At 39.2% G+C, this 288,358-nt stretch overlaps 9 protein-coding genes and 2 long non-coding RNA genes across 22 annotated transcripts in view; 6 read left to right on the forward strand and 5 right to left on the reverse strand.

Annotated features, from left to right (window-relative positions):
* Positions 1–1,453: 1,453 nt before the first annotated feature.
* Positions 1,454–7,446, reverse strand: LOC121907495 (GDP-Man:Man(3)GlcNAc(2)-PP-Dol alpha-1,2-mannosyltransferase-like). The gene is made up of 6 exons (XM_042427099.1): positions 7,353–7,446; positions 6,922–7,143; positions 5,785–5,987; positions 4,830–4,998; positions 3,716–4,350; positions 1,454–1,929 (listed from the first exon to the last, which is right to left on the reverse strand). The coding sequence occupies exons 1-6, from the start codon at positions 7,406–7,408 to the stop codon at positions 1,646–1,648; spliced, it is 1,569 nt and encodes a 522-aa protein (XP_042283033.1). The 5' UTR covers positions 7,409–7,446; the 3' UTR covers positions 1,454–1,645.
* A 14,024-nt stretch (positions 7,447–21,470) lies between these two features.
* On the forward strand, positions 21,471–46,511 carry lcp1 (lymphocyte cytosolic protein 1 (L-plastin)). Its single transcript, XM_042426137.1, has 17 exons — positions 21,471–21,657; positions 23,461–23,621; positions 29,702–29,801; positions 32,732–32,880; positions 33,092–33,215; positions 34,297–34,429; positions 34,757–34,838; positions 34,943–35,108; positions 35,684–35,826; positions 36,600–36,695; positions 37,854–38,049; positions 39,335–39,413; positions 40,393–40,507; positions 41,036–41,169; positions 42,131–42,251; positions 43,484–43,608; positions 44,835–46,511. The coding sequence occupies exons 3-17, from the start codon at positions 29,735–29,737 to the stop codon at positions 44,965–44,967; spliced, it is 1,863 nt and encodes a 620-aa protein (XP_042282071.1). The 5' UTR covers positions 21,471–21,657; positions 23,461–23,621; positions 29,702–29,734; the 3' UTR covers positions 44,968–46,511.
* A 462-nt stretch (positions 46,512–46,973) lies between these two features.
* cnot11 (CCR4-NOT transcription complex, subunit 11) lies at positions 46,974–54,979 on the reverse strand. The gene is made up of 7 exons (XM_042426139.1): positions 53,808–54,979; positions 52,791–52,955; positions 52,214–52,366; positions 50,685–50,887; positions 48,992–49,194; positions 47,814–47,910; positions 46,974–47,583 (listed from the first exon to the last, which is right to left on the reverse strand). The coding sequence occupies exons 1-7, from the start codon at positions 54,124–54,126 to the stop codon at positions 47,386–47,388; spliced, it is 1,338 nt and encodes a 445-aa protein (XP_042282073.1). The 5' UTR covers positions 54,127–54,979; the 3' UTR covers positions 46,974–47,385.
* A 4,438-nt stretch (positions 54,980–59,417) lies between these two features.
* On the reverse strand, positions 59,418–124,890 carry LOC121906769 (abl interactor 2-like). 9 transcript variants are annotated; one of them, XM_042425857.1, is made up of 13 exons: positions 124,503–124,890; positions 104,571–104,738; positions 92,908–93,084; positions 91,201–91,218; positions 90,797–90,900; positions 85,019–85,171; positions 82,355–82,479; positions 81,570–81,893; positions 76,672–76,836; positions 76,226–76,306; positions 73,710–73,892; positions 68,950–69,140; positions 59,502–59,588 (listed from the first exon to the last, which is right to left on the reverse strand). In XM_042425857.1, exons 1-12 carry the CDS (start codon positions 124,617–124,619, stop codon positions 68,965–68,967), a joined length of 1,791 nt encoding a protein of 596 aa, XP_042281791.1. In that variant the 5' UTR covers positions 124,620–124,890; the 3' UTR covers positions 59,502–59,588; positions 68,950–68,964. The 9 variants fall into 9 exon arrangements, with proteins under 9 accessions (XP_042281783.1, XP_042281788.1, XP_042281790.1 ...); XM_042425849.1 differs by lacking the exon at positions 81,570–81,893 and having other exon boundaries at positions 59,418–59,588; positions 124,503–124,881; XM_042425854.1 differs by lacking the exons at positions 81,570–81,893; positions 124,503–124,890 and adding an exon at positions 110,888–111,386 and having other exon boundaries at positions 59,418–59,588.
* A 9,181-nt stretch (positions 124,891–134,071) lies between these two features.
* On the reverse strand, positions 134,072–144,660 carry LOC121907302 (transmembrane protein 237A-like). Its single transcript, XM_042426780.1, has 11 exons — positions 144,608–144,660; positions 143,039–143,118; positions 142,042–142,170; positions 140,854–140,959; positions 138,180–138,334; positions 137,176–137,296; positions 136,659–136,850; positions 136,474–136,547; positions 136,304–136,391; positions 135,250–135,371; positions 134,072–134,280 (listed from the first exon to the last, which is right to left on the reverse strand). Exons 1-11 carry the CDS (start codon positions 144,622–144,624, stop codon positions 134,213–134,215), a joined length of 1,152 nt encoding a protein of 383 aa, XP_042282714.1. The 5' UTR covers positions 144,625–144,660; the 3' UTR covers positions 134,072–134,212.
* Positions 144,661–149,404: 4,744 nt separating this feature from the next.
* Positions 149,405–177,381, reverse strand: LOC121907070 (MAGUK p55 subfamily member 4-like). The gene is made up of 18 exons (XM_042426409.1): positions 177,335–177,381; positions 175,917–176,000; positions 175,635–175,766; positions 168,398–168,479; positions 168,121–168,206; positions 167,786–167,857; positions 167,239–167,435; positions 165,731–165,786; positions 165,177–165,194; positions 162,954–162,995; positions 162,826–162,846; positions 161,966–162,004; positions 160,505–160,672; positions 159,459–159,539; positions 158,158–158,251; positions 157,908–158,016; positions 152,336–152,470; positions 149,405–151,074 (listed from the first exon to the last, which is right to left on the reverse strand). Exons 2-18 carry the CDS (start codon positions 175,995–175,997, stop codon positions 150,889–150,891), a joined length of 1,599 nt encoding a protein of 532 aa, XP_042282343.1. The 5' UTR covers positions 175,998–176,000; positions 177,335–177,381; the 3' UTR covers positions 149,405–150,888.
* A 17,687-nt stretch (positions 177,382–195,068) lies between these two features.
* On the forward strand, positions 195,069–195,995 carry LOC121906767 (olfactory receptor 11A1-like). The gene has a single exon (XM_042425846.1). It carries the CDS (start codon positions 195,069–195,071, stop codon positions 195,993–195,995), a length of 927 nt encoding a protein of 308 aa, XP_042281780.1.
* Positions 195,996–204,888: 8,893 nt separating this feature from the next.
* On the forward strand, positions 204,889–205,827 carry LOC121906768 (olfactory receptor 6N2-like). The gene has a single exon (XM_042425847.1). It carries the CDS (start codon positions 204,889–204,891, stop codon positions 205,825–205,827), a length of 939 nt encoding a protein of 312 aa, XP_042281781.1.
* Positions 205,828–228,059: 22,232 nt separating this feature from the next.
* Positions 228,060–229,787, forward strand: LOC121907600. Its single transcript, XR_006098925.1, has 3 exons — positions 228,060–228,107; positions 228,986–229,120; positions 229,687–229,787. It is a non-coding gene; the product is annotated as an uncharacterized LOC121907600 (long non-coding RNA).
* Positions 229,788–232,248: 2,461 nt separating this feature from the next.
* On the forward strand, positions 232,249–243,382 carry LOC121907282. The gene is made up of 6 exons (XR_006098829.1): positions 232,249–232,552; positions 232,648–232,939; positions 233,236–233,378; positions 236,187–236,307; positions 242,974–243,126; positions 243,236–243,382. It is a non-coding gene; the product is annotated as an uncharacterized LOC121907282 (long non-coding RNA).
* Positions 243,383–249,247: 5,865 nt separating this feature from the next.
* lypd6 (LY6/PLAUR domain containing 6) overlaps positions 249,248–288,358 on the forward strand; it is a 66,589-nt gene continuing 27,478 nt past the window's right edge. Inside the window, exons 1-4 of one of the 4 annotated variants that reach the window (XR_006098875.1) lie at positions 249,248–249,532; positions 273,934–274,011; positions 274,104–274,215; positions 275,005–275,244. The gene's annotated coding sequence lies outside the window, so the exon portion shown is untranslated. Of the gene's footprint in view, positions 249,533–273,933; positions 274,012–274,103; positions 274,216–275,004; positions 275,245–287,392; positions 287,415–288,358 lie in introns of those variants that run through there. The other 3 variants (XR_006098874.1, XM_042427025.1, XM_042427030.1) reach the window with 3 other exon arrangements.

The following is a 288,358-nucleotide window of genomic DNA, read 5'->3' on the forward strand; positions in this document are numbered from 1 at the left end:
ACACATTTACACACAGATTGTCGATCTGTTCACACAAATCATTATGAAACAAATCTCACTCCGTAGTAGTGCCTCTTTCAAAATGAAGACTCTTTAATATTTTACACATTATCATATTTCCATGCCTGGACCTCATCACAAACAGGAATACAGGAAGTGAAACATTTAAATAAGATATTTGGCCATCACCATCACCATCACCCATACACACTGCGGTTTTAATTGCTTCTTCAATCTACACATTCTTGATTTAACAAAACAGAAAAATATCATTGCAAACCCCTTCACATCTATTTAGGAGTCAGTCAGTAATTGACAAACAGATTATGCCATCATTATAACAAAGTTATAATCAAAATCACCTAATATTATATAAATTACTTCCACATAACAAATGGTACGCATCTGTCAGTGTAGTCAGATGTTTGGAATGTAACTCTTAAAGAAAATTCTCCTCTCTATATAATTAAAAGCCTTTAAAGAAAACATTTTTGGAAATGTATTTTTGCTGTCTTCCTCTGAGGATATCAGTTTCATCTCTGCATCCGGCACAGACAGACATCAATCAAGGACGTGTTTAGTTGAGCTTGTCATTGTGATTACCACCATTATTAGATTGTTTCCTCTGGGGAACTTCAATATCTGTAAAAATTTCATTGTTGAGCTATCCAATGAATCATTGTCAAGATATTTCACTCTGAACCAGAAATATCAACCTCATGCTGGCACTAGAGAACAAGTCAGGGGATTCATCCTCTGGGGAGCAGGACTTTCTGTGCAAAATGTCATTAAAAAAAAAACCATCCTGTAGTTGTTGATATATTTCTGTGGTGGACTGACCGCCAGACAGACAGACATCACCATCCATAGAGCCATGCCGCCAGTGGGGCTAAAATACTCTGAACAACTCCAAAGCTGTCTGATTTACATGTTGACTCTTGTATTTGAAGACATGTAGAAACAGAAAATGACACAGGGAAGTTTAATGCGCAGTTAGCGTAAAATACTGGAGCTATTTCTTGACCAGTTTCCTCTGCTTTCAGCTTGGCTGAACAGTTCCTGGAACAAATATCACAGAGGTATGAAATTAATAATAATGATAATATTCTCATCTAACACCTGGTAAGAAAACAAACAAGTGTTTCCCAAAATCTCAAAGTATTACAACCTGTAAATCCTGACTTCCCACTAAGAAAATGGACAGTTGACTGTCCATATCAACAGATAACATTCACTATTTCATGGCAAACCCAATATGACTTTAATGTTTAGCTAACTGAGTTGCACTACATCTGCTTTTCAAAGCTGGGTCACTGGAACTTCTCAGAGTGTTAAATTCCATGGGGCATTTAACAATCTGTTGACAATCAGCCCTGTTGATGGTGTCTCATTAGACGAGCTTTCAGTCAGAGGCCAAACAGCAAGGTTTGACAACTGTGGAAGAAAATCTGCTGATTTCCTACTAGATGGTACAAAACTTCATCTTTGTTGCTCCTCCATGTCTCTGTCTGGTGACTTTTAATTGCGAATGAGGCACTGTGTCACACTTATAATAATAGTGTGTAATAAAAGCATAGATATGACCCTCACTGCTCCACTCCATATGTGGGTTTAACAAAAAAAAGACCAATAAAGCTCTGCGTCCTCATCGCTCCAATTTACTCATCAGAGACTCCATCGCGGCGAGGAAACAGACCTCAAACTCCTGGTCAGAGAATCGCTCCACGGAGCGCCGGGCGTTACGTCGGATCTCCAGTCTAGCTGCTGGTGACAACGTCAGGATGGTTTCCATGGCAGCAGCATAACTGTCCTCACTGTCAGCCAGGAAGCCCGTCTGTCCATCCTCATACGGCACCACGATGTCCAGCTTTGGACCACCGGACTTGTGGGCGAGAACAATGGTGCCTGCAGCCATACACTCCACCACACCTACAGAGAGGAGAAATGGACACATCAGCTTATCTCATGCACAACCATTTACTACTGAAATCACTCATCTGTGAGCATTTCCTGGAAGGATCCTCAGCTGCACGGAGGGGATGTATTTCACGTTATCAGAGGTAGTGTATTTTGAAAACAGTGCAACATAATAGAATCTAGTACATAATTCAGTGAAAGGCAAACAAGCTAAAAAGGTAAGCAACATAATGTTAGTATTAAATCTTATCTAACTTCAGCATTCTAACATTAACATTTCACTTTCAGTTTAAAGTGCAGATCATTTTAGTGTTCAAATGTGCCATAGCAAGCATTTTACATTTAACATGCAATGTTAAGAATTTTAGCATGTTAAAGGACAGGTTCACAATTTTTCAAGTCTGTCTTAAAACATCGTTTTGCAATGTACAATGGAAGTGATGGGGGACAAAATCCACAGTCCTCCTTCTGTGCATAAATGTATTTAAAAGTTTATCTGAAGCTAATATGAAGCTTCAGCGTCCAAATGAGTCAAATCAAGTAGATATCTTTCAACGTTACAGTCTTTTTAGTGCCAAAGTCCCTCTTTTTGTTACTATACTTCCACCACAGCTCAACAGGGAAACACTGTCTGAGGAAACACAAAGAGGGAATTTGATGCTAAAAAGACTGTAAATGTGTCAGATATCCACTTGATATGACTAACTCAGACTGCTGAAGCCTCATAGAAGCTTCACATCAACTTTGAAATAACTGTGTGGACACACTGTGGATTTTGGCCTCCATCACTTTCATTGAAAGCACATTTGAAGGATCTTTTAACAGCCAGTATGAACAGGAGGAATGATTACAGCGAGGAAAACCTCTTTCACTGTTCATACGGACACCTGACTGTTGTTATAAGACAAACTGTCAACCTGTCCTTTAACTGACCTCAGCATGTGCTCAGTTAGAATGTTAACATGCTATAATTTAGCATGTCATGTTTAGCACATTAGCATGCTGACATGCAAAACAGACTGTCAACATGGATATGTTAAAACATGTAGTTGTAAAGCCTGAATAAGACACTATGAAATACATTAGCTTATGACTAAATACAGACAAATATATCATAACCATAAAATAAATCATAGGAAATAATCCAATACTTAAAATGTTATGTTATCCTGCTTTTTGAAAAATAAGTGTAATGCAGGAAATTATTATTTCATTTCAGCTGTTTCCATTTCAAAATGTCCATATTCCAGAATATTTTTTATTTCAGTGCAGCATTTTGACCGATGAATATTTTATTTCATATATTTTCAGTCTGTCAATCAAGACAAACAGGGCAGAGAAGTTATGTTTTTGGCTGCTGCTTTGGTCTGAATGACACTTTACTTTGATTACTTCAAACATTCATAATTATATCACATATATTAAATAATGATTATTTACTTCTATAATGTCTTTTTGTTATTTCATGTTGGAGACATCAAGCATGAAATGTTAACATGTGGCATGCTAACATAAACAAATTAGCATGCTATGTTAGCATTAATCTCAGTGGAATTTGGTGATTAGTTTTAGAGGTATCCTGTCATCACCATCACCTGTAGTTCATATCATCTTTATTCAGCGTTGTTATGTTACATAGTGATATTATTTCTGCTTGAGTCTGTTTGTTCAGGCACCTTGAAATAACTGATGAATAAAATACCAGAGTAGGTTTTATGAATACAATATGTGGTTGTATTATGTGTGTGTGTGTGTGTGTGTGTGTGTGTGTGTGTGTGTGTGTGTGTGTGTGTGTCACCTATGCCAAAGTGTTCGTTCCACATGGTGTGTAGACCGATAGTGGCATCCACCAGCTCTCTCTTCAGCTCCTCAAAGGGCACGTTGAGTTTGAAGTCAACACGGTCTTCCACAGCCAGCTCCTGGCAGAGTCCCCGCAGCATCAGCACCCTCTCCTCGTCCTCCTGGTTCCTGCACCCACCAATCAGCACCAGCCTCAGGGACTCCCGCCCTCCGGGCCCCTCTCCTCTCCTATCCAGCAGTTTGCGAAATGCCCTGATCTGCAGCCGGTGGTCCTTCTCAGGCCGGAACTGACCCACTGACACGATGGAGTGACACTTCCTGTCTCCTCCTGCTTCCTCTTCACTCCCCAGCTCTCGTCCAAGCTCCTCCCAGCCCTCTTCCATTTCCTCTTCATCTTCTTCATCTAGTGGGACATCCAGGAAGGCTCTTACATCGCAGGGCGGGTAGACGATGCTGGTGCGGCTGGGGGAGCGCCACAAAGCCAGTATGTGTCCCAGCGTCCAGGTGGAATTCACCATGATGACATCACTGCAGGAGCCGGCCAGGCCATACAGCAGGGCGAAGCAGCAGTAGTACACCACCTTGACTGCACTCAGCACAGGGTTTCTAGAGATGAAGTCAGCGTTGTTAAACCTGGAAGACAGAAGGAGACAGAAGCTCTGTGTGGTTTTAAAAGATCAAAAATGCCGGGATTTATCAGCATCACTTCTCCCTCTGTGGCTTTGTCAGTAGAGTGATGTGTTTCCATCATGCTGAGATCAGACTAAACTGTAAGACAATACATGGAGCAGAAATAATGACAATTTTAACTGTGGCAGAACGCTGCTGTCTGCCTGTGTCTTTTTTGATACAACCACCAGACCTGGACTGTCTGGAAGCTGTTGCACAGGAGGAGATAAGTTCTTGTTATATAAGTTAGATAAGTTTCCTGATTTGTTGGAAATAAACAGAAGTTGGCATGAGCAGTAATAGCCAGCATAGTTGAACAGACAATCTCACCAACAGAAAGCCCTTTGATGGAAAATTCCAAGTAAGAAAATGTTAAAGTGTCTCCCACAATATTTTGATTTACAGGTGTGTGTGTGTGTGTGTGTGTGTTCGTGCAATGTTACCTGGGGTTCCTCTCTCTGACCACAGACAGCATGTCGGTGCTGACTGTGGGATAGTGAACATAGCTTGCCACCTTACAGCCTCCCAGGTAGCGGAAGATTGGCAGTGTGAAGGCATAGCCCATTGAGTCCACGTACAGGTCAGGAACAAAAGCCATCAGCGCCTCCCAGCCTGCACAACACACACGCAGGTCATCTCTGACATTCAGCTCACAAATGATCTCAAATGACTCCCCCTGACTTTTGGAAAGTGATGGAGAACAGTGTGCACACAGCCTGTGTGGTGAAAGCAGCATGTTTAGTAGAGCAGCAACAGTCCTCTGTGTGTGTGTTAAGTGCAGCACTCAGAGCCCAACACACAGTGTAGTTATGCGTGTAAAAATACACTTCAGACACTCCTACATTTGTTATGTTTTTGTCTTTTGATTTCTGAAAGCAGGACTTGAAGCTGTGCGGTGTTTTTACTCTTTGAGAAGTTTTTTTGTGAATGAAACTTGCCCACAAACAGAGTGTAACATAGAGCCTTGTATGGTCATTTTAGGGGAGCTGATTATGCTAATGATCACATCTCATGAACGCGCCCCCCCCCCCCCAATGAACAGGTGACATTCATCAGGCTGAAATAAGTGATTTACGACAAGTTCCAGCAATTAAGAGAGTTTGTTGAATCCGACTTGGAACACTGGTACAAGCAAACCTTACAGAGGGTTAGGGATAACCCTAACCACATTCCATCTATAGGAAAAAAGGATCTCCAAATGATGGCTCTTCACTTGCTAAAGATCAAATAAACTTTATAATGTTTGGCTGGTGAGAATTCCAGGCACTGACTGGATTTTGTGAAATCATTTAAGCTATTTGGAATGTAATACCTGCATTTATGAACTCTCACATGGATGTTTCACATGACATGACATGACAACCTTGTTCTGGCGGAAAAGCAAAGGCCCACCCTTACCAAGGAACATGGAGCCGGCACTCTGGCCCAGCAGGGTGAAGTGAGGGTAAGAAGTGGCCTCCACTAGCGTGCGGTGATGCAGGAAGATGAAGGTGACTGGCCGAGGCAGGGTGATGTTGAATCGCTGGCTGGCTCCCTCAAGAATCTGCTCACCAGTCACTCCCTGATCACCTGTGTAAACCACAAACGAGACGCCAGGGTACCTGAGGGGGAAACCAAACATCTGTTTCAGAGATGCATACTACTTCAGGTCTTCATTTACAGTACACTTACTGAGCCCGAGAATACAGTACACTTACTGGAGGAGAATTCAGGCTGTTCAAGAATCTGCTCATGAGGCCACAGGTGAACTTTATGGTGGCAAATGAGAGCTTCTGTTGTCTTATGGCTTTAGCCTTTTTAAGCATTTGGTTTCTGTGTGGTTTCCACTATTTCTATTGCTTCTTATTCTATTCTAGCTGTGTGACTATCTTTAATCTTTGATTAAATACTGTTGATGCGTTTTTGTTGCATGTGATTGGCTTCTAATTATGAACTTCACCTCATTATTGTGATGGCTCACAGCTGGATACCACCCTGATGTGTATAGGTACGTTGCAGTTGCAAGTTGAATGCAGTCATGTTTGCAATTCATCAGGAGTCATATGTACACAGATACATAGAACGACACAGATTACATGGCCAATAGTAATGTGGACACCTGACAACTATGTCATATGTGATTGATGAAAATCATAATTAATCTGCTGCTATAAAAGCTCCACTCTTCTGGTTTCAGGCTTTCCACCAGATGTTGGAACCTGGCTGCAGGGACTGATGTTGGGTGATAAGTTCTAGCTCACAGTCAGTGCTCCAGTTCATCCTAAAGGTGTTGGATGGGGTCTAGGTCAGGACTCAATAGGCCAGTGGATTTTGTAAGGTCATTATGAAGGGATCTTCTAATGGTCAGTATGAACAGGAGGAATGATTACAGCAAGAAAAACGTGTCAATGCTCATTCGGACTGACTGTTTTTTTTAAGACAGACATGAAAAACTGTGAAGCTGTGTAGGCTTAACTACGACCCAGAACAAAAGTACACCAAAGTATGCGCATAGAGGTGTCCGCATACTTTGTATCTGGACAGACAGCTGCATACCGGTGCATGAGGGCCCTCAGGGAGCACCACAGGACCCGCTCCCCGCCTCCTCCAGCGTTGCAGTACGGGTGGAAGAAAGCCACCGCCGGGCCGCCATCCTGAGCCCGGCGGGCTTTCTGGCGGCCCTGCAGCCACATGCGGAGTCCCAGCAGGAGCAGCAACAGCAGAAGGGTCAGGAGCAGGCTGAGGTAGGCGCAGGGCACAACCAAGGACCACAGCAACCTGAAAAGGGGACACAGAACGGTAGCTGAAGGCGGAGTACGGGTCGGCTAAGAGGAGGTTCTTTAGTGCCAGCTAGTTCGGCTACAGTTAGCTGTCCTGTCACCACACAAAGCCCCGAGACTTGACTTTATTTCTGTCCAAAATCTTCTGCTTTCAGAAGATTTCATCAGCTTAGTGCAAGAAGCGAGAGACTGTGAGAAGACATTTACCTCATTAAATCGCAGAAACACAGAGATAAATTGTGGTGATGGTCGTGTCCTGCCATTTTGACAACACTCTTGACGTTACATTACCGGAAGCTGATGTCAGCTGACTGAGGTGCACCTCTGGGATTGGCTCAGGTTTTGTTTACCTACACGTCATCGACACATGACTTTTATTTACTCGTTTATCTATTACAACACATGGTAAATGCACTGGTGGAAGCAGTACTCCGATCTTTTACTAAAGGGACAGTACCAAACAGCAATGTGCAAATACTCCATTACACGTGAAAAATCCTACTACAGTAAAAGTACATAAGTATTATGAGCTTGGTGTAGTTAAAGTATTGCAGTAAAAGTAGTGGTTTGGTCCCTCTGACTGATATATTATTATATATGACATCATTAGATTATTAATAGTGAAGCTTCAGTGTTAGAGCAGCATGTTACTGTTGTAGCTGCTGGAGGTGGAGCTAGTTTACACTACTTTATATACAGTTAGCTAGTTTAGTCCAGTGGTTCCCAACCTAGGGGTCGGGTTCCTCCAAAGGGTCAGCAGATAAATCTGAGGGGTGGTGAGATGATTAATGGGAGAGGAAAGAAGAAAAAACAAAGTTCTGATACACAAATCTGTTTTCAGTTTTTGGACTTTTTCTCTAATCTTTGATTTTTGCTGAAATATTGTATCATTTGAACATTTATTGAAATGAAAGCATGTGAGAATTTAGAGGGAAAAATCACTATTTAATGGAGCTGTTATAGACATGTGAAATGTGACCCCGACTACACACTGCTTTTTGTAAGACGGCAAAAGCCAGAAAGGTTGGAAACCACTGGTTTCATCTTTAACAATGTTTTGTATTTTAAAAGCTTCAAATAAATGTCGTGGAGTTAAAAGTACAATATTTCCCTCTGAAATGTAGTGGAGTGGAAGTATAACGTAGAATCAAATAGAAATACTCAAGTAAGTATAGGTACCTCAAAATTGTACGTAAGCACAATGCTTGAGTAAATGTACTCAGTTACTTTCCAGCACTAAATGCCAGTCAATTAAACACACACACACACACACACACACACACACACACACACACACACACACACATATATATAATACTTTCAAAAATAACGTTTGTTTTCACCTAGTTTTATATCATCATTTTATATTCATTTTTTATATATCATTCCTTATATTATTTACAACTGTACAAAAACAACCACAAATCTAAACCCCAGGTTTCTCTATGTGTGATTGCAGACAAGTCATGCTTTGGACAAGAATGAATTATATTTACAGAAAGTGAAATAATAAAAAATATATATGTTTCATTATTAAATCATCTTTAATGAAAATGCACAAGATAGTGCCTGTATTCATCATTTGGTACAAAAGCATCGCAGACAGCAGGTTGGGTAGATATGAGCATGCAGTTTATGTACAGTACGTAAACTGCACGCTCATATCTAGTAGTATGTACAGGATTTGTGGTTGTACATGTTCAATAGTTACCTCTGTTTGCTGCTTGGAGGTGCAGTTTCCAGGTATGGGTGCTTCACAGGAGGAGTTAAAGGTACCAGTGGAGATTCTGCTATGTAGCAGTTTTTTAATGAGTGGGTCCCTGTTTTGTTTGTGCACATGAGTGAGGTGATACGTAGTCCTACCAATGGTTTGACACTATTCCAATGATCTATACATGGCTGTAATGCTCCAACAAATGCAGCAATACACCAACAAAGCGGTGAAGAAGAAGACGATTGAAAACAACGCAGGATTTTAAATACTGGCTTTGCTAATGTTTTATAAGGAAAGAAATGCATTCAACACTTTTGTGAGACCTCAAGTATACACACAATGTGTTACTTTACTGGGCTCCTTTAAAGTTTTGACAACTAAATCACTAAACAACACCTTAAATCTGCTTACAACTGTGTTGTAGTATGTTATAAACATTTTTAAATTTTATATGGTGCTTTTTAATGATAACTTGTGCTTGCATGGTAAAATTACTATTTGTGCTTGTTACATTAATGCTAGAATACTACGCAAGTGGCTTCTTTCTGGACACTGTTGCCCTTTAGGTGATAACTAGAGGTTGTGGCAGTGTTACCTGGTTGCTAGGTCATTAGGAGTGGTTGTTTAGTGATTACTAGTTGTTGCTAGTTTGTAGGTAGTTGGTACAGAGTAAGTATGTGCTTGTCAAGTGATTAGTAGTGGTTGCTATGTTGTCTCTAGGTGGCTGGTAGGTGATTACAAGTGGTTTTTAGGGTATTAACAGGAGATCACTGGATGATGACTAACGGTCGCTTGGTGAATAGAAGCAGTTTGATTTGACCAGTGATTACTGGTGATTGTTAGGGTGTTAATAGTTAGCGGCTAGCTGGTTAAAGTGTGGATATTAAGTCAGATAAATTAATGAACAGTCTAGATCAACATATAGACAGAGCAACTTGTTCAAACTGTTATTTATCCCGTTGGAAGTTGTCAGGCTCTGTTGGCCAACATCTTGCTTCACCCTCATACAGTTACTGGCAACCTTGCAGTTCAGCAACAGTCTCTGATAAAGAGGAAATGCCATAAAGCAGCATGTGCCATAACGCAGTGTTACCTCATTGATGGAATCAGTGATTCTGTCCATCAGCGGGGGGAGGTGTCGGGCAGCACAGGTGTGGGTGGGGCTGCTCTCGGGGCTGGGCTGTCAGCCTCCTGTCTGCTGGATCCCCTTTGACCCGTTTGAAAAATCAAGGAGGAGGAGCCCAGTAACCATCAGTATTGGCCTTTGAGTTGGGACATAACTGTTGCTCACTAACTGTAAGTAACACTTCCTATGATCTACACTTCCCACATTCCCTTTTACCAACATTTTACAGAGCAAGGACGAGTGCATCTAATAAAATGATTACAAAACAGCCTATTCTTAAATTTTTATCACATTTTACACACAAAGATCCTGTTGCTGATATGACATCATTATCATGAGCTGCCTTGACATTGGGTTGTAGGTCACTGACCTATAGTGTTGCAATGTTGCAATGTAATGCTTGCAGAGGACAGTTATTAACTTGCTCCTTGTTGGACCAAAGAGAATATTTACACAGACTGGATTCTGCATATTTTACAGAGATACATATTTGTGGTTAATCTGCATTCATCAGAAGTTAGTTTACTTTTGTTTTAGTTCTCTGAGGGTCTGGGGGCTGGATAGGTTTTCACAATGAGAGGGAACCTTTTGGGAGACAGAGGCCTCCGGAGAAGCCATGTGTGGTCAGAAGACATGGTGTGAAAGCCTCTGATGTTTTCTGAGTGTCACAACATTTAGGTCATTTTGTATGTGTGAGATATGAAAGTCTTCATTCTTATATAAAGTTTTAGCAGCACAGGTTAGTGACCTTAATAGAACTGTAAAGCTTTACTCGCTGATTGAAGATGGATTGATTTGTCATCATTTTGTATGAGCAGCCAGTTTAATACTACTTACTCTAATATGTTTGTATATTTTGAATGTCATTTACACATTTATAATCTATAAATACATCTGTACTAGACAACTATAGTATAAAAATGTAGTGTAACCATAATGTTAAAGCAGCATGAAAGTGGCTGGAAATTAGACATGAAAACGTTAGATCAACAATATCTGTGATTATGCTGTCTTTTAAATACTTTGTTTCTGAAATGTAGCTACTTACTAACAGGAAGAAGAAAGTATAACAAATCTTATAATATTTTATCTCTAAAAAAATATATATTCCTAAAGTTGTCCTGTAATGATTGGTGTTCTTTATTCAAAAGTAGTTAACCCAGTGACTACATTTCAATAGCTATACATCAGTGTAAATGTTACCTGGAAACCAATTAAACTGTCACCATACAACTAAATGTAACCAAGTGTTAACCTCGATGCCTGGACATCTTTTTACCTGCCAATGTTATTGTTGTTATTTTAGATAGTTATTCAAGATTCAAGATTTAATTTATTTTGATTTTTTTGTGTATTTGCATACGCAAAAAAAATTGAAATGCTGTTCCTCCTAGCTCACACGCAATGCAACAAGAAAAGAAAGGATAAAGATATATAATGTATATCTAAAAATTCCCTTTAAAAATGATAAAAACATATGAATCCCAAGAGAAAACAAACAAAACTAGCAGATCATAGACATATTTCCCTTGCACTCCACACGATGACACAGACGTAGACGTAGACATGGACAAAGACACTGCAAAGATGGAACTAGGAGAGGCCGCTGCGAACGTCGGTCGTGTCGCCATCACACCAGTTCATGGAGAAAGAGAGAGGGAATACTACCAACAAGGACTCTAAAATAACTCTTCTGTTAGCTTCCTCAGTTCAGTTTATGGAAACTCATACAGTTAATGCATCTTCACTGGATGTTGTTATAAGCCTAAACTGTCAGAGTGTGAGAATTGTATTATTCTGTTTATGTTTAATAATTATTAACCATTTACCTGGTTGTTTGTATTTTTATTGCTGTAGCAATGTTTTCCAAGCTGCTCTCTTGGCCAGGTCTCATGAAAAAGATTTTCATTTCAATGAGACTTTGGCTGGGTTAAATAAAGGGAAATGAAGCACCACATTACTGTTTAGCTACTTGGAGAATTTTCACTGACTGTCATAAAGTACTCGGGTTAATAGAGTTACTGACTAACTAACTAACTAACTAACTAGTTACCTCAATGACTCATCTAAACGTGAGTCAATATTTTATCAGCTGATGCTTTCATTTAAGAAAAGCCAAAAATAACTGAAAAAGACTATATTGATACTTTATCACTGAGATTTGTTTTCTTATTGGTTTCTCGTTTAACAGACTCCTTGGCGATGGCCACAGCAACAAACTCCTTCTTTCACTCTTATTTTTTTTCTTAACTTTATTGAAACATGACATAATAAATAAATATATAAATGATAAATAAAATTTGGTAAAAGGATTGTGCAAGAAACATTTTACATTCAATAAAAAACAAAATAGCCTAATACATAGGAGGAAGAAAAAGGATTTAGAAAAAATAAATAAAGGGGTACAAATTAATATTCAAGTAGTATTAGTCAATAATTTTAGCCTTCATGTTTTAAGAAATAGTTTGGGACTTTGTTGCTTTTTTAGTATGCAGCTTAATATATTGCTTTGTGTAGAGCTCAATATCATTTAGAAAAAGAGCCAAGTTAAGTTTTCTATTGGTCCATTTCATTTAATATGTATTGAATTTTGCCAAAAATTATAAATATTTGAATTAAAAGCTTCATCATTGCCATACCTCCTTCATCTCTCTGGTGTCGGACACAAATGCAACCTGTCAGCTCCAAATTAAATTCATGTGGATTCCTGCACATATAGGTGTGGATGGAAATGAACTGGCAGATAAATATGCAAAATTAGCAACAACAAAAAGAGAAATAAGTATGACAGTAAAGTATAGCAAGGCTGAGGTTAAAAGCCTGATCAAATCAGAAATGAAAAAGAAATGTCAGGAAGAGTGGGCTGATAATACTACAGCATTCAAAGAAAATTAGGAGAAATGAGAGGGAGCACTAGCAATAGAAAGGAGGAGGACATTATATCAAGGGTGAGGTTTGGTCCCACCAGACTGAACAGTACATTAGTCATGAATAAGCAGGCTACGGGTAGATGTGAACATTGCAGAGACAGACATTTAAAATTACCCTCCAAGGAATCACATGACACTTGATATTAGAGAAATGTTGCAGCGGAGTTCAGGTGATGTAGGGTACAGGACTATTTTCAGATTTATAAAAAACACAGGACTTGATAGGAGAATTTAATGCAATAGATCCACACTCCAATCCAGAAGGTGGTGATAATATACCTAAACAACCCATTAAACAACAAAAGAAGAACCGCCACACCCACCTGCTCCCTCTTGATAGACATATTTCACAATATGATGTAGGCAAAATTAGTCACCAGTTATGGTGGTTATGGTTTGCAGTAACCTACTTTGCAGGCAAAACAATGTCGGAGTGTAAAAGCAGTCAGGCATGTAGCGTACCTTTTTGTTCTGACTCAAGAAGGAAACAACCTTATTTGTCTTAAGGGGAAATCACACAACAATCAGATTGCATTGCATGCATCTCATCCGATCACACTCACTGACTCTACTGATGGTATGTTTACAGCCAGCAGAGTATGGATGTATAAAGAGAACTGGATGCAGTGTCGGAGGCGGGACTCCGTTCACATGCTCAGTGGCGCATGAAGCCAAAAAAGTTCAACTTCTTCCACATTGTTTCCACTTCTTCTAAGACTGATATTGTTGACCAACACTAGGTCAGATGAGCTGAAGACCTTTGTCCAGAATAACACTGTTCAAATCATCAAATCATGCATCTGAGGGGAGAAATGGAGATTATCTGCAAGCAAATGGGTTAGATGAAGGGGAAAGTCTCCTAACTCGATCTCTCTCGAAGAAGAATGGAGGTGACAAAGATGTACGGAAAGAGAGGATCCGTATCTGCCAGGTGCTGCTTCAACTGGATGCTGTTATAGACACTGTGCACTGCGTCGGAGTGAAGAAACCGAACATCACCAGAGGAATCATCCTGCAGTTTTCCTCCCGCATACACAGAGCAGCTTTATGGGCTGCAGCAAAAACTCCTCCTACCTTCGAGACAACAGTCTGTGCTTCACCAAATTTCTCTGCAAAGCCAACAGAGAAGCTAGGATGAAGCTCTGGCTGCTTGTCGACAAAGCACGCAAGGTTGGGAGAAAAGAGACAATCTGGAATAGATTTTTGGTTAATTTCAAACAATTTTAAAGATTGTACAAATGTTTACATTCTTCCCATCCCATTAACTGATCACAAGGCTATCCATATTCACTCATTCATTCATTTCTTTACTTCCCTCTACTTCTATTTATCCACAGAATTCATACTGGAAACTTAATAGCTCTGTTTTGTATCATGAAGCAGTTGAAGTCAGGGTTAAAGAACTAATACAAGCCTTTTGGAATGAGGCCCAGGCTGAAAGAATATATGGCAGTAAATGGGAACTTATTTAATACTTAATACTGTAGTAATCTTAAAATGATAGTAAAACGATGTGAGGAAGAAAAGGTGATTTCCACGATAACTGCTAATGTCCTAGGTTGTCCTCTGTTTGAATATCAAAACAAGTGAGATAAGTTTTATCAACCTAAAGCTACAGGGGCTTTTGGAAGGTCCAGGAGTTGATGGTTGGAAGAAGGTGAACAGAACTCGGTGTATTTCTTTAGGTTAGAAAAATCCCAGTCCAAAAATAACACCATTCATCAACTTAGAATAGAGAACGTAGTATGTGATGATGCAAAACAGATTGCAAACCTCTGCTCCAACTTTTATAAAAATCTATGTAGCTCTCAATATTGCGATGATAGCACTGGCTCCTTTCTTATTGGAAATGTTTTGTGAAAGTATTGCCAAAGGTGTTCTCCCTCCCACTTTAACACAGGGTCTAATAATCCTTATTCCAACACCTAAGAAAGATTTGTTACTGATAATTGGCGCCTGATTAACCTACTAAATAATGATTACATTTTCGCTAAGCATATAAAAGATGTTTTGGATGGTATCATAGATGAATCACAGGCATCTCTCTAACAATATTCAGCTTGTACTTGATATATTGGATTACCCAGAGTTCATCCATAATGAAAGTGTAACGTGAGGGTCCGATAGGTGGTAATTTGACACTCTTCATAAGAGAAAATAGCAGGATGGAGACAGGTGACTTTTTAAGCAGCACTTTTACTCTAGCTCCCGGCATCAGAGTCATAACAACAACACTTCCTCGTCTTTTAGGCACATGTGACTAAACCAACCAATCATAGGCTAGACTGAGGCAGATCCAACTGTAATGAGGTAAAACCACAGAAGCAGATTCAATACTGTTTCAACCTTCACAGGATGCTGATGCAAATATTTGAACCTGTAAATATGTAAATAATACAGCATCGATATATAAATGATTAACTGTGTAAACATTGTAAATACATATTTTGTGAATCAACTTGAATGTATAAATTAACTTCACTTTTAAACCTTACAAAAGCTTCATCCTTTTCCTGGACTTTTACGAAGCCTTTGATTCAGTTGAACATGATTTTATCTTTAAAACACTTGATAAATTTGGGTTTGCCAACTTTTTTTTGCAGAACAATTAAAACATTATACACTAATGGAAATAGCTCAATTAAATTAAAAAATGGCACATCTATATTTGAGTTAAAACATGGCATACATCAGGGCTGCCCTATCAGTCCTTATTTATTTTTGCTATCTACCCAATTATTAGCTAATCATATCATAGCTAGTGGCTTGAAAGGTATGTCAATCATAGATAGGGAAGTCATTATGTGCCAATTGGCTGACGACACTACCCTTTTCTTGAAGGTCTCCTCTCAAATTCCTCTTGCTCTTGACATAATTTGAGGATTCTCCAATGCTTCAGGTCTTCATTTAAATGTGAATAAGTGTGAATTAATGGCAGTCAAGAACTGTGAGTTGCCCTCTATCTGTAATATTCAAATTAAGGAGAGAGTCATCTACCTGGGAATAGTTATAACAAAAAAACAAAGAAAGATGTGACTTGAACTTTACCCTGATTTTCGAAAGAGCAGTGGAGTGACTGTATTTACAGCAATTTTGCAACCTGTATATATTTCATAAAACCACTTAAATACATTGTTTCAGTAGTTGACAGTAGTTGAAGTTTATAATATAGCAAATGGACTGTTCCAGTTCCAATGGTTTTTGATTTATCGAGAAAATTGCAAAAAGTGTTACAACTGTCCCTGGTCTGACCTACCAAGAATTTCTCTGTCATTATAAGATCACTGTGAGCCCCAAACAATTTGCTATTGGTTTTGATGCCATTCCATCTGTTGTTATCATGCCCTATAAGGGTTATGCCTTTTCACCTTCTAATGTGACACCTTTACTTGATCCAGTTGACACGCCTATAGGAAAATTATGTTTTTTACCAGCTTCCTGTAAAAATAACAAAGAAAATCTGCACCTTATTCTTAGTCTCTGTCCCATATGTAGTAGCAACCTGGAATACGTTTATTCAGGATTTATGTTGGGAAAAAATATGGTCTCATCCTAATAGATATCTACTGGTTACCAAAGTTAAAGAAATTTCTTTTAAGATCATTCATCGCTGTTATCTAGTCAAGTCAATTTTAGTAAGATTCAAGAATTGACCTAAAGAAATATGCCGAGTTCTGTTCACATTGATATAACTTCTACTTTTTGTAACATTCACCCAGAAACTGTCTTCCATTTGTTTTGGACTTGCAAACAAACTTGAAATCTGTGGCAGGGCATCTGGTGTTTCATACTGGACTATATCTATGATGCTTTTGTACTTTGTTTTAAGGATGTTTTGTTTGGTTTTACAAATTATGGGAGATAATTGGAAAATGAGTTTTACATATGTAATCTTATCATATTGCTGGTCAAGTTTTATATACATAAATGTAAGGTGTGAAAAGTTACTCTTTTTGTACATTTAAAAAGGAAAGTCCTGCATTTTAATATTGTTTACCTCATGCAAAGAAAAGCTTTGAAAACTTTAAATTTGTGCTCCAAATTTAATATATTAATATAATTGTAATGTGTATATTTATTTTTTATATTTTTACTGCACCATTTTCATTTCATATTTATCTGTAACCCCTAGCAGTGTATATTTTTTTGTTCTGTATTTCTGTTTTATAACTCCATTTATGCTGTAATTTGTTTGTGATATTGAAGTTGAATACATTTTTTTTTTAAAAAAAGACCAAGTTAGCAGAGACAAAGTCAGTGAGCAACAGCATCATATCTCTTTACTGGGGCTTATTTTCATTTACAAAATGTTTTTCCTCATCGGGTCTCAATATATCATACCGGTGGGCAAGGATCATCAGTGTGCTGGAGTAAGTTACGTTATGTGGAGCAAGTTACCAAGTACTGCATGGTTGCTGTTCTGTATTCAGAGTGGGCAAAGTCTGATATAATATTCTGTCAGAAAACACAGTCAAGTTTATCAAAACACTGCAAAGTTTTTTGCATTGTGGAGTTTTCAGTCTGTCTCCATTCTTCCTGACGACCCTCAGCAGGCACCAGTCAATGGTACAGCCGCCTGTCCAACTGCAGTGCCTCTCTCAGCTGCCCCTGTTACAGCTCCCATGGTTACTTCCTCGTCTATACTCTGTTTTGTCTGATTCCAAAACACCATATTTAGTTGTTTCAGTGTTCGAAAATAACATTTTGACTCACCCGCTAAGGGGACTGGTAGATGAAAAAAATCCACCAGCCAAGTATATTTTTTTTCTGGCCAAAATAAGAAATTGCCTTTTTGTGTCACATAGGCATTGCATTTCATTTAGTTAATAAGGTGTTGAATACAATTATAAAGAAGAGGCAGAGGAAAATTTGAAGCATAATTATTTTAATATTTTGATCAACGGTTAATCAGATCAAATCAAGTTTATTCATAGGGCACATTTAAAAACAACCGTTGTTGACCAAAGTGCTGTGTAGAGTTTTACTCAGTCATTGTGATTGGGCTCTGAGCACTTCTAAAACGTGAGTGACCTATACTCAACACTGTACCTGAACGCCTTCTGTGTAGACACACAGACGGGGCACTCGTTGCTGCTGCTGCTGCTGCTGCTGCTGCTGTAGACACAGTGTCAGACTGTCCCGAGCGCTCACAGTTTCACAACACAGTTTAGATGCATGTTAAAAACACATATGGCGTGTGTGACTACACAGTATAGGGACAAAGAAGTAATTCCCACCAAGCCATCATACCAGATATTTTATTACATGACAATTTTGGTGCAGACATTTACCCTCTAGTGTGGTGGATAGCCTTCTGAGATTTACGCATCAAATCTACCCAAAAATCTACCTGCATTTGGCACTTGGAGGGTGTTAATTTCAGACCCTGGTTGTAATAGTAACGCCACATCTCTGCTCCGACATTATATTGTGAAGCTAGTTGTTTGTTTGTATTAGTGTTTCTTAGGAATCACGGAGAAACTCAGCAGCTGAAGTCAGGCTGCAGCTGTAACGTCGCTGTGATCCAGTGGTCACTTCCTCTTCCAGACTCTGTTGTGTCTGATTCAACGGTATTGGCGCAGCAGCACACACACTCTGAGCTACTCCTTAAAGCAGCTACACTACTTGTTTTGTATTTGTCTGTATTTACTGATATTCTGATTGTGAATTCATTATTTACCTTACCTGCTATGTTATAAAAGCCCTCTTTTATGGACTGCGTGGGCAAGAGGCCAGGGAACACGACAAATACGTCCAGTGGCTCTTAGTAGAGCTCGTGCCACCTTATGAATCGCATTGCAGACTGTATTTTTGCTGAGGTTCTCTGCATCCCCCACAGTACCAAAGTACTAGTTGCAAAGAACCACAGTGCAATGCAAACAGTTTGTGGACTAATCAATTTTATTTTATTTTTGTTCAAAGTAATTCTTCATTAGTTTTGTTTTTTTATTCTTTTTTTGTGCAGCAAATCAGGTAGTTAGTGAAAGGGCAGTGCTTTTTATTGCCGATTTAAACCGAAACTCAGAACATAACCCACTCCAGGCCAGGTTAAGTTTACAGCATAAGTTACCATGGTGATCTAGCCAGGTTAAAAGAGAGACACCTTTGTGACATTGAAAACTCTGGCTTTATGCTCAACATACCTCACGAACCCACTGATCTTGCTTCATAGTACACCCCTCAGGACAGACCAGAACAAAACCGAGGATCCAACAGAGACTGAACAGAAAACCAGGGCTGAAATACAAACTGGACTAATGAGCAAATGGAGAACAGGTGACTGGACACAAGGGCAGGCTGGGAGCTGATAGGCTGAGGGAAACACAGGGAGCAGAGCAGGTGTGGGGAAGACAGAGCAGGACAGAGCTAACGAGGGTAATGCGGGGCAGGTGAGAGGAGGAGCACATGGACACGGTAGGAGTGAAGGAACACACAAGGGAAACACAGAGCAACAGAAAACCAAAACCCAGAAAATACAACCCGGCATATCAATGAGAAAAAAAACATATGACCAAAAGGCAACCAAAGTAATATATATCAGATAGTTCTTCAAAAAGTTTAACTCAAAATAAGCCCTCTCCCACACAGTCCAACATTCAGAAAACAGAAAAGGTGTGAGGGCATCTGGTGGATAATGGCAATCAAAGAATTGAAAGACATACTCACAAGAGTATCTAGAGTCAATGACAGAACCATGACAGCCTGAGACATCTTGCACAATGTCTTGAACATACATACAAAGTTCTCGTGTGTGAGGAGCAGGAATAGAGCTTTTTCAATTCATTCTCTATGGTAGTTCTTATCACTACGGATGAAACATACACCTCCAACCACAGTGTGGTTTGCAATGGAAGAGTGGTGCTGTCTGTATTTCTGCTCATTGAAACCACGTGCAGAAGATGAAGCAGAAGCAACGTTGCTTATGAGGTATTTTTAGATATTTCTGAGTGCCTGAGACATCCGGCACTAAGTCTTGAATTTACATGCCAAGTTATGTTCACAGCACACAGTGTAATAGTAGAGCTTAAGCAAGCTCAAGTCTCAGCTTCAGTTTCAAGTCATTATCAGTACAGATGTAATCCCAGCTCTGATCACAATGTGGGTTGCAATGGCAGAGTGGCACTGTCTGTATTTCCACTCATTAACCTCACAGCCAGAAGAAGAAGCAAATCAGCGTTGTCGAAGCAACGTTGTTTATGAGGTATTTTTATATATTTCTGAACATGCCTGAGACATCCAGCGCTAAGTTTTGCACATACATGCCAAATTTTATTCACAGTAACGTTACACAGTTCAATAGTAGAGCTTAAGTCTCTTAAACTTTTTCAAGTTTTTATCATAGACTGTAAAAGATATGGACGTAGCCACCATGATGTCACCCACTGGTTTCTGAAGAGCGGTTTTGAACCTCAAAGTGGGCAGTGGCTGACTCTGCCTAACTCCTGGCTAAACCATAATGGGCAAAGAGGTGGAGCTGAGGCGGGTTGAATGAAGCCTGATTGCTGAAACAAGCGACCTAACAGTTAGCAACCTGTCACTCAAAGCGGCCACATCCTTAATTATGCATAACTTTATGGCTTAAAAAAAATTAAAAGGTTGAGTTATGAAAAAATTCACCCCCTTTACAGTTGTCATGAACAGGGAAATTAGCTATAGACCAAAACCATTTTTTGTACCAAGCTATGAACATGTTTATTTCTGCTGTAAAGTTGGGCATTTCAACATGGGGACTCATCCAAACAACTTCACACATCGACATTGCACTTTCTCGTTTCTCCAGCAATCCACCCGCCAGGTATGAGGTAGATCGGATGAATTGATTCCTTGCTTTATTTAAACAGAAGAGAGATAATTCAGCAGCAGATCATTCTTGGTAAATTCCACATCCACAAATATAAATGGTCTGGCTCCAGAACTGCATTCATCAATTTATTGTTGAAGTCAAGAAGCATGGCGCCTTCATCCAAGATTTGAAGATCAAAAAAGCTAAGAAGACCTTTAATATTTTAAAGTAGCCACATTTTATTTGAACTCTAAAAGGATGAAAAATGAATGGATTTTGGACTCTGGCTTATATACACCCCCCTGAACCCTATCCCTAACCTTACATCCATGTTCACTGCCAAGCCCCCAGGAACAGCACTGGGCTTTGAAGCCTATTTGACATAGTGGCCAAACCATGGAATTACAACTTCTGAGTCTGACGGGCACAAAAAGCATTTTTCCCACACACAATTATGGGAAAAGGAGTAGCTGTAAAACAGTGGATACATTTTTTTGAGCACCACATACGCCATGAAATGACTCATTTCACTATCAGAATTTAAGCCATTCGGTCCGATCACATCTCGAAAGACTATACTGAACTTGTTATAGCCCAGGAACTCCTGGTTGAACCGGCACTAGTATGTCTGTTGTATCATTAAACTTTGGTTACTCACTTGCTTGGGCCAAGGCTCTAGACTCCACCAAGTACTGTAGAATTTGGCCTGTAGATACAAGTGTCAGCTCTGCTCCTTCTCAATTGGTGTCCAGTGGCTTTTAGGCAATGATCAGATGTGTAGCAGCGTGAACGTGGCCCTTTGTCTTCCTGCTACCTGCTCCTCTGGCTTCCTGCTTCCGACTGGCGTCCCTCCGGCTTACAAACACCCTTCTCCCGCCTGCAGCTCCACTTCCTGGTTACTGATCCTGGCCTCGACTGAGGATTGGCTGTTCCAGCTGTCAGTCCTACTGTTCAATCAGGTTAATTGTCCAATCGATTGTACTTATAGTCCAGTAGGTAGTACACTACGGCAGAAAAAAAACTACAACACACAACAAAACTATACAATTCACGACAGTTCAAAGCAATCCCATAACCAATTACAGCCAAATCATCCAAAACACAGTTAAAGCCAAATAATTCAAACACAGCAACTAATATATATGCATGCGAAACAAACACATCAAATCAAGAATATTCTGCCATGTGACGTGAACACCCCTGTTCACAGGGCAGTGGTTCCCATCTTTTCTGTCAAACGTATGAAGTACGTAACCAAAACATGTTATGAATGGATTATAAAATATTATTTAATACAATTGATTAGTTAAAAATGAATATTGTTACTATATTGTTTATACAATTTAATTGGTCTGGCTTGCATTCACAACCACTACCATTTGGTGTGGCAGAAATTGGACTGTTCAACCATCTATTACCTTCAGTGCCGCAACTAACAATTATTTTCATTATCAATATATCTGTTGATTATTTTCTCGATTAACTGATTAGTTGTTTGGTCAATAAAATGTCAGAAAATGGTGAAATATGTCGAGCACTGTTTTCCAAAGCTCAAGATGATGTCCTTAAATGTTTTGTTTTGTTCACAACCCAAAGATATTCAGTTTACTGTCACAGAAGACTAAAGACACCAGAAAATATTCACATTTTAGAAGTTGGAATCAGAGAATTTGGACTTTTTTTTCTTAAAAAAATGACTCCAAGTGATTAACTTCTGACGCTACAGCTCCTCTCTTGCTAACTAGTTTTTACACACCTCTAACATTTGCAATATGTGGTGACAAATGGGTTAGTTTATTAGTTAATTTGTTCCAGTTTCAGTTTATTGATCATTGTAAATTTATAAAGATCAGCATCACACCAATTCTTTAATCTTATTTGACTGTTTATTTTCCTCTTAGACAAAATAGTAAATACATTATGTGGATATATCATTTTAATCAAATCACAATTTCCATTTTGTAGTTTAGTTAGTTAAATTTAGTTCAGTTAATTAGTTAAGTTTTCACATACCCCCTGACAAATGCAGAAGTACCCACTGGTGAACAAGTACCCCTGGTTGGGAATCACTGCTTTAGGCTACCTTTGGTGTGAGTCTGGTCTTCATAGTTTGGATGAGGCCCTCAGTTCAAGTGAAGGGAAATCTTTATGCTACAACATACAAATATATGCTAGACAATGGAGGGCTTCCATCTTTGTGGCAACAGTTTGTGCTTGTCCCTTTTATTGTTTCAGTGTTTGATCTTCACTTTTTTGGTCAGGTGTTCAACATGGGGCATAAATGTGAGCCTAGTATGTAGCCAGATACATCAATATCTGTGGTTTTCTACACTTTCAGTTTGAGAACTCTCAAGGATTTGAATATGGACAGAGGGCAGGATTCTCCTCTGTGTTCTTGAAAATAAAACTATTGACTTAAAGACCACACTTCCTCACTGGCAACCAGCATTTTATTCAAATACAAACAAAAGCACAGAGTAAATAAATAAACACTCAACCCTTTAAACCACCACTTGATCATATTTCTTCAGTGTGTATGGACAAAGTGATTTTTGTTCCTATTTACACTTTGTTCTGGATGTGACGGCATTCTAGATGAAACCCACCCTCTTATGACACCTACACCTAACATGACAGTCTGAAACAAAATCCATCACACCCAGCACGTAGGTTCACCTTGACCATCGTGCATTGCCATATAAAGACAAGAAAACGTTTCATTCCTGTTTTTGAAGGGTTGCATGTCACTTCCTTCCTTGTAGATTTGAATAGATGTGCTGTCGCCCTGCTTTCTGTGCCGACTCAGTGCACTGCCTGTCAAGCAGTGAGCAGCACAGCAGCCACAGGGACTAAGTAACGCAGCAAGACAGACAACGAATAATCCTCTACGCTCAGAGATCACCAGCCTCACTGCAACTCTCAGGTAAAGAAATGAAATGAGATCAGGTGGCCTCTGATCCACGCATGTGTTCGCTGAGGGCATCAATGTGAGGTGAAACTTGAGAGGGACTTTAATTTCTTATTCTGTGTGTTTGTGTGAAAGAGGAGGACAGAGTGTGTAACTGTTTGTAATCCCATGTTGATGCATATATTATGGCACAGTCCACTTTTTCTTAATGAAAACCCTGACCTTTGTTCATCTCAGGCCAGTCTTTGCTGCTCTGCTCATGAGTCGTCCCTCTTCATAAAACAACACACAGCAACAACAGAAACTTTGTTCAGTCAGGTTTGTCTTGTTTACATTGCATAACTTGTTGCTTGTGTGACTTAAATAATTTAAAACTTTTATGGATGAAAATGTAAGAGCAGTTGAGGTCTTTCGGAGAGGAAGTTAAACCACTGCAGTGAGCTAGAAAGGAAGTTTTGCGGTTAGCTTCACTTCAACTGCAAAAAATCCCTCCAAGGCAGCGAGGGTGAACAGAAACTCATCAGCTCCCCACAGTTTTTCACTAGTCTGTAATACTTTATGTTGTTTTAAAAAGAAGAATGATGGGCTGTTGGATATAGTTGATGAAACTTAAGCGCAAGCATGAGGCACACTAATGAGGATGAGCACATGCAAATACTCTCAGTGGCTGCACTGAAAGGCCATGCTGCTCAGCAACAATCCTGTTTTATTGTCTGTTGTAAGTTGATTCACAAAGTCAAGTCCAAATCATTGCAAACTGTGCAAAGTTCCTTACTTTACGTCACAGACTCAGAAATAGGGAAGTTCAGCTATGACCAGTAGTGGAAAGTTAGTAAGTACATTTATTCTAGTACTGTTCTTAGAGTAGGTACAGTTTCATACTTCTACTTGAGTATTTTCTGCTACTTTATACTTCTATTCCAATACATATCAGAAGGAAATATACTTTTTACTCCACCTTTATCTGACAGTTAATAGTTACTATGCAGATCCCAACATACAGTTTAATCATATTAGAAAACAAGATGCATTGTTGTACACAATCTAGCTATAATACTTAAATACATAAAGAAATACTTTATATAGTGAAATTAAGTAGATTTAACAAATACTATATGTATTTAAGTAAATCTTAGACTTTTAATGTACTGTTTTTAAATTGTGCAATTGCAGGACTCATGACTTGGATTAGAGTCGTGAATCTGGTGACATTGTACATTACTTACTACAAAATAAAAAAGACCTGCAAATTTGACTTTAATTTTCCCACCAGGGACTTGTGACTTCACTTGGACTTTAGCCTTCTGACTTGGAATAACTTGATATCCACACACACACACACACTGATCACCACTGGGAATCTAACTACTAACTCTTGTAGTTAGTAGTTGGATTGTGCTTGCTCCATTTAAGGCACACAAGGATTTGAATGCTGTGTAGTTTTCGCTTAGATGAAATTGATATTGATGCATTTGGATAAATTGTTTGCTTCAGCTGAAACATCCAGAAGATTCAAATAAAAGGGAAGAAAACTACAATGTTACCAAGCATACAGCTACTAAAATAGCCAATTAAATCTGTAGAAACAATAATAGTAAGAATAATGAAATAACACCAGTTGCTAAAGAAAATTGCAAGAAGAAGAAATTCAGCTTGATGTCATGGACAAAAAAAGTATAGTACACGTGTGGAGCAGCAGCTCGGTGACATCTTGCACCTTAAAGGGGACCTATTTTGCTTTTCCTTATTTTCTGTCATATATATAATGTTACAATGTCAGCTGTTCATATTAAACGTGGCTAAAGTGTCAAATAATGAGGTAAACGTATGTAGAAGTAATACACAGCAGGGCAAAGTAAAATAGAAAGTAGTTTACCTGTTAGAGGTGTGCTGGTCGTTTGCAGCTCTTCATCAAACATCATCATCACTGTGGCTGTTTCTGCTTGTACTGTTCCTCCCTGCATTATTTCTAACTGATCCGCTCAACAAAGTTCTCCAAATATCTCCAGAGGTTTTTAGCACTGCTAATGAAGTTCCACTAGTTCGGTGAGGAATATGTTTAATTTCCTGTAAAGCAGGAAAGCAGAAACTGCATTGGCAGTAACTTAACATGACTCTAATACATGCCCATAGACTGTATAAAAATAATGGAACGTAGCCACATCACCCATTGTTTTGTGGACTCGCATCTTTGTGGACCTGTTGCCATCTTGGATTTTTGGAGCCAGAAGTGACTTTATTTGGACAAGAGGGTGGAGCTGACCCCTAACACTAGCTGCTAGGCTGGTTAGCACAGTGCATTTACAGTCTATGGTTAACTATGGTTATGGTTAATCTGTGAATCTATGGTTACGCTATGGTTACATTACCTAACCAACGTTGTCGCCGTTATAGACTTTGTGCTTTATTGTCATATTTAAATTAAGTGGGACCATAATTTACAAAATTATCATCATGTTGTATTGAAGAAGACTTGAAACTAGCAATTGGGACCATAAACTCATTAGGAAAGTGTTTGCTGGGTTAATAAATCAAGTGAGAAGTAGGGTCATTTCCCCATAGACTTCTATACAATTGGACTTCTTTTTGGAGCCAGTGGAGTCACCCCCTGATGGCCATTAGAGAGAATGCAGGTTTAAGGCATTTCCACATTGACTTCACTTTTCAGACCCAGAACTACCTTGCACCAGCCTGGTGTTGCCCCTCACTAGGCTTCCTGAAGCTGGCCAATCAGGACAGAGCGGGAGGGGGGCCTTACAGAGACAGGAGCTAAGACTGCCTGTTAGAGACATAGGCTGAACTGAGGGGCTGCATAAAGGGCCAGTATAAAATAAATAAGAAGTTTTCTGAACTGTGAATCATGCAACACTACTCTAGTGGAGTCCCAGTATAAAATTAAAGAGGGGGAAATTAGCATGGTAGGTCCCCTTTAAATGTCAGACTATAATTATGAGTCATCTGACTGCAATTAGCTCAACAGAGCTGATGAGAAGTAAATGTGAAAAAGTATTCAGAGCGCCATTTTAGATTTAGCTTTACCGCTACAGAGTTTCATTTCTGCTTTTGATCTGCTGGCTGCTGCTCGACAGACAGAACAAAGCTGCTGTTAGTCACATCTCACGTCAGCCATTTCCCACTAAATTTAGACTTTAGAGCTGTGAACACAAATGGGACAAATAACCCTTTTTAACATCTTCAGTCATCTCTAATCTATGCACACACTGCTTGATATGAATTCAGGGTTTCTTAAAATCAACCTAATGTTATGCCCCAATCCTCCCTTTTTTTGCACACTTAGTACAACTTAAGTATACCCTAAAACCTTTAAATCCCCTAACAATTCAAGATCCTCAATGCATGTTTATTTGACATGAGTAAGTTTCAAGATGTTTTAAAAAGTTAAGGGAATCTCTTCCCCATTGTGTTTTGTCCAAACGTTGCATGTGCACACATTCTGACACACATGCAAATTATACTTACAAATTACTGAATAAAGTGACCGTAAGCCTCATGCACAAAAGAAAATAATATAATAAAATGAATAAACAATAAAATTACAGACATCTCAAGCTAACAGAACTGATTCAAGGGAGATATGATGGAAGTAATTTCAACATGCAAGAACACTTTGTCTAAGCTGTCTGCCCTGTGGTTTGATCTTTCAGTCTGACACATTTAATTTTTAGTCAAGTCTGAAATCTGTTATATTTTATCCATACATATCAAGTGGATGTAGCCACCTGTAAATGTTTCCTGTGCTAAGTACAAACAGGAAACAGTCAACTTCTGATTAATCGACTCCTTTGTCCTTTCTGCCTCTGTAAAGCACTGCAAGAATTCACACATTGCTGTATTACAATGTGGAAACAGCTGCAGAAGCTCTGAAAGAGCAAACCGACAAGTTGCAACATAAATGTGTTTGCATTTTGGTTGCAGGTGGCAGCATTTACTGTTGAGGTTACCTCAGCATGTCAGTTCAATAATGTTATTTATCCCCAGTGGGGCAATTAAAAAGTATGTGTACTTAGCAGCAGCTGCTCACTTGTTCACACACATCTCAATAAAACACACTGGACAGAATAATAAAATATATACAAATATTAAAAAGCATAAAGTGCATAATAACAGCTACAAGCTAGTTGCAGTCAGTGGAAGGAATTGGCTTTAGCTTGTGGATTTTTTTTAATTCAGTTAAAATTTATGGAGCTGAGCGGCTGTCAGAAGTATTTTATTTTTTACTTAGTTCATTGAATGTGTGCCATTAGCTGCCATGAATGTCTGTACCAAAGTTTGTGCCAATCTATCCAGTAGATGTTGAGATATATCACAGCATAAGTGAAAACTTTGACCTGTTGGTGGCACTAGAGGAAAAATCAGGGAATCACCGAAGGATTCATCCTTTGGGGAACATGAATGTCTATGTAAAATTTCATAGCAATCCATCGAATAGTTGTCAAGATATTTTAGTAGTGGACGGACAAACAGACTGTTAGCATGGCTAGAAACATTTCCTCAAGTTGATAAAAAAAAAAAAATCTGGATTTTTCTCAACACACAGTTGCTCTTGCAAATTAGTAGTACATAAATGTCATTTCTCAGAGACATGGTTGCCTCACATGGACATAAAAGATACTTTTTCCCCATTTGAATGAGAGACAGAATACAGAAACACTGCAATGCTGTCTAATACATCACCACTAACTACAACCTCAAGCTTCACATACTGTAGGACGGATTTATTGCAGGGTCTTCATGTTTTTTCTGATTATATGTCAGCTTGTCAGGAAGTTGAATGACTCATCTTAAAACTTGTAGTTAGTCTTCTTTGTGGTTTTGCAGTGTAACCTGCTAAGTCTTTCTTAACGTCCTCCTGACATGGTGTGTGACTGTTCACGTTTAACCCTGCCAAAAAAGGATATATAATCATACACAGACACTTAACATGAATCATCACAGACTAAAATAAAAAGCCCTGTGTGTGTCAGGTGACTATCTACTTCTCAGAATTGCTTCACTCTTCATGACAGGGCACTGACAAATCGGATGTGAAATGTTCTGCTCAGTACAATCTAAGGGGTCCATATCAAGATTGTTTGTTCATGTTGTGTGTGTATGTAAAAAAAAAACTATGGATTGATGTATTATTATCTGTTTTTTCAAATATCGATATCAGTATCAGGCTCAAAATCCAGTATTGGTTGGCCTGTAGCATGCACTGCAAGACTGGAGATGCTGACAACTGCAAAAAAAATAAACCACAAGATCTCTATTCGAGGATCTGTCATAAAATCTTGTAAAGACATTCATTGTCTCCAGAGGATGAATCCTAATGACTTCAGTGATCACCTGACTTTTCCTCTAGCGCCACCATGAGGTTCACATTTCCTCAACAAAAACTTGTTTTTGTAGTATTGTTTTATTTGTGTGCCTGATGTTGTATTGTAGTGCTGCCGTCCTGGCCAGCACTCCTTTGAAAAAGAGGTTACTAACCTCAATGGGATTTAACCTGGTTAAATAAAAGTTAAAGTAAATACAAATAACATCTACTGAATGGACTGCCATAAAATTGAATACAGACATTTGTGTTCTACTCAAGATGAAATCTAATAATTTTGTTGATCCTCTGATTTTTCATCTAGCACCACCATCAGGTCAGAATTTAATTTGTCTAATACTGTAGTTTCGCAATGCAAACATGCTAAACAGATGGTGACCATTGTGAATATTATACCTGTTAAACAGTGTCATTGTGGGCATATTAGCATGCTGATGTTACCATTTAGCTAAGACTTGTTACAGGTTTTTCAATGTGATAATACCTGCATAAGTAAAAAAGTAGAAAACAGATCACATGTTGGAGCAGTCTGTCCTCAGATCTTGCTACACAGCTATAACAAAGAAACACTTCTCTGTCAGGCAGCAGAAGCAGGAAGTTGTAGGCTGGCAGAAGTGAGAACTATGAGCAGTTTGCATCACAGTACAAAATCAGGAGATAACATCTCTGAAGTTCCTCCTTTTTTTCTGCGCAAGACCGGTCAGTACTATCAGGATTTGACTTTTAATTTAAGGGTGCTGTTTTTTTTGTTCTGTGTCAGTTTCAGGTTCCACTGCTCATTCAGGTTTCCGACATGGCTACCACCACACCGATCTCTCCGGAGGAGCTGGAGGAACTTAGAGAAGCTTTCGCCAAGATTGGTAAGACACCAAGGAACCTGCAGCATTACTGTCATTTCTTCAAATGTTTTTGATACAGGAAGGAATAGTGAAGGAGGACTGGTGAGGGAGCTTAATCAGAAGCATCAGGTGTTCTCCTAAAAACAGCCTTAACTGTCCAGGTGTAAGGTGACTGATCTCGTCTTTCAAAATTGTCCTTTTAAGATGTCACATTTTCTCCTTTTAGCATATATAAATGGTCCAGATGGCAGTATTTCTGATTATAAAAAAGCCCTGTCTTCAAATCAACCCTTGACCCTTTTTCAACAGTTTGTTTTGGGTAATAAATATAAAACTTCTAACAAATATTCTAAACAAAAGTCAACTTAATTCATTTTAACAAAAGGTAAAAAAAAAAAACAAAAAAAAAAAAACGAAAAGAAATTGTCTCGAGCAATGTAAGGGAGCATTTTCAGACTGAGGAAAATATGTATAATTTGACATGACCAAAAATCACAGCCCCGGGTTGAACACAGGTCAGACTCTGTTCCTTAATTGTTTGTCTGTTTGTTTGTTTGTTTGTTTGTTTGTTTGTTTGTTTTTTAAAAAATTTCTGAACATTTTTATTGTAGAGTTGAGAGTATAGAGATGACAGGAGATGAGGAGAATTGAACATTGCAGTTCATGGTTCATCAGCAACCTAAATCCTTAGGCCACCAGGAGGCCCCATATTTTTGTTTTTTAGTTTTAAGATCAATGTTGAAAAAAAGGAAGATAGTGCTACCTTACCCGATGTCTGTTTAAGAGCAGAGGAACCAGTACAGCAAGAACTTGATCATCATTAGTGTTTAATTTGGACTCTGTGACGACTCAACTGACAGCTGTTTCTATTGGGGATGGGAATATCAGTGCTTCTTGCAGTTCATTATAGTGGACTACTAACGTCAAGAGAAATGATTACACTTATTTTTAAGTAACAGTTTTCAGCAGCTAAATTGCTCAGGAGACAAGACGTGTCAGGGTTTGTCTGATTCAGCTCAGGAGATGACTTGATCAATCAGTCACATCATACATTAAAGGGAAACTCAGCCAGCATTGTATCATTACAATGTGGGTAGTATATGCAAATGAACAATGTTTAACTTCCCTCCCTGTTGCCTGCAACCAGAGCTCCCCGCTCATTTACTGGCTAAAGTCTGCTGGGTGACGCAAAACATGTTGTCCGGCGGACTTTGGAGATCTGCTTAGACTACAAATGTTTCTCATTGTCTGTAGTGGTGCCTTCAAGGACGGTAAAATGTGGGTCTCCCAAAACACTCCTGTCTACTATGTTATGCTTGTGATAGGGAAAAGCAGACACTAAAATATCATACTACCAAATACTATAAAATATGAGATTTGTAAGATTTATTTGAAAGAAAACTAGTTTCATGTCACAAGGCTGAATATCGCACTGTTGAATTGCGCTGTCTCCGTGATTCCTAACAAACACTAACACAAACAAACAACTAGCTTTACAATATAATGTTGGGGCAGAGATGTAGCGCTACTAATACAACTTAGGCCGAATATAGTACCGTGGAATCATACAAAACTGAGTAAGGAGGAGGAAGTTACCATGGGAGCTGTAACAGGGGCAGCCGAGAGAGAGGCACTGCAGTCGGACAGGTGGCAACAAACTTTGCAGTGTTTTGGTAAACTAGACTGTGTTTTCTGACAGAATATTATATCAGGCTTTGCCCACTCTGAATACAGAACAACAGCAACTGTGTTCCAAGTGACTTGCGGCTGCATCCACATAACATAACTGACTCCAGCTAGTCCAGATGGTCCTTGCACACTGGTATGATATATCCAGACTCGATGAGGAAAAACATTGTGTAACTGAAAATAAGCCCCAGTAAGGAGATATAGGGCCCTATCTTACGCCCGGTGCAGAGCGGCGCTAAGCGCAGTGCAAGTCTCTTTGCTATTTTAAGACCGACGCAGTTGTCATTTTCCCATCCAGCGCCCACGTTGTTAAAATAGCAATGGCACTTGCGCCCATCAGTGCGCCCATGGGCGTGTTGGTCTAAAAGTAAGGTGTGGTCAGGCGCATTGTTGGCGCATTGCTATCTTGAGGCAGCAGAGAGCGACTGAGCCATTGACCAACAAAAACCTGGTCTAAAGTCAATGGCGCAGTGTTTCACTGTTATTTTAAGGGCACATTATCAGGACAGTAATATGCACCTACACAAGCGGGTGCACAACATACACTCTGTACAAACATTTTCCTTTTCTTCTCCTAAAATTCTCATACTTTTTTCTGTTAGGCTTCTAAGTGAGATTCAACAATCTTTGTTCGGGAGATTTCATCGTTAGATAATCAGCGACCCCAAACTTCCAAATCAACCTGTGCTGCTGTTAAAAATCGAAAGATGAAAACAAAAAACATTTATCAGCGTCATACTGGTGGGCCTGAAACAATTAGAAAATATGAAAACATCTGCCAATAACGTATCACCAGAGCAGCACTGCAGTGAGACAGAATAGAAAGGGAGTGGTTTGACATGAAGTTAGATGTGAGAAGCTTTCTAAAGCCACCGGAATAAAACCCTGAGTAAGATAGTTTCCTCTCTACTGGACTGTATAAGTTGCCAAAATATACCAATAAAATCATAAAATAAAAAGTACAAGAAAACTGTTAAAAGTGACAAGTTCTCTTAAATTGTACATGCCACTTAAGAATAGATCTGTTCATATTAGTGGTTCTTGCATGAGGCCCATTGTCTATAGTGACCCATCGTCACCGGATGCATATGTCTGTGGGTTATGACCAGGTCAAAACAAAGGCTAAAATTACCCCATAATTAGCAGAAAAAAAATTATTCAAAAGCATATAACCCATCATACACAAGCATGAAAAGGGTATTAAAGTTACACTTTCTCTTCCCCATGTGTGACCTCTGACTCTTCCAATCTTTTTCTTCCAGATGTGGACAACAATGGCTATATCAGCAAAGACGAGCTCAACGGGCTCTTCAGGGCCGCCAACCTGGCACTGCCGGGGTACAGGATCCGAGAGATTGTCCAGGAGTTTACCAAGACTGGCGACCAGCTCACCTTTGACGAGTTTACTCAGGTGAGTTCACAAGTCAAAGGTCACACAGTCAAATGTACAGCATAAAGCAGTACATATACAGTGTTTGTCTCAATGTGCCATATTGATATATTTAACATATAACATATTTGATGTGTCTTTTTCATCTAAAGCAAAGACAGAATATTTTCTTTTCTGAACTGTATTTGACTGGAATTATTTATATTCCTAATTACCCCATATCCACCTTCAGATCGTCCATGGCCTGAAGAGCACTGAGGTGGCAAAGACCTTCAGGAAAGCAATCAATAAGAAGGAGGGAATCTGTAATGTGGCAGGAACCTCAGAGCAGTCCGGTACTCAGCACTCCTACTCAGGTCAGTACACACACACACACGATCAATAACTGATAAAAACAACAACTAATGGGTGTGTGTGTGACTAAATTTGACTTCAGCCAAATTAGATAAGAAACAAATTACACTATATTACATTAGAATCAAACTAGATGAGATGAGATAAATTTAGATTAACATTAGCATTAGCACCATATTAGACTAGATTTGATTAGATCACATTAGATTGCAACTGGTATAGATAGATTAGATTAGATAAATAAAGTTATTTAGACTTCATCTGACCTTTGATTTTGATTTTATCCCAGTAGAATTGGGTTAGATCAGATTAGATAAAATTAGATTAGATTAGATTAGATTAGATTAGATAATGTAATAAATTAAGTGATCAAATAAAAAGACAGCAGTGACAAAGGGTCAGGGTTTCAAACCAGAAAATGTCCACAAATCAATAGAAAATATGAATATTAATGTAATAATTGACGTTTTGGGAAATACACTTGTTGTTCTTGGTTAGAGTTAGAAAAGAAGACCGCTCTTGTCTGTATAATAAATATGAAGCTACTGCTAGCAACTGGTTAGCTTAACTTAGCATCAGAACTGCAACAATTAGTCAATTAGATGATTAGTCCATCAACAGGAAATTTAGCGCCAACTATTTTGATAATTGAAAAATCATTTAGTCATTTTAAGAAAAACTAAAAGTTATCTTTGGGTTTTGGACTGTAGATCAGACAAAAGAAGATATTTGAAGACATCACCATGAAATGATACCAGGCATTTTTCATTATTTTCTGACATTTTATAGATAAAATGATTAATCAAGAAAATAAACAGCAGATTCACTAATTAAGAAAGCAATCGTTAGCTGCAGCCTACTTAGCACAAAGACTGGAAACAGGGGAAACACCTACCATGCACCTCTAAAGCTAAAACAAACAAGATATAACCTTTTAATTAGTGAGCTTTAGAGGAGCTGATAAGCAGATTCAAGTTCAAGTTCAACATATTTACACCTACATCAGGGTTTTGTAAGAAGACTTTTTGATGTGAAAAGATTGAAAGCTGCTGATATCTAACAAGGGATTTCTTCTGCCAACAGAGGAGGAGAAGGTGGCCTTTGTAAACTGGATCAATAAAGCTCTAGAGAAGGATGCAGACTGTAAACATGTTCTGCCGATGGATCCAAACAGCAACGACCTGTTCACCGGAATGGGAGACGGCATCATTCTCTGGTACTCTCTACTTTTAGAGGATACTGTCTCATTTTGTGACAGCACCCAGTAGCACCCCAAAATTCCCAAATCTAAAGAAATAGTTTGATATTTTGGGTAATTTGCTGATTTACTTCCTTGCTGAGAGTTAGGTGAGAGGATCAGTACCATTCTCCATACAGATGTGAGTATCAATGTTCTCATCTATCTCTCAGAGAGAAAGTGAATGAGAGGATTTCCCAAAATGTTGAACTATTCCTTTCAAGTAGTTTTTAGGTTGTGCTTAAGTATGAAAGTGTTCCAATGTTGTGGTTGTTAACCTGAATTTTTCATTTTTCTTCTTTTTAGTAAGATGATCAACCTCTCTGTCCCTGACACCATCGATGAGAGAACCATCAACAAGAAAAAGCTCACACCCTTCACCATTCAGGTGAGACAGGAAGTGTCTGCTGAGCAGGATCAGATTCTTGTTTTCAGTTCGATCATATATATGACTGATCTTTACATCCTGTGTTGCGCCATTTATTCTAACAGGAGAACCTGAACCTGGCTTTGAACTCTGCGTCAGCCATTGGCTGCCACGTGGTGAACATTGGAGCTGAAGACCTGAAGGAGGGCAGGCAGCACCTGGTGCTGGGTCTGCTGTGGCAGGTCATCAAGATTGGACTGTTTGCCGACATCGAGCTCAGCAGGAACGAAGGTGTGTGTGTTTTTGTGTGTATTCATATTGATTCCACTGTGAATCAATCATACCTAAAATAAAGAGGTTTTATTCACATATTTCAAGGGTGACAGAATATTAGAAACACCCCTCCATAATGTAAACCAGTACAACACTGTCTACAACCTCATAAGTTTAAAGGAATAGTTTGACATTTTTGGAAATATAATTATTTGCTTTCTTGCTGAGGGTTAGATGAGATGATTGATACCACTCTCATGTCTATACGTTAAATATGAAGCTACTGCCAGAAACGGGTTAGCTTAGCTTAGCATAAAGCATGAGCATAAAGACTGGAAACGGAGAAAGGGCTTGCCTGGCTCTTTCCAAATGTACCAGAATCCACCTACCAGCACCTCTAAAGCTCACTAACATGTACTACCTCATTTGTTTAATAGTAGCAAAACAGCTATTTATTTATATGAAAATGTTGCAGACTATTATTTTAAATCTCACTCAGTCATGACCTTTGAGCTTTGACAAGTGTTTTTGGACAGAAGAATTCAGTGTGTCATGTTGCTTTTATAAATATTTGTATTTGTATGTGTGTGTAGCTCTGATCGCACTGCTGCGTGATGGAGAGAGTCTGGAGGACCTGATGAAACTTTCCCCAGAGGAGCTGCTGCTGCGTTGGGCCAACTATCACCTGGAGCAAGCCGGTGCTCCCAAAGTCAACAACTTCAGCTCCGACATCAAGGTGATCACACACACACAGACACACATACATGAGGCTTAAACTGATCCGTCAGTTGATATTTGGCTTTAATAAAAAATATTAAATGGCTTCTGTGTGACCTAGTAGTCAAAGTTCAATTCCAGCCACAGACTTTTGTTGTATGTCATAACTCACTCTCTCTCCATTTTCCTGTCTGTCTCTAAAGTCAACTATTTTGACAAAAAAAGAGAGAGAAATCTTTAAACTATCAGATGGCAACCTGTCAGTATTGCAAGGTTTGATAAAATGTTTTATTTGCATGTTTTAACCAATTATTTATTACTTAATGCTGGATACTATATGCAGCTTTTTGTAAAACTTGGTCTTCTTTTGAACAATTTCTGTCTATGCTATATTTTCTAAAGTACACAAAATGTTGAAGCTTTTAAATATCTTTTTTAACATTTAACGTTTTAGGTACATGCATTTATCTGTTGTCCCATTTAGATTTTTTATTTATATTTACAATTATAACTATGATTCAGAGTCAAATCTCTATTTGTTCTAGTGTAATTATTGATTAAAAAACAACATTTGTTTAATAATGGTAAATTCTAGATACAGATCACCATCAAATTGAACTCTTCATTGGTTGTTGCTTATGAATGTACTCAATTGTATATAAAATCACAGCAGGTCACATTCATTTGCTTGAAATCTGGCTTCATTATTTATTGTGTTAAAAGCCAAATCACTTCAGTCTGCAGCTGTTTCCATTTGTGATAATATTCCCAAACTGTTTGTGTATGTTCCAGGACTCCAAAGCCTACTACAACCTCCTGAACCAGGTGGCGCCCAAAGGTGATGAAGAGGGAATCCCCCCCATCACCATCGACATGTCAGGACTCAGGGTAAGAGAATCAAGTGTGAATTCATGGAGAAATCAGTCAGAATGTACCCTGGTGGTGTAGGGGTTAAGCTGCCAATCATCATCTTCAGTTCAAATCTAGCCAGAGACGTTTGTTACATGTCACTCCCCATCTCTCTCTCTCTCGCTCTCTCTCTCTCACTCTCTCTCTCTCTCTCTCTCTCTCTCTCTCTCTCTCTCTCTCTCATCCCTGTTGCTCTCACCTTATGGCTGGCAATGTAGCTGTTAAATAATTTACATTTATTCAAGGCCCTCAGGGTGGAGGCCCTCAGAGGCAAGTTTGTCATGATTGATTTTGGGCTATAAATGCAATTAACTTTACTTGTTGTTTCGCTCTTATTTGGAGGTACTAACTACAAGTGTATGAATATGAATTGTAAGGATATAGTCTAAATGTATATTAGAAACATTATTTCTTTGATCATCAACATTACAAACAGCCAGTAAATGTAATAAAGGTAAAGAACCAGAGTTAATACGGGCAGGAAAAATAGATTTCCAGCTTCAAAATAAGAGCATCTGCATTATATTGATGAGAGGTTGGTGAGAGGAAGTTTTACAATAAGGTTCAGTGATGATGTACAGAACATATTAATATTACTGTTGAATAGTGTTGCATCCAGAGTCCTACAAATCCGGTTTACTGAAGTAAGTTTGGTAAGCTGTCTCTGTTAGCACCTCACATTCTGTGTCATCATTAAGAATCACCATGTGATACTTGGTGATCATATCAACAAATTAAGTTTAAAAGAAGCTAATTGTGTACAAGAACCACGTTTTCAAAAGAAGTCTGCAAAGTTGCCACAAAGATCTCATTTTGTGATTACACCTGTTAGTTGTTAGATCTTGTTTTGTATGATGACTAAAAACTGGCCAACATGGCAGTGTAGAGTAGATTACAGTCTCACATTCACAACATTCACTTATAGAACAATCACATAGAACCTGACAGAAGAGTGAGGGCAGTGTTTCCAAATGAAATTTGTCTTGTAAATTATTCCAAGGCCAGGATGTGTATTGTCATAGAAGTAACCTATCTCAAGTGGTAATGTCCACTTCAGCCAACATTAATATAAACACTGAAGTCAGATTTCTCAGCTTCACACATTTTGACATTGTCCTTGTCCGTCCCTCTCTGCAGGAGAAAGAAGACCTGAGGCGGGCAGAGTGCATGCTGGACCAGGCTGACCGGCTCGGATGCAGACAGTTTGTCATGCCCACAGATGTCATCCGTGGCAATCCTAAACTCAATTTGGCTTTTGTTGCCAATCTTTTCAACAAGTACCCAGCTCTGAAGAAACCAGAGAACCAGGATATCGACTGGAGCTCTATTGAAGGTGAATTTTAGAGCCTCTAAAAGGTTCTTGTTCTCTTTCCAGTCCAGAGATTCAAGCCTGTGCCCTCTGACACTCCTTATAACTTCAGATTTATTTATTATTACTCACACCTGGTATTAACATGGTATCTGTATCCAGATAGCTTATCAGGATAAGGGAAAACGCATGCTAATGCAAGGTGTAAATGCAGTTCACCAGCCCCGCCTAGCTAATCTGCATATCGAGATCCAACCATAGATAGAATCAAGATAATTGGAGTGATTATTAATGTTATGGAAAATTCTAACTATAAGGGTTTCAAATTGGGTTACATTGGGTCAAGCATGGGCCTCAAGGTCACAGTAGAGATAGCAGTAAATCTTATAGAGAGAGACACTGTAAAAACATTTTCCTGTTTAGAAACTAATGAGCCAATAGGCTAAACTTTGCATACAGTAGATGCATTGAATTTGACCATTTCTGGGCGTATAGTTTTTATGGTATGATCTGCAGGGGTTTAAAGGGTGACTACCTGTGACCACCTCATCAGAGTATTAGAGCTGGCATCATGCACAGACAACTGTGATTAATAAAGTTTCTGTTCTCCACTTGGCCAAGTGTCTCAGCATAAGACATCAAAGGCTCCTGGCCACTTTCTTCACTGATGAGTTGACCATTGATCAGTGTTTCTCCATAACAATTAATACCAGGTGTACATGCAAAGAACCATGGATCTGATGTCATTATCCAGATAATGTATCCAAATACAGATGCACATGTTAATACAAGGTGTAAATGGAGACCTTGGCTCACAGTTATCGGATTCAGACTTTGCCAAAATATAAACAAATAACAACAAAAAACAAGTTGCACTGCACAAGTCCAACCTGTTCCAAAATATGCACAAAATGACCAAGAGAGCTTTTTTTTTTTTTTAGATTTTTATCACTATCTTTACTTAAAACCAACTGTATTTTTATCACACACCCTTTTTTGTATTTTCCTGCTGCTTGTTCCATTTCCACTTAGACTATTAACAGTTTCACAGCTTTTATTGAGACTCAGTTTAGACTTTATTTTTTCTGATGGTGACACTCAAATACAATGTTTTATTATTTGATTAATTTAAATGTTATTTTGTATATTTTGTTGGCAGTCTATACAATTTCCAACTGTGTAGGCCCACCTATTTCCAGTCTGAATCCAATTAGAGAGTTTTTTGTCACAGATGCTGTTACACCCCTACACACTACTGCAGTATTTCCTGCTAGTGTTTTTTAATCAGCGCACTGATGTTTTCCTCCAGGTGAAACTAGGGAGGAGCGCACCTTCAGGAACTGGATGAACTCGCTGGGGGTCAACCCTCGTGTCAATCACCTCTACGTGTAAGAAAACTCACTGCTCTCCTTTTTCTTTACCCTTTATTTATCTGCCTCACATTTCTCATCTGGGAGCTTTCCACTTAATCAACATGAGTAACTACATCCTCAATGTACAGCTTCTGACTGTCAGAGAGGCTCTGCATCCTGCTTTTAATTCTTTCACTTATCCCTCTGCTCAGGTTAACGCCCAGTAATGATTTAGCTTTCATCATTACAAGGTTCTGTGTGTAGAGTAGTAATGCAACAAACTGAATTGAGTCAACATCACATGTTCCTGCAAGACCATGTACAATAGTTACTGCCTGCTATTGAAAACATAGTTAATCGTAGTTTTTCTCTGCACACACAAAAACAACATACTAATGATTTAGTTATTCTTAGAGTCTTACCAGTAGTGGAGCTAAAAATGTAAAGTTTGTCCTGAGGGTGGTGCAAGAGAAAAAAAATCATGTGATGTACGCTACATAATAACCTAAAAACATTAAAGAAATAATTTGACTTTCTGGGATATACACTTATTCACTTTCTTGCCATGAGTCAGATGAGAAGATTGATACCACTCCCATGTGGTATCAATCTTCTCATCTGACTCGGCAAGACAGTGAATAAATGTATTTCCCAAAATGTCAAGCCATTCTTTTAAATGTTGTTAGGGTGTTTTTGTCTTGTACCACCCTCAGGACAAACTTTACATGTTCATTACTGGTAATGCTGTAAGAACAGCTAAATCATCAGTATTTTGTGTAAGACTTTTTGTATTATTTGTGGCCTAATGAACATTACAGGTTTACACAACAAAGGTTGTATTTTTAAGGTGAAAATACACTATGTATTTTTTGACATACAGTGTGAGAGTGATCTAACGACCGATACCCACATGTAGCTAGGTAACAATACATCAAGGGACACTAGATAACGCCAAAAAGACATGTATGGTAATTTAAAGTAAGTTTATGTGTGTGTGTGTGTGTGTGTGTTACAGAGACATTGATGACGCCCTAGTGATCTTCCAGTTGTATGAGAAGATCAAGGTACCAGTTGACTGGGACAAAGTCAACAAGCCTCCCTACCCTAAACTGGGCAGCAACATGAAGAAGGTATGACAGCTAATCAAAGTTCAAGATAGTCATGATCGCAGATTAATCATTGGAAGTCAAGAACAATTGAAATACTGGTGGGGAAAACCTTAGTTGTCTTTGCTGGAGCAAATATAACACATTTAGAATTTTGTACCAAAACGAGCCACAGCCATTTCACTCATAAGCGAGGTGTCCAACCTGTTGGGAAATGCAAAACCGAGTGCAAAATAGTGTTGTTCACATTAAAAGTGATCGAATTGTGTTACAAGTTGAAAAAGAGAGCTTAAACCTTGGCTTTCAAACCTTGGCCATTGTTCACTTCCGTGCAGCTGACCAATTATCAATTTCATCTCTGTCTTCAGTCCAGGACGTGTTTAGCCAAACTCAGCACGAAAACTAAAAGTAGGAGGAAACTGCTAGCCCCGCTCTGTCAAAAGTGAACACATGTACCCTCCAAAACAGTCAGACCACAACTCTTAGACAATCAACTCAACTGTAACCAGCCAAGTGATCTAAAATATAACACATTTGTTCTGTCTTTTTCAGCTGGAGAACTGTAACTATGCAGTGGAGTTGGGCAAGAAGGAGGCCAAATTCTCTCTGGTTGGCATCGCAGGTCAGGACCTGAACGCAGGGAATCGAACCCTCACCCTTGCTCTGCTCTGGCAGCTCATGAGGAGGTAACAATAAGTCATTCACAACCTTTATTACCTTTCATAGAAGTTCTGTCCCTCTCCATCAGTCTCCAACACAGACCTCCATCTTCAATGATGGAACTCCATTGAAACACCAAAGTTTCTATATTTGTCCTTCATGTTGGACAGCTGCAGCTGTCATCTTGGATTTACAGCAGTTGTAATGGATTCTAATGGAAACATGTCAAAATATATAAAAATGATCCATATGTTCCAAACAATTGTTGTATTTGGCCATTATGTATTCTGAAGACTCTTCCTCCAATGGTGCTTCAGAGCTACGATTAGGAGAGGGTGATAGTGAGGCAGTGTATCCTCTGTTAGGGAATGTTTGGAACATGCTGTACATACAGATAAAAGGCAGAGATGTGGTTTATGCCGCAGGAGTTATTTTTTCTGCTCCTAAGTTTTCATGGATGTTTCCAGACTTTGGAGCAACTGTGGCTCAGGAGGTAGAGCGGGTCATCCACTAATCCAAATCTGCAGTTTGATCCCTGGCTCCATTTGTTTTTGCCATGTCTCTGTGTTACCGTTGCAATCTATTGTAACGAAGGAGCAAGCTACATCTTTTTAGAGCCACATTGCAAGCCTTAAGGCAGTGAGTATTCACTACTTAAAAGATAGATTTTTTGTTATATCTCTGTGACATACCATGGCTTGCAAAGTTGGTAAAGTCACATTTGATAAGAAGCAAAAGAAAAAGTTGTTCTTACTGCCCCTTGAAATTCAAGTATTCCAGGATTTTTCCCAGCCAGTTGGAGCATGTCTAATCAGTGGGCATCACTGTTTTTTAATGATCCAAAATGGTTGAGAAACACTGAGTTGTGCAACAGTACTCCTGGACAGTAGCCAGGATTTTAGAAATACTGAGGTCATGAGTCCAAACAATCCAATCCAAATACCCACATGTTGCACACACAGGACTGAATGCTGTCTGTTCCCTCAGGTACACCCTGAACATCCTGGAGGACCTGGGTGACGGGCAGAAAGTGACTGATGACACCATCGTGGCCTGGGTCAATGACATGCTCACACAAGCGGGCAAATCCACTATCTCCAGCTTTAAGGTAACTGATTCCTCCACAACGCACAGAAACACATTTAAAACTTTCTGAGGGACTACACTTTAGAGTGTAGAGTCATGATTATCGATGTTATGTTTGAAGGATTAAGTTACCCAGAAATGATGTAAGATATTGTCAGAAAACTGGCCACTACTAGTCAGGCTTGGTGTTATGTATCAAACCACAACACTGAACAATATCAAAAACTGTCAGGTAGCTTATTATTCCTGTATATCACATCAGATATTCTGGTTCAAATCATCATTTTTATCTTATACTGTATTTACGCAGTGTTCTAGGACCTCTATTGTGTTAAGACATGTTTTTGTATGTGTTAAACACTGTTGCATTTGAAAAGTTTGGTTTATTTGTTAAGGCTTTGCACAAAAACAGACTTACACTAAGGTATAGATTTATTTATTGGAGTCAAAGTTAAGAATGATTAATGTTATCATGCTGCCTTATTAGCATGGCATAAGACTAATTATTTTCCAGAAATCCTATAGAAATATTGCGATTCACTTTGTTTGTGTAAATGGGGGTGGAATGAGTTCAGCCTTTGTCAAAGAGTCCAGTTTTCTCTTTAAAGGAAAAGTTTGACATTTTGGGAAATTTGCCGAGAGTTAGATGAGAAACTGGATACCACTATCATGTCTGTATGGTAGATATAAAGTGACAGCTAGCTAGCTAGCTTAGCTTAGCATAAAGTCTGGAAACAAAGGGAAACAGCTGGCCTGATTCTGTCCAAAGGTAGAAGTAAAAAAAAACTCTTAAGTGTAAATATAGCAATTTGTCGTTTTAAGGGGGTTTTGTGTAGCTTCATATTTATCGTACAGACATGAGAGTGGAATCAATCTCATCATCTAACGCTCAGTAAGAAAGCGAATATACGTATCTCACAAAATGTCTGATTCTGTGTAGGGGGCAGTTTAGTTTTCACACCATAATTTAATTTGTACAAATAAAGAGAATGTACAGTGTCTGAGTTTTTGTGATGCTCTGCTGCAGATTCACATTTTGCCAAATTTAGAATTTATTTATAGACATGTAGGTATTTCTTTGACTGTATAGTACATCAGTGATGCTTATCAGACTTGAAACCTGTATTCACAGTAAAAGGCGCCCCCTGAAGTATTATAGCTGTACTGTGTTGATGGAGGTTCAGTTGTGCAGTTTTGGCTTCCTTGTTGCAGACATTCCACTCTTTGTGTGTGTGTATGTGTGTGTGTGTGTAGGACGGGTCCATCAGTAGCAGTATGCCGGTCCTGGACCTGATCGATGCCATCCAGCCCGGATCGATCCGGTACGATCTGCTGAAGACAGAAGATCTGACTGAAGAGGAGAAACTAAACAACGCAAAGTACGTACAGATTTATTTTTAACAAATTCTTATAATTTACCTCACCTCATCTTTAACTTTTAAACAGAGCTGTAGTACTACTAGAGGTTCAATCTAAAGCTGCTGAAATGAGAGAACACTTCCAGCAAAGGGGATACCCTAAAGAATATATTTCTTTGGCCTATCAGAGAGTCCCTCACACTGATAGGGAATCCCTTTTAGCTAAGAAAACTAAAACCACTATCACCACAAAGATTATCTTCTCCACTGAATATTCTCCATTGGCAGGTAAAGTGAAGCAAATTATCCTCAGTCATTGGAATATCCTCAAAAATGATCCATCTCTAAATAATATCAGCTTTGTACCTCCCATAGTGACCTTTAAAAGCTCTCACAGTTTGAAAGAGACTGCAGACTCAGAATATGGAATATGCTATGGCACAACATTCCTCTAACCATGGCTTTACTGCCTCATTAAAGTTCTTGGGAATAGAAAAAAGTCCCCCTCACCTAAAGGTGGTGATATAGTTAACTCACTGCTTCACAGAGAAGCATATTGGGTTCATACACAGTTGAACCCTTTGGCCTCAATGAAGAGCTAAAGTTGTCATGCTTAATCTAATTCATGATATATTGTTGCTGCAGAACATGCACATTTTGTGCTTGGTTTCATGTAACTCAAAGATAGAAGTGTATTCTTCTTTTTCTGTCTTGTTTTAATGTATGTGTAGCACCTGGACATTGGCTCTTAATCCCAGCCCCTACTGTATATCTATTGTCCAATACGGTTGAATTCTTGTTTCATCTTCTATCCAATGACAAATGTACACTATCTTAGGTTGACTATGTGTTTGCCTTTTGCCTTTATCCTCTTTGACTCTGATGAAGACAGAGTATTGTTGAAATGTTGGTCTGTTTTCACTGGTAAAGGCTGCAAATCAATCACATGCTTCAGTCTGTTCTCATCTGTAATGTGGTGTGTCTGACCTGAGAAGTACCTCATTCATATGCATATTTGTGGAAGATGCGCAAAGAACCCCTTTCTACTGGGAAATCTTTGTCTGACTGCCACTTTACCACATTTCTTACAAAGACTATTTTTTTCAGATTGGCTTCGGTTACATAACTGCATCTTCTTGCTTTGACTCCACATTCAGAAGTAACATCCAATTAGTGTTCAAGAAAACCCCAGAACTGAAACTGTTCTTTTCATTGTTACATGCTCACTGTCATCACTGTGTTGCTAGGTACGCCATCTCTATGGCAAGGAAGATCGGCGCCAGGGTGTACGCGCTGCCTGAGGACCTGGTGGAGGTCAAACCCAAGATGGTGATGACAGTGTTTGCCTGCCTCATGGCACGTGGCATGAAGAGAGCCTAAAGACCACAACCACCTCACCAACCTACCATCAGTGACCTTGAATCCGCAAACAGGCCAAAGGTTGAGGAAATTATAAAAAAAAGGTAGCTTATGCAGAGGCTCAGCTGTGTGTTTGTGAATTTAAACAAGACAGTTAGCCTACTTTTTGCAAGAAAATTAACTTTTAATTACAGTCTGATAACCTAAAATATTGGATATACTAGGTTTGGAGATACAGGGTACAGATCATGTTAATACAGTTATGGTACGTCACACATTACAAAATGTTGGTGATGTCTTAAGTGCCACAGAGGGAAAACAAAGGGACAGAGGACGGACTTATTTCTACAAATATTTCTTAGAGGCAGAAATCATCTGAACCGTTTAGTCACACTTCAGATGGTAGAGCCACAGAGCCAGGTTGTGAATTGCAAAGACCAAACTCTGGTCATAATATAAATAAGTATATAACCAAAATTATTTCCATTTCCATGCAGTCACAATTTTACAAGCTGGCAGGCTAGCTACTGCAACTACTTTACCTATAACATGGCCAATCTGAATTTGGAAAGTCATTTAGTAGCAGACCGCCAGTCTCGCATCTCTTGGCTTTTTCATTGGGTTTAGTGACATTCTGTCAAAAAAATATTGGTTTTGTATCTCCACCCACAGAGGTTTAACTGAAAGAGATCATTTCTGCCTCCAAAGAAGAGTTTTGAAGGGCTAAATCTCCAATGTAAAATCGAAATGTAAGAAAAGTCACCTGCTGCTGCCTTTACTACTAGTGTTGAAATGATTACTAAGTGCTTACTAAGTGATTACTCGATTACGATAACTCCTAAATTTCAGGTTCCAGCTTATTAAGCACAAAAAACCGACCAAAGGCAATAAATGTCTATCAGATGAGTCCAAAATACAACCATTATATCAGTAAATAATATTGTTAATTAAAGACCCTCATTCACATTTTACCAGCTGATTGGAGTTTAAAGAAAAAGTATGAAGCTTTTACTGTGAATTGTTCTCTTTGGGCTTATTCTTCTTGGTCAGGAAACACACATTCTAGTTTCCTTTTACGTTCCATTTTCATTATTTTATTTTAATAAACAATGTTTGACAGGTCTAATGACCTTTTGCTGCCTCTTGTCAGTTTCAGGGCTCCATATCAGCTTCTTAAATGTGAAGATTTGCTGTGTCAGTTTCATATCACTGTCAATTTAATTCTTCTGGTTTTTGGACTGTTGGGCAACAAAAGAGGAACACATATAGCCATTCTTTGCTGCACTGTCGATATCTCTGATAACTGCAGGCAACAACAGTTTTCTGTTGCAATATTATTTTTTTCTTTAAGAATTATGTGCAGTCGTAAAGGAGGTTGATCATGAGGGATTTAATTCCTTTTTTTATAGAGCTGCAATGTTCCTTGTTTTTACTGTTTATTTACTTGGTACAGAGTATGTGATGTCTCAGGCAGAGCCACAGTTTTCTCAGTTGATTACGACCACATATCAAATCAGAAAGTTTATGCCAAATGTATGTAACAAATAAAGTGATTTTGTATCAAAGACTGTGTTGTGCTTTGGTTGTACAGTATGAAAACTTTCCCCGGTATTTTACTGCTTAGAGATTATCCTGTAATAGCTAATAATGGCATCTCATTCACAGTAACAGCTTGACATTTTGGGAAAAATCATTTGCTTTCTTGGTGAGATTTAGATAAGAGGATTGATACTATCGATGTTCTCATCGAACTCTCAGATAAAAGGTGAATAAGCATATTTCCCAAAACGTTGACTTTAACAGCTGAAGCACCTGTTACTCTGAAAAAGATCAGCGTTTTCAGTAACTGCATCAGGGTTGTCTGAGGCACTATCAATGTTGAGCTGCATTCATGATCAGTAGGCAGGAGCACCGATATGTTTCTTCACAGCAACCAGATGAAAGCATTGACATGCTCCAGTGTTCATGAGCTGTTACATACAGGAGATTTACAAGATAATGAAAGCATAAACATACAACCTGAAAAATTTTGTTTAACAATATGTTTAATGAAAGAAAACTTGCAAGCTTCCATTTCCAAAGTTGAGAGAGCGCACTGGTAAAAAAATGAAATGCTGAATTGTGTTCTTTTTTTATTTCTGGAAAATAGAGAGGGGAAATGACAAAGTTCAGAAGCAAAACTGGACTGCAGACTGAACAGCGAGTAAAAACAGGAATTTTTGAGCCTGAAGAAACATTCACTACATATTTACAATATTAATTCTCATTGGAGCCGGCTGCATCAGTTTTGGCTCCTGTGATGTGTACAGACATGAAGAATGTTTCTGGTAAACCAAGCCATGACCCTTCAACATGTTTTAAAGTGAATATGGGAGGTTGGCATTGTTTTAGCAACTCAGGCCACTTCTACAGTCTGTGCAGTGTTTCTGTGAGGGCTCATTATTTGGCAGGTTTGGCCTCGGTGGGGTTTTCTCCAGTGTCCAGGGTCTTGAGGAGGCGGAAGAGGCCGGCTGCCTCACGGATGCGGCTAAACTCGATGCAGAAGGCCTGAACCTCGATGAAGAGATCCTGCACGTTAATGATTTTGTTTCGTATTAGTGACTGGAGGAAGACGCAGACCAGACGGACCAGACGATTCTGGAAAAAACAGATCAACATGCAGGAGGAACATGATTAAAGGGAAACAAGTCAAATTTTGCCAGACTCATCTCAGTGAACAGTGATTTCATCAGTCAGTATACTGTACTAGTAGTTTCAGTGTTTTACATTTTCCAGCTCTCTGGTTTAGTCTGTAGTGTGGCTTTTGTATACAGGAAAAAAAACAAAAAACACTCCTAACAACAGAAATGTTAAACCATTGTCTGTACCTGCATGTACTTGTCTTTGATTTGCTCACAGGTGGAGATACAGTTGGATATGTAGAGGTGGATGAACTCTGGAGGCAAGTCCACAGCTGTGGTCAACCTGAGTGAGGGAGAGCAAAAAGAGGACGTTTGATTTAAAGATAAGAAAATGACAAACACTCAATAAAAGCACCTGAGAGCATCAATATTATATTAATATGAACTAGTGCAGTGCCCTCTGTTTTTTTTGTCCTGTGTGTGCTCGTTCTTCTTTCTTAGAAGATTGACTGAGTGGGGCATGTGCCTTTGTCCTACTCAGCAAGTCAGAGCCCAGAAGCCCTGCCCTGCTGTGATGTGAAGGTGTTTATATCAAACAGTCCCCGCTGCACTCAGACACAGAGCTGAGCGGCTCGCTGTTTGCTTGTTTATTCAGAGTTTAAGTTTATTAATATTAATTGTTCCATGTGTCCAAATTGCACCAAATTCAACACTGCACTCCCTTTGGTCCCCAGCCATATACGTGCTAAATGTGGTGTCGATCAGATGAACGATTCAAGAGATAAGCAAAGGACATACAGACAGAGATTCCTTACTTTAGTAGATAGATATAAACATACATTAGCTTTAAAAATAAGTTAAGATACCAAGTTACAATATTTTTTGTCATTTTGACCAGTTTTAGATTTTTTGAGTCAGTATGATTATCTTGGACAAATTATCTGGGTATCTGGGACAACTTCGTAGCTCTGCAGCAAGTGATTATTTTCATTAGATGAATCTATCAACAGTACACATAATGATAAATGCCTGTTACAAGTTCCCAGAACCTAAACCTAAAATCTTTTCTCATTGGTATGTCAGTGTGTGCTGTGCAGTGTGTCTCTTGCTGTTAGTTTGTGATAATGATCACTGTTAGAAATAAAAACACTCTGTACTAATTCAAATATTTAGTCGCATCAGTTACTGTCCCATCCCTAAACAGAATTTTATGAAAAATTGTGAACAGAAATTCCTTTAATCATAAAAACTTGCTTCACTTGCAGACAATGCAGAGCAAAAAATACAAATTTGCTGCAAAGGCACTTTTGACGTGTTTACTTGATAATATTAAGTTGATAATCTTCGAACTTCAGCAAACAAAAAAAAAAAGGTGCAACATGACCTCAGAGCTGTAGCACATGATGTGGTAGCAGCACCCTCACCTGTTGACGACCTCCATGGAGTGCAGTGACATGTCCATGTTAACCAGCACAGAGAAATACTCTGTGATCTGGCTGCTCTGCATCAGCTTCAGCAGCATCTCGATGGCCACCAGAGGGTTGTTCTCCACCAGGTCAGGCAGCTTCGCCGGGGAGAGGCCGATGTGATAAACCAGCTTTGGGTCCTTCTCCAGCTCAGCCAGCAGCTAGAGAGAAAGAGAGAGAGACAGAAAGACTGAATAAGCCGCGAACAAACAAAAAGGCCATGACAGAGGCGAAGCCAGATTAGTGGGTTAGCGAGGTATGTTGAGCATAAAGCCAGGGTTTTCAATGTCACGAAGGCGGCTCTCTTTTAACCTGGCTACATCACCATGATAACTTATAATGCAAACTTAACCTGGTCTGAAGTTTCGGCTTAAATCGGCAATGAAAAGCACCGCCCTTCCAAGTCCGTTTAACACTGCTGGTACTGCAGCTATTAGAACACCAATTAGAAAACCGATTCGTCTTTTATCATATTTACCATTGATTTGATATGTCATATTGTAAATAAGTGATACTTGCGGGATGGGGTTTGTTACAATATATCAAATTGTGTTTCAAATAACAAAAAACAAACAAAAAAAACTAATGAAGAAATACTTTGAACAAAAAAAAAAAAAAAAAGATTAGTCCATTGGTATTTCTCACACATAATATTCAATCTATAATATTGATTTCACTTTGATTTGGCCAGAATCTAAAGTCATTTCCACTTATCCTTCATTATGTGATGGAGTCAGACCTGAATGCACTTCTTGAATATAATGTTTAAATCTGCAGCGTCAAGTTTAAAGTTTAAGAGCTATGTATATAAACTAATTAGATAATTAATAACTTCATGAATTTGTTTTTTAATCAACGAATTTACATCAGCAATTTTCTGCCAGCATTCCTCTCTCACCTTATTTGCAGCAATAGCATTGCTTTTTGCTGTGATAATGTATTTATATTATTCATAGCTCTCCGTTATAATGACCCGAGACGCACACAGAGCCTGAAGCAGAAAGCCTGAGTTAACAAAGAACGTTCATATCCACTGTCATGATACCACTTATCTCTGATCGCAAGTTTAGGGTTTGTCCAGCCAGCTCACACAAAGAAAGCCTGGGTATGTTGAACTTGCTTCGTAGTACACCCCTCTGGTCTCCTAAGCTGTGTCCTAATTCCATGCTACTTAATAATTGTACACTGTATATACTATGTAGTAATCTTCACATTATACTGTTTTTCGCAGTTAGTATACAAGAAATCAACATACTACTAGCAGGAAATGAGGCAACACGTGCTGTAAAAGATGATGCGACCAGTTAAAGCCAACAAAAATACTACAAAATGTTTTTTCAAACTTTTAACAGTTATTTTTTATTTTCTGAGGCGTTCCTGTTTCACTATTACTTTTCATTTTGTCCAGCTGAATCTCCTTTGCACAATGCATTGTGGGACTGTAGTGTCCACCAACAGTACACTCAAAAATCGAATTCTTAGTATGCATACCAACTGTTTTGAGGCTACTTAATTTTGTATGTATGTTTGTATGTAAAATTTTCAAGTAGGAAGTCAGCATCATTGCTTTCGACTGAAGAGAAACTTCAGTATCTAAAGAGGAAAACACTGTTGTGAAAACATGTGACAGGTCAGTGTGACTGTAAGTCACCTGTGACTGCTGCTGGGCAGACAGCGGACTCTTGAAGGCCTTGGACATGATGCGTTTGATCTCCACGCCAGTGCTGTTCTTAACACACATGGAGCGGTCCCACTGGATGCTGTGATCTGGCTCAGTGGGGTTCAGCCATGCCAGCTCATCCTCGCACACGTGGAGAGGAGGCGGCGGCCGGATGAACTCGGGGCGGAAGTGACCTGAGGAGGGAGCAATGTGGACAGGTTGTTGGAATGTACTGTTTGGTGTTTCAAGATAACAGCAGCAAAAGTAACCATCAACCACCAGCCAGACCCTGGCAGATTTTAGATTTGTTTTGGTTGCAGATGGTAGGTTTAGTCTACAGGCCATAGCAACATTTGCTCCAGCTATAAAGGCATTCTCATACTCAGAGACAGCATTGTGTGTCAGGATGTGAACGGCAATAAATTCTGATCACTGGACAACACGCCACAACAGAAAAGTAAGGAGATATTAAAGACCCTGGTTAGATGGATGCTAAGACTTCCATCAAAAACTCTTACCTCTCCCTTTCCTCGCTGACTCAGAGAGATTTTGAAAATTGTGACATGGCTAAAACAATTTATAATTTAGAAGTTGACAGAGAAGGAAAATGAGAACTGACATCTAGAGCAGGTTCTGTTTGGTGATTATTATTTGCAGAAGTAGCTTGTAGAGCAGCTTGAGTTTCCCCAAATTTATGGATTTTCTGATCTCTGATCATTTCCCTACTTCTTCTGTCTGCAACGCTCTGTGCTGTTAGCACTCCAGTGAAATTAAATGAACACTATGACCATCCAACTGATTAAATATTCACCTTTCATTTCTGTATAGGTATAGATCAATGTGTTCACATGCACTTCACTAACCAGGTTACAGTCAGCTTTCTGCAGTCATTTGATTTCTTAAATCAGATGTAAATAAGAAATCTGGTTTCCCTACTAGATTTCAGCTGGAGAAACATATTTTTTTGGCCATGTATCTGGATTTCTAATCAGCGTTGTACATGTGGGCATGTGCAGGATAAAGACTTCAGACCAGGAAAGTGTTGCTATAACAGCAGAGTGGCTGGATAAGGACAAATCATTACAAATAGACACACATCCTATTACACAAAATAATCAAAATAAACACACAAAACATCACATTCAAAGTCCAACTGAAACTGAAGCTAAAACAAAGTATCCTCTATAAGTTTCCACACCTGAACAGTTGAATTCAGACATTTTAAGGAAAAACTGCTCTCTCAGTCCAAATGCTCCAGCATGCACGCACGCACGCACACACACACACACACACACACACACGCACACACGCACACACACATGTGGATTTTACAGTGCATGTAAACATGGTTGTCTGATTCACTGTGTGACCTGATTTCTCCCAGTAACCCGCTCTCGTGGTGTGCGTTCTAATGTCCTAAGGATGATATCTAGAATACTGGAATACAGATTGCAGAACAAAGTGCAGTAACTTTACTCGGTTTTCTTCTAATCTAAAACATTAGCATCAACTGCACTTACTCTCCAGTGGAGGGCGGGGGCCCGTGACCAGAGACTCTATAATCTGATTGGCCACTGAGCTGTCGAATCCTGAGTTGGATGAGTCTGGATCTGGGTCGTTCAGGATGCTGGGGAAGCTGGCCTTGCTCTGAGTGGGCAGCTCTGACTGACGCTCTGGACAACAAAGACACAAAAGATGGTACATTCAACAAATGAATAACCAAGGGTCAGACTGATGGCAATTTGGACAGAAAAATTAGGTTTACACCACATAATATATCCACTTAATTACTTCATATATTACACAGAAAAGCAGTTTAAAGGCTGCTGATTGTCGAAAATAAAGAAGTTTCAAATTTATCAAGTTAGGAGCGGATGTGTTTCCGTTCATCAGTCAATACTTTTTGTGCACACTGGCTTGTTGCAATGCCTGTTTGACTCTTCATGTATATTTCTGTCTTGACAGTAAGTAAGACAGAAAATAACAAAACACATATTACATTGTCAGCTACAACTGATGTTGCCTTTGAAGGTAAGTGTCGTTGTTTTAAAGCAGCACAACTCTACAGTAGATAAATGACTGTTAGTGTATAGTGACCTGCTAAGGCTAGCTGCAGCCCGCTGATGTCTATGGACTGGGGCATGTTGCCGACATCCATACAGGACACTTGTCTGGGCGTCTTCTTGAAGAGATCCCTGGGTGGAGCCAACATTAGCTGGGACAGGAAGAACTTCTCAGGCTGGGTGATGGGAGGCAGGAATCCTGGACATATCACATGACACAAACAGACAAGAGAGTGGGAGTGTTGATGGAGGACATGTAATGTGCACTCTGTGCTTTTGTTCTTACTCACTCTGAGGTCCAGATTGTTGCACAGACAGCTGGTACTTTTCTCTGTTTTAGTGGCTTAAAAATTTGTCTTGTGTATTTTATCAAGAATTGGGGAAAATCCTGAGTCAAAGCATCCAAAATGGCACTTGGCAAGTGAACAAAACATCTATCCACAACTGCATCAGCTGCATGACTAATGGTTGATATCCTTCAAGCAGTGTCAGGCCTGTACGAACAATAAAAGCAACTATTTGGACAAGCAAAACATAGTCTGCACTGAGAGATGTTTGATGCCATGAAGTTGATCCAACACATTTCAGTGAGAGACATTTTCAACAAAAACTGAACATTTTAATAATGGGAAGGATTTATTGCAGGACGGATGTAACAAATTCAGCTAGGGTCAACTAATAAACAGGCAATTGAATGTAGATAGTACATACATCTTTGATATGGTCTACACTCTATAGTTTTAGTGCATAGTAAGGAATTAGGACAGTTTATGGGATTATGATTATTACATGACAGTCTCTGGTAATTGTCTCCTATCCCGAAGGAAATCTGTCTTAGACACATAGTGCTCATGTATTGTGCATATAACGTTCAACACTGAGTCAAGAACAGCTTCTTACTCCAGGCCATCAGGATTGTGAACTCTGATCATGCCAATACCCCCCAACACACACACACACCACACACACACACACACACACACACACACACACACACACACACACACACACACACACACACACACACACACACACACACACACAGACCTACCGGACAGCACCTTCTCCTGCTCCTCCCCGGCAGGTGCGGGGTTCAGCAAGTGGGCGAACACGGCTGCGAACGGGTTGGCGGCCAGAGGCTCGGTGCGGTACATCTCCCAGAGCAGGTAGAGGGCGGTGAGCCGCTGCGGGGAGCTGGGCAGCAGGTCTGGCTGCTGGAGAAGCATGACCAGCACCGAGCCCACCCTGAAGTGCTCCGCTTTCCCGAAGTAGTGATGGAAGTGGGTGGAGAGGCTCTCGAAGGTGTTGGTGCAAGCCTCCTCCGATATGATGCTCAGCAGATTGGATAGTTCCTTCGGAGCGAGGGTCATGGTCTCCTCACCTGGAGTTGTTCAGCTCTTTGAAGACTGGCACTGTTCAAACTTTATATGTTCGGTTAATATAACAAATATACCATCCCTGTAATAAACTATGCGGAGTTAATTTGTCTGTGTAGAAGAGTTTTGAAAAGGTGCAGTCTGGAAGTCATCACACGACCTCCGACTCCTGAAGCTCAGTTAGCAACGAGTTAGCTTAGCTTAGCAGTGCTGACAAAACCCGGCGAAGACATGGCGAAAACTAAACAGCCCCCACTGAAATTCCACACTTAACATTTCGGTGACTGCATAACAGTCTTTAAAAGACAACAAATATCAACAAATCGACATATTCAAGACTACTAAATTGTTATCACGACTGTTAAACACAAGTCCACTGCATTAGCCGTTTAAATTTTGACTTGACCCCTGTACAGAGAAATGCATTATGGGTCGTGTAGTTTCGTGCTATGGGATTTCACTTCCGAAGTCAGACTTTTTTCTTTAAAAAAACTAATGTTGACACATTCGGTGATATCTGGTCATGGGGCCAGCTTTATTACAGTGTAGCTCAATCGTAAACCACTGAAACACCGCATTTAAAGGTAAAACCGAGCAGAAAATAACGGTAACATGGCTGGCTAAACGAGCTGGTACGTTTACCCATAAGCCCTTGCGTTTTCCTTTCCTTCCGTGTTTTACTGATGGGTTCTTAAGGAGAACTCTTCCATGCTTCTAATACATCCATGGTTTTACTCAAGGGGTGCTTTTCATTACACGAATTCTATACTTCCTCGCATCCTCTCTCTCCCGTGATTCGGAAACCGCTCTCCCTCCGCCATAATGCGCCTGGAGGAGACGAGGGCTGCGGTCGATTACATCCATGGGTCTTTTTACTTGGGGAAAAAAGGTTCCTAACAGCACCCGGAAGTATCTTAGTGGCAGCCATCGTATGAGCTGGTCGAATTCTCTAACTGCTAAGGAAAGGTGCCTCAATGCTTCCTTTCTAATCACCTTTAGCATAGGGTACACTTGACCATCTTTTACAAAAGGAAATGAGATAATTCTGCATCATTCACAAACTTAAACGATTAAACCCACATTACACATCCACAGCAGTCCGTGTACCTTCCATCCAAATCAACTTATAAACAAATATACAATGCATTGTACAATGCACGGAAACTCACATGCTTTTCCCATTTTCGCCCTCAAATCGGAGAAGGAATCATACCAAAACCAGATAACATCTTGTTTTTCGCTCTTATTGTTATATCTATATCATCTGCCCCTACTGCATCTCAAAACAGTGTAATTGACTATGCTCATAGCCTATACAGACAGACAGACAGATAGATAGATAGTCAATGAAGTTATGCCGCTGTGCCTCGTGCGTAAAAGCTCACAGCGTCTCTCTTGAAACACACTTATCATTTCTGCTGTGGGATGGGGTGTGATGCTGCAGGTATTTAATAACCTCAAGCAGATATCTTTCAATGTTTAAGTCTTTTTTATGGTGCCAAATTCTCTCTTTTTGTTATGATCCTTCCATTGTAGCTCAACCGGGAAACACTCAGTCAACATTAATTAACATTAGTGCCTGACCGGTCCTGTCAGCGTGTCTGGAGATTTAAATAATCAAGTTACACTGCTCCCCACTTTTTGTTTCCCTCTACAGTGTTTCCCTGTTGAGCTGCAGTGGAAGGATCCTAACAAAAAGAGGGAATTTGGTACTAAAAGACTGTAACGTTGAAAGATATCTGCTTGAGTTTATTAAACGCTAAACTCAATAAGATGAAACGCTAAGTATGTTTCCCAATTAAGAGAGACGCCGTGCGCATTTATGCATGAGGCACAGTAACTTCACTGATTATCTATCTATCTATCTATCTATCTATCGGTCTATCTATCGGTCTTTCTGTCTATCTAGGCTATGAGCTTGTTTTGATGATGCAGTAGGGGCAGATAATATAGATATAACAATCAAAGCGAAAAACAAGTTGGTGACCTGAAGATTTATTGGCCCATTTGAAGATTTTCCCACAACTTGCTTTGCTAAAGAAGATGTGTTATTAACTGTGAGACTGTTGTTTTCACTGTCTCATATTTAAGAAGTATAATGTTATAATATCCAATAATTTGATTTACAACCACTATCTGAGGGAAATAATTGAATAGAAATGTAGATAGCTTTATGATCGCTTAAGGGACGGGGAAGAACGGTTACTGAGACATTTTGCTCTTCAATACTTCTGGAAACCAACCAGAAGTCTAAGCGAGATAGTCTTGTGTTTTATTTGTTACTCCAAGTGAACGGTACCCTATGTGGGGATTTAACTGTCCATATGTCTATTATACAGAACCCTCCTGGGGCAAGCTGAGAAAAAAAAATAGCCATGTCTAAATCCGAGAGCACAGTTTATAATCCATGCACACCATGGTTTCCCAAGGCGATTTACAACATCTGGAAGCTTATCCTTTTCCTCTGGAAGAATGTTCTGACAGAATTCTATGACTTTTCTCCTCACGTTTTTGGTTGAGTTTTTGGCGATGCCATAGCGCTTCAGATTCCACCTTCTTTAATAGGTTTCCAACTCGCACACGTGTGTTTGAAGTTTGGCCACTTTGTGTTCTTCCTCTTTAAGACACGCATCGACATTCTCCATTTTCTTGTTTGTGCTTTATTTCAATGCATGCAAAATTCAGTGTTTTCTCAAACTCTTCGACAGTTTTCTTGGAGCTCTTACTTACCAATTTTTCAATAGAGTGAACTTTGCTCATTTATGAGTTGGGAGAGAATACAGATGACAACATTGTTATGTGGATTCATGCAGCATCCCATACAGTGCCTTTTTTTGCAACTGGGGATTTATAAGGAGTCACAGGTAGTGGAGGAAATTCTTCTTCTGACACAGAGGCCTCTACTGTTGATATGGTGCTAGCATAATCATGGCACAAGGATATCAGAGCATTACCTGGCTGGGCTCCAGGTGTGTGGTTTTTGCTCTTTTGCATTCTTTTTCTTTTGCGACTTGACATTAGGTTGCTTTTAACCATCACAAAAGCTGGTCCAACTGTCACGAAAGTCAAATGAGGTCTTCTTTGTTTTTCACTGTTTTAATGCTTTTGTGTGCAGGAGCTCAGCAATATTGACCTTACTCTGTAGCCATCTTGGAACCCCTAGCAGTTTCACTATTCATTTCAGTTCAGTAAAAACCCAGTAGTGAGCCAATGTAAAATGTGGGTGTTTTGGCAAAGTTTGTACCACATTAAAAATGATTCATCTTCCCGTTGTTGTTGTTTTGCCAGAGAAATATTAATAAATAATCATTTTCTCAAGTTGATAAAAATGAGTAATTAACTGTAACAGAGGCCATTGGGTTGTTTGTAAATAAAAAAAAAAATATGTTAATGATTATTAAAGTCATAAAATACATTATTTTCACTATTAATGAATTAATTAATATTTCACTATTATTAAATCAAAATGGTAGAAACCAATAAGCATATTTTCTAAAGTTCAATCAGTTATGAATTTTGTAATATCTTCCTGTAAAATGTCTGCATATGGATAATGAATGTAACAGAGCTGGGGCTCACAAATACTGCATTTACACATGTCATTCTTTTACTTCAGAGGACAATGGTTTGTAGGATTAACTGTCTTTATTAGTAAGAAAATATGCAGTATATGGTAAACTTTGAAAACAAAACATGATAGATAGTTTTCTCTTTTAGTAATAAATGATTAATATGCCAAACTATTCAATGTTGTCTCATATGTCATCATTTTTGTAAATATCCCACATTACCAAGACATTATTTTGAGTGAATACTGTATATTTAACACTTGTATAAGGATAGGCACATAGATATTATTCCAACAAAGGGATGTCTTATTAAATGTTGTGAATATGCTCTTCAAAATCTAATTTCTGAGTCAAATTTCTTCCAAAATTATTTCTGAAATATTTGTATATCTTAAAATACAGGGCTTATTTGTCCCATTATCATGTCGTTCAGTGAGGTGAGCATTAACTAGTTAAATTAACAAGTGAATTTTCACAAATATATTGATAAAAAGATGCCCTACTGGCTCATCTTCTCATTCAACCAGCCTTGCCTCTGTCATCAAGGTGTCTGTAGAGCTCTATGGATGTCATGTTTGTCCTTGTTTCTTTTCAGTACCACACTGTTTGAAACAGTGTCTCTTGATTTGCCTGTTTATTTTATTTACCATCCATATGGCAACGCTCATAGGGAGTAAGGGAGGAGAGAAAAAGAAAGGGCATTCTGCCATGAGTGAAGTGGTAACCAGAGAATACACATCAACATCCACAGATGCATCCATGATGGTGAGTAGGACGCTGCTGTGGGGATGATGAAGCTTTCAAGTCTCTGTTATTTTGCCATACAAGGCCCATTCATCAGCCTGTGGTTTTCTGTCCAAATTCTAAGATAAAAACAATATAAAAATCACAGTTTATGTACAGCTCTAATTAATCAGTTAGTCTTTCAAAACCTAGTAGTTATTGAATGCACTGCTGAAATGATTAGTTGATTAATTGATTCTTCAGTTTATAGAAAATTGATTGTCGAGCAATTTTTGCTAATTGATGAATTATTTCAGTCATTTTTCAATGATTGTTTCCAGCTTCTTCAGTGTGAGGATTTGCGGCTTTTTTCTATTTTATATCAATGTAAACTAATTGGGTTTTGGACTGTGTCTTTGCACTTTGGGAACTTTGGGAAAAAAAAAAAAAAATTGATAGCTATGGGAAATGATTGTTGAATCCCTATTTGAATGCAAACGAGTTAATAGTTTTATCAGTAATTGTTACCTTAAAATGCTCCTATTTAGCATGTATGAGCAGTACATAAACATTTAATGTTTTCTGACACACTATGATGTAGTTATAAGCAGATATAAGGACATTTTTAAGTGTTTATTAATGTACAGTATTTGTCAAGAATTAGAAATTCTCTTATGAAGACATATTCAATACCATTACAACTGTTTTACTATATTGTCATTTCTTCACTTATATCTGCTTATAACTACATTATAATGTTTTTTCTAGGAATTTAAATAAAGTAATTACATTGCTGTAGAAGAAAGCTTGTAGATGGAGGCTTTAATTTATTTTCTAACTCAGTTTGTGTTTTGTATGTCAGTAGTTTTTGTCTTCTTAACAATCTCTTCTCACCAGGTTTATTCTGAGAGTAAACTTTGTGATGTCCACTCCACTGCTCATGCAACCTTTTCATAATCATCCAATGTCTAATAAAAAAAAAACAAAGAGACAGACTGTTAAAACATTTACTTTGTCACACCACTTTTTCCACTTTCTTACAAAAAACAACATGCTTTCAGTCTTGGTACACTTTTGGAAGCAGAAAGCTTCTCCAGATGTCACATTCTACCAGGAAGACACTGCAGACTGGCGGGATGGATTGAAGCTGACTCGATCGGATCACTATGAGGAGACATGAAAACAGAGATACCTGAAGATGAAGCAGGGAATCCAGGTGAAAGCTATATTGCCTTATTGACTTTCACCTGTTTTACATTTATATCATTTTTTAAAAATGCAGTAATTATTATATTAGCTGAGTGGTGAAATACAAGAATGCTAGTGAGTTTGATCCATGATAAATAAAAAAAAACACAAAATTACAATTAGAAATGAATTGAAATATTTAAACTTTACAGTACACTGTTTAAGAATAGGTTTAATATCTTATATGACCTGCACAGACACAGATCACTGGGAATGCTTTGTATCTTCTTTAACTCATTTATGAATAAAATCCCAAATAGCATGTTTTTATATTGCCATCATAACTGTAGGATATACAGTGCTGCTTGAAAGTTTGTGAACCCTTTAGAATTTGCTCTATTTCTGCATAAATATGACCTAAAACATGATCAGATTTCCACTTATGTCCTAAAACTAGATAAAGAGACATCAGTTAAACAAATGAGACAAAAATCTTACACTCGTTAATTTATTTATTGAGGAAAATTATCCAATGTTACATATGTGTGCATGGCAAAAGTATGTGAACCCCTAGGATTATCAATTCATTTGAAGGGGAAATTAGAGTCAGTTGTTTCAATTAATGGGATGACAATCAAGTGTGAGTCTGGGAGGCCCTGCCTTATTTAAAGAAGAGAAATCTGGGTCCTCACTATCAAAGTCTGAGCTTCACAACACAAGTTTGTGGAAGTGTGTCATGGCTCAAACAAAGGAGATTTCTGAGGACCTTAGAAGAAGAGTTGTTGATGCCCACCAAGCTGGAAAGGGTTACAAAACCATTTCTGAAGAGTATGGCCTCCATCAGTCGGCTGTCAGGCAGATCATATACAAATTGAAGACATCCAACACCATTGTTGCCCTCCACAGGAGTGGTCGAACAACAAAAATCACACCAAGAGCAGGCGTGTAATAGTCCAGGAGGCCACAACGGATCCCAGGGTAACGTCTAGGAAACTAAAGGTCTCTCTTGCAGTGGCTACAGTCGATGTTAATGAGTCCACCATCAGGAGAACATTGAACATCAATGGTGTGCATGGCAGAGATGCAAGGAAAAAAGCCACTTCTCTCCAAACAGAACATTGCTGCCATCTACGGTTCACTCAAGACCACATGGATCAGCCAGAAGGTGATCGGAATAATGTTCTGTGAATGGATGAGACCAAAATTGAACCTTTTGGCTTGAATGAGAAGCGTTCTGTTTGCGATGAGCAAACACTGCATTCCAGCAAAAGAACCTTATCTCATCTATGAAAGATGCTGGTGGTAGTATCATGGTTTGGGCTGCTTTGCTGCCTCTGAACCAGGACAGCTTGCAATCATTGATGGAGCTATGAGTTCTGAATCGTACCAGCAAATTCTACAGGAAAATGTTATGGTATCTGTCTGTGAACTGAAGTTCAACAGAAAGTGGGTCATGCAGTAAGACAACAACCCTAAACACACAAGTCGTTCTACCAAAGAATGGTTAAAGCAGAAGAAAGATAATGTTTTGGAATGGCTGAGTCAAAGTCCTGACCTTAATCCTAAAGAAATGCTGTGGAAGGACCTGAAGCATGTAGTTCATGCAAAGAAGCCCAGCAACATCCCTGAGTTGAGACTGTTCTGTAAGGAGGAATGGGCTAAAATTCCTCCAAGCTGATGTGCAGAGCTGATAAACAGTTACCGGAATCGTTTGGTTGAAGTTATTGCTGCAAAAGGGGGTCACACCAGTTACTGAAAGCAAAGGTTCACATACTTTTGCCTCCCACAAATATGTAAGACTGGATAATTTTCCTCAATAAATAAATGAAAAAGATGAAATTTTTTTTTTTTGTCTCATTTGTTTAATTAGGTTCACCTTGTCTAGTTTTAGGACTTGTGTAAATATCTGATCATGTATTAGGTCATATTTATGCAGAAATACAGAAAATACTAAAGGGTTCACAAACTTTCAAACAGCACTGTATGCATATGTTATAATATGTATGTATATGACATAGTCTATAAGCTTTCTTTTTGCATGTTTCACTATACTGGAGCATATATAATGTTGGAGACTATGAGATATGGGTAATCTTAAACACATGTCATCTTTAGAGGCATGCTGTTGGCTGATTCAGTGCTTGAGGGGAGGAATTGTAGTAGACATGATTGTAGTCTGAGCAGTCACTGCAGTCAGCACTTTTAGCTTCTTTATACAAAATCAGTCTTTTTACTAAAATGTTAGATTCATAAGTCAAAGTTTATGATCATTCTTGAGATCATTTTTCTTAAGTCTTATGTATATGGGCCCTTTTTTCGAAGGAAATATTTGACAATCCAACTATCTCAGATGCAGGTGCGTTGTGGAGATAGGAGGATCCTGCAGACTGCTCTTGCTCTGCATCATTGATACTGAGCAAGAGCAGTGTGCAGGATCTTCCTTTCCCAATACATATGGGCCCTAAAAGACATTATCATATCAGATGAATCAACCTTCTGCTAAAAAACAAAAAAAGACTTTAGTGTCTGATTTTTGATGAATGTGCTTTAACTGACTGGTTGACAAACTACAATTTAAGTTTCCCCGGACACATCATATATTTAGTGTTTAGTTGATGACTACCCAACACTGCTCTTTGCTAATAAGAAACAGAGATAAAAGGTTTGATAATAGATTAGTTGTTTTATTGGATTTATTTATCTTTCCAAACAAACCAGAGGTTTAACGTCTGCAGGGATCAGTGTGAAACAGATTCCTGGTAAAATCAGCCCTGGAGAAGCTGTCTGTAACATTTCACAGATCATCTCATTTGTCAGTCCACACTATTTAAAGGGATACTGCGGGCACAATAAAAAACAGAGTATGCCAAAATGGTTAGAAGCCAGCAGACCAGATGAACAGAAACTTACCTGTAACCTGAGTGTCACAGGTTTGATGCAGACGTCATGACTGTCCACATTGCAATTCAAATAAGCCTGGTGTTGTGCTTGTTGTTCCCTGGTTAGGAAAAACAACAAAGCTTTGCAGGCCAAAAAGAGATTTTCCCTCTAAACCTCTCAGTTGGTTTCTTTTCAATAACTGTTTGAGACCCAAAGAGGTCAAATGATCCAATACTTCATACAATTATACAGCAAAGATTATAGAAAGGTTTTTAAAATACAACTGTATGTAGCAGAACTTTGTTTTTTTAATTTCCTCTCACATTAATCATCTCATGACCCCAAAGATTGATCTTGTGACCCTTTAAAGGGGGGTCTGACCCTTAGATTGGAAACTAAACAAGCTCCACCTCCAGAAGCTACAACAGTAACATGCTGCTTACCCACTGATGCTTCAGTATTAATCTAATGTCATATATCAATAGTTTTTAATGCAGAGCAAGAACTTTTCCTTTTGATACTTTTACATTTTATTGATAACACTTCAATACTTCAGTGAGTATTTTTACATAGCTGTATTAGTACTTTTAATGCAGGAATGTGTCAGACCTTCTAACATTCCAAAAACATTGTAAACACGCATTTCCTGAAGAAAATGCGTGTGATGGCTATGCATACCGATGCTGATAGGCATGATTTTTTTTATATGACTTTATAATCACATGAAAATTCATTGACCTTAATGTATTTGATGAATTATTCAGATACAATGGGAGTGAATTGAGTCTTCATAACACTTGCCTTTAATGCCATTACTGTATATAACTTATAAACTGCACATCATCATAATGAGCTTATTCACAGTTGAGTAATGTGCAACAGTGAGCACTTGAACATTTGAATTTGTACTGTATACAATGGCAGAGATATAAATACAATGGGCATCTGTGGAGATTGTACTTCATTAAATAAGTAACAGTTATCAAAAAGGAAAGTCATAGCAGTCATCCACAAAGAATTACACACGACTTGACATATGAATTATCTTGATAGCGTTAACCTGTAGTAGAAGATACAAATCAAAGTGGTCTTCAAACATCCCGTTTTAGGAGTAGCCCATTAAAAAGACTATGAGAACACAGGGAATTGTGAAAATCATGACACATGGGTGTGATTGCTGTACAGTACAAACTGCTACTATAACAAGTGAGTGAATGCAAAAATGTGTCCTCCTCCTGTGATTCTCAGAGAAAACTGAAAGTAAAAGTTTAAATACTTGTTTAGTGTACAAAATGCACTCAGTGATGCATTCATGGCTGTCTTTGAACACTGTAGTCTTTCTACTCTCTATTACAGTGTTACTGCTCCACTCAGTTTTCACTGCAGGTGTATTAAGTTTCTTTTGTGACACACAACTTTCAGCACAATTGGGGGAAACATCATCCAATCAGTAAAATATTGCAAACTGGAACAAAACAGTTTCATACTGAACACATAGTGACTTTACCTTTAGGAAAATATTTGTAGCACTAAACAGTAGTGCAGCCGAAAAGATGGACTCTCCTCTCAGGGATCAACAAGATGATTAAAAAAGAAATAATAGTGCTCTATCCACACTTCTAAAAGGGACATTAGTTTGGCATACTCTGATTTTGTGGTAAAATACCTCTTAAATAACACTGTACAACAAGTTAACACTTTTTCAGGTCCATAGTCACTTCAGTCCACAAGGGAAGGTTTGGTTCATACTGGTTCTCTCTCTCTCTCTCTCACACACACACACACACATACACACTCTAATGCACGCCCACACACCTGCATTTACACAACACACAGATAAATGGCATGTAATATCCACCTCCATCTGAGAATGTGCCTGGAGTCCGAACACACAGGACATCAGCCAGAAACCACTGAACCAACCAAAACATCACAAACCTTGGCTGATCAAACAGAGAGAATAAAGCAAGTTGGTGAAATGACAGAAAAATACAAACAATACAAACAAAAAGAATATGACAACTTGGTGAGTAAAAATATCAGTTATATATCAGGCATGCAGGCAAACACACTGTAAACTTCAAAACTGGCAACAGGTCCAAAATCTCTACCAGGCGGTTTGGTCAGGTCCACTTCACTATACACTGAGGCAGCAGAACCACCATGACACGAAAAAGGCTCAGACAGGGGCGAACTTCATATTCAATATTTCAGATTACTGATGCAGTTTGGTATGAACCAATCAATACTTCACTGACTGCCTAGAGGAAGACCTTTACCCGACCTTGGGTTTATGTTCTGTTTTTGTCTGCTATTGGTCCATGACTACTTGTTGGTTCAATTGCTGAGATTTAAAGAGGGTGATTTTAGGTTTTAAAAGGAGGGAAACCAGTTAAACTAATTAGGAATTGAGAACAAAGGCAGATGCACTTTTACTGTCCATTATAACCATCCAGTGAATTACAAGACTGCATAAATAAACACATGTACAGTGAGCACGGTAGATCAAAGTTAAATCAGTAAGTAGTTCAGCAATGCAACACTTTTTGTATATTTCAAAGAAATAACATGTTTAGAACAAGACTAAGAGTCTAAAGCCATGCCAGCAGCTCTGTGAGGTCATGCTGTGAGCTAAATGCTACCATCAGCATGCTAACATGCTCCAATGACTAATGTAGTGACATGAGCCAGTACAAAGTCTACAAGGTCTTTACAAAGGCCTGGCAGACTTTGTAAAGATGTATTGAATTGTTTTAGCAATAACTGGACTTCCTCCACACTGATCACCAGATGCAATAAGTTCATTTGTTTCTGCTGTTTTGCATTGTGTTGTGTATTTATATGTTAGTGGGTTCATTTTTTTTCTTTGCTAGTGTTAAAATGCCTCATCACTGCTAAACTCAGGTACTTTTCAGCCACCAGAAAACACAAGGACGCTCAAGTTCCAGACTTCACATCACAGAAGGATGTGCAAAGGATGTGCAAAGGATGTGCAACGTCTTGCACAGCAGAATCACAAGTTTAACTGAAGAATGTCCATCATAGCAGGATGGCTTCCACTTAATTCACAAATTACTAAAACCTGGAAGTCAGTTTTAGTACTTTCTGGTACTAAAAATTCTCCATACTGCTGGAAATACAAAAATGAATACTGTTATATTTTCTCAGAAATTCATTGAAATACAAAATGTGTAGGGACCATGTTTGTGGTTTATGTTTCATCTTTCTGTAGTGATGCAACCACATCATTAGTTATTCATAGCCTCATACTGTGAGCCAACCAATTTCACAACCATCATTAATGGATACATCAGTCTACTCCTGTTCAACAACCCCATTTACCCAAATAATTTATTTATTAGTCAAAGTCTTAAAGTTATAATCCTTGAGGTTTTCATTTAATCAAACCCTATTTTTGATACTATTTATGGTTGGAATTTTGTCAACAATAGCCATTCAATATTTTAACATTCTGTATTTACCTCTCTATATAGTAGTTTTCATTGTTAGTGGGAGAGTGCGCCATTCCCATATGGGATTCAAATTGCCTTTGCACGCAAAAGGGAATCACAGAAAAACAAAACAATCATAATTACATAACCACACGAATCATCACTTATTAACCTGTGATTGCTTCACAAATAATAAAATGTTAGAATCGTGTTTCCAAACAGTTTGTCATTATTTTAAATAATCATCATAAGGCAAATTTCTGATATTTTGAGGGTCAGTAAACCAGATTATGTTGTGTGCGATTTTTCCCACCAATGAAAGAGTCAAAAAAAAGGGACCAAAGCCAAGATATGCTAAGTGTTTGGAGCCAAACAGAAAGCAAGAGCTGGTCTATACAAGCTCATGACTGAAAGGTGTGCTTCAGAAGGAGGAAGAGAAAAAAATGAATAAAAGGGAAAGAAAATATCAGGATTTAGTGTTAGTATAGTGCAAAGACAGCTACTGCGTAGCTTCCTTTCAGTCTGTCTTTTTAAACTCAGGGATCACACCCAAAATTTGTCATATAATGACATATCTTCTGGTTTTCTACATGGTAATACTAAAAATAATCTAAAGTCTTCGCTTCAGCTGGAAGACTGATTTTTAATGCATTTTCATGAGATGACCTCGACATGACAAGATTTGTTCTCCTGTGGGCATTAAATTACTATTCCATGACTGAAATAAGTGTTTCTAAGTTGAGTTGAAAAATAATTTCAGGATTATCATGAGACTTGTTTGACAGCTTCTTTTGTCAAGATAAAGTATGACAAACTTGTCTTACTTTCTAACTTAAAATGTTTCATAAAAAAAGTATTTTGTGATTTCAAGAAAATAGGCTTGTTATGTTGAGATCTTGAAATTTATTTCTTGTGATCACAAGACATCTCAATTTAAAACCTCATCTTTACTAATGTACAGATGTGGCCAAAAATATTGGTGCCCTTCCACCTTGATTTACTACTTAACCTATTATGTAATACAATAAAACAAATGAAAATGGCATGGTAATAAAAATAAAAATATTGGTACCCTTAACTTAATATTTTGTAGCACAGCCTTTGGAGGCAATAACTGCAGTCTGACTGAAATAACTCTGAATAAGGTTTCTACACTTCTCCACTGGTAGTTCGGCCCACTCTTCTTGAGCAAACTGCTTCAGTTCTCTCAGGTTTGATGGCTGCCGTCTCCCAACTACAAGTTTCAGCTCTTTCCACAGATGTTCAATGGGATTCAGATCAGGACTCATAGCAGGTCACTTCAGGACGGAGCAACGTTTTTTTCTCATCCACTCTCGGGTGTTTTTGATGTATGTTTGGGGTCATTATCCTGCTGGAAGACCCATGACCTCCACCTGTATGTTTCACTCCAAGATGCCTTGATAGTCTTCTGATTTCATTGTGTCCAGCACAGATTCAAGGCACCCAGTGTCTGAGGCAGCAAAGCAACCCCAAATTATCACTGTGCCTCCTCAATGTTTAATGGTATGCATGGTGTTTTTTTCTTTTAAGGCTTCATTTTTTCTTCTGTGAACAAACAGGGTTGGTGTGATTTACCAAAAAGCTCTGATTTTTATCTGTCCAAAGCACATTCTCCCAGAAGGACTGTGGCTTGTCAACATGCATTTTGGCAAAGTCCAGTCTGGCTTTTTTGTGTCTCCCTCTTAGAAGTGGGTTCTTCCTGGGTCTTCTACCAATGGAGCCCATTATCATTCAGACAGCAATGGATGGTGTGACTTGAAACTATTGTACCTTGAACTTGAAGATCAGCTTGGATCTGTATTGGAGTTTTCCTTGGTTCTTTTTCAACCATTCAAACAATCCTTCTGTTCAATTTCAGGCCAATTTTCCTCTTGTGACCACATCCAGAAATGTTGACTACAGTTCCATGAGCCTTAAACTTCTTAATAATATTGGCAATAGTGGTTTTGGAGATGATCTTGTAACCTTTATGTTGACCATGCTTGTTTATTACCTTATTTCTAATGACTTCAGACCACTCTCTAGTTTTCCTTCTATTTTCCATGTTCAATGTGATGCACACAGTGGCACAAAACAACAGAGTGAGTCATTTTCTCCTTTTAAACTGGCTGCATGAGTGATTATAAGATTGAAAACACCTGTGATACTTATTAAAACACAAGAGTCTGCTTAAAGAATAACTACAGATCAGTTAATTCTTACAACTTCTGAAGGGTACCAATAATTTTGTCCAGGCTATTTTAGAATGTCTTTGTAGAATAAGCATGAATTCAGTTATTTTCACAACATTTTTGTTTTATTCCACTCCAAACCAAACATAGACACGCACTGATGATAAAATATCTTTTCATTTTAACACAAGAAGAAAAATGCAAGGGTACCAATAATTTCGGCCACGTCTGTATGTCATGTCATGACATTTTAAATGTGAAGTTAAATGACTAAATGTCAAACTATTCCTTTAATAACTAATTTGTGCAAGTGAGAATGATGCTGTTTAAATTCTGGTGGCACCACATAATGACACCTTTGAACTGCCTGTCAGTCCTCTAAGAGATCAGCAGCGCAGATTACTTATTTGAGAACATAATCTGAACCAACAACAGCAGACAACCCCAAAATGCAAGGACTTATGGTTAGAAGGACACTGTTGTAGTTGATGCTCAAATTTACAGTCCATTCATCTATAAGCACTAGAATCAGATGTCCTTATTTTGTCATCCTGTCAGGTTAGACACCACGACTGTCCAATACACTATACTAACAATAAAATATTAGTGAACCCATGATTTTTGTTCACAAGCTTTGATTTGATTGTGATTGGTTATGGTGAATCTTAAGGAACGAAATAAAATGGAGTCAACGTTTCCCTTCTAGTTTAGATCCAAGAAACTGAAATGCAGGTGTGATCGTACCCAAACAGCGAGACACAGAGAGTCCAGAGAGAAAGAGGAGCGACTGAACAAACAAGAAAGCAAAATCACCCCTCTTCTTTTTCCTCAGTCGGTGTAGTGCATGATGGACTCAACGTAGTTTCCAGGGAAGAGGCCGGTGGTTGCATTCATCACTCCTTCAAACCAGCCGTCCTCATTCTTCTTGATGACGTAGATAATCGCTCCTTCCTGGAACGACAACTCGTCCTCTTTGTCGGCTGAGTAGTCATAGATGGCCACCACTGGCAGGCGACAAACACACCAACATATTATTACTAATTATCCACGTTTAGTCATTTCGCATAGTCACATCACGACCTTACAGAATTTTTGTGATTTACTGCAGCAAAATATTAAGGCCAAGTCACAGTGTCAAAGTGAAATTCACTTGTCTTACTTGATGTAGTAACATAGTAACTACTCACAGGGCTAGTTGGTGAACTACTGCAGCCAGTGAGCTAATGGCTAACACGCTAGCCAACCAAGACCACAAAGTCACAATAGCTCAGAGCTTCTTTCTATTTTCTCTGTACTGGGCCATTTACTCCCCCCTGGCACTTTGCTCTCAGGGTTGTACATCATTTCATTCAATAAAGACTAAAGGGAGATAGCGGGTCCATCCCAACTGTAGGATGACAACTGCTTGTTCTTCAATTGTGTTAACTAATCTTTGATTCCTGACAAAAATAAGAGACAGACTTGCATGGATTCCAAAGTTGGTAAGAGCAGACCCCTGGCCTGCAGAAATGACCTTTGTAACCCTCTAAGTGGGGATTGATCAGTGATACTCAACAGACTCAGAAAGACCATTCTGATCAACAATTTGAATAACGGCCTGAACTAAAAGCACAATCTGACCCTAAGGCCACTTGGACTGGAGAAAAACAACTCCCACCTTAGATGGAACACAGACTCTCTTATCTCACCAAAGCCATAAACTAACCCACATTCCTGAGGACTTTGTGAAGCCCCCTGCAAATCTGTGCCAAACCTGAAATTCATGTAAATTAAATGTCTAATTATTATGCAACTTATATCATGTTATTTGTCATATAAATACAAGAAGAATGGTATAACTTTCATATTTGTGTGACTATCTACTAAAGAGATATTGGACTTTGATTTTATTACCTTTGTACTACATGTAACAATACTGCCCTCTAGTGACAAGAGTTCATTTCCCTTATGTTAAGAGTTAATGAATGTTTGATAACAATGTATTTGTATTTTAAAATCACCCAAGTGTTTAACTATCTGAGCTATTAACCTAATAGACAATCATGATTTAGTAGTTAAATTAGATAAGTAGTTGTATTGAAAGAGTGAATTTTCTGAAGTAATAGGAATGTAAAGATATAATGTTTGAAGGATTTGAGTTTAAAGTTTTCTTTTATTGTTAAACTATAGTCACATTTAATGCTTTTATATTATGAAGTAAGGGTTATGTTGAACTTATATTTAAATATGTTTCTGACAGTAATGTAATCACAAGTATTGCCTAACTTTATTTCCTTTCACAATAGTATTAAACTTTAATTTCAGTGTAGATGGTTTGAGATATGTAAATAGTTTAAGAAAGTTAAATCAATGAAGGCCGGATGCTTAGACATCATGAACATGAATATGAACTTAATGAGTTAATGAGTTTTTCCTTACCGCTGTCGCCAAGTGCTTGCTAATGGGGGAATTGTTGGGTCTCTCTAAATTAAAGAGTACGGTCTTGACCTGCTCTATGTGAAAAGTGCCCTGAGATGACTTTTATTGTGATTTGGTGCTATATAAATAAAAATTGATTGATTGATTGATTGAATGTTTGTTATGTTATTAGAAGAACTGACTTATTATGAAACATATGTAAACTGCCTAAATGTTTTCTTGAATGGTTTTACAAATATGACACAAGCTGCAGGACTGACTGTGTGATTTTCTGCAATAACTTAGTGTTTGGATATTAATAATAATATTCACGCTGACTCTAAATTTCATGAACTTAAAATTCCTCTTGTCTGTAGAATGTTGGTTGTAAAACCAGTCAATGGCGCACTTCTGCCAATTACTGGACCGGTGTTGCGCAGTATAACGTGGTGAATTGTGGGATACACTTGGCTCTGAATACCTGTTCGAAACGGTATTAGGAGAAGTGTGCATCCAGTGTGGACTGAGTGTAGTGTGTGTTGGTATATTTCAGACATGGGACACACTTGCCTACTGTCTGATGGTGCGTGAACTCACACATTAGTCCTCGAGACTACAGGTGTTGGTGTTGGACCCAAAAGTTGGACCCAAAAGCTCTCCAAGCTAGCTTATTAGCTTAGTCACTTACCAGACAATAAGTTCATGCTTGTTAGTTAAAAGACAAATTTGTACCATCAGCTCCTGTCTCATAACTGTCTGCAAACCATTATTCTGTTGTGGAGCAGTTAATACTCTGACAGAGGAGATTTAATAAAACCAGATGGTGACACACAGTTAATAAACTACGATAAGTTTCCTCCATTTTGGAGTCTCCGATCTGTACCCTCAAAGGTCAGCATTGTCAGGACGGCTTGCTATTTTTGAGTTGAAGTTCACGAAAGATGAAATCAATGTGAAAGATTTTACACAGATTTACTGTGCTTTTGTGAGTAAAACCACAGCATTTAGTGATTCCATTTGAATGGAATGATTGTACTGCAACATTTTACTGTTTTAAATGCTGGTGTAACCAGCCCTTTTCTGAATTTGCAGCATTTTAGAGTTATTTTGGAATAACCTATGGTAATGTTTAAACTAGTGTACACAACTAAACATATTGTCTAAGTTTACTGTTACAGTAAACCTTTTTTTTTCAAATTTGTTTAAGTGCAGTTGGCGTTCTTTACACACCAATTAAGAATATGGAAAAAAACACTGGTGTAATTTCCTAACTAAAAACATTCAGCCCCAAAATACACTGCCTGGCCAAAAAAAAAGTCGCCACCTGGATTTAACTAAGCAAATAGGTAAGAGCCTCCGATTGGATAATTACTGCATGGGCGATTATCTTTCAGTTGGCAATAAGTTATTTAACTCCAACTGATGCAATGAGTAGCTTCTCATTTCTTAAACAACCATATCGAAAGACACAACCCGTCGTCATGGAAAAGATGTTAGTCTGTTTGAGAAGGGTCAAATCATTGGCATGCATCAAGCAGAGAAAACATCTAAGGAGTCTGCAGAATCTACTAAAATTGGGTTAAGAACTGTCCAACGCATTATTGAAAACTGGAAGGATAGTGGGGAACCAAGAAATGTGGCCGGAAAAAAATCCTAACTGATCGTGATCGGCGATCACTTACACGTTTGGTGAGATCAAATCGCAGAAAAACAACAGTAGAACTCAGGGCTATGTTTAATAGTGAAAGTAAGAGCATTTACACATGCACAGTGCAAAGGGAACTCAAGGGATTGGGACTGAACAGCTGTGTAGCCCTAAGAAAACCGCTAATCAGTGAGGCTAATTGGAAAAAAAGGCTTCAATTTGCTAGGGAGCTTAAAGATTGGACTCTGGAGCAATAGAAGAAGGTCATGTGGTCTGATGAGTCCAGATTTACTCGGTTCCAGAGTGATGGGCGCATCAGGGTAAGAAGAGAGGCAGATGAAATGATGCTCTCATCATGCCTAGTACCTACTGTACAAGCCTGTGGGGGCAGTGCTATGATCTGGGGTTGCTGCAGTTGGTCAGGTCTAGGTTCAGCAACATTGTGTGCCCAAAGAGGTCAGCTGACTACCTGAATATACTGAATGACCAGATTATTCCATCAATGGATTTTTTCGTCACTGATGGCACGGGCATATTCCAAGATGACAATGCCAGGATTCATCAGGCTCAAATTGTGAAAGAGTGGTTCAGGGAGCATGAGACATCATTTTCACACATGGATTGGCCTCCACAGAGTCCAGACCTTAACCCCATTGAGAATCTTTGGGATGTGCTGGAGAAGGCTTTGCGCAGTGGTCCGACTCTCCCATAATCAATAAAAGATCTTGGTGAAAAATTAATGCAACACTGGACAGAAATAAATCTTGTGACATTGCAGAAGCTTATCGAAACAATGCCACAGTGAATGAGTGCCATAATCAAAGCTAAAGGCGGTCCAACGAAATATTAGTTAGAGTGTGTGACCTTTTTTTTTTAAGTGGCGACTTTTTTTTGGCCAGGCAGTGTAATTCAAAGCTTAAAACATAACATGTATGATATACAGAAAGTGCATGGAATAACGTCTTTATATTCTCTTCTTTTTGAAGTCAACTAATTTTTGTGTAAGGTTAACCTGCATTGTGTAAATAAACAAAAAACACAAGTGTGACAAAAAATACAAATATATTTGAACAAAAATCAACTTCCAACTTTTAGAGGTATAAAGGAGAGGAAACACGTGATGCATTAGCATTGGCATTCATTAAAATAATTTCAAATGAGCATTTGCTGTTGTATTAAAAAGGTAACAGTGAGCAGTTGGTGAGTACTACTGTGATAGTTTGTAGCCAGTAGTCTATTCAGATAACCAAGAGGTTCTCAGTGACAGTTTGTCTCAGGGACATTCTCCCCTAAATCAAGTCTGTCAGGTAGTGTTTCTCTCAGGCTGAGTAGCACTCCATAAATCATAAGGTTAGTTTGAGGTTATTGATGTGGATGCTTATCACTGTCCCACAATGCAACACACAACCAAATCTAAGGAGCTAAACAATTCAAACTAAATGTGGACAGTGGTGGAGAGAGAGAAAATATTCTTTGCCCAAACAGTATAGACTTTGTATTAGTGTTGGTTATTTGGTACACTGTAGCTTACCTTTCTCCAGGTAGGTTCTGGGGGCCCATGGTGGGTCCTCTTCAGCGTACGGGTCGTTGTACTCCACTACTGCTGAATCCTCCTCTTCCTGTCCATCCTGCAATGGATGAAGAGTGGACAGGGGCTCCTCTGGGCCAGCTTGGCTCTCAGGAACCGGGTGAGAAGGAGGAGGAGCATCTGAAACTGGAAGGTTGAAGTGAAATATGAAGATGAGAAGAACACACATACAAACATTTCTGCACTGTAACACATGTACATCCGGCATTTGAAACTGCTGTGTATTTCCTTTCCTTTAAATGGTTCAGTTTGTGCAACAGTGAGCAAAGAACAGCATTGTGTGACAGTAGATATGTGATATTAACATGAATTCAAAAGTAATCTCAGCGCATGAGTGCGGATTTCCCTGATCAACTAACCCTTGTTCAAAGTAATGGCCACGCAGTATCACCACATGATGTTAAAGAACAAAATGCCTATTTTTTTTCCAGTTTCAACTTATTTGTCACCATTATGATATACAAGCTCCAGCGGTAATATTCATTCATAATCAATCATGTCTTAGTGAGAAAAGATAAATAAACACACTGCTGCTGTCAGTAAGAATTTGATTCCCCCACCTGGGTCCATGTGACCTGTCAGCCCATATGACTCCATGTTTATCACTCTTTTTTGGTATCTTTTGATGTGGAGAGTTTGTATACCAACATTCCACATGATGGTGGACTGGAAGCTATGGACTTTTACTTGAGCCTAGAAAAGATGCACTTCCAGCAGAATTACTTATGTCACTCACTAAGTTTATTCTAAAATCTAACTACTTTATGTTTGACAACAAGTATTACTTGCAATCTCAAGGTACGAGCATGGGGTCACTATTTGCTCCCAACTATGCCAATTTGTTCATGGGTTTGTGGGAAGACAGACATATATTTAACACAATCCCTTTTGCAAACAACATCTTGTTTTTTAGAGGGCACATTGATGACATCTTTATGGGGTTTACAGGCTCTGAGGATGAACTTAGGGCATTTAGTGACTATATAAATGGCATTCATCCCTCTTTGCATTTTATTATGGAATACAGTTGTGAAAAAAAACATTTTTTGGATCTTTTCAATACTGTTAATGAAAATAGAAAATTGGACGCATCTATTTATCGAAAAGAAACTGACAGAAATACCATTTTACACTCTACAAGTTTCCACCCTGATCATATGTTCAGCAACATCCCATATGGCCAGTTTGTGAGGTTGAGAGGAATATGTAATAAAGAAGATGATTATCAAACTGATGCTAAAGAAATGTTTTAGACAAAGGGGATATAACCAGACACTCATTGATCAAGCTGTTGATAAAGATAACAGTGTGGATAGGAAAGTATTATTATATCACTATTATTTGACCCTAGTTTAAATCATTTGTCATCCTCTAGACCTTGTTTCTGCTTCAAAAGAGGCAGAAATGTCAGAGATACTGTTGTCAGTTCTATGTATAAGGAACCTGCACAAACTAATTGGCTTTCTCAGCAAGTGTATGGAAATTATAGATGTGGAAAATGTGCACACTGTTCAAACACATTTGATGCCAAGACATTAAATCACCCTCATACAGGAAAGAAATTTTATATATGAAATATATAAAAGAATTCATTAACTGTCTCTCTACACGTCATATACATCTTGAAATGCCCATGTAGCTTAATGTATGTAGGCCAAACGAAGCGCCATCTCAAACTGAGAGTTGCTGGACATAAGGCTGCCATTAGAAATGGTAATATGGATTATGCCATTGCTAGACAGTACAAGGAGAAAAAACATGGGTCAGCTACTTCCCTCAAATTTATCGGCATTGAAAGAGTGCGACCCGATCCAAGAGGTGGTAATTTGATTAACCAGCTCTTAAGAAGGGAGACACTCTGGATTTATGAATTGAATACTATTGAACCTTATGGACTTAATGAAACACAGGATTTGAGTTCTTTTCTGTGATATGAGTATGTTAACTTTATGAAACACAGGATTTGAGTTTTTGTCTGAGATATGTAAATATTAACTAACCACAGGCTATTTGGACTCTTTGGGAGAGATGAGGGCACTCACCCTTCCACTTATTTAGTGATGTAGAGGGACAGCTGTAGGGCCTGTAGTCCATTCTGCTTAGGGAATTTTACTCATCCTATTCAATCAGTTGTTTATGGGAGGTAATGAAGTTTAATTATATAAAATGGTGTAATTCTTGTAACTTTGTGTAACAATAATCACGTCATGTTTTTTGTAATATGTATATTTTCATTGTTGTGCCCTTTGTAAAATGTTCACTTTTATCTGCAAAATATTTTTGTATTTGTGGAAGGTGTTTATATTTACAGATCACACATTTACACACAGATTGTCGATCTGTTCACACAAATCATTATAAAACAAATCTCACTCCATATAAAAGTGATGCAAGTAAACACTATTGTGATTCATGATTCAAAAAATTTCAAAATGAACAAAAATGCCATTTACACTTACTGGACTCCTGAACTCGAGCAACAAAGCCCATCAGCGGAAGCTGAGGGGTGAACTGGAGGAGGGAGGGGGGCGGGGGGGAGGCTGCAAACATACAAAAAGAGTTAATTAACATATTGAACTTTTTATTTCATTAATAATCACACATCAGTTCAATTAAGATATAAATGTCTCATGTAAACACCTGAGTCTGATTAAATCAAAGATATTCTCTATAAATTCTGTCCATATTTCAAACTTTTTAATATGTGTAAATAATGAAAATCTATTTCCCACCTTTCCCAAGCGCATTCACTATATTGAACCATGAGTCACAAACACTGGGAATTTTATTTAATAGGACAAAAGGAGCAGTGGTCACAAGTAGACCTTTATTACACACCAACTACAAACTGCAACCTTCATCAGACTGGTTTCACTGCAGGTTGAAGTCGTTTTACAATACATACCTGGGCTTTGGTTGTAGTAGGGACCTCCATTGACCTGGTTCTGTGTTATGATTGGCTGACCGGTCACAGAGGGGGGTCGGCGGTACGGCAGTGACCCCCCTACCTGCGTAGCCTGCTGTCGAGGCTGCGGCCGGTTCATACTGTAGAACTGAGGGACGATAGGACCTGACACAGCAGAGAGGGCCAGGGTTAGACACAATAAACACATAACGTTTTTGATAAACTGAAAACTTAATTTAAATTGAAGAGATAAATCACTCTCTATAAGGGATGTGCAGAGAGCCCGGTATTTGTATTTGTATTTGTATCTGTATTTGTTGAGGCAGCAAAATTATTTGTATTCGAATAAAAGTGGAAATAGGTATAAAGATCCTGTTTTTGTGTTTATTACACTTCTAATTTTAGGACATTAAAGTGTTAAAATACTGTATGTGTTCTTCAATAAACTATTGCAAAGTCTTGAAACCCCAGTTTCCTAGACCAGGGATGATTGTGCTGACTGTGAAGCCAATACTTCAGCTCCGCCACACACACAGACCTGCAGCTCTTTATACATCCATGACACAGGGGCTAACGTTAGCAAGGAGGCTAGCGGAGCTTTAGCCGCAGCATGACCACAGGGAAGCATGGCCAGCTAGCCTCCCAGCTAACGTTAGCCCCCACTCTTCATGTGGATACAACCAGAGCACCGAGGCCCGGTTTGTTATTGATGTTAAAGTGGGAAGAGGCAACGGGTCTGACGGGCAGCTGAGTGAAGTGCAGCCTGCGGAGGAAGTATCAGGACCGTCAGGGTGAAACAGTCTGTCGAGGGAAGCACAGTCAGGCTGCGGAGGAGAATGCGACATATCGGCCACTCATAATCGGCAGAATTCGCCGATGCTGATATTTCATTTTAGAGCTTTTATCAGCCGATACCGATGGCATGACGATAATATCGTGCATCCCTACTTTTTACTTAAAACAGAAAAGCAGTATATTTTTGACACTCAACTAGAACCAACCACAAATGAAAAAGCAGGATGCAAAGATGAACAACTGGCTGACTGAATGAAGGGATGACAGAATCAGCATTTAAAAAACAAGTGTACAGTATGTAGTGTGTGCAGTTGGGCAGTTACATTTTATTTTATTTTGTGCTTGTCTAGAAAAGGCATCTTAGGCTTCTGCCTGTGTACCTTCCCAAAATAAAACCATAGTACATCTTACTGGTGCTGACATAAGTTCAATCAAATCAAATGACTGAATGAAAATTAAACAACACGAATTTGGAAGATTTGATCTTTTATTATTTCAAAATATGGAACATTCTCTTATTCCATCTTCTCAAATGTGAAGATTTCCTGCTATTTTCTATTTAATATCATTGTAAAATATCTTTGCACTTTGGTCAAACAGAAAAAGACATTAGAAGATGTCTCCTTGGGTGTTGGGATACTGTGCTTGGGATTTTTAACTATTTTCACAGTTTCACAGTTTGCATCCATGTTATTTACTCTGTGAGGCTGTATTAAACCACAGCAGTGCTTTGAGCTAAATGCTAACTTCAGCATGCTACCATGCTCACAGTGACAATGCTAACATGCTGCTATGCTCAGGTATAATTAACACAAAGTTATTAGTTTTGCAGGTATTTCATCATAAACCAAAGTAATGGAAAAATTAGAATTTCAACCTCATGTTTGAGTCAGAGTATCACTTAAGTGATTACAATTCATCCTGAGGGGACCATGAATTTGTGTACAAAATGTTATGACAATAACTCTGCTGTTTCAGTCTGGACCAAAGTGGTGGACCGACTGACATCCCATCCTCAAAGCCGCTCCACTAACATGACTAAAATTGAACAGATTGATCCAACATTATATAGGAAACCATGCTGTTTTCTTTCATTTAATGGAATAAAAAAAACTTTCTTTAACTTCAAATTGAGGAGGTGAGTGAATTCTACCGAGACATGGCTTAGTGCCTCACCCCTGGACCCTCAAACCAACCTCTTTGCCACCTGGGGATCTGACACTGACCAAAGTTTAACACTGTGACAAAATGGAGATTAAATAGACCTCTTTAGAGGCAATGGACAATAATGAAATTATTACTGAACTAAAAACATAAATGACCTTTGGGGTCATTTGAACCAGGAGAAAGGTCCAACAACTTTAATTTGCAAAATTAAAAAGCAACATTATGTAAATCATGTAATGTTGTTTGTCATAGAAATATGTAAAGAACGGTATAACTTTGATAGCTGTGCGGTGATCTATTGCGGAGATACTAATTTTTGATTTTATTATTTTTTACAACATGTGACAATACTGCCCTTGAATTTTTGTTGAATGTTAAGAGTTAATGAATGTTTATATGGTAAATATGAAATGGTATTTTAAAATCACCTAAGTGTTTAACTTTTGATCTATTAACCTCATAGACAATCATATTTTAATAGCTACATTAGATAAGTAGTTGTATTGAATGAATGAAGTTTCTGAGGTAATGGGAATGTAAAGAGATCATGTGTGAAGAATTTCAGGTTGAACATTCTCTTTTATTATGAAATAATAATCATATTTGAATGTTTTTATATTATGAAGTAAGAGTTGAGTTGAGCTGATATTTGAAATTGTCTAGTCACACAATTGTTGCTTTAAACTTTTATTTTTACTACTAGACATGTAGATGGTTTTAGAAGTTGGAATCAATGATGATTGGATGTAAAACATCATGAGAAGCACCAATATGAATGCTAATGTTTGGTATGATAGGAAGGATTGACTTATTATGAAATGAATGTATAATGTTTTTCTGAATGTTTTTACAACATATTGGACAATGTGACATAAGGTATTCAAAGTGATTCTGAAGTGTGAATTTACATTTAAAACTCAAAATTTAATTCCCCAGTGCAAGAAAAATAATTACCATCTCAAGTCAAAGTAAGACACACCTTAAAAGTCCCCAAAACAAAGGAATTGAATGTACATCAACAATCTGGTGCGTCTGTCTGTCTGCCTGTCTTATCCAAACTTCTAAAACAACCTCAGAGGGATTTCTCTTTGAGCTGGACTCCAAAAACACATGAGCTAAGACACAGTTCTATTTTCTTTGTTTTCCAACCAAGTCTGCAGTATGTTTGCAGTATATCTGCAGTTTGTGTTTGTTTTATTTGTAACATTAAGTCTTGTGTTTCCACTAATAGTATTTGCTTTTGAAGTCACATCAACTCACATAGAGTTTTCCCCTACTGAATGAAAATTTGAGTGTAGTCAGATTAAACTTTATTCGGCATTACACTAAGATTACAAGAAGCCAGCGAAAGCCTGAATCCTCAACTCTAACTGAAATGTCGCTTTGAAGAAGAAAACGATGTTTGAAACTGGATCTTGGCCTATTTACTGACAACAGTCAGCTGACTGGGAGTTAAGCCAACAGAGTCTCTTTCACAGAGCAGTCTGAAACATGGTTTAACCCCTCTTCATTGGTGGTTCAACACCGCCGCACTGCACAGACTCTTCTACAACACGGCCCAAGCCGGGCCGCACCGCTCAAGCTCAACAGTGAATCTAACTACAGCTCAACCAACCAAACCTGGACCCACTGAGTCGACACCAACTAAAACAAATCTTCGTCAACAGTTCGGCCTGACATGGCTTTGTGATGAAGGGCTGATGTTGAATAACGTTAAAATTAAAAGATAATTTCTTTAGAGAAGCTGAGTTAGCATTCTCTGTTACAATACGTTAGCCTCGAGTCACACACTTCAAGCCACTATTTCTAAACAATTTTCTTTATTATTTTATTTTATTATCATTTAAAGGCCTTATTATTCTTTTTTCTTTATTATCTTATGCTTTATCATGCATCCTGAAAACATTTAGCTATTAATAAATGTCTTCATTTATCCTAAGAAGTTGTTGTTGTGATTTCTTTGAGCACAACAAAACAGAGGTCACTGCTTTGAAAAGAACTTACAGTTATGAAACTGATTAATTGATCAAATTGAGGATTGAATTCAGGGTTTGATGTTTCCTCCAGACATTAAAGATTACCTTTTAAGAAGTGGTGCCCATTATACAAGGTTATATGTTGATTATTGCCTACTATTATACAATTAAAATAATAGTAAAGTGCTTTACACATAATCACAGGTGGGTCCCCGCACACACATGCAGTTGCTGCATCAAGTATGAAAAGCCGAACACTGCTGACTCATTCTTTTCCACAGACAATTATGACAGTATTCAGTGATAGTGATGGTGAATGCATCAGACTAACAAAGGACAAAAGATAAAAAAAGGATAAAAACTGACACAGCAGAACCAGAGATATCGTCTTTTTTATTCCACACGTTCTTCTTCTTTGTCAAAACCTGGTGCCTGCATTACCCACAATACAACTTGATCGCTGGCAGTTCAATCAGAGATTCGAGTGTGTTATGCTAATATAGCCTCAAGCCACTAGCCTCAAGCAGAGATGAGGAGTGGACTAGGTCTTGTAACCTCTCTTCATTCTAATTGCATACCCCCAGATTTCTTTTTCAAACCTCAAGCTGACGCTGACTCAAGTGACATCACTTGAGGCAATTTATTAGATTTCATGTGATGCGTAACAGAGTTCCCCTTTCGAGGTGGTACCAGAGAAACAAAAAGACAGGACTTCCCTTTTTAAATATAAATGTAGCAGACTGCTACAGTCACAGTCATCCACACAACTGAATGACCTGTGAAACCTTCCCTTCTTAGTCAGGATGGGTCTCCGTGAATATGTAAGGGAACTACTATTCCCTTTCTTGTCTAGAAAATGGAAGATGGAGAAAGGGTGATAATGAGAGGAGACAGGAAGAACGGAAGAAAGGAGGACTTGGCGAGGCTGATAATGGAGGCTGCGTTGTTGGAGAAACTCACCTTCAGCAGGTGATGAGGAGGAGGAGGAGAGAGAAGGGGCAGGAGGAAGGTGAGGAGACAGTTCTCCAGGAAAAACACCTGACTGGACCTCGGATGTGCCGGGGGCAGGGTTACAGGGTGGGGAGGTGTTGGTGGGTGCGTTTGATTGTGAATTTGGTTGAGGAGTTGAGTCAGCATGTTGTGAAGGTGAGTCTGGTGACAAGGGTGCGTTGGGTTGTGTTAAAGTTGTGGTGGAAGAGGAGGAGGAGAGGGAGGAAGGAGTCGGGGAGGGGGAGGAGTTAGGAGCAGTAGAAGAAGAGCTAGCTGGTCCAGCAGTCGGGGAAACTTTAAGATGGAAGAAAAGAAGGGAAGGAAAAGAGGAAGGACAAGAAAGGGAAAAGAAAAGCAAGAAGCAGTAAAGAAGAAAGTTAAAGGTTAAAGTAGGGAGTGAGTGACAAAGTTGAGACCACAGCTTATTATAAATATTTTAAGTAAAGTGGTTGCTACTAAAAGATATTCAAACATCACATCAAAAATATATTTTAATATATATTTTAAAATATTAATTTGTATCTAAATTTTATTGATCTGACACGTTTGGTCTACTGAAAACAGAAAAGGAAGGAGGAAAAGAGGGAAAAAAAAGATCAGGAAAAAGGAAGAAGAAAAAACGATACTGAAACAGAACAGAGGAAAAGAAAAAAAAGGGAATGAGGGAAAGAAATTGATCAGGAAGGACAGAAGGATAGAAAAAAAAGGAAAGTGTGAGTGTCCTGTGCATGTGTGTCTTTCTGGGTGTAGATTACCTGGGAAGGTGGAGGGTGGGGAGGGTGTAGGCACGGCGATGGGAACACCCACACAGCCGCTGCCGCTGTTCTCCCTGCTGCTACTCCGACTGCTGCTGCTGGGGTGGCTGCCCTCACTACTACCACTACACACACACACACACACACACACACACACACACACACACACACACACACACACACACACACAGCAGGATAATCAGTGTCCTTTAGGACACATGACATGATCCTCTCCAGTTTTCCAATTCAAAAAAGTTATGAATTAAACATTCTCCAATTACAAAATATCTTGAACTTCAGTGTGTGTTGCGTTTCTTTCACATATCGAGGCTTGGCTTGTGGTTGCTATAGTAACAACATAAACTGTTGCTGAACAGTAAATATAATATGTCTGATGAGCAACATTCTGTCAAATGAAACTTTTCCACAAGTATGAGTTTGTTGATAGAGACATAGGGAAACAGTGAGAGACAGAAACAAATGGACAGTAAAGGCAAAGACAGAAGAAAAGAGTACGACAGAAGCAGGAAGACAGACTGATGAAGACAAAACAGACAGATATACAAACAGACAGACAGGAAGTCAGCTGCCTGTAGAGAAAACAGCAGAGTGAAAGCAGAGTGATGGCTGTAAGAACTCATGAATGTTAATGCCAGCAGAAGCAATGAAACAGTGAAAAGCAGCAAACACTGAGAATCTGATTGGCTGAGGGCTTCAGAGAGGGATTGCCCAAGGTGGTGATTGGATGGGAAGGATTCTTGAACTGTCTGCAGCAGAGCAGAGCTGTGATTGGACAGCAGAGATGACATTTTAGATCTCTGAAACACCACCAACATCTTTGATATGTTCAGTGATTCCAATAGTGAATAATATTAAAAATAAACAAATACATAAATAACATAGTAAATAATGAAGTGAAATAGAATGGCAATTCAGGCCAATATTCCATATACAATGTGTAAGATTTTAAAATGTGCTTATTTTAATTTTGTATTGATATTTAATTTAACCAATTTAGTTTTTTTTTCTTCTAGTGACTAAAGTGTTATCTGCTTCATCTGTAGCAGGCAGCAAATGGATTATTAAATTGCCACCATGTTTGGACAATATGTGTCCTCTGTCTCATTGAAACCAAATTCTTTCTGGTGACATAAAAACTGTTAGCATTTTGAAAATTTTAAAATTTCAGCTTTAATAAATTCCTAAAACAGTCACAGTCTAGCATGAAAATATTTCAGGAATTTGCAAAATTAAAAAGCAATACGTTTCCCATCCAGAGCACCAACATGCTCACACACTGTTACATGAACTGCAGAGGAGAGAAAATAAAGCTACAAAGAGAAAGTGCATCAGTGAATGAGAAGACAATCAGTTGATGCTGTGAGGATGTAAGCAGAAAGTCAGCACAGTGTGTCCTCTGTGTTCATTCAGCAGTAATGGTGCAACACAGCGACAACACATCACTGCTGGAGATATTTGTAAATGAAATAAAAGTACAAGCAGTCCAAATGTTTCTGGTCTGGATTCACAAACTTTTTCTCAACACAGACACACAGAGAGAGGATGCTCTCACTGAAATTATAGATAATATATTATCGCCAGTAAGTTGCCCATAAACTTATTAGTAGCACTTCACAGAACATCTCTGTGATTAAAAGTTAACAGAAAATCAGTAAGTAGGATTTTAAGAAAAATTTGAGAAAACGAAAAGGTGGTTAAGAAATTTTGAAGAGATTGTTGCTGTCAGTTATACTGTAATACTGAAAACCAACCAAATCGAAATTTACTCCTTCAGCATCACTGCAACATGAAACCACAGAAGAAACACTGGACAGCAGCAAATTTCAGACACTGAGCGGCCAAAGCAGAGGGAAATATGACGAAACCAAGATTAACAATGAAGCCAGAAGAAAGGTGATAACTCACAAGCAAAGATTTTGGAAAAATGTAACAGCAAATCGCACTGATGTTTGCGATGTCACTTAAGATTTCCCTTCTTGTTCCAAATCAATGGCTGCCCAAACAATCCACAGAGGTGCTTTTGAGTACAGGTCAAACTCTTAATAAGAGTGAAACCTCATTAAACAATACACTAATAAATGATTATATTATCTCACTGTAGTAGGAAAAAACTGGAACACCTTGAAAACCCAGTTTGGGGACCGGTTCCTTTGGCACATTTCTTGCCTTTTACCAAGAAATTAGCTTTGGACAGATCCAAAATATTTGCTCATGTTCAGTCGCCTCACAAATGTGACTAGATCAGATGAAAATACCAAGAATGGAAGCATAAACTAAAACATGCTGAGAAAAGATGGATGTGATGAGAGAGAAAGGGTGCATCTAAAAACAATCTCCTCATTAGCTTTGGTAGTTTGTTAAAACTTTATCTTCAACACGTGTCAATCTACTTGTGTTACTGCAACACAACACATCTGAACGCCAGTAATTAAATGTTGTTATTAACCTCTATTTGCATTGAGGATCCGTTCGACATATGGATTTGTCTTTGTAAATACACTACTATGAGGCAGATATCTACAGATATAATATCAGAGTGGAAAATATTCAAGATTAGTTATGTAATAAATAATTCCTTTAGAACAAAGGAAAGAGCTCTGAAATCCCGTTCGGGCAGCCATGTTTACACACTGACCCGGCTACCTGTATGTTCGGGGTCGATGGTTGAGGGTGGCTGTGCGGGCCGGACTTGGAAGCTGCCCGACGGCCATATTGTTTCTGGTGGGGCTGGACACATAATCATTGGGTACCACTGGGGGGCGCACAGGCTCCAGTGTCCTGTAGGGGGAGTTCTTCCTGTACATGCAAGACGTGAGAGGTAAGGGTGAAGACAGGGTTATTGTGAAGACAAGTTTTATTCTTTCTTCTTCCTTTTTTTTTTTAGATTATTTTTTTCAGCATTTTTTCCTTCATTGGACAGTGTGCAGTGAAGAGGCAGGCAGGAAACGAGGGGAAAGAGAAATGGGTACGACATGCAAAAAAGGTCCTTGGCTGGCATTGAACCAGGGACGTTCTGACCATTCGGCTACTGGGGCAAGAGACAAGTTTATTTCTGATGACAAAGTCTGACGCCACCGTCCTGTCAGGGAAGCACCTCCTGTACAGGACCTCCAACCTGAAGCCGGATATGACAGCCTGGAACAAAGCACTGTCATTTGATATATAAACATGAGAAAGGAACTTTGTTGTCCAACTTTGTTTATTATTATTTTGTGCTGCAACATCTGACATTCAGACTTCCAAATCATAAAAGTGAAAATGGTTCTCCAACATTCGAAAGTTCCTGAAAACCTTCTTGGTTATTTCACATGAAAGATTTATGCATTTGTGTTTTTGTCTGTTCTTTTCTCACTGGTTTGAAGTGACACCTAAGAATGTTTTTTTTACCTTAAAGTTTGATTGTTGCTAGTCATAGAGTAAAGTAATAGAGAAATGCTCAAGATTTGAAACCAACTTTTAAGAAAAAGGATTTTTAAAAAGCTGTAAAAAAAAGCTTTAAAGCTGTAAATCTTTAAAAAGTGTATTCTTGTATTAACTGTCTGTTATGTGAAGCCATAAAAATAGTTAAAATAATCAAATGTGACATTAAATTTCAAGGTCGCATGGCACATAAATATACAGCATCATATTTGATATGTAATCATACATTATTTCTGCATTTGGGATGGCCTGGGGTTTGCCTCCTTGCTGTATAAGAAAGAGGGAAATCTGTTAAGGTCATGTTTAAAGGTTTTAGAGGTTTTCAGAGAATTACACTTCCTTCAGCATAACAACACTCTAGAGAATAAGGACATTCAAATATCATCAAAGAACAAGAACACACCACAACCAGACTGAAGACAAACAGGAGTTGGTCTGATATATTCAGGGTGAGAATTTCACCCAAAATCAAAAACAAATTGCATCAGTTATTGCAGTAAGAAGAAACATTGGACGGGTTTAACTCCTAAATATGGTTACTTGAAAGTAAATACACACACAAAGCACACCTTTCTTGAGTAAAATCTAATTTCAGCTACATAATTCAGAATGTAAATATTATGTATGAGCACAATATGGAGTGTTGTTGTTGTTAATGTTGATGTTGTTTTGTGTGTGTGTGTGTGTGTGTAATGACAGAAGGACTTGGCCTGTTGATTGCAGCATGATGCTAACCCACTGCTGTGTGTTTGTGCCTTGTCTCTCCATGCACATCTGTGTTTGTGAGTGTGGTGACAGAGGGACAGGAGGAATGGCTTGTTGATCACAGCCCACAGTTCCAACCAACTGCTAAGCTGCTTCTGTTCACTCTCTCTTATAAACTCAAACACATTCTCATCTTATTCATTTGTGTCATTTTTATTTCTGTGTTTCACTGACGTTGATCTCCAGGTTGTTTGATACTTTGACACTTTCAGCAAGGGAACAACTCTGCCACCTATTCCACATTGACTGTACACAAACAGATGGCTGGTCAGCAGGTTACACACAATCTGAACAGAAAGTGCTGCCAACAGGGGGCTACGGTCACCAGCCAATAGAATCAGAGCTTCCTGGCTCTGGCAAGTTTGGCTACCTGGCTACACACACACACACACACACACGCACACACACACACACACACAATAATATAATAATACATGCTACAGTAAGGGTTGTAGTAAGTATTGTAATTAATTAATGCTCCAGAACAAGAATTCTTAAATGTATAGTTCATTATTTTGGGAAATATGACTTGCCTTTTTGCTGAGAGTTCGATGAGATGATCGATACCACTCTCAAATCTGTACAATAAATATGAAGCAACGACTAGCAGCTAATCAGCTTAGCTTAGCATAAAGAGTGCTGAAAGGGGGGAAACAGCTAGCCTGGCTTTGTCCAAAGGTAAGAAAATCTACCTACCAGCACCTCATCTCACACAATAGCTGATGTGGTGCATATTTTTCTATTTTTCAAAAGATGATGGAACTGTTTGTGGAAACAGCATCTAAGGTTTGAGCCTCTCCGTGAGGGTTTTCCTTAGCATCAGCTGACTGAGCTCTGAGAGCCAGGACATGCACTGTCAACCTCCATGGTGTGCTAAATGACTGGAGAACGTCATATAGCCAACAAATGTTAATATGAGGCCATTTTCAGGCACAACAAGAAAACCTCACAGCATAGAATTCTTCAGTAACTAAAGGATAGGTTCAGGTTTTTTAAAATCTATGGTATATCAAAAATACCAGATTTTATCCCTTCGCAGGAGTTCGCAAAGGAACTTCCTTCTGGAGAAGCAAAAAGAGGGTATTTCTGTCTGTTACAGTGTATTCATGTATCTGTGGAATACAGGGTCAGTATGTAGAGTAGGAATTGTTACAGTGATCAAGACCTATTTCCACATACATAATGGCATCGCAGTATTGTATTAAAGGTCCAGTGTGTAAGATTTAGTGGCATCTAGTGATGAGGTTGCAGATTGCGACCAACTGAATACCCCCAACCTCTCTCCTTCCAAGTGCGTAAGAGAACCTACGATGGCCGCAAAACTTGTGAAAAACGTAAAAGGCCCTCTCTAGAGGCGGTGTTTGGTTTGTCCATTCTGGGCTACTGTAGAAACGTGTACTTCTCCGCAGAAGAAGACCTGCTGATGTAGATATAAAGGGCTCATTCTCAGGTAACAAGTTATTTTCAGGTGATTATATAGTAATTAAAACATACTTATGAATATTATATTAAATTTCTGCCAAGTCCGTTCTGCTAGATGCCACTAAGGCCCTGTTTATACCTGGCATTAACATGCATCTCCACATGCGTCTTGAGTGACCATTTGTGATCAGATCTCATTTCCCCACTCTATATGCAAAGAAACACGTACATCATTTCCGTTAGCAAAGACCAAATACATTGTTGTTGAGGGGTCTGCTCCGTCCAAAGCTGTGTTCAACTTGTTTGATAACAGGGTTAACAAATATACAATTATGTGCCCCTTCATGAAAATCAAATGCCTGTCCTATTTATTTGCTCTAGCGCTGCGCTGGAAAATATAAACTTAGCACAAAAAGCAAGGAAATTTGTTTTTGGTAGATTATTTCTTTGTTGTAACAATGCTTCTTGGCAATAAATCTTATACCGTTGGAAAGCCTGTTTATTTTCCTTTTAAATGGTGCCACATTTGTATGGAACATGCATCCCCCCCACACCATCACATTGCCTCCACCAAAAGATGTTACTCTATCGGTGCAGTAATCACCATAGCGCTCTCTGCGTCTTCTCCACACTTTGACCCTATGATCCAACTGCCGTAGGCACAAACTGGACTCATCGCTGAACATAACTTTCCTCCACATGTTCCGGTGCACCTGTTGCCAACACCAGCGCAAATGGGCCTGACAGTGAAGGGCAGTCATGGCAGGCCTCCTGGCAGCCCTATGAGACTGGAGATTGGCTGCGTGCAATCTGTTCAGGATTGTCTGGGCAGAGAGCCATCGGCCATATTGTCCTGCAAATGTTGACTGCAAATCTGTAGAAGACAGCCTACGGTACCTAAGTGCTGACAGGATGAGGAAATGGTCTTCTTGGGGTGTCGTCTTCTTGGACGCCCACTTCGCGGCCTGTCTCTGACATCCCCCGTTATATGGGACTTGGCCTTCACTTTGGAGATGGTACTAGGGTTCACTCCAAATAATGCTGCAACTTGGTTTTGTGGAACACCAGCTTGAAGTTGCCCTATCGCACGGGCCCTATCCAGATCAGTCGAACGTGGCGTGCCAATTCTTGGAGCAGACATCTACTGACCACTGGCACCTGATTGGCAGCACTTGAGGGTACCAAAAGCTCAAAATAGCGATAGCAACAGCAAAATAAGCTGTTTGGCATTGGCAGAGCAGATTTGGCAAATTTTTCATGGGCGCAACCCACATACTCAGCTCTGCTGCTCATCCCACAAATGCATGTTCCTTACAAATGTAGCACCATTTTAAAGGGAAATAAACAGGCTTTCCAACAGTATATGATTTATTGCAAAGAAGTATTGTTACAACAAATAAATAATCTACCAAACACAAATTTCCTTACTTTTTGTGCTAAGTTTATATATGACAAATACAGAGTTATATGGAGTGATCTCCCCGCAGCTGCGTCTCTCCATTGAGAGATGCTGTGTGCATTTACACACGAGGCACAGCAGCGTAACTTCATTGATTATTTAAATCTCTGCGACGCCAACAGGATCGGTCAGGATCTAATGTTAATTAATGTCCTGCGTTCTTCTACACATCCAATAGGTCAGCTGTTACAAACACACAGTCCAGGTTCATACTATTTGGAGTAAAGCAGCCGTACAAAAGCTGAAGTGTAAAAAGAAAAAGTTGTGGTTTTACAGGGGGTTATGTGCAGGACTATTTCTTGAGTGGGAGCAGTCCTTGACTCTAGTCGTCCTTGTAAGTTTGCCAGGCAGCCAGCTGAGACTCCAGGCAGTCACTGGTCCCAGCCAAGAAATAGTCCAGCACATAACCCCCCGTAAAAGCACAATGTGTTGTTTTTACATTTTGGTTTTTGTACAGATTAAACAAACAAGATATAACATGTCAATTAGTGATCTTAAGTGGTGCTGGTAGATGGATTTCGTTACCTTTGGATAGCTTCATATTTAATGTACAAACATGAGAGTAGTATCATCTAACTTTTGTCAAGAAAGCAAATAAGCGCATTTCCCAAAATGTCAAACTATTCCTTAAATCTAACTAAACCATGGCCTTTGACCCCACAACGTTTGGATGCTGCAGTACCACAGAGAGAGTAAAGAAGAGAAGAGGAACAGAGATAGAGGTTAGAGGACAGGATCAGAAGAATGAGATGCAGTAAGAAAGAGATGGACACAAAGAAAGTGACATGGTTCAAATGAGATGAGGGGAAAGAATGTAGAGAGTGAAAATCCGACAGAGAGGGAGGGAGTGAAATGGAGATGATAAGGAGAGAGAGAAGGAGAGATACAGCTGGGTGACCTAGATGTTTGAGAGAACACAACAAGCTTTCACAACGCATGACGTTATTCCTCTGAGCGTTTCAGTGTGTATGTGTGTGTGTGTGTGTGTGATGTCATCCCCTCTGCCGGGTCAAATCTGTAATAAGCTCGCCGCAGGATGCTCCGTCCTTCCACAAGAGACAAACACACAAAACTGCAGCACGTTCACACACATCTGTGCATCCGCAAAGGTGAATTTGTCTGGCCAATTCTCCCTTTACATTCATGACAAAAAATGAATATAACATACCACATTATTCAGATGTCGCTCACACATTCAGGACAAAAATAATAACATCAAGAGACATAAACCATGTAAACAGAAGAAACAAAGACAGGGCAAAGGATCAGTTACAGTGAATGTTTGAGACATTGAGTGTGTGTGAGTGTTATTGCATGTACTGTATGTGTGTGTGTGTGTTGGGCTGGGTACATACCCTAAAATGCCCTTGCCTGCCCTCGGAGGGCTGGGTGGTTTCTGGGTGGGGGGATTGGACCTGGACAGACCCCCTCCTAGTTTCATGTTCTGCTGGCCGTTCACCTATGGAAACACATGATCTACTTCTTTATCAGATTTAAGTTATTTCTCATATATCAATGTTGGCATTAGCATGAACAATACAGTGTCAGTTACGCCCTGTTCACACATACAAACTGAAAGTAACCTGCTCTTCTTGTCTCTGTTGAGCGTACGTACTCAGCTCTTATTGGACAGTTACTTCCTCCCCTTGCCAGTACACTACACCAGTATACACCTTTAGAATAGTATTTATCCTTCCTCAGTTACAGATATCAGATTTACTGTCCATGTGTTGTGTGTAGGTGTGTTGTGCATCCTTACCTTAAACCTCAACAACCACTAAACTCGTCAATGAAAGCAATGGCAACAGGAGAAAGAAGAGAAAAGTTGTCTAGAGGTTAGTGTCAGTGCTACAGCATCATGCATCATCAGCCATTAGAAACACAGAGCAGAAATAAGACCCCAGATACAGAGAGACAGAGGCAGAAAAAATCAAGACATGGCCATTCTAGCAGTGAAGATATAAAAAATATCAAGTTACACTCAATAAATCAGAATTTTGAAAACACAGTGACTAGATAATTATAACTAAATAAATACATATGAGCATTTACACTACTGCAGTCCGCACACCACATGTTTAGTGAGACACACACTCAGCAATGCACACACACATGCAAGTTAAGACTCCATCACTCCTAAATAATCTTATTCTTTGTGCTGCAATCTCTTTTGATGGCTGTATTCCTGTCTTTTGCTTTCTGTTTGCTATTTGTGGCTCATCTGTCTTATTTTGTCTTATTTATTTATTGGGACCATGTACAGTGTTAAACGTAAATGTTACCGTGTGATGTACTGCACCAGAGTTAGCTTTTAACTAATTTTCATCTGCAGTCCCTTAAGCAGCTCACAATTAAAACATATAACAGAACAATAACAAACAGCACAAAGCAAAAAGCACACAGGACACATAATACAAAATACAAAGCTACACACAATAGCACATCACATACACCCACAATGTCAACTAGAAATGACTAATGTATACTTGTCAAAGATGATCTGTGTTCATGAGAAGACCATGAGATGAAATTTAGATTCAGTGGTTACAGAGCTGAGTAGCTGTTAGCAGACTTTTTAATTTGGTTTTACACATACTGATGGAACTGCAGCTCTTCATATCATCAGGTAGGACATTCCACTGAGTTGTGGCTTTCACACAGAATGCTGACTGCCCAAATGCAGTGCCATGAAATGTTATGGTACAATCTTGTATAGAGGATATTCTGGAGGATCTAATAGAACTTACTGAGCGCATATACACAAAGTCACATAGTGGAGGAGCAAAACCATTTAAAATTTTATAAACTAGGCACAAATTTGAAAATAATCTAAAATTGTCAAAGCTCAGTAAATTGTATTTCTCCAGTAAACTACAGTGATGGAAATGCATTGGCTTTTTGTCCAGAGTTTTTAGAGTTTGTTTGTTTAAGGACTCAAGAGGTTTTATGGCTGTTTCTCCAGCCTGCCCTCAACATGTGGTGCAATAAGACATATGGGAAAGAATCATAGCATGCATAAATATCTTGGCTGTGTTCAAAGAGAGACAGTTTCTAATATGTCTAAAATTTGCTAAGTTGTACTTTATTGTTTTAACAGTTTTTTTTAACATGTTTCGTAAAGTTCAAATTTGGATCCAGTGTCACACCAAGATATTTAAAATCAGTGACTATGTCAATCCTTCCACCTTTGATGAGAATATCACCATCTTTACTAATGGTTACAAATGGCTGCATTGATATAGTGCTGCTGTCCAAAGCGTTTTACAGGTTTGTTTCTGTACAATACATCAACAATCACCTCTGGCATTAACTACCTGCATCTGAACTCTAATATACTGTCTATATTTAATCCTATTGTATCTTTATATGCAACTATTTAATGACACTATAGGTCTTTTCACTACATTGTAAAGATCTAAAAACATCATGACCACATTATCATCATCATTTTTATCTTTATTCACACCTTGACTCCATGTCCAATGTCATCGAGCACGCTGTAGTCAATGGGCTTCCTAATGTAGCGCACTGGCCTCTCCGGATTGGCAGGAGCAACGATTTTATGTGAGCGGGATGTGTTCTTATTGGTGGTCAAGATGCCAATTTCCCGTCTCGCCACCTTCTCCTTGTGAATGTCAACAGTCTGGAAGGAGAGATCAGAACAGGTTAATCATCATTGGTTAATCTATCGCTTCTTATACTGATTCATTAATCGTATTGTCTATAAAAAGCCTTTCTGTAAACCTTTCTCAATCTGAGTCCTTGTCTATTCTTGTGTTCTTGTGAAATTCAATGTCTGCATCTGTGTGGGCTAGATAAGTATCCCAGCATGCAATTTGCATCATCCAACAGTGAGGGCCCTTTGATAATTTATCAGGTATACTTCTACTATCTCAACTGCAGATTGAACGTACTGCATCCTCAGGAGTTTGGACCAGCGTTGAACCACGCTTGAACATCCAAGTATGTGAGTCCAAACTTAGCGTACACGGTATCGAGAAAGCCTGTAAATATGTCTTTCTTATATCGTCTGACCAACAGTCCAAAAACCCAAAATGTATTCAGTGTGAGTAAAGCGAGTTAATCTTATTAATGGTAAATGGTTGCATTTAATTGGTATAATAATTTTACTTTTTTTTTTTAATCCAAAGCACTTTACAATATTTCTGCTGCTTACTCACCCATTCTCACACACACACACACACACACACACACACACACACACACACACACACCAATGGTAGCAAGCTACCACGCAGAATGCTAGCAGAATCATCAGGAGCAATTTGGGGTTCAGTATCTTGCATCTTGTAATCTTGACATTTCAAAAGGTTCTCCCACTATAGATATTTTTTGTGTAATGCATTTCAATACGGATGAAAACCTGTTCTTCAACCTGGAGCAGGAGTGTTATTATACAAAACACCCTCCTTGTTTTAGGAGGTCCCAAAGACACAGCATTTGGTCTATAAGTTTGAACTCAATGAGTGCATTTAGGTATATCATACAGATGCATCGTGCATTTGTTTAAACCATGTCCTCTTCATGTTACATTTCTACTCTTTTGACTGATTAGCACACCATGAAATGCAAACTGGATCTTCTCAGTATGATTCCTTCTGAGAGGGAATTTCGCACTTGCCTACATAACAGATGCGACTGTGTGTCAATGAACAGAAAGTGGTTATTATGACGTGCAATCACAGGGCTGGTGTGACATAACGGTGACAAGCACATCATTATTTCTGTATGCAGAGTATTCTGATTATACTGATTATTCAGAGGCATGAGGACACAGCTTGTTGAACAGAGAATGGATTCTCTGTACCACTGAAAACTATGATTTTATCCCTTTAATTACACAGCTACTCTGGAAAGGGATAGTTGTGGATTTCAATGTTCAGTGAATGAAATCATTTTCCTTCAGTCGGTGTTGAGCCAAATTAAAACTCAAACCCTGAAATGATGAATCAGAGAGTGCACTGAGTAACTCGTCAGATTACTTTATATGCATATGTGAGTTTGTCTAGGAATATGATAATATTCAACACAGCTGTAGTGTGAGATGTGTGGGTGAGGAGTGTTGTGTAAGCCTGAGCAATGCTTCACACTAAACGGCCGTGTGTGATCACACCTACAACCATGAAGAAGAGTCTTGGTTTTCTTTGTCCTCCCAGACTGTGCAGTTAAATGCACCTATGTTAACTGGTTACTGTCGACTTTTTAGTAACCTGATATCTTAGATGCTGTAAACAAGAATTTATAATGATGGATTAAGAGAAATCCAGCAGGAGAAACCAGATTTCTTAGCCATGCAGGATATTAGCGCCCATCCTGGTTTTGATCTTATTTGGGATATATGTATATATTTTAATTTAATCTTAATCAGGAAGTCTTATTGCGATTAAGCTCTCTTTTCCAAGAGAGAAGTATGGAAGCCCTGAGAGGCAAGTGAGAAAAAAAATTCTGGTAATCCATTTTCTAAGTCTGATCTAAATTGTTTTCTCTCATGTGTTTATGACTTAAAAACAGGTGGAAAAAAAAAAGTTTTGACAGGTTATAAAAAAAAAGTTTTTCCTGGATCATTTTTCTAAGTTACTTTTTCCCATCTGTGAATACAGGTGAAAAAAAAAAGTTTTAGCAGGTGAATCTTTTTTTTTGGTCAGGATGTTTGTTGTTGTAATACGAAATATGAAATATTAATGCCACAAAAGGCTTAAGTGCACCATTACCCCATGTTCTAAATAGGACTAAAAGCATTCATGTTTTCTTCAGGTGAGTTTTAATTTCTCCACTCACTCTAAAGGTACATATATTGTGTGTTAGCAAGTTATGTAACATTGCTGTCATGTCTTTCTTTTGGCTAGAAATGTATTTTAATCAGCGCTACTTCACATTCTGGAAGCAAGAATTTATAGATTCAATACAATGAAATTCATATTTTTCCATCTCATTGTATTTTGAACAGAAGGTATGTTGATGTAAAATTGTCCAAAATTTTTAGAACTGTTGTGAAAATGATAAAAGCCCTGTTATCTTTATCCCACTGGATACCAATAGAATCAAACCATTTCAGATATCCAAACTGCTTCCATGAAGAGATTGCATAATCTACTCGGGTTACCCAGATTGGCCCATCAGCCAGTTGTCAGTAGTTGTAAAGGATGCTAGTTAGTCAATAAATGTATTATGATACTAACTTGACATCTCTTTCGATGAACAGAAGGCCACGCCCCCTCAACATACTGAAAGTTAGCTGTGCTCAGAGAAGGTGCACTAATACATTTATAACAAATCAAATGATACATCTGAAGCTGCAAAAATGACGCTCCTGACATTAACATTCCACATTAAGCTTTTTTCTGACTGAAGTATCATCATATAATAAGTTTTTAAGGACTGTACATTTGAATATTATTTACAATGAAACAGTCTAAAAAAGATCACATTTTCGGTGTCTCAGTCTGAAAGCATCCAATAGCATCTTTATTGGTAGCATAAGACAACCTTCTTCAGTTGTAGCAAGCCTCTGGTGTTGTTGCAGCAAACTCCCATTTTCACATTCAAATTAGTTTTGTGACTAATTGTTAGCATTCTGGCAAACAGTTCTAGCAATGTGTGGTAAAAAGTGTGGCACCTGTGGTTTCTATTGTTTGCTGCCAGTTTGCAACACAATTCTGTTTGTGGCAACTTTTTTCACATTTCTCTGGCACTCACACTTCAACATCTAAAGTTTAGACTCTAAACATATATAATCATGTATAGTCTCATAAAAACAACAGACAAAATATGTATTTTGTTTGTTTATTACCTCATATTACACAAGCTTTTCAGTATAAATTAAATTCAGCAACACTTAATTTTAGTAAAACAAAATGCAATATAAAATTCATCAAAAAAGGTAAGAAATTAAACTAGGGACATTAGAGGGAAGTGGGAACACTGCAATGTAGAGCTGTAGTCAACCAAAGAAAATCTTGGTCGTCTGAAATTGTACATAATCTTCAACTAATCGATTAGTCGTGGGGGGGGGGGGGGGGGTGTGGATGTAATGGGACAGTGCACAGTAAACTCGGCAGCCACACATTTCTCTGTTCTCTATTTCTCTGTTTTGTGTCTCCAGGTTAGGCTAACCCATTGTTACTAACTTTGGAGCTAACCGCCTTCACTTTACCAGCACTTGGAAACAACAGACGTGACTTTTTAGCATTTATTAACTGTACACACTGACACACTGTAGTCTGTACTGTACATTTACCGCCAGACTGACAACTCACTGCTAACCTTTTCCTCTGTTCCCCTCACATCCACCGTCACTTTCCTGCCGCTCGCTCAAACTTGCTACACAAACATACTACGCAATGCCCTTTTCCTAAACGGAGTTATGCTACTAATAGTGTCCCAGGCAACAACACAGAGGTTGACTCACGTACCGGAGCAGTGCTGCACAGTGACTACGAAATGCTATTGATTTCCAAATGAAGGGATATTTGGCATTATTTTTGGCATTAAAAAATATGTTTTTGGCCTGGCAGGGGTTCTCGTTGTTATAATTATAGGAGAAAGATTCGGTAAACGCTAAGTAAACGTTGAGTACAGTTAGACCCAGCAGTCTCCGTTTGGTTGGGCGAGTTCAAACTTGTGAAAACAACGGGGGTGTTTTGAATACACCTTCGTTTTCACGGGTAATTTGTTAGTCTGTCCCTCCCGCTGCAGGAAATAATGGAAGGGTTACTGGAAGGCTACTGATGTAGCACTTTTCTTCTTATGAAAGGAACACAGAGATTATTTGACCAATGAGAATTTGGTCAGATGAGCGCATATTGACCAACTAATCAACCAGTCGACCGGGAGGCTGCAGCCTTACTGCAATGTGGGAAGCAGCAAAAAAGTGATGATGGTATGTGCTGCAAGTGAAAAAAAAAATGCAGTTTTCTAATGAAAATATCTTCATATGACAAATTATCTGACAATGAGAATTAGGTTGACCACCAAACATTTTAGATAAAAATACTCTTGTATACTGAAAATATCTCTGCGTTAAGTCATGAGGTGTTAAGGCCTAAACGCACTGGAAGCGTCTGACGCGCGCTTTTTGAAGTACACCTTTTGTTTTTAATGGCCAAACACCCACTAAAAAGCGTTATGAGGTGCGTCAAAATGTCTTGACGCCTCAACTCCGACCTTGTTGCGATTTAGAAGCATCAAATGAGGACCCAGTTTTCTCTGCAGCCGAAAAAGAGAGAGATAGCGCAAGCCAGCTGAGCACTGGCGAGCGCGAGAGAGAGAGAGCATGGTGGTGGTCGAGCAAGGAAAACGAGCGATAGTGAGAACAAAACCTCTGAATGAGAGAAATAAAACGTTATATTCTGATTATTTCACGGCAGTCACGTTTTAAAGCATAAATAAATAACCATCAAACAGTCAACAGATGATTTACTGTGGACACAGACGCTCTCAGTTTCAGTTTCATTTTCCTCCTCTGCATTTCTCCTTTTCATTCATTCATTACATCCAACTAACGCAGCGGTTAATACAAAGAACAAAATGAAAAACCTGCGTTGGTTCTGTGGTGTTGGAATTTTAAATCTGATGCCTGCACTGCACCATTGGACCATCAACTGACACGTCAATTATCGCTTCCAGTGCGTTTAGGCCTTAAGGACTGTGAAGCACCAACCACCTACAGTTTTTTCAATATCATAGACACGCTTGCTTAGGATGAAGTGAAAGATGGATTGAGTAATGGACTATGGTTTATGCTAAAATTACTGGTATTGGTATTATAAAACATACTTGCTTGCGATTTTTTACTTGCCATAGGTGCCATTAATTCTGAGGCAGTAAATAGATACTGTATTTGGGATATGTTAGTCTTCTCTAAAGTCAACTATGAGGATGCATGGTAACCACAGACCTTGTGGCAGAAACCACTGGGTGGTGCATGCGTAAAAGCTGAACTGAGTGGAAACATATTTCTATCAAAGAAATGTCTTTGTAACAAAATGTACTTAGATACTGATGATAGGGATATTATAAATCTTCAGCTTACTGCCTGGCTGGCATTACCAATATGGAACCCACTTGTCATTAAATGGATTGTGGTTTAATTATGTAATATCTTGTCTACAAGAGATTGCATACAGTGAAGTCAATCAGGTTGTGTAAATGTCTGATGAAGTTCTCCAAAAATATAGGTACAACTCTGACACAATACTGAAAAGCTGGATCACATCATCTGATCAGGTTCAGGTACTTTGCCACCAATGGAACCTTCAGGTGTACACTGTATTTTTCCTATAGATTTTATCAAGAGAAGAATTATTCATTTAAATGAAATGATTCCATTCCAATCAGCAATAATCTTATATTGTATACCATGGCAAACAAAGGGAAGGGTCTAAAAGTAAAAAATGAAAGGGAAGGGGAAAATCCATTGAAGTGAGAAGCATAATTATAATGTGTTGAGAGAGTGAGCTGAAATTGGGTCTTTTTAATGCACTGCATGTTGACTAACAACACATTCTTATTTTCTCTGTGAGCACTTTCATCTGCCAATAAAATCAAATTTAGCTCTATAATCCAATATACTTGGATAGCTTGGGTCATACTTTATAACACCTTACCTACACACAGCTGATCAGGTTTGATTTTCTCCCCAACAGTGTGTAGGTCTCATTCTACCCTCTTTGAAACAAGACAGCATCATTCAGAGTCACAGTTGCTCTTACAAAAAAAAATTGAGCTGACTGCCCTCAAGGGTCATTTAGATTGGTCTAAGTCATTGGTTCACAAAGTGGGGTCTGAGGACCACCAGGGGTCCTTGAGTGGGTTCCAGGGATTCCCCATAAAAATGGGGAGTTGTTCAATTTTACTAATGTTCTTTTCACTAGAAGTTAGCACAATGGATAAGAATGACTATTCTAATCAGAGGTTTCACTCTCTCCACGGTTATCTCCCCACCTACTGTATAGATAGTTATGGAATTCTCTACTAAATCATATCTGACAACTATCTTCTCAGATAGGGATCCCTGGTACGAACCTCTTACGAAATGGGGGTCCACGGCTTGGTACATATCAATTTGGGGGGTCCTTGACATGAAAAAATTTGAGAACCAATTGTCTAAGTACCAATGGTTCACCTGTCCACTGAAGGAGTGATTAAGAATAAGCATCACACTATAATTGCAATAGTCAATAGACAGCATCCAATCCTATATAATAAATATGAATAATAACCATATTAATTTAAATTCCCAAAATGTATCCAAAGTGCTTATTCTGTTGTGTAAAGCTATCATCAAATGTACAAAATCATCCTATTCCCTTAGCAAGTGTCCAAATGTCACACTCTTAAGGGTTTTTTAATCTTTATTGGTAAAACATTCCACTCATAAGGGGATGTTCATCCAATCTACTTCATACCTGGCAAGTTGATTGCTGGGGAAACGAGGAAGTGCAATGTCAATGTGCAAAGTTGTTGATAATAATAATAATGTTGATTTGCTTCTTCTGCCCATGGAGTCAATGAGCAGAAATACAGACAGCACAACTCTGCCATTGCAACCACATTGTGGTTGGAGGTGGGAATACATCCATAGTGTTAAGGACTTGAAAACATTTAAGAGATTCAAACTCTTGTCAACTTTTATTTACATGGCAGTACTTAAAAATATTAGCATCTATACCTGTCTCATGTTACATAATTATGTTACATAATAATATATGTACCTTGTGTTTAGAGTGCATGGAGAAATTAAAATTCACCTGGGTGAAAACATGAATGCTTTTAGTCCTATTTAAAACATCGGGTAGTGGTGCACTTCAGCCTCTTGTGGCCAAAATGAGTATTACAACAACAAACACAACAAATTTTTATTTCACTTACTTTTTTTCACCTGTTTTCATGGGTGAACAAAAGTAACTTAGAAAAATTGTCCTGGCAAAACTTTTTTTTCACCTGGTAAAACTGTTTTTTCCACCTGTTCTTAAGTCATAAACATGAAAGAAAACAATTTAGATCAGACTTAGAAAATGGATGATCAGTTTTTTTCTCACTTGCCTCTCAGGGCTTCTATGGAGACCTGATAGCAAGAAATTCATAAGACAAGAATAAAATCAACAAACAGAAACACAACTACACAATCAACAAAGAATGAAATGATAATAATGAAAACCATTACAAGAAACATAAAAAACATCAGATAATAAGACTTAAAATTCTCCAAAGGGAATGAAAGACTCAAGTTTGAGGGCAGTTTGCAGTTCAGTAAATTTAAAAGGTGCATAGTACCTGAAACCAGTGCTGCCATCTTTCATCAGACAGACATAACCATTTACGTGCTTGTCCCTGCAATGTTACGGCTTTCATTCACAACACAGCCATACCGGCATTTTCCTTGAAATGTTACTAGGTCTTGAGGTGGGACATTGGTGGTACAGATTTCCCTGAATATCGATCCCTGTTCCTATTCACACATGACCCCATCCAGGAAATGTTCCTGAACATTTCAGGGATAGACTGCATGTGTGAAAGGGGCTTATGATTCAGCAAGAGTAATATGGGTGTCTTTTCTGCGTTTAAAACTAGTCTGTGATTAAGGAGTAATAATTGGAATGCATCAAAGGCACTGAGGTTTATTTGTTTTCCCAAGATCTGCCTCTGTCCTTTTATAAATTCTTTTGTTAGTCGGAGTTTGAATAATTTCATAAGTTAATTGGTGGCCTCATATCTAATCCACTTAAATCAACATCTTTTATACTCTGTCTCTTCATTTTTAACTCTATGGGCCCTATCTTACGCCCGGCGCAAAGTGACGCCAAGCGCAACGTAACTGTCTTTGTTATTTTTCCGTCCAGCGCCCACATTGTTTAAATAGCAAATGCACTTGCACCCATCAGAGCGCCCATGGGTGTGTTGGTCTTGAAATGAGGTGTGGTCGGGTGCATTGTTGGTGCATTGATATCTTGAGGCAGCAAAGTGCAATTGCGCTATTGACCAACAAAAACCTGGTCTAAAGACAATGGTGCAGTGTTTCACTGTTATTTTAGGGGCGCATTATCAAGACAGTAATATGCGCCTACACAGGGGCTGCACAACGTGTGTAACTCTGCTTGTTACATACACAGGACGCACAGCAGCGCACAGACATGCAAAAGATGACAAATAAAAGGATTACAATGTGAAAGAATATTATTGTGTATCAACATATTTTAAAAAATACATGTCATCATGGTTAGGCATAATGTTTATCATAATTAACTAGTCGCATCAATGGCGGATAAAATTGTCTCATTATTTGACCGAATCGTGGCAATAACCGTAGGTATTAAACAGACGGACAACAACAGATCAGACACAGATTGACTTTCCTGCTGCATCAACACATGAGGACATGAGGGACACATGAGGAAATAAATGAGGTGAAATCAATGATTAAACTAAAGAAATAAATCTGAACAGCTTCTAGCTGCTGCCAGCAGCAGGATCAGCACCTTGGAGAGCTGATCCAGTCCTGATAACTGTGTTAATGATTCTTTACATGATTAAAATTAATGATTTAATTTATGAACAATATTTAACAAATATTCTTTAACATTTTTGAGAGTACAGTGATCAGGTTTCCATACTTTCAACAATTAAAACCCTGCTGATTTAACCTGTCACTCCATTACTGACAAAACGATTTTAAAGAAGCCAGAGCTGTAATTAAAAAATAAACCTTTTCAAAAACCAAACGAAAATACATTCGCAACAAATGAATGAACAGGATCTTAAACTGGTGGTCTGAGGCTGACAACAGGAGGGTCCAGGAGCAGCAGTGTGCTTGTTATGGATCCTGCGTTTTCACTCTGCACATGAGCAGATCTGTTTCCTCTGCAGAGAAGTGCTCCTTCTTATTATTTGACAAATGCGCCATCATATTAGCAATCCGCCAAGGTGCAAGCACACAGCGCTTCTAAAGGGAATGGGAGATGACTGAGTGCATGTTACACCGAAAACACACCCATGATTAATGAGACTATGGACAACTCCTTTAAACCATGCGCCTGGCACATCGGCCATTTTTCTGCCATTAAAATAGCAAAAGTGGATTTGGACACACCCTAAATGCACTTGCGCCATGCAATTCAGATTGTGCGCTTTAGATTGTTAAAACAGGGCTCTGTATGTTATTCTTTCCATTTCTGAGATTCCTGTATTGTTACTTTCCATCTTTGATCTGATGGTCTTGAGGGTTTTAACCAATTCCTAGTTATTTGCTTTAGGGCTGCCGTTCTGAGTATTCTATATAGGTACTGGTCCGTTTCCGGCATTAACTCTGGTGGTGGTTTTCCAAAAATAAGATGCATTGGGTTAATTGTTTTTTTCATTTTGAGAATACCCATGATTCCCGCCATGACTGAATGCCAAAATGATTTTAAAAAAGGACAGAAAAAGGAATTGTGTGAGTGGTTTGCCTTTGTCTCACCACATTTTCTCCAGCAGTCTGATTTCATTCATGTGTTCATTTTAGAATGTACATTTGGAGTAATAAAAAAAATTGTAATTTCCACAAAAATTCCCTCCAATATTTAAAGTTTGTTGTTTTATGAATTTCTCTGCATGCTTGCCTCTTCATTCAGCTGATCTCCTATTTCAGAAATCCATTTTTGTTTATTGGTGTCTTTATTGTTCTCAAGAGTTTTATATATTTTTGACAGTGTTTTTGATTGCCTTGTTATGATTTTTAATCAGAAAGCTAATTAACGAGTGCATTTCTTTAATAGTTTGGGTTTTTTTAATTTTGAAAGATAGGTCCTTACTTACTTCATATCTAGAGACTAATGACTGAAATTAGTTTACGGTATTGTTTATCTGCATTATTGAATATGTTTTTAATCCTTTTGATGCCCATACTTGCAGTATGTTATTTGTCCTGTTTACATGCTATTTCTCAGTAGTATACCAAGTCATTTATTTTGTGGATTTTACACATATTTTTCCTGCTTTTTAGTGTGTTATCTACCCATCTGTTTAGTCCTTTGATTTGTGAATAATCCTTTTTGTCTATACACGGTAGTGTTTTTATGGGTATTGGTATGGATTCTTTCTCAATTAATAGTCACTATGCTTCTGCTCAGTCCTTCAACCATGTTATTATTGTATTTATTTGTGTTGCATTAAAATAGCTCTGCAGGTTAGGACAGTCTTTTGCTTTGGTTAATTTATTAAATTTTGTTCTTTTCCTTTTGTTATTCCAGATAAAATGAGTTATTAATTCATTCCACCATTTAAAAGACGCTGTAAGAATTGCAATACACTCTTTCAATGTGGTTGTGCTGTCTCACTGCTTCAGCCAGGGGTTCTATGCACATAGTAAAAATCAGGCCATACAGTCTCCCTGTCTGGTTTCTTTATGTATTTTTAGATGTCTTGATAGGGTACCGTTCACCTTTACTTTTGCTACAGGATTTTCGTATATTAATTGTAACCATGAAATAAATTTGGGATGAAAACCAAATCTTTTGCTGTATTAAAAATAAAGGCCCAAAGGACCCTATCGAATGCTTTCTGCATTCGTTAACCATCTTTGTACTAAATCCGCCTGAGATGAATTGTGGGCTGCTGCACTCAGAATTATGCAGTTCACAGAGCAGTCAACATAAATGAGTCTGTATACATACATGATTACATACTGTGTGCTTTCACCCATGTGCTCTCTCACCATGAACAGAGCTACACTGTATCTATGATTCTATGCACGTAGGTGTACCTATGCTTTATGTGTCCATATTTTCAAGACAGATTGCAGGTTTAAAAGACATTTTTCATTAATTTCAGAACATTTTTCAGTATCAGTGTGCCTGTAAACACCTGGCTCAAGGCAATGTGGTCAGGTGAAAGGGATTCTTATTTGTCTGATTCTCATACATCTACATAATGTTGCAGGTGGAAGAAAATCTTGAATCTCCAAAGTGTTCTCCAAATAATGTTACCGTTAAGGAATACAAACTGCTTTTTAGCTGGTATTAAGTCTGGAGTCTGGAGAATGTTCTCAGTTGTGCAATGTTCTCAAATGAAATGAGCACATTAAAAATTGACCAAACTGAGGTTACAGAGTCATCTTCTGTTCCTGGCACCAACCTGTGAAATGTGGTTAACTGAGCTCTCCATTCGTCGGAGTTGGGAGGCCTGGATGTCCAGCATCTGCAGGACATTGTTGGCAAGCGTATTGATGAGGTAGGCAACGCTGGCCAGAGATTGGGTGGTGTAGCTCTTTGTTTCCTCCAGGGCTTGCTCCTTGTCTGCAGTCTGCAGGGAAAGAGGAGACAGATTCAGGACAAGGGTCATACAGTGCCACCATTTTCTTCACATACACAAAAATTCACATTTGCAAATGAGAAAAATATCAAACAGTAGTGGCAGAACACATAATCCTTACAAGGGATGAGACGATGTGAACATATTTGCTATGGTTGGGTGAAAACAAATGTTGATGGAACAGAAAAGGCAGCACTCAACTGTTCACGGTGCAGAACCTACTTTACCCCTTAACTCATAATACACTCAACATAGCGGGTGGTTAAGTGACAGAGCGAGTGGCAGAAAAGCGACGGTGATGTGAGCGGAGCAGAGGAAAAGGTTAGCAGTAAGTTTTCAATCTGACAGTAAATGTACTGTACAGGCTACAGTGTGTCAGTTAATTAATGCTGCAGCTTCTCAAGACCAAGAAAATACTCTTCTATTGAAGGGGGTTAGCCCAGAAGTTAGCAACCTCACTTAAGGTGGACTGACCTTTAAGGTGGACCAGCAATTCTCATTTTAGTGTCAATCTCAGCCGCTCTTTAATAGAGAACAGTGAAATGTCTGCCTGATGAATGTCTTGAGTTTTTCATAAGCTTCTTCTTCCTTCAGCAGATGAATGTGAAAACAACTCTGCACATACATCATTCTGCACAGAGAAGAGGACAACATCCAACTGAAGAAACAAGAAGCAAAACACATTTTTAAGTGGAGGGGGACTTGAATAATATTAGATCAATATTATATATATTTTGATTTCGACTGTCCTTATCTAAATATACGCAGTTGTGGTGTAATGGAACATAGGTGATCCGTGATCCTTAGGGATCGGAACCTACAGTTCGGCCTGCATGTGAACCATGGATTAATTGCAAAATTGAATGTCTCATTGGAGACAAAGTAAACAAACTGCTGTAAGTACAAGTCATGGACAGACAGTGAGCCGCTAACAGGGCTTTTGAAGAGCAACGACCAAACCAGCATCTAACGGGTCCATAGTGACATCAGCAGGTATGTTTACCATAGACTGTATAAAAATATGGACGTAGTTACCGTGACGTCACCTGTTGGTTTTTGAAGAGCGGTTTTAAAGCTCAAAGTGAGCCGCTCCAGCCGTTGCCATCTTGGCAGTGCATGACGCTGCTTAACTCCCAGCCAATCCAAAATGGGCAAAGAGGCGGGCCGAATGGCTGAAACAAGCCACCTAGTGGCTGGTAGACCTGTCATTCAAAGCAGCCATGTCCTTCATTATGCATAACTTTACGGCTAAAAGGTTGAGTTATAAAAATATTCACCCCCCATACAGTCGTCATGAAAGGGGAAATTAGCTACAGAGACCAAAACCGTTTTTTGTACCAGGCTGTAAACATGTTTATTTCTGCTGTAAAGTTGGGCATTTTAATATGGGGGTCTATGGGGATTGACTCGCTTTTGGAGCCAGCCTCAAGTGGCCATTCAAGGAACTGCATTTGGCACTTCTGCATTGGCTTCATTTTTAATGTGCTGAAGCAGCTAATTAGCTATCTAGCTGCAACTGATGTTAGCGGTGCACTTTTCCCCGGTGAATGTTTGTTTGGTGGCTCATTCAACAAGCTGAGCTGTATAACAAGACATGTGTTCATGTTTGTAAGTTATCATCAAGTTTTGATGATGTGGACACAGGCTATTGGTTCATTCACTACCATGTTTAAAAGAAGATGGTATCATGCCTCATATTGCAATTTAATTAACAATTGAGTATCTTATATATTTTAATATATATTATTAACATTGGACATCTTGAATGTTGTTTTCATTTAAGACCATGGGCAAAAGTTCCTTGCTTTAAGAGTGTTTTACAGAATAAATGGAAAGCAAAGTTATATTTGCCCCCATGCCCCCTTTTTTTTAATATGAAAAATTATCCAATCTGTGACTTAAAACCGTAATATGATCTGAACCGTGGTTGTGTGATCTGTTGCACCCCTAACATGCAGTGAACTACATGACATACTGCTTTGTTGATAAGTTTACAGTATGTTCCAAGGCTGGATTTTTAGATTGTTTAATTTGTGTTTTTTTTTTTACTTCTGGAACAGAATCTAAAAGTTCCAGTTTTTCTTCAACTCTCTACATGATTTCCGTTGGTGCAGCCTTCTGTTTTTTCAGTCAAACATGATACATTGTCTTCATTTATTTTACACTGGGCTGAGACAGAAGGTAATACAGACATCAACTTAGCAGTCCTAATTAAATTATTGCCCCTCTTTAATGCCCTGCATTGCAAAGTTAATAGATGCGAGTGTAAAGCTAATAGACATAGATACAGAGTGCTCACTGTACATTACACACAGGAGGTGTTTGTGTGTGTGTGTGTGTGTGTGTATTTGATCAGAATGTCGACCTGTGATTGACCTCTGGAGGCGAGACACACACACAAACACAAACACACAAACACACACACACACACACACACAGCATATTCTTGTGATTTGTGCTGTAATGTCACATTCAGCATTTTACCAGTAGAGACACACTGTGTGTGTGCGTGTGTGTGTGTGTGTGTGTGTTTTTGCAAGACTGTGTGTGTGTGTGAGGGTACTAGTACATTTATTTGTGTTTGTGCACATGTATATACTGTAAGTGTACATAGTACAGGAAGGCCAGTGTAGGGAGACGCACTATGCAAATGTATGTGTATGTGTGTGTGTGTGTGTGTCTGCTGAAGCATGATGTAGGTCAGTGCAAACTCATTCATGCCTGAGGTTGACAAGAAACACTCTGACACCCATCTGTGTCTCTCTCACCCATACACACACACACACACACACACACACACGATACATACTTACACACAAAAATATAACAGACAACACAGAGTTGGCGTCATTGGTCTAAGTGATCAGAGCCCCACTTTCACATTCTCATACAATTTAAGCTATAAAATCTCTTCAATTAAAGAAAAAACTCCATTCTGATTGGCCGTGACTGCTGAGGTAGTGTCAGCAGCTTAAACACTAACTCCGAATTCCCAGCAGAGGGGAGATGTCAGCAGTGTGTAAGCGCTACTTAAAGTCACAGTGAAGTGTCAGTTAAAGTGGATCACAGACAGGATTTCATGACTTAAGGAAAATATCACGGTGGTGACTATTTTGTCTTTCATGGTGACAATCACGAGGTAAACAGCAGAAATATGCGATTCATGTTACAAAATAATCTACTAGAGATGTGTGTTTGCATGGCATGTACCCTGTATTGTGCCCCTTCTGCGTCAACACACTGCCCCCGTTCAAATTAATGAGAGGGCTGTGTTTTTTCGTGCAGAGCTAATGTCACACAAGGAGGAGGAGGGAGAAATGCATTAATTAGACCTCAACCACACTCTTTTGGAAAGTTCTTCCAAAATGAAATCCAAACACAGCCCTCTGAGCTACTATGACCCACGAGCCAACGTTGACGTTTGCTTTTTTTTATGATGGGCAGGGTTAGGTAGTCACCCGAAATCACATTTTGACACATAAACCAAAAGATAACTGACCAAGAGATAACTGAGAAATTAACACAGGGACACAAAATTAGAGCTTGGAAAACAAGCGTCCATCAGTTCAATCCACACCGACGCAGTCAAACCTCCGTTACGCCATCACTGTTCTCAGAGCCAACTGTCCTGTCAGCAGGCTTGCTGTTTTCAACAGGCTGGCTAATGACAAGTAGCTTCCATGAGCAGTACACAGAAAGAAATCTGCACTCTTTAATTCACTGATTTTCCCTGCTGTATATTATGATGCATTTTACCATGCATCTGATGTATCACAATCTGGATACCAGGTGTATAAATACACATAGTGTTAAAGAATACGTTGCCGTTATTTTAATACTACTCAGCTTTGATATTTATTTATTAACTGATTATAACTCTGTTCTAGTTTTTGATTTTCTTAAGTGGTTATTCGGCTCATGGATGATGTATTACCAATGTATCTTTGAAGTCTTACCGTACATATATTTTGATACTTATTAAAACATAATTATAATTACCCAAGTGCTGGTTAACTTTTACATCAGTTGGCCGGCTGGTTAGCTAGTGCTGGACTTTGGTGATGTTGGTCTATGGGTGATGAGTTTGTGAATTATTCACAAAATACTTCTGCAGATGAAGCTTAGATCAGTCAAGTGCTGTACATCATCTGGTTGCTATGGAGAAGGTCTCATTCGCTCTCTCTTTCTGGCCCTGTTTACACCTGGTATTAACATGCGTCTTGGGTGATCCGATCACATTCGGAGGTGGTCTGAGCCACATGTGACCACATTCATTAGTAGTGTAAACGCAATGCATCCTGGACCACATTGAAGGACCATCTACTCAGCTGACGTCCTCTATTTTCCAGAAGACTAGGCAGGGAATTGCATTGCTGCCTCGGGGTCCAAAGCTGTGTTCAACTGATTTGATAACAGGATAAACAAATTAATTTGCTTTTCATGTGAATTAAAAAACGTCATCCACCTCCCGTTTTTTCCCGTTTTTCCCGTTCCCCTAACCCGTTTCCCTCTTCAAATCTACAGTTAGAATAGTAATTAAACCAAAACCAGAAACAAACTTGTTTTTTGCTTGTCTGTCTAAAAAAATATTTCAGAAGCTAAACGTTGCTGGATAGTTTCTTCTTTCCTGTCAACTTGATAACGACAGTTTTTAGTTTTGCTGTGCTGCTCGACACAATGAGCTCAGGATTTATCAGGAGGGTGACTGCTTATCTCCAAACTGTATGAACCTGGACTGTGTGTGTGTAGCGGCTAACGTATTGGATGTGTATTATTAACATTAGATCCTGACCGATCCTGTCTGCGTGTCAACTTCAATCAATGAATTTATGCTGCTGTGTCTCGTGCGTAAATGCGCACAGCTTCTCAGTGGAGAGAGAGCGGGGAGATCGCTGCAACTCTCTCTCTCTCTCTCTCTCTCTCTCGCGGCAACCCAGTTCTCTCGCCGGTTAATAACCAATGAATTTGGTCTTTGTGAACGGAAATGATGTGCATGTTTATTTGAATAGAGATCTGAGATCTAATCACAAGTGGTCACTCAAGACACATGTGGAGATGCATGTTAATGCCAGGTGTAAACAGACATACTTAAAGCTGTCCACTTGTGATACCAGGTGTAAACAGGGCCTCTCTCTCTCTCTCTCTCTCTCTCTCTCTCTCTCTCTCTCTCTCACACACACACACGTACAGAAACATCTTGATAAAGAACCATAAATCTTTTTAGTCCTACCCTCTTTCCATCCTCCTTTCTGTCTAATCTTTTCAACTCAGTCTCTTTCTCACCTCCACTGTCATCCTCCTCCCTTCTGACTCTGTTTCTCTTCTGTCCCACTTGTTTTTTATCCTTCCCTCTCTGTCTGTTCCTTCCAGTTTTTCTCCACCATCTCTTTTTCCCTTTCATCTCCCGATCTTTATCATATCATCTTAATATCTCCTCTTTTTCTCTCCATCTTCCCCATCAGCCATCTGATGTCCTGTTAGTGTTGACCTAGTTGGAGGGCTGCCTCCTCTGGCCTGAGGACAGCACACACACACACACACACACACACACACACACACACACACGAATGCACACAGCATAAGCACATTACTGCTGTTGCTGTTTTTTTTTCCAGTTCCAACTAAATGTGTGATGTTCATGTACATGAATGAGATCAGACGCAGATACAATCCTATGCACGCTCTGATTCCTCTGACCTCTTTTTTATTGTTATTGTTAAAAACAGACTTAGGTCTACTAGTCGTGTTCCAACTGTTATTTTTTTTCTGGATTATTATGCCAGTACAAACAAGCCAACATCAACATGGAATAAACTCACAACCACCTAAAGGTGTGATGGCAAATTCTGCTGCCAAACCTCAAGATGTTACCATAATCCTTTTTTTTTTTTCTAAAATCAACAATCAGCTCCTTGGTTTTGTTGACATTTTGTTGTTCTCTCTGCACCATTCTGTATGATTGTTGATTTCCTCCCGATATGAACTCTCATTGTTGTTTGAAATCCAGCAGATGATTTCAAACAACATGACTGCAACCAACATGGAGACAACTCTGTTGTGAAGTTTGCCACCATCTTCAGTGTCAACAAAACCAAGGAGCTGATTGTTGATGTTACAAAGAAGGAGGCAAAGACACACACCGCTGTCTACATCAGTGGAGCTGAGGTGGAGCAGGTGAACAGTTTTAAGTTCCTGGGTATCAGCATCACAGAGAACCTGTCATGGACAAGGAGATGGAGCCTGGAGTCCACCTTGACAACAGACTGGACTGTGAATGCAACACAGAGGCTGTCTACAGGAAGGGACAGAGCAGACTCTACTTCTTAAAGAAGCTTAGGTGCAAATCTTCTACCAGTCTGTTGAGGCAAGTGCAATATTCTTCGCTGCTATCTGCGGGGGCAACAGCATCAGAGCCAGGGACACTAACAAGCTGAGCAAATTGATCAGGAAGGCTGGATCTGTGTTGGGGACTCCTCTGGACACACTGACACTGGTTGTGGAGAAGAGGATGTGGCACAAACTCAATGACCTGCTGGTCAAACGACAGAGCACTTTCACTTAGAGGCTTCTTCAGTTCCGCTGTGACAAGGAATGCAACAGGAAGTCATCCTGCCAACTGCCATCAGTCTGTTCAACGATTCTCCTCTGTGTCGGGACAGTGAAGACAGACTTTTAGTTTATTACTACATTGTCCATGACATCTGTTGTATTTCAGATTCATATTCTGATAACCTTTGGGGTACTGTCTGTATATACCGTTATCATGTGTAGATGATCTATATGAATCTACATTTAGTAAACTCAATTCTGACGTCTATGAACAATCATGTACCTTACTACCATTTTATTCTTTCTGTTCTATTCAGTTTTTTTTTTACATTTGAGTGAGTCTGTTTAGTTATTGTATATAATTTAGCCTTTAATTGCATTTGTTTTTTACCTTTTTACCTCATTTTTTCTACCTGATTGTTGGCTGCTGTAACATTTTAATTTCCCTTTGGGATTAATTAAGTATCTTTTCAATCCTACATCTCAGACACGTCTGACAGAACAAATATGGCTCACATTACACAGCCCGGAGTGTATTTCTATGTGTAAAGTCTATTGTCTTCCATTTTACTATAAGTACAGTACGTGTGTTGGGCTCTGAATGCTGTCAAAATACAGGTGACCTACACTATTATATACCGTACCTGAATGCATCTTGTGTAGAAACAGATGGATAACTCACGCTGGAGCATTGTCCTTTTACTGCACAGCCTGTGTAGACATAATGTCAGTGCAGCACACGGTGGACAGATCACACAGACAGAAGAAGTGCTGTATTTATGCACTTCAGTATACTAGGAAATATTAACCCTGAATAGCAAACACAGATGTTTTGAAAGGTTTGTTTCAGATTTTGTATACTTTTGTATTTCACGTACATAAAAAGACACCAACCATTAAAGAATTGGTAAATAAAAAATTGTGTCAAGAAAAAAAACTTGTTAACTGTCTCACACACTGAGAGGTACAACCAGACCTGTGTCTGTATTTTCTATATCTAAAAATGACAGACTTACAGATCTTTATTTACCATGTGTGACAGATGGGACTTTGTGTGTGTGTTAAAGTAAGGTACACATACACCTCATAACTCTTTGTGTGTCATTCTCTGTGGCTTAGAACCAGATCCTATACCCAATTCTGAGCCACTCATCTAAAACAGCTAAAACACACACACACACGCATTCACACACATGCACATACGCACGCACACACACACACACACACACACACACACACACAGAGGTCTGTTTGTACCTTCTCTCAGCAAGGAAGACGGCCACCAACGGCCAACAGCCTGCTTTTACCTTACAAGGACAAGTCCCTCTCTTCTTTGTGTGTGTGTGTGTGTGTGTGTGTGTGTGTGTGTGTGTGTGTGTGTGGGTAACAGGAGGTGTTTAAACTTCTAATACAGCTAACTTTATAAGAGAAATGAAATGCTTAAATAGTGCTGATATTTTAATTAAAGGGCAAATCCCAAGCAGAACATGTTTCAGCAGTTTAAAACATCAACAGTAAAACATTTTTGGTAAGTGTCTCTCTGCATCAAGGAGCAAGACTTTCTAACTTCTCCAGTCACCATTTAGCAAAAATGTTCAACAGTCACATCTGTGGAAGACAAGGAAACATAAAGACCTATATCTACACTAGGACTGTGCAATAAACTGAAAATGAAACTGCCATAATGAAGGTCTCATTGATCCAGTTTCAGCCATATCTGTATGTTTGGTAAATTCATTTATTCAGACAGGCTTTCATTGGTGGCCTACCCTTTAAAGCACCTGAGAGTAAAACACAATCACATCACACTAGCCGTGTCTCCACTAGATTCACAAGAGAATTGTAAGAAAACTTTTGAAATGTCGCAAAAAGGAAAATGTGAATTAGGTGTGTTTCTATCAACTGGTTTGAGCGAATAAACTAGGCTACACAACGCATAGTTTCATCAGAAGATGGCGGTACAGAATTAAATAATCTGCCAGTAAACAGAGTAGAAGAAGTAGAGGTTGCCAACCGGAAACAAAACAAATAGTTATATTGTCTTGACCAGAGTAAAATGGAGAGAGGCAGTGTTTCCCCTATAATGGCACACAACCAGAACCCTCACCAGGCCCCAAAAAAATATTTTTTAATGCCAAAAATAACGCCAAATATCCATTCATTCAGAAATCAATAGAGTTTGGGAGCCTCTGTACAGCGCTGTTCCAAAACGTGAGTTAACCTCTGTGTCGTTGCCTTGGAAACTCTTGGTAGCGTAGCTCTTTTTTAAGGAATACAGCAGTGTGTAAAATGTGACATAGCAGGTGAGTGAGTGGTTGAATGAGAGAGCGAGTGGCAGAAAAGTGACGGTGAATGCAGAGGAAAAGGTTTCCATTAAGCTTTTCTAATGCAATACTTCAAAATGTGCATACAGGGTCTGCTTGGTGCGGTGCACACACCTTTAGAATGTTGTGTGCTTAAGTGAAAAAAATCATGATTTGACAGTCAAATGTGTCCATAGGGATTTCAATTTTATCCAATGATGGAACTTAAGATGAAAAACAAAGGTTGTGACAAATGACAGTGTTTATTTTGTAGACCTGGGACAATGTGCTTATCTCTCCATTCAATACTATCATGATGCTTGACTGCCGATTCGATTCAGAATCGATTGAATGCATAGAAAAGGGAGAACCATTTTTAGTCTCTTGCTCCAGTATACTGGTAGCCAAACCATTCACTGGTGTCCTTATTCCACTCAAATACAATATGAAACATAGCTGACAGATAAGATAAATGGTCCGCAGCCTTTTCATTTTAAAAAAGTAACTGTGTTAATTAATTAATTAATTAATTTGAAAGCATCTTACAGTCCCTGTATAGAATAACAAAATGAGAGGGAGGCGGAGTGCTCTGCTGTGTTGTTATTAACATCATGTCTCCAGCCAGGGAAGAGCAGCCTCTCTGCTCAACTGTTAGCTCTTGTACAACGGTGGACAGCCATCATTGTACAACACGCTGAGTTATTTTCTTTACCTCAGAGTCCACTAACGTTAGTAATTATTTAGTCATTAAATCCAAAAATGCTTGCAACTGCTGCATTTTTTGAAGATGAACTCTATCTCTAGAGTGTGCTCCATGTAGACTGTCCGGATGCTGCGCTGCCCTCGCAGTTGAGTTTCACCTTTTTCGTTCCGTCAACATCACATGCCAGGATTTTCAACAAAGGCCTTTGAGTTAGATATGCAGGGAAAACCCTGGCATAAAAATAGATGAATAGAAACAGCTACTGTCAGAATGTGTGTGCTTGCGAGGTTGCATGATTCTGGTCAAAATGAGAATCACAAATTTTTCTACTCAGAATGGAGATCACAGTTTTCTCCCATTGTTCTTGGGACAACATTATTATTATTATTATCTATGTTGTCTTCATGCAGACAGAACAAACAAGATGATTATAACTGCTAAGGGACACACTGCTTTTTTTTTTTTAAACAGACAGCTGATGTTAGATTCATTGAACATTCATAGAAATTATTAATTGCTAACTGACCTAATTCCACAATTCCACAAGGTAGTTTGTGGCTATGTTTTTAACTACAAGTGCCCAGTCTAAAGTCTAAGGCCACGTTCAAACCAACATTAGTCCTGTGTAAAAAAAACGCAGCTCTCTCATTCATTTCAATAAAGGCAGCCCACCGATGCAATGGGGGTGCCAATGCAGAGAGCTCCAGCAAAACAATGCAGGGTCATCTGCCAAAAAAACACAACGTGACGTCAACTGGCAAGGCCCTGTGTTGAACTATCACATACATGCAAGTGCACATTCCTGGTGGATTACTCTGTAACATGAAAGCTGTATTTCTCTACTGTTAACTTGTGATAATCGTGATGAAATAAAGATAGTTGCTGTTGTGATAATGTTCAACAGTTGTAAAACCCTACCTTTCAGCCTTTAAACTTAGCAATTTGTTACTCCAAGTGGACCTCCTGTATCGTACTTTATTGTTTTGCTGTTTGCGGTCTGATTCCCAGCTGAAGCAGGTGAGAGTACCAGCAGCTAGGGATGTGTTTCCATTGTTGGTTTCATTTTGGATCTGATTCCCAGTCGGCAATATACTCAGGTCGTGAAGCTCCGACACTAATGAATCTTATCAAACTTTTATCTCTCCTCAATTTTTATTAGGAAAGATCAACAGAAAACATATATTGTAGATGGCAGCTTCTCATGTTTATCTGAATCTCTGCTTACAATGACAAACATCAGCAGCTGCAGATTAGATCAGCTATATAATCAATGTTAATTCTCTAACGGCTAAAATAAAAAGTTCTCTGGTTAATGTGCTCTCTGCAGCTGCTGTCTGTATTCAGACAAAGTAAGTGAGAAGACACATCACCCTGTGCCACCACTGTATGGCCGCTGTGTGTTTGAATCCGATTAGATTCATAGTTGTGAATCAGGAGCTTCAGTATTTGGAGTAAGTTGCTAGTGAAGTACAGTAGTCTATAATTCAGATATATATATATCATGTCATTTCATATATTCTGCTGCTCAGCTCATTTTCAGATTGTGAACTTTCAAAACTGTTGTGTTACTGCTTCTCAACCAACAAAAGATGATCAGATGTCTTTGAGTTGTAATTCATTTTGTGTGTACTTTAATTACACACAAATGTTGAAAGGTAAACCTGATCAGATTCGATAAGGTATTCAAAAGGATTCTGATTCAATAAGTGGATTTGATACAGGATTTGAATTTGATGAAAGGCTATCGAACCCCATCTCTACCAGCAGCTGAGTATATAGTTAAGTTGGCCACACATTTGGTCTGGAGCAGTGATGGAGTCTCCCCTGTGCTTCTCAACCACAGTCTGGAGGCTGAAGCAGGAATATTTGACTGCACGATTCAGAAGCAGCAGTCTATTACACAAGCAGACGGAACATAAGCCATACAGGTGGTGTACAAACCCACCAAGGTTAGGTTATATTTCAACTGGTGCCAATGAGTAATGCTGGCACAGAGAAGAGATAGCATGTCGGTGGTGTGGGTACACTTTGGCTTAAACAGAGGAGAGCAGCAAATCCTAACATTTGAGAAGCTGGAATCAGATAATGTTGGGTGTTTGCCTATATAAATGACTTAAATGAGTAATCACTTATCAAAATGGTTGGAAATCAACATGATTGATTAATTGATTAATCACTTCTCTGGTTCCTGTTGAAAGGTATTCTGGGAAATGCACAAAATTACTTTAGGTTGAGTGAAAGTGCATTTGCCAACTGGTGTTGCTGGGGTTACTAAAAAATACTGCTGAATGAGCTGAATATCATAGAACAGAGTAAGAACATTAAATGCGAACTACACTGATTTTACACATTAAAATCTGTATACAGGTGTTTAATACAGCATATGTGAGAAAAGTTATATAAAGGCCTTTTGGGAATGAAAAAAAATCTCTGTTCATCTCTGAGGCTAGTTGCACATTACATTAGCTGATACTAGCATAACACACCCAAATCTCCAAATGAATGAGCTTTGCCAAGGAAGAAGAATATGTGAAATACAAAGATGAAATCACTCGTTCTGCTGCATCAATTTTGATCTTTTTATTAAAAGACTGACCATTGTGAGTCCAACAATGTTATAGAAGAGCAGTTCTAAGTTGTTGGAGTACTCTTTTATAAGGGAGTTTTGCTGTGAAATCATGTAAGCTTGCACACATTTCCTGCTCTGGTTTGAAACTGCCAAGCTTCTGATCACAAACCCATCTTTCCAAATGCTCAGCCTGTTTCGCCCCCGCAGGAGCTGTTCCTGGCACCAACACTGACGGTGGAGGCTGATACTCCTTCAACTGGAAAACCAATCGTTTCCAACACAAAACACACACACACACGCGCGCGCACGCACACACACACACACACACACACACACACAACCAGCATCGACGTCAAGCCTCTGCAGCGGTACCATGTGTTTTCAATGAGCAGCAGGAGGTCGAGTTACATTACGACTACCTCTGCTGACAACTAACCGGTACCAGCTGTGGAGGACCCAGAGGGAACAACGCAGGACGTGACTGTGGGGGGCAGGGAGATTGGTGCATGCTCAGTACAGGCCGGCTCAGAGGCTTCACTGAAGAAAAGGCACAAATTTAAATCCCAAGTTGGGATTTATGAAAAATGAATGTTGATTAATGGATGCAGAGTTTTCTTGCTTCACTTCCCTCGGTTTCACATCAATTTACCAGCTTTTATAACATTAGGAGATGTTTGCTATTTTTACATTGACTTTTTTGTCAAAGCAAATAGTCCAACAAACCCTGTCCAGTAGGGGTGTAACGGTTTGTGTATTTGTCCCAAATCATTCAGTACAGAATGTTCGGTTCGGTTCATGACTTTTCTCAGTTCAGTATACTCCGTGACCCAAACAATTACTGTCAAAATAGTTTAATAATCCACTTACTCTGACAATAATTCTAGCACTTGAGTTCCACCTAGAACATTTTGGCAGTGCACCACTTAGCAGTAGCATGTGGGTAGCATGCTCACGGATGTATGCTCGCCAGCTTAGCTAAGGTACCCTGGTTACCCATGCTCATGTAGTGTAGCTGCAGTTGTTATTATTAAAATATGTGTCGTTATCCTCATAATTAAACAATATTGTCTCTCGCCTCTCCTCTCTGTGACGGTCAGCTTTGAGTGAATCCTTTCCGAACTATAAACACATTTGATTTCCAACGTGATTGAACAACACATCATAAGAACCAGGTCTGAGCAACCATAAATGAGCAGGTGTCCTGACTCCTTTCCACTCTGTCTTCCTCCTTTTCCACTGCGGCACAACCAAACTGTTTCAATAATAGTTTCCACTAGAAGCGTCACAATTTCGATTTTAAATGAAAAATCGATCAAAATGAGCGTTCAGTCTTGACCTTTGACATCAAAAGTAGGATCAGTGATTCTCTCTATTTTTTTTTCTCCACAGCCGCCTATTTCTGCGCATCCAAAAAAAAAAGGTCAAAGACAACACAGCATAGTTTACCGGTAGCCTAAGTGTGAAAAAACAAAGGCATGAGTGAGTTTCTTGGCATCTTCCAAAGTAAGGTCGGGTCTGACTCTTGCAATGTTTCTTAAATGATAAAAAGCTGTCTTTGTAACGTTGTGGACATGACTTTTAAAATTCAATTCAAAGTCAAGGATAACACCCAAGTTTTTTGCTTCTAGTTTTATCTGTAAAGCCAGATTTCCAAGCTTGCATGAACATGAGCATATACAGGGAGAACAGTAGTGGACCAAGAATTGAACCCTGAGGAACACCAAAGAGAATGTCATGCTTGTTGGAGACATGTTCACAAAGGCTGACAAAATAGCTTCTGCCAGTGAGGTAAGTCTTGAACCAGTTCAGCGCGGTTCCAGAGAGCCCAATCAAACTTTCCAGTCTGTGTAAGAGTATCTCATGGTTGACTGTGATTTAAGCACTTAAATCAAGAAGCACAAGGACTGAAACGTTTTTATTATCTGCACTCACTCTGAGATAATTTGTTACTTTTATAAGTGCTGTCTCGGTACTATGACCTCTTCTAAAGCCAGACTGAAATATTTCATGGATCTCATTTTTTTTGCAGGAATGCGTCCAACTGTTTTAACACAGCCTTTTCTAAAATCTTACCTAGAAAAGGCAGGTGTAAAATGGGCCTAAAATTACTCAAAACAGAAGGGTCAAGAGTGTGCTTTTTGAGTAAAGGCCTGACAAAAGCTGTTTTGAGTGTATTTGGGAAGATGCCTGTCTCTAGTGAGCAGTTTACAATGTCCAGTACATCATAGATAAAACTATCTAAAACCTCCTTAAGAAAGAAAAGATAGAAGAAGAAGTTATGTTCATGTTTATAAATTGAATAAGCAGGAGACATTAGCAGGAAAGCTGATATGGGTTGTTGTTCAGAGTCTGTCAAGTCAAGCCAATTTTATAATATACAGCTCAATATCACAAAGCACAGTTCAGATAAGGGAGAACATTTCACCAGGAAACAAATTGAAGAAACTTCAGAAAGAGCAACAGAGGACGGTTCCCTCTTCCAGAACAGACAGACATGCAATAGATGATGTGTACAGAATATCCCAAAACGGCAAATAGCAACAGCAAAGTCTGTGGCTCTTGTGTTGTGTAGCCAGCTGCTATCAGGCTCAGTGTGACCATCTGCTCTGACTATGATAGAAAGACACGTTATTGCTTTATGCAAAGATTTAACTATACCAGTATTCTTTCAAATTAATGCAGAGCTAGGTAATTATATATATATATATGTGTGTGTGTGTGTGTGTTTGTGTGTGTGTGTTGTAGCAGACAAAAAAAATCACTTCTGCATGTATGTGAATAATGAAAGTGTAATTTACTGACCAACATAGCTGGCTAAATGTCTTCAGTAAAGCAAAGGGGGGTCGGTGTGTTGTGGAGTAAGAGGGAAGAGGGTTGTTACTCATGTTATATCTCCAGCAGTGAAGACCAATCTCACTGCTGTAATGCTAGTACTGGCGTGCTGTGTGTAGTGAGTTCAGTACTTTGCCAACATCTATGTATATGCTAACGTAATGCAAAAATAATGACAAATGACGCTCATCACATGCCAGTGAATAGTAATAAAGAGTATACTTCAAATAGGATTCCCTCATTTGTTTCAGGTCTAACTATGAGAGACATGCTCATTTTCTATATTTTCTGTTCATCTAATTAAAAATATGAAAAACAGTATAATGAAAAGCAGCTGCCTTGGGTTAAATAAATCCAGACAGATTTAACCGAGATAGTCACTTGTGGCCACTTTGCCCATGGGGGGGGGGGGGGGGGGGCCAAGTAGGACTTAACATGGGTCCAAATATTGAATCCAAATATTTAGCCCATAAAACAGGATCAGCATCACGACTGGATTATGTAACAACTCACATCATCTGCTGGCAGCGGAAAAGTAGGCCATCAAGTGGGTACTGAGTTAGCCCAGTTAGCCCAGTTTGGACGAACAGTCTAATGAACTAGAAACACAAGAAGACAGTATGTGATTGTTGAGAGGAGAAAGTTATTGCTCATTAAGGCAAAAAAGAGTGTTATGAGTCATTTCAATAAAAGAAAAGGTAGAGAGGAAGGATGAAAGGATGCAAGCAAGGAAAAAGAGGAAAAAGGAAACACTTTAAAAAGGACAATTCAACAAAGCATAGGGAGAAAAGAATGGAAGAAAGGAGAAAGAGAAATGAAAGAAGAAAATAAAGATGTATGGAAATTGAGAAATGAAGAGGGAATAAAGAAAAGAAAGGAAAGAAAGAAAAGGGGCATACAGAAGCAACTATGGAAAAAAGACTGTTGAATTAACCATTGTGAGAACCAGAGATACTCATTATTGCAAAGGGATGAACAATTCATTGTTTTACATTGAAATCGCAATTAGGTCTGGAGCTAACGTTAGCTTAAGTAGCTACAAAAGCAGATCAATCAACCGTAGCATTAGATTTCATCAGACTGATATCAAAACTTTGTCAAAAGTGATTTACCAGCAGTTTGTCACTATTACTATGATGGCCAAATATGTAGCTGTTATCGATAAATGTAATACTATTTTTGAACGTAATGATTATACTTCAATATTACTGAATAATGTTAAGTATACCATGAATGTAATATCTTAATAAATGTGACCTAAACTGGTCCATTTTTCTATGTAAAACAAAGTAAAGTTGACTTTTTGCTAATTGACTGGTTAAAAAAACTTTTAATGTAGAAACAAGATAGGTTTAATTGGTATAATTATATCTAGTTTAAAACTATGAGGACCATAATTACAGGCCTGTAGTATTATTAATAAATAAAATAAATAATACAATTTATTAAAAAAAAAAAAACAATACAATTTACAAAATCACAATCATATATTATATTGGTCAAAATAAAATTGCAATGAGATATTTTCTTCTAATTGTTCAGCCCTATTGTTGCTTAAAAAGGAATTTCAACTTTGTAAATGGGAGGACTTGGAATTGGTACCATATGACCATAGAAAAGTGAGAAAAAGGCTGTAGATTCCCCTGTCCCTCTAAGGCTGTCTTCAGAGCGAAAACAGCAGTGCGTGAAAATATGCAGCTCTCCCATTCATTTGAATGGGGGCAGTGCATTAACGCACATTCTCAACTTTTCCCGCTACGCAACCCAAAGTCATCTGGCAAGGCACTGTGTTGGCCAATCACATACATGCAAGCACACATTCCCGGTTGAATACTTTGTAACACGAACGCCGTATTCGACTGTTTACCTTGTGATTGTTGCAAAGAAATTTAAAAAGGTTGCCGCAGTGATAACTTTCCAAAGTTGTAAAATCCTGTCTGTGAGTATTACAAACTTCTATATGGTGTTTTGGCTTCTATTAAGCCTTTAAATGCATTAATCTGTACCTCTAACTCAACTTCCTGGATTGTATTTCACTCACTGGTACCTTAAACAACATGCCCCCATCATTGTAGCCCCTGTACTGTTTTAATGCAGAGTAGTTCTCGATCTGAACGTTACCTAATGGTGGAAATCCTACAACAACCAGAATGTACTGCCCGTGGCCGGTTAGCAGAGACAAAGTTAGAATTGAGCAGCATTAAACCTCTGTACATAGTCTTATTTTCATTTCCAAAATGTTTTTCCTCATCTAGTCCTGTTTTATATATATATATATATATATATATATATATATATATATACCGGTGTGCAAGGATCATAAAAACAAATGGCGTGCTGGAGTTAGGTATGCGGATTATTGCAAATGTACAGAGAGCTGTACACAAGCCAGAATGCTGCCAGAGCACATCAGTGGACAGTCAAACAAAACCTCTGAGTCTGCAGTCTCCATTTCAGCTTGGTTTGGGAAACCATCATGGACAAAGTGTTGAAAAACTAAAAACTATCACCAAATGCCGCATCTTTTATTGCTATGGATGACAAGGAATCGGGACCTGATTGTGCTCAAGCTGAACACAGCCACATAAATTACAGTTGTGCTGTTCTGTATTCAGAGTTGGCAAAGTCTGATATAGTATTCTTTGAGAAAACAAAGTCAGGTTTACAAAAGCAGCGCAAAGTTTGACAGTCATCTCCAGGTACCGGTTGATGCTGCAAAGCTACTCCAGCCACAGCACCCGTCTTTTAGCTGTGGCTGTAATGTAGCTCCGGTGGTTGCTTCCTCCTCCATACTGCTGTGTCCAATTCCACAACACGATATTCAGCCTCATAACAGTAGCGCCACATCTCTGATTCCAACATCATACTGCATCAAACTTTTTTTTTCCACTTATGTTGAAAGCAAATCTTTTAATAGCCAGTATGAACAGGAGGAATAATTACAGCAAGGAAAACCACTTTCAGTGTTCATATGGACACATGACTGTTGTTTTAAGACACACTTGAAAAATTGTGAACCTGTCCTTTAAAGGCTCTAAAAGGAGACCGTTGATACGTCTTATCTTGTTGATTGACAGCAAAACTCACACTCAAGCATGCATGCATGCGCGTGCACACACGCGCGCGCACACACACACACACACACACACACACACACACACACACATGCACACAAACACACACACACACACACACACACACACACACACACACACACACACACACACAGCTTCTGAAATTTGACAAATATGAAAACAAATCTTTTAAGCAGTTTGTCTCTGGCACTTAACAGGTGTGTGTTCAGAGCCAACTGAGGAAAAACACTTCATAACAGCCTTGCCTGCCCACATAGAATATTCAATCAACTCATAGTTTAAGTTATTTATCAAGCAAAATATGCCAAATATTTGCTGCTTTTCCAGCTTTTGAAACGTGAGCATTTGCTGGTTTACTCTGTTCAACATTGTAAAAAAAAAAGTATCTTAATGAGTATCTTAAAATATTAAAACTGTTGGTCTGGCAAAAAAATAAAAAAAGAACAACTTGAGGACCTCACCTTTGGTTCTGGGAACTTGTGATGGGCATCCTTTGCTATGGTCTTACATTTTACAGACTAAATGATTGAACACTTAATCTGAATGTGCCAATAACATGACAGAGCATTAAATCCAACTGTTTAAAATGTACATCTTAACCTTTATAAAGTGATCATTAATTTATCATTGTCAAGGTAAATATGTAAAGGTACTCATAATGTATTTTTGGTTATATCACACAGCCCTTCAGCCAAATTTAACTCTCATTAGCATCCTCCTGTACTAATTCTGCTTTGTTAAGTTTGGATAATTTCATCTGGATTCCATCTGGAACCACTTATTAATTCATCTTTAATTATCAGTAAAGTGATCATCTTTCATTTCCACCAAAAATGAATGTTTTGCATGCCAAGTACACATCCATACCTTTCCACTGACTGGTGTGAAACCAGACTTACGACATCTTCATAATAATAGTAATAAAACCTTACTTATATGATATATATACAAATATATATATAATATTAAACATAGGAAGGAAAAAATAATAAATAGAGAAATGTTGAAAGAGGAGAAATCATCTCACTGACTTCACTGAAATTAAGATTTTAAGGAAACATTACAACAATGCCTTGTTAAAACAGCATCGTTTTGTTAGTGCAGCTCAGTTTCTTCCGTCAGTGATTTATGATACAAACTATCCTTTGCGTTATACTAATCAATACGCTAACAGTTAGGTTAATTGGGAGAATAAAAACATCTCCGTGTAAAAATTCTATGCCTATCTGTAAATGACACACAGCTGATAGAAGATGCTTGAAGGCCTTTTAAAAATAACACAAATCGCTGTTTAATTCGCCACGTATGCAATAACCCAATTAAAAACTCAGGTTAGTAAAACGACAACTTTTAAAACTAGCTCACTACGTTAACTTAATTACACATGGCATCCCCACAGTCAGCTTTAACTAAAACGCAGCGCAGTGCAGCGTAAACCAGTAATAAAAGTTGAATTCTCATAAGAATAACCGTGTTTGGTGGAATATTTGTAAGCCGAATCGACTTTGAGGCTGTAGCCATTCAGTCATAAGATAGGTCTGCTTTTCTATTGAATTCGGCTTGTTTTATCTGTCATGCGATAGCTACATAACGGAGCATGGTACAGTAATGCCACCACTCTCTTCTCAAACCGCCGACTCCCTGCTAACAGTACGCCGACATGTCACTCCACTTTCACACGGGTGATAAAATACAAGCATGTACCTGGACATAGTTGCTTTCGCAGTACTCCGCTACTCTTTCCAGATTAGTAAAACTGTCCAGTAGAGCTCTACGTCCTGCAGGAATTTCCTCTTCCAGCAGCATTTGTAACTCCGCCATCTTTACATGGTTTTACTACTGAAACAAGGGCTGCTCGGCGCGCTGACTGAATGTGTACTGCTGTCTTCAGGAGCTGTGAGAAAAATCCAAACTGTGACGCGCTGAACGAAAAAAAAGAAAAAAGAAAAAAAGGAATTGTTCTGTCACGCTCGAGTGACCTAGAGCATCTGAGATGTGACTTTTAGGGGAAGCACACAGAAGATTTTCAAATTACGATTACGATTTTATCATCATTATAAATTAAAAAGTGGGTACCATCCGGGCAAAGCAGGCAACTGTCCAAGGGCCCCGGATCGTCAAGGCCACCTCAAGTTCAGAGTGGGTCAGTTGGTTTGGCAATTTGATTAATTGTATATTTTTTATAGGATTATGCACCATTGAATTACATAACTACAACTAAAGTAGGTCCTGCATTATCTAAACTTGTGGCCCTCTGTCAAAATCTAGATTTAAGCCACTTATTAATTTAAATTATATTGTTCTTACATAGTGATACTTCCTAAATAAAGTCATGCTTAAAGTCCCACTCAAAATTGCATTTTTCTTGTTATTTTAGTTGGATGGCTCTCTCTCGAATGATGTGTGTGCAGTTTGTTTTTAACATTCATCTGCAGAAAGAGCAAAGTTTCCCTATGCTCACCTTAAATCTGACTTAAAGGCACGTACCTACGGGAATGATTTGTGATATCAAAACTAGTGTGATGTGGAAACTTGAAGCTCTAGTGCACATACACTGAGAATGGACTTTTCAGTGAAGTAGGAGACATCCCACAGTTAGAAATTTTGAAATGAAAAATATTTGCCACTGATTTATACTGAATTTTTCAATGAAGGGATATATGCATTATGTAACCTAAAGAATTAACAAGTTAGAATGACAACCAAACTATTTTGTCGAGACACCATAATAAAACCAACCATATCAGACACATATTATTATACTTGAGTCTTAAAACATGTCTGCAGGGGAACCTCTGAACCTTCCCAGTAAGGATTCATGGTGATTTGCAGGTCAACAAACGTCTAGAGATCTAGGCTAAACTGGGCTACATTTGGTTGAAATGTGAACAGCACTTTTATATTTCCATGTGATTTGTCTTAAGAAACTAATTTTTCAAATTTAACCCAGAACAAAACCAGCTATCAGGACAGTAGGGGAGAACAGGGTAAGTCGAGCCAGTGGGTAAAATGAGCCACCCCCTGTATCTAGGTAACCATAAACAAAAGTAACCATGTGACCACAAATTAAGGAAGTATAGTTCACATCATGTTGTACTGTATTTATTGGGAACATGTACAGTGTTAAACAAAAATGTTAACATTCGATGTACTGCACCAGAGTTAGCTTAAGCTAATTTTCATCTGCAGTCTCTTACAATTAAAACATATAACAGCACAATAACAAGCAGTACTAAGCAAAAAACACACAGGACACATTATACAAAATACAAACCTACACACAATAGCACATCACATACACTCACAATGTCAACTAGTAATTAATAATGTACGCTTGTCAAATTAAAAGCAAGATTATTTGCATTCATGAGAAGACCATGACATGAAATTTTGATTCAGTGGTCACAGAGCTGAGTAGCTCTTAGCAGATTTTTAAATTTTGTTTTGAACGTACTGATGGAACTGAAGCTCTTCATATCATCAGTTAGGACATTCCACTGAATTGTGGCTTTCACAGAGAAAGCTGACTGCTCAAATGCAGTGCCATGAAATGGTATGGTACAATCTTGTATAGAGGATATTCTGGAGGATCAAATAGAACTTACTGAGTGAGTGTACACAAAGTCACGTAGTGGAGGAGGGGCCAAATCATTTAAAATTTTATAAACTAGGCACAAATTTGAAAATAATCTAAAATTGTCAAAGCTGAGTAAATTGTATTTCTTCAGTATCCTACAGTGATGGAAATGCATTGGCTTTTTGTCCAGAGTTTTTAGAGATTGTTTGTATAAGGACTTAAGGGTTATTATGGCTGTTTTTCCAATCTGCCCCCAACATGTGATGCAATAAAGGCTCAAACGCACTGCGATAATTGACACGCGTCAAATGACGTGTGTCAATTGATGCTCCTATGGCGCACTGCAGGCATCAGATTTGAAATTCCACCACAGAACCAACACAGGTTTTTCATTTTGTTCTTTGTATTAACCACTGCATTAGTTGGATGTAATGAATGAATGAAAAGGAAAAATGCAGAGGAGGAAAATGAAACTGAAATTAAGAGTGTCTGTGTCCACAGTAAATCATCTGTTGACTGTGTGATGGTTATTTATTTGTGCTTTAAAACGTGACTGCCGTGAAATAATCAGAATATAACGTTTTATTTTTCTCATTCAGAGGTTTTGTTCTCACTACTGCTCGCTCTCCGTACTCAACCACCGCCGCGCTGTCCCTCTCTCTCTCGCTCTGGCTTGCGCTATCTCTATTTCGCCTGCAGATAAAACAGCTTTGGTTACCGGGTCCTCATTTGATACTCCAAAATCGAAACAAGGTCGGAGTTGGGGTGTCAAGACATTCATAACGCTTTTAATGCGTGTTAGGCCATTAAAAACAATAGGTGTACTTCAAAACGCGCGGGTCAGATGCTTCCAGTGCGTTTAGGCCTTTCGACATATGGGAAAGAATCATAGCATGCATAAATATCTTGGCTGCATCCAAAGAGAGACGGTTTCTAATATGTCTAAAATTTGCTAAGTTGAACTTCTTATCTAAACATTTGGCACAATTTACCCCTAGAGTGCTCAATTTACCCCATCCCCAAGCTCATTTCACCCCTACCTTGGGGCAAGTTGTGGTAATGGTAATGGTAATATCATCAAATGTAAAAAGTGGCTCATGTTACCCCGTTCTCCCTTACAAGTATGGTCTGAGGAAGCCATATCAATGCTGCAAGACTGCTTTGATAATAAAGACTGGGATTTGTTTGCAGAGGGAACAGACCTTGAAGAATGTGCTGTCGATCAGTATCAGATGTATTAACTTTTGCACAGAAAATGTGTTAACACAAAGGACAATAAAAGTGTTTTTTTTTACCAAAAGCTGTGGATAAACAGCAATGTGAGGACATTACTTAAGGAGCTGGATGCAGCTTTCAGGCCAGGTGACAAACAAGCCTACAGTGAAGCACTGGGGAAACTCAAGAGAGGCATCAGGGATGCAAAGCACAAACACAAACAGCACATTGAGGATCAATTTAACAACAACCCTTGCAGCATGTGGAACGGCATTGTAAACTGTCTCCAACATGGATACAGAAGAAAGATATACGGCCCCAAACTAACCTTATTCTGCACATAGTCCAAGAGGTGTACACAGTCGTTATCTTTAATTTATTTTATATTTGTGTATAATGTTTGTTGATGTGCCTTTACATGGACAATGTGATACATTTCCAGTAATTTTGTTTCATCACATTTCTGTTGCGCTGATGTGTTTGGACATGTTTATCAATGGGCACTAGCTTGAGAGACTTTAAAATGACTGATAAATGTATATTTTAAACCATTTTCATGTAGTTTTCAAGGTGTCTGCTGATGAAAGAGAGAGAGATAAAATAAATCTTCAAAAGACATCTGTTTGATGTGTGGCCATTGATTCATTGAACCAGTGTAGCTACGGTGAAAACGTACCGCTAACATGGCGGCTGAGAATTCAAAGTAAGGAGCAGTGTGTGTCCCGGAAGAAGAGAGGAGGAAGCATGATTGCTTGGGCAGTGTGTGGCCGGAGAAGACGTTGGAGAAGAGGCTCACCGATTCATGCGAGAAGACGTGAATCTCGGCTCCTGACACCACTGGGTTGAGAGTACCACAATTTCACCAAAAGAGGGTGACATTTACGAGCGTGGATACAGCTCTGCAAATATCCTCTCTACAGGCTTCAGTGTGCAGTATCTGTTTCATCCCGTTGCCGTCTTCAGGCAGAGGAGTGTGGCTCTGCAAACTGCATCAGCTTTAACTATGCTACCGCTACAATTTTATGGACATTTGTAAAGCGTGAAAGACAAATACTTATTGTTGTTCCTGCTTTACCAGTTGCATTGCTATGAATGTTCTAATGGTGTTTTTGAACTGAGAGATCAAATGCATAATCAAAGGAGTGCACTGGGGGTTTATTTGTGTAAATAACTAAATATTAGTTCTTGGACTGCATTGACAATTACATAGTTGCAAAAGGTTTACATGCATATTTAGCAATAACTTGGTGACAGATCAATCAATCAATCAATCAATCAATCAATTTTTATATAGCGCCAAATCACAACAAAAGTCATCTCAGATACAATGTCTTCTCTAAAACGTACAATGTCAGTTCACAGAGAAAAATCGCAAGGTGGTAAATTTAGTAAACAAACTGAATCTCTTCAAGCAGAATTGTCTAGGTTAGGTGAACAATTAAAATCACAAACTGATGATGCTGAAAAGGAGAGATTAGAGTCACTCATAGGTTACATACATGCTAAAATGGAAATACACCAAAAAGTAATGATGGAGTCACTTCAAAGACAGTCGAACCCAGGAAATATTCACAGGAAAGACGGTTAAGCCCATAAATGCTGGAGCTGAAGCAACAAGAGGCCTCTCAGAGGGAGAGTAAATTCATCATGCTATATGAAAGGTAGAAAGAACAAGTTAGTGTTATACGTACCAAACTTAAGGATGAGTGCTCCGACCAAGACTTGGGTGACATGATGGATGCTGTTGAAGGGCTGGAGACACAAGTGAGAGATGCGTATGAAAATATACAATCTCAATCAGCACCTTCTACTGAGATGAGAAGAAAGATGAATTCCTGCACAGCAGTAACAACAGATTTAATGGGGCTAATGAAAGTATGCATGAGTGAAGTGGGGTAAGAGGAATTTGATGCTCGGGCAGAAAATGCAAGATTTTGTTTGGTGCTCAACAGAGAGTATGTCCAGTCAATATTTGAGACTACAATCTCCAAATCTACTGTTCGTAGCCACCATTCAAGCTGTTCATCAGAACAGCAAAGCACCACAACAAAAAGAGCAGAGTGTGATGCACAATTTGCTGCAAAGAAAGCAGAAGTGAAGATGGAGGAGGCAATCGCTGCACAGAGGAAAGAACTTAAAACAGAATGGAAAATCAGAGAGATCTTCAAGTAATAGCTGCTAAGCTTAAAGCATACTCTGAAGCTGACTCAGGTGAGGCCTGTGACAAAAGTAGAACAGCACACAGTGAGGTGGCCATTTGTCCTCCAGTGCCTTATAAAGAAATTAAAAGAGAATAAACAAGCACAAACAATAACAATGAACAAACAAACAACGCTAAAAATGAAGCATTGTTAGTGCAAGCCCTACATAGCACAGTGGTTCTCACCAGACTTCCTGTACTCGAGCCCTCAGTCTTCTCAGGGGACCCACTTAAGTCTGAGTGAAGCACAAGTTTCAAGGCATTGATAGAACGGCGATGCACAAATCCAGCTGACAGGTTGTTCACCTACAAAAATACATTAGTGGTGTGTATTTGAAGGAAGCTACTCGGATGGAAGCCCATGACCAAGCATGGGAGGCATTGAATACTCAGTATGGCCACCCTTTTCAAGATTCAAGATGTTTTTATTGTCATTCAGCAAAAAAGCAGAACGAAATTACGAACATAGGTCCCGTTAAAAACACAGATAAATAAAAAGAAAACAGAATATAAAAAGATCTATATAAAAACAAAACAAAACTCAATAAATAATAAAATTAAAAATAAATAAATAATTTCTGGACATTGCACGGGTGTGAGGTGTAAGGAATGTAAACATAAAAAGGAAGAGGGAGAGTTTTTGCACATATGATTGTGTTATATTGCACATACATAAATAAATAATATTGCACTTTTGTATAGCAGCTGCCTGGCTGTGGATGAGAGAAGAACACAGAAGCACAGTCAGTGGTGTGTTATTTTGTTGAGCAGTCTGATAGCAGCCAGGTAGAAGCTGTTACTGAACCTGACAGCGATGCTACGCAGGCTGCTTTACCTCCTGCCTGAAGGCAAGAGGGAGAACAGTTTGTTGCAGGGGTGAGTGGAGTCTCTCAGGGTGCACGTCGCTTTGGCCAGTAAGCGTTTTTGGGCCAGATCCTCTATAGGTGGCAGTGTGACCCCAGTAGTCCTTCTGCTGTCCTTACCACTCTCCTCAGGGCCTTTCTGTCTGTGGTGTTAGAGCTCATATGCCAGAGAGAGATGCTGCTGGTCAAAACACTCTCAATGGTGCCCCTGTAGAAGGTGGTGAGGATCGATGGATTGAGATGAGTCCTCTTCTGCCTCTGCAGGAAATTTAGACGCTGGTGAGCCTTTTTCACCAGAGAGGAGGTGTGCAGGGACCAGGACAGGTTGTTGACCACATGAACCCCCAGGAACTTACTGTTCCTTTGCAATCCAGCACGCATTTAGAGAAAAACTGAATAACTGGCCAAAGATTGGCTTGGAACAATATTCATATTTTGTATGTATGACTTGAGTGTAACAACCACCTCTTGCACAACAGTGCAATCTGATCTTTGATGACTCCTGAGTGGTCGAGGCTGGTACTGCAGACTGTAAACCAAACTGACATGGTTCATCTGGCCTTCTGGATCAAAGCTGTGTCATCCTCGGCCCTGATAACACTCATTTTATTACAGTATCATGGCCCTCTGAACTTTTGGGATGGAGCTGTAGTCTTTGGCCTCCTTCAGCATCTGAAATATGAGAATGACAACTCATGTCTACCAGCAAATGGGTGATTATACAGCACTGCTTCTCACTGATGTATTTAATAACTACACACAAAGGAAATTATTTTACTTCTTGGCACAAGGGAAGACTGGGTATATTAAAAATATGCTAGAAATAAAGCTTCAACATCATCAATGGTAGAGCAACACATTATCATACAGCAACGCCAACTGCTGATCCATCTGGAGAAACAACTAGCTCAGGGCAATGTTTCTCAGAAGCATGTTTTAATGGTTAGTCTAGCATCACTTACATTATTTATTTAATCAAACATGCTAAAGCAGAGCAACAGTATGTAATACTGCGAGCTATTGGTTTGCCTTCAGCCTGAAAAGTTCCTGCCAGCATTGATGCTGCTACTTCGGTAGCGCTAGCAGACATTCGCTAACAGAAATATATATATCTGTGTGCACAAAACTTTTTCACACATGCACAAAATATTTCTACGGCTGCAAAACTTTATACACATTCACAAACCATTTCACAAGCTCAGAATATTTATGACCATTATTTGATTCCATACAGACCCCCTCTCTGAGTGTTTAAGTGAGCAAAGAACTGGTTTAGGATCACCAGTTTAGGACCACCCTGAGGAAAGCAAGGTGACAGGCCCAGATGGAGTGCCTGGCTGGGTAATAAAAGCATGTGCCGATCAGCTTACAGAGGTGTAAAATATTCAACCTCTCATTACAGCAAGCTGCTGTTCCTACATGCTGTAAATCCTCCATCATCATTCCAGTCCCCAAAAAATCATCTGTGAAGTGTCTAAATGACTATTGCCCTGTGGCGCTAACACCCATAGCCATGAAGTGCTTTGAGAAACTCGTGCTTTCACATATCAGAACCATCATCCCATCTGATCTGGATAAGCACCATTTTGCTTACTCAGCAAACCGATCCACAAAGGATGCCATTAGAACAGCTGTCCATACCACTATGACACAGAGGGTCCAAACAGTTATGTGAGGATGCTATTCATAGATTTTACTTCTGTATTTAACACTCTAATCTCCCACAAACTAGTCAGCAAACTGTACAACCTGGACCTTGGTTCTTTGCTGTGCTCATTGGTCATGGACTTCCTCACAGACCGGCCACAGCAACCTCCTCGACCCTCATCCTAAACACAGGAACCCCACAGGGCTGTGTGCGGAGCTCTATGCTCTTCACACTCTTCACCCACAACAGCACCCCCATCCACACCTCTGACTCCATAATTAAATCCACAGACGACACAACAATAGTTGGGCTGATTTCAGACAACAGGAGACTGTCGACAGGCTTGAGGTGGAACATCTGGCTGAGTGGCGTAAAGACAAAGGACCCAGGTGATGATTATTGACTTCAGGAGAGCTAAGGAAAGAGTACACCTCCCCTGCCACATACATGGAGAAGCAGTGGAAAGTGTGGAAAACCTAAAGTTCCTTTGAGTCAATGTGTCAAAACAGCTGACATGGACCTCCAACACCTCACTCCTGGTTAAAAAGGCCCAACAAAGAATCTTCTTCCTCAGGAAGCTGAAACAGGCCCAGCTCCCACAGAAACTGCTGCTAAATTTCTACAGGAGTGTCATCGAGAGCATCCTGATTCAGCTGTACAGAGGACCTGTATCATGTGGTGAAGGTGGTTCAGAGCATTGTTGGGATGGAGCTCCCACACCTTGAAACTATTTATGCCAGTTGACTGAGGAGGAAGGCTAGCAGCATTATCAGGGACACCAAACACCCTGACCACTCGCTGTTTGAACCGCCGCAAATGGTTCGTTCTATTCAAGGAGCTGTGAGCACACTGTATAGTCCCCATAATCCACAAACCTGAACACACACACACACACACACACACACACACACACACACACACACACACACACACACGCTTTACACATCCAAGACTGTGACACATATATGCACCTACACACAAACATTTATTTATTTATTTGTTTTATCTTAATGACAATGACAGAAGCCCTGCAAAATTTCATTATACTCAGGTACAATGAAATTTTGCAAATCATCAAATCACTGCTGGATCTGAAACTCCCAGCTGAGCCTCTTTTCGAGGGGATGACTGGCAGCTTTATATGTCCCTGTGACTCCTGTATAATATCCCCAGTTGAGGTCTGGGTAATATCTGCTATCATATTCAGAGTCACTGAAAGGTTTCAAAGAGCCGTTTGACTGTGCCAGTAGGGCCATTTAGACTACAGAAGGCAGCCCAGGTCTGGAGAGTTTTGAGAGGCTAAGAGCAAAAAGAGCAAACTTTCAAAGAGCAAAAGAATTAGGAATTAATTTCTCTTGGTGCAGAATGATTTTCTGTCTTTTTTTCTGAGTCTGTCCATCACTGGTTATTTTAAACTACCAAGTTCTTCTGTTTATTAGAGCAACAAAATTAGAAATTGTGTGAACTGTGAACTAAATGCAGTTTAATAATGGTGATTACTGCCAATAACATGCCACAATTCTTATTATAGTTTTTATAAAAAGTGTGAATTGAATAAAGCTTGATTCTACAACTGAACCTAAATCTACAGCAAGAAGTCCTTACTACCCATGTGATTTTATACATGGCTTACAAATGATAAACAAACACCAGCAAATACTTTGTTCTCCTCAGTTACATGTTTCTTGGGGCAGCAGCTCCATCCTGTGGTCAAAAGCTGGAAAAACACCAAACAACTGACAGCTGCACACATGTACTGTATTTCTTTATTTACAAAATCACACTCAGGAAAATTAAGTGCTAGATGACACATTGTACAAAAACATACATCAAATGACAAGAATACTGAGAGTTAGACAGTGACATATCAATATATGACCAGAGAACAGACAGGGAGAGGTTTACAGGTGTTCAGGCAGGAATGTCCAGGTTCTCGTCTCCTCTCGGGTATCCCTCTACTTCCATTGTCATCAAAAACTCTGAAAAAAAGAAAAGAAAAGCAAGACTTTCACATTATTGCATGATTATGGAAACCACACACACACACACACACACACACACACACACACACACACACACACACACACACACACAAACACACATACACACACGTGTATAATACCTGCATATCTACAGTAGACAGTATATCCCACTTGTATATGTCATTAACATGATCCTAATCCATAGGAATCAAATTGACAATCAGTGAAGTCACCTTTTAAAGACATTCCTTACTTTGGCATCATCTTGTGGTAGTATTAAAAATGACACTGATAAACAGCAACACACACAGCTGATATACTGTGTCTTAGAACTGGCTGAAGCACATGACCTTCAGTCTCTTATTTGTTGACTCCAAGACATAACAGGCTGGATGGCCAAATATTTTCCAAAACTAAAAGACACAGGTCCTTATTATCTGTTCTGCAAATTTCAATAGCAGTGCAACCAATTTTCTTGGGCCTCTGTCCTCAAATGTCCATACATATGAAAGAAATCTGGGTGTCACTTTTGACAAACAAATAAATTCTGATCTTCTATTAGTATTTAAAGTTGGTTTACTACATGAACCAGTTTGCATCTCCAATCTCCTCAGTCCCTCTTCTAAGTCCAGATCCCTCAGATGCTGTGATCAGTTACTCTTCACTGTTCCACATTCCCATTCAAAGTCTGAAAGTGACTAAGCTTTTTCCACTGCTACCCACAGACTGTGGAACTACTAATATTATTGCCACTTTAAAATCCTGTCTTAAGACTTTTGAACCAGCTTTTAAAAATTACATTTGAGTCCCATTAATTATTAACAGAACTATAAAATTGTTTTTATCAGCAACATAACATCATTTAATTGAATTTAAGTGGGCTTTCCTCTGCTGATATTATTTCCTATAGAAAGTGTTTAAGAGAGTTAACCTGAAAGTAATCTACAGTATCATATTTCCACCTACCTTCTGTATAGTCGATGTCTGGCCGTGTAGAGACAACGGCCCAGGCCAGGCCCACCAACAGTGCCACCACCAGGTTCACTACAATCCACGGCCGTAGGATCTGCTGCTCTGAACCCGGAGGCCTGGAGGAAGTAAAGGTAAACAGAACAGAAAAGAGTTACAATAAAGATTGATAAAGATAAACTACTGGGAACAAAAAAAAACGGATGTGTAAAGAAGACAGAGTCTGGAATAAAATTAGAAAAACACTGAATGTAGATAAAGAATTTACCATTTTAAGAGAAATGAGACAGGATTAAGATTTTACTCCAAATCAAGGAGATAATAAATTTGGGAAATGGTCTCAAAAGAGTTTTAATATATTTGGACAGTAAATCAATAAAAATGAATAATACGCAATACATGACATGCACCCACTTATTCAATACCTTTGGAAAAAATATGAACTAACTAATGTTGAGTATCATTTTTTTGTTTTGCCCAATGTTGACCACATTTTTTGGGAAAAAACCAAGAAATTGAAAAAAGCACTTTGTGTTAGATGCAGGATTTGTATTACATGATAGAATGCCAATGTAAGAATGATATATATTTACTTAATTTTAAGGATTCCTGCTTTGAACCTTATGACTAAATGATGGATACAGAAATCATGTCTATGCATCCACGACTGGAAGAAAAATAGGGAGAATTCTAAACCATGGAGCGAGTTAGAAGGGAAAGTACATAAACGAAGATGAAGGACATTCTATCATTATTGAAAACAAACACATGTTCCTGAACTTACTTAATAGAATTATCATGTCTTAATAAGTGAATGTATATCAGATTTTGGCATAACCCCCCAGCCCACAGTTTTCTATTTTTTTTTTCAGTTTTCTATGTTGTCTTATGTTGTAATTTTATGACTTGCCTGTTCTTTCTTTTTTATTGCAATGTCTATGTTTTCATAAAATGTCATCTTTGAGCTTGCTTAAATTATTATTTCAATTGATTGTGTTTTTTTATAGATGACAATAAAAAATATAAAAAGAGAGGAGACTATAATTCTCACCACAGAGTCTCATTGGCGGTAGGATAAAGGTTGATGCGATCACTGGTCATTTGCTGACTGAGGGACAGAATCAGGGCTATGAAATACACTGAAAACACAGAGAGAGAAGTTGGTATGACACACATCATACTCATAATCATCATCACCATCCTTTGTCTTGTCTCACTTACGGAAAGAGGCCAGAGCAGCAGGGTCCAGGGTGAGGAATCCTCTCAGGGCCATGGAAGCTTTGGCCAGGTTCACTCTGCAAGTGAACACATGATTTGTTTCATTGTTTATTTAAACATACACACACACACACACACACACACACACACACACACACACACACACACACACACACAGATCCACAGACCTGTCGAATGCAGACACCGTGCTGATGGCCAACAGCAGGTAGAGCAGAGACTGAGCCGGGTAGGCTAGAGGGTGGTACTGCTGCAGCAGGTTGGGCAGCGTGGTCATCTGCTCACCCGCCAACACATACACAACAATTATGTTCCACACTGCGTAGCCAGCTAGGAAACCATGAGAGAACAGACCAATCACCCTGCAGAGGGAGAACAGACAACATGTAACACAGGAGTTAAACAGTGTGTTGCCATTTGACAGTCCCTTATACGTTTTGACAACTCAGTACCACTCAGATATTTAGCGCAGCATTTTGCATTACCTTGTGATGCATGCAATAACTTTCAAGATTTTTGAGTAAGACTTGGTTTCAGGTTAAGTTTAAGGTAAAAGATGGGTAAGGGAAATAGCGGTTATGAGTAAAGTTAGGGTAGGGGAAGTCTGCAGGCAATTAATGTACATCAATGCAATGTCCTTCTAATTGATGGAAACAAGTTTGTGTTTTTGTGTGTGTTTGTACAGACCTGAAGCCACTGTGGACCCTCATAGCAATGTCTCTTGTGGTCCAGATCTGTCTGGGGTCCATGTAGTCGTCCATCAGCTCTGAATGTCGGAGCTGCTCAACTCGCTCTGCCTGGAAACGCCCTGCACATACACACGCACACACACCCATGAGACAGTAGCTGTTATTAATGTATAAATTACACGCGTGCTCCGTCAACTGTGAAAATATCTGTGAAATTTTTAGAATCCTGAAACAGAGTACTGATAAACATCAACTCTGTGGTTAGTTCAGCCAGGCCCAGGCAAATGCTCATTGTCTGAAGAGATTTGGCATGTTAACTACCAGTGACCCACACAGACAACAGTACTGCTTCTGATAGATTAAAGAGGCTGCTGGTTCCAACAGAAATGTATTCTGGGATATTGAGGGTATAACTCCACTCTTCAGGGATTTCTTCCACTAAAGAGTTTTGATTTCAGTGAATGTAATTTGTGCTAGATTGGAAGACCAAGTAAAGTAAATCAAATCCTTATTGGCTAGAAAGGAAGTTGCATATTATATTATATAGTGATTGAACCCAGAAAAAGTTTGTAGTTTCAACAAACACTTTCTTTCTGATAAATAACATTTACATTATAATAAAAGATTTATATCACATTACAATATTTATTCAGAATCATTCACTAATTTAATGTAAATTCACATTTTTGTCTTTTGTGAAATGTATTTGTGCTGTTTTTGTGGTTGTGTGCTGTATTGTTATACAAAAACAAGTCTAATGAACAAGTCTGATCTCAGAGTAGGTTGACTCTAAATCGTGCTGAATGTGTTTGTCTTTATATATCACTTGTTCTGCTTTGTGATGTTCGTTTAACAATGCTGGTCAGAAATCTCTATCAGACTGGAATGCTGTGACTGGAAGCAGGATGACCACAAAATGCTGGTTACTTGTGACTTCAGCAACTAAAAGAGTAAGTAGTCTGTGTGATATAATTTACCCAGTAAAATCTGATTCACACTCACGGTTCCTCTCCACGAAGACTTTGCCAACTGGCTGGCTGTGTCCGTGGGGGGCAGAGAACAGGGAATGCTGGGGGATGGGTGACTGGGCATCTGTGATGATATCATCATCTTCGGCGCCCAGATCATTGCTGTAGTGCTCAGTCGCCTTCGCCTTCCTGCCATGTGATATAAGAAAGAGGATTTTGTCTAAAACAACATACAATTTTAACCACACTAGCGGCATGCCTCTGTGGATTGTAGTGTTCATTATTTAGTCATTATATCTCAAAAACAATTGAGCACTTACTATGACATTTTATACAGACAATTACTGTCTCCAGACAATGAATCCTGGTGATCCCCTGACTTCCTCCACAAACAACAACAAACACTATCTAGTGAAACTTCTCAACATCTGGGGTGCCCCAGTGGATTAGGGGTTAAGACACTGACCATCGCCCCCGGTTCAACTCTTTGTTGCATCTCTCTCTCATTTCCTGTTATCTCCCCACTATCACTATAATATGAAGGAATAAAAGTGCCCTCAACCCGGCGAGGTGTCAATCACCTCTGTGACAGGAGTAGCCCAAGTGGATCAGCTAGTGAGAGGCTGTGCTTACTGTTGCAGCACTTCTACAGCTTAGGTCAGCATTAAACTCTCCTGGCTGAATGTTAGCATAAAAAAATAACAAAACTGTTAGAAAATATCTGGTTCTTTAATGAAAAGTTGAAGGTACAAGTTTGTGTACATAAAAACTTTGGGATGAAAGTTTTATAACCTAAGGTGCATTTTGGCAAGAAACATCCAGTCAAAGCTTAAAAGAGACCTTGACATGTCAAAGCAGGAAAAGCACATGTTCCATTCATAACATTAATTATGGCTGAATCCTATTTCGTTTTTTCAAATATTTATATGACTCTGGTTGATTGCATGATGGCTCACCACTACTGTATGGCTTTACTGGATACTTGAATGGAACTGTCATCGTTAATGTTACCAGTTACACCTGCGCTTTTCCTACTAAGCCCAGGTATATGCTGTGAAAAAGGTCTATTATGTTAAATAAACCACTAAATGGTAGGCAAAAGCTAAAGATTAAAATGTTGAGAAAACACAACCTGCAGCTTAAATCAATGCACTCTTGGATTCTGGGTCAACTTTGGATGAATTCAGCAAGTATGACGCTTTTGAGCACAAATTCAAAAACAAAGAGCTTTGAATTTGTTACTGCTCTCATTCGTACCTCTTGCCTCTTTCACAAAATACATTACTTGATAACCTTTCAGGCACCGCTAGTGATTTTCACTATTCACACATGCAGCAACATTCAGGAACATTTCCGTCATGTGCCTTTTCACACATGTCATGGTAATGCCAGAATAGATGGGGCAAGGGCCAGTCCAGCAGATGGCAGTAATGCAAAACTTATGGATGCCAACCACCATAAAATTAAACAGAAGCAGAAGAAGAAGATGGGGCAAAGCCGGATATAGGTGTACATGGCAAGAAGACGACTTTTTATTTTCAGGAACATGGCGGGCAAGGAGCTGTTTTTGTCCAGTGTCCAGCCATTGTTGAAAAAAGGAGCAAACAAGAGAACTTGTATTGCTTATCAAATCACTCGCGAAAACCGCAAACAAGTTGCGGATTCAAATGAGTCATCACCATAGTCTTGTGATTGGCTCACTTGCTCCACATGAAAATGTCTTTCGTCAGACAGACGTAGCCCTTTACATGCTTGTCCCTGCATTGTTACTGCTTTCATTCACAACACAGCAGTACTGGCATTTTCCCTTAAATGTTACTGGCTGCCAACACACAGTATTTAGATCTACTGACCATGTCGAAACCTGATTTCTCAGAAACAAAACTGAAATACATTAATGTAAATTGAAGTAAAATCGGTGGCCACTGGTGGTTATAACATAAATCTGTGTGATTTTTGTTACATTATCTGAGAATCTTCTCTTTATATGTCAAGTAACATTGAAGATATTGAACACATGCACAAAACAGAACATGCAGTATCACCCAAACCTAGAAATCACATGCGATCGATATCAACTGACACATTTTGTAACATGATGATTGATTATAGATATGAACAATTATTGGTCGTTGTTTGTCTTTCGTCTATGATGAAATTTGTATCTTCAATTTGTTTCTTGTCTGTTGTGAACCTGTTATTTCTCTTTTCTTATCTACCACTAATTAAAAAAAAGATGTCATTAAAAGCAACTTTTGAAATGGGAATACAGAACGAAGAAAAACTCTTCTGGAACCAGTGTTCCCTCCAACTTCACAGCTGTATGGGTTTATGTGTCAGCTTTGCTTTACTCTTCCTCATTGCTACTACCTCTAACCACCAGCTGGCGGTCGCTACACTCAGCTCCACTCATTGCCAATCTAATTTCATACTGATGTGCTTGTCATGCTACATAACATTTGTCTGTTCAGAACCATGAGTTTATGATTCATGTGGAAATGAATAATAATCTGCCACAAAACTGCTCTTCAAGGTTGTCGGCACTTAATATTTTTAGAGTCTGGCTATTTCTGCTTCTGCTGCTTCAATTTTGATCATTCTTTTTTATATGTGTCTCTTGTAAGCCTCACAACTTTTTTGGAAATCACTGGAGTAGGACCTAATAGCAACTCGCTCAATTCATTAGCTTACTTAATATGGGTACTCACCTCTTCCTTTTCGTCCTTCTGGTTACAGCAACAGTCATTTCCTCTCCGTCCATCATTGGTTCAGACATGTCACCGTTTGGCATATCAGCATTCTCTGCTTCCTGATCTGATCTCACAAAACATGACATGAAAGCTTTGAGTATGCCTTTTTTGACCGGGGAAAGGTTAATTATCATTATACAGCAAAGCTTAGTCACTTTAATAAGACATTGTTTCTTGTTAAAAGTCAATGCTACAAATTATTGCAAATGCACTTTCAGAATCAAATCAGTTTCTTACTAAATTTATAAGGAGTAAAACATAGTAATTGAAGATGATTTCTTGACTCTGCTCAACATGGAAACCTGTCTGTACTTCTAGAAGCTCTTCCTTGATTTACCTTCTCGTTTATTCTTGGTGTTTCCATAATGAGTTAAGTAAACTCTGCCCGTCAAGGTAACAGTCAAGCCACTTTAGACAGTGTTTATTTTTTTTGAAAAATATTAAAGGGCTCTGGAAATCTAAGTTGATGAAAGGTCAACTCAAGTGATTGATTAATAAGCATTTTTGCATATTTTTTCCTGTTGCCTCCCAATTTGGAATGTCCAGTTCCCTGTGCAGTGCAGTCAGTTAATGGCATAAGGTGTCAGTATGCTTCAACAGAAGCATTGGGCTGGTCGACCAGCACAAATACACCCTTCCCCCAACACCTTTCAGACGTTGGAATGTCTGAATCTTTTTGTACCTTTCCGATATGACAATCTGACATTCACACCCACTTAACACAGTGATTAGCTAGGCGTGTGGAGGTGTCTCAAGCTCTTCTTTTCATTCGTCATACAACTATTTCTGATGTGGTGGGACAACATGTACAAACTAATTGTAACTAATTAATTAAAACTAACTAACTCATTTGTTTTACGCATAATGACACTTTAATAGTTGGGAGGTTCATGCTATCCCCCAGCTCCAACCAGCCAGGTAGTGCAGCACCGAGTTGGAGACCCCCTGTCAGCTTCCCAACAGCCAACAAGGTGTTAGTTGGAACTGACAACAAAGCTGGAGGTATCACTATGGGAAACTTTGCACTGATGAAGGGGAACTTTGATTCTGCACCAAGCGTTCACCTAGACACTGGTTCATCTCGGGCTCTTGCTTTGGTGTAAAAGGCACTGTGAGCAACAGTCAGTGCAGTACATGCTTTGTTACCGATAGTAGGCGCCTTCTTTTTTTTCTTCTTTTTCTGTGGTGCTGGATCCTGCGGCTCTGGGGTCAAAGGGTCTCTGCTTTCAGAATGACTCCTATTGGTCATTTCTTCCATCTCGACCTCCAGACCCACTGCAGTGAAATAAAAGCAGAGAATAGAATAAAATAGTGTTGTGTGGAGCTGCAGGTAGAGACTCCTGGTGCTTCTTATTTTCCTTATTTCATGTGTCCTCAGTCCTCAGGTGACCCTGAAATCTGCCATTATGCCATCATCTCAGTTCACTTATATCTGCTCTGAGGAGCGGGGAGGGATCCCTTAGGTGAGGATACACAAAACCATCCTTCGCCAAAGTCTATTATCAGACAGAAATCTGTTAGTGACTAGATGCTGCAGCTGATTGGACTGATACTACACCAATGCAGTTTTATTTTGGGACTTTTCATTGTTGGTTATTTTCCTACTTTAACCTGTATCAGGGATACAGGTTCTAAGTATAGAGGATGTTGCTGTACAGATTGTAAAACTCGCTGAGGCAAATTAGTGATTTGTGATGTTGGGTTATACGAATGAAATTGGCTTGGCTTGGATATGGTTATAGTCTGTGGTAAGTCTATTATCTTTTAGCAGTAATCACATTTTAATGGGTTTTCTTTGAGGCTGGAAATCCCCATACATCGGGAAGAAAGTATATTCCTCTTTCACTAAAAGATATAAGCAACTAAATAATGTCTACGAATTATAGGACATTCAAACTCCAAGGCATCAAAAGTCACCCGCAGTCACAACTGATCCAGCTATTCCACCGTCATCAGAAACTGACGTCACTTCAGATGACGCCTTTGAGGAAAGGACATCTTATTTAGCCAAAAACGTAATTTGTTGATTCCACTTTCCTCACATCTTTTCCTGCATCTCTCCTCACATCTTACATGAAGACACTAGTGAGGGAAACAAGAAGATATTAAAGACAAATGAGAAACACCCTCTGTCACATCTCACCTTCCGCCTGCTCCTCTCCATCGTTGACCTCTTTCTTCGGCTTCTTCTTCTTGCTCTTGACCGTTGGCATAGTGATGTTTCTATGTGAGAGGATCAACATTTCAAAATGGCTGTCATGTGAATAAAGTCAATTACAGGGATCTGTCAGCATGTAATAGAGTATCTCCCTTTTAAGAGTTATTTAGGTCAGTTAATTAACGTTTAAAGAGGATCTCGAGGAGGTCCAGCAGTGATGCCTGTTTAAGATGATTGGATTAACCTGAGCTTTGAGAACATGTGGTAGAGCAAAGCCTCAGGAAACACACCAAAATGATTTTTTAAATACTTATTTTAAAGTAAGTCATCAGTCCAAGATAGAACAGTCAGGATATGGAAATATACCACATGTTTAAATTTCAGTTTCTGTGTTACATGTTGATTCACTCAGTGTGTGTGCATACTGAAACTGAATAACAATTTTGGTTGACAGCAGCTTGTCATTTCTTTAAAGTCTTGTTCACATATCCCTTGGTTGGATTCATCGGACCCTATAATGTCACATAAGCTTGTGTTCATGTGGCATCCAAGGATTTCCTCCATACACACAAAGAGCAATTTGGGGTTTTGACTCAAATGTCTCAACAACTATTGGATAAATTACCCCAAAAAATGGTTCAGACATGTCCCCCTCAGGATGAACTGTAATAGCTTTGATTCTGTGGCTTTTCATCTAGTGCCACCATCGGATCAAATTTTTCTATTTGTCCAATACTTTGATTTATGACCAAATATCTGCAAAATTAATGACATTCCCATCAGCCTCAGTTGTACTTTGTATTTAGTGCTAATTAAAGCTTTAATATGTGGCTATTCTGCATTAAAATGTCTAAAAACAACTAGACCTATGTTATGTATTTGTTGAGTGAGACTGTTGGTTTTTAACTATATCCTTTAAATGGATGAAGGATTTTAGTCATTGGACATCTGGATCAGAGAAACAAACTGAACAAACGTTAGAAGCAGCTCAGCTAGCAGTCCCTCCTGGGAGTCCAGTGCTCGTAGATCATCGTCGGAGAAACATTGATTTTTTGTGTGAAATAGCTTTATTCAGTATTTTTACAGTTTTATTCCCCGTGTACATTGTTTTTGGAGAGGAGGAGATAATTCGGCTCCCCGTAGAAACCTGCTGAATGTCTGGATCTTAAGTTATCAGAGGAACAAGCTGAGCAAATGTTAGCAGCAGCTCAGCTAATAGCCCCTACCAGACGTCCAGTGCCAGCTGAACAGCGCCAGAGAAACACTGATTTTTAACGTGAAACTGCTTTAATCAGTGGGTCCGTTTGTTTTGGAGAGGAGGCTCCCAGTAAAAACATCCTGAACGATGAACACTAGAGTAATCCTAACCCAAAGAAGCTGGTTGTTTAACATTGAAGACAACAACTCCCATGATCCCACGCTACTTCACACCGTCATCACACTCTGTCTTTTGTTATTGTTTTGATTTAGAGACCCCTAGTGACAGACATTACATAATATGTGTTTAACAAATGTTAGCATGTTGACATGCTAAACTAAGATGGTGAATTATACCTGCTTGCCATCAGCATTTTAGCATTGTCACTGACATTAGCATTTAGCTTAAACCTTCGCTGTGCCCAAGTGCAGCCTCACAGAGCTTCTAGCATGACTGAAGACTGTTAGTCTTGTTTAAATTAAATCCAAAACATGGTTATAAGCAGACACTGGGTCTGTTTTAGAGAACACTTTCCTTTCCACAATATGCCAGAGAACAGTAAGAATGTGAACACCAGGCCATGGGTACACACCCCCACTTGAAACCACGGACACTGCTAAATCAAGGAGGACTACCATGGACTGACTTAAAGAGCTGCTAAGTCACGAGTCAGCACTTACCACAAACCATTCAACACCTCAAGGTCTCTACACCATAGACTGTATAGCTCTACACCCTAAAGACAGGACGCTGCCCCCTCCCTCCCAAGAGGAAGACTGGAGTAGTGTATGACATCACGTCACAGTGGTGGGGAACACCATATCAGTGAAACAACAAGGACCCTGAACCAAGCCCCCAGAAACAGCTCTGGGCTGTGAAGCCAATTTTACATAGCAGCCAAACCATGTAATTACAACATCATGTGACGCTACTGGGCCCAAAAAGACTTTTTCCCATAGACTTACATTGTAAAAGAGACGTCTGAAAATCAGCGCATACATTTTTTTGAACATCACAACCCCTGCAAAATGACTCGTCTCACTATCGGAATTTGATCCATTTGGTCCGATCACATTTCAAAAGTCTAAAAGAGTCGAACAATTGAATTGTTTTATCCCCATTCAAGTTAGCTGAAGGGCTAAACTGGAAGTAGCCGGCTCAGCCAGGGAAAGTCACTCATGCGCATGCTCTATGGGCCCAATGATCTCGGAAGTTCCGGGTAATTTTATGCCCGGGAGTCAAACTTTTTTGGCTTCATGCGCCACTGAGCAACTTTCATAGGAATGAACGGGGCCCCGCCTCTGACATTGTATCCAGTTCTCTTTATACATCCATGCCCTGAACAAGAGACTGAACAAGCACTAGAAACAGACAGCAGCAGCTTCTGTGAACAGCATCCACTGGGAAGAGGCCAAAGGTGAATGAATGATCAGAGAAGGGATACTAGAGGCTATCTTTAAACAGACAACACAGTACCATCTCCACACATGTAGTGGTTATTATGGGACATACTTAGGTCACATGATGACAAACAGACAGTGAGATGCAGTTGAAGGCTCCAGAAAAAGCAAGTAAGTAAACCATGAGTTATGTTTTTTTGTCAAAGAATGTGACAAATGCCTTTTTTGGGGGGAAAAAAATATTGACTATTTTTAATCATTGACCCTTGCAATGAATTTGAACTTAATATTGTTACACTTTTGGACTGCCAGACTGCTTTGGAGTAAAGGAGGCACCATATTTTTAAGGTTTAAGTTGTATACTCTGCATTTTACGACCAGATATTCTGATATATAAAGATGAACACAGTAACTGAAAAGATGAGTCTAATCTTTCAATACTGTAATACATTAAATGTTAATATTCATGTAACTTTTCATAGTAATAGCAGTCTGTTAAAGCTGGGGAGCAAGGGTAAGTCAATAAAACACAGTTTTGTGAATCTTTTCTATTGGGTCTTGCAGCTTCACACTGTTTGCTGCTGAACAGTGACTGTGACACACAAAATGACCACAATCAATGTACCAATATAACAAAACATGGTTTAGTGCTGTATGAAACATTGGATATTTGCTCTAAAAGGAATAAAACAAAATACTAAATGATCTGATTAGTCTAAGAGGAAATATTTATATACCAAGTGCTGCTTCAGCATGTTTTAAAGATATATTTACAGGTGTATTTCAGTGAATTGGTATCTGTGCTCACCTGTGTCAGCTGAGTCTTTTTGCGGCTGTGAAGAGGAGACACTACAGACAGCAGACTATCACAGCCTTCCCCTCTGTCTCTGATCTTATCAAGTGGAGGGAAAGTGTCTTAGGGTGAGCTTCAGTATAAAAACTCACCTCCTTCCCTCTGTTTCTTGGTCCTGTGTCCCTGTTCAGTCTCAAAAAGGTGGATGACTGGTCAAGGTGCCTGCAGAGTTCAAAATCTTAAAATGAAAAACTTGAAGCACATATCCAAGGTGAGGTAATAAGGTGAAGCAGAAAGGAGATGCAGCGGGAGAAGGAGGCTCATTTGCAGATTTGAGACTTGTCCTGGTGTTTAGAGTGGCAGGTGGATCTTGTGCTGAGCCGTGACAGCCTCTGAGAGCTTTGTGGTAGGTTGATCAGCTGTGATGTCACCAGATGGCAGGGCTCCAAAGTAGCCATGGATGCTAATAATCCCTCAGCCTGCTTTCTTGCCAATCTTTTCTTAAACAGATGCACTCAGTCTTTATGCTGCAGTTCAGTCATCAAGAAACAAAATCAGGTCAGTCTGTGGTCAGACTATTCCTTCTCCTACACCTGTGCACTATGGCAGTCTGAAATGGGAAAAATGATTATCTTCAAATTTATAAAATACAATGCTAATAACAATGCATATGAATAGGTCTACATAATGATATCTGCTAATTGTGTTCTCACATTAGTATGTGATACCATGTGTGCAAAATGTGATTTCTAGGGGGTACAATATCCAAAAAAAAGCACAACTTTGTGTCATCCAATGAGGAATAATTACACTATTTATGGTATGTGGTATGGTATTCATAAAGTACCCATAAAGTTGCACTGACACCAATTTAATAAGAGTAAATGTTGGTCACAGTGAATCACATTTAGAACATAATACCACTTGGGTCTCATTTTCGTAGCTGGGGTTATTATGATTACAGTGTTCACCAAGTTAAATGCTCCATATTTTGAACTGTTAGAGGAGAAGATTGATACTACTCTCATATTGTACAGTAAATTGCCACAGTTCTGTGTATGAGGCAAATTGGAGGAGAACCCAAATGCAGACACCAAGGCAGAGCAGGCTGAAGGAAAGGGGTCTTCAATAAATCAGTGTTTCAAAATCAGACTTACAGTCAGGCAACAGGAAGGCACTCCAAACAGGCAAACAAGTCCAGAGGGGCAAAGCAGGCAGACAGGTCAAAAATACTTATAACACAGGTAGCAGATAATCAGGCAGGAAAATCAGGAACCGGGACTCAGGTTCAGGATCAGGTAAGCAGGAACAGGTAACAGAATGGCTAAAATGTAAAGGCTCAGTGCAACACTGATGAACTGAAAAAGAATGACTGAGTCTGGGCTGGCATATACAGTTTATACTACTGGGGCTGATGAGATGATGAGAGGCAAGTGAAGATGACTGAGGAATGAGAACAGGTGAGCAGGTGACTGGGACCAGTGGAGAAGTCTGAGGGCATCTGGTGATCAGCTGAATAATGGCAGGGGCCTGTGGCAGTGTGAATGTGGCTGAAGGCAGAAACGTGGGCAGAATGAACTAAATGAACAGGACTGAGACAGTAGTTGTGACAGTAAATATGAAGTTACAGCCAGCAGCTGGTTAGTCTAGCAACTATGTTTTTGAGAAATCATGTTTTTTCCATCTGTTTGGTATGATAGATGGCTTTAAATACTACAGCACCCATAAATCTCTGAGGTGGTTTCTATGGAGTTGCGAAGTAGGAGGGGCTGTTGGTTCCAGCGGTTTCCCCTTCTGTATTCCTATTTCAAACAAATTCCTTAAACAATATCCTCAATATTACTGAACATAGAAACACATACATTTCCCAGATAATGTAAAGATCTTACAGGTTTATGTTTTACTTACTTTAACTTTCTTTCTGACAAATCATGTTTTGTCTGTCAGTTTGGCATGGCAGACAGCTCTAAATACTGCAATACCCATGAGCTTCACCCACTGTTGTCATGGAGAAGAGGAGAGTCAGAAGTGCAAATTCAAAAACGCTGCATCATTGAAGTGAATTGATTTAAGCTGCTGATTGGATTGTCAGTTTTCTCAACAGCATAAACTTTGGCCTCTGCCTGAAGTTAGGGCTGCATGTAACAGAACTTTGAGCCTGGTTATCAGCTGTTTCTTTCCAAAATGCTCCTTGGGGGTCATAGTTAACTTCTACCCCAAAGTGTTTGTATACAAAGGTTTGTACCTTTAACTTTTTATCAAAAAACAGATGTTTTGTAAATCTTTAGTTCATCTTTTGTACAGATGATTCAAATGCGAGAGATACAAGCCGTAGAAGTGCTCCAACTGTGAGTCACAGACTTTTACTTCCTGAAATAGCTCCTCCTACTTTACAACTCTATGGAGAAGAGGCTGGTTAGAGGTGATTCAATCACTTCATCAGCATAACTATATAAACCTGCAGAAACTGGTTGGTTCTGTTTCAGGTGAACAGGTTAAAGGTAAAACCCTTATACCACAGAAACCAGGTCAACACATTGGATCCTATTAGACAAACAGACACACACACACATACACACGCACTTGCAAACTGTACATATGCAGCCTGGAGTGTGCAACCAGAATTTTTATGTACTCTTTTTAGGTTATTGTTATTTCAACACAGTATAGAACTATCACGTCTGGGGGTTAATTATCCAGCAGATCCCTATGTTGTTGTGTTACACTGACAGTCACTTGCTGCTGTTTATGTGGATGAATCTGAATGATGCAGGCAGAAGATCCTAATCCTCCTGTTAAATCTCCTGAGCTACATCTGCCCTGCAAAGGATTAACCTGAGAAAGACAGAGCAAGAGAGAGACAGGTGTGTGTGTGTGTGTGTGTGTGTGTGTGTGTGTGTGTGTGTGTGTGTGTGTGTGTGTGTGTGTCACCTTTGGAAGAGAAGAAGACACATGGACTGTTATGATTTTATCTCAATCTTTAATTATCACAGATATATACACATCCACTTTCATTCTACCTAACAAGCAAAGTGGTTCCCAACCTCTTTTGTATTGTACAAAAAAAACAGGTCTAGCTGGGGTCTTTCTCGGCTTGCTATGATTTGTTAGCATTTCAAACAGAGTGATTTTCCCCTCTAGATACCCCATATGGTTTCATATGAATAACTGTTCAAGGCTCAAAGTGGTAAAATTATCTGATATTTAGCAAAAAACAGCAGAGAGTCCAGAATGGATACATTTGTGTTGCAGAATTTTATTTTTCTTCTTTTTCTACCCCATTAATCATCTCACAACCAAGACGACCCCAAAAGCCCCCTCATATTTGGCCATATTTGACATTGGGCAATGTTGGGTTAGCATTAAGAGCAACCTCATACAGCTCTGATACACTTGTAGGAGAGTGAACAGTGAGCCAGATATCACTGAGATCAAATTACAAACAGTAACTCTGGATTATATGCTGCATTATTTCCTGTGAATCTTGCACGTGGGAATGCGGTTTGAATCCTGCATGAGAATGGCGGATTCCACCGCTAACAATGAAAACAACTTCATAGAGAGGCAATTACAAGATGCAAAATTCCTGAAAAAAGGCAGACCATAAATAGGAGGTTAGATTACCTGAAAATCCTGAGAATTTTAACTTAAAGTGCAGCTTTTAACGGAAGATGTGAGATACTATAACGTGAGACAACAGAAAGACTTTAATCAATGGGCTTTAATAGGCTTTACCTGTGCTTTCTTTTAGCCTGAGGTTACCTTGTAAATTAAGGTAGTTAGTAGCTACTTATTTAGCCTGGTTTTCTGCCAACATTGTGAATGAATATAGAGACAATTTAGATTTCCTTATACTATCCTTTCTTCTTTGTTCCTTCTTTTCCATTCAGTTAGCTTGTGCTGTGAAAAATATGCTTTTTTGATTCTGCCCAGGGGTAATCTCAACCAGTGATATTATTTCTTCCTCAAAAATTGCTCTGCCTCAGAAAAGATATTGATATAACTTAAATTCCATATTACTTAAGAATTTGGGAGCAAATCCCAAAGACAAGCTGGGAAAAGTTCCTCTTAGGTTCTCCCGAACCCATCAGTTTCCCTCTTCTCTCCATTATGCCATAAACTTCTTCTTAATCTCCAAATTCAAGTCTTCTCTCTACACATTGCATCTCCCCTTCTCTAACCGCTTTCCATCTGTTTTTATTTCACTTAGTATTCTCCCCTTTCAACCTCATTTCTTCGTATTTTCTTCTCTTTGATTTGCCTCTCCTTGTTCTTTATCTTCCTCCCCTCTGTCCCTACATGTCCTCATTTCACTTTGTCTCTTATTCTATCCAGTTATCCAATACTTGTAACTCCCTCTCCACTTTTGTCAAATATTTTCCTTCATCTTCTTCCCACATTTCCCCCTTTCTTCTCCTCCTCTCCTTTCCTCTCCTCTTCTGCTCTACTCCTCCATTCGGGTCCAGCTGACAGGTATCCACTGTGGTTCGTCCTGTGCCTGCTGCATGATGGAGCAGAGCTGCATGCAGGCATCCTGCAGGTCGTCGTTCACCAGCACACTGTCGAAGAACTGTTTGTACTTCGCCTCCATCAGCCGGGATGCCTCCTCCAGCTCCACAAAGTCATCTTCCTACAGAAGGAGACACATGAGGCCGTGCTTTGTAAGGTGTTGAAAGGCCGATTTTGTTTTGTTTTGTCATTACAACTGTCTACTACTAGTTACTCTTGCTGCTCTTCTTTCGCTGTCAATTTTCTGCGCTTCACTTTTTCTTCACTTTTGCCTTAATTTGTGAACTACTATGAGGTATGAGGTTTTAGAAATTTGACATATATGTTCTTCAGAGGCAGACTAACTTATTTCATTTCAACCAATTTTTTTTTTCAGTTCAGTGAGCTAAAATGGTGGCTGCACCTTGAAGAGTGAGAGTTAATGCACAGGGATGTCTCCAGTTCTGTTACGTCACTGGGCTGAGTTTGGACGTTAACAGCTAGCCTGGCTCCGTCCAGCATGGGAAGTCATTGCGCCCAGCCATAAAATAGTCCCCCACATGACCCCCATAAAACCACAACTTGTCATTTTTACATTTTTTTTTTAAACATGTTAATCAGTGAACTTTAGAGATGCTGTTAGGCAGATTTTATTACCTTAGGACGGAGACAGGCTAGCTGTTTCCCCGTTTCCAGTCTTTGCTAACAACCTACTGGCTGCAGCTTCATATTTAATGGACTGACATAAGAGTGTAATCAATCTCCTCATTTCAAGAAAACTAATAAGCGTATTTCCCAAATTGCTGAACAGTTCCTATAAGCTTCATACTACATTATCTACTATCTCCAATTTGTGAAATAAAACTAACTATGGGAAAATAAACCCACAACATCAAAACAAAAAACCCATAAAAATGATTTGAAAACATCATGTTGTGTTTAAAATGGTCTTGGAAGTTCTTGGTCTCCACTTTTTTCATGATTTTCTTGTATCAGTACAACTTCTCATAATCTCTTACATCTTTTTTTAAAATAAAGCAGCTGGTGTATCTTTGCAGCACAGGATTTCACAGATGGTTTGGGTATAGGTGAACTTTGTTGGTACCATCATGCTGGGGATCCTAATGTAAGTACAACTGAAAATAACCACCTTCTGATTTGACAACATGAAAACATGCCAGAAGATATGCTCATCTAAATGTGAAAGTGCTACTGTTGTGCTAACCACTGCAAAAGCTTAACACAAATATGTACATTGCACTAAAATAATACTAATCATACTTGTGTAATAACTGCAGAACAGACACACAATGTATTCTCTAAATATGTATGATCTCAACAGGAAAAATTAGTTTAAATAAAAATTTAGATCTGGATAGATATCTGGAGGGCAGTGCTCTTACTTTGAATGCTCTGCTGATGGTGTAGTTGGTGATGATACGGGCATCTCTTCGAGTCTGCCTCAGTCTGTCCGGGCTGGGAGCTTTGATGAAGATCACATAGGGCTTCAGTTTCCTTGCCCGAAGTGGCTGGATGCACTGACAATGAAGCCAACATATATACGATTAGTAATTAACAGCAAGTCTACATTGCAAACTATATCCGGGGAAGGCTTCCAGGTGATGACTCTTCCTCACAGGATGGCTACCTTGGAGGTCAACAAGCTCTGCCAACAGCCATGACTATGTCTGTCTCAACAGATTTGAACAGACATGGTTAATTTCTGATTCTTACTGGGAACTGATCACTTTATTACTGATCTATATGATTCTTTTTTGTTTATAAACTAGCTAACTGTAGAACCTAGTTGCTAATTGATTAGTGCACAAGCTAACGGGGCTGGATAATCTGTCTGGCCTGGGGATGCAGTAAAAAATGTTATGGGGGCATACTGTTCCAATCAAGTACTATTGTTTATTTTTGTGGTTTTAGATGTGTGCATATTTGTTGTTATTAATTGTTTTCCCCTCTTAACTGTGTGTCACGACATATAGGAGAAATGATATTTCTATTTGTATATTTCACAATACATACATACATACATTCCAATACATGTATGTAGATTTATCAGTAAGTAAGTAAAATGACAATGAACATGCTTTAACAAAACACTACACTACATGTTTTAACTAAATATGAGTTTCTCCTCACGGCCACTGTAAATAGGAATTTTTGCAGTGAGTGGTAAAATCTTAGTCACTTACTGTGTATCCATTACCTGAAATTCAAATGAACATTTTTATACAAAAACTCCAAAAGTTTACCATTAAGCTTTTTTTTCTCGTTGTATACTATTTGCCCCATCTTGTTACCTTTTTCATTTAGATTTTTTTATTTTTTTTTTACCACATCCCAGTAACAGTCAGGTCTGGTTTGGTCCCAGCAGGTGAGCTACACTTTCACCAGTTGCCTGTCTCAGTGGTTACATGCATGCTAGTTGAGTCGCCTTTCCTTTTCCAAGGCTCATTTAGTAAAGACATCATTATCATTGGTGGCCCAAAATTTTCTGCAGGGGGAGCAAATGCGTCTTGCTTAACAGAGTATTCTGCAACACTGGTTAAATGCAATAAGTATCAAGTAATGAGAGACGGACTTACACATATACTGGCTATCATAGTGGCCAGTTTTCCTGCTTTGGGTGCATGCATCAGCGCTGCGTGTGCCTGTCAGAAGCTCTGCAGAAGCAGAGGTCTGTACTCTTAAAACAAGATTTCATCAAGCTATTTGACTCCCTCAAAGACTGTGGCAGAATTTACATATCTGGACCTCTTCCTCCTTTCAAATGAGGCTGAACTCTTTCAGCAGAACTCTTGCCCTCCACAGCTGGCTCCACTCTGCTTGTGCACTGCACAATGCGTTTTTTATTGACAATTTTAATCTTTTCAGGAATTGTCCATCTTTTCATAGAAATGATGGCATCCACCCCAGTGTTCTGGGTGGATGTGTTTTAGCTGACAACTTATTTTAGACCATTTTAAACACTGGTCCACATGTCAAGGTCCACCGTTGGTCACTTCTGACCGACTGCTTCACTGCCCCGCCACTGCCATGACTCCCGCTGCCACACTCAGTTGCTCCACCCTGTGGCCTGGTGCCCCCAATCACTTACAGCTCCTCACAAACAACTCAAAATTGCCACTGCTTCTTGTGATATCAGTGTTAAAATAGCATTGATTAATGCTAGAAAACTCTCAAACAAATCTTTCATTTTTAATGACATTGTTGCCTCCTCTAACCTGGACTTTTTATTTTTGATGGAAACTTGGCTGAGAGGTAATGAACACAGTCAATTGATTGAACTATGCCCCCAAAACTATGAGTTCATTAACTCTCCAAGATCTTATGGCTGTGGTGGTGGACTAGCTGTTGTTTATAGGAGCCACTTCAATTGTAGCTCTGTTAAATTTGGTGCTTTCTCCACTTTTGACATACTTGCTTTTAAGATTGTTTGTACTACAAGCCCTGTTCTCTCTATTGTCATTTCCTGTCCGCCAAAGTGTAAAAATGGTTTCCTTGAAGAGTTTTCCGAGCTGTCTAAAATTTCTACAGACTTTGATTATATGGTCATTTCAGGGGACTTTAATATTCATATTGATAATCTGAATGACCATGATACAAAAGAGTTCATAAGCCTACTGGAGGCTTTTGAGTTAAGCATGTCTCTGGACCCACCCATAACCAAGGTCACACTCTGGACCTGATTATTGCCAAGGGATTTAATATTACAGTAACCTCAATCAAGGATATTACAGTATCAGATCATTTTTGTATTTCTTTTGATACCTCCTTTAGTCCCCAAAAATTAATAGGGAACTGTGCAAAAATGCTATATTGGTATCAACACTGCTGAGGCCTTTACTAACTCCATATCCAATCTGGTACTGTCCACTTCAATATCTCTGGATGTTCTGGTAGACAACTTCAATTTCAAAGTAAAAAATCTTATTGACAATATTGCACCCTTGAAAACAAAAACAATCTCCGGAAAACAAAGAGCTCCTTGGACAAATAATATTTTTGTAAGACAACTGAAAAAACAAAGTAGAAAGGTAAATGGAGAAAAACTAAGCTCCAAATCCATTATGACATCCACAAAAACTGCCTCATCAATTATAACAAGAAAATAAAAACTTCCTATCATTTCTCTCTAAAATCATAAATAATCATCTGAATAATGTACAAGTGCTGTTCTCCACTGTTGATCAGCTCATCAATCCATCATCTTCAACCCACCGTGACCTACTCTCTACTATAAAATGCAAGGAATTTGCAACATTTTTCAACAGCAAAATCAGCACCATCAGAAAAAACAGAAGTTCTTTGAGTTTTGGCAAAGAAGATGTGTTACCTGCTCACAAGAATAGGACTTGTGATATGTCTTATTTTTCTCCTGTGGACTCCACAGCACTGGAGGATGCTGTGCTGAAGCTCAAGTCCTCCACCTGCTGTCTTGACCCACAACTTTTTTTGCTCTTAAAACTGCTGTTATAAAACCATTGTTAAAAAAGAACAATCTAGATCCCTCAAACATGAGTAACTACAGACCAATCTCAACTCTCCTATTTCTCAGTAAGATCTTTGAAAAAACCCCAACTGAATAGCTACCTAACCACACATTACCTTTTTGGTGTTTTGCAGTCTGGTTTTAGAGCTCACCACAGCACAGAAACTGCCCTTGTGAAAGTTGTAAATTATCTCCATATGAAAACGGACTCTGGTAAACTCTCAATCCTCGTACTCTTAGATCTCAGTGCCGTGTTCGACACTGTCGATCATGGGATTTTGATAGACAAACTACAAAACTGGGTGGGATTGTCCGCTCCTGTTCTGAATTGGTTCAGAATCAACCTGCTAGACAGGAATTTCTTTGTCTCCATTGAAAATTTGGATCTGATAAAGTCACTGTGACCTGTGGGGTTCCACAGTGCTCAATCCTTGGCCCACTTCTGTTCAACCTATATATGCTTCCGTTTGAGCACATCATAAAGAAACACAATATACAATACCATAATTACGTGGATGCCACGCAACTTTTCATCTCCCTCTCTCCTGATGATTTGAGCCACGTGGAAACACTGATTAAACACATTAAGGACATTAACACATGGATGAGCCAAAATTTCCTGCAACTAAATCATGACAAAATTGAAGTTATTATTATAGGTGCAAAAGCAAAGAGACACGAAATTGCAGCCCATCTCGGTTCCTTTTCCTTTGAGAGCAAAGAACATGCCAGATGCTGAAAAACTAGTCCATGCATTTCCAGAAGCAGACATGACTATTGCAATGGTCACCTGTTCTTAAATTCCTGCACTGGCTTCCAGTAAATGCTAGAATTGATTTCAAAGTCCTCCTACTTGTCTACAAGCCACTAAATGGCCCTGCTCCAAATGATATTAAGGAATTGCTTGTGCCGTATGAACCAACAAGAAGCCTCAGATCATCAGTTGTCCCCTGTGTGTGCTCTAAAGCAAGAGAAGCTGCATTCAGCTATTATGCTCCATACAGATGGAGCATAATAGCCTTCCAAGTGATATTAGTGATGCCCCAATGCTTAGTTCCTTTAAAAGTAAGTAAGTAAAGACTTAAAACATTTCTGTTTACTGTTGTGTTTAACGAGGTCAAGCAACTGTTTGCTCCTGTTTTAGCTGCATTTTTATGCACTGTCTGTATGCATTTTTACATTCATCTGCTGAAGGAGGAGAATTTGTGAACTAGTTTGGAGCCAATCATGTTCCAATATGCAACTTACAAAACTGTGGTGTGGAAACTTGAAACCTCTAGTGCACATACACTGAGAATGGACTTTTTTGTGAAGTGGGAGACATCTTTGAGGAGAATTCAAGCTGGGGAATGGATCTATCGTGGCCAGAAAGGCCACTTCCTCACTGTCTGTCCCTGTCAGCCAAGAGAGGATGCTTGCCAGGAGCAGTTTGGGTTCTGGTTAGCCCAACCTCCTCCCTTTCCAACCTCCAACCCCCAACCCCAAATGCAGCTTGAGGCAACACTCTGTTGGGATCAGCAATGTCTGCCCCTACATGCTCTGGTGGATTCTGGAGCTGACGAAAGCTTCAAAGACTCCTACGTGGCAGCCCAAGCTGGTATCCCTAGTGAACCCCTGACAACTCCACTCGACACCAGTGCACACAATGGTGAGCTTCTTACCCATTAACATACATGAGGGGGGTAAAATATTAGGAACACTTTTCATCATAATGCACTCCAGGACATCACCACCACCCACTATGACCTAAATAATAAACATAAAGTAGAATTTTCACCCTTCTGACAATGTCAACAAAAACTGAAAATGTATAAGCTCCGTAAAAGAATTTGTGGCAGAGCTGCTGTATTGGGTTGCATTCGATTGCACAGGTGTTCCTAATAAGGTGCTTGGTGAGTGTATATTTGAATGCATTTCCTTCATCATAAAATATTTGCAAAGCCGATTTTAAAAATACTTTTAAATCTATGTTTGCTAGCTAGCAGATCAATGCAATAGTGTGAAACCGTCAGTAGGAATGTGTATCACTTTGCTGTGTACGTGTACTTGTGATAAACAAAATGGGGACCCACTTGTACAAACATAGTGGTCAAAAACTCCACAGGGTCCAAAATAAATGAAAATACATTTGTGACACTTAGATAACAACATATTTAAAGTGCTAATAGCCATGCTGATGCTACACCCACCACTTGCTGAAAGAGCATTACTTTGCTGTTCGCATTAAGTGGAGACAATTCTATTTATTCAGCCCAAAATTGCGAAAATCACAATTTAGCCCCAAAGGGCATTAAAATCTGTACAGCATACAGCACCGTCTATCCTTAGACCCATGATTAGGTTGGTAAAAAAATTTCATAAAAATTAAAATAAGGGTGAAACCTTAACAAGATCAACAGAGGAAGGATTCCTCTGAAGGAAGGAACAAATTAATCCATGTCAGTACTGACCGGCTTCTTACTGAAACTCACGTGTGGTTCAACATCGATGATGCACATCCGTCCTCGCTTTAGCACTTCGTCAATGGCGTCAGTGCTGGTCCCGTACAGATGACCCTTATACTCCCCATACTCCACAAACCTTAACACACACACACACACACACACACACACACACACACACACACACACACACACACACATTCATTTAACAACTGTTTTTAATATCAAGAATGAAAAGTCACGATGTTAATAGTCAAAAAAAAAGAAAAGAAAAGCCTACCTGTGGTTACAGACCATGTACTCAAACAGCTCTTTGGTGACAAAGTGGTATTCTCTTCCTGTTTGCTCCTCTGCTCTGATTGGACGAGTGGTGTCTGACAGCCAATCAAAACAGGCAATTATTCAAATGAGACATAGCAGTATAGCAACACACAGACGCAAACAGCTGCAGTCTTTATAAATATATCTTGTTGGGTGTTTTTCAGTATCTTTTTCTTCATCTGGGATTTCAGATTATGATCCACTCAGTCCTCAAGTCTGCTAAAAAACGCAGTGTATGTTTTTTTAAATGATGCAGACATCATCATCCTAGAGGAGTGCGAACTCATTTAGAAATGTTTTTATATTTGTTTCCCTGACTTATTTTCTTTGTCCTTTTCATTTGTTGATTTATCATTTATGAGTGTAAATTAAACCTTGAATTTGTCATAGAAAATCTAAAAATGTGTCTTTTGTTTTAATATGGTTTCTTGATATAATTACTTGTTTGTGTGTTGTCTTTTGTGTGTTTTGTGTCAATATGTGGATAATGTGCTATGCACACAACCGAATTGTTATTATTTTTTTGTCTTTTCTATCACTGTAGATTCCATTCTATCACCATGGGGCATACAATGTCAAAAACCAAACTGATTTTAATGTATGTGGTAACACTAAAGTTAATGGGCCCTAGGACTTGCGCCAGGTGTAAGATGCATAATGTGATGCAAAGTGGCACAAAGTAAAGCAAATGCACTTGCAAATGCATTTTAAAACCACCATGCCCATGGGTACTCAGATTAATGTGTTGATCTTAAAATGAGGTGTGGTCAGGCGCATTGTTGGCACATTGCTATCTTGAGGCAGCAGAAAGCGATTGCGTGATTGACCAACAAAAACCTGGTCTGAAGTCAATAGTGCAGTATTTAACTACTCTTTTAAGGGCACATTATCAAGACAGTCATATACACCTACATAGGCGGGTGCACAACACGCATACACTCTGCTTGTTACACACACGGATGCGCAGCAGTGCACAAACATGCAAAAGATTACAAATAAAAGGATTACAATGTGAAAGATTATTATTGTGTAGGCTACATTAACATATATTAAAAAATACATGTCATAATGGTTAGTCATAATATTTGTCAGAATTAGCTAATTGCAGTAATGACAGATGAAATTGTCTAATTATTTGACCAAATCATGGCAATACACGTAGCTATTCAAACAGAACTGTCAGGTTGAGGGTGTCTGTCAAGACCTGGCAAATGGATAAGGACAACAGATCAGACAGGGATCAACTTTCCTGCTACATACGAGGTAGTGGTCCCTGGAAAGTCGAAGGGTTGAGTTTGATGAGTCTTTTCCTCAGTTCATTAACTCCAACTCCTGAAGCGCCTGTTGAGTAGAAAAAAAACAAACAGATGAGAGATTCCTTTTGCACTTTAAAGGACAACACAGTAGATGTAAAACAAGATTTCATGGCTAGTATGCAGACAATTCTATTTATCTCTAGTGCCCAGCAACCCCAACAGTCTAAATTGTATAAAAGACTGCTTCAAAAGTATTACAACTTTGATGACTAACAACAGTTTGAAATAAAATGAGGATAAAACATCAGTTATAGTTGTTTGGACTGAAAGAAAGAAAGACAGAATTTTAGATGCCTGTAAAACTCTTGCAAAACAGGTTCAATTATAGGCAAAAGATTTGGGTGTCATTATTGGTCTTAAAGAGCAACTTGCAGGCTGATTTTCTCACTAAATTCATAATTCTTCATAAAATGGTTACTAAACAGTTAATGTGTGATTTTATTAGTTTTAGAAGAGAAAGGCAGAAATTCAGAGGAAAAGGTTAGCGTTCCTTTACACATTCATTCTTTAGGGTTGCTGACCAGAAAGTTGCTCTTTTAGGGTTAAGAAAGCACACTGACTGTGTCAATAAGACCACATTTTTCCACCTTATAGACCGGACCATATCTGGCACTTTCTGACGCAAAAAAGCTGATTCATGCTTTGGTTTTCTCTTGTCTCTACTTTTGCAATGCTCTTATAACTGGAACTGAAAAAAATCCATGAACAGACTATATAAATAAATCTTACCTTACTTGCATTCATTTTTAGTCACCAAGCCCAAACCAAGATTTCTGAAGTGATTTGATTTGACAAATGAATGAAATAATTTAAAAAATCTCAAGTCAAGGTCCACTTACTGGCTTTTTCTGGAGCCTTCCTCAGTGATATCGTTTGAGGTTTTTTTTACCCTAGACTTGACTCCTTCAGAGTCACAGAAGACGTTGAACAACTGTTTCCATGGGCTGTCTTCAAATTCAGGTGAACAGCAGGTTAAACACCCTAACTCACCGACGAGTATGATGAGGCGGTGATTCTCCTGTGGGGGGCGCTGGTACAAAGCAACCTCCTCGTATGGGGTGGACAGAGCACTGCTGCTGGGTGAGCAGGAGGTGCAGGACTGCCGTCTCCTCCTATAGGACGTCCTCCTCCAAAGGCGGAAACTGCGACGGAAACCAGCTGAGGAGAGTGAAGAACACTGATCATCCACTGACTGCTTCGTTCCATTTTAAGTCTCTTTTTAACTCATTTTTATGTGCATTAAGCTGCTGACACATTATCCATGGGATTAAGTACAGTAACTATTAATATACAGTGCATTTATATATACCAATATATAATTTTCTATGTATCTTCCCATTAAATTATTGACTTTGTCAAACAGCTAACCAGTACATTCCTTCATTCATTCATTTCACATGTGGGACTAATTCTTTTATTAATGTACATTGTCATGTTATTCAGTTACAGATTTTCTTATTTCAGAGAAATCTGAGAAAAAAAGAGGCTACTTAAGAATCATTACATTTTTATGTTTTCTTCAGTATCAAAGTAATCCAGTGATAGCTGTCTGTACATCCACTGGTACATTTTACACAGGAACTCTTAATAGCTGATTAAGCATACTTTTAGTGCAGCCAATTTGCCAAAATGTAAACAAATATTGGCTAAAAATGGGGCTCAAAAGAACATGCCAGTACCACCTATAACTGACATAACAAAAGCCCATTTGATGAGTTTTTATGGGGTCTTGCTCTCCTGATGTTTTCTTTTTTTCAGTTGTCATAATGGTTCCCAAAGGCCTATGTGTTGGTGGCAGCATGTTTCCATCTATCAGAGTGGTAAAATATTTAAAAAAATATTTCTGAGTTTCTTTATTGTCATGCAAAAGTCAAATTTCACACAGCTGTGGCTCAGGAGGTAGAGCGGTACGTCCACTAATTAGAAGATTGGCGGTTCGATTCCTGGCTCCTCCAGTACACATGTCAATGTGTCCTTGGGCAAGACACTTAACCCCAAATTGTGTGTGTGTGAATGATTAGATTTCCCCTGATGGGCAGGTTGGGACCTTGCATGGTAGCCCCTGTACCCATTCACTATATGAATGTGTGTGAATAAGTGAATGTGATTCCTAGTGTAAAAGCACTTTGAGTGGTCAGAAGACTAGAAAGGCGCTATACAAGCACAGTCCATTTACCATTTATTATTTGTTAAAAAAGTAGGACAAGCAGTTCTTCCCACAGAAAAAACTAAGACATCCACAGGTAACTTTGGCTGTAATTATTACTGGGGTGGGGGTGAAAAATGACCCACATACGTGCTCCGGACTGGATTAAAATCACAGACCAGTGCAGGTAATGTTAAAACCCCACCTTCCCTAGAGAAACTTATCTAGTCCAAATGGGGCTTAAGACTGAGTGAATACAATTTTACTATGTTAACTAACTAACAAACTAATTAGATGTGTCTTACCAAGATAGATTCCATCCATAATATCAGAGTCATTCTCATCTGAAGGAAGAAAACATTAAAACTCTTCACTCTCTCTTCAGGATTAATTTCACTTTACACTTCAGAACAGTTGGTTTACTTAAACACAGCTTTTAATTGAGCACACAACAGATAGTTAATAGAAACAAGTTTTCTATACTGAGATGGGTCACATTTGCAAAAAGGCCTTGTACACAAAAAAGTGGAAGGGTGTCAGACTCTACCTAATGTCTCTGTCTCCACAGATATCCAAGTCATATGAAGCTGTTGAGAAGTTGCATTTCAGACCAAGCCACTCCCATCTGCCCTGCAGTTACACTTGTTTTCTCCATCACCTGACATCCCTATTCCCTAATTTTCTTCCTAGTATATACACACAGGCCCACATTTCCCAGTCATCTGCCAGACCGTCTATTGTGCTACCCAGTCTTAGCGTTCCAGCACTCAGTCCTGTTTTCTGCCAGCCTGCTATTTGCTGGCTTCGTTTGCCCTCACTAACTGATCACCTGTTGCAGAACCCAGCTTTGATTTAAGTAAAGAACTTTCAAACTGCCCTGCTCTTGAGTCTTGCTTTTGAGTCCACATTCCTGTGTTCAGAGATGTTACATGCAGTGGTATAATATAATTCCCCACCTCCTTAGTGGATAACGCTCATGTACTATTTAATGCCCCTGAACATAAAAACAGCAATTTCTGAGAAATCACGGAGAAATTCCATTCACTTTATTTTGTATAATGCAGAATTTTATAAAACACATAGAATGAGACTGTTCAGCAGTGATCCATATGTAACTTCAGTATTTTTTATCTGTATTTACATGAGTCTGAACAAACTTACCCACCAAAATAATTTTTTTCGTGATCTGGGAAAAGAAGACAGACAATAGTCATTCCCACTGCACTGATGGATGATTAATTTCAGTCTATAAAATTGTATCATATATTTATCATTGTGTCTGATACGTTTTACCTGCTATGGTGAGTTTGTCGTCAGCTTGTGTAAGGTCGTCCTCTGGAACAAGGAAAAGACACTTTTTTAGTTCAAGTTTGTCTCCAGACAGCCAGGCTTCAGTATGTAACAAATCATACAGTATATGAGTAGTTACTCTGCTCCGGTGATCTGTTTTGACCACTATTTTCAGTCTTGTTGTGAGACCAGGCCCCTATCACAAGACCTGATGGTTTCCTGATGTACTATAAATTACACAAGGTATAACAGCACCAGTACCTATTTATCATTTAATAAACAATAATAGCAGATGAATATGTGGACATATTGTTTGCTAGGTCTAGGGGAAACTCACTCTCCAAAAAATTGGTGAGTGAAATGAAAATGCGATAAAGAGTATAATGAAAGAATAATTGGCTGTTGTGATTGTTCCTCCTGTCCATACTGTCCACAAAGACATCTTGTACTATAGCAATTTCAATGTGGGTGATGGGGGACAAAATCCAGTCCTCTTTCTGTGTAAGAATGCATTCCAAAGTTAGCCTGAAGCTAATATGAGGCTTCAGCAGACTGTATTTTGAGCATGATGTTTCCTCTTTGTGTTAGTCTGAGCTGGGGGAGAAGGATGGTAATACAAAGTGGAAATTTGGGACTAAAAACACTAACTTTGGATGATATCCAGTTGATTTGTCTAACACAAACTGCTGAAAGCTTCATAGAATAGAATGTGTTTTTGCACAAAACGAGGACTATGGATTTTGTCCCCCATCACTGATATTGAAATTGCTTTAAGAGGGGTGGATGAAAAAAACGATTCACATAAAAATTGAGATTCTCATCTTCTATGATTCCAAATTGATTTACAAATGCCAAAATCCCTTTTTGTAATAATGTCAGTAATCTTGATGGAACAAGAAACTAGGAACTGGGGTACAGTACAACAGTGTGCACAAACTAGAGTTATCTTGTAGTTCACCTTGTAAAGAGGCAGGTGTTTCCTACTACTGTGTTGTAGTATCCCCCAGTCCAGAACACACAAACTTCTGTTTTTAAATTACACTTTCATTATTCTCATACAAGTGGAAGACTGTAATGTAACCATATTTATGCAGTTAACTGTTCAACAACAAGCTTCAACAAGATTTGTACTCTCGCACATGTTTATCTGCACTCTTCTGTTCGTCAGACAGTCACCTTCATCAAGACCAGCTTAACTACAGTACCCTGTTTCATAATATAGTGGATAAAGGACACAAGTAAATGGTTTGGCACACAGGTAACTGAAGTAAAAGTCTAAAAATAGTGCCCACATTTCTATCTATTCAGTTTGTGATGGCCCCTCTGCTTTGTGCTCCTTGTTTCTGCTGTGTTCTTTGTTTGCAGGGGCAGGATCCTGAGCACACTGACTAGCAGGATGGGACACACCTGGGCCGGGTGTGCCCCATATATCAAGTCAGAGAGGTTCTGGTTCAGGTTCTCTCCTCTCTCCCACACACCCTCCTGCATTACTTTTCGGTTCCTTTTCTTTTGTTTCACCATACAACACCCACACAGCATACACTCACTCATCCACTCCCTACAGGACTGATTTTACAGACTAACCCTACCTATTGTTATTTTTTGTTGGTTTTGAGTACCTTGTGTTAAAAACATTTACTTCTGTATTACTGAATACCCATGTGATTTCCCTTTTTTGCCACAGGCTAGAGCCAGGCTGTGACAAGTTGAGAATCAATTATGAATTGAATCGTGACACCAAGAATTAGAATTGAATTGAATTGAATTGTGAGATTCCCAAAAATTCCCACCTCACATTACAGAAACCAATATTTCTTTCAATGTACATAAAGACATGTGAGTGTTGTTTTAAGACAGACTTGAAAAATGTGAACCTATCCTTTAAGGTTGCATTCAGGTTCTGGTAAATAAATTGTCCTAAGAGGAAACTTGTTGTCATGTGTTTGGTATTGAACCTAGGCTGTCCGATTTTAAGATAAAACTGTTTTTGTAAGTTTTATGCCTCAATCGCCTTTTCTTTGTTTTCTACAATAATAGGCCCCTTTCACAAAAAAATGTTAATTAAGAGGTCTCAGAGCAGTGAAAAACATATCAATATCATCTCAAAGTCATAGGAAAAGATGACAAACTATTGTATACAATGTCTAAATAAAAACAACCTGACACAGTAGACATAATAAGTGAACTGCGTCGATGTATGACTCTTGTATCAGCAATCATACCCACCATTATCAGCCAAGGTCACTGTGGCCAGCAGCATTAACAGAGAGAAAGAAACGGTGGTTAAAAGTGACTCCTGTTTTTTCCTAGTAACAATGTTAAATAGAGCTTAAGAAACAGGTGGGAAATACCAGACACAGGATAAGAAGACCACGCTGACACAAAATGACAGCAGTGTAACAAGGTGTCATTGAAGTGACTGACCTCACCTCAGTGAGTTAGGGTTTACACTCACAGTTACACACATTCACACCTGGAAGCTGCCCAGTGTCTGATCTGTTGGCTACTGGAGCAGCTCCACTGGAGAAAGCAGTTGGGGGGGTTAAGGGCCTTGCTTAAAGGAGAATTTTGACATTTTCATTTAGTTTCTTGCAGAGAGTTAGATGAGGAGATTGATACCACTCTCATCTGTACAACAAATATGAAGCTCCAGCAGTTAGCTTAGCTTAGCATAAAGACTGGAAACAGCACTACTCTGTGACTTCACTGCAGGGATTGAGGCGACCAGTGATGTATATGCAAATTGATGATTCAAGTTAGTGATAGCAATGAGTCCTTACATGGTCTGATACAGGTATGAACCTGTAATGGCTGACACCACCACAGTTCCCTCTGTCTACTGCACAGAGAGAGAGAGGGAGAGGGAGTGTGTGAGAGAGAAGAGAGAGAGAGAGAGAGAGAGAGAGAGAGAGAGAGAGAGAGAGAGAGAGAGAGAGAAAGAGAGAGAGAGAGAGAATAAATGTAAGATAACAAACTTGAAATGCAGTTAAACACAAATAGTGTTTTAACAAAAGTGAATAACCAGAAACACTAAAGTTCTCGAATCATTCCTCTATTAAAATGACAATTGATTGGATGACAATAAATTGGAAATGCTGAATTAAATATCATTGTCACCGTATAAGGCTGATTTACACACCCATCAGATACAGAGCAACTTTAATTTCACTGTGCAACACATCTATGCAAGTTTTGTTATTATTACTGTTTTTTTACTTTTTTATGTATTTTATTCATACAACAACTACAAGTGTTTAATTTAGTCTTTAATTGGTTGAGAACAGACATCCTAGAGGGACATCCTCTCCACATAGAATAAACATCATTGAGCATTATAGTTTTTTAACATTTTAGCAATCATGTGAGCTTTATCTGGGTTATGGGATAAGAGTTACAAAGGATTCATTATTAAGTTTGATATGAGCAGAGCATCATCCTGCCTCATGAGAATACTCATAGTTTGCCACAAGAGATGCACCGAGAGCTGCATTTGCTACTATTCAAGTTTGAAATGCATCAAAAACAAGAGAGAAACACTGTTGGGTGGGTTTGCTTTTAGAGTTTACTTTCATGTTGGTGTGTATGTTCTACAACACTCCTGTTGATGAAGAGCAGTGATTTAGAGCCTCTGTTTTCCTCACAGACTTCAGACCCAGATTGTCAATGACTGTTTGACATCCTGGAGTTAGCATTAGCATTAGCATTATCCTGCAGCATTGTCTCAGTGGAAACTGGAGAAAAGTGCAACAGAGGGAATTCAAAGAATCAAGAATTCAAATTGTTAAATTATCTACAAGAAGCTTTACTTTTGATGATCATCTTTAATTATGTTTTGTTTATCCTAGTAAAATACTGTTGCATGTCAGTATTGACTCAGTGTGTTTCTGTAAAAATGATGTCCAGGTCAGACAGAACATCAGCTGGACCATTTTAGAAAGAGCATATAAAGTTAATCTAGACATATAGGTTGTATAAAGCTGCAGAATTTACACTGTGGACATAAACCTTGGCAAAATAGTTAAATAGACCCACCGATGATGGTAACAACATCTTTCGATGTTGCTAGCACGCCCAGAGAGGACCTCCAGCTGACAGCCAGAATACTGGATGTCGCACAACTTTCATTCTGGAACTATTTTGAACCATTACAGGACGTCTTGAAGGATTGCTTAAACAATGTTCATACAATGTCTTAATGTTTGCTGGGTTATCACAGGAAGGATATTAAATAACTGCAACCTCTAAATGCAGACTTTATGGCCAGTATTCAGGATGTGTCAGGTGTTACCTCTTCAGCATGCTGGCGGAAGGAATCAGACCAGCGTAGGACATAGGACAGTACAGCTTCCTGGCTTGCCACCACTGTCCATCCGACTGGTCAACCACCTCCAGCAGGTCTCCTCTGCTAAACGCCATTCCTGCATCAGGACAAGGGATGGAGGAGTCCTGCAGGGGGCAGTAATCCACCATCGCCCTCATGTACACCTGACAGTAAAATTGAGAGAGACAGACAGAGAGAGAAAGGAAGGGATGAAGTTAAATACTTATTAAATATTAAGCTCCTGTAGTTTCATACAGATATGAGAGTTGTATCCTCTCAGTGTATGTCCCAAAATGTTGAATTATTCCCATTATTATCTTTTTTTTTTTTTTAGATAGGTGTTGTCATGAAAGCCTTACCTTTTAAATCAAATTTTGTCCATTAGATTTCAATTTAAGAGATAGGAGCAACCTGTATATGTCAGCATCTCCTACATTTTACGGTCATTTCAAATTTATATTTACAATAAGTCATTGCTATGTGAGGGCTGTAGAGTCTGGTGGATGTTTCTTACCGGTTTCTGGCTGCTGCTGGTCTGAGCTGCATTTGGAATGACTTTAAACAGGATAGTGCCTTGGGAATTGATCTGACAGGGAGAAAAACAAAACAAAAAAAAAATTGGTAAATTATTTTAATATTCAGAGGTACATCACAAATATGGACAACTTTAGTCACCACTTAATTTGAGATCCCACCAACATTTCACAACCAAAAGAGTTATTTTGATTTTTAAAATTTTACTTTTACTTGCATTGTGCTCAAATTGTCTTCTTGTCATCACAAGAAATTTACTTATGTCACCTCTGCCCTTTTTATTTAATTACATTTTTTTCCTACCTAAAAACTTACCAGTATCTGGATGACCTGTTCTGGCTCCAGTCCTACCACTGGGTTTCCGTTCACCTCTACTAACAGATCACCAGGATGGAGGAGTCCTGGGACACACATGCATGCACACACAGAAACACAAATATCAAGTCCAGGTACTGCACATTTTGACCATGTGAAAAGCATATTTTGGATCTGTGTGTCCCATGTGTTGTCTGCAAACATCATCATCTTATCATCATCTCGCTGACACATTCACACAGAAACACATATATAGTGTTATACAACTTAATCTCACCACTGCGGTCGGCCAGTCCTCCATGAATCACCCTGGCGATGTAGATCTCTCCTGTCTCCTCGTCCCTTCTTATAGTCGCCCCCTGACAGGCAGACAGTTCCTCCAAATTTAATAGCTACAGTAGCAGTAACTACAAGGTTTTGAATACCTCTGTATAAATAGAGGGGAAATAGGGGCAATATTAATGTGGAAGGGATACAGATAGGGGATAGGATGAAAAAAAGGATGGCGGAAGCCCTCAATGCAAAAGCCGAAATCCCTTATGGGTCACTCTAACACTGGCCGTTCATTTTAACAGGTGGAACACCTCAGTTATACAGACTTTTGTTTTTGGCTAGTCTCAGACTTGGTCCCTATTGGTCACCATATACACTCTCAGCCAGCCAATCAAATCAAATAATAAATAAATAAATACATAAATAAATAAAATACTAATTGCCTTCATGTGGTCCTCATTAATTTACAAGCAAAGACGAAACAGAATGGAGGCAATAACTGAACTAAGGGCATTTTCAAACTTGTCTTGTTTAGTCTGGTTGAATTGGACTCTAGTTTGTTTTCCTCCTTGGTGTGAATTGTTTGGGATGATCTGACCACAGATCTCATACTCCTGTGTGGACCAACAACTGTACTGAGATGCTTTGACAAAGTGGTCTTGGTCCAGTCCCAGACAAATTTGGAGTGGTGCCGGGGAGAATAAATTGAGATCCAAGTTGGGCCAGTACAACGAAGTATGTTGCATTTGGCGATAGGAGCTTCTTCAGGACCTTCTTCCTGTGTTTACGTTTTTGTTCCCACCCTAGACACGGTTAACCAATGAGTGGAATGAATGTTCTCACAGGGCTTTGAGTGATGCATTTTGGTTTGCTTGAATCTTTTCTGTATGAGAAGAAACTAAACCAATGGGAAAACACAACAAGTGTACCAATTCATTGACTGATTTGGACCACTGGCGATAGGTATCAAAACGCAGCAGAAACGCAACGTTATTACAGTTCATCTTGTGGGGGACAGGAATGTTTATACTTGATTTCATGGCAATACATTCAATAGTTGATGAGACATTTGACTCAAAACCAAAAAGGTCAAAAAGATGAAAAACTTTGCCATGATTCATCGTCTGGGTACTGCAAATGTCTGTACCAAATTTCATGGTAATCCATCCAATGGTTGTCAAGACATTTCACAAACAATCAAAGAAAAGAGAAAATGTCAGGGGATCACCAAAGTCAGTAGGCTTGGTTCTCTGGGGAACATGGATGTTTGTACAATACATGTCATACAATTCATGGCAATACATGAATTGTATTGCCATGCAAATGCATGAATTGAATTCTAGGCTGGATTATTGCAATTCCTTATTATCAAGCTGCCCTAACAAGTCTCTAAAGACTCTCCAGCTGGTCCAGAATGCAGCTGCACGTGTATTGACTAAAACTAGAAAAAGAGACCACATTTCTCCCATTTTAGCTTCACTACATTGGCTTCCTGTAAAATCTAGAATAGAATTTAAAATCCTTCTCCTAACTTACAAAGCCCTTAATGGTCAGGCACCATCATATCTTGAAGAGCTCATAATACCGTATTATCCCACTAGAACACTGCGCTCCCAGTATGCAGGCTTACTGGTGGTCCCTACAGTCTTTAAAAGTAGAATGGGAGGCAGAGCCTTCAGCTATCAGGCTCCTCTTCTATGGAACCATCTACCGGATTCAGTCCGGGGTGCAGACACCCTCTCTATGTTTAAGAGTAGGCTTAAAACTTTCCTTTTTGATAAAGCTTATAGTTAGGGCCGACCAGGCTCGCCTTGGATCAGCCCTTAGTTATGCTGCTATAGGCCTAGACTACTGGGGGACTTCCCATGATGCACTGAGCTCCTCTCTCCTCCTCCTCCTCTCCATCTGTATGCATTCATGTAACATCAATGCATGTCACTAACTTTGCTTCTTCCCCGGAGTTTTTTTTTTGTGCTTTCTCATCTCACAGAAAAACCTGACTCCCGGGCCGAACCTTCGCGGTCCTTCACAGTCCTGATGGCATCCTTCCCTGTCTATTGATGCTTGTGCTTGTTGTTGTTGTTGTTGTGATTGTTTTTCTTCTGTCCCCCCTCCCCCTTTCCCTCTCTCTTTCTCTCTCTCAACCCAACCGGTCAAAGCAGATGGCCGCCCACCAAGAGCCGGGGTCTGCTTGAGGTTTCTACCCGTTAAAGGGGAGTTTTTCCTTACCGCTGTCGCCAAGTGCTTGCTCATGGGGGAATTGTTGGGTCTCTGTAAATTAAAGAGTACGGTCTTGACCTGCTCTATGTGAAAAGTGCCTTGAGATGACTTCTGTTGTGATATGGCGCTATATAAATAAAGATTGATTGATTGATTGATTGAATACATCTCAGTTGTTGAGATATTTCAGTTTGGACCTAAGTGGTGAACTGACAGACCGACATTACAATTTCTATAGCTATGCAGCTAGCATGGTTAAAAACTGACTGGAAGGGATAAAGTGGCAATTCATGAGATCATGAAAATGTGTGACCCTGATATTTGAATGGTTTGGAAAATAGTCTCCTTGACAGGAACTTGAGGTACTATGCATCTATGTAAACTGACTTGACAGGTGGAGTTATTCAAGGCTAATTTCTCAGGTCTCATTATGCTTTTATGCTTAATGGAACCTTTATGCTTCCATTAAACCAAATGATGCAAATGATGCATCATAATTATACAGAGGACACCCGAATTTACCTTGCCCTCTCACTGCAGTCCCATAGATTCTCCCCACAGGTGCATTGAATCACTTAATGATTTGATGGGCCAGAATATAGAGACAAATTAGGATAATGCCGAAAAAAAACACTGTGACTCAGCTCTCATCTTGACTACATGTATCGATAATGTATCACAAAATAAATGTATATAAATAATGCATCACAAGAGTATTCAGACTGTCTGAAAAACATTAGCAAAGAATGAAAGAGAGCCAATGAAAAAAGTGAAAAATGGTCATAATTTTAAGGATAGCTGGATGAAATGGGAAATGTGGATGTAGAGAATGTAATTTTGCTGTACCTTTTTTAAATATTTAGCTTTCTCCCCTTCGAGTTATAGAGCCAGTGATGAAAAAACAATTGTCTCTTGAAAGTGTTTGTTGTCCAAGAATTGATTTAAGTCTGCTTCTCTTATAAGGTTAAAAATAAAACTTTGTCCCTTAACTTAATAGGTGGTTTCCTGTTTGTGAATAATGTTCTCTTAATCTTCTTAGACTGAAAAAGTCAAAGAACTAGAGGTATATTAGTCAGTTTCATAGTCAATTTCCATTAATAGAGCAGAGAAGGAGAGGAGACAGTTTGTTTTCAGTCTACTTATTCTTTTTCTTCTTGCTTGTCAAGCAGCCTGTGCCGTTACAGTCTTGTTGGACATCCAAAGGAGCTCTAGAAACTGTTCCATTGTTGAGCCTCATCTGTCCATTACTACCACTGCCACTTGCCATCTGGGTGGCACCAAAGGCCACCACCATCCTTTTTGAGCCTCCATTCAATCGTCTTGGACTCCTAGACATTGCAAAGCCATCTGCACAGGAACTGATAGATGTGGACGAAGAGGAGGAGCAAGAAGAAGAAGAGGAGAATGAGAGGTGATGTGGGTAAGGTGTGGCAGGGTTGCACACTACTTTTGGAGAGATTGAGGAGACCCTTGGCGGAGCTTGGGGAGGAGAGTGCTGTTTTGGCCTGCATGGAGGTGATGGCATGGGGTGTTTGCTGGCCACAATGAGTCCCTGGAGCTTGTCAACCACCTCAGCCAGCAGGTTGAGTGCCTGGGCGTTCTCTTCCACGCTGTCAGTGATCATCTCTGTCGCTGCCACCATCTTCTGACCAAGGTGGCATACATCATGAGTGCCATGCTCAATACTGCTGGCCAGTGTCTGAACAGTGGACCTAAGCTCTTCCACGCTGCGCTGTTTGGTAAGCTCAGGAGGCTGATGATGTTGATGGTGTTTTGGTTGCCGCTGCTGCTTGTTTTTTGACTGTTTTGGTTGGTTCTGGCATCCATTGTGATGTGGAGCAGTAGAGTAGTGGAGCATTGAGGGACAATTTAGAGATTCTTCTTGGCATCTGTTATGAGGTCCTGTCTGATACCCATGCTGTCTGCCAGAAATAGGCAGAGTGCTAACTCCCTGCTTCCGAGTGGAGTGCTGAGTTGCAGGACTAGAAGGTGCTGTGTGGGCTCTAACAGGGTTCATCCTAGGACAAGCGGAGGCTCTGCCAGGTGTAGGGATGTTCCTTGAGTGTCCACCTATAGCCCCCTTTTTGTATAGGACAGGGGAGTTAGAAAGGCTGAGACTGTAAGCTGGTATTGGAGGAGGAGGGTGGGCGTAGTCATCGCTTTTCCCTCCAATAGAGTTACCTTCTCCCCCGTTGTGTTTGGGTTTCTCTGAAAATGAACCTCAATGTAAGGAGGGAGAAGAAGAACAGAAAGAAAGTTGGCATATTCAATGCCAACATAAAGGGAAATACACATCACTGAAAAGACCAGCCATGCAGGAAAAACTAAAAAAATGAGCCAAATGATGGCAAGATGAAAAAACTGATTATAACAATGAGTGACATGACTTGTTGATGATACAGAGAATTTTGTGCGCTGAAAGATACACAGTGGATGAATTGATGAGTAAACTGGTTGTCACGTTCCAAAGTAATGGATGAATGAAAAGATGGACTTTCCGTCAAAGGAATAGGCAAATGCAGATATGCATAGATGAATGAATGGATGGAGTGCATGATTTACAAGTGAAAATACTGATGGATGGACTGTTTAGTCCATCCACATAGTTGTGACTGAATGGCTAAATGAATGATCGGATAAAGAATGACATGAGGAAATAGACAAATGATTAGTCATTGTATGAATTGACCATATTTCTCTCCTCCTCCTCTTACCAGTGCAGAGGGTGGGACTGAAGACAGAGGGAGCTGATTGGTTGAACTCTTTCTTCAAAAGCTCTGTGGTTTGTGGACACCAACAGCAACTTCCTGTTGACTCATAGCGGGGGAGAAAGGGGCAGGACTGGCCTCCTCTAGAAAGAGGCAAAAGCCTGGCTTCACTTTCAGTTGCTCTAAGCTCCTCCCTCGACCATGCCCTCCTCGCAGGGATGAGGCGCTCCAATGTGAGGCGACGAAGGCTGCTCCACCGACTACGAATCACTTGTACTCCATCTTCCACATTTCCCCTGCGATCTTCTCCATTCTTGGTGAATGAAAGATAAGAAACTCATTTTTTTGTATGGTTTAAAAAGGTTTAAAACTTGCTTTATGGTACCAATTACATTTTGTAGGGAAACGTAATTGCTGCCTGGATTATGTTCACAGGTTCACTCATATGCATCACTTTGACACCAGAGACCAGGGTAAACATCCTGAGTCAAGTTTAGGCAACAAAAGCCTGATGTTTAAAGGATAGTTTGACATTTGGGAAAATATGCTTATTTGCTTGTCTGCAGAGAGTTAGTTGAAAAGATCAATACCACTGTCGTGTGTGTTAAATATGAAACTATAGCCAGTGTCCGGTTAGCTTACCTTAGCACAAAGACTGGAAAGAAGGGAAAACAGCTAGCCTGGCTATCTCCACAGGTAACAAAATCTGCCTACCAGCACCTCTTAAGTTCACAAATTAACATGATATAGCTCCTTTTGTTTAAATCCACAAAAACCGAAATGTAAAAACGACAAGTTGTGGTGTTACGGGAGGAGTTGCCAGGCTATTTCCTGGAGTCCTGTCATCACCGTGAGGTTGCCAGGGAACCAGTGGAGACTCAAGAAAGCCACTGTGCTCAGCCAAGAAATTGTCCAGCACATAACCCCCTGCAATGTGTCCTTTTTACATTTCATTTTTACACCAATCACACAAACAAGATATAACATGTGAAAGAAAACGAATAAGTGAGATCCCAAAATGCCTAACTATTCCTTAGGGTTAGGGAAAGATTGTGTTTTGGTCAAATGGTAATAAAGTCCACTTTTGAGTTTTTTAATGTTTAACCAAGACCGCCATCTTTCCCTAACCTTCAAAAGAGGGGTTACTACACTGCAACAGCAGATATTGCGGGAAATGAAATGAAATTCTTTGTCAGTGAACATTTTACAGATGTGTTCGGTATCAACACTCTGTGATTTGGAAAATACATTCATTAACAACATTTCCTCATTATGTTGATAGAAAACAGCTAGTGGTAATGATAGCAGTAGTGATGGGAAGAGCTTGCTTGATACCAGAGCTTGTTTCGCTCCAGTGAAGTGCACTGTTTTACGTTGTGTCAGAGTTTGTATCAAATGAAGAATACCACGTGACTAATGACGACCAAAGCATCAAACATCACTGATGCTTCAGAGAGTGCTTCAGTTCAGATTAGTTTGACAGTTTTGCAACTAAACAATATGCTCAAGTGATATGCACATTGGTGAGATAAGAAGAGAGGAGAATAACTGAGAAATATGGTGATGTACACTAGAAAGACAAAGTCATAAGTATGGGAACATTTTCACATTATAGCCTACCAAGTACAAGAGTAGTATTTTAATTAATATCAGTCTCCAATCACATCACATCGTATGTGAGTCATATGAAATGTCAGATAAATATTGACCATGAAGTTAAACATATGAGCCCACAGTGGACTCCGGGTGATTTTACAATAATATGTACATTTACTGCAGCACTTCTAAACAAGAGTATTACAGATTGAATAAATAATAGGTAGGTGTCTTGGATATTTATTGCACACATGACGTTAAAAACATAAAATCAGAGAGGCTTCTATAACTTTTTTAAACCACCAGAAGTCACTACTGAGTTTAAAGCACCAAAGCTGCAAGTCTATTTTTTAGCACAAACAGAAATAAAGCCCCAAAGCTTCATAAGGCTTCATTGACCAATCAGTAGCTATAGATCTATATATAGAGAGAATAGATAAACTATTATTTCAGAGGAAATATTGAATGCTGCACTGACAAACAGAAAATTCCTTATTTATTCCTCCTCAGGCATAAGATATGCAAACCAGTGTTTCCAAGTTTGACCAGTCAAAGCATTTTATAACTTTTCTAGTAGATTTAATGAAAAATGCAAAGGACAGACACCCTTACAGTCCCCTAACGTCAGATTTGAAAATACACCAATTTCATCAACTGCATAAAACTGAACTAGAAAAGTACACTAAACTGAGAATTACAAAGATGCCTCTTTCTCACCAATGGCTGATTATTCTTCACCAGACAAACAATCCTCATGGCCTCCTCGTCCTCAGGCAACTCATCAGGCAGAGGGGGTAAAACAGGTCCGTAGTCTGACTGGGCTACGCTGTCATGGGATGACAAGAGGGCCTGAGAGACACAATGACACAGAGACAGGTACAGGTGTTATAACATAGCATCTAATATGAGCTGCAAGCCCTGCTCTTTTCCATTCTGTGCATATCTGGCTTACGCACAGGCTTTGGATGTGCACAAATATTACTAAATGAGAGTACAGACCTGGATGTGTGGTGAGCTGAGGAGGCTGTAGAGCTCTCTAGCTTCAGCAGAGGGACAGTGGGCCCTCTGCATGACAGTCATGATCTGAGAGATAGACAAGCAGACAGTGAGGAATACAGATTTTAATGCTAAAGCCCAATACTGTCTGGAGAAAAATTGGAGACAGCACATCAGCAAACCCTTTGGCCTATTGGGTGTCAAACTGGGTGCAAACAAGCTCAAACTTGAGGCACATTGGTGTGATCTAATAATATTTTTAATTTTTGAAACCAGACGCTCAAGTATAATCAGCAGGTGGAGTTATAGTATGTTTCATATGATTCCTATTCCAAGTGACATATGATTTCAGTGAACAATCAAACCAGCTCATCTTTCCCCATTAAGAGTAGCAGGCAGTTTAAATGGCTGGGAGAGGAGTCAAGGCCAGCTTATTTGGGGAAAAAAAACTGTTGTTTTCACAGTGGAGAAAAGAAGTTTGTGTTTTCTGTAGTTTTGTGTCTGCCACTTGTCTACACCTTGCAACATATTCAGAGTTGTAATCTGCCTTTAACTTAAAATGACAGAATGCTGAGAAAGAAAAGCTAGACACCAGTATGTGTCACATTTTAGCAATTAGGTTAAAGAGGTGACAACTCAACAATACACCCTGACATTACTGTCTGTTCAGTCAGAAATTCCATGGGGTGTAATATATATATATATATATATATATATATATATATGTATATATATTTTAGGCCAGTTCAACATTGGACACAAGATACCTACTAAACCTAACCCTTTACTGAAAAGTCAGTGTATGTGTACTGGAGGCTTCAAGTTTTTACATCGTACTTGTATGAGTTGTATAATGGACCATGACTGGCTCCAGACTAGTTGTGATATCACAAATCCTGCATGTAGGTACATGTTTTAAATTCATATTTAAGGTGATCACAGATGAATCACATGTGCAGATGAATGTGAAAAAAACTCTGCACATACATTATTGTGCACAGTGAAGATCATACATCCAACTGAAAAAATAATAAGCAAAACACATTTTTTTTTAGGACTTTAAGACACACTTCAGGTTCATATTGTAACAGCACAATCTTTTTCTTCAGGCTATACATATTAAATTTGTTTTTCCATTTTTTCAGTCCCACAGTGACAAAGCTTTTGAAGATATTCTGAATTTTCCTGGGGTAACATCAAGTTGTAGAACATGAATGGGTAGAATATGTTCCCAACTCCATTACATACGGGAATTGGGACAAAGGTTTTAAGGTTGAATTGCTCATGCAGTGTGACTGAACCAGTATACATGCTAATGCTAGCATCCACAAAATACATTAGCAAATCTGCTAATCTAATCTAATGTAATTGAATAGTGACAGATTTTGTTTTGTAGTATGTGTTTGTGTATATATATAAACCTCGTGTAAGAGTCCTGAGGCATAAGGCAGAAAGGGGCTGGGCTTCAGTCTCTGGAACTGCAACAGGCACTCATAAATCTGGAGAGAGAAAACAGGAAATTATATCATCACTCCACAGGAAAGTGTTACCTATAGAGTAGTGAAGGGAATGTGTTTGGGAAGTATTTTTCTGCTATTGTAAATCAGCATTAAATGTTCTTTTTCTTTATAATATCCTCGGTGTTCTGCACGATAGAATCATGAAGTCTCCTGGATCACTTATTTGCACTATAACTTTAGTACTATAACTATTATTATAGTTATAGTATAGTTATAGTACTGTTTGTTAATTACAGTTTTGGTTCTGATAAAAGTTAGTTTGGTATGATGAATGGTTCTAAATACTAGACTAGCAATGAGCATCAACGGCTGTTTCTAAATTAGATGAGTAGCAAAAATCAGAATCAAAGTTTACTCTCAGTGATTGTTGGATAAATTCAGCAATTTGAATCAATTCACTTTTGGATTTTGAATCAATTCAGCAACAGGTTTTGTTCCTGACCACAAATGGTTCTGAATTAGTTAGAACACTGACCCGAAATCATGGCTCTGGTAGCACCTACAGCAATAGTGTTGTAAGTGTCATGGGTATTGTAGTTTTTAGTTGCAGTCTTCTTGCTGAACTCGTTTGCCTCAGTTTGGCTCAAATAGCTCTAAATAATGACATGACATGTTTCATTATACTTTCTGCCAATTGCATTTACACAACATGAAGGCCTAAAATGTGTTTAAAGCCTTCTCTGTGAGGAATACAATTCTGCGAGAGAAATGCTAAAGCGTTTATGTATTTATTTTTTTATTGGCCTAAATTAGTCAAATGTACACATATTCAGTTAAAAACCAACTGTAATCAGCTTATAATATACCCACCACGTGTAAGGTTTTAATTATAGAATGGAAATTTCCCTCAGGTTGCTACAACCAACAAGTTCACCAAAAAACTAAATTAAATTAAAGCTGCAAACAATGACGAACAAGCCCTCGCACCTCGTGTGTGCCGTGGTATTGCTACTGGTTGCTATATCTATATCTCATGTGTAGACCACACCATGTAAATTTCATGTTAATTGGATGATGTTTGTCACATAAAGCTGACTTCCTGTTGTCAGTACGTGGTGCTATGACTATGACTCAATATTGACATGAAGATATGTTCAGGCCTCATCAAAGATGAGAAATTTGGGGCAGACTGGACAATGTAAGTCAAGTAACAACAACTTCCTGTTTAAGGCCCCAAAAATATTTTGGGCAAATTGATTGACATGCCACGCCAAGGGCCTTCCATGAAAACTCAAAAGCTTCACAATTTAGCATCGCAAAGGCCTTTAGATGTCACCTGCCAAATTTGAAGTCGCTCAGGTTAAATCACTAGGAGGAATTTGTTAAAGTACAATGCCTGCACATGGATTCACTTTGTGAAAAGAAAATGCACAGTAGATTCAAAATGGTGGACTTCTTGCTGGACTTAGGGTATGGCTAATTGGCCATGACTGGTGACCAGCCCTGATCAGTCTCATATATCCCATTTTTTGCTGATCATATTTTCCGAACATAGCTGCACTATGTTTCATGTCACGCACACAGCTGCTGCAGCACAGACAACCCACACAACATGCATGTCGTTCACACAGAGCACAGACAGATCAGCCACACATATACACAACATGCACGTTGCACACACAGAGCATAGACAGCCACCCCACACATACACAACATACATGTTGCGCACACAGTGCACAGACAGTGTAGCCACACACACTAGTGGTGTGCCCGAATACAAATATGTTATTTGGCAAAGCACAAATAGGTGGGTGGTTTTTACGTGTATTTGTTTCATACAAATATTTCAAAAATTATTTGTTTTCAGGAAGAAAAAAAACCCATGTCAAATACCAGCACGCAAGTCAGTTACATCGCTATTTCAGTCTCTCTACTCCACCCTACTGTTACGTCTATCAGCAGGTCTCAACAAGGGGAGTCACATCCACCTGCTACATGATGCACATTTCTTTATTTAGACATCACTCCTGGTGTTGGGGGTGTTCCCCAGAGATAAAACTGAGCTACTGACATAAGCGAAGTGCTCTCAAGGGACTCTCCATAACCTGTTGTTTCCCTTCTCCTTTCCACAAAGTTAGGTTGTAAAAAATAGGCAATAAATGAAAAGTGCAAGGCAAGAATCACCTTTGAAGTTCTTCCCTACACATTACATGGTGTGCTGTCTCTGTGTTATGGGTGTATAAATAGGCAATGAGGCGATGAGTAAAGTTTTAGCTCAGTAGTCATTGCAGGCGTCTATGATCTGCTGTGGGGGACCTCCTTCGTAAGGTAGTTTATTCGTGAACACTTATTGTAACACTTTGATTTTCTAAAATTAAAAGCTTATAAAAAACCCAGGATTGTTAAGCTTCTTTCCACTTTTAATCGAATACAAATACAAACACTACTACTAATACTGGGCTCTCTGCACATCCCTAACACACACACAACACACACGTCACTCACACGGCTGCAGCACAGACAGTACAGCCACACACACACAACTCAAAAATGCTAAAAGTAATTAGGGGGCACTATTTAGCTGAAATGCCATGCATAAGCCCAATTGTGATCCTAAGCAAAATATGTACTAGTTTGAACATAGAAGCAAAGTTTTGTGAGTTTTTGCGCATCCTAAAGGCCACAAATGTGTTCATAAAATGAAAATTGACGCATAAAATCCAAAATGACTGACTTCATGTCGAGCAAAAAACTTTGAAAAAATATGTATTATGTCCAGAGTAACAAGAGCAATAATCCCACCAAATTTCATGAACATCCAACATGGGTCTGCATTTGGGGGTGCTATGGAGCCCACTGGCCACACCTTAGCCCAGTCACTACAGAACTTTTCTTTTTTTTTTTTTTTGAGCATTCCAAGCCCCTCAAAAAGGCAATGGTGATGGAGAATAATAATAATCTCTACAAAAACAATAGGTTCCTCGCACTTCATGTCAGGAACCATTTGCCCCTGGCACTTCTTGCTCGGGCCCTAACTAAACAAAGGTATGTCCCTGAACCTGAATAACATTACCATGTAGTATCCAGGAGATGGCAGTATATCTGTATACAAGTACAGACACCTGTACAAGGTGTGTTCTAGTGCACACCTTTTGAATCAGGTTGTACCTTAAGCAGGTTGCGCAGCCACGGTGCGCTCAATAGTTCATGCAGAACTTGAGCACCATTAATGTTTCTGCTGATGGCTTGACCGACATCCTCCACCACACTGGACAGCACTTCACTGACACCTGCAGAAAAAGCACAAGAAAAAATTTAAAAGAAATGAAGATGTTCAATTTGAGAGCATAAGAAACATTTTTAGCCACAGTTTTGGATATTTCTATGTTCTGGATGGCAATACTGGCTGTACAGCCCAACACTTTGGTCTGGAGTAAAATATCTCTTCAAATATTATATTACATATATGATAGCCATTTTTTAGTTTAACTGTCATTGTTTATATTAGCATAAAATTTGGTACAGACAGTCATGGTCCGCACAAGATGAACCCTAATGACTTTGGTGACCCCCCTGTCTGTTCATCTAGATCCACCAATCTTTCTGAATATCCTCTTGTCTACTTCAGTTTATGACAGGCAGCCCAGTACCTCTACGAATTGAGTACTTGGACAACTCATGATTTACGGCTAATGCAACATTTGCCATGAATGATTGCAAATCCATGTTGGGACAGTAAGTGTTTTAGTTGCCAAATCTTACCCCTACTGTACAATATCTATAGTATATTTGCCATGACCACTTACGTAAACCTTAACCATACAGTAGTTGCCATACTCAGGTAATGTAGGAAGTGAGAATTTTAAAAACACTGGCATTGAATATAGCCAAAGCTGCATCTCCATTTTTCATCCACCAACATTTTTTGTAACAAGCATTACAGCCTCACAGTCTGCTTGTCTGGCTGTAGAATTTTAAGACCCAATTTTCGTGGCACAGATTGCAGTCAAGTGTCATAGCACACTTTAAGTAATTTCATGGCTAGGTTCATCGCATGCGTCCGTGGCACACTTGGATATGGGGTGGGATCAGAAAGAATACTTTATCACACTTTATAAGCCGGCGTGTTGACAATCATGGCAAATCACATTTGCTTTCATCCCCTTTAAACACAGGGCTTTCCCGGTCATGATGCACTGATAGTTTGAAATCCTGCAGAGACTTTTCCCCAGAGGAAACTTGTTGTCCAGGATGTAAAAATATGGATACAGCAGCTTAAAATATGCTTCAAAGAACAGATGATGACTCTTTTTTAAGTTGAATTCATTTTTCTGGATATGCTGATGATGTAAGTAGAAAAAAGAGCAGAATGTGCATGTACATGGGTTTGTGTGATTTTAGAAAGGTTTATATGAGTGAGCCTTCACCAAATTGTGACAAAATATTATGGAACACAAGGTCCCAATCTGTAGACCTGCTCTGAGCAGGCAAACAGTAGTTGATGCACGGTGAGTCACAAAGATACCAAACCTGCACAGTTGAGGATATAACCTAAGTGCACTGCAGGAAAATAGCAATTCGCTGGTGTGGCACTGCATTTTCTCCCCTGCATCTTAGTCTTGTTTTTAAAATGAGTTTGATTTTCTTCACTCCTCTAGGTGGTGGGTAAAAGATTGAGATTTAATCAAACTGTGCTGTGAGACGATTTTTTTTCTGACAGATGTGTCTAAAAAGTATTTGCAGGGCCCCTCGTTGATATCATGTATCATGTTAGATGAGTTCTAAACTAACAGATGAACACCATGACAACCAGGACATTCAGATAAAGTGGAGCAATTCATGTAGGCTACAGGGTATATCCAATGATGAACACTGCCACCAAAAAGTGAAAGAAATAAGACACTGAAGCCTCACCATGGCAAATACAATATGTGACACTGGTCAACAGGAGTTTATAGTGATATCACGGCAGATGTTTGAGGCTGGATGTTTCTCCAGAGCAGAAGGTGAAAAACAGACATGTTTGGGCCAGACAGGATTAACATGACTGAGGAGGCCTGACCCCACAGTGACCGAGAGACTAATACCATCTGAATTAGGCTTTAGACAAGATTAAATTCAAATTAAGCTCGGGTCAGGATTTAGACCTGAGTTCAGGGTTAAGACTAGAATTCAATTAGCTTTATGCTAGGAGTAAAATAGAAGCTCATATAGGGATGTGTGTGTGTGTGTGTGTGTGTGTGTGTGTGTGTGCTTCTCACCATCCTCCATAGCTTGTCTCATGGTGATTGTCCAGCCACAGAATCACCACAGACGAAAAAAAGCTTAGTTCACTGAAAATAAATGTAAAGCAACTTTCAGTTGTGTGGAAGGTTCAGAGGCACAAAATTAATCATAATCTGGTCTGAGGCAACAGTGTCAAGATGCATATATCTAATGCTCAACATCATATAACAACCTTTCACTAACAAACTAAATGTCATTCTTAAACTACATGAACTGAAATAACTGCTGAATGTTTCTTAGTTTCATGTACACAGATATGATACATGATACACAGAAATGATCTAATCAAGAGCTGATTTAGCATGTAACTGCATGCAACATGTTTTGACTGCAAAAGAAGTTCACATAGGGCTAGTAGCAGGCCTGTGTTTTGCCATATTGTCTAAAGTAATCATATGGAGGTGAAACTGATACTAAATACAAATGTTTTTGATGGATCACTGCATAGAAAAAGTTGGACAGAAGTTGCTAATTCAAATGGATGTTTATAACTGACAGATTGGGTAATAATTTAAATAACTTTCTATTCTCCTCTTGTACTCTGATCGTATAAAATACTTTCTTACCCTTCCTATTCCTCACTGGGCAACTTGAGTCAAGGAAGTTTGCAAACACAAATACACACAAACAATTAATCAGAAATAATTGATTTGTAGTGATACTTTAAGCAGACTATTGTGTTTTAATCAGTATCACAGGTGTCAACCTTATAATCACTCATGCAGCCAGTTTAAAAGGAGAAAATGACTCACTCTGCTGTTTTGTGCCACTGTGTGCATCACATTGAACATGGAAAACAAAAGGAAAACTAGAGAGTGGTTTGAAGACATTAGAAAAAAGGTAGTAACCACGTAAAGGTTACAAGACCATCTCCAAAACCACTATTGCCAATATTATTAAGAAGTTTAAGGCTGATGGAATTGTAGCCAACATCTCTGGACGTGGTCGCAACAGGAAAATTGGAGAGATAGAACAGAAGGTTCTATCTGGTTGAGAAAGAACTTCAATACAGATCCAAGCTGATCTTTAAGTTCAAAGTACAGTAGTTTCAAGTCGCACTATCTGTCACTGTCTGAATGAAAATGGGCTCCATTGGTAGAAGACCCAGGACACAAAAAAGCCAGACTGGACTTTGCCAAAATGCATGTTGACAAGCCACAGTCCTTCTGGGAGAATGTGCTTTGTACAGATAAAAATCAGAGATTTTTGGTAAATCACACCAACCCTGTTTGTTTACAGAAGAAAAAAATGAAGCCTTCAAAGAAAAGGACACCATGCCTACCATGGAACATGGAGGAAGCTAAGTGATGTTTTGGGGTTGCTTTGCTGCCTCAGGCACTGGGTGCCTTGAATCTGTGCAGGACACAATGAAATCAGAAGACTATGAAGGCACCTTGGAGCGAAACATACAGCCCAATGTCAGAAAGCTGTGTCTTGGTTGCAGGTTATGGGTCTTCCAGCAGGATAACAACCCCACACATACATCAAAAAACACCCCAGAGTGGATGAGAAGAAAACGTTGACCCGTTCTGAAGTGACCTGCTATGAGTCCTGATCTGAATCCCATTGAACATCTGTGGAAAGAGCTGAAACTTGCAGTTGGGAGACGGCAGCCATCAAACCTGAGAGAACTGAAGCAGTTTGCTCAAGAAGAGTGGGCCGAACTACCAGTGGAGAAGTGTAGAAACCTTTATCAGAGTTACAGAAAGCGTTTGACTGCAGTTATTGCCTCCAAAGGCTGTGCTACAAAATATTAACTAAAGAGTACCAATATTTTTGGCCATGCTGTTTTCATTTGTTTTATTGTATTAAATAATGTAAAATGGCAAATCCAAAGTAAAGTTTCAGTTATTTTCAATGTGAAATTAAGAATGATGGATACCATATACTTCTGTCAGTTTCAACTTAATACAGAGAAAAATTTAAATTTTTTTGATTTTAAAATATTTTTAAAAAGCCAATATTTGTATTTATATACATAATATCTGTATTTGACTACTTTTAGACTAAACATATATTAGTGTATATATACATATATATACACACACACACACACACACGTCTAATCATTAACTTTTTTATTAAAATTCCTTTTTAAACATGAAAACTAAAAATAAATAAATGTGAAAATAAATAAATAAACCAAATTGTATGAGTGTCTTGTTACATGTAGAAGATGCTTTTAGTTAATTTATCAACAACCTGATCAAATCAAATCCATCAAAACGGCCAATATATGATCATACTGTATGTTATCACCAGTTTAGTCTATAAAATTGGATTTATTGCCCCTTTAAACTTACTCAAGATGAGCTGAAAAATACAAAAGCCCTACCAGTGTTATCATTTTCAAAGTCATAAATCAGCTGATAACATCCTTGATATTCCACTGTGAGTGTTAATAATCTGTTAATTTTATTAGAGTATGTTACATGTCCCCCAACAACAGGGTTTTCTTCATATGAAAGACTTGAAGATTTTAAACACCCCTTGTGTTATTTTAGCACTTCCTTTTACAGCAGCAGGTTTCTAAATGTGGACTAATTTGAAGTTACGTCTCCTCTTTAGCCTATTATCTTGGCTCAGCTTCTGTTTCCACTGACGCTGCTCAGGAAGAGTTTCCATTAACAGACCTGAAAGTCATGAAAAGTCAACTGACTACGTCACGCAGCCTTACAGAGCTATAAAGCCTGGCCTTGTTTCTGCTGCTTAAACTCTGTTGTACTTTAGGCCTACTTTAACTGTCAGTGTGATACAGAAGTGTTTTGTAGATTTTTATTAAATAGGGATATGTTTGTGGTTTTAAACAGTAAAATTCTAAATGCCTAATGTCTTAAACATGACTGACTTTTGCCCAAAGTGTGAGGGCAGCATTTAGGAAGGTTGTGTCAGTGCAGCCGTTTCCCTGAATCTTAAGTTTTAGTTGCCTAAACTTAACCAAACTGTAACCAGAGGTGGCAGATCAGAAAACAGTCATATGAATTGTTTTTGTAACATTCATACTGATCCTCTATTTACCACTTTGCTGGATTTTTGACAACTTCTTGGACTAAGTTGGCCACCTGGATTCCTGGTTTTGAAGGCATGTTTCCACAACAGGAACGACCTGTAACTTGGAGCTTGGATTACCATCCGTGCAAAGCTAAAATATTCATTATTTGTCAGTTGGTTTGTGGTAATTCAGGAAAATGCAAATTAATTGACAGTGAACACAGTAAACATTATACTTGCTACACATCAGCTTTCGGCATTGTTATTGTGAGCATGTTAGCATATGGAGAAGAGTAAAAATATAAGACTCAAAACTCTTTAAGGAGAAGAACTTACCACCTCTTCTTCTTCCTCCTCTTCCTCTGGTCCAGTTTCCACAGCAGATATGTTTCAGTGTGTGAACTCTGTGGTGAATTGAATCAGCGGTGTGAGCTGGTGTGTCAGCAGCAGCCAGTGGTGACTGACATTCATGTGATTTTACTACCAAACCAAAACAAAACAGGCACTAATCCTCTTTAACCCGACTTAATCCACAAACCAACGACCTCTCTATCTCTTTCTCTCTCTTCTCTCGTCTCGGTTTCTCTTTGCTTTTATTTTAGGATTTTTAAAAACAATTTTCTTTCCTCACCTGCCGTCCTGTCACTCACTCCATCTATTTCTCTGGTGCGCTCTTTGTCTGTGTCTCTTTACCTCCCTACTGTTCACACATTGTTTCACATCCTCATGCTATCATGCTCTCGCTCTCTCACTCACTTTAAGTACTTCAACAGATGACAAAGCTTCTTAACTCTTTGCTGCTTTTAGCCAGACACTCACACACACACACACACACACACATGCACAGCAGGTCACACGTGCGCAGCAGCAGGCAACACAGTGTTAAGAGTACAACACAAAAACATTGAGTACAGTAGTTTTGATGCATTAAATCCCACTGCAACATCTGGGTCTTCAAGAGGCCAGCCGTTATCAGCTCTGTGTGTGTGTGTGTGTGTGTGTGTGTGTGTGTGTGTGTGTGTGTGTTGGGGGTTATTACAGAGTAATGGTCACTGGGTCAGCTCCTCAGAGATTAACACTGATCCTTCAGAAAGAGAGAGAAAGACAGGAAGAGAGAGAGGTCATAGATATAAGGCAGATATAAGAAAACACAGCTGCCAAATGAAGCATGACAGAGATCCATGTCCTCACACAGCACCCAAAATTCATGCCGGGAATACCTCTTCACCTCAAACAGACACCCACAGTTTAATAGAGTAACTGCTCAGACAATGAAAAGCTACAAATTATACTGGGGGTTATGTTCTTGTACGACAGTTTGTCTCTGCCTGCCAACACATGAGGGATACATTGGCCTCAGATTAATTTTATTACTATTTTTTTGAATTTATGTATTCATTTTTTAAAAAATTTTGTGTCAATTACTAATATTAATAGTAGTATGTTCACGTTTATTTCCATGTCTTATTATTTACTTACTTATGACATTTGTTCTATTCTTCATCTTCCGCTTATAATTTGTGTTCATTGGTGACTCACATACACACACATTCATTTAAGTTTGTTATTTATAATGAATGCTTGAAGTTACAAAAGTAATGAAATGACTATGTTGAATTTATATTTGTTTCTGAATGTTGTGTTAACCTCACAGAATTGCTGCCTTAAGCCTTTTTATTCACTATATTACAGCAAGACCATTATTAATCAGAAATATCATGAAATACTTTCACATTATGAAAAGAATGTGTTTACAACTGTAATGTGAAATACTTGGCCACAGTGACTTGAAGTGTGATTTTTGTGTGTCAAAACTCAGAATTAGACTCTCCCAAAAATTCCTTTGTTTCAGAAGACGCAGGCTGCAGACACCAGCCACAACTAAAGTCCCAGAGGACAAAGAAATTGAATATTCATCAGTAATTCATAGTCAAACTCTGCCTGTTTTTATCCTAACATAAAAACAGCCTCAAAGCGATTCCTTTTTGAGCTGGCCTCCAAGAACTCGAGAAAATTCTTAAGATATCTCTTTTATTTGTTTTTCAACCAAGTATATGCGTATTTCCATGTACAGTATATAATTTTTTAAGTAAACACGCACAGTCTTTTATTTTGAAGTAAACACCGCTAAAGATTTGAGTCAGATTAAACTTTATTTGGCACTCAACTCAAGTTTATACAAGCTAACCAAAGCCTGAATCCTCAATTTAAACTCCTGAAGAAGAAAACAACGCTTGAAACTGGACCTCTAACTGCTTTCTGAAAGCAACACTGCAAACTAGAAGTTAAACCAGCCTAAAGACTCAACATCTCTGCACCCATGAGGACGTGCCCACAGTCCGAAGCCTGATCTGGGCTCTTTCACTGCCAAACACCGCTGTTGATGCTACACAAGACAACGCTGGACCTGCCGAGATGACACCTCTACAATGATGAAACACCTCAATAATAAGGCATAACATGGCTTTGTGATCAAAAGTTGATGTCAAACAATGTTAAAATTAAAAGGATAATTTCTTTAGAGAAGTTGAATTAGCTTTCCCTTAACATTCCCCGTTGCAATACGGTAAGCCTGGAGTCACACACTTCGAGCCACTCTTGCTGAATGATTTTTTAAATAATTTTTATTACCATTGCTAGGCCTTATCTTTTAATTTATTTGTTTTACTTTCATTTTATATTTATATATTATCTTATGCTTTATCATGTATCCTCAAGACGTTTAGCTATTAATAAATGTATTCATTTATCCTAAATGTGTTTGGTTGTTTCTTTGAGCTGCAGTAAACAGGCCAACCCTACTATACAATACTATGTCTGAGACATAGACACCCCATTTATTGTTAATTTATTGTATATATTTTTTAATTTAATCTTACTATGTATCTATAGATACAGTAGTATACATAATTATTATTTACATAAAGCTTTGGGGAAAAAAGCTCACCTTTTATTCCAATTCACACACTTTTGCCTGACAGCCTACAACTACACGTTTGTCTGCCACCTTCTGTTAATGCATTCGATCTGCAACTACATTCCTCTTCCCTGCCAAAATCTCCTGAAGTACAACTTCCAGATGCATGAGCTGCTTGACAATATAGCAACACTAAGAATTGAAGGTGAGCTGATAAGAATGATAATTGATAAGAATGTCAGGGTTCATGCAGGGCCAAGATGCAAGGGCAAGTGCATCACAACTTTTAAACTCTTATACAAGGTGAAAGTGGGTCATAATGTGGCAACAAAATAAACAGAGAGAATCCTAAAAGTGATGTTAAGTGTGGCTTTGATTTGTGTGTGCATGTGTGTGTGCCTCAGAGGAATGAATGGAAAAAGTTATTTCCAATTAGTATGATGCAATTTGTTTAGATAATGCCAACATTGTGTATACAGAAACCCAGAGCTGATGTAAGAATACTGTAATGAGTCATTAGTGTCCTTTACTATGACTTCCCTCGTGTGCCACCTCCAGTGTGATGAACAACAGGCCAGGCCTTAGGGGATGGGCCTGACTACTGCCAGACTGGAAACAGTTAATTATGACCCAATGGTCACAGTGAGCAGCCTCATGGGATGTTCTGCTTAGCAAATACCATCTACCTTTGTAATCAGAAAGAAATGATCCACCATGTTGTATTATGTCAAACTCTCCTGATGACTGTGGCTCTTGGTACCAGAAAAGTTTTACTTTAATTGCCTTTGTAATAAGTAGCTAGATTAGGTGATTAGAAGTAATTATCACAATTATTATGTTAGAAGTGGTCTACAGGTCATTATCTCTGTTGTCCTTTGAGAGCAATTAAACACATTATACAACTCCAGCCTGGCATGAACCCCAACAAACATGACCTTTAGCCAGTGCACTTGAACAATAACAGTAATAATAGTAGTAAAAATAATAATAATATGAATGAATACACAATAATAAAACATGCCTTGAAACAGTTGACTGTGAGCTCCCCAGTGTTTTTCTCATAATGATCATCTTCAGTGTTCTATTACAAAGTTACACACAGCAGCTTGTGTTTATCTTGACCACATGGCTGATTAAAACACTGTAAGAAGTACAGACACCAATCAGCAAAGCTACACCAATAAACTAAATGTCAATGCCTTTATTTTGAAAGGGGAAAAAAACAACCAAAGAATCAGGCCTTTTGTGGTCACTGCTATAGTTAGTAGTCATACAACTCAGAGATATAATATAAACACTGTTGTGTGTGCTAAATCTTTTGCATGATTTGATTGTGATGATCCAGATGAAGAGAGTGAGTATGTGTATACAGACTTTTAACTATCTGGTCTTAAAGTCGTGACATATCACCCCATCAAAATACTGTTTCCAGGTCCAAGACTCATCTTTTCAACATGCTGTGTCCCTTGTTATTTAAACAGATCTGAGTTAAAAATAACGAACCAATTGTAAAACTACCACTTTCCTTGCAATGAGAAAGAGAAGAGGAAATGGATGGACTTGATAAGGTAAGTTAAAATTCTTTAACAAATGAAGAAAAACAAAGTTTTGGTGCCAGTGCTAAGGTTAGCTAGCTAAGGTTAGCACCCACTGACAAAAGCCAAACCAACCCTTTGCAGATATCATTGATAAAGGCTATGAGTTTTGTGCGTAGCTGATGCTACTTCCTACATCCTGTTCATGTTACCTGGTTACATCCTGTTCTTACCTGTCCTTACCAGTTCTCATTATGCATATACTGGTTGTGAAACTGTTAATGTTTATGTTCTCCGTGGTTAAAGAGGTCTCATTCATCTCCTCCATCTCTTAGAGTGCACAACCCATTTACACTGCAGTTAACTATTACTGCACACATACTACCACAGTATTATATTCTTACCATTGTGATATATTCTATTTAGGGCTTGTGCACAAAAGTGTGAGGAACCTATTATTTTTGTAAAGATTATTATTATTATTATTAGGGCCCGAGCACGAAGGTTCCAGGGGCCCAATGGTCCCTGGCAATGAAAGTGTGAGGAACCTATTGTTTTTGTAATTATTATTATTATTATTATTAGGGCCTGAGCATGAAATTGCCAAGGGCACTGAAAGGGTTCCTGGCACTGAAAGTATGAGTAACCTATTGTTTTTGAAAGGATTATTATTTCAAGGGCCTGAGCATGAAAGTGCCAGGGGCCCAATGTACGAACCTATTGTTTTTGTAAAGATCATTAGGGCCTGAGCACGAAAGTGCGAGGAACCTATTGTTTTGATTGTTATTCCTCATCCGCACTATGGAGCCTACTGGCTTGGGTGTGGCCAGCAGGCTCCATAGTGCCCCCAAACGCAGGGCATTTTGGATTTTGTGTGTCAATTTTCATTTTACGAACACGTTTGAGGCTTTTAGGATGTGCCAAAAATTAATGAAAGTTTGCACCTATGTACAAACTAGTAAGTATTGCGATTAGTATCACAATTGGGCTTGGGCGTGGCTTTTAGTATTTTTGAGGTGCTAGGGGTTCTCTATAACGAAGTTCCACTACTCTCAAAACCTGATTTGATACCATAGCCAAACCAGCGATCCTTTTCAGGACACACTCTTTTATTTAAACATATTTTTTTTATAAACATTAACAATTGAACAGAAACTTTGTGTGTTTCATTATTTAAGCATACAGCCTGCATTACAGTAAGAGTTATACATTGAATATTGGCCTGTAGCAAGTAGAAAGCAAAGCAGTCCAAAAACAGACATTTCAAATCAGAGAAACTGTATGACATGTGACAAATGGCAACAAATACAGCTGTGTGATTATGTGCTCTCATTTTGGTTTGCAATCTTGTAGGTATGACTGAAACTTTAAGTGTTTCAGCTCTTTAACAAACACACTACCAATGATACACTGGTATTAGTATCATTTTCTGAATGTTGGTATTGATTTGGTATCTATGTGTCTATGGTATCCATGTATTGGTTCTTGTGACATCCCTAATTATATCCACTTTGTAATGTGGTTATCAAGTTGTTTAGGAGAATGATTCCCAAACTGGGATCCAAAGACCACCAGGAGTCCTTGAGAGGGCTGCAGAGGTTCCCAACAAAAGCACAAATAGATTAATTTCACTTATTTTACACTAATTTCCAGGGAATGTATCTTCTTAGAGGGGATTTTTTCAGACAAAATCCTCTAAAACATGGGTCTGTGGTATATTGTGCATCCATTTTGGAGGTCTTTAACATGAAAAAGTTTGAGATTGCCTGGTTTCTCAAAATCCCAACAGTGCTGTATTTTTCTAGCTTCCATTTATGTCCATTGCTCACTTTTTGCTCCTCTGATGCAGGCAAAATTTATGTTATGTCATATTATGTCATGTCATGTCTTTCTATTTGGAATGCTCAGAATTTGTAAATCTGAACCCATGATTTTAAAGTATTTGTTTTTTAATAAATTAAATTCTGAATGAGTATTTAACAAATTTTGCTTTGATTCTTTCATAAATTTAATAAATAAGTAAATAGTAATAGTATGCATATTTATAATATTTTTGTCAACAAGGGTCATTTTAGTAGAGACATTAAATATATGACAATAGAAAAGAAATAATTTTGTTTTACTTTTGTACAGCACTTTGCAGGCAGGACGTTTTACTGGTGTCATTAAGGTCTTTGATAATACGTTAGTTGCCTTCAGTCCAACATGGTGGAGGCGGAGCTCTGCTGCTGCACACTGATGTTGCAATGAAATGACCAATTAGCTTTCACTTCTTATCAATGTAAGTTCTTTGATCTCCTGGAGCCATAAGTCCAACAGGAAATCAGCCATTTTGAATGTACTTCACATTTTTCTTGCAAAGTGAAGCCATTGACAGGCATTCTAATTTAACGAACTCCTCCTAGAGGTTTATCCCAAGCGACTTCAAATTTGATAAGTTATATCTAAAGACCTTTGCAATTATTACAAAGCTTTTCATATTTCATGGAACACCCTTGGCGTGGCGTGCTGGTGAATTTTGCCCAAAACATGTTTGGGGCATTAAACAGGAAGTTGTTGTAACTCCTCTTTACATTGTCTAATCTGCCCCCAAATGTCTTATGTTTGATAAGAGTCTAGGCCTGAACACATCTACATATCAATATTTAGTCATAGACATAGTGTCACCTACTGGCAACAGGAAATCAGCCTTATATGACAAACATCATCCAATTTACATGAAATTTACATGATGTGGTCTACACATGATATATGTTCTCTTTTGCCACATAGTGGACACTGGAAGTTATAGTTATCTCCCACATGCAATGTCCAATATTCATTAAAATGTATATTCCTGTCATTTTCCTTCTGGTAAATGTATTGCTGCTTTAACATTTCACTTATGTAGTATTGTCTACGGGCAATAGGAGGTGAAGCCTAAATGTATACACAATTTCCAATATGTCATCTCCAGTGCCATGTACTGCTCACAGGAATTATTTTACCAATTTATGCAGTGTCCAATAATCCTCAGTATTCAGAGTGGTGTCAACCAACCTCCAGCAGTAATATCACGGCTGCTGTTCCCTCTGATGTATGAGGCGCAAGGGCCTGTTCGTCGCTGCTTGCAGCTTTAATTTATTACTATATTTTAACTTCTACACTATTTTATGTCTTAGATTCTTATTTTTACTTTTAATTGCGTGTTTCTCTTTTCTATACATATTGTTTGAGCATTATTAGAGGAAGCCTGAGATTTAAGATTTTCATTGCCAATGAAACATCGAATCAACAAACAAAACCAAATCCAGTATTATCCTGAGAAATATGTGCGGATATACACAAAAAAGGGAAATACATAAAAATAAAAAAACACTGCGACCAGCATGTTGGAATGTGAATTGCAGCCAATGATATAACAGTCCAGTAGGGATAGCAGTGCATGAAACAGCAAACATAAGTTAAATATAAACATCAACAAATACTGTACATGAGCCCTGGCAAGATTATATCTTTGACACTATAATCAAGGTATTTTTAAACAGTACAGTAACAACAATGCAGAACTGACCCAGTATTGAATAAGAATCTGCGTCTAGCGCCTAGCCTATAGCCTCACACAGTCAGGAAACATGCTGGCTAGCTTCGTGCATGCTTTTAGAGCCCATATACTACATTCATGGACTGCAACAGTGGTCCATCTTTTGCCTTTTTGGCCATATGGGATCAGATTACCAAGTGGTTCTGGTGTTCCTTAACATGAGAAGGGTTCAGCAGTGGCTCATATGACTGGGCTTAGATTTGAAGCATTGCAAATACCACTGCCTTTTAATTCTTCCACCAGTCAGTCAACAGCTGATCCACTGGAAAACTTTTCTCATTGGGGTTACTGCTTAGTATCTCTCACCTCTTGTGTCATGGTTTCATCAATGCATCTCTGATGTGATTCATGGACAGTAGGTTCTGTCCTACTATTTCAGTCATCAACATTTTGTGGTGTTCCTGAGAACCTTTCGTTTCAGACGTGTTTTTTAATCTGACGGTACCAATACAGGTGTCTACACATCCCGTGTATGAGCTTGCACTTCACACATGCAACCCGAAGCGTATTTTTACGCTTCAAGTCTATTTTCTTTCTTTTTAAGCATATAACTATAGTGATTGTGTTGAGCTCTGAGCACTGCTAAAATGTGTATGACCTATACTCAATTCTGCGCCTGTAGACACAGATAAAGGACTGAAAGTGCTGCTGCTTTGCTAATGTGCTGCTTCCACTTTCGCAGTTCTCGTCGTCTGTACCTGAATGGCATACACTGCTGAACATGGGTTTCTCCTCCCCATACCCAAAGTGCCACCATCTCAGTTTACTTGATTGATTGATAAAATCACCATATCTTTAGTGTAGTTTGAGGAAAGATTGCATTGCACTTTGATGAAGCTTGTGCACATACAGGACTTTTGAATATTGTTCTTTGGTACTGCTTCAAGTGTTCCTTGTTACTATTTCTGGAGTCATACATCTGGCCCAACAAACAAACTTTTCTTCTATCTCAAGTAAAAAAGCACTAGGGGAAAAGAGTGGAGCAGAAAATATCAGCCCATTTCCATGGTGATGAACATTAATGTAATATGGTGTAACATTGTATAATGGGGTACATGCCTGAGTAAAATAGGTCAAACAATGCCTGTGAGTTCAGGCCTGAGGTGATGAAGTTCTTTACATATTAGTAGTTCGTTTGATGGAAAGCTTAATGAGATCCTTGGAGGGTGAAGCAATCTAATAAACACCCTCCATAGACTTAAACGGTTCACTTTCTATATTTTGGAGATGAACATAAACAAGGTCGGGAACCTATGAATGAATAATACACTCCAGTACAGGTTTGATGTTAGTATTATTATTCAAATTCTTTTTAAATATGTATTCATACTAGTTATGTAATTACCCGTTTTATAACTGAACATTTAGTTTTTGACAACATTAATGGATTATGAATTAAATGTAACATATATAACTTTTGGTGGGCATGTGGACGTGCACAAATACAGATATCTTTATTTTCTGATCATGTTTACAGTATACATTCTTATAATATGCTGTAATTCCACAATTATATGCCTTATCTGGATTCACAAAAACCTTCATGAGCCTATGTACATTTTCATTGCAGCCTTGCTACTGAACTCTGTTGTTGTAAGCACTGCTATGTACCCAAAGATGTTAATTGACTTTTTATCTGAAAAACAGATTATATCTTATTCAGCCTGTCTCTTTCAATTTTTTCTATTTTACTCTTTAAGTGGTTCAGAATTCTTATTGTTGTCAGCCATGGCTTATGACAGGTATGTGTCTATATGTAAACCTTTGCATTATCCAACTATCATGAGAAAAAACACTGTCAGCATTTTCCTGATTTTAGCTTGGCTTGTGCCTGCTTCTCAGATTGCAGTGCCAGTAATACTGAGTGCTGATATGAAACTCTGTAGCCTAACTGTAAAAGGAATTTTTTGTAACAACGCCATTTACAATCTCCACTGTGTGAGTTCAAGAGCACGATCTATATTTGGTGTTGTTGCTCTGATGAACATTGCACTTTTCCCTGTGCTCTTCATACTTTTTACATACACAAAGATATTTATAATATCCTACAGAAGTTGTGGACAAGTCAGGAAAAAAGCTGCACAGACTTGTTTACCCCATCTTCTGGTTTTAATCAGCTTTGCCTGTTTGTGTGCATATGATGTCAGTATAGTTAGACTGGAATCTGATTTTACAAAAACTGCACGTTTAATAATGACATTACAATTTGTTCTTTATCATCCTCTCTTTAATCCAATTATCTATGGACTAAAAATGAAAGAAATTACTAAACACCTCAAGAGACTGTTCTGTCAATCAAAAGAGATCTAATCCATTAAAAGTGATATTACAATAATAGTGATGTAAATGATGCTAATGTATAGTCATTTCTTTTGTGATAATGCAGAGATGTGTATATTCTGATACTTAGAGGGTATTTAATATAAGGATTTGTTTCTATGCTATAAAGACCCTCTTTACAATATGTCATGAATATCTCCAGCTTTAACAGTGTAATGATCAATACTCTTATATGTTTTTGTAAATGTCAACTGCAGCTTTGTTAGTCAGTCATGGGCACGCTAGCTGTATGTAGAGAGAGGATGTCTCTTGAATTTCCTCTCCCATGGTTTCTCCCATTTTCCTTATGTGTAAAAGTTTGGTTGTTTTTTTCCCCTTGCCTTGTTAGAAAGGTTGCTAATGCGGCCAAATAAAGCCCAGTCAGAACATTTCTGTGATACTCAGCTATGCAGATGTGATACTGGGCTACATTGTCTATGTATTTCAGCCACTGGAATCGAGAGGAGAGAAGGGGACATGCAACAAATGTCCCCAGGATCCAAATCAGACCGGGGATTTTACAATTATACGGTATGGGTTCTCCATTAGTCACCACAACCAGACACCCGAGATATGCTTCCATTATAATCAAATCAGCTGTCTACACTGTCTGTGTAACAGCTTTACTCCCATTTTGACCCAAAGCATTTGTATTTGCCCTGAGTAAATAGGTTTTTTCTGTTTTTTCCATTTTTCTTGTTTGCTGGGTGATTTGGTCTGAGAGCAAGCAGTATTGCAATCCAGCAGTAATACTGTAGCCACGTTTCAACAGAAGGTACCACTTCCCATGATCACTGTTTGGGCTGCATAACAACTGCAATGTACCAACAACGTAATAATGACAGTAGTCTGAAATGAAAAATGGAATGAAATGAAGAATGAACAAAAAACATTAAAGGACGGGTTGACAATTTTTCAAGTCTGTCTTAAAGCAATAGTCAGGTGCCCAAATGAACATTGAAACAGGTTTTTCTTGCCATACTCATTCCTCCTGTTCATACTGATAATGCATTACAATGCATTTACAATGTAAGTGATGGGGGCCAAAATCCACAAGCCTCCTTCTGTGCAAAAATATATTTAAAGGTTTATCTGGAGCTAATATGAGCTTTAGCTATCCAAATGGGTCAAATCAAGTAGATATCTTTAAATATTACAGTCTTTTGAGTTCCAAAGTCCCTCTTTTTGTTACTATACTTCAACCGCAGCTCAACAGGAAACCCTGTCCAAAGAAACACAGAGGAAATTTGAAGACTGTAAATGTGTCAGATATCCACTTGATATGACTAACTCAGACTGCTGAAGTGTCATATAAGCCTCAGATCAACTTTTAATTGCAATGCATTTTTTGCACAAAATGACTGTGTGGACACACTGTGGATTTTGGCCTCCATCACTTACATTGAAAGCACATTTGAAGGGGATCTTTTAATATCCAGTATGAACAGGAGGAATGATTACAGCGAGGAAAACTTCTTTCAGTGTTCATATGGGCACCTGATGTTGTTGTTGTTGTTTTAAGGCAGACTTGAAAAATTGTGAACCTATCCTTTACATTCATATTCTGGGGGTTAAAAAGCATATATAAAGCTAAAGCTCAAAGGTTGAAGGTGCTACATCTTTCAAAAGATGGACAGCTTCAGAAGGGGAGGAAGGAAGGGAGAGGGACAGGCTGTCTTACGCCTTATTCAGACCAAATCAGGCATTGCAGTGCACCTCCGCACAACCCTGTGGAGGGACGCACTTGCGGAGATGCCCTCTGCAACGCTAGATTTGGGTAGGGGGTGTGGGCATGTTTATTTGTAACCACTGTGAAACAATCAGAAAATAGCGTTTTATTCCTCTTATTCACCGGCTTTCACACTACCAATTCATTCCCTCTCTCACTGCTGCTCTCTCTCGCTAATGTCACAAATGTCTGAATCAGTCGGACCGGACTTTACCCTGCCAACTTCCTAGTACAAAGTCTGAGTAATGTCTGATTGAACCCATGTGAGAATAAAGCAGTGAATTCTCCAGTGAATTCAAATCGAGTGATTTGGCATGTTGATGATGTTTCTATCATGCGACTGGCTCTGGATAAACACAGCAGGCCAGCAAAGCTTCATTGTTTTGACTGGGCCTGAATGCTTCACTGTGAAGTTAGTGCCAATGGGATAGACGACTTCCTCTGATTTCTTGTAAAATCTGTTTTATTTCTGGTGAAAAGCTTAAACGCTGAATTACAACCACAGTGTACTTTTTGCTGCCTCCTGCACGCACTACTGAGGCACCACCCCTTGCCTAAAGCAAACAGAGTATTTCCAGCAGGTGAGAATGCATCTGACAATCTCCTGTTGTGTGCTATATTTTCATCATACCGAGGCGCATGTTTTGGCAATGTGTGTTCTTGTCAGAAGCTCTGTCATAAATTGACATTTTTATCCAGTTTATAAGTCATGTCTTATGCTACACTTTTAGACCCTGGTTGTTTTTATTTATGTTTTAACAAGGTGAAAGATTTTAGTCATCAAGCATTTGTATTTTAAGTTGTATGTTTCCTGGTTCGGACAGCCTGCCAAAGCTAGCACAACCCCGTCACCTCTGCTAAAACCATATCATGGCTTTGGGCTCCAGGTTAGAGGTCCGGCATCTAAGTGCTTGTGACCTCCTTGACCACATCCACAATCAATTGCTCCACTCATCTCCCCATCCGTCAGCTGTGCCCACCTGGCTGATAAGATAGCAGAGCTGGAAGGAGGAATATGCCAGATCCAGGAGGCTGAGAAGGTCATGGACACCATCACTTTTGGTCCAACATTCATTAACTCTTAACATAAGGGAATTTAACTCTTGTCACTAGAGGGCAGTATTGTTACATGTAGTACAAAGGTAATCAAATCAAAGTCCAATATCTCTTTAGTAGATAGTCACACAACTGTGAAAGGTATACCATTCGTCTTGTATTTATATGACAAATAACATATAACTTGCAAAATGATTAGACATTGAATTTACATGAATTTCAGGTTTGGCTCAGATATGCAGAGAGGCTTCACAAAAGTCCTCAGGAATGTGGGTTAGAATTTATGGCTTTGGTGAGATAAGAAAGTCTATGTTCCATCCAAGGTGAAAGTTGTTTTTCTCTGGTCCAAGTGGCCTTAAGGTCAGTTTATGCTTTTAATTCAGGCCATAATTCAAATTGTTGATCAGAGATGGTTCCTTAGGAGGTCTTTCTGAGTCTGTTGAGCATCACTGATCAACCCCCACTTAGAGTAGAGGGTTACAAAGGTTAGCTCTGCAGGCCGAGGGTCCACTCTTATCAACTTTGGAATCCAGGCAAGTCTTTCTCTTCTTCGTAGGAATCAAAGATTAGTTAACACAATTAAAGAACAAGCAGTTGTCCTTCTACAAACATGATGAATTCACTTGGCATGACAAAAATCTTCTTTTTTTGCACTGTTTTGTTTACCACTCTTTCCATGTGCTTGAGTTCAAGATGGGTTGAGTAATGTGAACTACACTTCCTTACCTAGACACAGGGGGTGGCTCATTTTACCCACTGGCTACTGATATCCTACTGTGTCTGTTTCTTGTTTTGAGACTGCACTGCAGAGACTGTGGTGCATGAATGATTCTGATTCACTAACATAAGCACAGTGGTAAGAACAAAATTGTGCACATATCATGAATCTGATCTCTCTCTGATCTCATCTGATCTATAATTTTCTATGTACATATAGTGAATGAGGCCCAATGTGTACAGGAGTGATCTCAGGAGCAGGAATGAAGCGGACATGCCTGTGCTTTATGAGCCTCTCAACAGCTGAGATGCTCTAAACCCCCCTTCTACAATCTACCCCAGGGTTTGAATTGTTTTTAAGGAATTTTCTTACTAATATTGAAGCTTATTCAGCGAAGTTTCAGGAGCAGGACCACACCTCAACTACGTCACTTCCAGCATTCCTATAAATACCACCTAACCCTCTCCTCCTCTTCCGCTCTCGTATTCTGCACTTCACATGCATGCAGTCTCAGTCTAGCTTCTCAGAAACAAGCTCAAGCTACCACCAGATATTAGCTGTTTTGTCTTAGATTTCTTGACAAACTGTACTCCACACCTAATTGCATGATTGCATTATCAAAACCTTGGACAAACACCGGGATTTGATTTTAAAAAGTCAACTCACCATGGAAGTAGTACCTTATTACCCCACTAGAACACTGCGCTCCCAGAATACAGGCTTACTTGTGGTTCCAACGGTCTCCAAAAGTAGAATGGGAGGCAGAGCCTTCTCCCATGATGCACTGAGCTCCTCTCTCCTCCTCCTCCTCTCCATCTGTATGCATTCATTTACTATTAATACTTGTTACTAACCTCACTTCTTCCCTGGAGTTTTTTGTGCTTTCTCATCTTGCAGGAGACCCCAAGACCCAGGCTGAGCCTTCGTGGTCCTGTTGATGTCCTTCTCCGGCCATTGCTGCTATTGTTGCCAGTCACTTTTCTTATTATTTCTTATTATTGTTGTTATTTTGCTTCTCTGTGTCCCCCCCCTTTCTTTCTCTCTCAACCTAACCAGTCAAAGCAGATGGCCACCCACCAACAGCTGGGTTCTGCTTGAGGTTTCTTCCTGTTAAAGGGGAATTTTCCTTACCGCTCTCTCCAAGTGCTTGCTCATGGGGGAATTGTTGGGTCTCTGTAAATTAAAGGGTACAGTCTAGACCTGCTCTATGTGAAAAGTGCCCTGAGATGACTTTTGTTGTGATTTGGCGCTATACAAATAAAATTGAATTGAACTGAATGGATCATGAACTGCAGATCAACACATCCCATTCGGATGAAGATTTGTTTGAAACTGGTTCTTCTCCAGCCACCATATAACAGTTAGACCAAAGCTGAGTGTCACAGCGGAGCCACTGCACTCAGTGGTGCACAGACCGGCCTCATGGGCACCTCCACTCATGCTCCCCTATGCTGGTTGAAGAATGGGATGCCATCCCACAGCAGTGTGTGACCAGGCTGGTGACCAGGATGAGGAGGAGGTGCCAGGCTGTTGTGGCTGTGTATGGTTCTTCCACACGCTACTGAGGCTCCTGTTTGTTAAATGAATAAACTCTTAAATTGCCAGTATGTCTTGTTTCTTCAAACTTCAATCAGCCAATCCAGCAAACACCAAACAAGAGTCAATGGCAGAATAAGCTGTTTGGCATTGGCAGAGAAGAATTGGCATATTTTTCATGGGCGCAACTGACAGACTCAGCTCTGCTGCTCATCCCACAAATGCATGTTCCTTACAAATGTGGCACCATTTAAAAGGGAAATAAACAGGCTTTCCAGCAGTATAAGATTTATTGCCAAGAAGCATTGTTACAACAAAGGAATAATCTACCAAACACAAATTTCCTTACTTTTTGTACTATGTTTACTATAACGTCACTTTAGTAACATCCATCCACCTCTAACATCACTTAGTAACATTTAGATACTGACACCAGGTTGCCAGTTACTAATACAACTAATCTAACATCTCTTTAATATCCATAGCTACTGGCACCAGGTAGCCAGTTATTAATTAATGTCACCTCAGTAAGGTCTATTGTTACGTGCATTGGGTTGCTAGTTACTATACAAATTATATAATACAATGCGCTCAACTCACAATCAAAAAAGCCGGGTGCTGAATCCTTAAGATGTTAAAATTGAATAAAGAGTGGAATTAGGACAGCACACCTAGTCAACTGATTTTAATTTTAATTGCCACGCGGACGTTTCGGGCCAGGTGCCCTTCCTCAGTGTGTATACTGGCAATCAACACAATCCACAACAGGTGGACTAAATTATAGACATCCACACCTGACACAACAAGTTCATCCCGGCAGAGGGAGCTACACATTTGAATCATCATAATCAAAAAATAATAAATTGAAAGAAATTGAAAAAATATTTAATTGAAAAAAATGACTTATGTCCAGTTCAAGACAAACAAAAAACAAAAGAACAAATCTCAATCATGTGCCACATTACAGAGAACTATGTACGAATCACATGAAGAAAATATCCTGAGTCCATTAAAGGAATCTCCCATTCAATCCATTAAGAGCAAAGAGCAACTCAGAGAGCATGTTCGACATGTCTCCCTCTACAAAAGAGCCATGTATTAGCAGACACCTCTCCCTAATAATAATAATAATAATAATAATAATAATAATAATAATAATAATAATAATAAAGCTAATCAAAAAAATATTAATAAATATGATCAAAAAAAAAAAAAAAAGTCATTCATATTGTGATTATATGTGTGATTCATATGTGTAGTTCCCTCTGCCGGGATGAACTTGTTGTGTCAGTTGTGGATGTTTATAATTAAGTCCACCTGTTGTGGATTGTCTTGATTGCCAGTATACATGCTGAGGAAGGGCACCTGGCCCAAAACATCCATGTGGCAATTAAAATTAAAATCAGTTGACTAGGTGTGCTGTTCTAATTCCACTCTTAATTCAATAGTTATTATACAACTAATCTAAAGTCACTTCAGTAACGTCCGCTATTACATGTGCAAGGTTGCCAAATACTATTACAACTAATCTAACATCACATCAGTAACGTTTATCATTATGTGCACTGGGTTACAGGTTAATAATACAACTAATCAAATGTCACTTCAGTAACCACACCATCTGCTCCAGATATTGCATTCCTCATGTTGCTCGTAATTTAGAAGTCATGTTCTCACTTGCATTCTTCAATTTTCTCATATGCTCTGAATTCACCATCTCAACTCTTCACTGCAACCCAAGCTGCTTTTCAGGTTTATCTTATTTCTCAGATGACACCATCTCTCTCTCTCTCTCTCAACCCAACCACTCAAGGCAGATGGCTGCCCACCTAGAGCCTGGTTCTGTTCGAGGTTTCTTCCCGTTTAAGGGGAGTTTTTCCTTGCTGTTGTCGCCAAATGCTTGCTCATGGGGGAATGTTGGGTCTCTGTCAATTAGGAGTATGGTCTTGACCTGCTCTACATGTAACGCGTCATGAGATAACTTAGTAGTGATTTGGTGCAATTTAAATAAAATTGACTTGACCACCTCAAACAAACTAAAACCGATCGATCCAGTCAGCCATACCCAATTTTACTTCAAAGTTCCATTTCTGCTGAATTCTTCTGATACCAACACAAAATACTTGCAATTTCTGAATCCCAGAGTTTATCATTGACAGATCCTCTCTTCATCTTGAATCTGGACAAGTGGCTACTCATTTCTGGCTCCACCAGCATTTCCACATTTCGCTGTCACTCCTTCAGGATCAGAGCCGCCACTTCAGCCTCCCATAATGGCATTCCAAAGCACTTCATACAACTCATGGGCTCTTGTTCTTCCCAAATGTATCATTGCTACACTCATTCAGATCTCAAAGATCTCAGATCTGCTCAATTTTATCTTAGGTAACTGGAGGTTTTGGGGGGTCCGTTGTTGCCTGGATGCTACGGTGGATTCTCCATAAGCTCCCCCACAATGCAGTCAGCAAGCAGAAGAACCATGTAAATCAATTGTTTTTCTTAATAAATCATTCAAACGCATCTTGTTGATGGTAAAAGGGTTAAATCTTCCAACGAGGTGACAGGATCCGTCAGGATCTACAGTAATTCATGTTTTGCATTTTCTAAACATCAGACTGGAAAGCTGTTACTCACAGATTCCAAGTTTAACAATAAAATAATTTGAAGTAACAATTCTGTCCAGACATTTTTGTTAAATAAAAGTTCAAATTCAGGTTAGAAAATCAAAATATCTTTTCAGTTGTGTCAAGAGGATCATTACAATGAGTTTTCAGTTCTGCAACTTACAGTCAAATATCAAAATATGTGCAGTATGCAGTTCTGTGCATGGACGTGTATCCATATAATCAGTGTGTAAAGCAGCTTCTGATAACAGGACGTCCTGTGCCATGCGCACTCCTTCCTAAACAGAGTAGGCATACATCAACATCCTATAAGCTGTGAACAAATAAAACATGTGAAAACATTTTAAAACAGTCCTGCTTACTTTACACACAGCTGGCATAGTGTGGATAACTTGTGCGCATTTCAAACACTTATCAGCAAATTTCCAAGCATGATTTTGTATCTGTTTATTTAAGGATATTGTATATACTTAAAAGCATAAATGAGGACTTTTCAAATATGCAGAGGAGGAGTAGAACTGTGGAGTTTAAATGGATTAATTGTCATATATTAATTGTTTGCGCAAAATAAACAACAGCACTGGTATGCAAGCAGCTGCAGCACATATGAGAACACATCATGAGAACACTTTCAGCTGATCGCAGAGACCACACTGATATCAACCCTCCATTAATCCCGATAAGACAGCGAGCATGCCAAAACCCAAGCGTAAAAGCATTACAGAGCGTTACTGAGATTAGTAATGTAATTACAGAATTTCAAAATGTAATCTTACACTACATGTTACTGAAAAAAGTAATTACATTACTGTTATGTGTTACAGTGGAGCATTTTTGTCTTTTTTTTGGATAGATGATAGTAGAGAGAACACACAGGAAACAAGGGGGGAGAGAGGGGTATGACATGCAACAAAGGTCTCCGGGTGGAATCACATCAGGTACATTGCGGTTATGTGGTATGCGCATCAGGGCTCAGGAAGCCCTGCGAGTTTAATGAGATCCATGGAGAGTGAAGCAATCTGATAAAAAAAAAACATCTCACAGACTCAAACGGTTCACTTTCTAAATTCTGGAGATGAGCACACTCTAGGTGTGTTTCAAAGTCAAGTATCTGTGGAGACTCTCCAGTGCAGGTGAAATATTTCACTGACAGTTCTATTCTCAGTTAATACTTTATCTAAAAATCTGTCTCTTTTATTTGTATAGTTTTTGACAACCTTAATGGATGATGAATTAAATGTAACATATATAACTCTTGGTGGGCATGTAGAAGTGGACAAGTACAGATATGTTTATTTTTTGATTATTTTTACTGTATATATTCTAATAATCTGTAGTAATTCCACCATTGTGTACCTTATCTGGACACAGCAAAACCTTCATGAGCCTATGTACATTTTTATTGCAGCTTTGTTAGTCAACTCTGTTCTTTTGAGCACTGCTATCTACCCAAAGCTTTTGATTGACTTTTTGTCTGAAAAACAGATCATATCTTATTCAGCCTGTCTCTTCCAATTTCATATGTTTTATTCTTTAGGTGGTTCAGAATTTTTATTGTTGTCAGCTATGGCTTATGACAGGTATGTGTCTATATGCAAACCTCTGCAATATCCAATTATCATGAGAAAATCTACTGTCAGTATTTTCTTGGTTTTAGCTTGGCTTCTGCCTGCCTCTCAGGTTGCAGTGCCAGTTGGATTGAGTGCCAATAAAAAACTGTGTAGCTTTACTTTGAAAGCAATTTTTTGTAATAATACAGTTTACAAACTTCGATGTGTGGTCTCAAGAGCACAAATTATACACGATATGGTAATTTTGCTTAATGTTGCACTTCTCCCTGTGCTCTTCATACTTTTTACATACACAAGGATATTTATTATATCCTATCGAAGTGGTAGAGAAGTCAGGAAAAAAGCTGCACAGACCTGTTTACCCCATCTGATTGTTTTAATTAACTTCTCCTGTTTATGTGCATATGATGTCATTACAATTCAGCTGGAATCAGATTTTCCAAAAACTGTACGTTTAATAATGACATTACAAATAGTAATGTATCATCCTCTCTTTAATCCAATAATGTATGGACTAAAAATGAAAGAAATTTCTAAAGAACTCAAGAAGTTGTTCTGTCAAGCCAAAGATCTGATATATGAACACTGAAAACAAATGTACAAACAAATGACATTTCTTCTGTAATAATAATAATAATGTAGGATAGTTCAAATTTGATTATTTTTTCTAAGACAAATGCGCTCAATAGACTATAATGAACTTCAACAGTTTAATGACTGATCAATGTTCTGACATCATTAAAAAATCCAACACATTTTTGTTCTACCATGTGATCAAGTTTCCTTTTAATTTTGTCTTTAAAGGCACAACCCATAATCCTTATGTAGACAACTAAATCTAAATTATGAGTATTTTCTGACATTGTTGCTTATGGAATTGGAAGTAATTGGAATTGGAAGGTGTGTCCAAACTTTTAATGGCTATATACATGCAAATATACCTAAAATAGATATGATCCAAAACACAGCTCTTAAATTAATAACAGAAAAAAGACCCTTGGAAAGATATGGTTTTATGTTATTCTTATTAACATCATATATGGATGTCATATGTGAATGTCTGGTTTATTGATTACATTTATAATAGCCATAAACTGAAGGTGAACATTTTAAATGTTGAAAATAGACTACATCTCTGGGCTACTCTTTTAGATTTTAACAGCCTTGAACAAAAGAGCACATGCCTGTGTTGCACAGATCATTCTTTATTCCATTATTGTGTTTTAGGTGCTCATTTAGAAATAGTGTACATGGGATTCAAACTAGTAATGTTTTTTTACTTACAATAAACTGGTGCCCTAAGTTTGTGCCATCTGAATCAAAATTTAGTTTTAATTAATAGCAAAAAATAAATATAATAAAATAAACCACAGCCACTGCTGTTAAATAATTATTTCATTATCATGTATGTAACTGTCAGCAGTTTATGTGCAGTGTGCAGCTGCAGTACACACACAGAGGGAACCACAGACCCTTAGCATGTAGCTCACTGGCCTGAAAGCATGCAAACAGAGGCCAGACAAAGCATTAGCCAATAATTCATGGATTTGAGTGAATTTCCAAACTGATTTTACACTTTTAACAAATCTTTATGAGCCTAATGTGGATGCACAGTATTTATATGTTTTGGTAGGTATTGGCTATAGAGCCAGTTATTTGATACTGAATGACAGCTGTCAAAAACTTGTGCCCACCTGTGCTCTGTTGAAAAAGTGACTGCATGGCCTCTTAAAGGAGTATAAAGTATGGAGCTACAAAATAAATAAGCTGTAACAGATTCAGTTAATGATATGATTGAGTCAGTTGCATCTTTTTGGTAATATTTTGCAGGTGAACCACACTTCTAAAGTGCAGCTACCGATTGAGAGAATTGAGGTTTTTCTCTAAATCCCTTCCAAATGTTCATGCAAAAGCAGATTTGAAATAGAATCTTCTGTAGGTATTATACAAAATACTATAGTGCACTCTACAAAATATTACAGGAAATCAAAGGAAAGATGTAAATTATATTTTTAACACAGAGCTATTCAGCTAATAACTAAATTGTGTTTATATATTTTTAAATACAGGCCTGTTGTGGGCCAAGTGTGCACTGCAAGTTGTATAATATACAGTAAATATATGACATTAAAAAACATCCATAAATGAAAGTCAGATAGGCTACTGAGAGTCCCTCCACCTCAGTACAGAGATGACAGGGATTGTCTGGGATGTTGAGGAGTCAAAGACTCTCCTGCCCAGACCATCAGAATCCTGATAATGTTAGAATCATACAGGGACATAAATATTCCATATTATATCCAGAATATCATAACCAATCGAATTAAACTAAAATAGCATTCAAACTTTTAACTATGAAAAGATCACCACAATGAGCAGGGATGGCCCTGGAGTGCCCTCATGTCCTTGACCATGTTGTGGTCATTTTATTTATAATGAAAGGACAAATCTGCAAATGCAGATAGTAGAGAGAGGTCATTTCTTCCATCTTTTCATATCTTTTATATTTGGGGTTTTGGGGTGACGTGGGTATGGTTGAGAGAGAGTATTATTCATGCTTAAGATTTGTCACCAACCTTTCAGTTAAATTGATTTATAGGCAGAATATCAAACTGAAATTGATTTTCAGCAGCAGATTTTCTTACTGGAATATGGATTTCCTTTCCAGGATACTCTGACTTGTTTTGAGGTTCTGATGTTGCCATGCGGCACATTTGGCTTTGGGTAATTTCTTCCCTGCATAGCGGGAGTGAGGAGCCTCTGCTATGGTGGGCCATGGGATTTTCTTCTCTCGTGTTTGCACACATGTTGAATCAGCTCACTGCAGCCACTGGACGTGTGTGTGCACTCGTAGGTGCCTCATGCTGCACATACATTCCTGCTAATGATGACGAGGGAGGAACCATTCAGCAGGCAATTGCTAATCTGACCTCATTGCGTGATGCTGTTGATCATGATTAAATACTACAATCATAATGAAATCAACTAACAGTAGCTATCTCTAAGTTAGTAATTAATTACTAATGATTAATAATGATTAATAATGCCTTCATCAATAATTACGACATTTTCGATTATACCAACATAATTGTATTAAATGGTTAAAATACATTACATTTGTAGGTCACAACATTTCCATCAGAATCATCAGTCAATATCACTTCTCACGATTTTCAATATTAACGTCATAAAGAATCCTTCTTTTGTAACATTACATCACAGATCCAGAAGTAGAATTTGCTCTTGGTATCTCGCTCCCCGGTGCATGACTATAGCCACAGTCTTCTTGATCAGTGCCTTGATAATGGGAATGATGCAACAAGCAATTACAAGGATCAGAATCAGAAATGGAGTGATTGGAGCTAACAATTTGAAAAAGACAGCATATCATGGACCGGTTACGAACCAGGACCTGCCAAATTTTGAATCATGATCAACAGCATCACGCAATGAGGTCAGATAAGCAATTGCCTGCTGAATGGTTCCTCCCTCGTCATCATTAGCAGGAATGTATGTGCAGCATGCGGCACCTACGAGTGCACACACACCTCCAGTGGCTGCAGTGAGCTGATCTAACACAATGCGGTTCTGAAGGGCAACTGTCCTAAGGCCTCGCAACTCCCTCGCAACAGGCGAGGGAGGCGTCCCTCTCGTGCTCCTCCTCATCATAACATCCAGCTGGAGAACAGATATGACATCCTCGACCTGCATAATTTCCCTCCTCTGGCTGCCAAATCCTAGCCTCCTCCTCTTTCTCCCCTGCCTTTCTGTGGGTCCCACTGCTCTCTATCACCTCCGAACCCACCACCAGCCATACCAGAGCACTCTTATCTCACCAGGGCCCGCTGCTCCATACCTCTCTTTACACCAGTGCTACTCACAGTCTCACTGGTGTTGACTCGTCCATCCACGCTCATTATTGGTGACTCGATCGTTAGAAATGTGAGAATCAACAGAGCTCATACTCTCTTTTTCCCTAGTGCAACCGTGCAGGACATGATAAAGTCCCAGACATGATAAAATTCTACTCTGAAGTCAATAAAATTGTATACATGTGGGTATGAATGACATTAAAAAACAGCAGTCCGAACTGTTAAAACAGGACTTCACCCATCTTTTCAACGTCCTTAAACAGTCCTGTAGCAGTATCTACATATCGGGACCAACCCCCTCTTTCGGCTGCGGAGTGGGGCATTTCAGTAGACTGCTCAGCCTCAACACCTGGCTCTCGTCTGCATGCGACTCCAACAGCGTTCACTTCACTGACAATTTCAATCTCTTCTGGGAACATGGACATCTTTTCAGAGCAGATGGTCTCCATCAGAACAATGCTGGCATGCGTACACTTTCTGCCAACCTGGCTAACAACATCAACCATCCTCATGCTCCCATGTCCACCCACCGGTCAAGTGCTGACCATGTCAGTCATTGATATTCCCCTGGTCCTGGTCCCTACCATAATTGTTCTACCACTTACAGCGGTACACTTTCTACTGGACTTGGACCATCAAATGACACTTTTAAAATCCCTGTCAGGATTAGCAACAGGCAGTCGGAGGAAAACATTATGATTAATTGTTTCTCTTCGCCCCCATTATCTTCTCCTTTACCTCCTTCACCACCAGTCTGTGCCACTGGCTCCCCCTCCTGCCCAACTTATTTTTATAACAGCCCAGAGAGCAGTTTACCTCTTCAAACCCCAACAAGAGTTGCCCTACTGAATGTGAGGTCCCTATCAAATAAAACATTTATATGTCAAGACATTAACTCCTCTAATAAGCTGGATATGTTTTTCGTCACGGAAACGTGGCTAAATACAGATATCATTGCACTAGTAGAAGCCATGTCCCCAGGTTATGAATATTTCCATCACCCAAGACTTTCTGGTCGCGGTGGTGGTGTTGCCGTAATCTTTAGGAATATTTTAACTTGCTCTCCTGCTTCCTTCGGTGCTTTCCCTAGTTTTGAATCTCTGGGTTTTGTACTAATGGTAAATTACCTGTATTGTGTGTTATAGTCTGTAGACCACCAAATCAGAACAGAGCCTTTCTTAGTGAATTTTCTGAGCTCCTTTCTGTTGTCATGTCAAGATATGACAGGCTTTTAATTTTAGGTGATTTTAATATTCATGTCTGCTGTCCTACCAATACATTGGCTACAGATTTTTTGTATGTTATTGACTCTTCTAACCTAGTGCAATCTGTGACCTGCCCAACACATGTTAAAAATCATACTCTGGACTTAGTCCTTTTCTTTGGGCTTTCACTTAGCGATTGTGTTCTACATGACACCTGTGTGTCTGACCATAAGGTTATTTTATCTGACACTCAGCAACTCGCTCCCATATAATCAACTCTATCACATCCATTCTGTTTCTAGTGCTGATTCCACAGTTCCAGTTATTGAATCCTCCTCTACCTGTTTAAACATAAATGAACTAATAGATCTTTTCCATAAGTCTTGTCTGTCTATCCTAGATTCTATTGCCCCTTGACCCCTGGCTGAACGAATCCACGCGCTCCACTACATGTCTCCTATGAAATCTATAAAGACCTTCTCATTAAATACCAATCCTCTGTTAAAGATGCCAAAGCAAAAAACCTTTCAGATATCATCACCAAGAGCAGTCATAACTCCAGCATCCTGTTTAGCACCATGAACTCTTTCGTTAACCCCTCTGCTTGCTGCACCCAATTCCTCCCAAATCAGCTGTGAGCAGTTTAAGGACTTCTTTATAAACAAAATTGACAGCATTAGGTCAAATATTTCACACCCTATCAAAAATTTCTCACTGGCTATTGAGGACCCTTCTGTTTTTAATAATTTCCACCCTGTCTCTTTACCCCTGCTTGGTCGCATAATTGCAGGCATGAAGCCCACTAGCTGTCAGCTTGATATAATTCCAACAAAGCTCCTAAAACAGTCATTTGGAGCAGTTGGTCCTTGCAGAGTGATGATTTTTAACAGTTCTCTAGCCACAGACACAGTCCCGTCTTGTTTTAAACATGCCATAGTTCAGCCACTCCTTAAGAAGCCTGGTCTTGACCCGGCTATTCCAAACCGTTTTAGGCCAATTTCTAAGCTTCCTTTTTTTATCTAAGGTTTTAGAAAAGATTGTTTTTAATCAGATTCTGTCCTTTTTAAACCAAAACAATATTTTTGAGAAATTCCAGTCTGGGTTCAGCTCTACTAAGAGTGACTAATGACCTCGTCTGTGCTGTGGATGTCGGTAAATGCTCCATCTTAATTCTTCTAGATCTCAGTGCAGCCTTTGACACTGTTGACCACACAATTCTCCTGGATCACTTGCAACGCTGGGTCAGCCTCTTTGGATCTGCCTTTGATTGGTTCCACTCTTACATTTCAAACAGACAATTCACTGTTTCCATCAGCAGCTCATCCTCCACACCTGCAAATATTTCATGTGGGGTTTTGCAGGGTTCAGTTTTAGGTCTTCTTTTCTGTCTTTACATGCTCCCATTAGTAAGAATCATCCAAACTCATAACATCTCTTTTCACTGTTACGCAGATGATACTCAAATCTACCTCCTCCTCAATTCCCGAAATCAGGCTGATGTAACAAAATTACAAAACTGTCTCCAAGACATTAAAGACTGGTTGGCTCATAACTTCCTTCAATTAACAGAGGACAAGACAGAGATCATACTCTTTGGCCCCCCACATCATACCACTGCTATTACCCAGAACCTCAATCAGCTCACCACCTACATCAGACCACATGCTAAGAACCTGGGTGTTATACTTGATAGTGACCAAAATTTCAGCAAACAGGTAAATTCCATTGTCAGGTCCAGCTTATTCTAACTCAGAACCATTTCCAAAATTAGGCATTTCCTCTCACAATCTGACCTAGAAAGAATTATTCATGCACTAATATCATCCAGGCTGGACTACTGTAATTTCCTGTGCCTAGGCATCTCTCAGGCTACCATTTCTCATTTACAACTTATCCAAAATGCTGCTGCCCACTTATTAACAAGGTCCAAGAAATGAGACCACATCACCCCTATCCTTGCATCCTTACAGTGGCTCCCCGTTCATTACAGGATAAACTTCAAAATTCCGCCGGGGACAGGGCTTCTTCTGTAGTGGCTCCTTGGCTCTGGAATAGCCTGCCAGAGACCATTAGACAGGCTGAGTCTGATGCTTTTAAGATGCACCTTAAGACTCACATTATTCCCTGACTTTTAACTGTTTTTAATCTGTTTTATTTCTATAAAACTTTATAGAAAGTTTTAAAAAATTTTTTACAGATTTTTGGGTTTTAATTTGTGCGTAAACGTGTTTCGATTTTACTCTTGCTCTATTTTTCACAACTATCTGTTATGCACATATATGTCTTTATGCTTATATGTGTATACATACGCCCGTCTTTGTGAAGCACTTTGGTGCAAAACCTGTTTGCTTTTAAAGTGTTATATAAACAAAATAAACTTGAAACTTAAACTTGAAACTATTTATCACTACTTAAAGGTTTTATGAGTAGGAATCAGAAATTCCCTCCTATTAGTGACACCTGTGGCTGTTAAATAAGCTGTATTGCAGGTGATGTCTGTTTTTTGTTCTGAAATGTGTATTGGTTGATGGAGGCAGCTAGCTGTTTCATTAGCTGGAGAGCTAATATCTGTAGGGTGTTTCTAGCACCGTTTTTGTTGTGTTGTTGTGTTGTTATGCTGGTCGTTTGTTGACGTTAGCGAGTGAGAGGCAAGGCACTCAGAAGTGTGCAAAAACGTGACTTCCATTGAATTTTTGTGGAAAATCCAGCTCGGGCCTTCACATAGAAATCAGTCCACAGGCTGTTACAAGCAACCAAGAAAGTTGGGGAAGGTCTTATTTTTTACGTTACATTACTACAAATTCACTCATTGGCAATAAAAAACTATTAAAACATGGAATTGCTTCACAATTCTACATATAGAACCTTTGAAATCATTCAATATAAGTAATGTCTTTTCTCCTGTTTTAATTAATTATACCATGTTGATTTTGAGATTATTGTATTAAATACATTCTGTTAAATTCAAAATGGCTGACTTCTTGGTGTACTTAGAGTATAGTTCTAAGAGAATTTTTTGTGCATCTGGACAAGACACATGTGCCTACCAAATTTCATTCATCTATGTCAAATTTAAGGGTGGGTATGTTCTTTTAGTTTCAAATTTTGTATGGGCGCCCTTGAGCCATTTTGCCACACTCATGCCCAAGACCCATAAAATATTAAATTTTTCACGACTTCTGACATATGTGCAATTATGTTGGGAGAAAAGAGAAGAAGAGGAAGAGGACTTAAAGCTGCAAGCAGCAATGATTGGGCCCTTGCACTTTTGTGCACATCGGGACGCAATGCAGTCAAAGTGCTGTTATTGAGGAGCAACATGATGCAGCATTCACTAGAGGGCAGCAGATATGGATATACATTTTCCTGAATATTAGACAACTTCCTATTGCCAGTAGGTGATGCTGTGAGTATGACTCAATATTGACACATAGATGTGTTCAGGTGAGAACCCTCATCAAGCATGATAAATTTGGTGCAGATTGGATGATATACTTTCGAGTTACAACAACTTCCTGTTTCATGGCAAAACATTGAAATTTGACACATTGCCACGTCAAGGGCATTCACTGAAAACTTAAGATTTTGATAACTTTTCACCACAAAGGCCTTTAGATGACACTATTGGGCCTCATATTCCATGTGCATGAGACAAAGGCAGGCCTGCATGCAGTCTTGAAGCCTGATAACAAGGCATGGCACCAGTGAAACAAAGGGAGTCCAAAATGGACTAGCAGTGTCTACAGTACATGTCATTGACCTGAGCTTCTTGATATACCTGACATCCTCTAGCCCATGTTGCAGCTGGTGATGCCTGTGAATCTGTACTGGGCCTGACTTTGTTTCCTCTAGTGTCTCACTGAACCATCTCTACACACACACACACACACACACACAAGAACATCCACCTTGAGGCCCTCAACAAGCTTAGCAGACTCTGGATCAGGCCCTTTACACTGTCCTTGTTTTGTTTTTCTTTGTGGAGACTGTCACAACCCCTTTTGTCTCTGTTTCATCATTTGTGTCTATTTCACTTCTCAGAGGCACCTGAGTGTTCTAGGTGGCCTGACTGTTCAAATCTAGGTGGCTTGACTGATGCTTGATGGTTCAAGCATCAGCAGCAGTGTTGGGCAAGCTACTTGGAAAGTGTTTTGAGCTAAGTGTTGGAGTATTGATACTTCATTATTGAATTACCTTGTTATTGTGGGTACCACCTCCTTTTTGGTTACGATTTGTTAGTGCCAGGACGGAGCACTAACTCTTGTTCAATTTAATCAATGAATCCATCTCATAATTGCAAATTCTTGTCCCAAACAGTGACCTCTGTTTACTGCAGCTCAAAGAAACAACCAAACACTTTTAGGACAAACGAAGACATTTGTTAATAGCTAAACGTTTTGAGGATACATGATAAAGCACAAGACAATAAAGAAAATAATGAATAAAAAGAAAGTAAAATAAATAAATAAATAAATAAGGTCTTGAAATGGTAATAAAAATAATAAAGAAATTACTCAGCAAGAATGGCTTGAGGTGTGTGACTCGAGGCTTAATGTATTGCAATGGGGAATGTTGAGGGAAAGCTAATTCAACTTCTCTAAATAAATTATCTTTTACATTATCTTTGACATTATTTGACATCAACCCTTGATCACAAAGCCATGTTATGCTCTACTGTTGGCAGGTAGGTGTTTATCGTGGTAGAGGCATCATCTTGACAAGTCCATCATTGTTTGGTGTAGCGTCACCAACGATGTTGCAGGGACAGAGCCTGGACTGTGGGCACGTCTTCGTAGGTGTGTTGTTGAAGGAGTCAAGCCATTTCAGGCAGCTCTGAGAGAGTCTTTAGGCGGACTTATCTTTGACTTTGCAGTATTGCTCTCAGAAAGCAGGTAGAGGTCCAGTTTCAAGAGTTCTTCTTCTTCTTCCAGAGTTTAAGTTGAGGATTCAAGCTTTGGTTGGCGCACATGTGCGTGTCACCAGGGGAGAAGTCCACCTAACCAGTCTCAGACTTTATTACAGCCACCCCCACAGTTGTGTAGCAAATGTGCTTCCTGCAGAGCCGGCAGAGATATATGGTTAGGCTGGGGTGCTGTCATCAGGGAGTTCAGGGAGTATAATAAGTTGTGTGACAGGGCGTGTGTAAATTTTATCCCCAACCTTCACCTCTGCTGCTCTGATCTACTCTGGGCTGGGAATCACCTTGACGACACGGCCGACGACAGTGTTCACAGTGACGTTATCTGTTGCCGCCTGCCATTTCTGCCATGGTTGTAGACTTGGTAGGTAATACTTGATGAACGTAGACCAGAAGTGGTTGGTCAGGGTCTGTCTCTGCCTCCAGCGCCTTCTGCTCAAGTATTCTGACTGTGGGTAGACCACGGGAGTAGTAGAAAGCTACCAGGCTGCCCAATGAGAAAGTGATTTAGTGTAATAGGATCCAGGTCAGCAATGAGGAGACGTAGCCAAAAGGCTTCAAATTCAAGATGCCTTCAACCTCTATTAGGAGTGTCTGAAGGACCTTCTCCATGACTATCTGAGATCCAATGATGGCCCAGAGGGTGGACTTTACAGAGTGAATCTCTCGTTCCCATGCTCCCCCGAAGTGTGGTGCAGCCAGTGGATTAAAGTGGAACTCAATCCGGTGGTGCTTAGCGAGGAGCATCTCTGGGGTGCATTTCTGCGAGGGCTGTGGCCAACTCCCTTTCAGCCCCATGAAAGTTGGTGCCCTGATCTGAATAAAGTTTGGCAAGGGTACCACAGCGAGCAGTGAACCTCCGGAGTGCCATGAGGAAGGCATCAGAGTAAAGAGCAGTCAGAAGGTCCAGATACACAGCTCGGCTCATAAGACATTTGAAAAGGAGGCCCCACCACCTCTCTGTCCGGCATCCTATTTTCATCCGAAAGGGACCGAAACAGTCCATGCCAGTAGAGTGGAATGGTGGTTTGAATAGGCAGAGACGTGTGGATGGCAAATCAGCCATGAATGGTGCTGAAGGCTTAGCTCTCCATTTTCGGCACGAAGTCAAAGTCTCTGATCAGCTGTATTGTAACTTGGTGGTGAGGGTCCAATATAACCGGATGAACTGCTGAGGGGTCGAGCTCCTCTGCCCGGTGCAGCTTGCCACCCACTCTGATGAGTCCTGAAGCTGTATCAAACTCAGGGGATAAGGTGATAAGACGACTGGAAGCAGGCACTGGCTTACCTGCTCGCAGGAGGGCGTAATTATCTGGGAAGCTGTTGATCTGGGCTCTTTGTAGGATGAGATACGTGGCCTTCTGGTACATGGCTGCTGATGGTGGTCCATCCTGGCTGGCTGCCCCGTGAAGCCGCTACCCAGTAGCCTTAACCAAGTCCTGCCAGGTGCCCAAGATTGAATTTCCTCGGACATAGATACTTTGTAATCTACTCGATCACAAAACGGACATGCCCTCGGCACATCAAACAAACAAAACACTCGTAGAGGAGGAAAATGGCATTTTCCCAGTACTGATCCTGATCTTATTATCCGGCGATGTACAATTAAACCCTGGCCCATCAACAAACCACTCACTGGAGCATGTACCAGCGGGTGGACTGACTAGACACGGGCCTCACTGGAGCAGCATCCTTTGCCGGGGCGGCAGGCTTGGTTGGAGCGGCGCAACCTGGGGCTGATTGCCTGGGGGGGACGGACTCACTGCTGGGCCTGCCCGAGGTGCTTGTGCCAGACGCGCTTCATGTTGCGACTGGCCAGCAAGACCTCAGTGCACCTGTCGACACGGGTTTCCAATCAGAGGGACATGAACTGTCTGGTGAGCGTGAACAACCATACTTATACAGGCGATCCAAGGCACGAGAGCACGTGATGCGTGCAAAAAACAGGATTCATAAACTACACTATGAAAGAGGTATTTGATCAGCATGAAAACAAAATGAATTTAGATTTTTCCAGACTGTAAATCATGCAAAGGTGATATGGGACTCTATGTCAAAACCTAAAGGTATTCTGGGTGGACACCTGAACATTCGGAGTATCATATCAAAAGGAGATCAAATTCATCATCTTCTGACAGACTCTAATCTAGACTTCCTAGCTCTGAGTGAAACCTGGCTTAACAGTAATATTGCAACCAGCATGATTGATGTTCCCAGCTACGGTTGTTACAGAAAGGATAGATCATCTGGCAGGGGAGGGGGAGTATTGTTCTATGTCAGAGACACTTTTAAATGCAATGAAATCAAACTGGAAACACCTTTAGGATTTTTAGCCTTAAATGTAGTATTGTCCTCCAATATGAATTTTAACATTGTAATCCTGTACAATTCACCATCACATGACATCTCTTTTTATCATGATTTAGATTAATTGCTTAAACTGCCAAACTGTCGCTCTCAATCTCTCTTTTTGGAGATTTTAATATAAATTGGTTAGATAAATTGTTGCAAACAAAAGTTGAAAATGTTTTCCCAAAATCACAAAATTCATATGAGTCCAACGCTGCTCGCAGCTTTAATTTAGTTAGTAGTCCTCTGCCTTTTGGGCTCGGTCCCTAATGATAATAATAATTCAGTGTTGGATCTTGAAACTTGAATATAAGTTCACCACCAGTGGCAGATTTTTCTGAGTGACTTGTAATGTGGGTGACAGGTCAGAAACATGTCTTTTAAATCACTGTTGGAACAATGACATGGAAAAATGCTAACACTATCATACCATATTGGCCTTTTGGGAACCAATGTGGACAGAAAAACATAAAACCATTAGGAGAGAAAGACCCAATAAAAGCTCATGAAATGGGCTGTTGTAACATCAATTACAGGTCTGGACTGGTATTGTCTTTGCTCCCAGTTTTCAGCCAATATTAGTTTACATTTTGGCTAATTTACACCATTAAATGTATGCTGAGTTCTCTATTAGCAGTTCCTGTTTGCATTGCATCCGTGTTGTGTGTATGTTTACATGTAGCTGCTTCCTATGAGGAAGGGTGGAGAGGTGAAGGGGTTCTGCTTGTTGTTCGGCCTCCGCTGGACAACAAGCAGTTTCCTCCACCTTTCTGTCGCTCTTCTTGCGTCTCCAGCTCCAAAAACCTGTTGTCTTCTCTTTGTTTTCTTTCTGTGCCATCTTCTCCTCTTTTTCTTTTTTCTTCTTTTCCATCTTCTCCTCTTGTTCTTTTTTCTTCTTTTCCATTTTCTCCTCTTTTTCTTTCTTCTTCTCTTCTTTTGCTCTTTGTTTCTTTTCCTCCTTCTCCCGTTTTTGTCTTGCTTTCTTATGTTTCTTGTCCTCATTTTCTTGTGGGTTCTCTTCTTTCATCCACTCGTTTCCATGTTCTTTTTGTTCCATCTTCTGGCTGTGCAGAAGTGCCTCCTCTCTCAGCTGGGCAGAAGCTAACAGTATGGCTTTTTCTGCATGACATCTGGCTGTGACCTTGATACACTCCTCCTTCCAGAAGCGTTCGATGGTGTCGGCCTGCATGCTCTTGCTTTGGACACTTTCTCTGAGGGAGGAGATGAGTGAATCTCTCTCAGAGATGTCCTCTCTACTCTTCTGGAGTGCTGAATTGTGTGCTTATTCGGGAATCACCCAAATGTGTGTTCTTAAATTAGTGTTAGATGAAGTTGAGAGCAGTTTCTTATTTGGATTGGACAGTAAGCACCTAAACACATCATTTTTCTTTGCTGTTTCGGTTAAACTCTCGTATTTGTCAAGGTACGGCCATGGGGACTTCTTCGGGATCAATTCCTCTCTTTCCTCATTGTTGCAGGTTCTCTCTGCCATGTTGCCATCAGGTAAATTCCAGCTGGTGTGTATGTATTCTTGCAGCAGAGACATCGTAGGCAACAGCCCAAGGATTGGTACATGATGTCAACGTCATACGGAAGTGCTTCCTTTGGCTACACATACACAGTTCGTCTGCGTTTGGCGGTGGCGTCACATATTGATCCTCAGCAGTTTTATTTCAGACTGCAGCAGAAAGCTCCACTGCGCTTGAGCTTCAGAAATGCTTGATTGGAAAATGTAGCTCATGTGGACATTACCACACCTCTTGATCAATAAAAGAGCTTTGCTAATGATAACGCAATTTTACTCAGAAAACAGCGACACTACCACCACGCTACTGAGAAATGTAGTTAAACTAGTAGTTAACCTGCCACTAACACTAACACTGACTGGTAGCCTCACTCATCTTTTCTATCAGAACTTCATCGCTCACTCTGGGATTTCAACTGAGTGTCACAGTCTCAGTCTTCAAGCGCAGGAATTACCATCGTATGTAAGTCTGGGCTGAACTGTTCCCCTTTGTCCTCATCTCTAGACTTCCAGAGCAGTTTCTCTCTGAGCTCTATTGCCCTGAACAAAAAGCAGACTCTTTGGAGTCTTGGAATACGTTCATGTGTCTGTGGAGCAGGTCAGATGATGAGTCCATTTTATATAATGTGTTTTTTGTGATCTTGGTATTGTTGAGGATGAATTTCATTTTGTATTTCATTGCCCTTTGTACAATGACTTGAGGAATAGTCTGTTTGAAAAGATAGAATTAAAAAACCCTGATTTGTTTTGGTTGTCCAATGCTGATGTGTTGAGTTGGCTTTTTAATATGGAAATGTTTATTTTGGCGAGATTTATAGGAGATGCTCGGTAGCTAAGACAGAGAACATTGTATCCATCATCATGGGACATTTCTTCCATGTAAACGGTGTTGTGAAATGCTTTATTTTTGAATTTGTTGAACTGTACATTATGATATGTCATGTGGCTATCTTGGTTATTTTTGTCTAGTGACTTGTAAGCCCATGTGGGCTGGGCACCAGAAAGGTGCAGGACACTTGAATAAATAATTCAATTCAATTCAATTCAACTCAATTCAATTCAATTCAATTATATGTTTATGTTTATATGTTAAATTTTTAACTTTTTGCAAATAAGTTGACCATATCATATCAACTTAAAAGGTGATGATGTATCAGTGCAGAGTTTTCAAAGCTTGCTCCCATATGGCCAAAAATCTTAAAATGTGCCATATCACAGTTTGGTTCGATTTTCAGGATTTTGATTTTAGACTGGTGATTTGACCACCTTTCTTATTCTGTATAATGCAATATTTGTCTTCTCTTTGTGGCTATGTTTTGCTGTCTTTGAATTGAATTGCTTCTAGTGACAGCTTTCCTGTTCAAACAGCTGATCCTTTTGCTCTTTTTTTCATGTTTTTAACCTGGCTGTCCAAATTATGCAGGCATCTGCTCTCATTTAGCTAGAACCCTTGTTCAAATAATACAGTTCATTTATTTAATCTTGCCTTTACAAAAGCAGTGTGGGACAGAAGCCAACCTTTAATCATCACATCAGATTAGGTATTCAAGTACAGTCCCACAGAATCCCCAGCTCAATGCTTGGCTCCACTGATTTCAACAATAGGCCTGAAATAGGCTTTTTGTCCTCTTAATTAAAAGCGATTGAAGACACTTTAAAGCAGCGGCTCTTTCTAAACAAGTTGATACTTTAGATCCTCATTCGCCTTGAGGCCTTATGTTTCTTTTAAGCATTTCGAATGTTTAATACATGAGGTCATGTTTGCACAACACAAATTTGTAAGACTCCACAGTTGCCAGGAAGAAAATGCTTTCAGCTCTGTGATTGGTGGTCCAGCTATCATTTTATAGAGGGCTGAGTAATTTGAAATGACATTAAAATTGACCAATCAATACTTTCCTGCTGAATGGGTGGGTTTTGTTGTCGCTACTTTATGACTAGTTCAGCCCCCTGTGCACTGTGAATGGGTCCACACCATTACCACGCTGGTGTACACCTGTGGCTCACTGAGTAGGCAGTCTGTACACCATTGGACAGTTATCGTAGCCAGCAGATTATGCAACTTTTTTCCCATCTTTATCCAAGGGTGTTGTAAATCAGTTTGAGAGCATGGCCCTCACGGACTTAATTGAGACATATCACGCTACCTTGATGACACCAAAACATGTTGCATATGATTGTGGGTTTGGGACTTTTTATTCAATATTTTATTGCCATATCAACATGACTGATTGGAATTTGTCTAATGAGATCACTTAAACAAAAACAGAAAAAGACAAAAATAGTAAAACCACTCACTCAAAAAGCAGATTAAACAAAGTGTAAAACAGATAGTAATATCCAACCCATAAAATAATGATATGCCTGACAGTCAAGTAAGGGACCGACTGCCTGATTTGAACGTCTTCAAGGCTCTTGCCTTACAGAGTGGACAAGAGGTAATTGTCAAATAATCAATTTACTAATTTTTGTCAAAACAGTGTCATTAACCCTTTCATGAATAGTGGTCACTACAGTGGACAGCTATTGAAAAGCCATTTTCTTAGATATGCATGGGTTTTGATGGTCCACCTGAATGGACATGTGAAAAACTCCTAAAAAAATGCAGGTTTAAAAAAAATTAAGTTCTTTTTTTTTTCATGCCTAAAGGGGAATAAAAACACCAAGGAAAAAAATCCTGACTGAGGTTATCATAACTTATGCATGAAAGGGTTAAGCAAAAATTAAAAGAAATGGTTGATGAACAAACTAGATGTGTAATAAAACCTATGCTTACATTCCTCAGATTTCATGTGTTTTTATGTATCTTAAATCCTTGTTAATGTAGTGTTTCTTGTAAATGTAGGCATACCAGTGCACCCACTATGCCAGGCTGAATACCCATATGCCAGTTTGCTTACTGTATAATATGTAACTATTCTGCAATAAAATGTCCAAAAACAACCAGACCAATGTTATGTATTTTGTTGAGTTGTGTACTTACATTATCCCAAATGTTTCCAACAATTTTCAATTTTCATCAATTTTTTAATCAAGGTAACAGTCCATTGCATTTGGTCTTCTGTCAATGGTGTCAAACCCCTCTACCAAAGAGTATCCATGCACAAGATACATGCTTCAGCATTGTGGTTGTCTGCCATAGTGGCATCTACCAAAGAGTATACACCTACAACATAATACATCAGCGTTGTGGTTGTCCTCCAGAAACTGACTTTTATTCAGTTTTAAACCGCATTTTTACAATAAACTTGGTGGTTTTTAACTATATCTTTTAACCGGATGAAGGATTTTGGTCATCGGATGTCTGGATCTTAAGTTATCAGAGAAATAAGCTGAGCAGAAACTCTGATTTTTTACGTGAAACTGCTTTATTCAGGGTTTTTACTGGTTTTAATCCCTGTGTACGTTTGTTTTGGAGAGGAGGAGACCTCTGTGGATAATTCTGCTCCTGGTAAAACCCTGCTGAATGTCTGTATCTTAACTTGTCAGAGAAACAAGCTGAGGAAACATTAGCAGCAGCTCGGCTCACAGCCCCATCATATGTCCTGTGCCTGCCGAACAGCGTCAGAGACACACATTTTTTATGTTAAACTGCTTTATTCAGTGTTTTTACCTGTTTTAATCACCAGATCTGTTTGTTCTGGAGAGGAGAGGACCTCTGTGGATAATTTGTCTCCCAGTAAAAACATCCTGAACGATAAACACTGAAGTAATCCTAACCTGGAGAAGCTGGTTGTTTAACAATAAATGTCATGGGGATGTCTTTAGGACCCTTGGGAAGGCTATATAGGGGACACAGGAAGTGAGCGCTCTCTCTCTCTTACTTGTGTGCGGAACGAGGAATTGCAGTAAGGTAGACACTGTACGAGGGACGCCAAACATTTGCTTGCTGTATGCTATATATGTAAAATACTATCCATATCATATAATATGAGAGAGCATGTAAAATGTTGCTAAAGTAAGAAATTAATATATTCCTGTAGAACTCTGAAAATAGCCCATGAGGGGAGAGTGGATAAAGAGTGGATAAAGCCGTAGATGCACGCTGAAATTAACAGTAGGCCAGCTCTCCTGCGATGTTACACAAATTGAATCTCCTCAGTGGGTTGTAAAATATGCAGATAATTGATATGAGTTTTATTTTATTATAGCTTCCAATCATCTGCTAATAGACACCAGGAGTAAACCTGAAGTGGGATTATGATCCTAAATTGTGTACATGTATATTTATCAGACTGCGAATATGTGTATCAACCTATGTGACATTTAGTATTTTATTTTCCTTTTTTAGTATTAGTCATCACGACAATAAGCACACCGTGCGTCTGGGTGCTATCTAGATTAATTAAAGATATGACATAGTGAGTTGGTAATTTTATGAAAAACATTCATTTTAAATATGCCTGACTGTAGCCTAATACTATGTCTATCTTTATAGGACTGTTTTTTATGGCAATTTTGACTGTCATTGTTTTTTCCCACATCAAGAGTTTGGTTAGAGTAACAGGCTTTTTGTTTTAATTATTTTTCCCTTTTGTTTTCTTTGTTTCTTTATTATTTGGTTATTATTTAAACCGGGCCTTGTGCAATATTTCTGATGGGCACTGTGCAATCCTTGAGCTGTAGCTAAAACATTCATTCATTCATTCATTCATTCATAGTGAATAAATGCTTTATTGTTTGGGCTGTTGGCCTCTCGTCCTCTTTATTTGGGACACTTACCTGTGTTTGTGGTGAACCATTTTGGAGATTAATACTTATATCAGACCTGTATGAAATCTCCATCACTACATAAAGACAACAACTCCCATGATCCCACGCTACTTCACAATGTCATCAAACTCCGTCTTTTGTTATTGTTGTGATTGAGAGAACTCTAGTGGCAGAAATTACATATTGTGCATAAAGGGCTCAAAATGTCTGCTGGAGCGCCCTCATGCACTTGACAGTGACAGTGACAGTTTGACAGTGGGACAGCCCTAAGCCCTGGTGGACTCGAAACCCTGCCCTCACATTCAGGTAACCTCTGCTTGCACTTAGATTTGCTCTGTTTCTGCTCAAACTGTATGCTTGCACTCAGATATATTGTTGCTTGCACAGATTTCCTCGTTCCTGTGCTTGTGAAACTTCTGCTCTCAGATTTCTCTTCTGCTCTCGGAGTTTTTTGTGCAACAACCCTGTCAAAATCCCCCAACCAATAGAAGGCCAGGTGTAGTTTTGACCAATGAAATGATCCCTGCTCCTTGTGGGCACATTCGCTTTACTTCTTAGAGTGTCCCATACCAGTACTCTTTTACCGGGCTCATCCATTCTCAACCCCTTTAACTTTTGGAATAAAAAGCTGGTTAATTTATACATGAGCGCCTGTACTTTTTACTATAATAGCTGCAAACAGTATAATAGTAGCCACATGGCACAGACAATCTGAATCATTTAATGCTTATAAATGATTTGCGGTGGTATAGAAAGGAGGGATTTTTCACAACCTGGCAACCTGGAAAATGAGCAACATATTCCATCTGTTGAGATACAGGCAGTTCAAGGGGCAAGGGGGTGACCCAAATTCATCATTCAAAAGGACAAATTAGAGTATTCCCTTGAATGGTGGAATTTGGAATTTCCTTGTCAGGGTCTTACAGTACAATGTCAGATCAGGAGTTTGAGACTCAAGTTTCTGAAATCAAAGCTGAGATGCCCCATACTGGCTACACAAGTTGAGCGGGAAATTTAAGTTTTAAAAATTAAAAATTTGTCATCATTGGGGAAGGTTAGTTTAGGTTAGATAGCTGAATATGTTCACCGCAGCCAAACATGGATCTAAGAAAGTGGTTGATTGCCTCCAAAGCAACAAATTTACAGCCAAAGATTGACAAAGATGACACTTTTTTTGAGTCCTTGGAGTCACTGTCACCGGCTACTTCTAATGTTAGTCCTCCGAGCTTTGATGCTACATCCTGCCGGTCTGACGGTGTTGTTGAGCCTGACACAACAACTGCTGTGGATGATTTAAGAGAAAATGGGCCTAAACAGGTTAGTCTCCACACCTACCCCATGAGCCTGTTTGGGAGTAAGAAGAGATCTTTTCTTACTGCCTTGCACCAGAGGAGGGATTGGCTGGAGAACTCCGTGAAAGCGGATGCGCCTTCTGCTACCCCTGCCACAAGTTTAGCTGCCGAACTGCTCATCTTGGTCAGGGGAGCCGTTTTGACTCAGCCTTCACCACAAAAGGTTTCCATGACTGGAAACACGTCACAGAAACCAATAAAGGCTTCCACAGGCACGCCACATCTAAGGAACACCTGGCATGTTACACTATGGAGAGAAAGAGAGAGCCGGTCCGAAAAGGGTAAAGAAATCTTCACTCCACTAAATACAGATCAAATTAAAAGAAATCGATATTACGTTTCCTCTTTCGTTGACGTTGTGGAGTTCCTGGTTGCCAATCAGTTGCCATTGAGGGGTAAAGTTGAGGCATTTGATAATATGGGAGATGGAGGAAGTGGATTATTCATGTCTTTGCTGGATTTAAACATCAGGAAGGAAACTCTCCCATCCTCTGGCTCGTCCCCGCATCTGTGTTCGCCACTGACCGTTGGCAGCTAATCCTTAAAGGAGCTACGCTACTTGTAACACATTTTAGTTTAGAAAACATCCTAGAATACATTTAAAAAATTCCCTGATGCTTAGGCCCTATGAGGGACGCCAGGTTTGCAACACACTGGCGGAAACCCTGGTTTGTGCGTCAGCGCACAGTTTGAAGCGCTGTCAGTGGTGCTGAACACAGGCGGAGCTGTCTGTTCAGCACCACTGATAGCGCTTCAAACTGTAGGCTGCATTTGCTAATTGTTTGTGTGCCTATAGCGCCAGGCCTTTGCCTGCTTGTGAATAAGTAGGCTTAACTTAACAAATATTACTAAAATATTGCCCTATATCCTGTAGGTGCTTATGTAGCTCGACCAAGCAAACAAAATCCTGTAGGTAGAGGACACTGACCTTTCCACTGGAATAGCGCTTGTAAAATCAGCGACCCAGTGTGTCCGAAATCTCAGAACTGAGGAAGAATTCTGCGCATTCTGGGATAACTTCACACCTGCCGTGCCTGCTGTCCCAGCAAAACGAAGTCGACAGGCAAATAAGCTGCTGGCTGAGTATGTGGTCGAAGAAACAACTGGAGGCAACACAATGGATAAGGTCGAGTTGCGCAGGCTGTATTTCAGTGTGTTGGACCACGTCCTCAGTGAAATGGAAGTGCGCTTCAGTGAACGCAACTCCAAGTTGGCGGCTGCACTTGTCTCTCTTGATCCAGAGAGTGACACTTTCTTGGATGTGAGAGCAGTGCAACCCCTTATGGAGCTGATCAAATCCATCATTGTGGAGACAGAGTGTGTCGTTGCAAAGCAATACGTTGCTAGAGTGAAAGAGGATGATCAGAAGAAGATGACCGTGTCAAGACTCCTCTCAGAACAACATGGAGTACTTGGGACCATGCCCACTGTTTTGCTTGCCCTCAAACTTTTGCTGACATTAGGTGCCTCCACCAACATGTGTGAGAACTCGTTCTCAGTTCTCAAGAACATTTTTACCGACCACAGACGGACAATGACGAACTCTCAAGCTAGTACAGCTGGCTTTTGAACGAGACCTAACGAGGGTGCTGAGAGACGAATGGAAGGACCTTGTGCTGCGTAAGTTCAGCGCCTCCAGTCATAGACTACAGCTGTTCTAATGAGAGAGCATTTGATGCTTAATGTTTAGGCCTACACAGGCTTACGTAAAAGTTCACTTGTTATCCTGTTCATACTGGCCACTGACTGGCATAATTATTTGGTATATGCAAATCTAATATGTTCTTTTTATTCAACATTTATTTGCTGTGACCTCGTTATGTGTTATTATGTGTTATCATTTCCTTACGTGCGTTTTGAGTTAAACATTTCAGTAAAACGTGCTTGTCCATGCCTTTATTTACACCTAAGTGATTTCTCATTGTGTTTTTTGTTAGATTATTACAACAGTGAAGAGAATGCACTATTTTTGTGATTTGGTTTAACTTTCACGATGCACGACTACGTTGACACTTGCCAGTAATTTGGTGCCCCTCCGCTGTAAGCCTCTAGCCCCCCCTGGATATTTGTTCTAGCGCCCACACTGATTACATGCAAGTCATACTGACGCTCTACTGTATCAGAACTGTAATAATATACCTTTATAACTTTTAGAATAACTTTTTCACATATATGCTAAGGTCAGTGGTGATCAAGGTGCGGAGAACGTCGACATTACTCGTTTCATGTTTACTGTGTGAGGAACAAGTTTTATTTCTGGAAAAAGAGTCCACAATCAGAGGTAAATATAATCAAATGTTTAGCAAGGTAACATTAACCTTGAGTCAGCATTGACAGTCATTAATTTTTCTGTGTATGTGTGCAGTTGTATGTCAAAATTGAAATTAATTAAAAACTGCCTGTCCATTTGTGTTAAAAGTAAAAGGGGTGCTTCTCACTGACACACAATCAAGAATCTCTGCTACATACACTGTGTATAGCTGTCTTCATTCTGCTACACTATCCCCTGTGGCCTAAGGACCTCAGTCTTCCCATGACTAACCTGCAGTCAGTATGGTAAATCTGAGCTTCGATTTAAGGCACAAAAGTGTCAAGCTTCTGGTCTGAAATTGTACTGTAATCATTCAAATTAAGCCCTGTGAGTCTTTTTAATTTTTAGTCCTATGAATCAACATTTTGGCATATTTTGTCCTCTAATAGTGGATGTGCAACCTGGTGTTTTCTTAGGCCTGTGACTATTATGGTACGTTTAAGTGCCCCTTTACCCTTTACACTGTCTGTAACTCAAAAAGTGACATACTGCTTGTTTTCCATTTTTCCATGACAGAATTGAATGGATTTGGCATGATGTGTGGACTGCAGCAACTAGCTTAAGATGTCCTATCTTGAAGAAGAGGGACTATTGGACATCTCAAACACACTGCACATCTTCCTGGTGTGTTCCTCCTCCGTCTCCACAGCGACCTTCACACCTTTAGTGAGGGATGGAACCATTACCCACTCCGCTCAGTAGGAAACATGACCCCTCAACAGTTGTGGCAGTTGGGCCTGCTGCAAAACAGCACAGATGAGGCTTAGGCCTAAATGCACTGGAAGTGTCTGACGCGCGTGTTTTGAAGTACGCATATTGTTTTTAATGGCCGAACACGCACTAACAGCGTTATGAGGCCCGTCAAACTGTCTTGACGCCCCAACTCTGACCTTGTTTTGATTTTGGAGCGTCAAATGAGGACCCAGTTTTCTCAAGCGCAAGCCAGCTGAGCACCAGCGAGCAAGTGAGAGAGAGAAAGACACAGCGCGGCAGTGGTCGAGTAAGGGGACTGAGCGGTAGTGAGAACCAAACCTCTGAATGAGAGAAGTAAAAGGTTATATTCTGATTTTTTTCACGGAAGTTACGTTTTAAAGCACAAATAAATAACCATCAAACAGTCAACAGATTATTTACTGTGGACACAGATGCTCTTAGTTTCAGTTTCATTTTCCTCCTCTGCATTTCTCCTTTTCATTCATTCATTACATCCAACATGTACAGCGGTTAATACAAAGAGCAAAATGAAAAACCTGTGTTCTGATGCAAATCTATCACTTCCAGTGTGTTTAGGCATTTAGAATGTTGAGGTGCATCCTTTTCTGCAATTATCTCTGTTGAACGTACATTAATTCAGGCAGTACATTCTTTGAATATTACACTGTAAATTTATGCTTGATTTAAACTGCTATTTGAATCCTGGGATCTGCAAGAACTTGACCTAGACGGGGAGAGTGCCCTTTACTGTGATGAGTTCCTACCAGGATCTGGGGTTGTTGTTCCAGAATTTCCCATGCCCGAGTGAGCAAGATATGACAGACCTTCAAGCTACTGTGGACCCTACAGACCTATCCAACTCCCAAGGTTGTGGCATTAACTGTCGTTCTCTTCAAATCTTTCAGTGAGCAACTGTCATGTTGGTAAGTCTGAACACCAATTGCTGTGCCACATACATGTAGACATATGAAAAAGCCAAGTCAAAGTTTGTAGAATTTAAAAACCATCCTTTTGTTTAGAACAGCTGTGTTCTTTCCTGACAGACTGTTTTAAAATGTGTGCTTTTCATCTGTGGCAGCGTTCTTAAAATTTTCACAACTATTGGAGATACACTGAATGACAATATTGAACATTACAGTTCATTAAACTTGAACCACTGAAATTAAAATAGATCCACCAATAAACAAGTTTGTACACAAAATTTCATTAAAATCATCCATTTTAACATCCAACAAATTAATTTACTTTCACTACCAAACCTGCCACAACCTTATTCATCTACACCCTTAACAATTCTTGTCCCAGATAGAATGCCTCCACCAGAACTACTTTGAAATTTTTATATGATCTCATGTGTTGAGCAGGGTATGTGATGGTGCTACTGCAAGCTGCAACAGGTGGATAGCATATCCTATGTTCTCCAGATTGTGACTTGAGGTGATGATTGAACTTTACATTTACTTTAAAACGTCTCTTCTCTTTCTGCAAGACAGGAACATGGCCTTGCCCTGTTATCCACTGAAGAAATGCCTTTGGAGAAAATGAGGGAGGTGCAGCTTTCTCCAGCCCTGAATCAGTTTCATCTGAAATTAAAGGCAAGACAGAATGTATAGATAGAATGTAAAATTTTAAGATTGATTTTTCAAATTTAGAAAAAGAGTAGTCCATGTACTAATAATATTGGTGGAGGCAGAGACAGCTAAGAATGTGTTTCTGCTATCATACAGACAAAATGGATTGCCACTGCAGATGAAATTAAAGCTGCAATCAGCGTTGGTCGGGACCTCGCACTCTGGCCCATTGGGATCAGATCATATTGCCTTTTAAAAATGAGTCATATTTCTTACAAGTGTGGTGTGCTTTTACTTTGAAAGTTTGATTGACACAATCAGAATTTTCTGCAGGGTGACATGTCTGTCTTGCTCACACCTGTGTCATCAAAATTAGGCAAGTTTTGGGCCCTTTCACTTCAATTTCAATTGGTAAATTGAAAACTCTTGATGAGTTTGTGTGTAAAACAAATTATTTTCCTAATTTTCATCAAGTCTATTTTTAGAAAAGGAAAGACTTTTAACCCACATGACCTGGTCAAAGTTTGATTGACATGTGTACTGTCAGGTGTGTAGAGACAATAAGTACCTGCAGCTGGACGCAGAAAAATACTCATACATTTGAATGGAGAGTGTGAGCGAACCCACACCTTTTTGAACATTTACTGCTTCCACATAGTTTTAAATACAAACTTCATTTGAACTTTAAATGAGTCACATGACTTTGACCTACAAATCTTGAATTTACATGTTTTTCTATCTTTTCCTGTTTTTGAGATATTAGAGTGTGAGTTTTAAAGTCTTTTCTTGCTCCTCCTGCGATTTTATAATGAGCGTGTATTGTGGAATGTTTTACAGCACTGAGGGAGTGACATCACCAGGATCAGTTGAAGAGGAGGATTTTAGAGTACACTTCTGGTGAAATATCCTCATAAATCCCATTACTTTGGCCAAATCATGTTTTTTAGTAGGAAATTTCGTTGCGAATCCATTGATACAGGTTTGAAAGTGGTCAGGCTTATAGTTTAGAGGTCAGAAGCCTCTGTTTGACACAAAGTTCATGCCCATAGATTGCCTCCCCATTGTTATACATTGTAAGGTGTGATGTGGCACTGCAACTTTCAGGGCTTATAAAATCCAAACCGTTCGATCTATTACAAAGTTTTTAACAACTTTTTTTCAGCATAGTGTCATAAGTCACCCATTAAAGTTTGAAGCCAATACCATTAACACCCTCGGAGGAGATAGCGTTTGTTAGGGGGCCAAAATTGGGGCAAAGTCTTATTTTGAAAGGCTAATTGCGGACTTCTTGTTGGATTTAGGTTAAGGGTGTCAGCATATGATTTGTAGGTCTTGATGAGATGAATAATTGAGTTTTGGTTTGATCTCTCTATGACATTCCTACAGGCCATGGCGGCCATTTTAGTTACATTTGGAACTGTTGGGACAGGCATCAGGCAAGAGAGGGTAAAACAACCAGCTGAAGAACAGGGCCCATCTGGCTTGGCAGGAGTTGAGGTGCTTGGCAGTTTGGATGTACTCCAAGTTTTTGTGGTCGGTCCAGACCACAAACAGGTGCTCCGCCTCCTACAGCCAGTGCCCTCACTTCTCTATGGCCAACTTGACTGCCAGCAGCTCCCTGTTCCCTATGTTGTAATTTCTCTTGCCTGAAGAGAGCTTACAGGAGAAGAATGCACAGGGATGAGCCCTCTGGTCGTGGGCTGACCATTGAGAGACGACAGTCCCCATCCTCACATTAGAAGCTTCTACCTCGACTAAAAACTGACAGCAGGTAACAGGGATGGTGTGAATGGGGGCAGACATAAACCAGTGCTTGAGGTCCGGAAAGCCTTGTCAGCCTGTTTGGACCATTCAAAACAGACCTTGGAGGAGGTTAGGGAATTCAGGGGGGCAGTGATGGTGCTATAACCACGGATGAATAGAAGTTGGTGAAGCCAAGGAAATGTTGGACCTGCTTAGGGGACTCAAGAGTGGGCCAGTCGATGATAGGCTTGACTTCTAAGGGATCAATTTGGATGTTGCCAGGGGAGACCATGAACCCCAGAAAGGACACTGACTCTCCAATGTACTTATCCCTGGCTTTAGTTTCAGGTGCAGACAGAGCGTACAGATGGCCCTTGGGAGGAAAGGTACCAGGGAGGTCAACTGCGCAATTGTAGGGACAATGTGGTGGTAAGAAAGTGGCCCAGGCTTTGTTTAAAACTTCCTTAAGGTCAAGGTAGTCAGATGAAACTTTAGACAGGTTACTCAGTTTCAGGAATACTGGGAGAGGGTGGCAGAAGAGTTCAGGCAGAAAGCATAGCAATGTTGACTCCACCCTAGAATGGCCCCGTTGGCCCAGTCCACATGGGGGTTAGGTTCACAGAGCCACTGGTAACCCAGGATAAGTGGGAGTAGAGGTGACCTTGCGGCTCAGCTGTCCTGCTGAAAGAGCTGCGTGGTGACTCCTGCGTGCAGCTCTGGCCGCTCAGTCTGTAATCCTTTTTAGATTGGTCGTTTTCTTATTGTTTGCATGTATTTTATTTTTCTGACATAATTACTCCCCTTACTTAGTTAGTTATTGTCTTCTTTCATTTGTGTTAAGAATGAAAACAATCTGGGTTATTTGGGTGTTTCTGGGTGGCACCATGCGCACCTACATAGGCAGGTGCCTGATCACACCTCTTCCTCTCTATCCTCCCTTGGATGATCCTGGTGTGTGGTGGCTGCAGCCTGGCGTGCCAGAGCAGTGTGGGCATTTTGGTGTGATTGCTTGCCGCCAAAGTGCTTCACTGTCATTCAAAGGTAATGCGCTCTGCCAGTGTATCCTCTCCCATTCAAGTGCGCAGTCGGTGCTGTGTGCACACTGGTAATGCTGGTGTTTCTGTGTGTGTGTGCAGCTGGCTGTTGGTGTGGAGGGACTGCTTGACCCACTCGGGGCCTGACATGGTCGCTTCTTGTTTCCCTTGCAAAGCAACGCTGCAGACCAACTTCTCCCTCCTATCGTCAGGAAGGCTGGGCTGGTGCCCGCTGAGGCTGTAGACGTGTGTGGCTGGGCACTGGCCACCACCCCCTAAATATGGCTGCTGCTTCAATATTGTCTCAGTTGTGGCCGTTTCAGCTATTGGTTCACCACTGCTGCTTCATAGCTGATGCCTTGCGGCTCAGCTGTCCCGCTGACTGAGCTGCGTGGTGAGTCCTGCATGCAGCTCTGGCCGCTCAGTCTGTAATCCTTTTTAGATTGGTCGTTTTCTTATTGTTTGCGTGTATTTTATTTTTCTGACATAGTTACTCCCCTTACTTAGTTAGTTATTGTCTTCTTTGATTTGTGTTAAGAATGAAAACAATCTGGGTTATTTGGGTGTTTCATTATTCTGTAAATATTAATTTGGGGCCTATGTAATTGTGTCAGATTGTAGTGTCACCACCAGGGCTTTTGTATTGTTGTTGTTTGCTGTATATTAATTTTCTTTTCTTTTACTTGACAGGTGCTGGGGACCCAGGCAGCAGTCCACTCCATCGGTGGTGGGTTTCCTTCGCACCCCCGATTTTGTTTGCTGGTTTGCTGTGTCACGGGTGGTTTTTCTTTTGTTATGAATTCCCCTGCCTTGGTTTGATCCCTGCTGCCTTGGTAAGCTCCAGCCCTGTTTCCAACCCCTTTTTTGGTTCACCTTCCTGTGCCATTAATTCTTGGGTTACGCCCTGATGGCTGACATTTTTAGCGAATTACCTTTTGTTTGTTTCTTTTGCTCATATTTTGTTTAATAAATTATTTTTAATTGAACACGTCCTCTGCCCAAGTGGAATTTATTATTGAACCTGTGTCTTGCTTATTTGCTTGTAGCTAACTCTCAATTTAATAATTTCCGGGGGTGAAATTCCCTCGGTGGCGTTGTTGAGGCAACTTATGGCACCACTCTGCCACACTAAGACAATAATTCTTTTCATTGAGTCATTATGTTCTTATTCACTAAATTTTGGCCCTGTAATCAGTGTGCTAGTAGTCATTTTGGAAATTATTGCACTTTTAAAAGGATTTGAAGATGTATAGTAGGTGTGATGTCTGCTGTGTTGGCATTGATTGACAGCTGTGATTGACAGTTGGCTCACCTGCTGCTCCCCCTGGCTCCGAGACTCACACTGAGTCGGTCTATTGTTGGAATATTTTGGTAAAATTAATGTTATTTGATAAGGATACCTACTGTGTTTGCATAATTTAGCTAGACTATCTAATGATAGCCCAAGCGTGTGTTGCTCTGTGTTTCCAACATAGCAGGGTGTGTTTCCAGACCATGAAAGGCAACACCCCACACTACTTATTTGGGAGGTCCTGGCTCCAAACAGAAAAGATTGCGCCGACCATAAGCTGGAACTCTGGCCTTCAAACCAGCTCCAATGCAAAACAATAGATGACGCCACACCCTGCTATGTCCGTCTTTATATGAAGTCTGTGGATAGGATAGAAAGGATTGGGTAGGATTGGACAGATCATATGAACGACAGAATAAGAAATTTCATGCAACAGACATTCATGTAGACATTAGAAATACGACACTTCTCACTCAGGAATACACTTATGTCTGAAGTGTCTGATTATTGTGTTTTACAATGAATAATTAGATGGATTTGTGTAAGAGTGTCCTCACCTTAGTATATATTTGGCTGTGGATGGCCAACGGTAACCTTTATTGGAGTATTGGGATTTCACAATAATTTGTCAGCCTCAAACTCAACAAAGTCTGATGAGGAAAGAAACATTTTACTTTTTTTTTTTAAACATTTTTTGTCATTTGGTAAATGCATTTATGAAAAGCGACTTACAAGTCAGCCAAGAATTATGAGCAGCCAGGTGAACAGGCATGTTAGAAACACAGTCTATGTATATGTATTACAGTGCTGCTTGAAAGTTTGTGAACCCTTTAGAATTTGCTCTATTTCTGGATAAATATGACCTAAAATGTGATCAGATTTCCATTCAAGTCCTTAAACTAGATAAAGAGACATCAGTTAAACAAATGAGACAAAAATCTTATTTATTGAGGAAAATGATCCAAGTTACATATTTGTGCGTGGCAAAAGTATGTGAACCTCTAGGATTATCAAGTCATTTGAAGGGGAAATTAGAGTCAGGTGTTGACAATTAAGTGAGAGTCTGGGAGGCCCTGCCTTATTTAAGAAGAGGAATCTGGGTCCTCACTATCAAAGTCTGAGCTTCACAACACAGGTTTGTGGAAGTGTATCATGGCTCAAACAAAGGAGATTTCCGAGGACCTTAGAAGAAGAGTTGTTGATGCTCACCAAGCTGGAAAGGGTTACAAAACCATTTCTAAAGAGTTTGGACTCCACCAGTCGATTGTCAGGCAGATTGTGTATAAATGGAAGACATCCAACACCATTGTTACCCTCCACAGGAGTGGTCGGACATCAAAAATCACACCAAGAGGAGACATGTAATACTCCGGGAGGCCACAAGGGACCCCTGGGTAACATCTAGGAAACTAAAGGCCTCTCTTACAGTGGCTACAGTCAATTTTCATGAGTCCACCATCAGGAGAACATTGAACATCAATGATGTGCATGGCAGAGTTGCAAGGAGAAACCCACTACTCTCCAAAAAGAGGGTGAATGGAAAAATGTTCTGTGGATAGATGAGAGCACAATTGATGAGCAAACACTGCATTCCAGCAAAAGAACCCTATCCCATCTGTGAAACACGGTGGTGGTAGTATCATGGTTTGGGCTGCTTTGCTGCCTCTGAACCAGGACAGCTTGCAATCATTTAAGGAGCTATGAGTTCTGAGTTGTACCAGCAGATTCTACAGGAAAATGTCAAGGTATCCGTCTGTGAACTGAAGCTCAACAGAAAGTGGGTCATGCTGCAAGACAACGCAAAGAACGATTAGAGCAGGAGAAAGATAATGTTTTGGAATAGCTGAGTCAAAGTCCTGACCTTAATCCTATAGAAATGCTGTGGAAGGACCTGAAGCAGGCAGTTCATGCAAAGAAGCCCACCAACATCCCTGAGTTGAGACTGTTCTGTAAGGAGGAATGGGCTAAAGCTCCAAGCTGATGTGCAGGGCTGATAAACAGTTACCGGAAAGTTATTGCTGCAAAAGGGGGTCACACCTGTTACTGAAAGCGCTGATACTTTTGCCTCACACAAATAAGTATGATTGGATAATTTTCCTCAATAAATAAATGAAAAAGATTTTTTTTTCTCATTTGTTTAATTGGATTTACTTTATCTAGTTTTAGGACTTGTGTAAATATCTGATCACGTTTTAGGTCATATTTATGCAGAAATACAGAAAATTCTAAAGGGTTCACAGACTTTCAAGCAGCACTGTATATGTGATTGTTTATACGTTTAGGTGTGAAAGTGTGTGTCTACATGTATAATGGATCTTCTCTCTCATACTCTGCATTTGTCACAATACAGGCCTCATCTGAGTTCAGCACAGCCCCTTGAGAAGCCATAACACCCACATGTGATCCAGTGGGAGTGTACCAGCAGCCTTCTTGTAGAATGGAACATGAAGAAAGTGCTGTCAAAACAACAGGTGCTCACATCCACATCACTAACTCCTCAACTCTGTTTCCAACCAGCATGCAGTCTACTCTAGATAATACAGGCCAGTAACATATCAGGTTATATGAGGGCTGTGAAGATCATAGCACATGTAGATATAGTGAGCAGGGTAGCAAGACACTGAACCACAACTGCTCCTGATGGTTAGGCCAGCTCCTTGCATCAATGTGTGAGTAAATGAGAGGCACATTGTAAAGCACTCTATAGTGCAGTCCATCAATAACTGCGTGAGCTTTTAGCTTTTGGGAGGTTATATTTTCTCTGCCTATAAGTAGTAGTTGTCTCTGCAGTGTTTCTGTGTTTTAGATCAATGATTATACATCATATGACAGTCACTGGGTAACTTGAAAACATTTGTAGTCACTTTAAGAATATGTATTTGAGTGCATGTCTGTGGTACAGAGCCCTGGTTCCTGTGTCTACATGTGTTACCATCCGGCTGTGTTGACACACCAACAGCCAATCGGAGATTAACATTCCACTCCAAGGTCAGAGTTCACAGTGCTAATTGCCCGCAGTGTTTCAGACAGACTTTGCTTTTTTTTAAAAAGGGATTTGATCCCTTTGAGCCTGAGCTTCAAAGAGGAGGAAACACCCAGTGAAGCCTTTAACAAATACAGGACAAAAACAGAAGAGGACTGGTTGATATCAGCTTTGCAGTGTGTCAGTCAGCCAGAGCCACGGGTCAATCTCAAGTCCCGAGTCAAGTTAAACAAGTCAGGTTCGAGTCATCAACAAGAATTAAGCTCTCTCTCCATATCTAATGCTATTAATTTAATTTGATGGAGTAATATCCATAATAGTACATTTATAATAATTACAAGAATCAGATTTGGCTTGATGATGGTCAAAGGCCAACAAAACAAACAAAACAGATCTAACAAGGATCAGCACTGTTGCCATCTTGCCTCCTTATACACCTCAGCCAGTGACCTGCAGGTGTCATTGCGGTCTGGTACACACCTATTTGCATACACTCTCACTCAGGCACACATCTATCACACATCATGTCTTTACATTTTCACTGTTGGAGAGAACACATGAACAACAAAATACAACCACGGTTGTAACAGGGACACCTCTCTGACAGCTCCAACCATATGGTCATGTGGTGCATTATAGAGCCCTTTATAAGCTGTGCAACTGATTCAAAGTGTTAGGCTGTATTCAGACCAAATCAGGCAGTGCGGTGAAAACGCCACTCCTCCCATTCATTTGAATGGGGGCAGTGCGTTTTGGCTGCAGGCATTTTGGCCACAGCAGCCCTGCACTGGACTACTGGACACTGAAGCTATTTTTCACTACATTATACTGCATATTGCTGGATAGTTCAATGTATAAAATTTCTTTATATTCTATATGTTGATGATATATTTTGTATGTGATACCTAAATCTGCATTGTAACTGTAAAAACTTCAATGTTAGTTACCACGTCATGTCTTGTGCTTCAAGACTCTGCTGACTGTGTATTAAACCAAAACAATGGGACTCATGGAAAAACATTTTCATGTTCTTATCCTTAAACTTTCCAACTTTTTTCTGTGACGTTCCTGTGAGTGTTCCAAGTCAGATTCAACAAATTCTCGTAACAGGCGGAACTTGACATAAATCGCTGATTTCAGCCTGATGAATGTCATCCTATCATGAGGAGGTGCGCGTTTGTCTGATCATTAGCATAATCAATGCCCAACACAAAAATGTTACCGAAGAATAAAACAAGAATTTCACTCTGCAAATCTTCTGTCAGAAATCAGCAGACAAAACATAATAAGTTCAGGAGTGTGAGTAATAGAGGACCTGAGACAAATGACAGAAATAAAGAGGCTTTGACATGAAGTTAGATGCAAAAAAAAGTCTTTCTAAAGCAAAGCAAAGTGCTCCATGACTCATAGGAGAGGCAATCATGTGACAGTCACAGAAATGTTAGAGAAGAAGATATTATAGCCTACACTATGTGATGTTACACTGTTAGCTGCAACAAAACATGATACTGGACTGAGAGCTGCAGAGAAACAACAAGGCAGCTGTTTACAATAGGGGGCATTAACAAAGAGACAAAGGCATTTTGTAAATTATTAGAGAAAGTGTATATAGTTAGAACAGTAAAATTATGTTAAATGTTTTATACCAAAACATCATAATGAATAAATCCATGAATAGAGCTATTAGGGGCCCTTCTTGATTGGGGGCACCAGGCACTTGGCTACTTTGCCTAATGTTAAAGTCAGCCCCTGTAATCAGAGTCAGAGTGCACCAGACACTGTAGGTGGTGGTTTCCAATGTAGCCTACTGAAGTTACATTACACCTGTAATCTCCCTTCCATGGTAAAGCAGAATGTTCTCACCTATAACTGCATTTCTGTGAGAAACTGAGTGGTCAGCAAAATTAAGAGAGACGCATTTTCCTGCATTCTCGGGAGGCCCTAGGTAGCTCTGAAAATGCTGCACCCTTAACAGTATTTGGATCCAATGGGTCAACCTGCTGGCTGTGTCGATCTATTGCGCATTCGGGATCCTCAGACCTCTTTGCACATGTACATTTAAGTGTCCAAAACATATTCAACCTCCACTGCTTCATCAGCCTTCATCAGAGCAATAACAGATGTAAAAAATAGTGCAGTGAAGTTGGATTGTAATGTTGTGTGACGGTGCTGACAACTAATTAAAGACTAACAGGTTTCACCTGATCTGAACTGTTGCTGCTGACAGAGACTCTGTGAGCTGATTGTTCTCAGCTGGCTTTGATTGCGGAGGTGGCAAACTGGTAAAGGAGAGCCGAGAGAGTGGGAGGGTGTTCTGGGGAGCAGAGCTTGATAGATGTTGCGAGTAGTTTGCCCAGCCAAGCCACTGGTATTGCACTCACGTTAGGGGGTGGGTGCCATTCGTAGTTGTCTAGGGCTGCCGGCAGCGAAGACAGCTAGAACAGGGGGAGATGTTCCTGTGGTAGGGCTGAGGATAGTTAGGGACCGAGGAACACTAGGAGTGCCCTGCTGCTTCCCAGCTCTGCATGGGAGCGTTTAACACACTGGGCCATGTTGGACCAGTGCCACAAGCCTAGACCCCGGGGGAGGGTCTCGTTTCACCAGACAGTTATGTGGTCAATAAGTGTTTTTGTGTTTAGTCTTGTCTATTATTGTCCTTGTCTATTCCTGTGGTTATTTGTGTGACTTTTTATAGATCTTAAAGGCAGCAGCAGTAATATATTGGTGGGAATCAGTGCAAACTGGGGGAAAGACAGCTGATAGGTATGGGGGCATACATGACTGTCTCGGATAGTTTAATGCGCACATCCCATAGTAGTGTGAAATCAAGTGTGCCTATTTAGGGTGGAATCATGTGTGGTTTTTACAGCGCTAAGCTTAGTTTTAATTAATAAATTACTCTTCTTGGCTTTTATTGCACTCACAGTAACATAACGAGTTTAGTCGTCATCAACTCTCCACCACTGTCTGTCTCTTCTGCTGCGCTGCACACGTGGAGGGTCAGCCCCACCAGCGCTGAGAAAGAGCCGAGAAGCAGCGAGACGGCGACCACAAATGACAGCAGAACGCAGTAGAGACTGTCTTTATTTATGTTATTTACCAAATGTATTTGCACTTGTTTAATTTCAGCTCAGTGTGAGAGTCGTTGCTGCTTTTTGCTGTCATTTAAGGTCAAGTTACTCTCCTCTGCTCTCTATGGTTCACCACCAGCGGGGCTGAACCCTCGGTGTGCGTGCAGCACACACAGGAGAGACAGTGAAGCAGGGGAAGTACTTGAGTTGACGACAACTACACTTGTTATGTTACTGTAAGTGCAATTAAAGCTTCGGGAGTAAAAAGCCAAGAAGAGTAATTTAATTTAATCCGCACAAAGGATGGACAGACCATGGGGGGAGGAAGGGGTTCACAGACCAACTATTTACTTATTGAATTAAAATGTGCTGTATCCAGATAGGTATCATGATCAAGATATGAAATTACCTATATTGGGATATGAGATTTTGGTCATATCGCCCAGACCTACATTTGGTAGTACTAAAACACCCTTGATGGAGTCGGATATTCAGTTTTTACAGGTAAGTACATTTTGTTTTAATGCTTTTTTTTAAGCATATTTTTTGTTGAAGTATAAGCATTATCACAGTTAACCATAGACTGTAAATGCACCGTGCTAACCAAGCTAGCAGCTAGCGTTAGGGTCAACGCCGCCCTCCCATGCAAATATGGCCACTTCCAACTCCAAAAAAACCAAGATGGCAACAGTCAAAATGCAAACTCGAGGCTTCAAAACCAGAGTCCACAAGCCAATGCTTAATGTCATGGTGACAACGTCCATTATTTTTTACAGTCTATGGTCTGAAATTACTCATTAACTAAATTGAGATTTTGGACATTCACTCAACTTTCCTGAAGGGGTTAGGTGAGCTCATACTTTGGCTACTAAAAGTCATTGTAAGCAGTCATTTGCAATACTTACAATCTCATACACTAAAATGAGATTTGCAACACTAACATGAAGTAGTCTGGTTTATTGTATAAGTATTACATAATGTTATCCAATTTATGATACTTGTAATGTACAATGTCTCAGATTTTTGTGCTATGCCACTGTTTGTATGCATTATAATGTATTAGATATGTATAATACATTACATGAGAAGCATAATCCAAGTTGCCAACAGGCAAAACTCGTTATTGTCACATCAGTTTAGAGGTAATGATTACAGATATTGTTAACTACCATAACCACAACAATGTAGAACAATAAAACAACCCATGTCAATGAAAGATGTGGCTACATCAGCTGCTGCAACAAACTCTGTGTTCATATTAAATGACATGTACAGCATGTGAGATGAGCCTCAATCTGTCCTTCAATGCACATAAAGAATTTCAATGAAAATAAGTTCCATCCTGTCTGTTTTGTTGACTTTATCTGTCCAGAGGTATGTCCACCAGAAATATGTAGCAAATGTGAATCTCCCAATGTTTTGGATACAGAAGGCTTCACTTAGCCTAAACCTGCTGTGCCTGTTGAAGAGTTGACAGGGGCTGGTGGTGCTGAGGTGTCAGCCTCCTCCATCTGGAGCCCTCTGACGGCTGCAACACTCACAAGCTGCAGGGCACAAACACACTCACACACACACACACAGAGCATCCCTACATGGATTCAACTGTGATTGTGGACCTTTCCCACTAAAACTACCCAAATTCTACATATCTGACAGTTATTTTATAGCAGTGTTACTGTGTTTGTAAAAGTAAAAAAAAGTAAAAATTAAAAAAAAACTTCATATACATTTTGTAACTTACATTTTTTAAGTCTACACCTCATTAATGACCCATCCAAAACACATTTTTTTTCTGTATTAATATATCAAAATCTCTTCTCCTGCAAAAACAATTCTTAGTTTATATTATCTTTTATTCATTTTTACTTCATTGTGAACCCGTAGACATACATAAAAATTCCAGCCAACATTTCTATCTCTGAATTTTGAGCAACCTCTTCATGTCACACCCATCATACAAATCTTTTACACCCCTGGACAAAAATCAAACCCCTGGTTTGGCGTAATACATTGTGTCCAGGTGGCTGAGTATATGGCTCGCTACAATTACTGAACTTAAATTCTGGTCTGGATCATATTTGTAACATTATCAGCCTCTAACTTGGACTATTGACAGCTGACAGACATCTCAACTTCAATCAGCACTTTAAAAGTCTGTTCGGCCTTGCAGTTTACACAGAAGAAATATTTGCAGAGTCAAACCAATGCTCCCCAACATGGTTGAGCAAATCATCCATGCCTTCATTTTCTGTCAGCATTACTACTGCAATTTATTATTTACTTGCCTCAGTGGTGCAACGATTATCCTCCTCCAGTCCTGGCTGAATTACATCACTTCCTCTTTTACTTGTACAGTTTTTGAGTGTAATATTTATGTGCTTTTTCTTCTCCATTTTTGTGTCCTGACAGGAGTTGGATTGGGCAATTAGCTTAAACAAACTCTTAACAAACTACCATGCCCAAAACTCTTTGTGGTGAAGTAACAGTGCTGTAACAGTATTGCTTGCTGACATGTTTTTAATAGTTTTGGGGCAACAACGGAGGTCTACAGCACAAAGGAATAAAAGATATCAAGCTTTGAATACACACACAATACTTGTATGTAGATCAGTTCATTGTTGGTTTGGCACTGCATATGAGATTTGTTGACAGTAAGAAAAATATAGAAAATCACCAGCCAAATCCTTTAAGAAGGTCAGTAGCCTATACCATTAGTATGTTGTTTGTCCCATTAATCACATTGTTTGTTTGTTGTTAAGCACATTGTTTATGCTGGAATTCCCAATGGGATGAAGTTTGTCAGAGAAAGCAGCAGTCATGTCTTAACTATATTACTTCACCTGGAAATCCAGAGTCACCCCCTCAGATAGTCCGAAGGCTTATGTGGAAGCTCATGTGTCCTGATAATGGTTGTAATGTCTAAACTGAAGACATCCTGAAAATGCACTCAGGTCAGCCTTTAAGTGAAGCTCTGGCTTGAATCTGACTGTATGACTGCAGTGTTGATGTCCACCGCCAAGTGAATGGGCCTCTGTAGAAGTCCAGTCATCCTAACTATGCCCATTGTCTCCTTTGATTGACAGGAAGGCTGCTGATAAAGGACTGAGGACCAGAGTAACCTACGCTGCTGCCCTCCCACTGCAGCTATATTACTTTACCACAGATTTAGTTTGTTCAACAAGCCACCTGCATGGGAGACATTATAAAGACTTACCACACATCCTCACAAATAAAATGTACACATACCTTTCAATTTCATTGATCTGTGATTTTTTTGTGTCATAGATCAATGAAAGAGAAGTCCAGTCATCCTAACTATGCCCATTTGTCTCCTTTGATTGACAGGAAGGCTGCTGATAAAGGACTGAGGACCAGGGTAACCTACGCTGCTGCCCTCCCACTGCAGCTATATTACTTTACCACAGATTTAGTTTGTTCAACAAGGCACCTGCATGGGAGACATTATAAAGACTTACCACACATCCTCATAAATAAAATGTACACATACTTTTCAATTTCATTGATCTGTGATTTTTATGTGTTACCCACTTTCTTTGAATCTGCTCTGTATTCTATACTTAAGTGGTTTCTCACATTACCCAGAATGAAGGTGCTGGTTCAATCCCAGGCTCCTTCTGTCCGCATGTCAAAGTGTTCTTGAGCATGATACTAAACTCAAGATTGCTCCTGATGACGAGGCCAGGGTCTTGCACGTCAGCATCATCACCATCAGGGTGTGTGAATGGGTATGAGAGTCAAATTGGAAAGCATTGTGTTAGTAAAATCCATTTACCATCAACCCATAAGTGTGCAGCAGTGTCCTACTTCCCATTGTCATCTCCCCAGAAAAGCAACGGCTTTATCACATTCATTCCCCAGATGAGATGATTCACTCCCATACTGACTACTTCAATTGTTGTTACGCAGTGTGTGGGTGTGAAATCACATACTAACATACTGCCTACTACATACTCAATGAGTGGATACTGCATACTGCGTACTAAATGAACAATTAAATATGCCATTACTAGCAGACTGTTCACACTAAAGTATACAGCCAGATATCCCAGAATGCATTTAGCACCAATCGGCAACAATAGCAGAGATTTAAAGCAGGCTGAAAGCTGTTGTAATTTTCGCTGTAGCAATGTTAATATCACTTTATTAAGTTTTAATATTTTTCAGGCAAGAAAGTAAGCATGTAGATTAACAATGTATGGTCAGTTTATCCAAATAACGTTGTTTGTAGTAAAGCAGTGATAAATTCGCCTGACAAATCCTGAGCTCCGAACTGTCTAAAAATATTATTTCAGAAGCTAAAAGTTTAATTCTCTTTCCCCTGGCGAGTTTCCTCTGTCTTGTCAAGTTGATATCTACTATTCTTTGTTTTGCTGCTTAAACAATTTAAAAAGCAGTATAGCCTACAGGGACCGGTAGAGATGGAGTGTAATCCACAGTAAGTGACTGCGTTGTGTTCCAGTCAGGCTCCACTATCTTTAAGCGCAGGGTCTATTTTTGCCGGATCGGTACGGACACGACAGAAAAAAATTAATTATTGCAGCAACGCAAATGGGTCTATAGGTTGCCAGCCACCTGGAGGTGGGGGTGCTGCACCTTGCTGTGGGGGTGCTGCAGCACCTCCAGCCCCCTGACTTCCCACAGCTATGGTCATGTTGGTGTGCTGAGGACTTGGCAAGTTCAACTCAGGAGTACAAACTTCCAAATACCGGAGGATGCTTAATAAAATGAAACAAAATTGAATATAGACTGATGTGTTCATTTTATTATATTTATATTTATTGAAATGTTGTGATATCTGTGAATACAGAGCACTGTTGTTCTGTCCAGTAGAAACATGAAGTTTCACTTTACATTCAGACAAACTAATGTGGCAGCTACAATTGTAGGATTTCATCTGTGAGACCAACATTTATCTTCCAAAAGGAATTAGAGCCCAGAGCCTGTTGTCTCTGTTGCCTTTAGTCCTGTGGTTTATGTCTGTATGTTGCAGGTCCTTGGATGGGTGGAGCAGACTGTCACTTGAGTACTAACTGGGAACACCTGGCCAGTGCCCCAGAATGTATTTAAGCTCGCCTGCCCTGATTCCAGTCCCTCTCTGATCCTTCCTCCACTTAACAGGCTGTGGTTGTTTTTCACTGACAACACGCACCTCACATTAGACAACACATTCATACACTTTCAAACACCACTGATACTGACTTCCACATCCCATTGCAATTATTGTTATTTACTTTAATAAATTTCAGTGTGTTATCGCTGAGTTTGGGCGTGCATCTCCCTCCTTTGTTGTGGCCTGTGAGCCGGTCATAACATGTATTATATTATATTATATTATATTATATTATATTATATTATATTATATTATATTATATTATATTATATTATATTATATTATATTATATTATATTATATTATTTATCAAAATGCTGGTGAGACATTAGAGCCAGCAGTAAATCACCAAAGAGCTGCACAGATCAGTTCATCGGATCATGTTCTACCTGGGATGTCGACGGACGTTGACCATCCGATCATCTCAGGAGTCAGGCTGCTAGCAGCTGAGATGACCGGCTGGTCCCAGCCAGTGGCTCCTCACATCTCCAAAAACGCTGCAGCAGATTTACAACCAGGCATTATTTGGATAAATTGACCACATATTGGGAATCTAATACTTTCTCGCCTGAAAAAATATTAAAACTTAATAAAGTGAGTGTAACAGTCCTACAGCAAAAATTACAACATTTTGAATGAGATTTTCTTACTTATGGAACAGAACCTATAAAGTTTTGACATCACTGGTTTATGTGAATATAGCTAGCTAGTCATCTACTAGTCGCTCCAGAATTTTTTTATTATTATTATTGTGGCCAAAAATGCTTGATTTTGCAGTGGCTTTTCTCAAAATTTACAATACAATTTGTAATGTTTTATGTGCTCTTTTTGTGGCAAAGTTGCAGAAATTAGAAAAAATCTCAAGCAAAGGAAAATAATGCCATTATTTTATTTTTTACTACTGATGGAGAGTCATATTTAATCACTTTCTTGGATAAAAATGTACTGCATATCACAGAAACAACTATATTTCAGTGCTAATTTTTAATGTATTTTCTAAACATGAGAACTATGGGCTCAAAGTTATATAAAAAAGAAAATACTGTACTTGAGTTACATTTAAAAGCCCTTATTAAATAAACTTTCAGCTCAACATTAGCACCAAATAAAATCAGTCATAAATGCCATTAAAATAAATGCATTAACATAAAAATATAGTTTCATTTCATTTTTGAAGTAGATTATGTCCATCTTTGCTGTCTGAGCAACACATCAACTTGTATGGGAGGGCAGGGACAAAAGTATTGGGGACATGCTGTGAAGTCTACATGAGATACACCACACCATTTAGTCCGCAGCCAAAAATCAGCCCAATCCAATCAGTTGTGCCAGAGTTACAGTGGAAAAACTGATTTTTCATTTTGCTTTGCTTCGACTTTCCTTGCTGTTAATGAAAAAGAGAGGAACAGGCATGATTTGGAAATGGAGTAATGATTTGTGACAGTTTAAACATCTCAAATTCCAACCCAATGTTATTCATAAGAGAAAATGGTGATTATGCAGTTATGAGTTTGTTGCATTGGACCGGTTTCATACAATTGCAACATTTAACATGATAAACTGACTTAAGAGTAACATGGTCATTTGCTTGGAGGACTAACTGAAGCATTAGTAAGCATTATATAGTCAGGGATGATTGTGCATTGACTAACCTGGTTTTAGGGGTAATGGTAGAGTACTATGTAGTTGTTATAGCAGGGCATCTTGACCTAGTTGATGACCCAGTAGCTTATTTGTGCGTGTGTGTGTGTGTGTGTGTGTGTGTGTGTGTGTGTGTGCGTGTGTATGCATAATTTACACAAAGAATCCCACTAATCAAGCACATATTTCTTTTGTTTTAAGTTTTTTTTTAAATTTCAGATTTATGTTTTTTAGGATTTCTGATTTATACTGAGTAAAATAAAAACATTTTTTAAAGGTCAACTAATTTAAATGTTAGGCCACCTAAAGAAGGTTTAGCTTAAAAGGCCTAAAGCCTGAAACTATCAAATAAATAAAAAATATTTGAATTTCATCAATCATTCTCACATTCAAATGTGATAAATTATGGTTTATTCTTTATTCACCTTTATTTGTATCTAAATCCAAAATGTAGTTAGCAGTTAGCAAACACACAGTAAGCCCTGTGCTTTGTCCCAGCTTTACATATCTGTGTGCAAAGTCTGTTGTTTACTGTCTTTTCTGTAAAACTGCTCCATATGGACGAGTAAAATGTTCAGTTTGAACAACTCCTGTTCTACTCATTATTTGAAGCTTTCTCTGCACAACAAATTATCATCCAAAACAACAAATAGTCTGAATGTTTTGCTCCATACTAGTTGTGCCGTTATGTTATCAGTTTGTGTACATCTAAATAACTGTAACTATTGAATGTTATCTAGTTAGGCTATCTATTACACCAACACTGGCTTTAGCTCATTAAGTCAGTTTCACATACATAAAGCAAACTTTTCCATTTATGCTATATTAATATTAAGCTCTTTTGGTAAACTTCTCATATATCAATAGATATGTATAGGCGAGAGTCTTTAAAGGTTGTAAATATAATCAAAAACAGTGTGATCAACTAGTCTATCGATTGTCAGCTTTTCAAGTTAAATTCACCTGATGACAGTTAAATTGTCTGTCTGTCTTCAAAAAGAAATGATGACTCAGACGTTGTGAATAAAAGGAGAATAGTGCATGTGTTTGTGTCTGTGAGAGGGGAAGAGAGGCTGTTTGTTGAATCAATGAGCTATAGGCTATATTTGTTTATGAATCATTCAATAAGTATTGCTATATTGACAGTTATCACCATGTGATACATTGACAGAGTAAATCAATACATTCAAGATTTAAATAATACTGCTACATTGATAGCCTTTAATTATTGAATCAGTATGTATCATTATATTGGCAGAGTCAATCACTTTACATGATATGTTGACAGATATATATCGCTACATTTAAAGAATTCATAGGATACCATAACATTACTGCATTGGCAGAATTATTTAATATATAGCCTGTCATTGACAAAAATCACATTAAACTGCAACATGTATGTGCAGTGACAGCCAATTGTTCTGTGGTCTTTTCTCCTGACAGTGGAGGTATGGTCTTGTGCATTTTGTTTTATTTTTGCAGCATTTCCTGTCCTGACAGTGAATTCACTGTCAGCCTGCACTGGAAGCGTCCCTACAGAGGAGGCCTGCATGCAGACTGTCTTGGCACTATAAGAACATGAGTTGATTTTCTATCTTTTCACAGAAATATGATAGAATCCCTTTTTTTACAGAGCTCACGGTAGTAGCAGAAGATGCCCAAGAGGAATTTTGGCCCAAACCACTAGGGGATGTCTTGCCCCAGATATGAATATTTTTTTAAGGTTTTAAAACCATAAAAATCACAGTTTGATATATTGTTCCAAACTAACAAATAGTTCTCTACATAACTTTCCTGACCAGATCACCAAAAGCTTTTTTTATGTCTGTCCCTGTCAAAACACACACATTAAGTTATCTCCAAAACTGTTTGTGTGCATAATTCCAAATCAAAGGCCTGTGAAATGCACGTATACGTAAGGCAGCCCTCGGGACGATGAACTTTACTGACGTTTGATGGTACAGGCTTACAGAGTTACAAGCATCTTCCCTATACATGTAGCTACAGTACCATGTTCTGTGCTTGCTCTCCTTCCTGTGTGCTCTGGCCTTTGAGTGTATGACACTCGAAATTCAAATCCAGTTCAATGAATGAAATTTTTTTGTTTTGAAGTTTTTTTGTTTGTTTTTTGTTTGTTTGTTTGTTTGTTTGTTTGTTTGTCTTTCTTGGCCTCCTTATTGAATTGTTGGGCTACTTTTAAAGATAATTTTAGTTACTTGTTAATTTAGTGTAATTATTGTTAATGGCTTTCAAGACTATGTGAGTTAAATAGGTTCCAAATGTGTTTAAGTCTACTAAATGTTGCTGGTAATTGTTTAATAAAGGATAAGCAGATAATACAGGATGTATTTTAAAAATAGAGCAATTTATTTAAAATATCAAATGGCTTTTTATTAGGGAGAGATATACTACAAAATATTAGGCTATAATAAGTTTGTGATAAAGATTATTATTCTTGTTATTATTATTATTATTATTATGTTGTTGTTGTTGTTACCCTTCTAAGTATACAGACTTAAATCAGTGTCTTCTGATATGTAATTAATTGTGTCTGCACATTTCCCTCCTCCTCGTCTTCAGACCAGGAGGTGCGGCCGCCGGAGCCACCGCCCACCGGGCTGTCCCGGCCAATGAGAAGCGGCCTGTGCGGCGACCTCTGATAGGAGCGGAGCTTCACTTCATCACCGTCTTCTGCCGTCAATGGAGAAAGCCTTTCCTCCGTTCCAACAAGAGACGCCGTGTCTGAGTGTGACCAATCTGCCAATGGGACTATAATCTTGACAAGCAACACACGGGGGGAGTGGACGGCTGTTTCTTCACCGCCTCTGGATCCTGACAGAGTTTGACAGCTGGAACCTCTCTGTCCAAGTAAGTACTTTGATCTTAACTGCATCCACAACACGGTCCGGGATCAATACTAGGTTACAGTTTAAGAGGGAACCTGACTGTGGAGAAAACTCAAATACCAACCACTTCTAAAATCATCCGAGTGGAAAACAATTTGTGCGCAAGTACCCAGAGTGATGTTAGCAGCTTGTCTAGAGGTGCGTTTGTTTCCTGATATTCCTCGAAAATGCTGCTGTGTGACCCACTTTGACCTTCTCACCAGCTCCATCAAACAGATCGAGCTCATAACAATAAGGAAATTATTCACTGGTGAGGGAAAAAATATAACAGCCAGTCCCTTTCTTCCTTTTTTGGGTTCCTCAAGGAATAAAATTAAATAAAATAAAAACATTTAAAGGTTGTAGATTTGCTTGTAGGCTATTAAAAAAAGAACATATAATTTCGTTTTGACAAGGACTCATGGACAAAGAAGGTTCTGCTGTAATAAATAGCCCCACAGCTCATGAATTACTCATTTTTTTTCTCTCAATTTAGTCTTTTCGTTCATTATTTTTTAATCTTAGGAGGAACGATAGTGTTTATGTACATTCAGACTTGTCAGCTGGCCCTCTTAGCTCTTAACTCCATGTTTCAGTATGTCACGCATGCAGCTTCAATTTTTACAGCCCCACTCTCCACAGTACAAACACCACACAGTGTGTGAGAGTGAGTAGCAGGTGGATGGTTGCCTCACCCAGCACAACATGTCATGCAGCCGCAGACAAATGACTTGAGAATTGGTGCAGCTAGTAAAAAACAGGGGCAACACCCCCACGTCATGAAGGCTTTGTTCTACAGTCTCTCTGCTGCTGCAAGGGTTTGTGTTAGAGTGTGTGTGTCTGACAGAGGTTGGGGCATGGAGACACATGTGTCTTGCTATCCTGCATGGAGATCCATGTGCACCTGCCACTTGCATCGCAGGCCTGCACTGAGGGAGCCTGTGGATTAGTATCAGTGATATCCACAGAATGTGTCTGTTGTACAGAGAGTCAAAAATTGAACTTTGGCATCAGATGTCTGGTCAGATTCATAATGTTGTTGACTTTGATCAGATAGATCCTCTACATTGGAGTATTTTTCTTGTAGAGCTGCTGAGGACAACATTCAAGATTAAAACGTTTGTTTCTTTTATTAAATGAAAAAAGGGGTTTGTACAATTTACATGTTTTTATTTGTTATAAGGGATCAAAAAATGGCAACCTGATTCTGATGGTCTAAGCTCTGGTCACCACGGGCTCTGTTTAGGCTGGAAGTCCTAAAAATAAAATGTATATTATGTATAATCAGGAAACAATTAATTTGTTAGTTGACTGACAGAAAAGTAACAGTTGAGATCAAAATCTAAGTATTCTTTCAAACAGAAGTGCAAAACTGGTCCCACTGGTTGCAGCACATTCAAGAAATCTTGCAAGAGCTTGCAATTTTTCAAAATTACCGCAACTATTCTGTATGAAATGGCCAAATTAACAGACCATTTGTGATTTGGATCAATTGTGGCATTTGGTGTCATGGTAACTTGGTAACCTGCACTGTACCTTTGGTTTGCATTCAGTTGTTCAGAAGAGTACAAGTTGATGGCCTTCAGACAGCAAAGATGGACATAATCTGCCTCCAACATAAAAATGGGCACTTTGGAATTGAAACTATATTTTTATGTTAATGGATTTATTTTAATGGCAGATTTTATTTGGTGCTAATGTTGAGGTGAAAGTTTATTTAATAAAGGCTTATAAATTGAACTCAAGTACAGTATTTTTATATAACTTTGAGCCCATGGTTCTCATGTTCGGAAAATACATTAAAAATTAAAGCTGCAAGCAGTGATGATTGGGCCCTTGCACCTTTGTGCATGTTGGGTTGCGCTGCAGTTGAAGGGTTTTATTGCTGGTATGTAGATGTTTTCAGGCCTGAAGTCTTATTGGACGTTGCACAAAGGAGATAAATATCACTTGCTGTGTCCACTATGTGGCGCTATAGAACAAACACTAATTATACAACATCTTAATGTATATCACACATAGACCACACCATGTAAATTCCATGTTAATCGGATGATGTTTGTCATACAAGGCTGACCTCCTGTTGTTAGTAGGTGGTGCTATAGAGATGACTCAATCGATGTGTTCAGGCTGGGACTCTTATCAAACATGAAAAATTTGGTGCAGGTTGGGTGATATACATTCAAGTTACAACAACTTCCTGCTTCATGGCAAAACATCGAAGTTTGCCACATGGCCACAGCAACAACGTTCAATGAAAACTCAAGATTTTATAACTTTTCATGGCAAAGGTCTTTAGATGACACTGACCAAATTTGAAGTCGGTTGGGTCAAATCTCTAGGAGGAGTTCATTAAAATACAATGCCTGCAAATGGCAAAAACTATGCAAAAACTGCGAAGTTAATTCAAAATGGCAGACTTCCTGTTGGACTGAGGGTATAGCTCCAAAAGGCTTTTTTGTGTGTCTGGACATGATACATGTGCCTACCAAAATTTCATTCATCTACGTCAAATTTAAAGGTGGGGGCTTTGACTTTAAAATTTTCTAGGGGGTGCCCTGGAGTCATTTTTCCACACCCAATCCTAAGAGCCATATTAGACAACTAAATACACCTCTTCTGACACATGTGCCAAGATTTGTGAGTTTTTAAGTATCCCTAGCCCCTCAAAAACAGCTTCCTGTTTCATGGTGAACAATGCATCGCCATGGCAACAGCTTTTGATGAAGACTCAAAAGCTTCTCTATTTAGCATCATCAAGGTCTTAGAACTTAGCTGACCAAATTTTAGGTGGATCTGGTTGACCCACTAAGAGTAGTTAGTAAAAGTATGGGGCCTATAACTTCCTGTTGCCAGTAGGTGGTGCTATTACTGTTTTCTGAACAAATTTGAATTGGATGTGTTCAACCTGCTGGGCAGAGGTCATAAAAGTACATCACATGTAACAGCCGGTTGACAGTATGCAAATATTATTTCCTGTGTGGAGTATGTGGTGCCGGAAGTGACGTGTTAGAAATTGTGTATGCATTTGATGAACTAAGTATCATTTAGGCCTCACTTCCTATTTCCTGTGGAAAATACTACATAAGTGAAATAGTAATGCAGCAATACATTAACCAGAAAGCAACTGACATGGATATAAATTTTCATGAATATTGGACATTGCCTGTAAGAGATAACTTATCACTTCTGTCTGTTGCTGTCTATTATGTGTAGACCACACCATGTCAATTTCATGTAAATAGGATGATTGATTTCCTGTTGTCAGTAGGTGGTGCCATCACTATGACTCAATATTGACATGTAGAAGTGTTCACGCCTGGACTCTTATCAAACAGTAGAAATTTGGGGCAGCACTTCACATGTGATAAGTCACATGTGCTTTTTTTATAGCACACAAAACATTGCAAATTGTATCACAATTCTAGAGAAAAGCTGCTGCAAACTCAAACATTTGACAATTTGCAGATTGGCTGAGTTTCTTTTTTTATGTAATTGTGAACTGAGTACCTTGGTGAAGTACGAAGGTGAATTGAAGACATTTGAGTCACCTTGGATGCTGGAAATAATGGATAATAATTTCACTGTTTCATGACAGTAATAGAATAAATTGAATAAAAACATGTTGAGCAATATGACGATATATACCATTAGATGATATTAAATTCAATGAAATACCTTCATTTGTAAGGTTTCACTTGCTAGATTATTAAATTTTCAGGGAAATGTACTCTCAGGGAAATGTACTCTATAGCAATGTGCTGTATATAATGGACTAACAGAAAATAAATATTAAATTATCGCACTGTTACATTGTTTGTGTGTGTGTGTTTGTGTGTCTGTGTGTATGCCATGCCAGAAGCAGACCTCGCTTCTGAACCCTCTGTCTGATTTGAAGAGGAGAATCACAGCAGCTTTAATTTGCTGTGAAGTCCTTCTGTTGTGTGGCTGCTGCTCATCATCACATGATGTGTTGGCCTTTGTGCCTCTGTCCCATCAGCATGACAATAGCTGCCGAAAATGACTAAATAGAGACTACAAAGAAAGAAAAGAGTTTCTGCAGGAAGTTGTGTAGGTTCTATGGGCAGCTCTGCTGTTGCTGGATGGGAGAATCAATTGGTTTACTTTGAGGAGTTCTTTATATAAACTTGTGTGTTCCCTGTGTAGAGGAATCTATTAGTTCTGACTTGTACTGTTCTGCAGTCCCATTGGACCATGTGTTCTGAGCACTGAAACTCAGTACTGAAACTGGCAGCGAATGCTTGAGCACTTCCCCTTTTAATTAGGTGTGTCTGATTTTTAAATGCTGTATTTTATATAAACAAAAGTTCTTTTTTCTTCTTCTTCTCCTTGATAGACAGTGTTACTAAAACATCACAAGTGAAACATATTTTGCAGGTAATTCCCACTAAAACACCTGGCACATGTGGTTTTTGGACATTTGACTTGTGATAAATTCAAATGATAAAGGCACGTGTAATTCACAGAACATTTATATTAATTTTACTGGACATGATTTTGGTAACTCCCCAGTGCTGAAATAATTGGTAAATTGATTCTTAACCTGCAAAAAATTAATTATTGACAATTTCAATAATCAAGAAATCTTTTATGTCATTTATCCCATAAAATGATCAAACATTTACTGGTTCCAGCCTTTTCAATAGGAGGATGTACTGCTTGACTGTCATGGTAAACTGAATTACTGAGTTTGTAGACTGTGATTGAAACTAAATATGAAGTTTGAGGTCATCACTTTGGGCTCTGGGAACTGATGATGGGGCTTCAAAAATGAGAAAAAAAAGTTAGGTGCAGTCTGGTTTTCCACTGTCATAGACAACAATACTTTTTCACTGTTTTATGAAGCTTGTGTTTGGTATTTTTGGTAAAAAAGCTTTTTTTTTTTTTTTTTTTCAATTCGATTTATTTATATAGCACCAAATCAAAACAAAAGTTATCTCAGGGCACTGGAGATTTCTTTAAATGTATACTTTTAATGCTGTGAGCAGCACAAATTAAATTCCATTCACCTCCATTGTATTGTGGTGGAGACAGAAAACTCCAAGGCATATAAAAATAAACCAATAAGCTTTGAGGAGACATTGACCTTTATTTTGAATTGTTTGGTTAAATGTATATTTATTTCACTATTATACTACATCCAGTGCCCTCTAGATTGTGCTTCTATATGTTGATTGTATTAGTGTGGCACTGATGGATAGGGCCTGGGTGCCACTGACCCTGCTGTGTGATGGATGATGTCTGGAGCTTTGACAGTGGCAGGGCTGAAAAATGATCCGTGGCCTGTGAAGCTTGTGAAGCTGTATTCGACCTCTGTAGCTGTAAACACTTCCCATTATTGAGCTGTGTGATGGAGAGGGGATACACATCTGTGACTGAAGGCTGTGGGAGTGGACACTCCCAGGTGTGTGCGTTCAGGCCATTCTCCTCACCAAGTGCAAGGTCAATGTAAAGGGGCCCAAGGGGCAATTTGTTGCACAGCCAGTAGTAAATAAATACAGTCAACAACACACACCAACTTACACTCAAACAAATTACACAAAAAAGACAAATATTTACATAATATATTTCAAAAAGCCAATGGTAGCAAGGACAAATGAGTTTTTAAGTCTGGTGGTTCTGCATCTAGGCAGAATATATCTGCGACCAGATGGAAGCGACTTGTACTCACTGAACAGGGGGTGACTACGATCAGCCAGGACTGACTGGGCCTTCTTTGTGGCTCTGATTCTGTACAATAGGGAGAGTTCCTCAAGATTTGTGCCAGCGATTTTACTGCACATTCTTACAATGCCTTCCAACCTATTCCTGTTTTTCAGGGTGAGTGACCCAAACCAGCAGATAAAAGAAAAGACTCAATAATACAAGAATAAAACATTTTCATAAAAGAGGTGTCAACATTAAAACTTCTGAGCTTTCGATAAAAGTACATACACTGGTGGGCCTTTCCACAGACCGCATCAATGTTAATTCGTTGTCAATTGTTGTACCCAGATACTTGTACTGTCGGGCAAATTCAACAGCCTGGCCGTGAAAAGCAGGAGGTATAGGAGAATGACACTGACACTCATAACTATATAAAACAAATTAAAGTGGTGAGAGGACACATCCCTGAGGGAGGCCAGTAGAAGATAAAAGGACATTAGATAAGATGCCATTGACTCTCACGTTCTGAGATCTATCAGTTAAAAAGTCATATTAAGTCAATGGTCAATGTTGTGGATGCTGGTATGTTGCAAAAATGTGAGGCTGGATACAGTTAAAAGCTGAATAGAAGTCGATAAAAAGCTGCCTTACAAAATTCTTTGCAGCACGTGGGTGAAAGGATCCTGGCATGATGCTAGCGTCATTCAGGCTGACTTTCCCTCCTCATTAGCTGCTCTGTCTCAGCGTTGGGGGAGAATTGGATTTTTTCTTTGTAACAATCACTGTAGAGACTGATGTACCCACCCACTGATGTCCTTCTGTGTTTTTCTGCACAGTTAGCTTAATTTAGGGATTGTATTTAGGTATGTTTACGAAGAGCAGTTATTAACATTGAAGAATAGGTTATTTATGGAAGCTGGAGGGATAAAACTGTTGTTATATTTTATTTGGGCTTTAACAGCAGCAAGTGATGAGCTGAGACATGCCCTCACTGTCAGATCTTTTCCACCTATCACTGCTTTTATTCCAGGCTAAAGGCCCACCTCTATATAATTGCCTTAGAGTCCCCTTAATTTTAAATCAATAATAATACTGTTTGACACACACAGTGGTCTGTTTTAGTCATGGTTGACTGGAAGTACTGTTGTTGTCGTTGCTGCTGCCTTAGGAAAAAAACTATTTTGTGTTCATGAAAAATAAACCTGTTATGGTTGAATAGGCTAAAGTTGTGGAATTAAAACGCAATTGAAATTCACACATTAAAATTTAATTTCTGGAAGGTTTATTAGATATAATTTCAGCACCATGCACTGTGCAACCATGGTTTTAATGTGTCTCCTCCTGTGGTGACAATATAATAGAAGTAATATATGATTGGGATTTACAAGACCTTTGTGTTTATTATGTTACCTGCAGTAGATTTGTGAAGAATTATGTAAAGGTTTTCATGCACATTATTAATGTCAAAACTTCAGCTTGTGTTGAGGGTTAGGGTTATATTTTCTGGAGGGCCAGATTTGGCCCACGGGCGGCTATTTGCCTGCCACTGGTATATACTGTATAGCACTTTAAATGTGTGCTGTACTGTGGTTCATGTGCACGTTTGTCTTACCCTGTGACAGCTCTGGATGTTTTCACTCCAGAACCAACAATTGGCAGGAGCTATAGGAAGGATTGTGTCTACAGTATGTTCTCATCACTCAACGGAGTCAGTAATGGAACAATCTCTCAAAAATATTATGGATGCAGAAATGTTTGTGATGCCACCCTTGAAGTGCCCTCAGAGTTAGACACTGCCACCCTGTGTGGTGCACCAATCTGTTCTCACTCTGTAGATTTAACACTATATTGTTTAACATTTATCTTGTTAGAGTTTTTGTTTTTCAAATGAACCAATTTAGGGGTGTGAATCTTTGGGAATGTCATGATTTGATTGTCATACTTGGTTGTTCAATTTGATTCAGAATCGATTCTTGGTTGAAAACCAATTCTCGATCCAATGTATAGAAAAGGGGCACTATTTTCAGTCTCTTGCTCCAGTATACTGTTTGCCAAACTATTCACTGGTGTCCTTAGTCCACTGAAATGCAATATGAAACATAACTGGCACTTAAGATAAATGGTCCGCAGCCTTTTCATTTTAAAAAGTTACCTGTATTAATTAATGAATTAATTAATTTGAAAGCGTCTTACGGTCTCCTCCCTGTACAAGAATAACAAAATTCTTATGAGTGGGAGGGGGAGTGCTCCTCTGTGTTATTAACGTCATTTCTCCAAGCCATTGTTGTCCAAGACATAGAGCAGGTGTAGAGTTTTTGAGGATTTATTTTCTTTGCACCAAAGTTGGTTTAAGCAGTGTGGAGTTTGCTCCTCCGCTTCATTTAGCAGAGTACATCTGTTGAGCAATAGAGGGGTAATACACGCTTCCCAATAGCTCTGACAAATTAACATTTTAAATATACAAAAACACATCTATACCCAACCCCAAAGTACTTTTGAAACACAATTAACATAAAGAACTAAATATACGCAATTCAGAGAGAAGAATTCAATATGGGGAAGTCTAGAAACAAGAAAAGTGAACAAAGCGAACAACGCCAAGAGATGCCTGACGAGATGAATGAGGAAGAGGATCCGCCCAACAGCAGTGCCATCACAGCACTGCAGAGCGAGATGGCCCAAATCAAGAGTGACATATATGCTGTCATCGACAGCCGTATCAAGTGTGTATATACGGATTTAAGAGAAGAAATAGCTGCGGCTAAAAAAGATATGCAAACGTCCATTTAAACGCTTGAGACAACATCAACATCACATAGCAACACTATCAAGGAGATAGAGGAAGATCTGCCACTTTTCACTTGGATAGTGTCAGCACACTACAATGCCAGATGACTCGTCTCAATTCAGAAATGGAAAGTCTTGAAGGCTGTTCAAGACGGCACAACATAAGGATGAACAACACATCACTGACATCCACACTGACATCCATAAACACTGCCAACAAAGATTCTCTGCCATCTGCAAACTCAAAGCACTTTCTGTTTCCTTCTGCTGCTGCTCTATAAAAGTATAATTCAACCTATATTTATGTATCTATCTATCTATACCTCCCTCCCCATAATACTCAACATTACTTTATAATGATTCAGAAATTAATACTAAATTTTAGCCACCCCATCACAAAAAATCCTACATTCATCCCATCCAACTAAGATAAAACCTTTTGCACTAGGAGTGACTTTTTTGTACTTTAGGGCACAGCTAATGGGGATCCTAACAAATAAACAAACAAATCAGTGCAATTCTTCGTGTTCTGTCATCAATTATTTTGCTAATATTTGTCAAACACTGAAGATGAGTCTCTGCTCTCTGCTTAGTAGGACACATGAAAAAGTGATAATGCAGTTGGCTATGCAGGGTTTGGGAGCATAGACTATATTAACTGGTACTGAATTAATTAACTAGATCGTTTTAACTACAGGGTCATGGATATACAAATATCTTTTATCTAAATAGAATTTTGTGTGCCTGGGTATGTATTACACCTCTTGTACAAGATTAGCCATGCAAAAAAAGAGATGAGCCATGCGATGCCCACGCAGGTAGGTGCAGCTTCCGTGGTCAGTGTAGCAGTTTCAGTTTATGATAATGGACATGCTCTGCTGTGATGTTGCAACAGATGTGTCGCGCCGCATCCATGCCTGGTGTATATTGGCCTTTAGGCTAAATCATAATTCATTCTCATAGGTTAGTTAGTTAAACTAATAAAACAGAACAGAAAATCAATTAATGTATAAGATGATGTGTTTGTTCATAAATAGTAAATATTAGCCTAATCTTTTCTTCATACAGTGATGCAGGTCTGCACTGCAATGGTATTTAAAGTTTGAGTTAGCTACACAGGTAAAAAACAGTCTCACACAGTTAGACAAGTAATAACAGAACAGAAATGATTTGAGTTAAGTTAATGTATATATTCATGAATATGACCATGTATTTGTTCACAATTAGTGTCTGTGAATATTAACATTTTCTTCATTCACTGATGCAGGTATATACTCTGATAAGCCTGCCTTGAGTCCAAATTTATAACATAATGCAATGTGTTTCATCAGTGACCTATGCAGTGGTACATATCAGACAATTGGCAAGATGTAGGCTAATTTAAAAGTTAATACTGCGTATAAGTGAATTGTTTTATGTAAGTAATCTTTTCATTGTAACCTCAGAGTACACCAGATTGACACATACTGTAAAAAAGTCAGCATTTTCCAACAGAGTTCTTGTTCTATGGGAGAGAGTGGCTGCACTGGAGATGGGCTCCTGAATACATCTCAAACTTGGGCCTAAAAAGTTGGACATTTTGCAAAATAACCTTCAAATAATCTTCAGAAAAGATTAAAGAAGAGGTAACAGCATTAATCAGCAAGAGCAGAAGAGGAAATATCATCTTTGGATATATTTTTTTAAATCAAAACAACTAGCTAGCTGTCAACTGCTACTTGCCACTGTTACCAACATTCCAAAGGAGAAACTGAACTGAGAAAGCTAACAAAAGAGTTATTTTGTGAAGATGAGAAGAGAAATTAAGGGGTCCTTGTTGGTGGTATTCTCTCTCTCCATGAACTGGTGTAATGGCTGCGTGACCGCCGTGTCTTTGTCCATGTCTACGTCTGTGTCTGTGCCATCGTGTGGAGTGCAAGGGAAATATGTCTAGGATCATCAGTTTGTTTTGGACATTTGTAACAAAGACTTTTGCTACAAGAAATACTGGCTGAGAGTGCGCTTGGTCTGCTACGCCCAGTAGACCCAGAGGAGACCACGGCCTTGCCTGGAGCTGCACCAGAGAGGAAACATCAAAAGCAGTTTGACAGGACATTCATGTTGCCTAATGTTCTCTGGACAGCAAAATGGATTAAATAACTCCTATCAGTGCTGGTCACTTGTTGACATGCAAGAGCGGTCAGCTGTGGCTCAGGAGGTAGAGCGGGTGGTCCATTAATGGGAAGATCGGCGGTTCGATTCCCGGCTCCTCCAGTCCACATGTCGATGTGTCCTTGGGCAAGACACTTAACCCTGAATTGCTCCTGATGGCTGTGCCATCAGTGTGTGAATGTGTATGAATGATTAGATTTCCTCTGATGGGCAGGTTGGGACCTTGCATGGTAGCCCCTGTACCCATTCAGTGTATGAATGTGTGTGTGAATGGGTGAATGTGATTTGTAGTGTAAAAAGCGCTTTAAGTGGTCAGAAGACTAGAAAGGCGCTATACAAGTACATCCATTTACCATTTACATCAAACTGAGACATGTACTTTTCTCTCTAAATGCACTTTGATGCACTGTGCTGCTAACTGCTCGTTCTTTGTTTTGTTTTTTTCTCTTGGGATTTATATGGGGTTTTTTTTAAATCATTTTTTTAAAGGGAATTTTTAGATATACAGTAAGTCTTCATCCTTTCTATTGTTGTTGCACTGCTATGGGCTGGGAGGAGCAGCGTTTTGTTTTTTTGTGTATGCAAATACACAAAAAAATGACAAACTAAATCTTGAATCTTGTTTTTTGAAAAAAGGAGCCAGGCCTTCTGGGCTAGCAAATAGTATATTGTAAACCAATCTGTCATGTCTACCAAATTCATGTAGTTAAACATAATTCAGCACAATGTTTCAATTCAATTGTCCAATATGTGGAACCTCACTTACTTTAAGTCAGTATGGTCCTCTGGAAAAAAATGTTGCCGACCCTTGCTGTAGTGCCACTATCAGGAAAATTGTTCCCACAATTCTTGTTCTGCATCATCGGCTAAATTTGGTGCATGTTCTTTAACAGGATAATGCATTTTTGTTGACAAATAAAAAAAAATCAGAAGAGAAGATGTAATGAATTTTCCTTAACTAAACTAAAACAATCAACCTTACCGCACCATTAGGAAGTTACTAGTTATTGTGGCTTTTCTGGTTAAGTAGGCAGGAGTGAAATAATATAAGAATGGTCCATGCAGACATGTGTAGTCACATTAGCAGCAGGCTAGCAGTTGATTGGTGTTTTGGTGTTGAGGTGCGTATAAATATGAATTGACTGCTTCACAATAATATCTTTAGATTATCACATTCATTACATTTGTCTCTCCCCTCCACGCTTTGTTATACAGTTGTGATGATACATCTTTGTGTTAGTAATGCTGCTACTTTAATATATTTATGAGATTAATTGTAGATTTGTATATTTTATCAGGTGTAAACACAACTTCATGATAGTAATTTTGTGTGCATACAGTTTTATACAAAAGCTATCAGAAGCAGACATGGACTGAGCTGACTCCTGTATCTATGGCTTGGTTAGTTTTAACCCCACATGTCACATCATTCACATCTCAGCGGAACCAGGGCAGTGCCTCTTTGGCTTGTTTAATTAAGAGATGATGAAGTCAAGGCTATGTTTCTGTCTGTGGTGATGTGACAAAAGGATGAGGGGCCCCCACTGCCTGACAGCCAGCTATTGCTGGCTGTGAATTATTCAGCAAAGTTTGTACAAGCTCACACGGATGAATGACTGCAGCACTATGTTCGGGCAATGCTCCACTCACTCTAGAAACATATCATACACACTTCAACACTGGGAGGCATAGTTGTGTGTGTGTGTGTGTGTGTGTGTGTGTGTGTGTGTGCGCGCATCTGAACATAACCACAGTGATGTTAATTTGGGGGCTGTAAGGAGAAGATTTTCTGTTGTGACCTCAGTACATTTTGCAATTATATAGTCCTTTTTGTCTGTTTTTAAAGGATTGTTTCTGTTTTTTAAAACTTATTTCAGTTGTGACCATTGATTCTATCATAAATAATAACATTGTACTCACCAAGGATCTGAGGACACTGTGACATCACTACAACAAAATCTTTCTTGTGTATATATATATACTGTTTATTTATTTAATTTAAAAAATCTTAAAAACAATGAAGTGATGTCTAATAAAATTATACGTTGTGAAGCTGAATGAGCAAAGAGTAAAAGAGACCAAATTATACCTGAGTTTGAGTCTTATCTAATCCTAGTTCTAATTTATATCTTTTGAAGGATGAAAGAAACTTAAACATTTGAAAATATCTCTTCTCAGCAGATTTGGGTTGTTGTTAACAGTCATTTGTCATAAATAATTCAATATTTTGTTATTCTTTTTGTTTAAGATAAAGCATATATATTCTCTGTCTTTCTATGCACAAGTTGAAAGTTAGGAAAGAATATCTGATGTTGTGAACATGTAATTGTCTAGCTGTTAGCGGAATGTGTATGCAAATTAACTGATAGACCAACATGCATAACCGTCCAAAATTATTCTCGGTGGTTAACCGAGTAACAGTTTACTGTTGACATCCCTATCCCAAATAATATAGTTTCATAACTAACACATGAACAAAGAAGCACTTGTGAAGTTAGGTTCACCTAAAATGTTAACCTAGAGCTGTTGATGATGATGCACACTGTCATTGTTTGTTTCATTCACTGGAAGGTTTGGCTGCAGTTTATTTGTTAGTGCAGCTGTGTGGTTCACTTGCTCACAGAGCTGTGTATCAGTAAACAGAGCTGGACGGTGGTTGGAATCAGTATCACAATATTAGTAATAATATACAGTGCTGCTTGAAAGTTCAGAATTTCAGAATTTGCTGCATAAATATGACCTAAAACGTGATCAGATTTCCATTCAAGTCCTAAAACTAGATAAAGAGACATCAGTTAAACAACTACACAACAAAAACCTTACACTTGTTCATTTATTTATTGAGGAAAATGATCCAATGTTTCCAGCGCCGTAGATTTTTTTTTTAAGGGGTGGGGGTTTGAGGCACAACACAGCACAGCGAGTAAGGTGCTGACCCTGCGTCTGTAAAGATACAGGACCTGTCCATGGTCCTGCGCATTTGACTCCTCCTCATTACACATTGTTGCAGAGTGCAGGATTTAATAATCGAATACTACTTACAGAACCGTACTGTGAGGAAACAACAAGCTTTTCCCTTTTATAAGCAATTTTTTTTTTTCTAACAAAACATTTCAATACAGAGCAATAAAAATTGCGTCAACTGTGTATACATATTATATGTGTATACATAAACGTCGGAGGTGCTACACGTCCATCCACTATCCCGACCTCCACAAACTTACTTCCTTAAATCCAAGGTCTAAGGAAAGAGGATGTTGTATTGCTGTAAAGATTTTAAAGTCACTTGTCCTGCTGAAGCTGTGGGATGCATGGGGCTCTCCCCCCTGACTGGCTGGTGAAGCTGCGGGCCTGCGCTCTCCCTGTCCTGGTGCTGAAGCTGAATTTTTAACATTCCGTTAACATTTTTATTATAGCTTGTGTTTTTATTTATGAAATAGCCTATCCTGTATTTATGACACTTGTGTGGCAGTAGCCAATTCCCTGTAGGTTAGGCTATATGAAAGCCTTATAACATTATATTATTCTGAAAAAAAAACTCAGCATAACATACAGGCTAACTAACTTCACACAGTAAGGCTGTTTAATAACTGTTCATCTCTCCAAAATGTTTGATAACTGTATAGTAGCTAAACACTGTCAACTATGCAGGAACCCACCTGTTAACATACTGCATCCTTCTTCACGTCTGACAGGATTTACGATTCCAAATATAGTAGTGATTTTCCTAAATTTGGCAGAAAACCCCCTACCCCGCAGGGCCCCCCCGCCTTGCGGGGGCTGCGGGGGTATACTTTACGGCCCAGAATGTTTCATATTTGTGCGTGGCAAAAGTATGTGAACCCCTAGGATTATCAATTCATTTGAAGGGGAAATTACAGTCAGTTGTTTCAATCAATGGGATGACAATCATGTGTGAGTCTGGGAGGCCCTACCTTATTTAAAGAAGAGAAATCGGTCGAACAACAAAAATCACACCAAGAGCAGGCGTGTAATAGTCCAGGAGGCCACAACGGACACCAGGGTAACGTCTAGGAAATTAAAGGTCTCTCTTGCAGTGGCTACAGTCGATGTTAATGAGTCCACCATCAGGAGAACATTGAACATCAATGGTGTGCATGGCAGAGATGCAAGGAGAAACCCACTACTCTCCATAAAGAACATTTCTGCCGTTTATGGTTCGCTCAAGACCACATGGATCAGCCAGAAGGTGATTAGAACAACGGTCTGTGAATGGATGAGACCAAAATTGAACTTTTTGTCTTGAATGAGAAGCGTTATGTTTGGCAATGAGCAAACACTACATTCCAGCAAAAGAACCTTAACCCATCTGTGAAAGATGGTGGTGGTAGTATCATGGTTTGGGCTGCTTTGCTGCCTCTGAACCAGGACAGCTTGCAATCATCGATGGAGCTATGAGTTCTGAATCGTACCAGCAAATTCTACAGGAAAATGTTATGGTATCTGTCTGTGAACTGAAGTTCAACAGAAAGTGTGTCATGCAGTAAGACAACAACACTAAACACACAAGTTGTTCTACCAAAGAATGGTTAAAGCAGAATGTGTAGGAATGGCCGAGTCAAAGTCCTGACCTTAATCCTAAATAAATGCTGTTGACGGACCTGAAGCATGTAGTTCATGTTGAAACCAACATCCCTGAGTTGAGACTCTTCTGTAAGGAGGAAAGGGCTAAAATTCCTCCAAGCTGATGTGCAGAGCTGATAAACAGTTTCTGGACACGTTTGGTTGAAATTATTGCTGTAAAAGGGAGTCACACCAGTTACTGAAAGCAAAGGTTCACATACTTTTGCCTCCAACAAATGTGTAAGACTGGATAATTTTCCTCAATAAATAAATGAAAAAAATGACTTTTTTGTCTCATTTGTTTAATTGGGTTCCCTTTATCTAGTTTTAGGACTTGTGTAAATATCTGATCATGTTTTAGGTCACATTTATGCAGAAATACAGAAAATTCTAAAGAGTTCACAAACTTTCAAGCAGCACTGTATTTCTGGGATGGATATACATCCTGATAAAGCAAATGTATGCAAAATCACATACAACATAATAAAATACATGTTCAGAGTGATGAACTGTCTTCTGTTATGTAACTTCAAACATCAAACATAACTCTAAAAGAAAATCTTCACATGGGACAGACACAAAATGACCCATTAACCTTAATTATGATATGCTTTGAATCATACATTTGGCCAATAGAACTTGTTAAACAAGAACACAAGGCCATCATATAATCTAAATATGAACTCATCCAACTTCCAGAGAAAAGGCTCTTTGATTGAGATTGAGCATACAGTTTTTCCTGGTCAGTGGATTTCAGTATTTTCTGTTTCTGCATTTTATTTTCAGTAACATACAGATGGTTGACAAACTAAAGGAAAAACTGGTACAGGTCTGAATGCTTGACCCCTACAGTGAGGGGATCTGGTGGTTCTGTTATGCTTTGAGTGGCATTTTGCTGGCATGGTTTGGGTTCACTTGTCCCCTTAGAGGGAAGGATCACTTCAAATCAACACAAAGTTGTTCTGAGTCACCTTTATCCTATGATGAAACATTTCTATCCTGATGGGAGTGGTCTCTTCCAGGATGACAATGCCCCATCGGCAGGGCTCAAGGGGTCACCGAATGGTTTGACGAGTATGAAAATGATGTGAATCATATGCTATGGCCTTCATAGTCACCAGATATCAACCCAGTTGAACACCTATGGGAGATTTCATCCATCAAAAAACACAAAATGAGGGAATATCTTTAGGGAAAATGGTGTTCCATTTCCCTCCAGAACAGTGGCATAGGCAGAAATTGCATTTTGGGAGGGCCGATACTAAAAGTGGGTGGGCCATCTTTTCCCAGAAAAACCGATTAGTGAAAAGTTAGAAGAGGAAAAAAGGGCAAATATAGCCAACTTAAAAATGAGCGACCAGTTTACTTTGCAATGTTCCGCATCACAAAGGCAATAACAGCAAAACACTGCCGATCCAACATGCTTGACCAACAGAGCATTGGTCTATAAAGGCTGTACACAACAATACAGACAAAAGGCAGTCTTTCATAGCCTGTCCAGTCTAAAATACAGTATATTTGCACCGGCAAGACCATCTGCTCATCGACTCTACAGCACCCAGCACTGTTAATTAACTATTTAATTGCACCAAGTGGCAACTAAACATAAACCCAGACAGCAGAGGTGTTAACTTAGACAGAAATCACACATGTAACATCCCTAGTGCATTGTTCATTATAGCCTACAGCCATAGGTGCTTCAGTGCCAATCAGTTCACGAAAAACCAAATCTACACATTTTACACAAAACTGCGGCCTTACACTCCATTTGAACAAATTTTAAAAAAAAAAAAAACTATCCATACCACTGTGATGATTGATTTTCCATTCTTGACTGTGCAGGGAAATATATACAAATTTGGCTGTGAATGTGGTTCAGAAACGGCACAGAAATCAGTGGGTGAACCTACCGGTGGTGCCATTAAACACCCCCTCCCCAATAATCATTGCAACAACACAAATGGGCCTATAGGTTGCCAGCCACCTGGAGGGTGCAGCACCCCTACTTCACACTGCTATGGGTGAACCCGCATCAGGCTGACCAGGAGAAAGCACTATACCGCCAGGGAGCAAGTGGCTGGACTGATCTTGTTGTGGGCTGATGAGTCTGGTGGACTCAGTCAGAGACAGAAGAGTTTCCTCTTCCTCAACTTTTTTCAAATAATACATTAGAAACTTTGTGTAGCCACTGATGTAGCATTAACGTTACAGTGCGTTGGCTGAATCACAGTGATCACTTGAGATCACAGCCTGTCTGACAGCCTGTGACAGGCTGCTATGATTGTGCTGGGTGTGCTAACTTGAGATTTAGATGGCACAGGCACACCTGGGCACGGCGGGCACATATACACTAGGGGTGTGCCTGAATATAAATACAGTATTTGACAAAGTACAAATAGTGAGTTTTTTAAATTTGTTTGTTGAATATTTGTTTCATACAAATATTTTTAAAATTATTAGTTTTCGGGAAGAACCATGTCAAATACCAGTACGCAGGTCAGTTACATCAATATCTCAGTCTCTCTCTTCTGCTCCTCTGTTATGTCTATCAGCAGGTCTCAGTGAAGGGAGTCACATCCACCTGCTACATGACGCACATTTCCTAATGGACATCACTCCTGGAGTTGGGGGTGTTCCCCAGAGATAAAGCTGAGCTTACTTTTGATGATCACAGCAGGAGACACCGGAGCTTGGTGTTCAGCACTGAAATTATGTCATTATAGTCCAATGATTCAGTCAGTTTTCTTTCAAAGGAGAGCAGGGCCAATGAGTTCAGTCTGTATGTAATCATTGATGCACTGATGCCAGTTTTTATCAGTTTTTATCTGTTTTATCAGTTTTTATTAAGAATCTTTTAACAATACAGGTTGTTGCTCCTGAATTAGCAGCCACATACATGGTGTTACTACTTGGCACCTGTTGAGGAGAAACTGGCGCAGGGGTAGATGTCTGAATTCTCCTCCTTCAGCTCCTCACAATGTCTTTTTATGACTGCTTTGTTTCACTGTGTTTTTTATCTTAACCTACATTAAAAGCAGCTAGCTAGCGGACAGTAGGCTTCTGTTCCTCTGTGCAATGTGCAGGCTGCACACTGAGTGAAAGAGGAGGGGCTACACACAATCTGGCATTTGTGAAATGCACTGCCACTCAAAAATTCTGACCTATCAACGTCATCATATTGTAAACAAGAAGTAAGAAAAACTAATTGTTTTATTTTTATTAGTCACATAGTCAGTCAGCATTGCTGGTGCGTTATATGGTCTCATTTATCCCTTTAAGTGCCATACAGTAAGGTAGCTGTTAATTTGGGAAAAGGAGAAGAAAAGGTATGGCCCCTCACTTGTCAAAATTCAACTTATGTCCCCCTACTTTTCCAGTTTCATAATGTCCTCACTAAAATCTCTAAACAATCTCCTCTTACTGTACAGCTGCCAAAATTAATATGAAGAAGGAGATAGGAGTTGATCAACACACATTAATACACTTTTCTGAATCCACTTCAGTTATTGACCTGCACTCACAGAAACAAGCTTTTCAAGCAGCAGCTAGTTATGGGACCTTTTTCCCTTTTTTGTTGCCACCTTCTCTGTGTTTGTTAGGTTGAATTTTTTTATTGGTTTTTTTTGGTTGTGTTGTTTTGTTTTGATGAGAAAGTGCAGAGAAGCAGCGAGACGGCGACCATAAATGACAGCAAAGCGCAGTAGAGACTGTCTTTATTTATGTAACTTACCAAATGTATGTGTACTCATTTAATTTCAGCTCAGTGTGAGAGTCTTTGCTGCTTTTTGCTGTCATTTATGGTCACGCTGCTCTCCTCTGCTCTCTATGGTTCACCGTGGGTGGGGCTGAGCCCTTGGTGTGCGTGCAGCACACACAGGAGAGACAGTGAAGCAGGTGAAGTACTCGAGCTGACAGCAACTACACTTGTTATGTTACTGTAAGTGCAATAAAAGCTTCTGGAGTAAAAAGCCAAGAAGAGCAATTTAATTTAATCTGCACAAAGGATGGACAGACAGCGTGGAGAGGGAAGGGTGCACAGAGCAACTATTTATTCATTGAATTAAAACGAGCTATATCAGGTATCATTGTCAGGATATGAGATTTTGGTCATATCACCCAGCCCTACACACACACTCCTGAAACCAAACCTACATGCTTGATCATATACCAATTACTTACTTGCTGAAATGATCTGGTCTCAGTATGTGTATCTAGAAGCTAAGCATATGTAGATGTATGTGATGTGTTCATGCTGCAGGACACATGCTCCTCCATGTGATATAGTCTGGATCCTGCTGTCAGCCATCTTTTGCTTTCCTGTCCTCACATGTCAGGGTTAAACGTGTCATTTACACATCCGTGTCATTTAGTCTGTTCCTTCATTTAGTGACATTCTCTAAATATTGAACTAATGTAAACATTCCCATTTATTGTGACTTGTTCCCATGCTGAATTGTCCTTTCTGTGGAATCTACTGAAAGTAGAATTCTGCTCATCATGCAAATGTTTGAGATTGTGTTGACCTGCAAACACAATCTCAAACATTTTCAAAATCTTTGTGAGACTCTGAGAACACTTTGAAATCATAGAGAGTTTAAATTTTCATGTTTAGATGAGATCTGATAATATAATTAATGCATTCATAAATGTTCTTTGTATGATGAAAAGTAGCAGAGTAACCAATTTTTTTCTCCCTTTACTATTTTCACAAGCTTTCTGTCTGTTGGTGAATTACTAAGTATCTGCATAAATCCTCACATGTTTTTACATGCCTACAGTGACCTATGTTAGCATTCAGCCAAGGTCTTCAACCTGTCAGAGGGCAGAGAAGCTGATTTCTCTACAGCCTCTGGAGAGTTCTGCTTTGATGATCTCATTTGAAGTTCAGCACTTCTACAACATGAATAATTCATGCATTAGTCATAGTGGTAGTTGTGGGAGTAGAACATACTGAAGCAACATTCATATTTTTCTGTGAATAAAGGTAAAATAATTAAATAACAATCATTTCTTTCCCTTTTTGTGCAATAATAATACAGTTGTGTAGATTTGGATCGGTTTCCGGTTTTGCTGGTCCGGTACAGAGCAAAAGCTTTGGGCTTTATGCAGTGTGTCTGATTATGCCTTTTTATATTGGACCTGTGTAGTTGGTAGAAAAGAAATGAAGGGAAATGAATTCAGGGGAGGGGGCAGTGCTTGGGTAGAGCATGCAGGAGGCAGGACATGAGGCACAAAGTATACTGTGTAATTCAGCGTTTTTAAGCTTTTCACCAGAAATAAAACCGCTATTATTTTATGAGAAATCTCAGGAAGTCGTCTCTTCCATTAGCACTAGCTTCACAGTGGAACGTTCAGGCCCAGTGAAAACAATGCAGCTTAGCTGATGTGATACACATCAGCTAAGCTGCATTGCTGATGTGTATGATAGAAACATCATCAACAGGCCCGCTCACTCACTGTGAATTTTCTGGAAAATGACCCTCTGTCAGAGTCCACGTAATGTCCGGTCCAACTTGTTCGGACATTTGCATTTACACATAGTTCCTCTAGGTAACATCTGGATAGCTTCATGGTTGTAGTTCATGTGTGAAAGGGGCTGAAGTGAGCCATTATGAAAAGATTTATGTCGTCAGTGGGTTAAGGAAGAAAGTATTGAGAGACAAAAGATGAAATGATGTCAGAGTGATTTTTGAGAATTTAGAAATCTATAACAGAAGCCTGTGTTACTAACTGGGTCGTCAGTTTGAAAGATGTGGTTGATTAGTGAGGAATGTAGGATCCAGTGTTTCTGGATCTTGAAACTTAGGGAGTAAAGGCTCTGCTTAATCTATTTCTTGTGAATCACCAAACTTTATAGAAGTGACATAGTAAATCACTGGAGAGCCCTTTAAGTCTCAAAGGATGTGTTCACAAAATTTCGTATCTGTATTAAAATTAAAATAAAAAAATCAATCCCCACAGACAGTTTAATTGAACAAATTGAAGCCTCACTGTTTTCTGATGCGTTCTTGTATTTGCAAGTTATTGTTAATACAAACTGGACATTTCCTGCTGCTGCATATTAAAGGCTTTCTTATCTGTGAACCACAAGAAGGATTTTTTTTGGCCATAGTTTGTTTACTGCTGTTTGTGTGAAGCAAAAATATGTCATCAACAACCCTTTTTGCTGTGTGTTCATGTTGCATGGATATAGGTTTTTACTTACAGCTTTGCTTGGTATGGTATCCCAACCATATGGAAACATGGCAGTGCTTACTTACTTACTTTCAAACTTCCTATCTTCCAGTCTAAATTGAGGATTAAAATGATGGAGTACTTCAAAAGGAAGTGCCTGGATTAACCAACTGAGCATGTAGGTTTCCAGCCAGCCGGCCTCTTGATGCAGATCAGAACTGAATGTGTAGTGTTGTGAAACAGCAGCACAGTTAACCACATTTGAAACAACAGGAGGTGATGGATTGTTGTACATCCACACATTGTCCCGTATTGTTCCGCCACTTTTGTCTCATTGACCATGCTGGGCTTTTTTGCTGCGGTTGTAGCAAACTACTGATTGGATTTGTTAGAGGACAAAGATCCACGTTCTGTGTGAATATGTGGAGCTTTGCAATACAGCCCGAATGTTGGCCAAATAATCTTAAATGAGCTGAGTATTACAGTGGGTGTGATTATTTAAACTCTCACCCACTGTACACTGTCTGTCTACACTACACTGCATTATTCACAACTGGAAATGCCTCAATATGATTTGTCAGCCCTCTTTCCATCACTGTGAATCTGGCCAGACTACTTTATGCCCCACAGATTGGAGGAATTTTTACAGTCCACCACCACCACCCCATGCTGTCCCTGATTGGCACAATTTACCACAAACGTAATACAGTTTCTTCTCAGAGTCATAACTCTGTCATATCTAAACACACATCATCTTGCTGCACCTTGCTGCAACCAGTGACACCACTCTTCGCAGTGGTGTCAGGATCTCTGATGTCCATCAAGGACAGACATCTATAAATCCATGTAGAAATCATATAAATAGGTGCGCTATAAACTTCATCAGATCTCTTTTCTCAAAATCATCAGATTCAGACTTTGTCTTCAGGTCAAAGTATTCAAGGTGATTGTTGACTGTACAGCAAAGCAGAATGACTTTTCATGATGCAGATCTGCCAGAATGTAAATGAATAGCCTAAACAAGGAGGTGTAGAAAGTTTTAAGTTCAATACTCAGACACTTTTCCTTCAGTTTCACCACTAGTTGTGGTAGTTGTGCAGTGCAGGACAAAGCTGACGGATATTCCACAGGTGTTATTTTTACCTGGTGATCCTCATGAGGCCTGCAGCACTGTGTTTAAACAGACATTTCACAATAGACAATGAATTTATTTTAATTTGCACCTCCTCCCATTGCATGCACAATCCCCTTTAAAAAATGCAATGGGGCCTCAAGAGCTAGTATGGCCTATAATCTGAACACAGATATTTTTGTGACATAAGCAGATACAGATAGTACATAGTAGTAGACAGTAGTAACTTTGCGCATGTGTGAACTAATACACACATTCTTTCAATCATCATGTCTTTGCATTTCTAAGTTTGATGTAATGTAATGTCACCTGCAACATGTTAACTGTTTGGACATAAATAGTTTTCTGTGTATAGAAATGTGGGAGAGGAGATGTCTCTGTGGCGCAGCTGAAAGAACGTCTTCTCACAATGCTGCAATACATTATTTCTCTGTGTACACACCTGCTGTTTTACATTCAGTCACATTTACTGGTACTAAACTAAATTTAAATTTACTGGTGCTCATTGGCCAGATGTCAAATATCCGTTTCTTTGACACCTGCATATGTTTGGAGTTAGTCACCGTCCTACATTCTTTCAAAGCACTGTTCTCCTCGGATTAACAGGATATCTGCCATGATGTACTATTACAGCAATGCTAACAGTTAGTTGGAAAAAAAAACAAAACAATGCATTGAACTGAAGAATAAACAATGGACAACAAAGTTGCACATAAAGTGTAGCAGTAATAATATCCATCATTTTCATCATCATAACTTAACAAATAAGAAACTTAGACAGCGATGTACCAAGCAGACAGTGCTTTACAACAGTGGTTCCCAGCCTTATTTATCCGATATACCGCCCACAGCCCTATCAAGTTTGGCTCAAATAAACCTTCATCACACCCTTTGACTACTGGCTACTCATGTGAATCCATACATGACATAGTATTCCAGGAGGAAGCAAGTCATTTTCACATGAAAACAAAGTTTTAGAAATAAGACTGTGTAGTGTATATGTAGTCTTAGTCACAACATTGGATGTCCAGGTGTTGGAACTGGCCTAGGGCAATGACAACTGAGCTGTGTCCAGTGTAGTCAGCCTATTTAGCTGAAAGAATGATGTTATTTGTGGAAATAAAGTACAGTACAGCTCTAAGTACAGGTGTGAACACACCCAAGACACATTGAAGACACACTGAGATCCGATCACTCAGACCACATTCGGAGGTGGTCTGGGCCACGTGTGACCACAGTCACTCAGCAGTGTAAATGCAATGCATCCTGGACCACACTGAAGGACCGCCTACTCAGCTGACGTTCTCTATTTTCCGGCAGACTAGGAACAGGAAGGGCATTGCTGCCTCCCAGTCTGTGAACCCTCTGTCCAAAGCTGTGTTCGATTTCTTTGATAACAGGATAAAGAAATGCATTATTTTGTTTTTCCATTTTTCATGTGAATTAAAAAACGTAATCCCATTTTTTCCTCTTTTCTCTCTCGTTCCCCTAACCCGTTTTCCCCCGCCAGCCAGTCAGATGTAAGATGAGTCGGGTGCTTAGACCTCGCCCTCTCTTTTCCATTTTCCATTTTAATATCCAACTTTCCACAAATAGAAAGTTAGAATAATTATACATTGATCTGACGAACAAAAAATACAATTTTAGAAAATTGAATTCGATTTTCTATTTTTCATTTTTTATGTGGAAAATTCACCTGACAAGTGTTACACAGACCTGCAGGTTCAGTAAAGCCAGATTTCTTCATTTCTGCCTGTCTCTGACTCAGTGCAGTTAACGTTCATTCAGCTGCTGAAGAAATATGAGGCAGCATGTTGAGCAGATTGACATGGTTGTTAATGTATTAATGTATTTTATATCTGAGATTATATTTTTTTTCTTGGTAAAAGCAGAGTGACAGACAGCAGGATGAAGTAGTTGCAGATGGAGCTGCAGAAACAGCATCCAGGATGAGGATAGTACACTGGGTGAGGACATAGTTTCAGTTCAGCATCATGCTTTTTCCACAGCTGATCTGTACTGATGAGCACTCACTGGGTTGTGCATATTTTCTTTACAGTCACCAGACACCCAGCCCGATCTGAACTGAAAGGTTCTCTGTGATCACAGTGAATGGTGTTTCCTTGGACTGGTCTCATCTTTCCAGTCCTTCAGTGCATCAGTGCAACATGGTGAGGAATGTAACTTTTAGTTCCAATCCCAATACACCCTTTTCCCCTACCACTTGCCCCTTTTCCTCCGTTTTACACATTCATATGTAGGGGTAGGGATGTCCTGGTTCTTGTTGAGATAGAGGGGAAGGGTGAAGTGCCAGGGCTATATGGCCCTGCAAACGGAGGTTTTTCAGAGGCACACTCCAAACTGAGCGTCACGAGAAATCTCATGAATAAATCATAAATGAAGATTTAAAAATTATGATAACCATCGGATCATTTTGGTCTAATGTCATTTCAATGTATTATAGACCTTTTCTTCATTACAAACATAACAAAAAGTCGCTAGTCGTGTGTGTGTTGTTAGTATGCTCATGTCTCTAGCTAAATAGCTAACGTTATAACATTGTTTTAAGGTTGACTTGTGCATGACAGTGCCGCATTTTGACATATTTACATGTCACATTTTCCCCTTTTGATGGAATATGATGCCTGAAATTTACCTTAAGTCCAGCAGCAAAGTTGCTGCGTGTTACCGCTCCTCTAATATCAGTGCACACTGGCAGGGTAGGAGCACGGGTTGCTGATAATGATGACTTTCAAGGTCTTGAAGTGTTGTCCCATTTCATAGGGGAATATTTCAAACACTACCCCTTGTAACTCTGTTCCAAGGGGTGAGGGGCACTCAAAAAAGAGGGGTAAAATGAAAATAAAGAAATGGGATTGGCCCTTATTGCTGTCGGTATATAAACAGACACTTTATGGTCATTATTACACAATCAGCCATACTGATTTCTGTCCCTCCAGCATCTGTCCAGACTTTTCTGGTCATCCTCCTTGACCTCAGACCTCCATACATCCCTTCCCTGGTCAGACTGCAGCCTCAGCCCCCAGCTCTGGCAGGACTACAGTCACTCAGACTTTTTGTTTGCCATGTCTGTATTTACTTTGTGTATTCATCAACAAGTCAGTCATATTGGCTCTGTCATGTATGATTTGATCAAATGTATTGAATTATAAGCCCAATAAATGTCTTGAATCTGTCAATTGTCTGCCTTGATTAGTAGTGTGAATAACATTCAGTGATCTTTACACACTTTACACACTATATAATGTTTATCAAAAATGACAAAGTTAAGAAAATGTATGTATTAAAAGAAGAGATCCTAATAATATTTAATAGTGACCATTAGTTAATAGTAATGGTCATTGTCACTCTGGGCCAGGACACTGCTGAAAAAGATTGTCAGTGTCATCTTAGTGAGGCTTTCCAGGTTAAAGAATGGTTAAGTAAAAATAAATGAATTTATAAAAACAATAATAATAATTATGTCTTTAAATGGTAAATATCATAAGTGTTTCATGGTCAGACCACCTTTTATTGAAGTCAGAGCAGTCCTACATTTTGCAGAACATAATTTTACTGTATGACTGTTTGAAACATTGGGAAAGATCTGAAAAAGACTAATGTGGACAAATCTGTCATTAATTTCTTTCTATTTTTTACTGTTATCAAAATTATATTTACATGGAACACATTGATAATGGTAAATTAAAATAAATCAATAACTACAGGAGTAAATTTGACATATGTACTATATATATATATATATATATATATATATATATATATATATAAACATACACAGTGCTGCTTGAAAGTTTGTGAACCCTTTAGAATTTGTTCTATTTCTGCATAAATATGACCTAAAACATGATCAGATTTCCACTCATGTCCTAAAACTAGATAAAGAGACATTAGTTAAACAAATGAGACAAAAACCTTACACTTGTTCACTTATTTATTGAGGAAAATGATCCAATGTTACAATGTGCATGGCAAAAGTATGTGAACCCCTAGGATTATCAATTCATTTCAAGGGGAAATTACAGTCAGTTGTTTCAATCAATGGGATGACAATCATGTGTGAGTCTGGGAGGCCCTACCTTATTTAAAGAAGAGAAATTTGGGTCTTCACTGTCAAACTCTGAGCTTCACTACACAGGTTAGTGGAAGTGTATCATGGCTCAAACAAAGGATATTTCTGAGGATTTTAGAAGAGTTGCTGATACACACCAGGCTGGAAAGGGTTACAAAATCATTTCTAAAGAGTTTGGACTCCACCAGTCATGTACAAATGGAGGGCATTCAACACCATTGTTACCCTCCCCAGGAGTGGTCGAACAACAAAGATCACAACAAGAGTAGGTGTGTAATAGTCCGGGAGGCCACAACGGACCCCAGGGTAACGTCTAGGAAACTAAAGGTCTCTCTTGCAGTGGCTACAGTCGATGTTAATGAGTCCACCATCAGGAGAACATTGAACATCAATGGTGTGCATGGAGTTGCAAGGAGAAACCCACTTCTCTCCAAAAAAGAACATTTCTGCCGTTTATGGTTTGCTCAAGACCACATGGATAAGCCAGAAGGTGATTAGAACAACGGTCTGTGAATGGATGAGACCAAAACTGAACTTTTTGTCTTGAATGAGAAGCGTTATGATTACAATGAGCAAACACTGCATTCCAGCAAAAGAACCTTAACCCATCTGTGAAAGATGGTGGTGGTAGTATCATGGTTTGGGCTGCTTTGCTGCCTCTGAACCAGGACAGCTTGCAATCATCGATGGAGCTATGAGTTCTGAATCGTACCAGCAAATTCTACAGGAAAATGTTATGGTATCTGTCTGTGAACTGAAGTTCAACAGAAAGTGTGTCATGCAGTAAGACAACAACACTGAACACACAAGTTGTTCTACCAAAAGAATGGTTAAAGCAGAAGAAAGATAATGTTTTGGAATGGCCGAGTCAAAGTCCTGACCTTAATCTTAAAGAAATGCTGTGGAAGGACCTGAAGCATGTAGTTCATGTTGAAAAGCCCACCAACATCCCTGAGTTGAGGCTGTTCTGTAAGGAGAAATGGGCTAAAATTCCTCCAAGCCAATGTGCAGAGCTGATAAACAGTTACTGGAAACGTTTGGTTGAAGTTATTGCTGTAAAAGGGGGTCACACCAATTACTGAAAGCAAGGGTTCACATACTTTTGCCTCCCACAAATATGTAAGACTGGATAATTTTCCTCAATAAATAAATGAAAAAAATGAAAAAAACATTTTTTTTGTCTCATTTGTTTAATTGGGTTCCCTTTATCTAGTTTTAGGACTTGTGTAAATATCTGATCATGTTTTAGGTCACATTTATGCAGAAATACAGAAAATTCCAAAGGGTTCACAAACTTTCAAACAGCACTGTATATATATACATGCATCCCTGTTTAGTCACTACTCAACAACAACAGACTTTAACATGCATGTGGTCGCCAACACAACACAAACACAGCACCATCCAGGAGGCTTGTATGCACAGGGACAGCAATTTCTACCTTGAGCCTGAACCAGATCCAGCAACAGCTTCTTCCCAGCAGCAATCAGAGTAGTTGCTAAGGACATTCATACTGTTGCGAAACATCGATATGTGATAAATTACCCAATGAGAAATAGATTACCTAATGATTAACCTGGGTGATAACAAATTACTATATTTATGTAATATCATTTCACATCTGTTGCTAGGCTAAAAAAATCTTTATCATAACGCTTCCCCACCGACTGATCACTTCTGATTATAAACACATACAGACATCAAAGCCTATGCAAATTGTATGAATCTGTAGCATAGTACATGAAGACTGTAATATCATGAATGAACTGGATTTCACAACAGTATGAATGTCCTTAGCAACTAATCTGATTGTTACTGGGAAGAAGCTGTTGCTGGATCTCGTTTGGGTTCAGGGTAGAAGTTGCTGTCTCTGTCCATACAAGCAACCTGGATGGTACTGTGTTTGTGTTGTGAAACCCACTTTCTGTCAGACACTGTCACAGGAGGTGAACCTCAGGAGGACTTCAGGTGGTGTTCAGAACAGTGGCAACATGCATGTTGAAGGCTTTTTTTGTTGAGCAGTGACTAAACAGGGATGCATGACCAAGTACAAAGACGTGGCTGAAAATACTGGTATCCTTCAACCCTTTTTTAAAAGAACTAAATTTTTCTCTGTATTAAGTTGGAACTGACAGAAGTATATGATATCCATCATTCTTTATTTCACGTTGAATATAACTGAAACTTTGCTTTTGAATTTACAACTGTATATTATTTAATACAGTAAAACAAATTAAAATGGCATGGCCAAAATATTGGTACCCTTAACTTAACATTTTGTAGCACAGCCTTTTGAGGCAATAACTGCAGTTAGGCGCTTTCTTTAACTCTGAATAAGGTTTCCACACTTCTCCACTGGTAGTTTGGCCCACTCTTCTTGAGCAAACTGCTCCAGTTCTTTCAGGTTTGATGGGTGCCATCTCACAACTGCAAGTTTCAGCTCTTTCCACAAATGTTCATTGGGATTTAGATCACTACTCATAGCAGGCCACTTCAGAACAGTCCAACGTTTTCTTCTCATCCAATCTTGGGTGCTTTTGGATGTATGTTTGGGGTCATTATCCTGCTGGAAGACACATGACTTGCGACTAAGACACAGCTTTCTGACACTGGGCTGTATGTTTCGCTCCAAGATGCCTTGATAGTCTTCTGATTTCATTGTGCCCTGTACAGATTCAAGGCACCCAGTGCCTTTTTTCTGTAAGTTGCTGAGATGAACTGGCTGATTCAGGAGAACTACCGTTAGCTGGCTAACGTTTCCACTCCGTTTCAGATTACGAGTTTGTGATTGGCGCTAATCATCAATTAGACTTATGTTATTTACATACACACAATATAGCTAGTCCACATTTCTTAGAATAAAACCTGAGTATCACTACAAACAATCAAACCACGGACATAACGTGACAACCTTACATACAAACAGGAAGGCAGTCTTCCGGGGGAGACTGATATGCATTGTTTTAGCAGTGGCTAAAAGGAGAAGCTAAATGGCTCAGCAAATCCAATAGCTAATAGGAAAAGGACAAGCAGCAGGGAAATGGAAATGCAAATGGGAGAGGGAATTGCACATTTAAATTACTGATTAAAAGCTGTATTCTTAATTCAGTTTGTAAATTCAGTTATTTATTTCACTTTTTAAAACTGCTTTTTCTAATTGATTTTGAAATTCCATTATTTATTTAGGAATCCATTAATGTACTTTTAAATTATGTACTTATTGACTATTTTAAATTTGTTTTTGTAAATCCCTTCTTAATTTTAACAATTTATTGATGGATTATTATTTCATTTGTAAATTCTTTTAATTTTCCTCTTTTTATTGCTCATTAAAATATTAAATAACGAATTACTTTGTAATTTAATCTATTTCTATATGAATTAATTAATTGATTTTAAAGTAATTTATTAATTCCTATTTTCATTGTACAATTAGTTATTAATTAAAGAAATGCTCTATTACTATTTTTGTGAACCTTGTGGTCCTCATACATGAATGGCTGTTGGCAATGGAAAAAAAAATTAAGAAGTAATCCAAATACATGTAACTGTGCTGGACTTGTAATGTAGTATAGATGGACAAGACCCATAGATTTTATGTCAATCACATAATTCACACACTGTAATCAATTAAAGGACCATACCAGTGTTTTTGCAAGTTTTAAGCCTAACTATAAATCATGTATACTTTATACTGTTTTCCAGTGCATGATATTTAATACAATTTTAATACATGTTAATGTATTACATGTTAATACATGTAACATATTATTGTTGCATGGTTATGGATTCATTTTACACGTGTGCACTGGATCACCACACAGCAATAACGTAGTTTTCACAGAAAATGTGAAAGAATTAAACACGTCAAGCAAGTTTCAACAGGCACCTACTTGATATTTATATTGCATGACAATGAATGAAAACTAGTGTATGCTGGCAACGATATGAGATAAAGCACTGCAACATTTTTAAGGGGTTGGCCAGCTGTAGTTAATGGGCTAAAACTAGCCAAAGAACTGGTATGATCCTTTAATAATAAATGACTTAAGTCGCTGTAGAAGACAAATCTATTATGTTAAGTTCTTTTCATACATTTAAAGATGTTTTACAATACATTCAATTCAATACATGTCGTATATTTGCCCATCCCTGGTAAAAAATCAGGTTTTTAAGCTCCAAGCAGTATTTGCATAAGAAAACCTACTATAGATAGTATCCATCTGGGTCCGTAGTCCAATGTGAGGACACCTGTACCGCTGAAACCAGACCCGTGTCCATGTCAATGAGATGTCGGTGTCTTTTACCTCTCTCCTCATATAGAAACTGTTCTCCTCTGGGTTGAAAGGATGTGGCAGAGGTTAAACAGCTGCCAGAGCTGATTCTCCTCTTGTTCTCTGAAAACTGTCTTCAGCCTTCTCATTGGGATACTTATACTGTAACACTGATCTCGTTGTATTTTACCACAGCTGAACCACGAGTTGCCCCACATGATGCTGCAGAGGAGAATGGCCAGCTCTGCAAGAGGATGTTAATACTAATGCTTTGTCTTGGTGATAGGGTCATAGGTATTCTAAACATCTGGTAGACTACAGAAAACCCACCTTCACAAGAAAAACAGTGTCTCTTTGGATGCAGGGGTGAACAGTCTGGACTAGAATCGACAAACACTTTACAGCCCGTATAAATACAACAGACTACCAATTATAAATGTACAACCACCTTCCTCATGAGAGCCTTACTAGAATTAAGCAGGGATGAGCACAAAACCGAGACAGTTAAACAAAGATGAATCTGTGACAAAATAGTTTCAATGATCACTTACTAGCTTGCTCTAGAGCTTTCGACTTATTTCTGGCTTTTTGTGTACACAGTTTCAGTCATGAATCTACATAGTTTTATGCCCTAGGTGGGGCATTAAATCAACATGTGATTAAGTTTGATGCAACCTTTGCTGCCTCTACTGACATATAGTTATGTTAACCCTAACTGTAACCCAAAATGTAGTCATCCTTCATTTGTATGCATTGCTGCACATTTTACTTAGTATGATTTAGTATTTATTAAAAAGTTTTTAGACTGGTTAAGAGAGTGAAAATATCGGATTAAAGTTCATTTGAAATATTTCTGGGCATGACAATAATTCTGTTGGCTAATTATGACATTGTAATTCAGCATAGTTCCCAACAGAGATAAATGTGAATACATTGTCAACCTCAGCTGTGATAAGAATCTCAAGGAGGAAACTTGATGGATTCCAGCATGGCCACAGAGTGCCTGGTCAAAAAGTAGCCCATTACAAGAGGCTGTGACTCTGCAGCCTGTGGGTTTGTTGCTGTTTTTGTGAATGACTGCTTTTCAACACAACTGGATTTTCAACATGACTGGATTTCCAACTTTTTGTGATAGCTCTTCCCCACAGTGTGTCTCATTAAGAAGAGGCAGAAATTGCCTTAATAGAGTAAAAGCAAAAGAAAAGATAATCAAGCACAGGTTAGAAGGTCACAAGGCTCTTCTACTTGTTTAAAAACCTTTCTTTCCTGCTTTGTGGTTTAAAATAATTGTACACAGAGCTCATCAGGGCTTCCTTGCTTCCCAGGAAAGTCACTGCAAAATATGTCATTAGTTAACAGTTACATTAACTTTCTTAGAGCAACTCTGTGTAACTTTTGAAAGGAGAATGAACACATCGTCACTCTTGAAAATAGTTGAACCTGAATTCACAAGTAATAAATGAAACCTTGCTCAGTTCAATACTCCATTTTAGTTCTAACCCAAATCTTTGCTTGTTTTTAATTTTTCAGCTCATGGTATGTGTACTTTCCATACATGCATTTTTTGCAAGTTAGGCTATTCAGAAATGCTATCATTCATCTGGGAAGTACATTGGAAAACACTTACAGTGATCATGGTGGTGATCAATTGCTTGTATGGATCAAAAAGCTCGCACAATTGTTCCTATACAAATGCTGTTTCATTAATTCGCTTATAGTAATCAAGTAGTCCACTTACAGTTTTCATTTTTGGTATTTTCATACATGAAAAGATATGGAAAAAAATGTAAAACTATAGTAATTAATCATTTTTTTTAAACTTACTCCCATGATACACGTATGATATGCAATTATCGGCTGCTGCACCATTATCAGGTGTTGGGGTGCACCAGTGCAGGTTTCTGCGGAGGTGTGGGCGTGTTTATTTGTAACCACCATGAAACAACCAAAAAATAACGTTTTAATTCTCTCATTCACCAGCTTTCTTGCTAACAGTGCTCGCTCTCCTCATCCACTCTCTAGCTCGCACAACCACTGCTTCTCTCTCTCTCTCTCTCTCTCTCGTCTTTTATAAAATGAGTCAGGAAGCCAACAACAAAGCCTAACTTAACTTTTAATGTTATCAAACGAAGAGAAATGTCAATGTCACCCCCTCCTAGTAATGTTTTTGTACTCCCTCATGGCGGGGTTGTACAGCTCTAATCAACCTGATTACCAGCTGTGGTTGGCCACTGCAGGATTAGGGGTTGCGTTTCTCCAAAGGTTGATTCTGGTTCAACTTTCTCGCTGTGGGCCACCGTGGCCCCCAGCCCTCAGTCCCGCAGCCTAAATGCACAACCCATCTGCTTCCAGCAGGTTACCTGAGGCTGGTGCTGTGTGCACATTGAAATGACAGGAAAAAGAAAGTCTCTAAATGAAAAACGTAGTCTCCTTGAAGCTTATGACACACTGCAAAAAATGAGTGTGATGCAGCAGCGAAACACCCAGTATTTGAAACATCTGTACTGTATTTTGAAACAGTCTATAAAATTAGGTAAATAGCAAAGCTGCCTGTTTCATTACGTTATATTCATGTAATAAATATACAAATGTCAATTAGATGGTAATCTGCATGAGAAATAAAGAAAAAGAAAAAAAAACTGTTATAATAATCATCTGCTTATAGTGGATCAATTTGACCTGGACAGACGTGATCACTATAAGCAGTTTCCACAGTATTATTGATGTTTTAGGATACTTTTTATGGAGAAAAACAAAAAAATGGAAATTGAAATGTAAGTTTTTGTTTTGATGACCAGAGGTTTTCAATACAGCACAAACGTCCATATATGAATGGCTAGAGAAGGCTGTCACAGTTCCTGGGATATAAGAACCATGTTGATGGGACATTCTGAGTCTTGGTGACGTCATAAAATGTATTGACAGTGCCAAACAAAGAAAATACAAAAACACCATTTTATTTAATTATTTTATCACTCTTATTGTTTGACATATATTTTGTATCTGATTGATAACAAGTTTCAAAGTCACGTTCTTACGAGAGAAAATTGTTTCTTTTTCATTATAGCAACATATTGTGTTTGCTTCTCAACACTTCCAGTGTACATGCAGACATAGAGGTTGCTGTAACAACATTGACTGGGGTACTTTTACCGTAGAAAAAGTCAGAAATGTGATGGTTCTGATCCAAGATCTCAAGTTACAAAGAGCATCTTTTTTCCACGATTTCAAAGTGGATTTACTGATGCTGATCCTTAACAGGTCATAGAGAAACATTCATCTTTGTAAAGGGTAGGCTGATTTTTACAGTGTGTGTATGATGTCAGTGTGTTCTGGTTGGACAGAGATGTGATTTTATTAAGGAACAAATTTTCAGCAAATGGCATCCCTCAGCTGTCAGGCTGCAGTCAATGCTATTGCCTCTCTTGGTATGGTATGGCTAATGATTCTTTTACTGCAGTCACACTACATTTTAAAATGAACAAACATCCTGTAATTACCACTTCTGGTCACTGTAGCAGCTATTTTCTGATTCCAAGCCACACATGAATTGCCACATAGTGAACCTTGGGGCCAACTTTGCCCACTTGGTAATTCAGCTTTGCCTAGACACTGAAGTAGTAAGGATGGATTACTGGGAACAGGGGCCCAAGCATCCAGTGGGACTCTAACCAAGAACCTCTGTTTAAAGTGATGGTTATTAACCTTTTTTTTCGGTTTGGAGACAAAGGGCTCAGTCAACAGTAGGGATGCGGTGTCTCTTCATTCATGCAATGTTGTGTACTTAGCTGTGTTGTTTCTAAACCGTGGTCTCTGCTGTTGTTCTGGTCTAGTCCCCTCTGCTACTTATTAGCTGCAAATCCTCAGTTTATCCAGCTCTAGAGAAGCTTTCCTCCCAACTTGGAATGAAGCCTTTGCTTCTCTTTCAGTTGGGTCTTGTATTGTCAAAGTATTTGTTCTGTCTTATGGGTCATTGAGTATGGGGCAGTAGAGGCCAATAGAGTGGGATCTTATTAGATGCTCCCATCAAGCACAAGTGTGTTTTAGTTGTCAACCATGTGTGAACTTGTTTTTTCAGCGCTGCATTAACTTCCTCTTCTGATTATTTTGGACAAATTAAATGCTTTAGAATCTACATTAAATCAAGGAGGCAAATGTTCCTAAATTAAAATATCTACTCTATAATGGCACAGATTTGATGGAAGCCTTCCAGTCACCAAATTTAAACATCATTTTTTATGTGGGATGCGAGCCATCTATAGGTGGGTTGTGACATGATATCTGGATTTTTTTTTTCTCTCCTATAGTGTCTCTTTTACAACATATTGCTTATGTTTTGTGTTTGCCTTTTGTTGACATTTCTGTTTTCTGTTTTCTCTCAACCCAACTGGTCAAGGCAGATGGCCGCCCACCAAGAGCCAGGTTCTGCTTGAGGTTTCTACCCATTAAAGGGAAGTTTATTGCTGTCGCCTAGTGCTTACTCATGGGGGAATTGTTGGGTCTCTGTAAATTGAAGAGTATGGTCTAGACCTGCTCTTTTGTTGTGACTTGGCGCTATGTAAACAAAAATTGATTGATTGATTGATTGATTTTCTCCAGAGGTATTTTAATGCCTGTTTTTAATGGCTAGTATTTTAATGCCTAGTTTTCTCATGACTTGTCATATACTTATATCATATACTATATGTGCATGGCTGTTATGAATCCATCCATGGATTAGTACATGTGTGTCTCTTCAGAATAGTTTAACTTCAGCCCCTAATGATGTATTTACACTGCCAGGTTTGTCAAGCTTTCTGGATGCCTTAGGTTCTATTTCTGTGATTTTAAAATATCTAGCATTATGAAGCATACCCCTGTACACTGTGATATATTTGATTTGCAGGGTTCTTTCTGACTCTCACTCCTCATGTGGAGTCAGCTGGCACTGTTCCAATTCCAATTACCCAGGGAGCTTTAGAGATAAATATTTATGTCTGACTGAGACACGTGGGACTCAGCTTATTTACACAGTGTATGAACCTGTATGGAGTATTTAGATAGCTCTTTGTGAGTTACTCATTGAGTTAGCTCATTGACAATGAGCCTGTCCAGATTTCAGCAGGCCCTTCAATGCATCTGGCTGTGCAGGAGAAAACCACACAAAGGGCCAAAGTCAAGTGCATGTGACAAATGTTGCAGATGGCTCCATTTTTTCTTCCATGTCAGAGCAGTGTGTTGTCTACGGGACAAGCTCTCCTGTGTATCCTGGCTGTTGAATGAGCCAATGTTCGAAGTGGGCCAGTATGGCCTTAGTTTACCTGCAGGGTGATAGATGACACTGGTCTCAGTCACTGCTCTGTTCCTGTTTTTATTCTGGACTTTGCCTGTGTGAGACCATCCCTCTTTTCTCTGGAGTAAACAAGGATGAAGTAATCTCCCACCATGGGAATGTCTTAATTCTTTAATTAATTGTCAAATTATTATTTCAACAAATCCCAGCCGGCATTTCAATGTTAATTCATGGGTGAATCAATGTCGTGGATCATGGTTGAATGAGCATTGAATTTTGTTTCAATTTTGAAAGCTGAATCAACGTTGATATCACGACATTGTTTCAACGTCTTACTTTTCAACATGGGTTAATTAAGGTCTTGTGTCAATACTGAATCACTGTTGGAATTTTGTTTCAATTTTGAAAGGGGAATCATCATTGAAATTGCAACTTTGTTTTGTCCTATTTTTCAACACAGAATAAACTATAGATTGTAGGGATGCACAATGTTGGATTTTTTGCCAGTTGCCAATGCCGCTGCCGATACATGCACATATTTTTTCTCCAGCTGGCTGAGGAGACTATTATGCATGCAAGTACTAAGTATGATCAAGAAACACAATATATGAAGGAAGAACTGAGGAAGACTGGAGTTCAGAAGTTCAGCATTAAAACTTAAATGAACCTGCCAAGTGGGTCGAGCAGTAACAAGTTTTCTTTGAGTTTATTAGTGTAGGATTTAATCTCAGGTCCACATTCCGGAGCAGAAGGTGGCGGTAATGCACCTAATATGCTAGTTGCCAACCACCGTTATAAACCAAAAACAAGATTTTTTTTTTTCAAACAGAGTGATACATCTTGGGCTCTTCTCATTTCTCTATTTTGTGCCTCCTAGTCTCCTCTCACCTCCATCCTCCTGCTTTTAAGTGCTTCACATAATAAAATATATAAAGCATATATATATTTGTGTGTGCGCGCATTTGTTAAATAAAATATAACAATGTATGACATTCATACATTCTTATCATATCATTCTTGAACACTCTTATGCTCATCTGTCAGAGATCATAAAATACAGCAGTAGGCTATAACAAAACAATGGACAGATGATGCAACTGTACCGCATGTTATATTTATGACATGACAACTCCAGATGTCTCATTTTGTTAAATGCTTGTTGCCTCGACTTCTCTTTCCTCGTGTCTCTTCCTTGCCTACTCCGCTCGCATCTCAGGTGGGAGGGACCAAGATGTGAGGAGAGGAGGCGAGGAAAGGAATGGAGGATGTGCAAACTGAGAAATGAGAAGAGGGGCCTGTCAGCCGAGGTGTTTCCTATCTTTGCAGCCAAACATAGCAGCTCCTTCGCTGACTGTTTCACACTGATGGTTCCGGTGCTTCTTCTGCAGGCTTCACTCAAACTGCCCGTCAGACCAGCTTCTTCTTCCCACTTTAACCTCAATAACAAACCGGGGCTGGGAGCTCTGGTTGGATCCACACGGAGAGCCAGGGGTTAACGTTAGCTGGGAGGCAAGTGGAGGCTAGCTGGCTGTGCTTCCCTCTGGCCATGCTGCGGCTAACGCTCCGCTAGCCTCTCAGCTAACAGTAGCCCTGGCTCTCCATCTGGATCCAGTTTTCTATTCATGTTAAAGTGGGAAGAAGCAGAAGGTCTAACGGGCAGCTGAGTGAAGTGGAGTCTGCGGAGTAAGCACCGGGACCATCAAGATGAAACAGTCCGTGGAGGGAAGCACAGTAAGGCAGTGGAGGAGAAAGCAACAAATTGGCCTCTCATAGTCGGCAGAAATGTTCATTTCTGGCTGATGCCGATATTTCATTTATTGGCCGATACCAATGATGTGCCGATATTATCATGCATTCCTAATAGATTGTGTTTCATTTTCATTCTACTCTGTACACAATTGTGCATTCAATTATATTATAATCATAGAAATCCGGTTTTAAAAATGTTAAACTCAGTGCTCAATCCACATGTTTGCTGTCCTCATACACAACCTGTCTTGTTGACAAGCAGGCGCATTGGTTGATTTGCACAGATTAGACTCCTGGTCCTCTACTAGTCAAGAGAACTACTCTATCCTGACTCGCTCATTAGTAACCCTGATGCTGACCTTCCTTTGATACAAGTTTATGGATATGCATTTAGTGAAGGTAAACTGAAGTAAATGAAATTGTTTTCCATAGTTTGGGGGCAGCAATTAAATCACTCAATGAAGACATGAAGAGTTTTATTAATGCAACTTTCTTTGTGACTTCACCAGAGGTATGTCATCAGAAAGACAACATAATACATTATAACACATTAAAACCTCTGATCTTCAAAAAATGTTTAACTTCACAGGTGCAACAAATTGGGCTTGTGTGGCTGCGATCAATGCAATAACAGTGGTCACAAGTTAATCTACCAGAGGTATTTCAAACCCCAAAGATAATATGTAGTTGTTTTTGCTCCAAATTGGCTATGTGTTTGAGTGTATGAGTTGTCCTCAAAGCTGCATGGCTCAGTGGTGTAGCACAGTGCACTGTACGTTTTCCTTTAGATTTAACATCTGGTGTTGAACCCCAGGTGGAGAGCTTTTAGTTTGAAGAAAATACATCAAAATATGATTAAGAATGTTTCTGATCCCACAGTTTCACTAAAGTCACTTAACTCAAGGAAGGAAGAAATCCATTAATTT

Source organism: Thunnus maccoyii, chromosome 11 (genome assembly GCF_910596095.1).
Source record: "Thunnus maccoyii chromosome 11, fThuMac1.1, whole genome shotgun sequence".
NCBI classification, from domain to species: domain Eukaryota; kingdom Metazoa; phylum Chordata; class Actinopteri; order Scombriformes; family Scombridae; genus Thunnus; species Thunnus maccoyii.

Bases quoted from the DNA above. Each gene is read 5' to 3' on its own strand.
- LOC121906769 (XM_042425857.1), bottom strand. From the start codon at position 124,619: ATGGCGGAGTTACAAATGCTGCTGGAAGAGGAAATTCCTGCAGGACGT. The intron at 82,480-85,018 runs GTAGCCGGGTCA...GTGTGTGTGTAG, and splicing joins CATCGACCCCGAACATACAG to TGGTAGTAGTGAGGGCAGCC. The intron at 76,307-76,671 runs GTATGTATTGTA...GTATGTTTGCAG, and splicing joins CTACTACAACCAAAGCCCAG to CCTCCCCCCCGCCCCCCTCC.
- LOC121907495 (XM_042427099.1), bottom strand. From the start codon at position 7,408: ATGGCAGGACACGACCATCACCACAATTTATCTCTGTGTTTCTGCGAT. The intron at 5,988-6,921 runs GTATGCAGCTGT...TTTCCCCCTCAG, and splicing joins CTGAGGGCCCTCATGCACCG to GTACCCTGGCGTCTCGTTTG. The intron at 1,930-3,715 runs GTGACACACACA...TCCTCTCTGTAG, and splicing joins GAACGAACACTTTGGCATAG to GTGTGGTGGAGTGTATGGCT.
- LOC121906768 (XM_042425847.1), top strand. From the start codon at position 204,889: ATGGATGATGAATTAAATGTAACATATATAACTCTTGGTGGGCATGTA.
- LOC121906767 (XM_042425846.1), top strand. From the start codon at position 195,069: ATGGATTATGAATTAAATGTAACATATATAACTTTTGGTGGGCATGTG.
- LOC121907302 (XM_042426780.1), bottom strand. The intron at 138,335-140,853 runs GTGAGTACCCAT...ATCACATGGCAG, and splicing joins AGAAGGACGAAAAGGAAGAG to GAAGGCGAAGGCGACTGAGC. The intron at 136,851-137,175 runs GTCTGTACAAAC...CTCCCTCTGCAG, and splicing joins AGGGTCCACAGTGGCTTCAG to GGTGATTGGTCTGTTCTCTC.
- LOC121907070 (XM_042426409.1), bottom strand. From the start codon at position 175,997: ATGACTGTCATGCAGAGGGCCCACTGTCCCTCTGCTGAAGCTAGAGAG. The intron at 165,787-167,238 runs GTAACACCTGAC...TCTGTGCAGTAG, and splicing joins TCCGCCAGCATGCTGAAGAG to ACAGAGGGAACTGTGGTGGT. The intron at 158,252-159,458 runs GTATGTAGCAGG...ATTGGCTGTCAG, and splicing joins TTTCCAGGGACCACTACCTC to ACACCACTCGTCCAATCAGA.
- lcp1 (XM_042426137.1), top strand. From the start codon at position 29,735: ATGGCTACCACCACACCGATCTCTCCGGAGGAGCTGGAGGAACTTAGA. The intron at 32,881-33,091 runs GTGAGTTCACAA...ATCCACCTTCAG, and splicing joins CCTTTGACGAGTTTACTCAG to ATCGTCCATGGCCTGAAGAG. The intron at 35,109-35,683 runs GTGTGTGTGTTT...ATGTGTGTGTAG, and splicing joins CGAGCTCAGCAGGAACGAAG to CTCTGATCGCACTGCTGCGT.
- cnot11 (XM_042426139.1), bottom strand. From the start codon at position 54,126: ATGACCCTCGCTCCGAAGGAACTATCCAATCTGCTGAGCATCATATCG. The intron at 52,956-53,807 runs GTAGGTCTGTGT...TGATATGTCCAG, and splicing joins GCAGGAGAAGGTGCTGTCCG to GATTCCTGCCTCCCATCACC. The intron at 47,584-47,813 runs GTACAGACAATG...TGTTTTTTCCAG, and splicing joins TCAAAGACAAGTACATGCAG to AATCGTCTGGTCCGTCTGGT.